The sequence below is a fragment of the Cricetulus griseus genome, chromosome 3, assembly GCF_003668045.3.
Source record: "Cricetulus griseus strain 17A/GY chromosome 3, alternate assembly CriGri-PICRH-1.0, whole genome shotgun sequence".
Taxonomy (NCBI): Eukaryota; Metazoa; Chordata; class Mammalia; order Rodentia; family Cricetidae; genus Cricetulus; species Cricetulus griseus.
In genome coordinates, this window is record NC_048596.1 from 70,447,532 (window position 1) to 70,735,889 (window position 288,358).

The 288,358-nt window shown below is 45.3% G+C and overlaps 1 protein-coding gene and 1 pseudogene across 8 annotated transcripts; one reads left to right on the forward strand and one right to left on the reverse strand.

Moving 5' to 3' along the window:
• Positions 1–102,230: 102,230 nt before the first annotated feature.
• Fgfr2 (fibroblast growth factor receptor 2) lies at positions 102,231–204,221 on the forward strand. 8 transcript variants are annotated; one of them, XM_035442164.1, is made up of 19 exons: positions 102,231–102,370; positions 102,665–102,864; positions 102,999–103,298; positions 122,087–122,353; positions 123,486–123,563; positions 135,907–136,076; positions 146,064–146,187; positions 164,473–164,663; positions 167,014–167,158; positions 169,098–169,300; positions 179,298–179,449; positions 182,426–182,547; positions 184,669–184,779; positions 186,578–186,768; positions 193,802–193,924; positions 195,004–195,074; positions 196,784–196,921; positions 198,766–198,871; positions 202,499–204,221. In XM_035442164.1, the coding sequence occupies exons 3-19, from the start codon at positions 103,133–103,135 to the stop codon at positions 202,661–202,663; spliced, it is 2,523 nt and encodes an 840-aa protein (XP_035298055.1). In that variant the 5' UTR covers positions 102,231–102,370; positions 102,665–102,864; positions 102,999–103,132; the 3' UTR covers positions 202,664–204,221. The 8 variants fall into 8 exon arrangements, with proteins under 8 accessions (XP_035298055.1, XP_035298057.1, XP_035298058.1 ...); XM_035442166.1 differs by having other exon boundaries at positions 169,098–169,294; XM_035442167.1 differs by having other exon boundaries at positions 202,407–202,642.
• A 10,108-nt stretch (positions 204,222–214,329) lies between these two features.
• Positions 214,330–214,909, reverse strand: LOC100763165 (annotated as a pseudogene).
• Positions 214,910–288,358: the final 73,449 nt, after the last annotated feature.

Below are 288,358 nucleotides of genomic sequence, written 5' to 3' on the forward strand. Positions count from 1 at the left end.
CCATCTTCATTGTTCACACAGGTCCTGACTCAGTTGACTTTGGGTACAGAAAGTAGACTTTACTCTTTCTTTCTGCCCTTTCCCTTAAGTTTTTCTAAAAGCCACCAGGGGGCAGAAGGAGCTCCCTTGCTTGCTTGTTTGCCTTTTTTTTTTTTTTTTTTTTTTTTTCTTTTTTTTTAATAACTTCTGACTGTCCATGGAAATGAGTGCCTTTATTTAGGTCTCACTGGGGCTATGTTTTTAATGGCTTTGCCTTTCTTTCTTCAGACTTGAGTAGATCTGAATGCATTCTTCCTTCTGCCGCTCAGGGTACTGTAAGAGGCCATCCTCAGAGAGTAGTTGTTTCTGCTGGTCATGACTCAGTTGCCATGCCAAGTGGAATGCAGTAGCATCTATTGCAGGCTTTCTCTGTACCTCCAGCTCCCAAATAACAACATGGAGATTTCTTATTGATTATGAAAGCTCAGCCCTAGCTTAGGCTTGTTTCTAACTAGCTCTTAAAACTTAAATAAACCCATTTCTATTAGTGTACGTGCTGTCATGTGGCTCATGGCTTTTACCTCTCCTCCTGCATATCCTGCTTCTGCCTCCAGCTGGCAACTGCCTTTCTTCTTCCCCAAGACCTCTCTGTCCCCAGAAGTCCCACCCAATCTCTTCCAGCCTAGCTATTGGCCATTCAACTCTTTATTAAACCAATCACAGTGACATATCTTCACACAGTGTAAAGGAATATTCCACAACAGGCCTCCTTCTTTTTCAGTGCCCTCTACCTTCCAGCCTTGCTGGCTCAGGGCATCCTTATTCTCTGGGATATGGATTTCGGCAGTCATCTTCCAGTCTCCCCAACACAGTGTAGAGATGCCACAAGGATATCTGCCCAGCATGTCCTCTATACCTCAGGTAGTCCTTATCATCTATCCAGTAAGGGTTAAGCCACCCATCCTGATAGGCTTACCTTTCACTCTTGTACTCCAAAATGTCCAGCCCCAGCTGTCTCTCTCCCCTCCATCTTTCTTGATCCTCACTGAACTATTTCCCCAGCCACCAGGCCTACATCTCTTCCCAGCTCCATGAGTTTAAATCTCCAAGGTCTGTATCAGGCTTCACAAGCACCTCATTGTCTACACTATCAAAATCCCTTCTTCCTTGGCCATTTCTTAAGAGTCTAGGATGTCAACACTACAGCTGACACTGTGGGAATGGTGCCTGAGGATGTCTGTCAAGCGAGCATAAGACTGGGCCCATTGAGAGTCCTGTGTGTCGTATGAGTGCCCAAATCCCAGCATCCAGGACCCACACTGGGTTTGCTCCTCACTGACACAACACTGGGGAATGTCTAGGAAGCATTCCCAAGAAGCGAGACCAAACTAGACCACATTGAATTTTATAGGCTCTTCACGCATTAAGAATATCAGAAACACCCAGAAAGGAAAGTTGTAAATTTAAGGCATATAAAAGAATTTTGCTTTATAACCCTAGGGAAGTACCAATTTGTTTGCTTTCTGATGTGCAGTTACTAAGGATCATCTCCAAGGGGCGTGTCCTCTGCTCTGCCTGCTTGTATGGTCACTGGAAGCCGGGAGACTGGTAGGAGAGTATGAGGTCCATAGGTACGTAGGTAGCATGTGGACATGTGTGCCAGGGAAGGGACCTTCATGTTCATCTGCTCATCTGGACCAAATATAAGACCCTACAAACAAAAGCGGGGCAAACCATTGAGCAGGGGAGGGTACATTGAGGAGGAGCTGTCTAGGGACATTTGACTGTTGGTAGAACAATTGCTTTGCGTAATGAATTCCTGACCTAATGAGTGTATGGATATTGGTACTTGTGAGTAGGTAGGCCTGTTTTGGGTTTGGACTTTACATACCACAACCACCACCACCACCACCACCACCACCACCACCAACAACAACAACAAAGCATGCTTAAAAGGGATCAGCATAATTTGGATTTTTCTTCTTAAGTTCATGTATGGCAAGAGATTCTAGCAATGGAGTCAAAGCTATTGGAGCACTTTCTGACCACAGTTCACCCTGGCAAAAGGCTACCAGCATCTATTGGAGATCTTGAGGGAGGGGAAACCTTGCCAGCCAGCCCCTGAAAATGCAGAAGAGAGCTCCAACCCCACTGAGAGGCTTTAGTCATTGGATTCCATTTTTCATTGGAATCTCTCATGCCCAGGGACTCTTTGATAGTGTCTGGGACAGGGTACTGTTGAAATCCAGTCAGTAACTGGCTATTTCATTGTGTCCATTAACTTGCCCTTAAGTTCTTTGGACTCTTTACAACTTTTTCAGGAAAGTCCCTTTTCTCTGATGCTACTGAGATATGCAAGAGCAGTTGGAGCAGAGATGAGCACATATTGTCCAGTAGAGGTATGTCATTTCCAGCTGGCTGGCAGATGGGGTTGATTACATACTGGACAGACAGCCCTGACACTAACCCAATACATCACTGTGATGCAGACTGACACCTTTCCTAGGAGCCTGGGCTGTCAACCTGTTTGTTTTCTGTAAGTGCTGTGCAAAAATCTAAGTATACATATCTAATTCATTCATCTGTTTACCTTTTTTAAAAGTTTATTACATGTACATGATTATTTATGTGTGGTCCTCTTTTCAATGTTTTAAAATTTGCTTTTATTATTGTCTTGGGATGGAGTCTTGCTACATGGCTCAGGCTTGTCTCAAGACTCAGCCACTCAAGATATACTCCTGCCTTAGCCTTCCAAATAGCTGGTAGTGACAGCACATATCACCATGCCAGGCTTGCATCCATTACTTTATTGACACTTTCACCCAACAACTGTCTGAGCATCTGCTATGCCAGATACTGTCCTTGCCACTTGGGTAAGCAAAACATATTAGTATTAAGTGCTAGGGGAACTCAAGCCATTTACAGTGAAGGGATGCATAAACAAGATTGCTAGATGGTGCTTGTAGCGTGAGAGACATTTGGATAGCATGATCCAGAAGGGCCTTGTTGAAGCAGTGACAACAAACACACACTGAGTGAATGCAATCATGAGTTCATCAATACTGGGGGGTCATTGGAGATGCAGGAATATGGTGGTCACCATGTCTGCTCTTTAGAAGTCTCTGGTCTCAGAGGATGAACTCAAGACGGTGAGATAGAAGGGAAATTACTCTTAAAAGTACAGGTGAGATGGTTGCTATCCCCAGGAAGAAGGCAGAGAGGGACCCTGAGAGAGGAGATGGTGCCTGAAGTTGAGTTTAGAGATGAAAGCAGGCCAGGCAATCCAGGCAATGCTCAGGGTAGGTTCAGAGAGAAGGGAGCAGTGTAATTTAGCTGCTCTGTGGGGAAGTCCTGGGTGCTGCTGTGTGACATCACACAGAGGGTCTCTGAGTGCAGAAACACAGATGCAAGCAAATGGTATCTGAGAATGGTTGTGGCTGGCTTGAAGAACCCTAAGCAGCTGCCACGATCTCTCATACTAGAAAGGAGAGGACTCACTTTCCAAGATGAAAATGGAGATGCCAGCTGGGTGAGTAAGTGTGTTTGTAATCTCAACACTTGGGTGAGCTGATGCAGAAGTATTATGAATTTGAAGCCAGACTGAGCCACAGAGTGAGATGCTGTCTCAAAAGCCACAAGACAGTGCTAGGGAGATGGCAGTGGGTAAAGGGATTGCCATGTAAGCTGGGCATAGTAGCTCACTCTATAATCCCAGAACTCATGTGCTATGATGGGAGGAAGAGGCTCGTGAGTCAGCTAGACCTGCATACTCAGAAGTGAACAAGAGATCCTGTCTCAAACAAGATGGGAGAGGAGGACTGATAACTGAGGTTGCCCTCTGACTTCCACATGCACACATGTAGATGGAGACTTTTTTCTGACTAGACCGGTCCCACTTGACCCATTTCTCTCCATCCACTGGGTCCCTGCAGCCGCTTATAAGGGAACCACTCAGAGACTTAATATATATATTTATAATTGTTTGGCCAATTGTTTAGGCTTATTACTGGCTAGCTCTCTCTCTTATAAGTTAACCCATTTCTACTAATCTGTGTCACCACCTAGCTGTGGCTTACCAGTGATACCCTGGCATCTTGCCTCTCCAGCAGCTATCTCGTGGACTCACCATCACCTACATATACACATACACGTTATACAAGCACAAAATTTGGAGGGTCCAAAAGGAAGGAAGGGGAAGGGGAAAGAAATGGAGCCTACCACCAGAGCCAACAAGCCAAGATGAATTTTTCGCCACCATCTGGAAAGCACCTATTAATTCTGTGTACATTGTGGCCCTATCTTGCTTGCTTCCTTGTTTGACACAGGGTCTCACTATGTAGACCATGTTTACCTCAAATGTGAGATCCAGCCTTATAAGTGTTGGGATCACAGGCATTATACTGCTGCATTAGGCTTTGACTTTAATATTGTTTGAAGTCATTTGTGTGTATGAGTGGGGGCACGTGTATACGTGGTACACCTGTGGAGGTCAGAGGACAACTCTGGATGTCAGTTCTCACCTTCTTCCTTTACTTTGAGTCAGATCTCCTTGTTTGCTGCTGCGTATGCCAGTCTAGCTTCTGGGAATTCTGTCTCTGTCTCGTATCTCACCATAGGAACACTGGAGTTCCAGACATGTCCCAGCTTGTCCAGCTTTACCAGGATTCTGGGGATTCATGGCACCCATTGAGCTATTGCCCTACCCCCTAGTTTCAGCATTTCTATCCTGCTGGCACTGCTTAAGCTTGCTTGGCTCTGAACTCACAAATCAGACAATAATGGGCTCATTGATGTCTCTTCAGTATCGGTCTTTTCTCCCGAATACAGTAGGGATGTTGCTGGATGATAGGACCAGGACTTCTTTCCGAAGATGGGATGAGGTCATATTCTCCCCTCCTGTCAATTGGCTCCAGATATTTCTTTCATTGACTTTCATTTTTATCATATACTTGGATGCTAAACTTAAATTTTGAACTTCATACACATAGGATGGCAACTTAAAAAAAAATAGTTTTCTAAGGAAGTGAAGAAACTGGAAGCTGTACACTGTAGACAGATTTTTCTTTGGGCTGCCAGCTCACAAATAATGACATGGTGACTTATTATTTATTATGAAAACTTGGCCTTAGTTTAGGCTTGTTTATAATTAGCTCTTTTTTTGTTGTTGTTGTTTTTGTTTTTGTTTTTTGAGTCAGAGTTTCTCTGTGGCTTTGGAGGCTGTCCTGGAACTAGCTCTTGTAGACCAGGCTGGTCGAGACAGGGTTTCTCTGTATTGCTTTGGAGGTTGTCCTGGAACTCGCTCTGTAGACCAGGCTGGCCTCGAACTCACAGAGATCGATTGCCTCTTCCTCCCGAGTGCTGGGATTAAAGGCGTGCGCCACCAATGCCCTGCATAACTAGCTCTTATAACTTAAGTTAAACCATATTTTTTAATCTGCAGCCTTCCGATCAATTGTTACCTCATCTCCATTCTGCCCATCCTGCTACTTCTGCATCTGGTTGGTGACTACGCCTTTCTTCTTCCCAGAGCTCTCTCTGTCCAGAAGTCCCTGCTATACCTCCTGCCTAGCTCTTGGTGATTTAGCTTTTTATTAAACCGATCATCGTGACATATCTTTACAAGTATAACCAAATATGTCACAACGTTTTCCCTTTTTGTCTAAATAAAACGGAAAGGTTTAACTCTAGCATAATAAAGCTATAAACAATGAGAACAATTATCAGGTAAGAATTATATTCACAACGTCCATTTGTATTTGGCATATTCAGAGAAAATGCTTTATTGTCTATCTTATTTTGATGAATTTAAAGTTTTCTTCCTAAACCATTTTTATCATAAGTTGTATTACTATCTTAAAACTATCTTATTAGACCTCAAAACATTTTCTTCAATAAACAATTTAAGCTTTCATGTGTCTCAACTTCATGCATTTTATACCTTTTTTGTGAGTTTTTTTTTTTTTTATTTGGAATTTGATCTGTAGACAAGGCTGGCCTTGAACTCACAGAGATACACCTTCCTCTGCCTCTGGAGTGCTAGGATTAAACGTGTGAGCCACCACCACCCATCCTACCCCACTCCCTTTTTTAAACCATACATCTGTTGAAGGAAAACAGTTGGCCTACTCTTCACTTATTGGTCAGAATGATCCCAAAGCCACTCTCTCTTGTCTCCTATTCACATATCTTTAGGTGCAGAGAGTATCAGAAATAAAAGATATTTCTTTCCATGTATGTACTAAATTTTCATGATGATAAATTTATTTCTCATTCTTTGAAAGTGACCAGTTAGGCACGTGTGCTTGTGCATATTCATACACGCTGGCTCTATACTTACACACACACACACACACACACACACACACACACACACACACACACACACACGTCTATATGTACATAATCATGAATCCCTGTATTTAAAAATATTTGATGAGTTTTAATTTGTTTTGGGTATATGCCTAGTCTTTAACAGCTGAGCCATCTCTCTAGCCCAAGTTTTAATCCATTTTGATTATTTTTAAATTTTATTACTATTATTAATATTATTATTATTGTGTGATATGATGTATGTGTGCCAAAACAAACATGTGGAGGTCACAGTGGGATTGATCCTCCCACCTTTGTGTGGGTTCCAAAGATTGCACTTAGATTGCAGTGCAAATGCCTTGATCCACTGAGCCACCTTACCTGCCCTGATTTTGTTTCTTTGAGACATGCTCTCACTTTGTAGCCAGGCTAGCCTGGAACTCACTATGTATATATCAGGGTGGCCCCAAACTCAACAGGCATCCACCTACCTTAGCCTCCTAAGTGCTGATATTACAAATGTGAGCCACCATGTCATCTCAATTACTATTTGGATGGAAGCACATGGTCCACATAATCAAAACAAGATAAAAGATACAAGGTCACTCAGTGAAAGACTTTTGCGGACTCCCTTGCAGCTAGATGTGGTCAGGTGACTACATTCTGAAGTGCTATATGAGACATCTATGTTTTGCTCTTAAAAAAAAAAACCTGACTCCCTAACTCTCTTTTTAAAATTTTATTTTATTTATATGTGTGTGTGTGTGCCATGTATGTGCCATGTGTGCAGGAGCTTGCCTACATGTGTGTTAGAATGACAAGATTCCAATACACCTTTTCATCTAGCAAGCACTTAGGTGCAGCTGATGTTGTTGGTTCTTGGCTCACATTTGAGTTCCACACTCCAAGGGTGCTTATGGCTGCTTAGAGTGTGTCTGCTTAGGGGCACTTCAGGGCACTGCAGTCTTTACAAATCTGTCCTTGCAGAGATTTTACATCTTCACATTAAATACCCAGATAATAGGCCTGCACACCAAATGTAATTACCAGACTCTTCACAGATCTATGTATTATTTAGAACTTGGAATCTTCTCTTAGGGTTGAAAAGTCTCAGTAATAGTATTTCTAGCGTAACAATAATATAATGAATTATTTTCCAAAAGAAAAAGCAAATCACAGTAGTGTACAAATTTCTTGGCATTATAAATATTTTGACTCATGGCCTTCAACCAGTTTTCTTCCGACACTTTTGAAAGTGTGAAAAATTATCCTTTATGCCAGCATAACTAGTATTTTTATTTTCGATAGAAACCTAAGCATTTTGAGTGCTTCTAAGTATGTTATCTTTTCAGCTTCATTAATGGAAATAAAAGTGAGCATCCCTGGGACATTTGCCTGGCCTTCTTGGGCCTGAAACAGCCATCCTTGCTCCTGGTACTGCTTTGAACCATTAGCTCCCAGGTGGATAGTCTGTCAGGAACTTTCTGCTCTTCTCATACCTTAAGTATTCTGCTCATCAAGACTGCATTTCAGAGCTTGGACATCCTGGGGTCTTCTTTTCTTTTTCTTCTTTTCATGTGTTTGTGTGTTTGCATGTGTGGAGGCACACATGTGTGTCTCTAGGAACATTTATGTACATGTGTGCCTGTGTATACCGAGGCCTGAGATTTATGTCAAGAATTGTCCTCAGTTGCTCTTCCATTTTATTCTTTTGAGGTAAGAACTCTCATTCAAACCTAGAGCTTGGCAATATGGCTAGTCTCGATAGACTGCTTGTTTCAGGGACCCTCTGTTCTACTTTGGAAGCTGGCATTACAGACAGGTTGCCGCATGGATCCAGCATTTATGTGTGTTCTGAACCACAGCCCTCTTGTTTGCATGGCAAGCACTTTAACTGCCAAGCTATCACCCTAGTCTCTATTGGTTGCATTTCTAGCCAGAAATGCCTTTTGCTGCTTGGCCCGAATGTGTTTAGGGAAGGGAGCTTTGGCCTCCCTCTGTGAGGCATAACCAGAGCCATCAGAATTGCAGTGGCATCCCCTTTTGTGTCCTAGAAGTCTGTGCTAATTTAACAGAGCACTAGTCTGTGTGATAATAGTAATTACTGCTTTTGAGCAGTGTGTGTGAGTGTGTGTGTGTGTGTGTGTGTGTGTGCGCGCGCGCGCGCGCACTCGAGCACGTGCATGTGGGGATATGCATTCAGATATGCATGCATATGTATATGGAAGCCAGGGGTTGGTGTCAGGTGTCATCCTCAATCACTGTCTACTGAATCTGATGCTCATTGATTCTGACAGCCTAGCTGGCCAATGAGCTTCAAGAATCCTCCTACCTCTAAGCCCCTAACACTCGGGTTACAGGGTCACACCTCCACGCTCAGCTTTTGACGTGAGTTCTGAGGATCTGAACTCAGGTCTTCAGGTTTGCATGGCAGACACCTCATCAACAGAGCCATCTCCCCAACCCATTGACCACTTTTGTAAGTGCTTTGCTTAGCCCTTTCAACCACCCAAAGAAGCAGGTACTGTTGTTTCAAATGGGAAACTAAAGCCTGGAGAGATTTGGTCACTTGGTGGAAGACTCAACTGAGTGGCTAGGGCAGGATTCAGACCCAAGTCTTCAGATTCCAGATCAGTAACATACCAGAAGATTCTATAATAGGCTAAGAACATAGTTCAGATGTGTGTAATCTTGAATCTAGATGTTATAATCATACTCTATTTCAGTTTTTTGAGAGTCACAGCTGACACTTCCTGGCTTCTGGAGCCCCAGCATCAGAGGTACAGCCTTGATCAGGGTGTAGCCCAGATGGGGGGCCATACATGCTGTGTGTTCAGCACTGTGTTTGTAGATGACACCAGCCTTTGTGCTTTGCTTTGCCTTGGTGGTGGTGGAGCAGTCTAGGGTACCACCTCCCTGAGAAGCCAGGATGCTGCCTCCTGTGTTCTGTTCCAGCTATCACACCTGGCAGAACCATGATTTCACATCTTCCTGTTTTCATCTGGAGGTTCATTTCTCTTCTCTCCAACCTGGAAACATAGGATGTTTACAGATGGAAAGGGGTCTACCTGCTCCTGTCTGCCCATCTTGGAGCATTTTAAGAGTTAGTTAAGGGAGCATGGCACCTCTGTGGAGCTGATTTATCAGAAGCAAGCTACAAATCCTGGGGAGTCACTTCCCCACCCCCCTAAACAGGAGCAGAGCTTTCTTCTCTGTCCCTGGACCTCAGCTCAGTCCAGCTATGTCCCACCCCCAACCAGGGTCACACGTCTGTGACCTGCCCCAGCTGGGAAGGAGAGAATAAGGCTTTAGGGAATGTGACCTGAGCAGTCAGCTTAGGCGAAATGTGCACAATAAACTTCTTTCTGGACTGAATTGTTCTGTAAAGCGGCAGTCACTTCCCAGGCAGTCAGGCTCTGGAGGACCCGCCATTCTGCTTGCACTAATCACGGTTGCTATGGAGAAAGCCACCATTTCATTAGAGAAAGCTCCATAATGCAATTAACACAGGTCCAGGGATGTGGGGTTCTGGGGTGTTGCTTTCCCTGGAGCCCCTCTGAGACAGCAGGCTGGATAGGGCAGGAGGGGTCCCAAGATGCAAACTGGGGATCAGCACTGAGATAGGATGAAGGGATGGTTAGTGGAGGAATAAACAGGAAACATGGTGGGGCATGGAGGCCTTCAAACAAAGCAAAACAAAATACAGAGAAACCTCTGCCTGTTGGGATTTGGGTTTGGAAGTACGATAAAATTCTCTTGCACCCTCTCATGAAATCAGTATTTCTACTAACCCAGTAGCCTGGCTGAGTGTAGACAGGACCCACCAGACACCTCTGGGATCCCCTGAGCTTGCTTGCCCCTGTCTTGGACTGTTTCAAACCCCATCACAAGCTCATTTGCAAGCCCAGGAAGATAGTATTTTCTCCTTAACCGGGTCATCCTAACACTCATCCCCAGGGTGCCCGCCTGGCTAGAAAAAAAGAAATGCTAATGAAGTGATGAGTTTTGATGGTTATGAAATGAGGGTCTGAGGACAAGTTTTCTAAAGTTTCTGAGTCCTGGGCATCTCCCAGGAGGGGCTGGAGCTTCATGCTTCCCGCCTTTCTCTGGCTGTGTGGAGGAAAAACTCAGGCACTAATCCAACTTTCAATTAAGAGGGTATTTTTTAAAAATGAAGAAAAAGAAGCTATACTTACGCCCCTCCCCCTTTAAAGAATCTTTCTAGAAAGAGGGGGTAACAGAAAAGTTGGCCAACAAAATGACCAAGCAACACCCGCATCATCTCTAATTAGCTAATGTATTTCTTTCCGCCCTACTCTTGGGGGAATTCTCAGGCTAGTCCCCTGCCGCTCCTGGAGACAGCAGAAAAGCAAATGACACCAAATTTTCCCTTCTTAATTAAAATGTTAAATAGGGTTAAGATGCCAAGCCACATCGGAGTGTTTGTTCCCCTGGTGAACTCGGAGCCCTGCCGGGGTCAGTTCAATGGGAGCTCTTTGAATCCAACCGTTATTAAGTTCCCAAATGTAATCAACCCAGAGAGTTTAATGGAAACTTTCTCCTTTCTTTTAATAAGCATGTGAAAAAAAAAAAGGCACCCAGGTTAGGTGCATTGCCCTTCTATAACCAAATCACTATGGCAACAGGCAGCTGGTCTCTAGAAAGCCTGGTGATTCAGGGAGGGGCCACCCGCAGGAGCCCAGCTCCCCAGCACAGTCCCCCAGGTCAAGCATAAATCTCTTCAATGGGATTAGATTGTTTAAGGGGCTATGTGCTGTGGGAAGACTTTTGTCTGCTGTATTCATCGTCTCTGCTGCGAGTCTCAACATTTCCACTCGGGGCACAATGGGGTTAAAAGTAAGAGCAAATGTTTTGATGGGTTTATTTTGAATTATGAATACATGGGGCTGCATAATCGCCTGTCACCATGGCCCGACCCCTGGCTGGGCCCTCTGAGGACCAGAGGGTGGGTGATGGAGCAGGCAGTGAGAATCAACACTGGGGAGTGGCTTCAGCATAGAGAATGAATTACATGGGCTTGAGGGGACTGACATTCTGTATCCTAGAGACGGTTGCATGCTCACAGCTCTGTTGTGGGGGTGCACATAGTTCCAGGAGCAGGCCTTTCTCCTGTCTGGTTGGTCCTTACAGAGGTGATTGCTGCCCACTAGGTTATGTTTCTTTCTGGTCTGTACCCTCTGAGACGCCTGATACACTGCTGTGTTCTGGGCTCTGCTAAGTACTCCCTGTCATGAGATGATTTGTGTCCTCTCTCCTCCATCTCAATTTATATGTTCAAGTCTCAACCCAGCACCTCAGAACCTTTCTGTAGTTGTAGTCAGGGCCTGTAGAAGGAGATGAGCATGTTGAAATACAACCTTCTGGTTGAGTGAGACCTATCCAGTGTGAGGAATCTTTTTAGAGGAGGAAACTTAGGAATATAAAGATAGTGTGTGTGTGTGTGTGTGTGTGTGTGTGTGTGTGTGTGTGTGTGTGTGTGTGTGTGTGTTAAACACTATGCAAGAATTCTTCAAGAAGGGCCAGGCCCTAAGCCAAGGAGAGAGGCCTCAGTAGAAACTAGTCCTGCTTACGCCTCTGAGCCGCCCAGCCCCCAGAACTGGAGACAACATATGTCAGTTGTTTGAGTCCTGTGGCCTATGGCACTTGCCTTTGGCAGCCCTAGAATGAATGCTCCTACTCTGCTGTCTTCTTGCTCTAGTGATGCTGGCAACCAGTGTCTGAGAAAGTGGCAAGGAAGGCTCTGAAAAGACACAGTCTACTCTTTTAACAAGGTTGCCACTAAAACAAGGTTAGTGTGAGCATCTCTCCGCCCATCCCAGGGGCCCATCCTGTCCATGTTCCCACTTCCAGGTTATACAGTGTTGGCATGTGTATCGGTGGTTCCAGACTGTCCACTCTGCAGCATATCAAGGGAAACAAATCTGTAAGGAGCAAAATTATTAGGTTGTGGGGGAGCAGGGAGGCATGGATACTGGGGATGAGAACTGAATGAATTTTGTCTTGAAGTTGTGATGTCAGTTTGTCTGACATAATCTCAGAGACAATCTCCTCTTTAGGAGACAGTCTTTACAGCCCAAAGTCTCTGAAGATTCTTAGTTTGGGAATCTGGGGTCACAATATCTGAGCAGCTCCATGAACGAAGTCTGTGTGTCATTTGCCCATGTCCTTTCTCCTCTTCATTCTCATTCCCTTACCTTCCCTCTTGAAGGTCATAGGAAGTCCCAGTGGCCCTCTGTCACCCACCATGTACCATGATCTAAGGTGCAATTTTAGTTATGTCACTGCCCTGTTCCAGAGCTATCAGTATCTGCTAAATGCAGGAGGATGTGACCCTCTGGGTCACTAACAAAACAGTCCCCGCCCCTAGGCCTTCAGGGGCTCTGTGGTCAGGCCCACCTGGCTTTCCAATGTCCAATCAATCTAAGGACTCTGGCCTTGACATGCCTGTCACCTAAATACCTTTTGCTATCTTCTTCACTCACCTGCTGGTCTCTCTGTACCCTGGAATGAATTAAAAATAAAGGTCACAAACATAGTCATGAAAAAGAACAAGAACCATGCAATCAACAGTACATGGATAAAATGCAGCAACTCTACTTGGCAAAGCAATTTTGAAGAAAAGTCACCAAACATTCTGAGTGGTCATTTCTAGGCACTGGGGCCATGAATGTACTTTCTTTTTTTCTCTCTGCTTCTTCATGTCCCAGTTAAAAATATTTTTTTTTTGTTTGTTTGTTTGTTTGTTTTTTTTTGGTGGTGGTGGTGGAGGATTTTTTATTTATTTATTTATTTATTATTTTGTTTTGTGTGCATGTGTGTATGTGCATGCAGTTACTCACAGAGTCAAGAAGAGGGCATCAGAGCCTTCAAAGCTAGAGTAGCCATGGGGATTTTGAGTCACCTAGCATGGATGCTGGGAACTAAACTCAGGTCTTCTGGAAGGGCAGCAAATGCTCTTCACTGTGAAGCCATCTTTCCAGCCTCCACATTTTCCAAACTTTTATTACCAAAAATATTTTTTCTTTTAACAAGGGGAAGAAAAAAACAGTCACTAAAAAGGGGCTTGAATAATAAAACTTTCATATGCTTCAAGACCTAATAATCTGAGCTTCAGATGGTAGAGAAGGGGAATGAACTTGTACCAAGTCAAACCAAGCTCAGGCCAAGCTTTTCCCTCTTCTTACCTTTAGCATTCATCAGGCCCTGCTGTGTGCTGTGATTATGGTATGGTCCGTAACTCCCTGACTGCATGGGGGATTTAAGAACAGCGATGCTGCCTCGCACAGCCCCTCTTCCCAGAAGTTGTTCCTAACATGCACATGTGAAGCTGGAGTAGGGGATCAACTTCTATACAGAACACAGAATCCACCAGAAAAGCGCCGAGACGGTGGTGATAAACTGCTGAAGTCATAACCGTCAGAAAATTCAGGATTACAGCCCTGCTCCCACCACAACCTGTTTACATCACACATATGAACTGGAGACCATAACCGTTAGTTCTGCCGTCAGTAACACACATTACAAATAGATTGAGTGTCAAGGCTGTCACCATAGCCCCCAAAAGCTCTGACTGCTAATTCCCTCATTCACACACAAGTGTAACGGCATAGGCGTAAGTCTGCATTAGCGGTCAGATTGCTCTCAGATCTGAACTGAGAGTCTATGACAGAAGCACTACTAATGGCTAAGGCCTTCAAGTTGCCCCTGGTGTCTTGAGGGCTTTATCAAGGATTCCCAAGTGACTGTTTCAGAAACCTATTGGTATAAATGGGTGGAATATATTCTATAACTTTGGCTGTTGCTGTGGGAGCTTGTTGTGGGGACTTGAATTTTGATAAAATTGGGATATTACAGACAATAAATGTGTGCATATTTGACATCAGTCTCCCCAGGTTTTTGGAGCTCTATACCCTTTTTAAGGAAGCCACATGCCCCAGGGAGGGCAGACATGCCACCTAAGCTGAGAGGTGAATGGGTTTTCCATTGCTATGGTTCTGGCTGAAATGTCCCACCACACCCTATATGATTTCAGGGCCTGCACCATCCTGAGATTGAATCGCTGGACCTATGGATTGCCTCTGTTCCTTAAAAGATGTACCTAGGACTAGGAATATAGCTCCACAGTAAAGCATTTGTCTCCCATGCACGAAGACCTAGGGTCAACTTAGTGCTTTCCACAAATGTACACACACAAACAGCACACAGTATTTGCCAAACCAGGGCCTCCATCTTTAACATCTGTGCCTTGACTGCTGTAGAGGGAAGACAAGCTTAGATCTGGCCGACGGTGGGAAAAAACCTAAAGTAACAAGCGCTTTTATGTGGATTTATTTCCTTCTTCTATAATTGTTCAGGAACAGGCAGTCTGCATTGAAACGACAGCTTCAGGATGTTCTTTTCTTCTTCTGCCAGTTTTAACTCATACCTCAAAGTACAGAATAGCTGCCCAATCTGCACCCATCACATTTACCTCTTTATCAGTAGAAAGCAAGAGAAAAGGAAAACTCCTTTATGTCCTACTGGGGAGAAGGTAGTTTGCAAGCTTGACCTGCTTGCAAAGGCACCTGAGAGATGAAGTTTCTGTTTGGAGTAACTGTGTCCCACTAAAACCCAAACAAAACAGAAGTGCTGTTTGGTGGGGGTGGAAGGGGGTGGTGGTATTCATGGTGTTCTTGGGAACTGAACCCAAGAGAACCCTGTGGATGTTGGGCAAGCTTTTCATCTCTGAGCCATATTTGGAGCCCTTCAGTGCTGTTTATAAGAGGAGATAATAGGTAGTCATGAAAAAGAACAAGAACCATGCAATCAACAGTACATGTGTTTAGCAGATACTGCATTTAGCAGATACTGATAGCTCTGGAACAGGGCAGTGACATAACTAATAGGTAGTCTATTTTGAAGGAGAGGAATATTTTGAGACTTATCTGAAAAGTAGAGACACACAGGGAGACTTTAATTAAAATACCAGCCACATTAGAGTTCATTTCATGGAAGCTGGAAGTCAACAATGGTCAAACTAGGCAGAGTGGTGACCCTCTGTAGTCTCAGCTATTTAGGAAACTGAGGAAGAAGGGTCACCTGAGGCCAGGAATTGGAGGCTAACCTGGGCAACAAAGCAAGCCCCATTTCAAAACCATAAAAACAAAAAAGGGCTGTGGTAACTGGGGATATAGCTCAGTGATGCCTCCAGCCCCTCCCAAACCATGAGTCACCCAGGGGGAAGGACCAGGGATGGGAAGCATCTTCAGTCCTCTGCCCTCTTCCCTCTTCCCCAGAGCTTCCTCAGGGAAGAACGGAGAAAAGCAGACACATGGCCAGGCTGCTTCCAGGCACTGGGGACAATGTTCCCTCCACCCCTGAATCATGGGCTGCTGAGGGCCTGAGAGAATCTACATTCCTTGGTTATGCTACTATCCTAAGTGCTACTATTCTAAGTAAGGGACTAGCATTGGGAAGGTCCAGCATAGCCAAGTTTACAGATAGACCACAGACAGCAGATATGGGGACAAGGTCATTTCTAATAGCATGTTGGCTACCGATTGGGATACATCTACATTCCTTGGTAATGCTGTTTCAGAGCAAGTTCCTTGGGTGAGAAAGAGGGGCAGCAGCAGAGTTGGTTCCCTCGGTGACAGACAGTGGAGCTGCAGCAGAGCAAAGTAGGCCCTGTTTCAGTATCTCCTATCACAAAAGCAAAGTAGTCCTTACCGTCCCCTGATCAAGCTGACTGGTCCACCACATACTTCTCAATAGGACAAAAAAAATTGTGAAAGTTTTGATTAAAAAAATAATTTGTAAAAAAAAAAGGGTTAAAAGAAGGATTATTAAGACTTGCTAATGTTAGGTCAGCAGAGAAGTTCAATTCCCAGGCTCTAGAAATCAATGGAAGCCCCTGGGCCAGCTGGGCAGCTTGGGATCTGACCTTTAATCTCTTTCCTATCAGGCAAAACAGTCCTTGTAGATAATGCTGGACTCTCCAGTGTTGTTATCACTGTTAGGGAGGTCCCTAGCACAGGACAGAGAATGGTCACACTCACCTAGTGCCCTCTAGTGTACTTGAAATGACACCTGTGAGGCTGGCATGACCATGCCCCCCCCCCCTTTCTTTTCTCAGGAAACTAAGCAGGAGGATTTGCACTCCCCAGAAGGTTGCACTACCAGGGAGTTTGTCTTTGCTTCCTTGTCATGGAATCCAGTGAGTTTTACACTTCTATTGAAGATAATGCGCAACAATCCCTAGGGGACTTTGACTTTCCTTACTTCTAGTCACTGGTGATCAGAGAACAAGGTGTCTGTCACTCAGAACAATGCCTAGATCTATCTCACTGGCTGCCTGCTAGCTGTCCACAGCACTGAATGCAATATGGATATGACAGTCAATTAAGACAAGAGTCAGGCAGCTTCTACCAGAGTTGAGACTCTTGTGCAATGGTGTCAAATCTCCCCTCTACTCAGACCCTGCCCTTGGCCAGAGAGCAAGAGTGCCCATAACGGGGCTGGGTCTCTCTGTATGCACACACACACACACACACACACACACACACACACACACACACCACCCAGCCTTTGATAGGTAACAGGACTGTCCCCGTTCTGGGAGCCCCATGATCACATCCTTTTTTTCCTCTGGGCAATGACAAAATAAGCAAGAGCTGAGACAGATGACAGCACGAAGCTCGCTAGTATGCCTGGTAAATGAGAGCTCAGTGTCTGAGTCAGGAGGAGGGATCCTCTCCCACCTCCTGGGGCATCTTGCCATGCCTGGCAGCCTGGCTTGACCATTCTATAAGGCAAGTTGCTAAGTCTCTTCCAGTCTCAACATCCTGTACTAAAAATAATAGTCCTAGGCTGGGGAGATAACTCCGTTAATAAAGTGCTTGCTACCCAAGCACGAGGACCTGAGTTTGGTCCCTAGGAGCCAAATAAAAAGCCAGGTATGGTGGTGAATACTTATAATCGCAGGTCTGGGCAGGCAGAGACAGGTGACTCTCTGGGGCTTACTGAATAGGTAACCCCAAGGCCAGTGAGAGACCTTGCATCTAAAAACAAGATATAGGGCACCGAGGAGGAATGACATTCAAAGTCAGCTTCTGCCCATCTCCACCCATGTGCACACACATCCATGTACATCTGCACACACTTGTACCACACACACATGTACAATTCAATACGTAAATGCAGTCATAATGATAGTATCCATCAGAATGGATTGGGTTAATATATATAATAGGTTGAGTGTGATACTTGTCTCATCAGTATACTTATTTAATACCCATGATGGTTACCCCGAGAACCAAAAGAGACCAGGTCTGTGATGACTAGCTGGAGATGTCGAACATCAAGGACACAATCTCTAGAGAGCCAGGCACCTCCTTCCTAAGGGTCAGAGAATATGCTTTATGAGAGAACATCACAGTGCTGGGCCTGCAGTGATGAAGCTAGATGAAGAGCCAGACACTAGGTTCTTAGGTCTAACTGACCGGAACTTGTGTGGCTTTTCTTATCCATCCATCCATCCATCCATCCATCCATCCATCCATCCATCCATCCATGCACTCACTCACTCACTAGTTCAGAGATTTATCAAGTGCATACTAGGAGCCAAGCACTGCTGAGTCTGAGGGGTCCTGTTAAACATGACCATGTGCTACTATCCTAAGTAAGGGACTAGCATTGGGAAGGTCCAGCATAGCCAAGTTTACAGATAGACCACATACAGCAGATATGGGGACAAGGTCATTTCTAATAGCATGTTGGCTACCGATTGGGATACATCAAACTGTCCTAACTCAAAGTGATTTTAAACAAACAGCCGCCATCTATTTGCTTATGATTCTTCATGTTGGGCAGAGATGAGTTGGGGCCACCTGTCTTTGCTCCATGAGGCATCATCAAGAAAGATCAACTACCAAGAGTACTGGCTCCCTTAGCTGGTAACTGAGGGTTCAGCAGGAGCAGTTGCCAGGCCCTTCTTATTCTCCATGTGGCTGCTCCACACAGCTAAGCAAAACTTCTCATGAAGAAGGCTGGTGCTGATAAGCAGTCCAAGGGAAGTATCAGGGCTTGGGAAGCACAGAAGGATGCAAGCTGTCCTGATTCTTCATTCTCAAATTGAGAAGCTGCCCTGGCTGTCTCTGAGAGCTCTTCTAGCTGACTGGCTTTCTGTCTGCAGTTTCTGCACGTGGGTCCCCTCTACTGTCATTTTGCAGCCAGAAAGCTGTGACGAGAGGCAGAAGAAGGCTTCCTGGATGTTTTTCAAGAAAAGGCACAAACCCCATTAGTGCGGGAGTGGTCCATCCCTGCTTCAGGCTGTGCTGTGTGCCTCGTTGTCAAGTACATCCTGCCGGCAAATAGAATAGACGAGGCAGGCAGATTAAGTAAACCCTCTTTTGAGAAAGAAGAAAGAGTGTCAGTCATCAAGGAATCTAAGAGGGCTCAGTTGTTCTAGTCTGGGCAAGTCTGGCACCTAAGCCAAATTCCAGTGAGCCAGTGGACCTGAGGCTGGTGGCCTAGGGGGAGGGGGAACATCAGGACAGAAATCTTCTCTGGAATTTAATTAAATCAAGATAGGTGATACATTCCTTAAGGAGGGAGCTGAGTAGTTGAATTATACCAGTTATTTTTCCTCGGGTATCTGTTCAGGGAGCCACAAACCCACTAAGATATGTGATAAGGAAGCTACTTGTGTCATTTTAAACTAGTTCCAACCAGCTAGGCTGCTCCCCGTTCCGAGCTGCTGGCGATTAGCTGTCATCCAGCCTGCACAGGAGAGGTGGGTAAGAAAGACATCACCTCCTTAGCATTTGCAGGAACAGGCAGGCAAGGTGCCTATCATCAGCACACATCTCCCAGGCAGGCGCAGGCTCCAGCATGAAGCAGCAGCTCCAATGGGCTTTTTCATTTAAAATGACATTTTTTGGAAAGGTTAGAATCTAATCCTCTCTCAGGATAGAATTATTTCAGTTACCACTGATCCTTCTGATAAGTGAGACAGAGCTTCATTTCTTTCTCGCTACTGAGGTATCTAATTTTATAAAAAGCCTTCAGCAGTGTCGTAATTTATTGTAGCAACAGGGTGGCTACGTGTAGGGGCTTGCCTACCTTCTATTAATTTTCTAGATGAATCTCTTCCCTTGCCTCAAGAAGCTGTGCATGCCTTTCTCTGTGGGTTTCATTAAGACCGTTTGAAGTCGTGATTGTAAGATCATTATGATGTTTTCGGAAGATAGTGGGTTTCAAAGACTTGTACTTAAGAGACTTAAGAAGAGCACCATCTTGATTCCTGTCCCTGGCTACTTTTTCAGAGCTGTGATCTGGGTGTGCGGTATTGATACCATTTTTCTAATAGTTTTCCCCCTCACACCTATTGTTCTTGCACTTCATATCCCTCTTCTGAGATGTATATGGAAATAAGAAATTTAAAATAAGAGTCTAGCACCTTCCAAGGAATGCAGAGCCAATGCACTGGCTGCATTGGTGCACAAAACACACAAAAAAGTTAGTGTATAGACATTCCTTAAGGCAGGGGGCGACTGAATCAGGGCATCCTTGGTAATAGTTCACCATTTCTTTGTTATGGGTGCCTGTGTGTGTGTGTGCCTGTGCCTGTGCTTGTGTGTGTGTGTGTGTGTGTGTGTGTCTGCATATGCATATGTGAGTGTGCATGCAGAGGCCAGAGGAAGATGTCAGGTGTTCTACTCCATCAATCTGCACTTTATTCCCTTGAGATAGAGCCTGTCATTGAACCTGGAGTTAGGCTAGTGACCAGAAAGCTCAGGTGGTCCTCCTGTCTCTACTTGCCCTTCTCCCACATTGCTGGAGTTGCAGTGCGTGGCCACACTCAGTTTTTTTTTTAATGTGCATATTTTCTTTATAATTTTTTTTTTTTTGGTTTTTCAAGACAGGGTTTCTCTGTGTAGCTTTGGAGCCTATCCTGGCACTCGCTCTGGAGACCAGGCTGGCCTCGAACTCACAGAGATCCACCTGCCTCTGCCTTCTGAGTGCTGGGATTAAAGGCGTGCGCCACCAACGCCCAGCTTTTCTTTATACTTCTTGAGATTATAATATAATTACATTTCTCTCTTCCCCTTCTACCCTCCAAACCCTCTCTACTCTCTTTCAAGTTCATGGCCTCTTTTTTTCACTAATCATTACTATATTAATATATGTATATACATGTGTATTCCTAAATATAACCTATAGTATCACTTGTACGTATGTTTTCAAGGCTAACCTTTTGGCACTGGACAACAATTGGTGTGCTCTTCCCTGGGGAGGACCACCTCTCCTGCTCCCAGCTGTCCTCAGCTGTCTGTAGTTCTTTATGTAGGGTTGAGACCTTGTGGCATTTCCCCAACCACTTTGGCAGGCCCTCTGGTGTCTTCCTTGTTCAGCTGATGTCTGAGCAGTCATGTTGGTGATACTTTATGGATGTAGCTTCTGACATTCCCAGGAGACACGGTCTCACAACACACTCCCTGATCCTCTGCCTCTTATCATCTTTCTGCCCCTCTTCTGCAATGTTCTCTAAGCCTTAGGTGTGCGAGTGATTTGTAGATGTATCCGTTGGGACTGGGCTCCATTGCTCTGCATATTGATTGTCTGCAGTGCTCTCGGTCTGTTGCAAAGAGAAGTTTCCCTGATGAAGGCTGAGGACTACACTTATCTGTGAGTAGAAGGACAAATGTTTAGAGATTGCTGTTAGTGATTATGCTGGCTCAGTAAATATGTGCATGCAGATTTGCCTCCAAAAACTGTGACTTCGGGGCTGGAGAGATGGCTCAGAGGTTAAGAGCACTGACTGCTCTTCCAGAGGTCCTGAGTTCAATTCCCAGAAACCACATGGTGGCTCACAACATCTGTTATGAGATCTGGTGCCCTCTTCTGGTGTGCAGATAGACATGGAAGCACAATGTTGTATACATAATAAATAAATAAAATCTTTAAAAAAACAACAACAAAAAAAAAACAAAACAAAACTGTGACTTCACTCGTGCTGAGTCGTTAGCTAGCCTTCCAGTACAAGACATGGTCTCCCTCTTGTTGAGAGGCTCTTAAGTCCAATTAGAAAGCTGTTGGTTATGGCCAAGATATGTGTGCCACTGCTGCACCCCAAGTGTTACTGTGCCATGATCCATTTCTTAAAAACGTGAGTTATGGGGATTTGAACTCTGGTCATCATGCTTGTGCAGCAAGCACTCTTGTTCTTAAGGATTGAGCCATCATCTCCACAGCTCCTGTTTGTCTACATCTTTTAACTACAATAACAATTTCTTGCAATTATTTTGTAGCCCTGATGGAGGGAGTATTAGTATGGTCATCAATTAGAAATCAGTAGATGATTAATGGGAATGCTTAGTAATGTCCCCAGCCTCAGAGGATGGGATAGAAGGGAAGAAGGAAAAGAAGTATACTTTGATCCTGAGGGTGGTGTAGGAGCATTCTGACTGGAAGGAGAAAAGGGAGGCAGATTGGAGTGGGGTGACCTTGGGAACAAAGAAATTATTCTCACAGATTCCTAAGCGTGGCTTTGATTTCAAAGGGAGTGTTTATATTTGCATTGTAATTCAGGCCTTCTCAAGTTGTGTTTTGAGGGAAACTTCTAAAAAGTCTCTGTTTTGCAGAGAAGTTAATTTGGGACTCAGAAATGTCAATGAACTAACTCCTCTAAGCTCAAAAAGAAAGACAGCAGATTAAAATGAAAGTTGTCATTGCTAGGCTTTTGAGTAACTGACTCTGTCTGCCTTGGCTGCTGAAGGGAAGCAAAGGTAGTGTGTGTGGTATGAACCATGGAGTTTTCCTCTGGCTTCTTGACCCAGTGTATTGCTCGTTTCCAGGTATTTTACAGGAATACTTCATTGGTTGAGCTGTTTCAGACCCATGCAGGTTTCTGCTTTGGTTTGTTTTCTGTTAATGATTCTCCTACTTCTGTCTCCAGGTTTGAGGATTCTTGGCATATGCTGTTCTGCTAATCTCAGGCCTCAGGTCCATTCTACTTTTTAAATTGCATTTTTGATGTGTGTGTGTGTGTGTGTGTGTGTGTGTGTGTGTGTGTGTGTGTGTGTGTGACAGCTCATATCTGGCAGTCAAAGGACAGTTGGAAGGAGTCACTCCTCTCCTTCCATCATGTGGGTCTCTGGGATCAAACTCAGGTCATCAGGCTTGGCAGCATGTGACCCTGCTGAGCATCTCACTGGCTGGGGTTCATTCTTTGATAGGTTTGTTTACAGAATAGATACAGCACATTTTGTAGCCAGCTGTGTCTTACTTTAGTCCTTGAAGTGGGAAAAGGTGGCAAGTGCAAGACACAGCGCAATATATGAGCCTTGTAGCAAAGTGAAGCAACAGTTTTGACACATAGTATAGACAAGTCAAAGACACTCAGAGAAATTTCCCTCCTACTACTCAGGACTTTCTCTTTTAACTGAAAGTAAGGATAAGAGTAGCAATGTATAGTCGAGGAGGGTCTTCATCATGTAGGCATCGGTTTAGTGCTGTGTGCCCTTTCTGGGGCCACAGTTTTCTGAGGCTGTTGTGTCTACTCATCTCAACCCAGGCAAGTGCAATGCTGCTCTTTGTGCAGGGCTCCATGCAGAGTCACAATTGGTAAGGCTGTCAGCCCATGGTTAGGGCTCTGGATGGAATGAAGTGGTGTGGAATGCCACTCCTAAATTTGGTTGCTATGTGCATTTCCCCTTTGGAAGGTTACAGGTTTCTGCTTCAAGAGTTTCCTGCCTTAGAGTGGACTTGCTATCATCATAAGTATACTAAAAAGAATATTTCACATGAGGGGAGTAAAAAGCACTGTGTAGTCCATTGTTGCTTTCTTAGAACACACAGGCTCAGATGCACATGGCAGACAATTCTAGAAGCATAGCCAAGGTCACTTTGGTCAGGACCCCTTCCTACCCAAAGAGGAACACTTGTTATCATCTGTACTAATGGATGTCAAAGTCGGTTCCCTGTGTTGGTGTGCAGCTGGGGTGAAATTAGTCTTTCGGGCAGGGTCTCTTTCTCCTGATGCTATGTTTAGTCTCTCTCTTTTTAAAATTAGGTGTTTTTTATTTTATTTTTTTTTCCTGGAGATTTCTCTGGGTAACCCTGGCTGTCCTAGAACTCACTCTGTAGACTAGGCTGTCCTCAAACTCTGAAATCCACCTGCCTCTGCCACCCAAGGATAAAGATGTGTGCTGTGCTTACTCCCTGTTTCTCTCTCTTTTAATTAAATATTTTTGACTAAAATTTTAAAAAATATTAAAAGCAAAAGAAGCTATTTTGAATAATGCCAGTAAAAAATGGCATATACTCTTTATAAACCCAAGGGCTTACATGACTGTGTGCTGCCAAATTCCTGAGTTGTAACCCTGAACCCCAGTATAGCAGTACTGGGAGGGGAGATGAGACCTGCTAAGAAGAGCCAGAGGGACTGGATCGTTATCGTGATGCAGGCTCTGAATAAAAATAAAAAGACATCCTCTTGTCGGCCTCACTTTCTCTACTGTTATGGTTTGGCCTCTGAAGAAACACAAGAAACTACAAGATTCATGTTGCTCCCTCATCATTCACTGGCTTCTAGAACTGCCCACCAGCACAGCCCTTGAGTGTCCTGTTCCAGCAACACACAGACCCAGACAGAACTCTACAGAACTGGAGGAAGACAGTATTTGGAATAGTATTTTCCAGGCCCAAAGTGGCTGTTGAATGCACACTCTCATGGCAGCTGTGGTTACCTCAGCAGATAGGGCCTAGCAATATTCCCTCATGGATGAGAGAGGCGCTCACAAGGCCCTGTCCCACTATGAGGAACATGGCAGTTAACAGTTGCTTGGGGAGGGAGAGAGATTTTCTGAGAATGTAGGTTGCTGGTACTCCTGCAAAACTCCCTCACCCATGGTCATGCAAGCAACCCTGATTGCAGTTATTGAATTAAAAAAAAAAAAAAAAGAAAAGAAAAGAAAGAAAGAAAACAACCCACCACCACCACACACAAAGAAGACTTGGGAGTAGGAAGGGGACTTGTGAAGAGGCTTGGAGCAAAATACATTATACACATGTATAAAATGCCATAACGAAGCCCATTATTATATATAATTAATAGATGCTAATAAAAATTGAAATGGAAAGAAAATAAAAGGCCTTCATCTCCCCAGCACCCTGGGTTGAAAGAAAGCAGTGTAAAGACTCTACAAGGCCTTTAAAACACCCAAAAGCCCCCTTAGTTTTGGAAGACACAGTAGAAGCTGGGAGGAGCCAGGTAGGTCTGGAGGTGACCCCTCCCACACAACCTAGCCTCCTCTAGGAAGCCAGGATGCCCGGCCCATTCAAGCTTGGCTCCACTTCTACACTTGAGCTGTTTCCTATTACACAGAAGGAACCAGGGAGGCGCATGAGAAGACTTGCCCTTCTCAGAACCTAGCAGACACCAGTCAAGTTTAATAGGTGAGATGTCAGGGATCTAGAAACGTGAGAAGGGAAGATTAATGAACCAGTGCAAAGTGGCTTGTTTTTATTGGTAAGAAACACGCTTTATTTATTTTTTTCTGGGAAAACAATAGAAAAGAACTGTTTTCAATTTTTAGTGAGCATAGAGGTGCATGCCTGTTGTCCTAGCACTTGGATGGCTGAGCTAGGAGGAACTAGAGTTTGACAGCAGCCTTGTGCTACAGAGTGAGACCCTGTTGTAAACAAATAAGCAAATGAACAAACGAAGGAATGAATGCACTGGCTTTTAGTCACCCCAGGATTAACTGAATATTGGTGATTACACTATTGTCTTCAAGTAGAGTCCTCTTGGCAGCAATGGTGTCTCTCTAAAATCCTGTGGTGGTAAAAATACAGAGTAGTGCATCTGTCACCAACAGGTTCCCCAGCCTGCAAACACCACCAATAGGCCCCCAGCCTGCACACACCACCAGCAGGGCCCCAGCCTGTATTTGGGGACAGATACCCTCAAAGAAGAAGCATTTTCACGGGGTGCCTGCACCTGCAGAGTTCAGGTTTGCTGTTCACAGTTCTCCCAGAGTGCAGCGGCCCTCCTTGCTGCTGGGTTGCCATGTCTTTGTTACTCAGAACAGAAAGGCCGACCTCCCTTTCTTTGGACAAGCTGGACCATGTTGGAGCTGTAAATGCAGGGCCATAAATCAGCCACTCTACAATGGCAGAGTTCTTGAAAGCCCTTAAGCCCCATATGCATTCCTCCTGGTTAATGAACAACAAGGTAGAGCCTCTGTTGGGCTCAGCAGAGGCCAAGTTAGAACCAGAAGATGGATATGTGAAAATCTGCTGCCCAGGAAAACCGAAGCCACCCGAGGAAGCACAGCTGACTTCAAAGGCCTCCTGCCTCCTCTCCACAATGCTCCATTGGCTGAATAATTTGTATGAGAAAACAGATGCGCCTGCCATGAACCCAGCTGTGCCCGTGTCCTAAGCGACAGGGGTTTTTCTCTTAAAAATATCTTCGCATCTTCTCCTTGAAGTGCTGTGTGGGTCTTGTGGCATAATGGAAAGCTTTTCTAAAATCCTCTTGATAAGGCTTTCTGTGGCTCCAAGGTGCATTTAGAGGCCCCTTCTTAGCAGCCAGTGATGGTAAGGGTCCCTAGGCTTTCTTTTTTTTTCTTTCCCTTTCCTCCCTCTTCCTCTTCTTCCTCCTCCTCCTTCTGGAAAAATGAGTTTATTTTGATTAGAGTCCATCCCGGTAGGAAAGCAAGCATTAGGCATGGTGGCAGAAGTTGAAAAGCTGAGAGCTGGCATCTTCAAATGCAAGCATAGAGCAAAGAACAGAAAGTGGGGGTGGGACCATAAACACTAAAAGCCGACACCCCGTGATGTACTTTCCTCAAGTTCCCCAAACAGCATCAACTCAGGACTTTTGTTTAGCCCTGGCTGTCCTGGAACTAGATCTGTAGACCAGGCTGGCCTCGAACTCACAGAAGTCTGCCTGCCTCTGCCTCTGCCTCCCAAGTGCTGGGGTTAAATGCATAGGCCACCATCACCTGGCTCCATAGGCTTTTGTAACAGATAAACTGAAACAAATTCTTGCTAATGGCCTGAGAACCTATAGGAGCTTCTTTTTCTCTATGTGATAAGATGCCCCCGAGTCTCTCAAACAGAAGACAAGAGGAATACTCAGATACTAAGAAAAAGCAAGCACGATGGAGATGGCCCAGTCTGTAAAGTCCTTGTCACATAGTCACAAGAACCTGAATTCATTCAAGCTCCACCACCCACGTGAAAGCCAGGGCTGGCAGCACTCTCTTGTAATCCCTGTGTTGGGGAGGTAGACACAGGAGAATCCCCGAGGCTTGCTGGAGAGCTAGCCAAATCTATGTGTTTTAGGTTCAAAAACAAAGGTGGAGAGAAACTGAGGAAGACACCTGATGAAGACACTCTTCTGGCCTCCACACACAAGTGCACGCACACAAACACAAACACGCAAGTGCACACCTATCTATTCTCTTCTCTCTAACTGTAGTTTCTTGGTCTTTTCACATTCATTTCCTAAGCTTAGACGCAAACCTTCTAACTTCAAAGTCTAGAGCAAGTCCTTTCATGTTAGTTAATGGGCTGGCGCATTCACTATACCGTCAACCACCTGGGGGTGCACATTAAATAATAGCTAAAGGCTCATAGAGATTTTCTGACTATGCAAGGAAAAAGCACATATCAGATTTGTGAAAAAATGTATTTACCTAGACTGGCCTGATTTAATAATAAAAGGAAAATGTATTCAATAGTTTTACCTTTTCCTTTTTTTTTCGGGTTAAAGACTTCTATTCATCCACATACTTCAAGGAAAAAGGAATGCAGCAAACATGTCCAGGTTGACGAGAAGTTCAGGTTTGCATACATGCTCCATTTGTCATTGTGAATGAGATCCCCTGACGTGAGGTGCTTGGGGCCCTCATAGAAACCCATTAGTCTCTGCTTGCAGGAACCTGTGTGGCCCAGGAGTCCTTACTGACATAGGAACCTCTCAGGTCCATTTTGAACCCAGGTAAGGTCTGAAGTCTGAAGACAAAGATGCAGGTGGCAAGGGAAACCTGGCTCCTCCCACATCTTTCTACCACTGAAGCACTGTGCTCTTCCTCAGCTCCACACAGAAAGTGCTCTCCTCAGTTCTGGGTTGCAGGCCATCAGCCAACGTAGCCTTAATGTCTTGGGTTCCGAACCATGATTCTTCTGACCAGCATGCTCTAATCGTGGCCTAACTGTGGCACTAGCTGCCGTCACAGAGCTTCTCGGGAGCTTCAGAGCAAAACTGAACTGTGGCCCTTTCTCTTTCAGTCCATGTGGGAAACCTTTCTTGAAACTCCAAAGAATCCTGCTTAGGTATGGTGGTTACACACCTGTAAACCTAGCACTCTGGGAACAGAGGCATAGAAGATGGAGAGTTTGAGGCCAACTTGGTTATATAGTTGCTGTGGATTATTATTTTTATATGTGCTACATTTGTTTATGCTATGGAATCTTTTTTTTTTTAATGATGCAAAGATGTGTTGCATTCTTTTTATGTTGCATTTGTTTAACTCTGTGAAGCTGTGTTACTTTGCCTGTTAAAAACACCTGATTGGTCTAACCTGATTGGTTTAGATAGTGTCTTATTTAGGTCATACTGGGTCTGATGCAAGATTTGGAACTACACACACACACACACACACACACACACACACACACACACACAGAGGGGTAAAGAGGGGAGAAGAGAGAGAGAGAGAGAGAGAGAGAGAGAGAGAGAGAGAGAAATACTGAATGAATGAGATGAAAGAGTGTCCGGTTCAAACCATGCCTCTCAGCTTGGTGCCTGAGAACTTCTGAAGTGAGAAATACCCAGCCAGGATTTCCTTGATTTGGGGCAAAAGAAGGACATGCCACCATGGCATCTTTTAACATGTGACCTTCCGGAGGGGCTCAAGAAATCCCAAGTGACAATGCCTTCCATGTCCAGGAGTCTGCTTTCCACTGACTGCCCCATTCATGGCAGTTCCTGACTTTGGGAGTTCTCTTGTGCCTCCTTAGCCACTCTTTTCCCAGAGACCGCACAGAGGAAGGTCAGACCAAAGTCCACCCTCTCCACTGAGAGTCATCTTCAATGGAGAAAGAAAAAACACACCAGCTTGCTCTCTCTATCAAGCTTCCTCATATTCTTGTCTCTCAGGGCCAGCAACTAAACTAATATTCCCACCAGATAGAATCCCTTCCTGAAGATGCTGGGCTTTGGAAACTGTAATCAGGACATTACCTCTCTCAGCAGTGAGTAGTACCCTCAGGTGGGCCTAGGAATTGTGCCCCAGCCTACAAGGCTCTGTCCAGAGAGCTGCTTTGAAAGCCCTGAGCTGTTTGTCTTGGCAGATCTGTGGGCAGCTGAGCTTTGCCAGGGAAGCTGAGGCCTAGAGAGAGAGGCCAGGCCTCTGCATGGTTTCCTGAGCCTGCATCTTGTTGGGCATGGGTTCTGCTGGGCTGTGTCCTTTACTCTCCAGGCTGAAGCTCCAGCAAGGTGAACCACATCCTGAGGACTTCCAGCTTGGCACTACTCCCCAGGCCTCTCTTTTCCTCTTTGCTACAGCCCAAAGAACCCATGCCCAGGAAGGCCCCAAAGGCTGAGTTATTCTTTCCCACCTCCTGCTCTCTCATGCCAGGAACAACAAGAGAGGGAAATGGCAGGGATGCTGGGCCCCCTCCTGGCAGCTGGAGCAGAGTCTGTGTACCCTCTGAGAGCATCCTGTGGTGTGGCCTGTGTCCTTACTCCTTAGGAATCTCTGGATTATTGGAGGCAAAACATCCCACAGAAATTCCGAGCAAAGTAATATATTTGAATTTTAGTGAAACACATTTAGGTGAGGTTGCCAATTGTATTTTCCAGGGACTCATTATAAAAATAGAACAGTGTGCATGTATGTATGTTGGGCCGCCATTCTTTTGTTTGAGAAAACATAATTACTACACATTTATCTTAGTTAGGGTTTCTATTGCTGTGAAGAGACACCATGACCACAGCAACTCTGATAAAGGAAAGTATTTAATTGGGGCTGGCTTACAGGTTCAGAGGTTTAGTCCATTATTGTCATGGCAGAAAGCATGGTGGAGTGTAGGCAGACATGGTACTAGAGAAGGAGCCAACAGGTCTACATCTGGACCAGCAGGCAGCAGGAAGAGAAAGTGACATTGGGTCTGGCTTGAACTTCTGAAACCTCAAAGCTCACCCCCAGTGACACCCTTTCTCCCACAAGGCCACACCTCCCAATAGTACCACTCCCTATGGGCCTATGGGGGCCATTTTCATCCAAAATCACCACAATATTCTACCATGCTAGCTCCAGCTATTTTAAGATGATCAATCCAGTGGTACCTGGTATACCTGGTACAAGGTTGTGTGACTATCACCACATAGAGTATTTCTATGACTCCTAAAAGAAACCCAGAGCAGGCTAACCAGTTAGTTATCCCTAGTCCTCTGGTTAACCAGTTAGGTATCCCTAGTCCTCTGGCTAACCAGTTAGTTATCCCCACTCATCCTCTCCAAAGTACCCTGATAACCACCATTGAATATTTATCTCTACAGATATTTTCTTTCTGGATATTTTATTTAACAGCATTAGGCAAAATACAGACTTCTGTGATGGCTTATTTCCCTTGGCACAGTGTTTTCAAGGTTTACTCATGCTGTCACAGGTGGCAATATGTCATTTCTTTTTTATTTTGTTATTTGTTTTTATTTTATTTTGTTTTAATGGACTTTCTACATAATCTTGGCTGGCCTGGAATTCTCTATATAAACAAGTCTGGCCTTGAACTCACAGAGATCCATTCACCTGCCTGTCTTTCCTGAGTGCTGGGTTTCTCTTTATATCTAAATAGTTGCCTCGGCTTTGGGATTGTCTCTCCTTATACTTCTGTATCCATCCCTACTTTTACTCTGCTTCAGGACTTAATAAAGTCTTGACCATCTGAATTGATTCCTTCCAACCCCATTCTCTCCAATCTGTTCCCAAACCCATAAACCACGTGTACCCGACTCCCTGACTGTAGCTTTAAGACTGGAAAATGCAGGTAGTCCCAGCACTCAGGAGGTGGAGGCAGGTCGATTCCTGTGCGTTCCAGGCCAGCCTGGACTACAAATCGAGTTCTGGGGCAGATAGAGCTGTTACACAGAGAAATCCTGTCTTGAAAAACCAAAAACAAAGCCAAACCAAAACAACAAAAAGACTGGAATGATGGCTCAGTCAGGGAAGCACTTGCTGTGCAAGCATGAGGACCTGAGTTCAGATCTTTAGCATGATGTAAAAGGCCAGGAGTGGTCCTGTTACACGAGCATGCACTCGTGTGTGCGCGCACGCACACACACACACACACACACACACACACACACACACACACACACACTTCCAACAAGACCTTGCCTATGTCTTTTGCAGGCCCTGCAGAGCCCTTAGCAATGAGAGAGTTCAAACACTCCTTGACATACAACAGCACTTCATCCTGATGAACCCACTGGAAGAACTAGTGTAGAGCAAAGATGCTCTTAATATCAGGTAGGCGTGGTGGTACTTGGGAGGAGGATCTGGGGTTCAAGGGCAACCTGGGCTACAGAGCACAACTGTGTTTTTTTTTTTTTAAAAAAAATGAATTTAATATATTGAACAACAAAAGCCAGCCTACACTGCCTTGAATGTATAGAGAACACCTAGATTAGCCTGCGGGTTGGCAAAATCCTCTCATAAGAGGCTAACTTTAAAATGTAAGATATTGAATTTCTGAATCCCACACTGAAAATGAAAACCAGGATGGTTCTGTGTATACATTTTTTTTTGTTTAATTGTAAAGTCAGAACATTGGAAGTTGACCGTTGTTAAGTTGGGGACCTTCAGTACTTGATGTCTAATCCAGCCGTAGTCTTGGGATGTGCCTGTGTGTAGACTGGCCCATGATGTGCTTCTTACCAACGAGGAAACACACGCATGCATACACACATACACATGCACGCATGCACGCACGCGCACACACACACACACACACACACACACAAACCTGATTCACAAGCAATGCTGTGGAGGGGCTGGTGACTGTTCTAAAAAACAACTGCTATTTAAAGCATGTGGTTAGAGTCTTCAATCAGCCTCTGTTATTTGCATATTAAATCAATTTCACATGCAAAAGGCTTCCTTGTATAAATTAAATGCTCGATCAAAGCTCCTCATGCTTCCCTAAAGCCTGTTCACTCCAGGCTATTTGGAAAAGCCTTAGCTTGAGCTCTGATCTCTTGAAATATCACTTATAGCTGTTTTGTTCTTATTATTAGTTTGTCAAATACTGCAGACTTACTATACAGCAGGCATAGTCCAAGTTTTTTGAAACTATCAGCTCACTAAATTCTCATAACAAGGAGAAAATGGACTTTGTTATCACCCCCACTTTACAGATGATAAAACTGGGGTGTGCACACTCTAAATGGGATGGTGCAGACCGAGGATGCTCCCTGAGGAAGAGGCTTAGCATTCCACCTTCCACCTTCCTTGTAGAAAGCCATGAACAGTCTACCCTGGGTAAGAGCACAAGGCCCAGGGCCCGGCTGCGTTGGGGTTTCCCTTTACTCCTGTAATCCTCTCCTCAGCTTCCCTCTGAGTTGAGAGAGGAGGAGCAGATAGCAGAGGGGAGATCACCTACAGAGCCATTGATAAATGTGGCTGCAAAAGCACTCTCAGGAACGGCGTTGACAGTGGTGGTACAGTATCTGAAAGCTGTTTCAGAAGACAACTATAATGCCATTGTTGGCATCTGAGTAAAGCCTGTGGAGTGTCCCAGTGTCAGTGTCCTGGTGTTAGTGTATTTCAGTGAGCATTCAGTAAGATGTTAACACTGGGAGCCAGATGTGGTGGTTCACACTTGTAATCCCAGCACTTTGGAAGATAGATGGAGGCAGGAAGATCTAGAATTCAAGACCATCTTGGGCTATACAGTGAGATGGTGAGTTCAAGTCTAGCCTGAGCTACATGAGACTGATTCTGTCTTTGAATATAAATGTAACATTGAGAGAAAGAGTCCCTGGGCCTCTCTGTTCTTGTTTTGTAACTGTCTTTGAAATTATAATTATTTTAAAATAAAGAGGGTTTTGAAATACCATTTTTTAAGAAGCCAGGGAACCATCGGTACATTTTCAGCCACATGGCTGTGTTGCCTTGAGTCATTTGTGACAATGGCTGACTTCCATAAAGGGAGCCTATGAGCATCTTGGGCCACACCCACTATTGTAGATGCTGAGCCCCACATTGGTTTCTTACACTAGCGGCTCTTTCTGCTCCAAAGCTGGCACATTCAAAGCTGTCTGCATAGAAGTCCTATATAATTGCCATTGGTCAGCTCACTGTTCTCAAAGCACCCAGCCTGTGCCATCTCAGGTCCCAGGGCCCCTTACCCAATCCTGCCTCATCCAGATCCCTCAACATCAAGGAGGGAGAAATGAGGATGCCCCAGGTTGAACTTCAGGGGCAATAGCACAGGGACAGGATGGGCTCAGCCAGTGCAGGGGACAGACAGCTAGGGAGCAGGGTGGGAGAATGAGATGGAACCCTCGTCTTTCTCAGCCCCCTCCACCAGCCAGCATTTGAAGAGCCGGAGTCCTGTAGTGCACATGGAAATGAAACTCTCGTGGCAGGAGACTCGCTGTCATCCTGCTTTGTGCTGTGAACATGCAGGGCTGTCATCTTCCACAGGTTCAGAGAAGCAGGCAAAAAGCCTCCTTTCCTGTGGCCTGGCCACATGTACACTGTGTGATCTCTGCACTCAATGTCTTGGGTCTTGACTGACTTCTCTTCCCAATCCTGTCTCCAGAGGGGCAGCGAGCTGATGGAACAGGCTGACACTATCATTAAATCCCTATCCCTCAAGTGCCACCAGGCAGCCCTTGTGGGCAGCTGCAGCCCAGACATTCCATGTGGATTACATTCACAGCAAGACCTTGGGGGTGTAGGCTGATTTGTCACAGTGTTTCTGGATGGGTTGGGGAGAGGCCCAGAGGATGAGCCCAGGAATTCCATAGCCTACAGCCAGGGATTAGGCGGCACTGTTTCCTAGCTCTGGGGCAGAACCTGTGTCTCAGCCATTCACGTTTGGCTGCAGTGCCTGGACTACAAATCCATCGTCCTTGCCCTCCCATGGCTTATGTTCACTGGGTTGGTAACTGCTGCTGGGCAGGTTAGCGCTGATGCCAGCCTCACTTTCCCTCTTTTCCCAGAGCTTCTTCCATCCCTCCTCCTCTACAGGTACCCTTTGATCAGTGGATAATGTGGCTCCTTCCTTCACCCCACCCCCAGCTTGCTCTGGATATTATAATTTCTTCCCCACACATGGCCAGCGGCTTTCCTGAGGCTGAGTTTGTGTTCCAGCAAGGCTGTGCTACGGATACTGGTTGGTTGGTGTTTTTATTTCCCTTGGAAAAGGCTGTTGTTTGGGACCAGGCTGGAGGCCTGCTGGAAGGTGCTGAGGCCAGAGGCTTTCCCTGGCAGGTGTCATCCCCTTACTCCCACCCAGCGCGTTGGTGGACACAGGCCACTGCAACTCCACCTACACCCCCACACTGGGTTAGAGAGAGGGAGGCTCTTGGCAGTCCCCATTAACGCTGTAGTCCTAGGAGCATGAAAAAAGAAAAAGGAGTGTAGGGTCTTTCTCTAGTCACTTGTCATCCCATCCCGTGCTCCTCACCCCCCCACAATGCACATGGTGCTTAGACCTAGTAAGACAACAAAAGGAAGACTACTTGTATGTTGAGCTGGTGAGAGACAACCTTGCAGCCAATGGGAATCATTTTGCTAAGCTCTTGTCTGGTGTCACACACACTCAGGAGTGGCTGTAGCCAACATTTAGCACCAATATCATGCTGTCTTATTGCTTACTAAGCAGTAGTGCGTGTAATCCTCACAACCCTCTTTTGCAGATGTGGAGACTGAGGCACAGGTTTATTTGCCTCTCTGCTGCCTGACTCCCTCTTGGTCACTAGACAAGCAGCTAATCATTTTATAGTAATAAATGTTTGTTAAGCTCCTGATAACTGCACTGGGCTTTGAGTACATGATGTAGCTTATTTTCTCTTTCTTCTGCAAGAAGGTGTTTTTACATTATTTGTGGGTACAGGTGCTGAGGCCCAGTGTTGTCAGCCAGGGTTAAGGATCTGGACTTGGGCTTTGCTGTATCCTTCTTGAGGTGTTTTTTTTTTTTTTTTTTTCTTCTTCCCCACCTGTCCTCAGTCCTAGGTTGCTAGAGTCAGAAACCCTCATATGAACAATATGACCCCCAAATACAAAGATTACTTGATAATCACCCCCTTCTACACACCATTGAAGGTAACCTGTACCTGGGAGCATGGCGATGTTGAGGTAAACTCCAACTCCTTTGTGGACTTCGAGGAATCCACTCTTGGCGGACTTCTTTCTCTCTCTCTCTCTCTCTCTTTATTAATTCAAGTTAGGGAACAAGCTTGTTTCACATCTAAGTCCCTTCTCCCTCTCCCTCCCCTCACGCCCATCCCTCCTCCCCCACCCCCAACATACCTCCCACCCTATCCACCCACCACTCCCAGGCAGGGTAGGGCCCTCATCAGGGGCTCTGCAAAGTCCACCAAATCTTCCTGTGCTGGCTCGGACTTTTAAGGTATTTATTTATTTATTTATTTATTTATTTATTTAAGTTTACGGGAAAGGCCATTAGGCTGCACCAGCTCCAGTGCCCAGGGATTGGAGTAAGAAAACTGAGGCCCAGTGGAAACGAGCAGACACTTGGGTTTAACCAATCAGAAACCTTCCCAGAACTTCCATCTGGAGTCTTTTGCAAGGAAACAAACCACACTTGGCAAACACACGATTGTCAAGTCATTTCCCCTCCTGCTTCTGTATCTGCAGGCAGACTTTGCGTGTGCCTGGGAGCAAGCCTCTGTGACTTGGTGCTCTGACTCTTCTGGAACACTTTGGCGCTCACAAAAACACTGTTGAATTTCTTCCGCCTAAACTTTTCCTCTTAAAAGAAATTTATTCTTTGACAATTTTATACCTGTTTATTATACATTCCTGTCATGTTCACCCACTGCTCCACTCTTGGACCCTTCTCTCACCTCTGCTAAACCCACCTCTACCCCCAACTCTGGGCTTTTAACCAGGACAGCCTACGTGGACATGGGATAAAGGTTTCCTCTTAAAAAAAAAATCTATTCCATTTATTTCCAGGTGCATAGGTCTTGGGACAACTTAAGGGCATTCAGGGAGTTCTCTTCTTCTACCATGTCAGTCCTAGGGGGCTGCACTCTGGTCATTGGGCTTAATGGCAAGTACCTCTACCTTCTGAACTCCTTAACAGGACCATTCTGGAGAGTGGTGTCCAGCTCTAGATCAGGCAGGATGCCAGACCCCTGGCCTGGAAGTTGCCCCTTGTGTCCCAGGCTTGGCTTAGCTACAGGCTGGGACAGCTCCTGCTGCAAGGGCAAGAGGGTGGGTGTGGGGTATTGTCTGACATGGTAGATCAAGCTAGTGATACATACACTTCATGGCCACAGCAGAGTTTTTCCTTGCTGAGTCCTCTGGGGTCAGTGGGGAGCCCTGTGACTTCCCAGCAGGTTTGGTGGCTGACCCTTGGGAGAGCCCCAGCTCCAGTCCTGCTTCCATTTGGAAACCAACTGAGATCTTATTTCATGCCTCCACTCAACTTGGTCCAGAAGCTGCTTCATAACTCTGGGTGAGAGTTAAACTAGAACTTTCCATGTGGCCCCGAGGGAAGAGCTTCCATGCCTCCCCTGCCAAACTCAAGGCTGATTTCGATGTGTGTTAATAGGCATTGGGTCAGATTGAATGTGTTGGCCAAAAAACCCTTAGGATTACATAGGTTGAACTCTGCCTCTGCTTGTTCTGTGACTCCCATGCTGCGCACAAATGCTTTTAGCTGCTCTATCTGGTCACCCAGTGCAATGGGACAGAGTTTTCAAAGGGGAAGCCCAAGAGGTACCAGAGTGTGCACACACCCTGGGTGGAGCTTTCTTCCCAGCAGTGGAGATCACGGCTCTGATTTGGTGGGGGTACTTCAAAGACATTCCATTCATACTGACATAGCCCCACAGCCCACTGCACCTCCAACCTCTTCTTCAGTGCTGTGGAGGAATCCTAAGGTCTGCACTGGTGAGCCACACCTCACACCCCTCTTTCATTTTCACTTGGTTAGCACTCTATTGTCATGACGGTGTCATGTGACTTATGAGACACTGCTTCTGGTACAAGTTTTCCCCCTTTCTCTTTAGTGGCCCATGTGGCTTTACCAGACTCCTCCTGCAACACTAACCCATTCTAAACGGACATCTACGCTGTCATCAGTCTTTTGTGCCTTCCTCATTTGAGAGGTGAGATGGATTATATCTATCAGGATTCAAGGGTAGCGCTTTCTTTTCTCCTTCACGAGGAAGGCGGAACATCTCTTCATTTAAGTCGCTGGTGGGCCACTTCTGGGTACTTGCTGGGTGAGCCTGGCTCTCTTTACGGAAGGCTCCAGAAACACACTGACCATTCACATTTTTCAACACTGACCACCATAGATACTTGAGGCTATGCTTAAAGAAGGCCTGCGGTAGGCCTGAGGAATGAAGAGGCAGTCAGCCAGGACTGGGGAAGCAGGCCCTTGGCAGAAGGCTACAGCTAGCAGTCACTCACCCACAGGAAGCCATCAGCCAGGTACCCCTCTTTGGCCTAACATTAGATTGGCAAAAAGAACAGGGAACTTTTTTGAGGTTCCACTGTTTGCATGTGGTTTGTCTTCCCAGGGCTCCTGTGAGGGAAGTTTGGTCCTCCATGGAGTAGTGTTGAAAGGATGGAGACCTCAAGAAGTGAGGCCTAGCAAAAGGTGGTTAGTCATGAGGAGGCACTGCACTCCAAAGAAGTTCCCTTCGACAGTTTCCTTGAGAGTGAGTTGTTATAAAGGAACAAGGCTCACTCCTTCCTGTACCCTCTAGCTTCCTCTTTTGTCATATGATGGCTCCCTATTGTGTACCACCCTATGGTACATCTAAAGGTGCTCTCACTGGAGCTGAGCAGATATCAACACTGGGCTCCTGAATGCCCACACTGTCAACAAAGCTGGAGTCCAAACCTAGGACCTTGTGCATGCTGGGCAAGTGCTCTTCCACTGAACATCATTGCCAGCCATGAGTATTTGATGACAATAGTAAAAACTGGATGAACATGGGCAGGTAGATTGGCATGGCATCCTGTGAGATCAGTATGATTGCTGTTCCTGTTTTACAGATGAGGAAATCAAGACATAGAGAGATCCAGCAAGTGGTCCAGAGTCACCCAGCAGCAGTCAGGATTTGAACCCAAGCTACAATATTCATGCTGTACAGACTCTCATGTGGGCAAAAAGACGCGCTTTCCAGGTTGACTAACCTAAAAGTAGCCATGACTCTAGAATATGGTTAATTTGAAAAACCTTACCTCTCTAGTCACTGTTACCCTTGCCAGAAATGTTCTTTGAAGGGTCACTTCATGGTAACAAAATAAACTGGTACACTGGTACCACAGAAGCCCTTTTCTCCTCTGTTCCCTTCATCCTGTTGTTGCATGAACAACATGGATATCTGGACACAATGGCTCATCTAAATTGTCAACTTGATGAGATCTGAAGTCACCTGGAAGATGAGCATGTGAGCATTCCTGTAGATGATCACCTTGATTGGGTTAACTGGGGAGCAAAGACCTGCCTACTGTGGGTGCCACCATTCCCTAGGCTGGGATCTGAGCCCGCATAAAAAGTGAAAGAGATGACACCAGCCTTCATCTTCCTTTGCTTCCTGACTCCATATGGACACAATGTGACCAGCTCCCCCAAGTTCCTGCCACCATGACCTCACTGAATGCTTGGTTTACAGGCTTTCACCACCAGGCCTGGCTAACTAATCCCAGGGATAATTTGTCTGTCTCCATCCATGTTAGGTTGACAAAGGGAAAATATGGATTCACATGGTCCATAGATGGCCCCTGTCTCAAACCCCTTAATTTATTGTGGTGCCATTTATTTCCCTCCTGTTCTTTTTTTTAATTGAAAAAGCTTTTTTTCATACAACATATTCTGATCTCATTTTCCCCCTCTCCCAGCCCCTCCCCTCCCCACCCAACTTCATGTCCTCTCCCTTTCTTTATGCTCTTTCTCTCAATAGACAAACAAAAACAAACAAGCAAACAATAACAACAAAAGAAACACTCATAAACCCTCATAAACCCTCACAAAAACAAAAACTAAAATATACAAGCAAGAGACAATTAAAAAAAAATACCCAAACAAAGCAAAATGAGACAGAAAGTCTACAAAATATCAGTTTATTTTGTAGTTCAATTCCCTTCCTAATCCCAACACTCTTAACTGTGGCCTGAGCTGAACTCCTCTAGCCCTTGCCAATCTCTGCTTCAAATGCTCAGAGAAAAAGGCAGGCCAGAAACCTGGCCACTGACAAGAGGGGCAGACAGTTTCAACCCACAGCCTACAGGACCCTAGTCTTTGGGTCACACCCCCACTGGCCCCCCAGGACTTCATTTCTTGAACTGGCTTCTCAAGCCCTTGAGTCCCAGAGGCAACAAATCCTATGGGCAGGGCAGACAAGGCCTTTAGGGGTGAAGACATACCATCAGAAAGCTACCTTTCCAGTAATGACAACAGCTTTGGGGCAGAAACCCACTTTGGGAAGAGAGTGGGGCTTTCTGCAGAGTTGGTGTTTGAGGCAAACTTGCAGATTATAGGAACAAGCTGTCATTCAGAACCGAAATGACCTTGATATTGGGAACTTCCTTATTTGGCCTGGACCAGAGGTTTCAGGTCATTGGACACTGAGGTGGCACTAACAACCACTGTTACTTGCACAGAACTGATTGCATATCTAGAGACTGCGAGGTGGCATTTCAAGAGCCTTTGCAGTGTTCTGACAAGTTGAAGCAGAGAGCGTCCTTTACCTGCTTTGTGCTGTGACTGTCACTTTGAAAGTTAGGTACGAAAGCTTGGGAAGGGTTCCTTCATGGGAGGATGAGATGTTATTATGTGTCAGTAAATGAGGACACACAAGCTAGGGAAGCGAGGTTGGGTGGATCCAGGCTTGCTGCCTGTGGGAACAGCAACAAGGCCTTGGGGATTGGAGAACCTGCTCCCACAGGGTCAAAGCCAGCAAACAGGTACCACAGCACCAGGGTGGGGATACCATGGAGCCAGTAGAGACAAACACAAAGATGACTCTTGGCCAAGAACCAGGTTGGGGTGGGGTGGGGGAGCTCACAGTAGAGACAGCAGCACCTTGGGGGGCTGCCTTCAGGAGGGAAAGGACTATGATCTTTGCACGAACTTGGGGTGTCATACAGACTTCAGGCATAGGCATGGTGGCTCAGAATGGCTGAGACTTCTATTCATTGCACAGATCCCTGCTTCCACACACTTGCAGAGTCAGGCTAGAGTTGGCTTGGCTGGTACCTGCTGCACTTCAGGGGGCCGGCTCTGCACGGCCACTTCTCTATTCTGTTCTCTAAGGCTGTCTCCTCACAAAGCCCAGATCTCTGGCAGACTTGGGGCACTAGACCTCTCACCTAGAGCCCAGCCCTGAATCCTGGCTTTGAAGCACACAGAGGAGCTGCCCAACAGCTTTGCCAACATTATCCCTCCATCCACCTCACCTCCCCCTGGATACCAGGTGGCTCAGGCACACCTTGTCTTCCAACTTGCTTCTCACCCTTGGGTCTCAAACCCAGCCCATACCCTCATCCCAATGCAGCCCTAATATTTCCCAAGTCAAGGCTATACCCAAGACCTACTTTTTCTTAACTCCTAAATGAATCCTTCTATCTCACCCCTGCCTCCACAGCACTGTATTTACCTGAGTCCACTTTGCCTAATGGTGCTTCCCTTCCAAGAGCCCTTGAGGTGGAGCCTCCATGGGGTGTGGCCTCATATAGGGCTCCCGCTTCTCCAGTGTTATTCCCCAGGGAGCTTCAAAAGTGGCTGGTGCCAGGGTCCCCTGTTGCCTGTTCTAGATGGTACTGAAAGTTTGACATGAGGGGCTGGGGCAATGGCTTGATTGGTGCTTGCCAGACAAGTATGAGAGTCTCGACTCAATCCCTTGCAAGCCAGGGTCGGTGACACCCCACTGGAACACCAGCACTGGGGAGGCAGAGACAGGAGGATGGAAGAGGCTTGCTGGCCAGTCAGTCTGTCTGAGTCAAACTGAGGTTCAGTGGCTCTGTCTCAAAAGATAAGATGGAGGGACAGCTCTGTGGTTAAGAGTCTTTGCTGCTCTTCCAGAGGATCAGAGTTCATTTCTCATCACCTGCATCCATTGGCTCACAATTGTCTGTAATTCCAGCTCCAGGGGATCCAGTGCCTTCTTTCTACCTCATCAGGCATCTGCACACAAATGACACACATACTTATACATACAAACACATACACACACATGACATACACATGCACACACACACACACATGGGCACATACATACATACCTACATGCATACATACACACACACACACACACACACACACACACACACACACACACACGCACACACACACGAAGAGTGGATGAGGAAGACACCCTATATTTTCCTCTAATCCCCATGTGCATGTGCACACACGTACATAGGTACACAAGCACACACGACAGCTAGACAGGAGACTGACCTGTAGCAATGTTTTGAGAATCCTTTGTCATTTTAAGGATGTCCTCCAACTTGGACTCTCACTGAATCAGATGGTGTCATGGCAACTTGGAAACAAAGATGCTAAATTAGATTAAGAACCACTGCTGCCAACAGGATTGTAGTGTACTCCATGTGGGTAATTTTTAGGTTTTAATCACCACATGGAGGTAAATACAAAGAGATGGTGGGAGGATTTTTTTTTTTGTATCTTTGATTTAATCCACATATGCAAATATTGTCACCCAACTATGTAATTGCTATGATAGTTACTAATGAGACACTATCTGTTTTTTTTTTTTTTCACCTTAGCTCTTTGAAATCCACAGTGTTTTACATTCACAGTCGGTCTCAAGATGACAAGCCACATTTCAAGTATTCAGTAGCTGCATGTGGCTCACTGCTGCCAAACTGGACAGGCTGTGACAGACCACAGGTCTATTGATCAAGTCCTGGCATTCCTGGACTGCTGGCCTGGAAGGTACATTGGTGCCATGTCCTGCGGCTTGCTTACTGAGGAAGCAGAGGAGGCTTTGGCAGCTGAGACAAGGGAAGTTCCACACTTTCAGCTCAGGACAGCCCCTCCTTTCCAGCTAAATCTGAATATCTTCTTATCTTCCCTCACCCCCAATCTGGGTCCCACATCCAAAACAAATTTCCTCCTACTCCAGGCCTCCTGGGGCCCAATTCTGCACCCAGCTGCAGACCTGCTGTGGCTTCCTGTCCTATTTGCTTTTGGAGAGCTGGCTGCCAGGCCCAGCAGAAGAGCAGGGCGGGACCTGGCCCAGAGATCCAAGAGGGCTGAGAGAAGGCAGGGAGTGTGTTCATTGCCTTTAGCTTTCTCTTGCTCTGTCTCTAGGCCAGCATCCTGACCACCCCTGTGTCCCCAGGCCTCCCCAGCAGCTTTTTAGCTGTAAGCACAATAGATCTACCGTGAGAGTCCCTGGCTGTGTGCCAGCCTCCCCAGGGTAGTCCTTGGTGGGGTCATTTTGATGCTCAAATGTGCAAAGGCAGCAAGAACGGGACTATTATTAGACCTTCCCCAGCACCCCAGTTACCGGCCACATGATCCAGCACTTTGATGTCACAGCAAGAGCCTCATCCCAGCTCTCTGAGACACTAATGTGGCATTTCTGAAAATCTTTTCCCACTGGGGCATGTGATCACGGCACTCCGATTATCTTTAATTTCCATAGGCAATTAATCTTCTTTGTCTTTCTTCTTTTTTTTTCTTTCTTCTTCTTTTTTTAATTTATTGCATGTGGCCAGTTCCCAGCCTTCCTTGCTGTTTGGAATCTGTGAATCGTTTGGGCACATGTGGAAGGCTGGCTTTTATGCCCTAACTTTTTGCTGAAAGCTGGGACAGCAGGGATAGCTAATGAGAATCCTCTCTGCCTTTTTTTTTTTTTTTTCTGTAATTCTTAGACACATGGCAAGAGGTTTTGCTGGGAAACTTGGAGAGATAACTTGTTGGTGACCCAGTTTCAGAGTCTGTCATAGTGCTGCCACCTGACTGACTCCACATCTCAGTCAGTGTGACTGAGAAGCATCTGTTCCCAGACCTGTGGCAGGTTCTAGGACACATGCGACAGGTATGAGTCCCCTTAGCCCCTGTCAAGCTGAAGACATGAGACCTAGGGTACAGGTGATGGAGAACAATGGTGGGTGGACAATGTAGCTAAGCCAAGGCCAAGGAACAATGGTGCATGGACTATGTAGTTAAGCCAAGGCCTGGGAACAATAGTGGCTGGACAATGTATGCTAAGCCAAGGAAACTATCAGCTCTTGCCATTGCCCTTCTGTGGTTCTGCCTTACAGGAATGATAAGAATGTCCATCCACCTGTCCGTCCTACCATCCATCCACCCATCCATCTACCACCCACCCATGCTGTAAGTACATACACTCATATACTATTCTGATTATTTCCTCATTGCTATGACAAAAGCAATTTAAGGAAGGAATGAAGGGCTTTTTTTGTCTCGCAGTTTAGGGGGATATGGTCTGTCATGGTGGGAAGTCATGGCAGGAGTGTGAGGCAGCTGGTCACATAGTGTCTAAAATCAGGAAGCAAAAAAAGATGAATTCTAGTGTTCAGTTCACTTTCTCCAATTTAGTTAGTCAAGGACCCCACTTTACCATGGGTGAGGGGGGGGCTTCCCATTTCCGTTAAACCAGTCTAGAACCTAGACAATCTCTCACAGACAGCCCAGAGATTTGTCTCCTAGGTGATTACAGATCTCGTCATGTCATTTGATATGAACCATCACATAACCTGCCCTGTACAGTGTCCTGATACAGCTAGCTAACAAGTCATCCATTCATCCAGCCATCTCTGCTCTCATCCACCCCTCCAGGAAATAAGCCATGTATTTGTCCATTTATTCACTACTCTTTTTCCAATGATCTTCTAGGATAGACTATGTTCTAAGTGCTAAGAAACACAGAAGCAACAGGCCTGAATCTTGAGATCCAGACATGTTTAAGAAGTCAATGGTATACACACAGATCTTCCCAGTAAAGTAATTAGGGCGATGTTGTTAGGGGAAAGCCAAGGACTCCAAGGTCAGAGCAAGGAGGATGCTCCTTTGAGAGCTCAAACCTAAGCTCTGGACTCATGGAGGATGGCTGTGTCTGTATTCTACATTATCCTGAAGCCCTTGAAAAATAGGGAATCCTAAGACCCAGGCAAGAAGACCCCTGTGCTGACCCAAGTATAACTATCTTCCTTTAGTCCCTTCCAACTGTGCTCTAGTCCTTGGGGGAGACTAAAGGCTATGCCCACCTGGAGCCCTCCTGCTCTTTCCAGGTCCTGCTACAAAGACAGAGCAACCAGTATTTTTAGCCCTAGAGTATCCAAGAACTCATTTTTAGGGCTTCTGTAGTTCCTTCCACGTGTTGGGGGCTCCTGAGATCTCTGAAATGCCTGTTCCTCTTAATCCCTTGGTGCCAATCCCGGTGCCATATCATGTCACTAGTGTAGGTACATCAGAGCCCACACTGAGGGCCATGCCATTGGTGGTCAGTGGATAGTCCTTAGGAATTCAGACTGTGGTCCCCATAGGTGGGCAGGTAAGGCCCCCTCTGTTGGCCAGGAGAAGAGAAAGAGGCTACAGGCCAAAGACAAGAGCCTGCTGTTCCTACACTACCGATCCTAGTTCAGAGTTCAAGAATGCTACATTCAAACATGGGCTTCCAGGCTACTGTGAGGGCATGTTGTCAAGGTAAGAGTAGAAAACATATTAACAACTGATCATTATGTGTTTAGACATATGATACATGGGCCTCTCAAGTACCCTTTGCTCTTCCTGCAAATATTAGGGATAGGACCTGGTTGGTGGCTGAATCATAAGTTTCCAAGTGCAAAGAACAATTAGATACAGTACCTAATCTGAGTGGGATTGGAGAACAGTGATATGAGAAATAACTGGGACTGTGGAACAAGGTGAACAGGAAGCACAGACGAGATAAAACATGTCAGTGTTAAATTCTTCAGCTTGACAATTGGATTGTGGTTACTAAGGAGAATCTCTGAGGCTGGGAAACTCACGTTTGTCCGGGGGGGTGGGCAGTGGTGGATCATTATGCTAAGAGTGTGAGCAGGTGCTAGGAGTGGGGTTACCTGGAATCCCAGTCCTTGGAGGGAAGGACAAAGGAGAACCAGGGGCTCAAGAGCAGCCTTGGCTAGATGATTCAAGGCCAGCCTGGGCTATGTGAGATCCCATCTCAACAAAACAAGAGAGAAGGGGGAAGGAAGCAGGAGGAGGAGGAGGAGGAGGAGGAGGAGGAGGAGTAGGAGAGAGAGAAGAGAAGAAGAAGAAGAAGAAGAAGAAGAACAAGAACAAGAAGAAGAAGAAGAAGAAGAAGAAGAAGAAGAAGAAGAAGAAGAAGAAGAAGAACAAGAACAAGAAGAACAAGAAGAAGAAGAAGAACAAGAACAAGAACAAGAAGAACAAGAAGAACAAGAACAAGAAGAAGGAGAAAATTGCAAAGCAGGATCAGTGTAGCCAGGTGTGCAAGCTGATGAATGCTAGACTGTCGCACATACGTCCTGTCTCGTTCTTGCAGTTCCTGATGTCAGCTGTGAGTTTCAAGTTCTCTTGGAGTGCAAAGCTGAAAACAAGCTTCCCAAGGCCATGGGCATACCCCTTAGTCAGTATTTGCTGGGTGACACTGGAGCCAGCTTGTGCTTCTAACAATTAACAACAGGTAGGTAAGACAGCTACATACTGGCCAGTCAACACAGTGTGCTTGCCTGTACCTGTGCGGTGTTAAGAGCTCCGAATTCCGAGGTCAGCCTTGGTGACAGTCTGAGGAGTGTTGGGACCATGATGCTCCATGTTGAGCAGATGGGAATACGACAGCCCAGCGGTGTGACATGTACTGCCAGGCCTGCAGGACCCAGAAGCTAAGACAGGGTTTGCAAGCTTGGTTCTTGAGCTTTGCTTCTGTTATCATTAGCTGGATTCAAGTACTCAGTAACAATTATTCTAGAGTGATTGTAATGATCAACTTCGTTAATCCTTGTAGCCCCTCATAGGCAGGAAATATTGTCAAAGGGAAGGGAAGAGAGACCTGGAGCCTACAGCATGTCTTCTAGAGCCCTTAGCCTCTTCTGGGGAGTTTCTAGTAAACTATAAATCAAAGACCAGAAAGGGAATTTGGATGGCATGCTTAGAGGATACCAGTAGCTGGGTATGCATAGATAGGGTGAAATGGCAGAGATAGAATGGCCTGTTAGATTCCTAGCTGGTGGTCTGTAATCAAGGGTAGTGATCCAAGAATGTAGTAGTCTAAAGTGTGTTGCCAGTGACTCTCCCAGGGACCATGATGGCTATGTCACACTTGTGTCCACACAACCTGTAGGGAGGGCATGTGTGGATGCCAGTTAGGGTGACTTACAGCTGGGAGGAGGAGAAGCAGAGAAGCTGAGGTCTGCTAAGGACCTGAACAGTCTGGAAAGTCTGGGTGTGGGAGAGGAGAGCTGCTTTAGGGCTGTGATCTAGCAGTTCAACACAGCATTCAATGGGAGATGGCAGCAGGATTGGCACTGAGGAATTAAGTATCACTTCAGGGATGACAGAAAAGATCTGTCAGTGGATAAAGAGCACAGAGTGGCCAGCCAGCAGCTTCCAACCCAAGCAGAGAATCTGATGGCTCTCACTTGAATAAGCCTCTGCTCCCTGCCTGGCTCCACTGTTGAATAATTACCCTTCCTCCTTCTCATGAAGTCCTCAGAAAGCAGATGTCCAAATGGGATTAGGATAGCAAGAAGTTTCTTAGAGCAACTCCAATGAGAGGAATCTGGCCTGGAGCAAGGAGGAGCTGGGAAAGTCCTCAGACCACAAAAAAAAAAAAAAGCCATGTGGGGCTGATCCCAGCAAAGGAGGGACCAAGATAAGGCAGGATGCAGACTGGCAGGTAGGCCACAGGTTCATCAGCAAAACAGCCTCATGTTCCTTGCGTGGTGAAACTTGTCCCACAGGCAGGTGGATTTTGGAGCCTAGAACCTGGGGACCTGGCCAATCATAATTGTTCAGTTCTAAGATGTGGATTTCAGAGTACCTTACTCAATACACACCCTGTCATCTCCCTTGTTCTCAGTGTCTGCAACTGTCCATTCCTCTCCAGATCTACTTTGGTCCCCTGTAGCAGCTTCCCCCTTGTAATACACTATGTAATTTACTTGTATTACAATATGTTTCTTTCTATCTTCCCAACCCCAACCCCAGCTAAAATGCAAGAGCTGCAGAAGCAGGGATATTTGTGGATTCTGCTTGCTGGTATAACCCCAAGGCTCAGGACAGTGCAGACAAACAAAGATAGACGATCGTTAACCCACTGATTGGAACCAGCAGAGGATCCAGGAAGAGACACTAGTCTTGGAAGGAGTCTTTGGAGTTTGGTGTCCTGGAACCAAGATGCTGTGCATACGGATGGACTCACTCTCCTGGTGTCAGATGCCATCATCTACACAGGAGGACCTGAGCTCATTTGTCTGTCACTGTGAGGACAATAGAGGATGGGTATTTCAAATTACCTACCACAATGGCGCCTTTTCAATAGAATCCACCAATGCTGTTGCTTCAGTATTCCTTGAAGACAAGTTTCTCATGGAGCAGCCTGCAAAGGAGCAGCAGTACCTGTCTGCTTGACACTTGGCCACACTCTTGAAGTGGCACACAGGAAAGTGCTGGAGCCCTGTCCCCACATGCAAAGCTGCTTCCCAGCGGACTCATTAGAAGCAGCACCCCATGTACTGCCCCAGAACCCCAGCAGTCCCTTCCGGATATTACTCTCCCCTGGTGTTGCGGACTCATGGCCAGGTCCCCAGGGTCGGGTGTTGATTCCAATGTTCCCGTGGGTCACTTTGTCAGTGTTGGACCTGGCACCATGTGCCCTGGCTGTCCAGAGGGTTGGAAGAAGTGTCTGAAAGCTACTTCCACACTTGGCTTTCTCTTTGGAAAATTCTGGGCTGCTCCCTACCACCAAGTAGGCTGGCTGCCTGCTCGGTCTCCCAGCATCTTCCTGCCCGAGGGGGCCCCTCCTTCCTGGGGCCAGTCTTCTGCTGGAGTGAATAGCCATGCTTCTCTTCAATTCTCATAAACTTGGTCTTGACATGAGAACATTTTTTTGCAGAGCAAATGCAAGCACCCTCTTAGGGGCTGCTCTGTAAACTGGCTACCCCTTAGCATGAGATGAGTTGTGGTCAGATTAACCAAACAGGGCTTCTAAAGCTTTGGCCAGGCTTCTTTTGTAAAAAACAGAGAACTCTTTGCATGGTATGCTAAGGCCTTCCGTAAGCTATTGTCCCTGGCCTTGGATCCCTGTGTCCCATCATGCAGAACCACCACCACATCTGGGCACCCCACAGCATGGAGGCGTTGTTCCCATGAGAATGCATTTCAGTCCTATAAAAGCCAGTCCCAGCCTCCATGCTAAGTTCTTTGTCCCCCTGGAGCTGTTCCCTGCTCTGAAACATGGCAGCAGATGTCTGAACCTCAGGGCTGCCATGCTGCACATGCTAATTCTCATCTATTATTTCTAAGCAACATGTACTGGGCTAGTAATTACTGTAAGAACTGCCCTTCAATAAGTCCCCACAATATGCTGACTATGTTGGCTAACTTCATGTGTCAACTTGGCTGAGGATGGTGCCCTGAGATGGGGCCAAACATTACGCAGGATGTTTCTGTGAGGGCAGTTTTCAGATGAGACCAGCATTTTAAGTCAATATTCTTTGAGAAAAACAGGGTGCCCACCTCAGTGTGGGTGGGCCCTGTACAATCAGTTGAGGGCCCGAATGGAACAAGAGAATGACCTTCTCCAAACAGAGGTTGTTCTTCCAGTAGCCATCCCTTAGTCTTGAACTTCAAAACCAGACTCTTCTCTGGATTTCCAGCTGCCAGACCACCCTGCACACTAGACTTGCCAACCTCTCTAATGGTGTAACCATTTTTTCCAGGAAGCCCAGACTAATACAGTGAGGGAGCCAGGGCAGTCAAAAGAAATGTTATGATGTGGAGAGGGAGGGAGGAATGGAGTGTCCCCAGAGCACCAGAGGACCCTCTCACCAGGGTCACAGAGGAGTACCTTACCATCTTGCATAGGTAAGAACTGCTCAAAGTCAAAGGTTTCTTTGATCCCTCAGGGTCATTGCATGGGTGTACATTGTCATATTTAATCATAATTTATCACTTTCATATGTGCTATATAAGTTCATCTCTCTCTCTCTCTCTCTCTCTCATTCTCTCTCTCTCTCTCTCTCTTCCTCTCTGTGTGTGTGTGCATACATGTATGTGTGCACATGTGTCAAGTCAAAGGTCAACCTTGGCTACAGTTCCTCAGGTACCATCCACCTTGTTCTTTGAGGCAGGGTCTCTCAAAGAACTGGTCAGAACTCAACAAGTAGCCTAGCCTGCCTGACCAGTGAGCCCCAAGGATCTCCTTGCCTCTGCTTCCCTAGAGCTGGAATTACAAGCATGTGATACTACCACTCCAAGCCTTTTTCTATGTGAATTCTTGGGGATTGAACTCAGGTTGTCATGCTTGCAAGGCAAGACTTGGGTGACCAATCTATCTTCCTAGTCCAACAACTGATCACTTTTGCAGCCAAGTCATCTTGTCCGTGTGATTTTTCTACCCACAGGAAACAACCAGCCTGCTTTGTGGTTGACATTTGACTCCACTAAGCATGTGTGAGACACTGAGCTGGCTGTCTTAACTGCAGCAAGGGGAGTCAGCAGTGGCTTTGCAAGCTCTCACAGGCCTTCTCAGTCAGCACTCTCAGTGGGAGGCTGAGCCTCACTCATATACAATATGTCACCCCTCCCTCCTTCCTGTCCACAGCCTGTCATGACCCGTCCCCAGATCACTTTCTTTCTCTCTGACCTGAATCCTGCTTCAGTGACATCACCAAATGACTCTAGCCTTGATTCTCAGGACTTAGACCCAACCCAAGAGCTGACCCTGATTCCCACAAAGACTCAAATTTCAGCTTGTATGATAATTCTGCTAGCTCACTCAACCTTCCTTAAGTCAGTTAGATTCTGTGGCTTGCACCAAGCAATCTCATCAACATTTCCTTGTGAACAGAGATATGAGCAGGGATGGGAAGGAGGAGAGGCCCTTTATGTCCATCAAGTAGAACCCTTGTGTCCATTGAGTACTCCTTCATGCCTGATAATGAACTAAGTTGTTTATTTCAGAGTCCAACATGTAAACTTCTCCAGCATATGCACATTTTGCCCCAGCTGCCAATCACACAGCTGGCATGGACATTATTGCTTCCATGTGATAGCAACACTTCTAGGACAAGTGACTTGACCCCAAATGCCAGAGGTGATAGAAGGGCACTCTTCTGAGAAAAGCATCTTTCTCTGGTCAGAGTGAGGCTCTTAAGAAATGGCCCTCTTCAGCAGACGCCAAGAGCAGTATCTGAGGGAAAGTATTGAATGTGCCTGCTCTGTTAAAAGCAGAATAGCTTTGTGAAGAAGATGAAGACTTGGGGACAGTCTGGCCAGTTGAATTCACTTGCAGTTCTCATTTCGTCCAGAATGTATGGGTCGTATAGGATAGAAAAACCCTGCATCCAAGACGTCTAAAGGGTTCTCTTTGTTAGTACAGAGCAGGCATTCTAAGTTAAGGGTTGGTAAATGTTTTCTGTAAAGGGCCAGAGAATAAGCACTATAGGCATCATCAGCTGTGGAGTCTGTGCTGACCACTCCACTCAGCCGCAGGGGCACCAAGGGAGTTCACTTACATGATTATGTTGGGAGGCACCGACACAGTAAAAACTATATGCAATAAGAACGATTATCAGGTAAGAATTACATTTACAATGTCCAGTCCATCTTAGTCTAAAGTTTTATACCTAAATCATTTTTGTCATAACTTGTATCACCATCCTAAAAAACGTTTTTAGACCATAAAACATCTTTTTAGATAAACAACTTAATCTTTTATGTTTCTTAACCTTCTAAACTTTATATAAGTTTCCTTTTTGAATTTGGTAATAAGGAAAACTGTAAAACTATAACTGTCTAGTCTTCGATCTCTACCAGAGACCCAAGAACAATAAACTATTACTTGAATAAACAGGAAGTACACAGAAAGCAACTTCCAAAACTATAGAAATGACAGAGACAGCTGGCTTCTTAGACAGTCATCCAAGGTTCCTTTGCAACTTTGGGGCATTTGTCTTCAGCCTACTGGCTTAGAATCTCTGACAGACTTTTCTGTGAAGCAGGAATTTTGAAAGACTGTTGGACCTTGTCATGGCAAAGTTTGGTAGACATTTTTCTTTGTGTCCTGCTTGTCAGGTTTGGATAGCATATTGTCATCAGTTTTTTGCCCAAATGGCTATCTTTTGCCACAATGAAAGTAAACTCCAATTGGAGGTTCTTTGATGCCCACCATCCTTTTTTGAAGTAAGTTGGTGTTGCCTGAGGCAGGCATGTCTCATTGTCAAGAAAAGCCTTATGTTATTAAAACATCTTAAATGTCATATTCTGTAGGTCTTTAAAGTGTTTGGAGATCATGTGTCTATCTAAAAGTATATCTCTGTATGACCTTGAAACATACGTAATATAAGTTTGATAGTTATAGATGACTATTTATTTGTATTTCTTTATTATCCTAAATAGCTTTTAAACAAGAATAGAAACATTATGCAGTACAACAAAAATAACCTTAAATTTGTATCAATATACATAAATTCATACCATTGTAAAATATTTGAGACTAGTGGACATTCAAAAGTAGATTCAACAATCCACCCTTTTATCCTGTCATTTCTATATTATTTTTCTCTTCAGAAAGAGATACTTTAATCTAATCTCCATTGTTTAGCTTTTTCCTTGACCATGACTAATAGCAACATGTAACCCACCCCCACAAACAATAACCAACATCCATAACCCATTGAATAACCAAAACCCACTCACCCCCACCTCTAGGGAATGTAAATATCGTGTTCTCTAGGTTTCCTTCTGTTATCTAGGGGTGAAGACATCTTTAGGGGAGCCTGAGAAAATTAAGGTAATGGTCAAGTCCTGGGAGAGATAGCTGTTGTCTAGTGTCAGTGTGATGGGAAAATGTAGGGCTTATCTGAAGTCTGGCTGGAGTAGTCTGTGAAACTGGACCAACTCATCCAGCAGCCTTGAAGCTATTCTGGATGTAGAACTCTGAGGATGCTGCAACAGAGGCTGGGTCATCTGGGGCACCCATTTCATTGGTGTCTGGTCCCCTTGTTCTGAAAACACACAAACTTTCAAAGGTAAGATACACATCTACATTACACAAGCCAGGCAAAAATTTTTTATGTTGGAGCAGGTAAAATATACATCACTTGTCTAGCAGTTTTTCTAGGTTTATTTCTTTATGTTTGTAGCCAGGATTTTCAGGGCATCTCCCTCTGTCTCCCATCAAACCTGATCCTCTTGAACCTTGAAGGAATCCATAGCCTTTAGTTTTTCTGTGGAAACAAAAGCATAACCTCTTACCCAAAGCAATACATTTCTTGACTTCTCTTTTAAAATTAGGGCATTTCTAAAGTATCTAGGCTGATTTAAATCAGCAGTCTCCTTTACAATGCCATTTCTCTCAGCAGCTGTCATTCTCTGTTCATCAGCATTTGAAAATTTTAAAGTCAATAAAATGCCATATAGGATCCAGATGTCCTGTATATTTCACACCTTTACATGGCTTTTTTAAAAATATTTTTTTTTCTTTTTAAAGACTTTATTATTTTTAAACTTTTTTTCTATGACTGTCCATATCCTTTTTTTTCTTTCTTTAGCATCTAAGAACATTTTAAACATATTATATCTTTTTAAGGTTATCTGTGTCTGGACCTGGCTTTACTCACCATCTGCAGCATTTTCTAATGGTGTGAGACAGGTCTTAAACTGCTATGTCAACCACTGGTGCAGCTCATCTTAGCGCATGGCACTGGCATGTGGCACTGGTGGCTGGCTCCAGCCTGCAGGCACCAGCTGGCAGCTGCATCTCCATGTGCTGCTGAGCACCAGTCCATCTGAGAGATGGTAGGACTAGGAAGCTTCATCTGGTTCCTGGCCCAGAACTTTTTTTCTTTCTTGGGCACTATGTTTGGATATTCAAGCCCCACATTCAGTACCATATGTAGTTGGGCTTTTCTTGGACCACCAGTTCACAAGAAACAACATGGAGACTTTTTATTAATTATGAAAGCTCAGCCTTAGCTTAGGCTTGTTCCTATAACTTAAATTAACCCATATTTTTCTTTTTTATTAATTTTTTTCATTTATTTTACATACCGGCCAGTTTTCCCCTCCCTTCTCTCTTCCCATTTCCTCCCCTCTTCTACCCTTCCTTCATCTACTCTTCCTCCATCTCCAGTAAGAAAGGGGCAGGCCTGCCATGGGAGTCAACAGAGCATAGCACATCGAGTTGGGGCAGGACCAAGTTCTTCCCCCTGCATCAAGGTTGGGTGAGGCATCCCAGCATGGGGATTGGGTTCCCAAAAGATAGCTCAATCACCAGGTCCTGGTCCCACTGCTAGGAGCCCCACAAACAGACTGAGCTACACAACTGTTACACACATGTAGAAGGCCTAAGTCGGTTCCATGCAGGCTCCCTAGCTGTTGGCCCAGAGTCGGTGAGCTCCCCGCAAGCTCAGGTCAGCTGTCTCTGTGTAACCCATACTTTTAAATCTAGTTCTTTTATTTGGTTCAGTTACCTTTACTTTATGCACCCATCTGGTTTCAGTCTTGCTGGTGACTCTGCCTTTCTTCTTCCCAGAGCTCTCTCTGTCCAGAAGTCCTGCCTATGCCTCCTACCTAGCCATTAGCCATTGTGCTCTTTATTAAACCAATCACAGAGACACATCTTCACACAGTGTAAGGGAATATTCCACAATAAAATACTATTGAGTTTTTGAGCCATTTACAAGTATCAAAGCCATCCCTAACTCATGGGCCATATAAAAGTACATAGCAGGGGAATCATTTGCCAATTTTCTCTTCCAGGTGAGAAATGAGCCTTATAACATGGTCTCAGAGGTGGTGTCCCCTCCTCTTTATTTCAAAATATATATGCTTGCAGCAATCCTACTAAGTGGGTAACATTCGCATATGGGGGCACCAAGTTGGGAAGGTCAATTTGTGATTCAACCCTACATCTGCTTGACTCACTGCCAAAGGCAAAGATGCTTCTTCCAAACTGACATGACTGTAGTGAATTCTAGGCTGGTCTGGGCAGTCTGAACTATAGAGTGAGACTCTGTCTCTAAAAAAATAAAATAAGAAAGGATGGTATCAGGCGCATTGCACAAGCCACCATATAAATATTAAGAAACACACATTTAAGCAGAAAGGAAATACAGGCAGGAGGAAGGGAGCCAGGTGTCATTTTAACACAAGTCTTCTTGGTCTGTCCATGTGTTCACCATTTCTGAAACAGAAGCAGAGAATTGCTGCCCTGCTTGGGTTCCCCTGAGGAACTGAGGTGTGGAATGAGCCCTGCAGTCGATGAGGAGGGCCTGGCACAACCCTGTGTCCCAGAGCCACAGAAGGAATTAACAAGTGTTCTGCCTCATTTTTCCAGGCGCCGCACTATGGGCTGACCTCCTGGAAGATCCCTTAGATGACTTGTGCAAACAGCCTTCCAAAATCAATAGGCTGCAAAAATCTATCTGGCTTGTGAAATCTTCCTTGGTTCCCTTCACATCCATCAATTCCTCCCCCTAACTCCCACCCTAGCATTCAAGACTCCCTCCAGGCTGGGCTGTTTGGTAGGAGCGTTGCAGGCCTAGAGGCTGGTGGGTTAGTTCATAGCTGCAATGAACTGATATGACAGGCGAGTTGTAAAAAATAAAAATAAAAACAGAGCCAAAGCAGCTATTTGGGAATCCTTCTAGGTCTGTTGTGTTTACAGCAGTGTGAGCCATCCATGGAGAACTAGCTGCTTCCTCTGCTTTGTTGTGGCCACTGAGGGTTGCACTAGTTACTGGGGGTGGGCTTTGGGCTTATATAGCCTCACCCCTTTTCCAGTTCCCTCTCTATGCTTTGGAAGAGGTGAGCTCTCATCTGTCCGTTCCTGTTGCCATGCCTGTCATTTGTGACTCTGTTTCTCTTCTATGATGGACTCTCCTTATCTCTTTGGAATCATAATCCTAATTAAAGTCTTTCTTCCTTGAGTTTTCTTGATCATGGTGTTTTATCACAGCAACAGAAAAGTAACTTACTACAATGATGAGTCCTCTTCTCTGCCAGCCTGTCACTCAAGGCAAGTCCAGGTCCCCAGGCTATAGCGCCCATGACATTCTTCTCTGGAATCCAGGGAAGCAGCTCCTCCTCTATGTTGGGTCTACGCTCGCACGCAGCCGGCTCTGGCAGGCAATTGAAAACACTCATGCTAAGAATGAAGAGCACGCCGTAGTGTTTATGGAAAATGAGATGCACTTGTGATTAAAGACTGCCAAGCAGGGAGAACCAATGGAACACGTGCGATGTGAGTGAGAAGAGAAGCCAGCACTATAGTCTGGGGACCTGGGGACCCATGCAGCGCTCACCTCCCTATCAGGAAGGTGCATGAAGTGGTATGGCTTTCACAGGACATCTCCGTTTGGTTTTGTCTATGTCTTGAAGGTTAGTGAAGAAGCAATAACCAAGCTGAACTCTGGTTTTATGTTTGGATCCAGAATGTCCTTAGCAGAATTTCAGGTCTTACTAATAATTTTGGAGAAGTGCTAGGAATGGGGCCCATGGCCTCGTTCATGTCAAGTCCTTCCACAGATACTTTTAAATGTCACATTTCAAAATAACTACCATTTTAAAATTAACCATTGAAGTCGGGAGCTACCAAGTAAAAGATTTCAGAAACCAATCGATACTGCTGTTGGCAGTCCAGGGACATACAGAGAGACTATCCAGGATGAATGCAGGCTTGTCCTGGAGTGGGCAGCTGGGCCAGGAGTGCATAATATATGACAGTCTGTCTTGGTCATCAACTTGACAAAGTCTAAAGTCAACTAGGAGACAAGTGTCTGGCACTTCTGTGAGAGGTTATCTAGTTTGAGGTGAGAAGACTCAACCTAAAGCAGGGCAACATCATCCCATGGGCTGGGGTCCTGAGCTGAATAAAATAGAAAAAGAATGGGGGAGCGACTCCATTTGTCTCTCCATTTCCTGACTGAAGGCATGATGTGAGCTGCCTCTTGCTCCTCCTACCATGGCGAACTGTGCCCCAGAACTGTGAGCTAAGATACCCACCCCCTTCCTAAAGTTTCCTATGTCAGGTATTTTGTCACAGTGTCAATGAAATGCCCACTTAAGAGCATCCACTCTTTGGCCCCAGAAGGACCAGTAGCCCCTGGAAGAAGAGAGTGCCAGACAAGTGGCCTGCAGGGTAGGTAGCATGTGAAACCCAGGAGGCCAACATGGAGAAGGAGGGCATATCCTGGAGTTGGGATGATGGGGCTGAGGCAGACAGAAGGGAGAATGAGTCACTGGTTACTCCGAGGGAGCTCAGACTACAGACAGGCTTGCCTTAGGGAGCAGAGCAGGTAGTGGTCTGGGTTGGGCAGGGCCTTGGGACTTAGTGCCAGGCAACAGAAGTTTGGCTCTTGATCCTGTGCCCTCAGGAACAGAGTTCCTTCTTGACTTGTTCATCACTTCACAGGCATCAGCTACCCATCATGTTATTCAGGCCACCAGTGGAGCCACCTTGATTCGTCGTTAGTCTGTCTCCTCCTGCTCACCCCCCATCAGGCTATCAGGTTCTGTCTGCTCCGTTTTCAAACATTCCCAACCAACCACCTTTCCCTGTCCAGTGTTCCCTTGTCTAGCATTCATCTTGGTCAAAGACTCTGTTGCTTCTTCTCTGGAGTGGCCTCCTCAGCTGTCCCAGCTTCCACAAGACCCTGAAGCCAACACAACTTCTGAACTCAAACCTAGACTGATCAGTTTCCTAAAATGTTCTAGTAGTTTCCCTCTGTCTGAGTGATGAAACCCAGCTCCTGATCTGGATTTGCCTTCCACAGGCTGGTACTTCAGTTTCTATGCCCCATGTTCCCTCTGAGCACGGAAACTGCTCAGCCCAGCCTTGACTCCAGGACTTTGCTGTGCCATCGCCTCTACTGGGAAAACAGCTCCCCAACTCTCTGTTTAGTTCACTCCTTATCATTTGGGTCTCTGTCCTGTCCTCTCAGGGCTTTCCCCACTCATGAAAGCAGTCCCTCCCCCAGCCACTCCCATCAGCCTGGATTACTGTATCTTTTTCATGGCAACTGTCATAGTATTATTGATTCATTTGTGCATAGTTTATTCTGAGTCACCCACCAGGGCTCAGAATAAAGGTTTGATCTCATTCCCAGTTGAAACGCAGATCCTGGGAAAGAGCTGAGGTTGGGAATCCACTGGCTGTCAGGTGAAGTTCCTGGACCCCTTCTCAGAATAATGCTTTTTAAATACCTAAAATATAACACCAAGGATTTGGAAGGAAACCAAGCAAAGTTAAACATATCAGAAATGGTTACTAAAATATAAAAATATGTGATATGTACGTATGCATTATAGTAACATAAAGCAAGCTATGAATAACTGTGTTAATATGTTAGTGTGGGGAGGAAAGTTCAGGATATTTTGTACCTGCTACAATTACAAAGTGATATGAATGTTCTGTGACTTCTATTAGTGAGAAGTTGTGAGTCCTGGTGGTACTAGTGTGCTTTGGTGTCTGTGATGGTTAGCTTTGTCAAGTTGACATTGACTCACGTGGGAAGAGGAACTCAGTGAAAGATTGTCTAGGTTAGGTTGCCCTGTGGCATATGTTTGTGATGGACTATCTTTACTATCTTAGTGGATGTGTCAAGATCCAGACTAGACAGGGCAATGCTAGTGTGAGTGTGAGTCCTGGTCTACAAGAAAGGAGAAAGTGGCCTGAGCACTAGTGTGTGTACAGTCGTTCCCTCTCTGCCCTTGGCTGGGGAGGTGACTTGCTGCTGCAAGTTCCTGCCTCTTGACTTCCCAACAATGATGGCCTCTAACCTGGAATTGTGAGCCAAATACCCACCCCCTCAAGGTGCTCCTGTCAGGGTATTTTATTACAGTAATACAAATAGAACTGAGACAGAGTCTGTGTTCATGTGGGAGTGTAGATTCATTGTAGGTTAGTAAAATTAAACATATAATTTGTCTCCATCCAACTTCACAGATTCCTTAACTTCACTGACCCTGGCTTGAGAAACTATTGTAAATGGTCTTTTGTTATAATTTGGATAAGTGAATGAGAGGATGAAGGCTTGGAATAGACTAGCTGTGAAATCTAGGTTTAGTTGAGACTTAGGAGAGTTTAGGGCCAGACTCTGTGCTGGGTGCAGAAGATGGGACATTCTTGTCCTTGAGGAGTTCCCAGTCTTGTTTGACCAATACAGTCAGAGATACAAGGTAATCCCAATGCAATATAATGAGTTTAATGGCCTGTGGCCCAGTGCTTAGCCCACCCAAGGATATAGAGCAAGCACCTGCATGGGAATTCCTTGGAGCTGCATGCCAGGAAGGCATTTCTTTTCTGATGAAGCTGGGTTAGAAACATGTTCTAGATCTTGCAAACAGTGTGAGCAGGACTTAGAGTTTGGGGGAGTCTTAAAATCTAGGAAGAGACCAAAATACAGCGTGGCAAGTAGGAAGGGATTCCTTTGTGTCTTCTGAGCATGTTTGCTGAGCACCTACTAAGGATCAGAACCTGTTCTAGGGATGAGTGGTTCTGTATCATAGGAAAGAGCACATCTCTGGCCTCAGTAAGCCCTCATTTCAGACAAGGGTGTGAGACAGCAAACAGATAAGCATACATTATCGGTGTATTATGGTAAGGTCTGTGAAAAATAACATACTGGCTAGGGGAGAATGGCTCAGTGGGTGAGCTCTCACCTTACAAGTGTGAGGACCTGAGCTCTATCCCTAGCATCTTCACAGGAGCCAGGCATGGTGTACACTCATAAGCCCAGCGATGATGTAAAAGGAGGTGGGGACAGGCAGATTCTTGAGGCTCAGTGTACTTGGCAAAGTTCTAGGCCAGTGAGAACCCTGTCTGAGGAATGACATCTGAAATTGCACACATACGTGCATGCACAAAAAAAAAAAAAAGAAAGAAAGAAAGAAAGAAAGAAAGAAGAAAAAAAGAAAAGGAAAAGTCTAGGTAAGGCTAGGGTGGCCATGAGGGCTCTAGTGTGAGAAACCCTGTAGATTGTGCTAATAGGGAAGGACAGGCGCTATTGCTGATGCTCAGTAGACAGTCAGGACTAAATTGTATCCCTCCAAATCTACATACTTGAGTCCTAATCCCAAATAGGCCTGTGCTTGTAAATTACGGTTTTTGGAAGAGTCATTAAAGTTAAATGAGGGTTCTGTCTTTATTCAATAGGTCTGGTGTCTTGATAAGAAGGAGAGACATGATGTGAGGCAGGCCATCAGTGCCAGGCCACAGGAGGACACCCACAGCCTGAGAATGGCCATTGGCAAGTCAAGGAGAGGCTGAACCTGCTGGATATCTAGGTTGCAGACTCCCAGCCTCAGAACAGAGACAGTAAGTGTCTGATGCTGAAACTACATGGTGAAACTACTGTGGTGTTTTGTTGTGGCAGTTCCAGTTGACTGGTCCAGATGTGCAATGTTGGAGGGCCCAGATGGGCAACTGGGAGAAATGAAGCAAGGTGGGAGAGAGAGTTCATGGCAGTCACCAGGGGCGACAGATGCCAGCTCAGAGGTGATTCCCCATATCAAGCAGGACTCCATGGAGACCAGGAGCGTATTGGTGTATTGACAGCCTGGGGTCCCAGGTAGATAGGGCTAGGGTAAGTTCCTGCCAGCGTGGGTTAAGAGGATGCGGACACCTTGCAAGTAGAAACATGGTCACCAGACTCGGAGTCCAGGACACTGGGGTTTCTCCCACCCCTTTATTTCCATGCCAACTAGGAAGTGGGGTGGGTGGGGGCGGTCATTGTCCTACAACTTCCTTTCTCTGGGGGCTGGGCTCTTTGGGGCCCATTGTTCCCCTGCACAAAGGGGCAGTGATAAGCTGGTTGTTTGTGGCTTCTAGTGCCAGCAGGAGAAGCTGCCTCCCAGTTTTTCACTCCACCCTGAGGCACCAGATGCTGCCAGGCCTCTGGACACAACAGGGCCTACAGAGGAAGGATTGAGATCGTACCTGAGCCACAAAAGGGGTATTGATGGGTTGTGGGCAGGCTCTGGAGACTGAGGACAATGCCAGGATAGCCCTGGGCTGGCACAGTCTGTCTGGACTGTGAACAGTATGGCTGTGCCTCTGGGTTCAGTCCCAGCTTCCTTTGCTCCTTCTTATTCTCCCTCTCTGCCCCCTTCCTTTATACCCTCGAAGCCTGTACGGCAGCTACCTAGCAGTCAAAGTCTCTAACCCTCCTGCTGCCTGCCTCATCTCTGGGTCAGCTGCTACCCTGGTCCATTATGCCTCTGTTTAGATGAGTCCTCACCTGCCTTCCCTACACACACTTGTCTGGAGTCCCAGGGCCCATAGGAGCCTGTAAGAATGGCTGATTCTTGGCTACAAGAGCTGTTGACTGAACACAGCCCTGGTTGATCTGATCTCTCTTGGATCCAGGCCGTCCCTGAAACCCGTGACTGTCACCTTGACATCCTCTGGGATTTACTTTACCTGGATCCTGAAAACAAGGGTGTGGAAACAGGCTTCTGATGCTGTCTTCTCCATGTCCTCACTAGGTAGAGTACCCAGGCTTTCCTCAGGACCCATTCTGCTTTCTTGAGCCCAAGTGGCTTAGAATGGGCATATTTCCATTCTGTTTCCAGGCCTCCTGTTCTGTGGCAGCACCCCTCTTCTTCCTTGGGTTGACCAGCAGTCTGGCACTTGGTTTTTTATCAAGGCTATGGAATCTAGCATTTTAAATGACAGCCCAAGGGGACAGTGCCATTCTCAAAAGAGCAGTATTTTGGCTAGCTGGGAAGGTGGCCTGGGACATCTGACCCCCTCTTGGATCAGATGTGTCAATGCTACTTCACATCATAAATGTTCCCAGCTGCCCACTGTGGGGCTCTGTCTCATTTCATCATCATGGAACATTTGCCAAATGGAGGTAGAGCCCACACCCCCTGAGGGCGGGTGTTTGCCCATGTTGTTCCATTTATGCAGGGCTTGTGAGAGAGCTTGGCACAGAATCAGTCCCACTACAGCCCTCCTGAACACATGACTGCTACAGAGTCCCTTAGCCTTACTTTTCACTTCCCCTCAGAAGGCTGAGGGCTGGATCCAATGACTTTTTGGGTTTCTTTACAGTGTTGGGTTCTGCCTTGTGTAGATTGTCTTTGTAATAGTTAGGATGACTTCTGTAGTCTCTCCGATGAATCTACTGTCAGAGGTAATTACAGATGACACTGGGATGCTTTCCACAGCTCTGTCCCGTTAGTTCCTTATAGCCTGTTGCCAGGGACTTGGGCCCATTGCTATTATCCCTCCTGCTTCCAATAGAGGAGAGGCCAAGGCTAAGGATGTTTAACATTTTGCCCAAGGGCACCCAAGCTGAGGATGAGTCTAGATTCCAGCTGAGGATGCTCTCCCCAGCTTGCCTGCCTGCCTGCTTGCCCCCTCCTCTCTTCCTTTTTTTAGGCCTATGGTGGGGTGGAGTGCAGTCCTGGCTTACTATCTTTCTGCCCGAGGGGACAGACATCCTCGTCTAAATCTGGGGCCTCTGAGGAACCCACCCTAGCTTTTTAGAATTTGAGATTAAAATGAATAAAATTTTATTCATTATATATATATTCATTTATATATATATTCATTTTATATATATTTGCTGAGGGGTGTAGCTCAGTCAGGGGAGAGCTTGCCTGGCATGCGCAAAGCCCTGGGTTCTAGCTCCAGCATCACATAAACCAGGCATGACAGAGCTACCTCTAATCCCATTTCTTAGGGGGAAGAGGTGGGAGGAACAGGAACTCAAGGTCATTCTTGGCTATAAAGTGAATTCAAAGTCAGGTTGGGTTATGTGAGTCCCTGCCCAAAAAACAAAATACTGAAAAAAAATTTAATGTTCAATTGTATTTCAGTGGCATTTATTTGGCACTCTCCCTGTGTCATACCTTGTCACAACCATAGGAAATTCTGAACTGTTTTCCTCTTCTCTAAAGAACTACTCCACCCGACCACATTAGTTACCCTCATTCCCCTCTTCACTCAGCCGGGGGGCGGGGGGTGCAGCCATTACTGTCACCATCTACTTTCAGTGTTTGTGAAATGGACTGTTCTCAGCATTTTGCACACAGGGCTACTCAGTATGTGGCCCTCACGTCTGGTTTCTCCCATTCAGCAGAGCAGTTTCAAGTGCATGGTGTTGTCTGTCACCACACTTCATTTCTCTCTGTGGACCACAGCATTCCTTTGTGTGAGCTGACCCCATCATTTGTTCGTCCAAGCTAGTGACACTTCAAAAATGTCCCAAGGAAAGTTTTTACTTCCTTGGGATGTCACATTCTTCAAAGTGACTCTGAGAAGTAGCCCTGCATCTCAGCCCAAGTGGACTCCCTTCTGCCTAAAGGAGCTCATGACACGGCCATGGCCTTGAGGACACTGAGATGCCCCCCCAAAGGCACAGAGAAGGTCAGAAGAAAAGACAAGTCAGGCTCTGTGGTGTACACCTGCCACTCAGGAGGTGGAGGCAGGAAGACTGTGGGATCAAGGCCAGCCTGGGTTACATACACAACAATAACAACAACAACAAAACTGAACCAATAAATAAATAAATGGTGAAGAGAGGGACTGGGAGATGGTTGAACCAAGAAAGCACTTGTGCAAGTGTGGGAATCTGAGTTCAGATCTTCAGTCTCCATGTTCACCTTAGCATGGCAGAGTGTCTGTAATCTGTGTGGAGGAGGTAGAGACAGCCAAATCCCCAGAGCTTGCTGGCCAGCCAGTCTAACCAAACTGTCGAACTTATGATTCAGTGAAAGACCCAGTCTCAGAAATCAACACGGATAGCAGTAGAGGAAGATCACTGACATTGACCTCTGGATGTACACCCACATGTATAAGTGTGCATACCTACATAAACACAACTGGGGTTGGCACTAGCCCTGGCCCCAGGGTCACTGGCAACTTGGGTGTGAAGCCCTCTGCACTTCAGGTCACAGGCCAGTAACACAAGACCTGTTACTCGGTCCCTTCCCTTCCCTTCCCTTCCCTTCCCTTCCCTTCCCTTCCCTTCGAGTGTGTTAGCATGAGTTTTCTGGCTGTCTGCCTGGTCTTGCTATCACTTCAGCCCCAAATGAACACACAGAGACTAATATTAGTTATAATACTGTTGGCTGATGACTAGGGCTTCTTATTGACTAGCTCTGTCTTAATTATTAACCCATTTCTATCAATCTATGTATTGCCACGAGGGTGTGGCTTACCTGGCAATGCCCAGCATGGTGCTACTCCTCAAGCAGCATTGTGACTCTAGCAGGCTCCCTGTCCTACCTCTTCCAGGATTCTCCTCTTCTCTTAGTCCCACCTATCTTCCTGCCTTATTAGCCAACAGTGTTTTATTCATCAACCAATAAGAGAAACATATATACAAGGACTTCCCCCCATCATGAGTGCTTCATAAGACTCAGTCAATTTCGATTCAAGGTTGTGCTTCTCCTCTATCTCCAATGTGGAGTTCTTCCATGCTCACAAGAGCCCTCCTTGGAACACAGCTCACTAAACCCTAACACAACACACCTATGCAAGGAGTAAGGATTCTCGGGACGACCCTTCGAGGTGACTGTCTTATGGAACTAGGACCGTGTGGCTCATCTTGCAGTACAGCAGCCATGGCAACAGCAAGTGCAGTCAAGTGGGCAATGTGTGAAGAAATGGGAGACTTATGTCTCAAATGCACTTTCCACAGCTAGTCTGGGAGCCTGTGAGGGTTTTTCACGAGGGGCAAGGTGACTGGAAGTTAAGAGAAGCAGGTGCAGTAGGCAGAGCCTAAAAGCTTGACCCAGGAACTGGAGCAAGGGGCTGGCTCAGGCTTCCCTTTGGCTTCAGCTACAAAGGTCCTGGTAAGTGTTCAGGAAGTATAGCTTTAATTCTGTGACATCATCCAGTGTTGGAAACTCATGCCTGCAACCCCAGAACTAAAGAAGCTGAGACAGGAGGATGTCTACAAGTTTGATGCCAGCATGGGCTATGGAGTGGGATCTCCCAACCCACACACCAAATACTTACACTGCCAATAACAAAAATTATTAATATCATAATTTAACAGTTTTTAAAAGCTGTGCAAAAACTATGTGTATGTGGCTGATTTGCTTTTGCCATGGGCTATTTCTAGTTTCCCAGTGGGGAGTGGAAGAGAAGCAAGGTCTTGTCTTAATGAGACCTGAGCATCACTACATGGCATCTGTGACTACCTGGGTATGAATTACAGTGCTTCCAGACATACTCAGTGTCGTGGAGAACAGATGGGGCCCTGCATGCCAGGCTATGGCTCATACTTAACCAGATTGGAGCCAGGCATGGATATTCTCAGGCTCGCTCTCTCCCCGCATCTTTTTCTTAGTGGCTTTGAGAACAGATTCATTTTCTCCATATTAAAAATGCTTATAAAATACTTTAAAATTATAATTATTCTGTGTTTGTGCACGTGTGTATACATATGTGCCAGAGAGAGAGAGAAAGAGAGAGAGAGAGAGAGTTTGTATGTGTGTGTAGGTCAGAGGACAACTTGTGGGAGTTGGTTCTTTCCTTCCACTGTGTGGGCCCTGGGGGTTTAACTGAGGTTGTCAAGTAGCCTTTTAGGTGTGGAGGTCAAAAGACAACTTTGAGGAGTTGGTTCTCCAATTCTACCATGTAGGTCCTGGGTATCAAACTCAGGTCCTCAGTCTTAGCAGCAAGCACCTTTACCCACTAAGCCATCCTGCTTGGCCCCAGGTTCTCCTTAATTGCTAACCTGGCCACATTGTATCATTTGGCTGATGCAACAAACTTACCAGGGCTTCCAGCTTCTCCAACTCCTAAACCGGGCTCGAAGGCCAGCTGGCCATTATGGCAGAATGCAGATGGGGATTCAGTGGTCTGTGCTGGGTCACTGTGGTAGTCTGAATGAAAATGGCCCCCAAAGGCTCATAGGGAGTGGTATTATTAGAAAGGATTAGGACATGTGGCATTGTTGGAGGAAGTGTATCACTGAGATTTAGAAGCTCAAGCCAGGCCCTGTGGCGTACTCTCTCTTCCTGCTGCCTGTTGAACTAGATGTAGAATTCTTGGCTTCTTCTCCGGCACCATATCTGCCTGATTGCCTGATGCCACCATGCTTCCTGCCATGACTATAACAAACTAAACCTCTGAACCTGTAAGCAAGCCCCACCCCCGACTGCTCAATTAAATGTTTTCCTCAATAAGAGATGGTGTCTCTTAAGCAATAGAAATTCTAAGGCACCCAGGTGAGCCCAAAGCTACTAGGCTGTGTCCATTGGAGGCTTCATGAGACCCTACACTCATCATCCTTATGCCTAGGCTGTGTTTTTGCTGACTCAGCCTTCATGGGGCCTTGTAGAATCCATAACAGGGCTGCTTCACAGTCTCCAGGGTACCAAGGCAGGGCTCCTTCACGACTATAGGTATCCTAGCAGCTGTGACCAGTTTGGCTAAAAGGAGATAAGTCATGGTTTTGCTGTGCTAACGGTCAGAAGCCCACAGCTCAAGGAGCACCTGTGACTAACAGACACACTCTTCTGAGCCTGTGGATGCCACTCTTACCCCACGGTACAGCCCAGATGATGGAGGCTCCACTCATGTGCATGGGGGGACTGTCTTGTGGTGTTCATGTGGGAAGTATGGGAAGTGTGGGCCTCTCTCCTTGGCTGCAGTCTCTGTTCTCAGTCATATGTAAACAGTTAGTGTGGCTTTGGGTGTCATATTACTGCCACATGGGCTGTACAGTGATGCAAGGGACAGGAAGGGGGACTAATTCCCCTCCGGGGGCTGCCTTGGCCAGTTTCTGAGTCAGCATCCCCAAGAGGGGCTCAGTGTACATGGGAGAGTGGGTTCTCTATAGAGACTGTGAGTGCACTCAGGCATCTGGAATATTCTAAAATCAGAAGGGAACATACACTCTAATCCCAAGAGAATGTGGGGAATGAGTAAGCAGCTTTAGGCTGGCCTGGCAGAGCCTAAAGCCCACTCTGTCTTTCTGAGCTTGGCATGGTCCACAGTGTCTCAGTTTGAGGGGCTTCAGTGTTTTCCTGGTAATTTATGGGATACCATTTCCTCTAGAACTGGGGTGGAGCAGTAGAAGGCCTCGATTGTGTTCTGTCCCTTTCCTTCAAGGCGAGAGGGGCAGGAGTTAATGTGTGTCCCTGTTTGGATTGCAAGAGTTTAGACACACTGTGTGGGGGAGAAGGTAATGAGGTAGGAGTGACTGAATGAGAGACCTTAAAGCCCGTGTGTGTGTGTGTGTGTGTGTGTGTGTGTGTGTGTGTGGTGAGGAGCTCAAGTAATCAATTTGAAGCATCTTTTAAAGTTGGTTCAAATCCAGGGCTGAGGAGCCAGATGGGAGTGGCCTCGGGATGGGGCAGGGGATGCTTTGGTAGGTAGGGTCTAAAGTCAGGAAGTCTGCTCAGCACAGGTGTCAAGGCTTGTGAGAGCAGCTGCTTGGCTCTACAGGTGCCTGGTGATGTTGAGAAAGAGGGGGCCAAGTGAAGGTGGGTGAAAACAAGTGAGGGGCTTCTTCTCAGAGCAAAGGGGTGCTGTGGGGCAGAATGGTGGCAGCTGACATCTCCGGAAGGAGAAGGCTAATTCAAGGACTTCCCTGAGCTTTATGTGTGCATTCATGAAGACATCATGTATGGAGTGGTACTGTGCCCGATATACAGGTGCAAGGATTGTGGCTCATTGGCTGATGTTGCTGAAAGTGATGGTGTAGCCACCCAGAAGTGGAACCCATCTATAAGGAAACTGTATTTGCCAAGACCTCTGGGTGACTCTGAGCCACACTGTGCAGGAGTTGTGTGGTGGTGGCCATTTTCCAGAGAGGACCATTTTTGTGTTAAAAGCAGAGGCACAGCACTTGTAGATGCTTCATGGGGAAAAATAAGCAATAACAGGTGACCTTCTAAAAGCATCCTGTGAAGTTGTTCAGGAGACAACTTTCTGGGCAGGAACTAAGACAGGTTTTTAAACTCCATGGAGCCTTTTTGTTGATAGCAGATGCTGACCGTTGCCCACTGTTTTCAGGAAGGATGGGAGCTAGGAGCAGGCTGATAATGTCTGTAGCTGTGTCTAGCCCATAAGGTAAGACTTTCATTTTGAAGGAATTTATTAAGTCAGGGTATTTGGAGAGAACTAACCTCCATCTGTTGCTGTATCTAACCTGAGCTGGGTACTCTCTGAACTGGTTTATAAATAGTGACTGGATGGCAAGTGTTTACTGTGTGTTCACTATGTGCTGGAGTGTTGTTGAATATGATTTATGTGTGAGTTCACACACACATACCACCCACCCACCCACTCCCCCCTCAAACACACATACATACACACAAAATAAACAAACAAACACGGGGCTGGAGAGAGGAGTCAGTAGTTAAGAGCACCCATTGGTCTTCCAGGCACTCAGAGTCCCCAGCACCCACATGGAGCGGCTCACAACTGTTTGTAACACCAGCTCTGGGGAGTACAACACCCTCTTCTGGCTTCTGTGCATACCCTTACACACACTGCATACTCTCAAGCAGAAACAAACATACACACAAATAAAAATAAAATATTAAAAAATAAATGAATAGGTAAAACAAACCTATTAAGGAAACCTATTAAAAATGAAATTGCATAACAAACCTGCGCACACATGTATCACCTGCTTTTGATGACTATGAGTCAACTCTTGGATTCTTTAATGCAGGTACCACATCTCATTTGCAAACACTTCAGCAAACCTATGTAAGTCATAAGGACCTTTGCTTTTTTAATGTGACACAATACCCCAAAAGTCAGTCCTTCATATCCTTTGATGCATGGCGTGTGTCCAGTTTTCAGGTTGCATCAGAAATGTTCTTTTATAGTCAGTGTGTTTAAATCAGGGAACAATCCTCAGCCTCTGAATTTAGCTGGTGACTTTTAGTCTTCTAGAGTAGTCTCAATTTCTTTTCTGGACCAAATATTTGCAAATTTTTTTTTTCATTTTCTGAAATACTTGGTTTTCATATTTGTGATGTCATTTCACATGTTCCTCAGCTCCTTGTGTTTCTTTTATGTGTTTACATATGTTGGCATACATATATCCATATATTTCTGGTTTTTTTTCAAGATAAAGTCTTACTATGAAGTCCAAAACTAGCTTTGAACTCCTGACTCTTTGCCTCCACCTCCTGTGTACTGAGACCACAGCTGTGAGCCTTCACATTCAGCTCTTATATTTCAGGTAAGGTCCTCCAATACCGCACCCATCCTGCCATCACTCCTGCCTGGTGACTCCATTTCTAACTGTGTGCAGGTGGCTCCATGGGCAGCCCCTCTCTGTGTTTCATCTGCCTCAACACCTTCCCCAGGATGGTCCAGGCCCATCATTTTGTCATGGAGGTGACACAGGGCTGTCTTACCCTGCCTCCCTGTATTTATTAGCAGACATCCACAAAGACTTCCTTAAGTCCTTGCTGCCCCAGCCCAGGTGGGCCATGCACTTAGCTCTCTCTCTTAGCCTGCTCCTCTCTCTCACGTGCACATCACCTTGGGTTCTAGTTGAAACCCAGATTCTGACTCCAGAGTTCTGGAGTGACAAGCCAAGGCTGACACATGTTCATCTCTGCTCTCATCAGTTATTAATGCCAGGGTGATGAAGTGATAAATTTACATTTACAATGTGATGAAGGCTCCTGAGGCTGACCCTTGGGTGACAGGAGAACCATCGAGCTCAGCATCCTTCTCTACTTTCCTAGTGAATTTGGTTGTATGAAAAGTGCACTCTCTCACAGGTGAGAGGGCTGTACCGTTTTCCAGGCCTTTTATGGGATGGAAAAAGGAGCATGGGCTTCTGGCTACCCCACCTTCTACAGCAACTGCATCAACATCTGTGCTATCTATACCTGAGAGGCAGCAACAGTGATTTCTAGGAGGCCTGTGAATTATCAGAGAAACTGTGTTCTTTATGGTCTGCTTAAGCAAGAAGGCAAGAAGGAAGATGTAGGGTTGTGATAACATACACCTTTAATCCCAGCATGCTGGAGACAGAAGCAGGTAGATCTCTGAGTTTGAGGCCAACCTGGTCTACGAAGTGAATTTCAGGACAGTCAGAACTATGCAGAGAAACTCTGTCTCAAAAGAAAGAAAGGAAGAAAGAAAGAAAGAGAAAGGAAGGAAGGAAGGAAGGAAGGAAGGAAGGAAAGAAGGGGCTGGAGAGGTGTCTCAGTGGTTAAGCTCATGTACTGCTTTTACAGAAGACCTACGTTTGGTTCCCAGCACCCATGTGGGACAACTCATAACTATCTGTAACCCCAGCCTCAGGAGATCCAGTCCTCTGACACCAAGGGCACCTGCACTCATATGCCTACACCCACACAGAGATACACACACATCCACAAAACTAAAAATAATAAACCAATAATTATTTATAGATAGAAAAAAGGAACTTGGTTATTTTTTAACATGAATATTTTCGTTAATTGGAAAATTACACCTTCTCATTTATTGATTTTGTAGTTGTTTTACTACCTATCATGCTAAACAATTTCCAGTATCTTTCATTTGTTTATTATTATTGTTGTTGCGGTGTGTGTGTGTGTGTGTGTGTGTGTGAGTGTTTGGGGGAACATGTCAAGGCATGAGTGTGTAGTTTAGAGGATGACTTTGTGATGAAATTGGTTCTTTCTTTCTGTATTTAGGGTTGCAGAGATCAAAACAGGCAGCACATTTACCTTCTGAGTCCTCTTGGTGACCCTGGTTTTCCATGTCTTTGTTTTGGAAATATAGTCATCTTTTTTGCAATTTTCTGTTATAAAATTTTGTTTCATCTGCATTTTCCACTTTGCTATTTTTAGCATATTTCTTCTTTACTGTGTTATTTCAGTCTTAATGATGCATGCATTTTTATTATTAAAATCATATTTTCCCTTTGTTTAAAAAACACATGATTGTTTCAGAAAATGCATATAAGTAGATAGAAGGGATGTGTGTGTGTGTGTGAGTGCATGTGTTCAAATATAATTCCACATATTCAGGAACAAACTCCCATTAACACCTTAGAGTCCATATTCCAGATGCTTCTTTATGTCAATACCAGTTGGATTTTTTTTTCTTTTTACAAAAAGTCGCCAAATTGCCCCATTTTGCAATATGCTTTTCCTCACTTAATTTACTGTGAACATCTTTCCATGTCATTAAACTTTTTCAGAACTGTCATGTTTGTGTCCTGTTGTATTGTTTGGATCTTTATTTTTAGTGACTTCATGGCTGGCTATTCTGCCGGTTTCCTGTCTTTCACTATTATAATCCTTAAGGAAGCCAATGTGCTTTAGAAAACAAATTTTTGTACACATTCATTCTTCTTTCCCTAGGACAAATTCTGGGCATCAACCTGCTGGGACCAAAAACTAAACACATTTCCAAAACGTGTTTGACATCTGTTAAAAAAACCCAAAAAACTCTTTCTCAGAAAAGCTGCTTGAACTTCAGTTCCACTGAGGTGTACTGGTGTGTTTGTCTTTGCCAGTGGCTAAAGTGAATCTCTTACGTTCTTAGACTTTCTCAGAGGTAGAACACTACATCTGAAAGTTGCTCCACTGTGAAGTCATTTGATACTAGAAACATTGATTATTCTTTATACATGCCAGAAAAGTTGATTTCTAGCTTAACAATTGCTGTTCTATTTTCTTGTCATGTTTTAAAAGAGGACTTTTTTTCTTATTTTAGCATACCCATTAATTTGGAAGACATCTTCATCCTTTATATTTTTATAAGTCATTTTCTTGGTCTGACATTTAGTTTGGACTATAATTTATGCAGAAGTTTGGTTATTTTCACTTATTTATTTGTGTCCTAATTAGCTTTAACTACCAACTTGATACAGACTAGAGTCACCTGAGATGGGAGTCTAAATTGAAGGCATGGTCAGGGTGTGTCTGTGGGAGATTATTAATTGATGTAGGTGGGCCTACCCTGCCGTGGGAGGCACCATTCCCTAGTCAGGTTTAAGGAAAACCTCCTGGCCAGTTTAAGAAAACTAGTTAAGCATTAAGTAGAAAACAACGTTCTTCCACAGTTTCTGCTTCAAGTTCTTGCTTGAGTCCCCGCCCTAATTTCCCCCAGTGATGGACTATGACCTGGAACTTGCTTTTAACCAAAGTTTCCCCCCCTACAACAACAGAAGCAAACTCTCTCTCTCTCTCTCTCTCTCTCTCTCTCTCTCTCTCTGTGTGTGTGTGTGTGTGTGTGTGTGTGTGTGTGTTGTGTATGCCATGGTGAATATATGGAGGTCAAAGGACAATTTGTGAGAGTCAGTTCTCTCCTACCAGAGGGGCTGCAGCCATCACATATTGAAAGTTTGGGTCACCTGGTGCCACTGCAGGTGGTTCTCATCTCATCACCAGGACAGTTATGCCCAGCCATGATCCATTCTACTTACATAGGACACTCTTAATTCACCACAACTTGTGTGTGATAGAAATCAGACAACCGATGCCTGGCCTTTGGAGTCCCAGGTTTGAGATGGCTAGCAGAATTGCCTCTTCATGCCCACACAGGTCCTCGTGAGATGGGTGGCGTTTCTGCAGACAGAATACAGTTCTGGGTCTAGTCTCTTCTCTGGAAGCCCAAGGATGTGAGATGATGCTTTCTATCTGCAGGACCTGGGCATCCACCAAGAGCCCTGGTCAAGTCCCTGAGCTGGAGCCTCAATGATGGCAGGGAAAACTAAGGAGCTTGACCAGCAGAAACAGCTGCATCTAGAAACCAGTGGGCATCTGCAGCCACCTGCCAGACCAGGGCCTTGGAGGTCAAACATGAAGATACTGGTAGCTCTGGAGTCTCTTTCCCCTTGGCTTACCCCCACCCCAGCTGCCAAAAGTGCCCTCACAGGCCTCTAGCACTTTTCTTATCAGTTGTCATTGAATTGAATTGGCCTTGGGTTACAGGTCTTGATCAGTGGATGTCATCTCTCTTCTGGACCATGGACCTCTGAGGGCCAGTCTCCCTTTATGAACCCCTAGAACGTCACTGCAGCTCAGGATTTCCTGATCCACAGAGGGGACCCTTTCAGAGCTGTGTTCTGACTACTGGATGATCAACCAGAGCTGTGTTTCCCCCCATGTCTCCTGTTTGTTATAGAAGTTGCTGTCACTGTTATTCATTCCTATGGAGCCGGTTTATTAATCAGACGGGCTATCTAATCTGGAAATTACAATGAATCAGACTCACTGAAGGCAGGGTTCCCCTTGTCAGACAACTTTAATCCCACCCCCACCACGCAAAATTTTGTCCTTTAGTGATTAAAAACTGGGCCATTGTTTTCATTTTGCATGGACTCCTGCAGGGACAGCATGGGCTACCTCAAGCATTGGAGGCTTATCCTGTGTCATGAGTACACTGTGTACTGTCCAACAGAGAAGGTTGAAACCAGGGCTCACTGTTCAGAAATTTGACTTCCATGATCCTGGGGTGGGGGTGGGGGCTGTGAAAAGGAAGTGATGAGTTCACCCTGAGGACCCAGTAAAAGACACACAGCCTCTCTCTTTCCTGCTTTTGAAAGACAGTTGTTAAAAAAAATCTCCGCCTGTCCTTGACATGTATACCATCTGCTGGTACAGGAGTCAGGCTGCTGAAGCCCAGCATCAGCCAGCAGCGTGGTCCACATTGCTGAGACAGCTGGGTGAGCTCCCTTTGGGTCCACTATCCCGTACCTGATTTCATTGCCAGCATACTGAAAAACCCAAGTGTGTGAGTTCTGACTTCCAGGGGGGAAAAGAAAAGATAGAATATGGCAGGGTGTTTTGCTGAGAGCCTGGGGCTGCAAACTTAAGATACCCTTGACTACCTCATAGGAGCAGAGCAGCCTTCAGTGTCCTTTAAAATGCATCCTTGAAGCATCTGGAGAGTCAGTGTATACAGAAATAATGTATATGAAGCTGACTAGTCACTGTCGGACCTGGTTCGTGTGACTTGAATGATAGATGACAAGTGCATACTTGGCATTTTTCCTGTCATTCAGCAGTGTTCCCGGCATCACCAATCTCCCATCTCCAGGCTGGAAGATTAAGAGAGACCTCTTCTGCAGGTTTGCCAGAGATAACTGTAACTTCCAGCTGTGCCACTCAACATGGAACAATGCTCATGAACAAATGTGAGGCATTTATGTCCCATTTCTGGTTTGCTTATGACCACAATGTGGCTGTGTTGTGTTGTAGTAGGTCTCTCTCTCTCTCTCTCTCTCTCTCTCTGTGTCTGTGTGTTTCTCTTTGTAACCTGGCTGTCCTGGAGCTCAATTTCTAGATCAGGATGGCCTCAAACTCACAGAGATCCACTTGCCTCTGCCTCCCAAGAGCTGGGATCAATGTATGCGCCACCACCACCACACCAGTAGATAACTATGTTGGTCTCTCTGTGCCTTATTTGAAGTGTTTATCAAAGGGTAGATGATCAGACTTGCACCTATGAAAACCTTTAGAACAGGGTAGCTTGGCAAACTATGGCCTTGGGCCAAATGGAGCCCACTACCAGTTTTCATATAGCCCGTGTGGGTAAGAGGGGTTTTTTTGAAATTAAGAAAAACAAACAAACAAAAAAAACCCACGATATATAAAAATGAGATATCCCAGTACGCTTAGTACAACAAGGTAGATCCCAAAGGATGACCACACTACAATCCCACCTAGATGACAATCCTAGAGTGGTCAAATCCATAGATAAGGGAAATAAGAGGGAGCCTTGGCCAGGGGAGTTGAAAAATACAAATGGGCACAGAGTTTCCATTTGGAAGCTGAAAAAATTCTAGAGATGGATGGTGGTGACTGTGGCACAACCCTGAATGTTACCAGATCCTGGCTGAATGTGCACATATGGTGACTGAGATGAGGAAGTCTAGACTCTATCCATTTCACTGTTAGAACTGTACACATAGCATATAGCAAGCACTTAACAAATGCAAGCTGCAGCATACAGAATTAGAAGTAGATAGTGATTAAGGTCTATGGCGATGCTCATTACCAGAGTGACTGTGGACACTGTGGGTCCCTAATAATTAGACACAGGGGTGATGGAAAGCAGTCTGCCTGCTGGGGCATTTGAGAGAGCACAGGGCTTTTGCTCTGAGCCCAGAAGTGGTGACCAGGTATACAATGGGATTTACTCCCACTGAGGGAGCCGCCAACTAGAGGGACTTGCTTGAATTTTTCCTACCTGAGGCTACCTACTCAAGCGACAAAATATGGCTTCCAGCTTCCCTAGTGGTCCTCGGGTCCCAGTCCCTCCCCATCCTACGCATACTGCATACTGCGCTGTTAGTAAGCAGCAAGCAGCCCCCTGTAGAGGGAATTTAGGAGATGGGGCTACTACTGAGGTCCAGCGTGCTCTCTTCCGGCAGGCACTGTGAGCCGTCGCCTTTAGACAGAGTTAGGATCATCACTGCTCCACGATTGTCCTGGAGCCACCTCCTCCACTCCAGCAACTGACTGATTTGCAGCAAGATTTTTTTTTTCCTCACAGTCTCTTTGTTTAGTTTCCAAAATATTTGAGTTACAGCTAATCAGGCATGATTGTATGGCGACACTCAGAGAGACTACCATCTTCTTGCGGAAACGCTCCCTCCACACGTGCAGAGCAAGTCAGGGGTGAGTGTAGCCAGAATGGGCACGAAGGCAAGAGTGATCTAGAGATCTGCTAAAGAGTTTTGAGTTTTAAAGCCATCATCAAGAAATATAGGCAGGGAGAGCCAGTGGAGGCCCTGACCTTTTGGTATCTGCTCTCAAAGAACTCCGACCGGCAGAGCTGGCAGTAGAGAACGCAAATGGGAAGGTGGGTTCCACGAGGCAAGCAGCTTTATGGGAAGTCCAGCACGGGGGCTCCACTTCTGAGTTACCACAGTCTGTGGTTGTCTGCTCGAACTTAACTCTGTAAAGCAGCATTCCTCGTTCCCCACCCCAAGGGGGCTGGCGGGGGCGGGAGGGGGGAGAGGCAGGGTGCCTTTACTGTGCCCTTTCTTGGCAGCCTGACTTGGAAGTGGCGAGCGCTTTTCACCCTAGTCAGATCTGTAAAGACGAAATGGAGACAGGAGAAACTCTAGCCCGTTTAAAAAGAAACTCAGTCCATATGTGGGTGCCTGACAAGACCCAGGGCGTGCTGGAGATTAAAAAAATATGGTGATCACACTTTGTTTGGGACATGGGGGCTGGTGGTGGAAGAGAACTGGGTAATTCTTTTAGCAAGTAAAGGCATGTGTGAGGCAGAGATCTGAGAGACACTGTAAACACATTTTTACAAGCCATGTTCAGAACTGACTCATTGGTGGGGAAAGAAACGTGGTTGACCAAGGTTCTGTTGTGGGTAACCCTTATCTTACAATGGGGCATACTAATGGCCTGCCTTTGCCGGGGCCAAGCAGAACATGTGAGAAGCGTGCTGTGGGGCTCTGCTGAGAAAGCATGAGGTGGAAGAGACCGGGAGAGCAGAACAGCCAGCATCGTGGCACACACAAGCAGCAGGGTGAGGGGAAGGAAGTTTGGAGCTTAACAACTGCTCCTCAAGAAAGACAGGAAAAGGCCCTAATTTGTAGCATTTTCCGAGGACTGTGGTATGAATCCCTCTAAGAGGGCCAGTTGGAAGCTCTCCACCTGACTTCCTGAACGTTCCTTGAGAAGGAATGGACTCCATCGGTTCCTGGAACCTGAGGGAACAGGCTCCAGCACACACAAAACCGGCATCTTCCTGCCTGGAGGTGGAAATGGGAAGACAGTTTAAGGCAAAGCCCTGGAGGAGCAGGCAGGAGGAGCTCAGCTCTGTAGTAGTGGACCACATGCCCTTCTTACTGGAGGGAGGCAGCCCAGCCACATTCTGGTGAGCTCCTGTGGAGAGTTTCTGTGGCTGATTGGGGGGCACATGGGTTCTTTAGGATTGTCAGCAATGTGATAGGTTTCTGGAACATTCCCATTCAGCAAAAGTGTATCTGAGAGCCATGGTGTACCACCCATAGTGCCAGGCATGCCCCTCCCTTCTCTCTCTCTCTGGAATCAGAACCTAGAAGCAATTTAAAAAAGCAGGTAATCTCAGGCCTGAAGGAGTCTTACCTTTCCTGGAACTCCATTTGCTGTCCAGCAGTTTCGTTTGCTGTGATATGGCTTTGGGTATATTTCTTAATTTCTTGGAAGTTCACTGCCATCCTTGGTAAATAAAGTCCTCGAATAAGCATAGTGAGGGCTAGTGACCACCTTATAACTTCTCTCAGATGTGTTTGTGGAGACAGCAGCTGGGAGAGTTACATCCACAGGGCGAGCCTGACCCTGGGGTCAAACTGGAGTGACCCACAACCTCTGTTCTGCTGATAACAGGCAATGTGCCTCCACACCACTTAAAGCCTGTGTTGGACTCGATAGATTCATGTGTCCAATCAATAGGTTGATCCGGTGATTTCTAAGGCTCTCTTTTAGTAAACCAGAATAGCTACAGTGAACACACAGCTAGCTTTACTGGAACAGTCCTATGTATACCCGCTACTCTAGTACAATTACAGTGCCTGACCTTTTCACTATCAAAAATGTCTCTGTTGGACAATAGTGTGTATATGTCACCTTTAACTGCTATTTGTTTTTGTTTTTGTTTTTTAGTTTTGTGTGTCTTGCTTGTACTTGAATGTGCATGTGTGTGGGCCCATGCATGCACACTTGGAGGACAGGACTTGAGGTGTCTTTATCAGTCTTGACTTTATGACCTTGAGACAGGGTCTTTCACTGAACTGGAAACTCACTGACTGACCAGTGAGCTTGTTATATATGACTGTCTCTCCCCACCCATGTAACAGGCACTCCCAATCACATCTGGGTTTTTATGAAAGTTCTGGGGATTCAAACTCAGTCAGGTCTCCAAGCTTCCAGAGCAGGCACTCTTACCCACTGAGCCATCTCCCAAGCTCCTAGCTAACATGTTTTAAACGTGCCTTGTCAATAGAACATCCTATCATTATTTCATCTATGAAGATGTTCGGCCAGATGCCCTCAGGCCATACTGCCAATGTAGACACCAGGACACAATCCTGGTGACATGACACTAACATCTTACCACCTCTCAGCCCCTGCTTCCTCTTCTGTCCTACTCTAGTCTTGTGGCTCAGAAGTTTCTAGAAACAAGCTCAAAAGCTTGGCATACGAACACTGCTAATAAGCTAAGAGCATTAGGCTGGTGCCCAGCGTGCACACTGGCAGGCTTGCATGTCAGTGTGCATAGGAGGCATTAGGCATCTAAGGAGGCATTCTGAAAATGGGCTTTACCTTCAGCTTGGCGCTCTGGGGAGGCCCATGTCAACTGAAACATTAGCTTAAGCAAAGCACCAATTAAGTAGGTGTGCTGGGTGGGAGCATGTTTCAGCTTGATAATTGTTCTTTATCCTGGGCAGATGTGGGTCAGATTTCCAGAGATGCCCAACCCTGATGCCAAAGAAAACTGGGCAGATCTAAGAGGGCCTTAAAGAGACAGTATTGCTTTTCCAGGGATGGCTGGTTTGCTTGAACCAGGGTGTGAGATAGGGAAAGAAGTAAAGGCTTAGGTGGTCAAAGAAAGGTGGGATGTGTTGGTGTCCTGTTCCCCACATTTGTCTGAGGAGAGGCTCTTGAATGCCACACACTGCTCTAGATACCTATGGGTGTGCACGTGTGTGCACCTGCTTGTGTGTGTTTGTGTGTGTGTATGTGTTATGTGTATGCACATGGAGACTACAGGCCAGTCTCCAGTATTATTCCTCAGGTGCCATTCACCTTGTTCTTGAAGTTGGGACTCTCATTGACCTGAAACATTTCAATTTGTCGAGGGTTGCTGCCCAGAGAATCTCCAAGGTTTGCCTCTTTTAACCTGCCCAATGTTGGGTTCACAAGTAGGCACAGCCATACCTTGATTTTTAAAACATTTATTTTTACTATTTTTAAGTCGTGTGTATGTATGTGAATGGGAGTATGTACACATGAGAGCAAGTGCCTGCGCTGGGAGGTCAGAGCATTAGATCCCCCTGGACCTGCTGGGAACCAAACTCTGGTCCTCTGCAAGGGCAGTACATGCTCTTAACCACAGAGCCATCTCTGCAGCCCTGACATCCAGATTTTATATATGAGTTCTGGGGGAGCGAACGAAGGTCCTCACATCTGCAAGGCAACTTTACTGACTGACTTGGCCCCCTAACCCTCTAGATGGCAATTTTAAGTGATTCATGTGGATGTTTCTTTCTCCGTGGCTTCTGACCGTTTTCCTGATGAAGTTTTCTATTTTTTACCAAATTTTTAGAACTTCCTGGCTTGGCAGCTGTCAGTCAGCTTTCTTCAAACTTCACCCTGGGGTCCCAGTCTGTCTATCTTGTGGGTGGCTGACCTTCTCCAGGCTTCCTGATCAGAACTAAAGCTGCCTGTCTCCCCTGCTCTGTACCGGAACAGTACAAGGTGAATGAGGCAGGTGATGTTGGCTCTGTGGATGAATGGAGACCCGGGAGTTGGGAGGGTGAGTACTTATTAGGGATAGCACTTGGTTTGAATGTCATTGGGTCCCAAAGGATGCATTTTCCATAGTTCTCTGGGGATGTCAGGCAGGGGGCAGCTTTCAGGGTCTTTGGCATTAAGAGATGGGTCCAAAGGGTTGTTCCTACTGAGTGGTTATAGCCATGGCCAGGTATAGAGCTATGTCTCATATCCTCAGGTTAAATCTACCTCAAACACAACTGCTATAGAAAATAGAACTGTTCTGCGCGTGTGTGTGTGTGTCGCGCGCGCGCGCACACACACACACACACACACACACACACACACACACACACACGGGGGGGGGCGTATTTTAATGGTGGAGGCAGTTTTACTTGCTAGTTTCCTGGCAGCCCCTGGATGTTGGGCCCATTAGCTTTGAGTTCTACTGCAGCTCCAGTGTGAGTCAGGGTATAAAGGATAGGTCTATCCATTGCTCTTGGACTAGGTTCTACAATTCTGCAAGTCCTTCAGACCCTGTCCTCAGGTACCTTAGATGGAGAAAGAAGCCACTGGGGCTCAGCAAGGAACATTCAGTTCTGTGGCCATGGTACATGTGATCCCTAGTCCCTTAGTGACACTTTATTTCTACAAGGTTTCCAAGTACCCAGTGTATGCATTGCTCTTCAGGTAGACACTTGCTTTAGGGCATGGCTACCAACCTACAGAAAGTTAGGATCCAAGGCCAAGAAGACAAAGCCAGTCTCCACCAACTTCCTTTCTCCTCTGACTGTTTTGGGCTTTGATAGTCTTTTATCTACTTGTTTGTGATCTGTTTCTCCTGGAATGGAAACTTCATGGGCACAAGATAATGTGTTATTCAGTAGCTGGATCCCTAGTACTTTACCTCCCACAGTTGACAGTCATGGAAATGTGCCCATTTGGGTGTGAAGTTGCTGGAAGGATGCAGTCATTACACTGATCTCAGCAATGATGCAGCTTAGATGACACATGTAACCAAGGTGTTCAGTGTTCTGGAGTTCCAGATCAAAGGGTACCAACATGTCCATCTGAGGGAAGGCTTTTCCTCTGGGGCCATTCTGGGCCTAGCTCTGAGAATCCATTTACCTGTACTTTTTGTTTGGACCCTTGTTCTCTCTTTCTCTCTCTCTCTCTCTCTCTCTCTCTCTCTCTCTCTCTCTCTCCTTCTGCAGGTTCAGGATAGGACTTGATGGCTCATCTAAGCTAGGCCAAGATCACTCATGCCCCTTCACAGGACAGGCCTCCAGTAATGGAGGCAGCAGTTTGAAATTAGCAATTTTATCAAGCCCACACAAGGTGATTTATTATTATTATTATTATTATTATTATTATTATTATTATTATTATTATTGCCAGCATTTGTTGGTGTGTGTGTGTGTGTTTGTTTGTTTATGTGTAAGTATGGGTATACACATGCTATAGGATGCATGTGGAAGTCAGAAGACAACTTCAGTTGCCAGTCCTTGCCTTCCACCTTGTTTAAGACGGTCTCTGTTCATTGCTTATGTATCAGCCTAGTTGGCCAACCAGCTTTCAGGAATTTTCCTATTTCTGATTCTCAGCTTGCCATAGGCATGCTAGGATTACAGATATGTACTCCCATGCCTGGCTTTGAGTGGGCTCTGGGGGTCTGAACTCAGGTCCTCATATTTGAGCAGCAAGGGTTTTGCCCAGTGAGCCATCTCCCTTGTCCTAATATGAACTTTTTATGGTGCAAAATATATACAGGGAATGGGGTGCTTAGAAAGGAGGCTGAGGGACCAGCACTGACTCCCCAAACAAACAAACAAACAAACAAACAAACAAACAACAAATCCCAAAGAAGTTAAGTGCTGGTGTTTGTCTTAACTAATGAGCTCTGGGGTTCCATCCAGGAGAGGCGGCTTGCTTTCCACTGAGGTTGTGTCTATTTACCGACAGCTCTCCAATTGTATGGCATTTAGACACAACTGTGTGTGATAGCTCCCCATCCTAAATGTGGGACAGAGGACAACCAACATGCTGTGGCAGGCAGTGCAGGTCATCAATCATGTGTTCAAAGTAGGTTACATTTTTTGATAAGACTTTATGTAACAGCTTTGGAACTGAAATATACTGAACAGATACTGCTATTCATTACAAAAATATTAGATTTATTTATTTTGTGTGCAAGTGGGTGGGATGGAGCATGTGTGTCACAATGCATGTGTGGGGTCAAAGCACAACTTCGCTGGAGCCACTTCTCTCCTTCTGCCTGTGAGTGTCGGGGATTGAAATAATCAGACAGGGTGGCAGGCTCCTCACCACCAGAGTCATCTTGCCAGTGCTTCACTTTATTGTTTTGTTTTTATCTTTTGAGATTATAATATACTTACATCATTTCCCTCTTTCGATCCTCCCTCTAGATCTTCCTATGTAACCCGCTTTCAAATTCATGGCCTCTTTCTTAATTAATTGTTGCTATATACATATGTCTATCTATCCATAGGCACTGGGCTTTTCTTCAAATGCCTCAGCCTACACTTGTAATTGTTCAGCACCAGTGTTCCCACCTCACTGCATGCTCCCAGTGACAGGGGCATCTTGCTCATGCTTGCTGCTAAGTGCTAGTTGAATGAATAAATAAACAAACGTGATTCAGTGAAACATGTCTAGAGTTTCTTGGTTATTTATTGCAAGTTTGTCTATATGATATTTTTAAAGTATATTTTCATCTTATTTTTATGTGTTTGAGTGTTTTGCCTGCATATATGTGTCTGACTGAGCACCATGTGTGTGCCTGGTACCCAGGGAGGCCCGAAGACATTGAATCTTCTGGAACTGGAGTTACAGGTGCTTTTGAGCTGCCATGTGGATGCTGGGAACCAAACTGGGGTTCTCTGGTAAAACAGCTAGTGTTCTTAAACCCTGAGCTATCTTACCAGCCCCTATAAAAAGGGTTTTGTTTTGTTTTGTTTTCATCCAACTCTAGCTGGGCTCACACCTTTAATCTCAGCACTTGGAAGGCCAAGACAGGCATATCTCTGTGTTTGAGGCCAGCCCGGTCTACATAGAGAGTTCCAGGACACCCAGGGAGACACAGAGAAACTCTGTCTTGAAAAATAAATAAACAAACAACCTCCCTCTCCCCCAAATCCAAATCTAGGCCATGCTTTGGTGTGGGGACCAACTATCTTGTTGGTTTCAGGCATTTAATTTTAAATTTGTCTCGAGCAAACCTCACAAAAAAAGGTAGGAAGCCATGTGGCAGGCAGGCAAGATGGCTCAGCGGACAAAGGTGCGGGTCACCAAATCTGATAACCCAAGTTTCATCTCTAGGATTCACAGGGTAGAAGGAGAGAACCAACTTCCACAAGTTGCACTTTGATTTCCACTCATACACAGTGGTATAAGGCACACACACACATACACACACACACACACACAAACACACATACACACACACACACACACACACACACAAACACACACACACTCATGAACACAGACACACGGTGTGTGGCAGGGGTAGGATAAATATAACTTTAAAAAATGACAAATATGTGGCAACTGCTTATAGGCTACGTGCTGTTTAGGGCAGCAGGAGATAAGGATGTTTAAGGGCAATGGCCAGGCCTGTACAGGCTGCTGAACTGCAGGGGATGGTGTCCCCTTCCTGTGCTCTGGAATTGCTGTGGGGGTGAGAGAGTCTGGAAATCTGCTGTGCTTTCTGTGTTACTCTCTGGAGAGGCATTTAAGGTGATTTAAAGTGATTTCTGACACCCCCTCCCCAACTTGCCCAGGAATGAATAGAACTGGCCTTCTGGATGCGCAGGGGGTCCTGAGAGCCCAGCTGGGCTGAGGATGTAACATCTGTGGTCTGTATATGTGTGTCAGGCAGGGTTGGGGAAATGAGCTAAAACACAGGTGTGAGTGGGAACCTTTCTGCCGTGTCTGTGGAGCTGTGACTTCCCTCCTGTGAATGAAGCTCTAGGATACAGTGCCATTCCATTTAGTTCACAGTATTGCCACTGGTGGAAAGCATGTGTTGGGAAGTGTGTTTAGAGTTTGGGTGCAGAAGGGAAACGGCTTTCCTAGTCTGATGTCACCCATGGACCTGAAGTGGGTGTTGATGATCAACAAACACTTCCTGTTTGCATCTAGAACCTGTAAACTCAAGCAGAAAGAAGACATACATGGTCAATGGCACTCACTGAACACCAAGCCCCCACCCCATCTCATATGTAGATGAGAAGGTACAGATGTCTCTGTTTCCAGGACTTTGCACCTCTGTATTGTGGGTCTCCTCACAGGTTGCGACTGACCATCCTTCTGTCTTTTCTCTTTTAAGTCAGCCCACGAGTGAGGTCTTTAGCATTGCAAGGATGTGCTCAATGCGAAGCATTCTCGCTGTCCTCCCCTAGTGACCTGTGGTGAGAGGAAGACCTCCAATTTCTTGGCACGCCTCCCATCAGGGGAGAAGGCAGCTTCTGACTTGCTTTGCTCAATGAGATGTGAAAAAATGTTGCTCTACATCTTCCTAGGCTGCTGTTAGAGATTTGTAGCTTTTCATTTGCTTGGGATACTCCTCCCTGGAACCAACCACCACAGTGAGAAGCCCAGTCCTGTGGAGAGGTGCAGGGAGGGAAACTGCAGCCAGCATGGACCTCAGCCACATGAGTTTCAGGAGAAGAGCAACTCTTGGGACTACCACCTTAAAGTAGAAGAGCCACCCTTCCGAGCCCAGTCAGCAGCAGAACTACGTGACAGTCAATTGAGGTTGCATTTTGAATCATTTGATATACTGAGAAGCCCAGAAATGGTTTGCTAGTAAGATTTCTGAGGGCTGACATCACATTTTCCTCATTTCTTACGAAGTGTTATGGATGGTCAGGATGTGTATTTACAACGCACACTGGGCCTGGTAGATGACTTCTCCATCGCCAGAGGCAAAGGAGTGCCTGCAGACACCCCCATCCATCTTTCATTTTGCAGGCAGACTGTCCTCTTTGTCCCAGGGTCTTCACCCTGGCATGGGGGAATTGATCTTTTCCTGAAAGATCATCTCAAATTATTTTTGCAGTCTGGGTTACAGGGCTGGGTGTGTAGCTCAGTGGAGAGTTCTTATCTAACATGTGAAAGAATCTTGGTTCAGGATGGAGTGATAGCTTTAAGTTAAGAGTGCTTACTGCTTCCTGGGGTCCCAAGTTTGGTTCCCAGCATCCACACTGAGTGGCTCATAACCACCTATAACTCCAGCACCAGGGGATCTGATGCCATGTTCTGGCCCTTGGCTCAATCCCGAACATCTCAGGGGAAAAACTTCTTACAGATTGCATGCTATCCACACGACTTCCTACTCCCACGTCCAGCCTGTCCTTAACATCTGTATGCTTTTTAAAGTTCAGCCTTGGTTTGCACAGCTGAAAAACACCCAATTTTCTTCTAATCTTTGTTAGCAAGAAAAATAGAAGCAGCTAGAAAGGTCTTCTGTGGAGTAATAATCCCCAGACTCTGGGTTTCTTTCTTTGGTCATCTAAGTCCTTGGTCAAAGTCCGAAGATATGTCTAGGCCTCCATCTCCTGATACTGGATTCTGTGTCCCTGGCCTGTCTTACTAATCAAATGTGACCAATGGGCACAAAAGCCAGGCCCTGCTACCATGTGGGCCCTCTGTGAATGAATGAATGAATGAATGAATGAATGAATGGCCTCATGTGGGTAGGTCCACTGTGGGAGAGCCCTGGGTGAGTGGAGTACATGCCCATCATGGCAGCTTGGGTCAAGAGGGGAAGGGAAAAGAATTCTTGGTACCTGACTCCAGCTTGACATGGAGAAAGGAGAAGCCCGTTCAATCCCCTCCTCCTCTTTCCCTGGTCTGTATGTTCCACAGGGGACAAGAGAATGTGAACACCAGGTGCCTATCTAAGGTACCTCAGGGCAGTGTCAGCTGGCCACCTCAGAAGCCTTCCCACTCCAGGCTGAGCTGAAGCTGGTAGCTGCAGCTCCTGGGCCACCTCTTAGACACCGTGAATGTCACCTGCCCAGAAGAACCCAGTGCTGTAATAGGAAGATTCTCCACTTGTTTCCTCTTCTCCCTCCCCTCTCCAGCCTGACAGGGAACATTTTCTCCTAGCAGAACTGTTCCACACAGGCCCATACGAGGGACACATAAACCAAGTTTATTAAGCAGCTGAAAGGCGAGTAGCGAGTAGCTAGCAGGGCACTAAGAAGTTAAACATACTGCAGTTGTTTATTTTTTTTTTTTTAAGTTTCTGAGCGAATGTATATTTCTGCATGTTTAGAGATTGGCAGCCCTGGAAAATGAAGTTTATTTATCCATCAGATACACATCACACAAACAGCTGCAAAAGGCTTTGCCTCCCATGTGGCCATGGCTCTCTGCTCTGACCCATTGTGGCTGAGTGGTGGTTCCATGTTTCTGGCCACACTGCCCTCAGCCAGGCCACAGGTGGACTGCAAGAGGAGAGAAGCCTGCTTTTGGCACTGCATGGGTTTAAAGCCAAGCTTCTATTTGCTGTGTGTGTCAGAGGTTGGGGTGGGTGTTCAGAGGTGTTCTAGAACCTTCTCCAGCAGCCTAAAATATTTTTTTTATTTGCTCATTCAAAAAAAAAAAAAAACATGGTTATTCCTTCCTGTGCAATGTCAGACTCTGGTGATGCAAAGATGGTTAGACTAGTCCCCGGGAAACCCTTCCTTCCAAAGAGGAACAATGGTCTGAGGCTCTGCTTTGCCTTTTCTGGTCCCCTAGCAGCGACAGCTGTCCCTCATCTTCCTCCAGCTCCGTTCCCACGTGTGTCTGGGGAGGGAGCTTAAAGACACTTCCGGAAATGAGGAAGGTCAGAATGCTGAAGTGTTTGGAAGTCATTCTTTGCTCTCCACAGAACTCTGCCGTGGCTGGGGACTGCTGTGTCTACATGTGTTCTGATTTATTAAATGTGGACATCTTGAGAGTTTGGTGTGAGATCCCTGGACAGCTGAAGGGATGTATCAACTTTTCCCCATTGACAGCTTAACCAGGCCAATGTCAGGTCAGTAATGAGCAAGCATGAGGCAACCCCTCAGTCAGTACCGGAATCTTGTCTGTCAACAGAATGCAGAGTTAGGGTTCCTGTCAGCCTACTCTGAATCCTTAACACTCCACCTCCACTGTGAATCAGGTGGGAAGGATGGGTACTGGAAGTAAGCACAATAAAAAGGGGAAAGGGCTAAGGGGCCTACTGGTGTAGCTCATTTGGTAGAGTGCTTGCCTAGCATGCGTGAAGTCCTGGGTGCCATACCCAGGATGGCATAAATCAGGCATAGTGGTGTCTGCTTTGTAACTCCAGCACTTGGGAGGTGGAGGCAGGGGAGTTAGGAGTTCCTGGGCATCCTCTGACTACATATGGAGCTTGAGGCTAGCCTGGGTTGTGTGAGCCTGTCCAAAAGGAAAAAAAGAAGGGTAGACTACCCTGGCCAAAGGACTTGAATATTGCTTTCCTTTCTCTGAAGAGAAGGTCATGATGGTAAGATGTGGGCGTGGGATAGGCAGACTGCTAATCTCTTGCCTGAAAATCACTCATCCAAACTGCAGCCCCCAGAGCAGAAACACCCTGTGTCTTTATCCCCGATGAGTGGCATCTTCACTCTGAGTTTCCTAATAGCACGGCTCTTTCTCCAGCCAGCTGTGTAGCAGAATGGTGAAGATACCAGCTCCTTATGCAGCTTGCCCCTGCCAGAGAGCACAGCACCTTGTGGTGGGGGTGAGGACAAGAAGTCAACAGCTTCCCGGAATAGTGAGATCTGAAGAGCACTCAAGATATGGACCTGAATGGCCCAGAAGAGGTGCCAGGCAGGAGCCATGCCCAGTAAAGAGCAGTGGAGAAGTTGGTTTTAGTATGGGCAGGGGTCAGATAGACTGGAAGGCTAAAGGGAGGCATGACTTTGGGCAACTCTTACTTGCCAATCTGGTTGCTACCCACAGTGACCTAGAGGGGACTTCCCTTGGCATGGCCATCTGCTACTGTTGGTCATGCCCATCTGGAAGGCAGCCCTGTGCTTTCCTAGTATCATCTTTGATACTAGGAAATACATTCCTGTTTGACAGTGGGGTCTCATTCAGTAGGACAGACGTCCTTCTATGAAGAGGCAAGTTAACCAAGGACACACAGGAGGAACACCAGGTATAGTGACACTAGGCACAGCAACCGAAGGGCTGAGGCACAAGCCATGGAGTGCCAAGAAAGCTTGGGATGGTCCAGGATGGCAGGCAACCTCTAGGAGCCAGAAAAGGAAAGGAAGGAGCCTTCCATGGGCTGCAGAGAGAGCACCACTAGGTACTTTCAGCCTCCAGAACCCGAGAGACAGTTAGTCCATGTTCCAGCCACTTGGTTTTTGTTCCAGAAGCCCCAGAAGAAGAATATTTCTCTTTGTTCTCTCTGAAGTGGGGTGCATTTTCTGTTTTTTCCCCTCAGGATGCCCCTGTTTTAATACCCCAAATCTAGTAAAAATGACTTTTCAGATAGGAGAGAATTAGTGTTTCTTTACACTATGAAGGTATTTGGAAGGGACTTCTCTTCAAACAGGTGAAAAAAAGGGGCAACTTTTCCTGCTGGAGCAGAGCTATATGACAATGTATGCAATCTGCTCTACATGGCACTGAGAGGCATTTATGTGTTGTGCTGACTGAAAATGAAGGGAGGAGCTGAGACATGCTTCCTGATGAATGCATGAAGAACCTGCCCCAGGGTGCTAGAACAGAATCCAGGAAGCACCCTGTGTGAATGCAGAGGCAGATTCCTGCCCAGAGCAACTGTGAGCAGCAGAACCCACCCAGACTTGTGCTCCATGGGCCTGTGAGAGCACCCTTATGTGGTTTTATGTCTGCTGTCTGTCTGTCTGTCTGTCTGTCTGTCTGTCTGTCTATTTGGTTTTTCAAGACAGGGTTTCTCTTTGTAGCCCTGGCTGTCCTTGAATTCACTCTGTAGACCAGGCTGGCCTTGAACTCACAGAGATCCATTTGCCTCTGCCTCCCAAGGCATGCACCACCACCATCTGGCTTCCTTTATGCAGTTTTAGTCTGTAAGCTCATGGTAACTGCTTACAACAAAATAGGGAGCTGTAAGACATTTACAGGACAAATGTCACAACTGGCATACAACGTAGAGATGCTAGATGACCTAGCTGCCATGGAACCCAAGTCAAACTGAAACCAAAGACCTAGAAAGAGTTAGCTGCCTGGAGTTAAGGAGTGTGTGGCAGAGATGAGCATCAGGCAAACTGAGAACAGATAGAATGGGTCTGTGGATAAGACAGTTATCAAAGAGGTAAAAAAAAAAAGATGAGGCATGTGTGGCCAGCACTGGTGGGGTCATTCGAGACTGCTGACAACAGTGAAGGTGATCCAACACGAAGCATGTTCAGAGGACCAGAGCCTGTAGCAGGGCCTATGACTGAGAAATAAAGCAGCTGGAGGTAGGAAGTGTTTGGAGCAGGACTTACTCTGGCTCCTTTGAGGACAAAGGCCCTGTTTGTACCCGAGCTTCCTATAGCATTGTCATGATGGGGTATAAGAGCCACAGAGGCTGAGAGGAGTGCTGTAATAGGCTGGTACCCATCCCTCCTAGTTCCCCAGCTAACCTAGCAGAAAACCAAGGGAACCAATGGTATATCCTTCTTGCGGGAATATGGTCACTGCAGGCTGAGGAATGGACAGTGGCCATGCTTTCTTTTGAGAATCACACAGTGTCTGTTGTGATCCTGGAGGAACTTGTGTCTTAAGGTTGGGGTTTCATAATGACCATCATGGTGGCAAGGTCTACAGACATTCTGTATACACATGACGACCAACTATCATTTCCAATGGTTCAGGTTCGACCCCAGGGTGGTAGCTCATTCAACAGGAAGCCTGGGTTTAAAAGATATGATTGCAACTGCTACCAAAGGTATAAACAACTCTACCAACATATTTATCAGTCACTATGAAGCAAACCCGGGTTGCTACAGTGGTCCAGGAAACCAAACCCAAGAAAGACGTTCCAGAGTTTTCTTCAGTGTTACCCTCCCATTCTCACAAGGCTCTTCCTGTAGAAATCTGGCATGGCAAGCTTCTAGTTGTCTGTCTCCCTTGGACTTGCTCCAGCCACTTAACCCATGTGCCCTGCTTGGTTTTATTGTCCACTTGACAGAAGCTACAGTCACTTGGGAAAATGGAACCACAACTGGGGAATTGCCTAGGTTAGATCAGCCTGTGGGCATGTATTTGGGGCACTTTCTTAATTGCCAACTGATGCAGGAGGGCCAGTCCACTGTGGGTGGTACCATCCCTGGAAAGGTAGCTGAACATATGCCTGGGAACAAGCCAGTGAGCAGCGTTCCTTCATGGTACCCGCTTTAGTTCCTGCCTCCAGGTTCCTTCTCTGAGCACCTGCCTTAATGTCCCTCTATAATGAACTATATACAACACACAAGTGAAATAAACCTCTCCTTTCTCCAAGTTACTTTTGGTCAGAGTTACCACAGCAACAGAAGCAAGGTAGAACACCAATGAGACTGGCTCCTATCCAGCACTGGGAGACTGTATTTAATACCAGATACTCTGTTAAATCAGAATTTCAAATAAATGATGAGTTATGCTTTGATGTATGTATATCCCATTTGATATTTGCTCATATGATGCTGTGTGGGCAAATACAGTAAAAAAAAAATGAGTTGCTGCTTACCTCAAATTCAGATATAGCAAGGAATCACACACACATACACACACACACACACACACACACACACACACACACAGAGAGGGAGAGAGAGAGAGAGAGAGAGAGAGAGAGAGAGAGAGAGAGAGAGAGAGAATCAGATTTGGCAACCAGGTTCCTCAGAGTTCTGAAGTGGTGTCTCATTTGGAGGAAATGAGGCTAACAATGGTTTCTAAACCCCTTTTCAGCACACTGAGAATTTTTATAAAGAATACAAATGGCTCTTTCCCCCTATTTACAGAACAGCACAAATGGGAATACAGTGATAAAGATGACTCTTCCAGCTGTCAGAGAAGCTAACAACAGGGTGGCTCTCCTGGCTGTGTTGGGGATCTGTTAGCAGAAATAGAGGGAGAAATCTGCCCTAGACAGTGCAAACGAATGCCTGCTGATAGTTTCAGAGCCAGTTATGCCTGAGGGTCATAGTTCACAAATAGGGATGCAGGGGCTCCGAGGACCACATCATTTGCCTAGTATCAGCCTGCAGAGAGAAGCAGCAGGAAGTGAGGCCAGGGTTAGAATAGAGCTCCAGCGAGGGTGAGCTAGAGGCTCTGGTATGAAAATGATGCAGAGGGCATGGGTCAGTCGTTCACAGTGAACAAAGCCCTTTACCAGTGTGTTCAGTCCCTACAGACTGTTAAGTTGATACCAGTGTTCTATGTGTCCTTTTCTGTCTGTCAGGGGTTGTCTCCATGGCCACCTATAGATAATCAACTCTGAGCCTGCTCAAACCTTCTACATGTAATGGAATGGTGTTTGCATATCAACTACACATCTTCCAGTAAACTGTAAATAGCCTCTAAATTACTTGTGATACCTGAGACAATGTAAATGTAACATAGAGAATCACTCTACTGCATGGTTCAGAGAAGATGACACAGCACAGAAAACATTTGATATATATATATATATATATATACATATATATATATATATATATTATATATTGCAAAATCTCTCTATCAGTTAGTTGACTCTATGGACACAGAGCCTGGTGGTGGTAGTACATACCTTTAATCCCAGCACCCTGGGAGGCAGAGGCAGGTGGATCTCTGTGAGTTCAAGGCCAACCTGGTCTACAGAGTGAGTTCCAGGATAGCCAGGGCTACAAAGAGAAACCTTGTCTTGGAGGAAAAAAAAAAGGCTTGAATCCATGGACACAGTACCTGGAGATCCCAAGAGTGGTTTGTACCTCACTTTACACATGGGTCTGTGGGAGGAAGGGCCAGACACAAAGTCCCTTACAGCTGGATTCCAAATCCCAGGTTCATGCCCACTACAGTCAGCCAAAGATGCAGCCCTCAGGGCCAATGTCAGCATCTCTAAAGCCCACTCCTTCCCTATGACTATTCTTGGCTCCCGGCTCCATAGCTTGTCTTGTTACCAGGGATCACCTAGGGATTGCTCACAGGGTTCGTGTGTTTCAAAGTAGATAACCCCTAAAAGACCATGGAGTTGCTAGGACACTAAGCACCCATGAATGTCTGCCAGAAACCTCCCCCCCCATGCTAAGTGCACTGAGTCATGAGCCAGCAAATGGGGACCCACCAAAATTGAGTGACCTCTTGGACAATGAAGGTAATGGTCCCCATTTCTGGGCAGGGTGACCAACAGAGAGAAGGCAGAACTGTCTGGGATCCTAAAGGGATCTAGAATGGTCAGTACTGACTACTAATTTGATTGGGTTTAGAATCACCATGGAAACAAGTTTTCTGTGCCTAGTTGTAAGGGGGTATCAAGATTAGGTTAATTGAAGAAGGAAGACATACCCTAAATGCATGTCACCATTCTGTGGGCAGGGATCCTGGACTGAGTCAAAAGGAAAACTCAAGCTCTCATCTTCTTGACTGGAGCAAAATGACCAGCTGCCTCCAGACTCTGCTGCCATGACATCCCTGACATGATAGAGAGTCAAAAGAAACCCTTCTTTCCTTAAGTTGCTTTTCTCAGGTAATTGGTCATAGCAAGGAGATAGGCGACACAGTTTGTCTCCAGGACAGGAAGGACAGTTGTGTTTTTACAAGAGTATAGCCCACAGTAGGGCACTGACTGGCTCTTGGGACCTCATGCTTGGAGGCTGCAGTGCAGATGGATTCCACTCAGGTCAGCTAAGGGCAGAATGCAGACTCTAGCTCAAGGCAAAGCTGCAGAAGTCGTTTGAAACCTTGCTCATCCAGGTGGAGAGATGGGGACACAAATAGGACATGCAGAACAGCCTGCCGGGGGTTAAGTCACCCTATGGACAAAGAAGAGGCCTGAAGTAGTAACATCCTGGACTGCTGATGCTGCCAGCCCCAGACAGGCCATCTCAACTGAGATGGGGCAAACACCTGCATTCTTGCTGCAGACACGCCTCCCCACCAACTACTACATCAGTTGCGCAGAGGGAACCCCTGAAAGCCGGGAGCATTGTGGGCATGGCCATGCTCCTGCCATCCTGGAAAACCCTTCTCTTGCACCCATCAGGTCACCCAGAGCCAGAGTGCCCGCCCTTCTTTTGTCCGCAGGTACACCCATGGCCACACGGGGGCGCAAGCGTCCACTACTCATCCACTTCCCAGTGTGGAGCCTGAAGAACAAAGAGTCCCCAGACTCAGCCTGAGGTCTGAATTCTCCTGCACCCGGGGCTACCTGCTTCCTGGGTCCCTGAGCATCAGCTCAGAGAAGAAGTTAACTTTTGCTCAGCGCTGTTCTTAGAAATCTGTGGAAGAAATCTCCCCCTCTTTGGGGGCCTTTCTCCCCAACCTGGGGACAAAATACAAGCACTCTGGGACCCTAAAAGGGTTACAGGGTTTGTGGTTCCTTTCTGCATTCCCTTCTCAGAGTTCAGCGGGATCCTGGCAGCAACTCTTTCCTCCCTTTTGGTTTATTAAGGCAACTTCTTTACACAGTTGGACAAAATAGACACACACCCTGGAGAAATAGCATAACGAAAATGCAGAAATCATCAGAAAAGGAGGCTCACACCGTGGAAACTGGGTCACCGAAAACAAGGGGAATGACACATAGCTAAGCCAGTCTTGCCCTAAAATGGCTTTTTCTCCCTAATTTCCAGGTAGACCTCATTGTGTGTTAAACCTCATCGAAATATGCTTTCCCAGGCATACTGTGAGGAGATTGGAAGAGGCTGTGCTGTGTTTCAGTCACCATCAGTCAACGAGAATCTATTTGCAGGCATGTTAGCTACAAGCACAGTTCACCAAACTGCTCTGGCATGCCAGGCAGGCCTGGTCCTGGGAACCCAGAGAGGCAGAGAGTGTGTCTTTCCAGTCGTGAAAGTCTAGCACTCTGCACCCAGCTCCTGTCTCCAGGCCCATTGTACAAGGCGAGTCTCTGCTAGGCTTGCCCCAGGACCAGGGCTATCCTTCTCATTGGATACTCACAGCTGTGAATTTCCAAGGATTAGAGGGAACAGTGAACCTCAGTGTGGGGAGTTGGAGGTCCATAGAAAGTCTCTCTGGGAACACAGGCTGACTCAAGGGACACAGGTTCATGGGTCAACAGCAAACACTGTATTTGCTGAAGGAAACCTCCCCAGTATTTCTCCCATGTCGTTTCCATGCTAAGCAGCAAAGTGCTTTCTCCTTAGTCAGTGGTTCTCAAACCTGTGGGCCTCCACTCCCTTGGAGGCCAAGCAACCCTTTCACAGAGATCATCTCAGACCATCAGAAAACACAGATATTTACACTATGTTTCTTAACAGTAGCAAAATCAGTTACGAAGTAGCAATGAAATAATTTTATGATTGAGGGGTCACAACAACATGAAGAACTATATTAAAGGGTCCAAGTGTTAGGAAGGTTGAGAACCACTGTCCTGAGTCCTGCTGACAGTGCAAGGTGTTCCTATCTAGGCCATGGGAACAGTCTAGATGGGCTTGGGTAGGAAGGAACAACTCCTGAAGGCCTCCTGGAGGAGGAAGAGGTAAGTGAGGGCTTGGTCCAGTCCAGTGCAGTGTCATGGTAGCAATAGCTTCTCACATCTATTGTTCACCATGGCAACCCTAGCTATACATGGGCTACCAAATTGGAGCACAGGGCTCCAGACAGGGGACGTGTGGCAGGTGGGAACTACAGGCAGAATTGAATATGATAATGACTCTCTTTTTATTTGTTCAGCACTGGGTACAACCATATGCATAACTTCTCTGCAGCCTGCTGCAGGGGTGTGGCGTGGACTGTTGTAGTGGAGGTAGTCCCTGTGTGCTGGGTGGGTGCGTGTGTGTGGGAATGACAACGGAAGGGCCCAGAGGCTTGCAGCCAAGAAATGACATGCCATACATTGCTCTTAAATAGCAAGGGGCCAGGATTAGAGGTATTTTCCGGTAGAGGCTCATTATGAGTAGACAGGGGTCAGCAGTGCTTACAGACAGCTGTCAGTTGTTCCACGTAGATGCTGAGTTCCTGTGTTACAGTATGTCCTTCAGTGACAGGTAAATGATGACAGGTAATGGATCTCAAGGTATAGGCGAGGAGATCCACCAGAGATCACCAGAGAACTTATCCTTTAGGTTAGATGGTGGCATGCACGCAGTTGGGGGGGTGCACCGCAATTATGCAAATAGTGATGAGCACAGTGCACCACAGGAATCACAGGTAGCACTTTTGACAACAGTGGGATGAAAACCCAACCTGGGGTGCCTGGACCTAGTGCTGTTTCTACTGTCCCGGGCTGCTTGCCAGTCACCAAGAGACTTATGGCATCATAGTCGACCATGTGGCTGCTTTGGTTAAGCAGCTAGACAACCGGGTCCCTTCTCCATTGAGGTTAGCAGATGGCAGGAACTCATCCCTGTTCACTGGGCACAGGGCAGAAGTGGGCAGTGTTGAGATGAAAGCCCACACCACCCACCTGTGGAGCTTCCTCTGCTTTTTTTAAATTATGAAATTATTCAAATAGCCAGCAAAGGAGGAAGAATGTACACCTATGTGTGGACTCCAGAGAGAAGAGTACATGATGTCAGATTTGCTGGATCTGTGTGTTTACTCTGGTTTCCCTTGCAGGGTGTTCCTGAGGACCAAATATATCCTCTAGTGTGATTCCGCCCAGCTCCACAGAGCCCTTTTACCATCCTCCAGGAACTACTGCGTAGGAGCAGCGGGTACTGACCAGCACAGAGGTGCCATACCCTCCTCCTCGAACCCATGTTCTGTGCAACCAAGGACACCACCAGGCCAAGGCTGACTGTTCAGGTGGTTCTCATTGGGCTGTTCTGCCAGGGTGAGAGGGCATGCCAGAAGTGATGGCTCCAGAATATATTAATGGAGGTCCTTACTAATTGCTAGTAATAGCACAATAATGACAGGGCAGCTGCAGTAGGCTCCAAGCTCAATCCCTTGATAGTCCTGGGAAGTGGGAATAGAACCTGTGGGGTGGTTGGTTGGTGATTATCATAGAACACACATGCCTCTCCCATGTGCAGAAGTTTCTGGAAAGCCCTGCATGTACCCTAGTGTCTGTCCCATCCTCATCTATTCACATTCTTTGGGGTCCACAAGGCAGCTGTGATATAAGAGCCACTATGTCCCCTCCTTGGCTGCTGAGAAAACTGATAACTCAGAGAACTGAAGTAACTGGCTCAGGTTCACAGTTCTACGAACTAACAATAAAGAGAGAGGCTGCTACAAGGCCTCCCACCCTCAAAGAGCAAATTTCCTTGTCTTCAAAGTGAGATAGGCCTACTAGGAGGACATTATTCTTCTTTAGCCATTGTCTTGTGTAGCCCAGGATGGTCTCTAGCTCACTACTCGAGGCTGTCTTGGAATTACTCGTTCTCTTTCTCTGTCTCTGTCTCTCTAGTGCTGGGATTACAGGTGTGCATCAGAAGGACTCCATATCCCCCAGGGAAGCAGGTCCACCTAGTTTAGAATCCTGGATGACATTTAGTTTCATGGGATCAAAGTCTTTTTGCCTTAGTGAAATGTTACAAACTGATGGGCGGAGCAGAGAGACTGTGTTCTTTTCTCGTCCTGGAGTAAGCTGCCTGGCTAAGCTCCTGGACCCTGAGCTTGAACTCTAGCCATGCTTTGGACTTTATAGAGATGTCACTTAAAGACCATAAAACCCATCATTTTGCATGTAGCCTGGGCCATACTGGCAGGGCTGGAGAGCTCTTCAATGTCACACAGCCTTTGTTCACCCAACTTTTCCATAAGGGTGAAGGAAACACAACCCATTAAAATACAAATTATTAAAAGGAAACATAAGAATCTCAACAGAGAGAGGCCGAGCCTTCCCCCCTTTCCTTTTCTCCTCTCACAGCAATGGGCTAAGCACACAATTTGTTTCTTGAAATGTATCGGATAGCAGTATTCTGGAGTCCTCGTTTTTCTTTCATTCCATTGATGTATCATTACTAGAGGAGCGGGGGAGGGGGCGTCCTGAGGCCTCTTGGGGAAAAAGAAAAGGGTGACTACTCAAGACATTTTGTAAAAGGGGAAAATTGGGAAGAAAGGAGGCCCCATAGGGGGTGGAGGGTGGAGAATGTGGCCTTGTCTGCAGTTTCTTTCAGCTGAAACCTGCCGCCTAGCCGCCTTCAGTTCAAACTGTCACCTTGAGTTCTTGCTGGCTTTTCTGCCCTTACCCCCAGAACCTCAACAGATTGGGGCTTATTTACCTATTCACACTCGGCCATGGAAACTCATTAATAGGGTTATTAGTAACAGCATTCACGGGAGGCCATTGACAAAAGGGGTTCCAGCCACTTGAAGAAGGGAGAGGGGGAGAAAACCTGCAAAGAGATTATTTTCTCATTCAGAAGCCTGTTGGGGGCTAAAGCTTCCCTGAACCCTTGAGGTCACTTGAAGTCTAAATATGATGCAAAATTGATTTCTTCCAAAAATTCCAAGCATACTTAAATTTATTATTTTTTTAATTTAGAATTGCCTATTGTGGATTTGTGGGCTTTGCTCACTTGAAAAAAAAAAAAAGTGTCCATTGGTAATCAGGGACTTTGGATGGATGGCTACCTTTTCATCTCCGTAAAGAACAAATTCTGCACACTGCCTCTGACGTTAAAGAAGGTGTTTTTGTTTTCAGCGGAAGGCTTCCCTCCCATTCAGCATCCATAAAGCTATGGATGAATGGGGGGACAGGGACAGCGGCTTCCTGGCCCATTAATTTATGTGAGAATGTGCTAACCTCATTTTCAATGGCTGGTGGACCCGCTGCAGTATGGGAAAAGGCTCTCCGTCCCGAGACACGGAGTTTCCCATCAGTGGGGAACATAAAGATAGAAGTACCAGCTTGGAGTGGGTACTTTTGGTTGTGATTCCAGGTCAGAGAATGAATACATGTTGGCATTGCCAGTGAATGGCTCGGTGTCACCTGGCTGAGGTGTTCTGATCCAGACCAGAGGACTCATTCAAAACACATCCCTTTTCACCAAAAACACAGATAGATCATTTGGTTTGGGATTTGGGTTGTTATTTTTGTTGAACTTCCAAACTGTAATTTTGTAGATGTTTGCCTGAGGCATAGAAAATGGATTTGTTACTCCTAACTTTTAAGTGATTTGCATAAAAGTTTCCCAGGCTGTTCTGTGAATAAAAAACAATCTTGCAATCATGCAGGGCCTGAGGAATCCATGTGTGTGAATGGCACAAAGTCCTACTATTAGGGACTGTGGTGCCACTCCCCTTCCAAACCTGCCTTCCCTGGTGGGCTTTACTGTCTGACTCTGCCAGTCGCCAACCACCAGAAGGAGTCTTGTGACCTTTTTGAGTGAGGGTCTCAAGTAGCCCAGGCTGGACACAAGCTCAACATGTACTGGAGACTAGCCTCAAACTCCCAAACTTCTTCATCTGGTGAGTCCTGGGAATCCAGGAATGTGCTACTGTGCTTGGCTCAATAATTAAGATTTTAAGTTATTTATTTAGACAAAGTGTAGCTAAGTAGACAAGACTGGCTTCAAACTTATTGTGTAGATCAAGTTGGTCCCAAACACACAGCAATCCTCCTGCTTGGCACTTCTGAATGCTAGGATTACAATTAAGTGATCTTGAATTTAAGCCCAATTGCTCAAGGGTTGGATGAGTGAGAGGGATTATTGAAAGATAAATGATTCCAAGATAGTCAGGTCAAAGAGACAAATGGGAGATTCCAACCATTTACAACCTGGTCTGACATTTAGTCAAGGGATCCTGCTTTGCAGTTGAAGAACACAAGATTCAGAGAGGAGAATCCAATTTGCTGAACATCAGGTGACTCTTCTTGATAGAATTGCATATATAAGTTCCTTTCTTTCTTTTTCTTTTTGGGCTGGAAATCAAACAGAGGTCCTTGTACATGCTAGTCCTAGTACTACTCTACTACATCTCCAAGCCCTCTAGACACTTTTGGATCCCTCCCTCCCTTCCTCCCTCCCTTCCTTCCTTCCTTCCCTCTCTCCCTCCCTCCCTCCCTCCTTCCTTCCTTCCTTCCTTCCTTCCTTCCTTCCTTCCTTCCTGCCTTCCTTCCTTCCTTCCTTCCCTCCTCCCTTCATCCATCCATCCATCCATCCATCCATGCATCCATCCATCCATCATCTATCTATCTATCTATCTATCTATCTATCTATCTATCTATCTATCTATCTATCTATCTACTATCATTTATTTATGTCTCTATTTTTTTGTTTTTCATTTTATTTAATAGGTACCGATGTTGCCTGCATGACTGTCTGCATACTATGCATGCAGTACCATCAGAGGCCAGAAGAGGGCTTTGGGCCCCCTGGAACTGGAGTTAGAGGTGGTTGTGAACCAGCCTGTGGGTGCTGGGAATTGAACCAGAGTTTCTTGAAGAACAAACAGGCAGTGCTCTTAACTGCTGAGCCATTTCTCCAGCTTCTCTTTCTTTTCATTTAAAGATTTATTTTTTTAAATATGTGCCTGTGTCTTTGTGTGGGGTATGTGCTCATAAGTGCAGCTTCCTCAGGAGGCCAGAGGCTTTGGATGCCCTTGTAGCTGGAGTTACAGGCTGCTGTGAGGGCCTGACAGTATGCTGGGAATTGGATTCTGATCCTCTGGAAGAGTTGGAAGCATTCTGAACTGCTGAGCCATCTCTGCAGCCAAATCTCCTTTGGATTTCTTTATGCTATTCTACATTGATACTATTAAACAAGGTGTTTTCTGTTGTAGATTTTTGGCTTTTTTTCGGAGACAGCCATATTAACAACAGCCAGTTGTGTTAACCTCCCTGTTCTTCAGTTTCCTTCTCAGAATCTGGGTACGTTGCTTTGCAGGCAGATGGACGGATTAAGTACAATTACCTGTTCACTTGTCCCCTTCCTAAAGGAGAGCTTCCCAAACACACACACCTCCACTCCCTTCTATTGTTCACAAGGACAAGATAAGGCAACCTCTCCCATGAACATTAGTTGCTCCCACGCTCAAAGCTTCCGTGGCGTGAAATGTCTGGCCCCAGTACCCTGCAGACATATTCTCAAATGTCTGAAGGTGCATAGAATAGCATTGTTATTTCCTAACTTGACGCAAGACAACGTAACACATTCACTCAGTACACCGAGGCTGGCTAGAGACGGGCAGCGGCGACAGAGGGCGTACGATCCGATCGTCACTGGCCAGGTTCGGAGAGGTCATCTTCGCACTCCTGCGGGGAACTCGGCAGGGCCCCTAGCCTCCCGGCGGGGTGTCTCTTTGGGGCTGCTAAGCGTCGGGAGCGGCGCGGGGCTCAAGACTGCTCCAGCGCGCGGCGCTGATTGGCAGAGCGGGCGCCGCCGTCCAGGAAACGGCTCGGGTTTCAGCAGGGGGCGTGACCCGTCCGAGGAGCGCGGGGAGAGCGCCGGGAGAGGCGAGCGGCGGCGGCGGGCGCAGAAGCGGCGCACGGACGATCTAGTGCACGGCCGCACGAGCTCCGGCGCGGGGGCTGCCTGCGCGTCCCTGGCCCGGCGTGGAGACTGCTCTCCGGGCTGGCGGGGGCCGGGCGTGAGCCCCCGGGCCTCAGCGTTCCTTCGCGCTGTGAGTGTTCGCCACTCGCCAGCAAAGTTTGGAGTAGGCAACGCCAAACCCCAGCCCTTTCTTCTTCTCGCTGCCCAGATCCGAGGGCAGCCCCGGCGTCATGCCCTCGCTGTTCTGCGATCCGTGACGTGCGTGAAGCTTCGGAACCTTGGGGCCGGCTGCAACCCAAGGGATCTTTCTCTTTTTGGAGTTTTCCTCCGAGCTCATCGTCTGCTCCATCCTAACCCATTCCGGGCTCCGGCACAACACCGAGCGTGGAGGAGCGCTGCCATTCAAGGTAATCGCTGTGCAGTACGCCTCCGGGAGATTCGCCAGCCGGGAAAGTGGGCGCCGTAGGAGGACGCGGGGTGCAGGATCTCTGGGAGGAGGACGCGGGGGGGAACGATTTGGGGGCGCGCCCTGTCGGTTTCTGGCTGGATTGGTGATGGCTGGAGTGTATGCATGTGGATGGTTGGCTTTGGGGGAGTTCTTTCAGCACCTTCATCCAGATGCTGACATCTGTGTCTGCCTCCGGCACCCCTTCTCTGTCAGACTACGGCGGGCAGTCATGCCGACTGGGCGCGTTCCTCTGAGCTCAGAGCCGGCGCGCCATGGGGCTGCCTGCCAGTGGCACAGCCCTAAGGCGGGGGCTCGGGAAGGGCATCTTCGGGGTGCCTGGGCTCTGGGATCTCCAGCCCGGTACTATTCAGGCCCCTGGAAGAGGTTCTTTCCTGGGAAGAAACTGCTAGAGTGTGACCGGCGACATCTCGAAAGGGATGGAGATGCCCGGGTGGCACCTTTGGCGAGGCAGTGGCTCGGGTCCCGGATTCCAGTGCCGGGCGTCTGTCGCCCGCCACAGCGGTTGGCGCAGGAGGGATCGCAGCGCGCCTGGGGCTAGGGGGCGAACTGGACCGACTTTTCCTAGTTCTCTTAGCTGCTCCGACCGCAGCCGCGCCGAGATGTCGAAAGCGCAGGCGAGTTCTAACTTGCGCGCTCATTCTTTCAGCGCGGGGGAATCGGCCGAGGGCCCTGCGTGGCGCTGGCTTCCACCGTCGCGACCAGGGAGCAGGCTCGGGAGGCCGGTTCCAGGCGCGGAACCTCCTCCGCGCCCCTGCAAACTTCCCAAGACCTTCCTTCTTCACCCCCAGTTCAATAAAAACCTACCCTTAAAGGCAGACTTGCTTTCAAACTCAGGGCACCCATTATGTGTTTGGTGTGAAATGCTATCAACATTTAAAACTCTATTGTCCCCAGCGTCCCAAATCCCTGTAAATCTTCCACCAGCCTCGACTCATTTTCATCTGAAAAGCCTGTTTAGTTTGAATAGAAAAGCAATCAGGCGCCCCTCTCCCTCTCGTTGGAATGTCAATTAAAATGCAGATTTCTCAGAGCTCTTTAGCGCCCCAAGAAGAAGGACAAAACAGGATATTCCAGGCTGACAAATGAAAGAAATGCTACAATGAAGTGGGGTGGTGATGTGCACCCCAAGCTGCTCAAAGTGCCCAATGAAACAAGAGGGCAGGGGTTGTGCTTGCATGTTTGGGATTTCGTCGTGTTTAAGACACACCCTCCCCCCACCCCCCCGCCCCGCGCCCCCAGCCCGTGACAGCTCCCTTCCCTGTTTAGCCCGCGCAAGAAGTAAGGAAGCCTTGAACCAGGATAGGGGTCTACATTTAATATTAGCCAGTGCTGTTGACTTCTCCCACGAGAAATCCATTTGGGAACAAAATGTCAGTTGCTCAGCCGGCTAAGTCATTTTGGGACTGAGAGACCCTTTAAGGTAGTAGCGCTCCCCTTCCCTCCCCTCACCACCACCACCACCACCACCACCACCACACCCTCCTCCCTCACCACACCAACACACACACACACACACACACACACACACACACACACACACACACACACACACACACACACACACACACACACACACACACACACCCGGGCTGGCCCTCAATTAGCCTGTCTTCTTGAGGATGGGAAGAGTGTGCAAAGTTGTATAGCACTGTGCACGCTCACTAGCCAGGCCCTTTCTGCGGGTCACTTCGCCAGTCTTTGGAGGCAGACTTGCGCAGAGGTGACCCCAATGGGCGGGTGGCCGTGAAGAGCCATCCGTCAGAGCGATGGTGAGGACTCCTCCCTCGTAGGCTGAGAAGAGAGTTCCCTTTCAGGGGGAAAAATAAACACGCTGGGGCTTTCACTGGGGCTCAGCCTCCAGGAAGGATTATGGTATTGAAGGCAGGAAACTGGGATTGTGGCCGCCAGCAGCATGCTGGGCCTGTGTTCCCAACACCGAGCCTTGGGACCTAATTATCCTGCCTAGGAGGTCGCTCAGCACTTTTGTCCACTCCGGTGAGGAGCTGTGCAGACCCGCTGCCCTGCCTCCCTTCTCACCTTACAGAGGTTTGAGGAGTGGGCTGCTGTGGGGCTGGGGCCTGCGAAGAACCAACGTTCAAGTTGAATCAGCCCGGGGCACTGGCCATCTTCCTCCTTCAGCTGGAGCAGAGGCACTCCTGGGTAGGGGCTGTGAAGAAGGCGGTTTGAGCACACTGCTGCAAGAACTTCTAGGCTCTGAGATTGATTGTAAAGTTGCTAGAGAGGTGGAGAATTTCCCTGAATTCTGGAAGTTCTTAGTAAATCAATGAGAATGTTTGTTCACTGTCCTCTGACAGGTATGCAGAAATAGACAGGGAATTAACTTTTGGGACTCTTGACTTTAAGAAGAGTTGGGGAGAAAAAAAATCCTTCAAGGCCTCTAAAAAAATGCTGGAAACACACACACACACACACACACACACACACACACACACACACACTTTTCTGACTTTTGTTGTTAACTATACCATTTTACCAGTGCTTAAAAAACAAACCCAGTTTCTTATTTCCCCCTTGGAAATGGTGCGTCCATCCTCTTTGCCTATACTCCTTTAAATTCTCAGTGAAGAGTTAAAGGAACAGCTTTTAGGACAGGGCTTCAGGGAGGTTCTGGCAGCCTTGAGATCCTGTGTCATAACTGAAAGCATCAAAAGCACAGGATTAGACTTTTTCTCTTTGGCCTTAAAATTCTCACCCATCCCCAGTCTCATAAATCGTGCTTCACAGACTCCAGCACCCAAGGTTTTGTGGAATCTTTCCCTGCACTGTCTAAAGTAGAGTCACCGAAGCTCGTGCATTCTGACTCAAGGCTTAGTCACTGAGGATACTGAACAAACTTAAAGTTATTTGTACTGTGGTAAGCTTTCTTGGGAAATTCTCCCTGCTTTGGATAGAGTAAGTTGAGTGCACCCTTGTAACTGACACTTTGGAAGTTTAGCCAATAGGTTGGCATATTGAAAGTCCCCCAGGCCAATCACATACCAGGACAACTTACACGTATCATCACCATTACTAATAAACTCTTGCATTATTCATCAAGGTTTGCGTCTGTTCTGGATCTTAACCCCCTTGACGCAGGGTGAAGACATTTAGTTAGTGTGCCTGTACACTGCCTTGTAGTCAGTGGAAGGGAATTCAGGCTTTGAGTCTCCCGTTTGGATCAAACTCACTCTTTGTAAGTGGCTGCTTGGCGAAAGACTGAAATACACGCCTGCATTTGAAAATGAATCCTGACAAGTGTAAACTGGTGGGAATTTTTTGTAGCCTTCCTGGGATTCTTTGATTCTGTTGGTCTCCTTTCTTCTCGAGAACTACACTGAAGGGGGTGGCGTATGCCACTCCGCTCCAGCCCAGCTCTGAGCAGACCCTCCTCCTGTCAGTCTCTTAAAGGCCAGCTGGAATAAGAAAAGTTAATGAGGCTGCTTGTGCCAGGCCCAGCGTTTTAAACTTTTTTTTTTTTTTTTTGCAGTTGCCCTTGAAAGGAAGGAAGGTCAGGTTGCTTCTGCAACCTGGTAGCTTTGATAGTGGATGGAAGGGCATACTGTGTATGTAGCTGCATGGCTGGGTCCTACAGCTATGCTTGATCTTGGTGTCTCCAAAAAGTAAGCTTTTAAAAAGATTAGCCTACTCCAGCTTGTGGACTGATCTGGAAACACTCGGGACGCTGAGGTGAGGATGGAGGCCTTGGTTGATAATGGAAAAGAATGTGTTTGCGCAAGGCTGAGAAACGGTTTTTATCCCATCTGGGTTTAAGCGAGTTGGCACGGGGGAATGACTGTACTAACCGGCTGAATCTCTTTCAGTGGCGGCGGCAGCAGCAGCAGCAGCAGCAGCAGCAGGAGCAGCCCCACAGCCACCGCCACAGCGCCCTGGCTCCTAAGCCCCCTGTGGGCTGAAGGCATTGCAGGCAGCCCATGGTCCTTGAGGAAGAGTGCAGATGGGATTACCGTCCACATGGAGATACGGAAGAGGACCAGGGATTGGCACCGTGACCATGGTCAGCTGGGGGCACTTCATCTGCCTGGTCTTGGTCACCATGGCAACCTTGTCCCTGGCCCGGCCCTCCTTCAGTTTAGTTGAGGATACAACATTAGAACCAGAAGGTAAGTTCTCGAATGTCATTTTTAGGGTACCAAGTTGTTTTGGGATATGTCTGGGGGAAGTGGTCACTGAAGGAAAGGTCTTTTTTCAGCCAGCTGCCATAGGAGGGTGAGCCCTCTCTATATCTTCCACAGCAGCACTTACAAGGGAGGGTCTTGGCTCCCAGGCATGAGTGGAGTGGATTAGTTTGCTCTGTTCTGTGTGCTGGGTGAGGGCAGCAGTGGCAGTTCTTTTTCAGCCAGTGCCTTGCAGCACTCTGGAGGGGTGCCTTAGCAAGATGATTGTCATCCGTTGCCTTCCTTCTGCAGTTGCTTTCTGGATGGAGGGAGGGCCTTGAATCACTGTTTTTTGGCTAAAGGAAATAGGTGGCCTCCAAAGGCTGATGGTTTCTAAGAAAGCTCTGAAGTTGAGCACCAATAGCCTTGCCATGGTGGATTGTTTTGAAGCTGTGGTAAGTTCTTTGTGCTTAAGCCCAGCATCACAGAGGGGCAGGTTTTACCCAAGGAAGACTCAAAAATGAATATTGCCAAGGGGGTCTCCCTCATCCAAGGAAACACCAGATTTCACTGGTATTTAGCTTTCGACACTTGGTTGCAAATGTGAAAAGCTGGTTGTGGGGAGGACATGCTGAAATACTGAGCTGGGCAAAGATCTGGTCCTTCTCCCAGGTCCTTCAGAGATGTGGTCGATAGCCAAGCCTCTCTGCTTGGTGCGGCATGGAAATCTGTCATCAGGAGGGAATATTGGTAGGCGAGTTATTTTCTGAGTGGTAATCCGAGCGTGACACTGCAGATCCCAGCTCTCATCGCCACTTAATGAACGTGTTTGCTGAGGACCCACCTGGTGCCGGCTGGGCTTTGGAGTCAGTCCGTCACGGTCCTGAGTGCTGGCAGGTCAGCCGAGCTGCTGTGGTTATGCACTCTGAATCAGGGTCCCGAGGAGCAAAGTATTCATCCAGAGGGGAAGGGTGGACAGAACGTCCAGGGATGTCCACAAGGAGGGCTAGGTACCAATCTAAGAGGAGGGCTAGAGAAATGGGTCCCCAATAAGCTCCACACAGACTATCACTGGCCTTGTGTGAATGAGATTGGGCTACACAGATGCCGGGAAATGTTATAAATTACCAGGTGAGACATTGTGGCACCTGCCCTGTCTTTGGAAAGGAAATATGTTAGGAGATTGTGTGTGAGGCTTGCTCAACATACAGACTCATACCCAGTTTTGGAACCACCTCTTTGTGACTTATACTGTGACATCAGGGAGAGTGAAATTTGCAACTGTGACCAGCTTTCAAAGGGCTTAATGTGAGGGGAAAGGATTGGGTTTCTGAAAGTCTGGTCTGCACTTCTTTAATTTTGCTAATAATTAAAATGGATGCTTCCCTAATTGCTGGTTTTCCCTGGAGTGTGTGGCTCAGCACAAACTAAGGAAGCTGAGCTGGGATTTCCTACAGTGTGGGCTTCAGAAAGAATTGTCATTTTTCATTTGGACTCTCGGGGCAGTGTTGCTATGAGTTGATTTCAGTGCAGAGTATAAAATGGTCTTGGAGGGTTTCCTGGACTGCATCTAATTACCTAAGGGAGGTTACAAGATGTGTGTACGTGCAGGGAGAAGACAGGTGGGGGAGAGGAAGGAAGGACAGTGGGATGGAGTCCCCCGAATGGCTCTTTGTGTAAGAACCGATACCCAACAATGTGAGCATTGTTGAAAGCAGATCCCACCACCTGGGAACCTGTAGGTGCATGTAGGTTTAGGGAGGAAGGAAGGCCATGAAGTCCCAGAAGTTGTAGGTCACACTTTGCCAATGCCCTTGGGTACAATTCGCTAGATTCAGAATTTGAATGAAGTTCGAATCGCATGCAGAGTTGGTTAGATGCTAAGAAAAAGAAAAAAAGAAAAGAAAAAAAAAATGCTTTCACCAGAACAGGCTTGGAAGAAGAGAACTCTCAGGGTCTCAGTTTCCCCTTCTACTATTGAGGGTTCGATATGATGAGTTGGAGGAATCTCATTATCAATAGTCATTTAACAGTAACGTCCCCAGATGCCTTCTGGAGACCACCTCAGAGGTTTATGTTTCACCAGTGATCTGGACAGAAAGCGGAAAGCACAGCTTCTGGCATTGATGGTGGCTGTGACCATCACCATCCCCAACAAGCTGGGGACAAGGTAGTGCCAGTTCTCACAGCAGCAAGCAACTATGTGCGAGATGAAGATTGCTCTGGGAAGAGGCAGCTATGCTGGATCTCTGCATGGTTCATGCTCTCTCCTTGTCTGTTAGATCAGCATTGCACTGGTGTCCAGGTGATTAGAAGATAATTAAGATAGAGATGCCTCTCCTTGCTGGGCTCTGGTGTCTCCCCATCCTGAATGGAACATGTTCATGTGCATGTCCCTCCAGCCACCATATTTAGTGCCACTAGAACTTTAGCTAACACTAGGTTCGCCTTTTATCATCTGGAGCTTTACCATGGAAGACTTTGGTTTGCTAATCTGGAAGCTCAGTTTAGATAATGTCTATCGGGTCAGAGAAATATGTAATCAAGAGGTTCCTAGAAAGAGTCCGTGCTCCCCTACTACGGAACCCCTCTTTTCTGGCCCCTTAGGGAAATGTTATATTTAGTCATGTAGTTCTGTGTAGTATATTTAATCGTGCAGTGCTTGTCATCATCCCCCATCCTATCCTTCCTGTGTGTCTCTGGACACTTTCTCAAGTGGCAGCAGCAGGGTTGGGTCAAGTCAGTTGACCTAAGAAGAAAGTAATCTCTATAAGATTTTACTCAGTGTTTCAGAATAGAAATGAGTGTATCCAACTGGTCACTCATTGTGACAAAGGACAACAGTGTCAACAGTTGCCGAATGGGGAGGGATGGTCCTGATTCTAAGAACTGTTCTGTTTGTTCAAATCCCAAATGTTCCCAATGTAGTCAAGCTTGATGACTGCCAGTCCTGAGTTCTTATTTTCAGATTCTCCCTGGCATTGTCACCTGCTCTGGTTAATTAAGTCATTGTTGACGTTAAGGGAATCTGTTTACCCCAGCCCCATAGGAGCTAAAATAAAAGGGCTTTTCCAACCCCAAACCCTTAATTACTTTGCCACCCTCTGCAAAGAGAAATTCTGCAAATCGACAGACAACCGGGGAAGGTGCAGGGGTGGGGGATGGGGGAGCGGGGAGTAATTTGCATGCCTTTAAAAGAAACCACTATTTTTTGGGGGCAGTTTTCTGGGTGTAGGAGAGAGGGCTATGCTGCCCTGGATTCAGGTGAGCAGAGACTGAGTGTGAGGTCTGCATGGAGACCTGCTGAAGTCAGACTTTTCCAGGGTAGTTTAAGTCCTTTGCCTACCTGCTGTGGCCTCAGCCCTCCACATTTAATTGCCAGTTGAGAAAAGAAAGAAAAATGAGATATCTGCATGGTGCAAGTGGATGATTTAAAATAAATCCTGTGTTTCCTATTATCTGCATTTTCGTTCCTCAGTATGAGTGTGAATATTTAAGAGTTGACTGTAACTTGATAGTTCGCTGAGGAACAAGGGCTTATTCTTGGTCAATTAAACCAAATTCAGGCACATGCTGTTAAACATACAATGGAGTACACATTCTTCATTAGTATATAACATATTTCACAATTCACAGACAAAGAACTGTGTTTAAGATTACTTCTAGAGCAAAAATCTGGCAAGCCCAGAAAATTGGCATTTATATAACTTTCTCTTGTTGGCTTCTACTGATCCAAACAGAGCAAGGTTCTGTGTGTGTGTGTGTGTGTGTGTGTGTGTGTGTGTGTGTGTGTGTGTGTCTGTCTGTCTGTGTTGCCTATTTATTTTAGTCAGTTAAAAGATTGATCATTTACTTAAAAAAAAAAAATCTCTCCCTTCCCAGCCAGCACCTTTCATTGTTGTTGTTTTTAAGATTTATTTGTTAATTATTTTGAATTGGGTACATGTATGTGTATTTCTGTGTGGGTAAGTGTGCCCACGGAGGCCAGAGGTTTCGGATGGCTTGGAGTTGGGCCTGGAAGTGAATATCAATCCTCTAGTAGGATGGCATATGCTCATAACCACTGAGCCATCTCTTCTGCTCCAAGATCTTTCAAAGTTGGTTTTGTTTGTTTGTTTTTTTCTGTTGACGGCGAGAATTCAAATAACCAAGTATTTCACTAGGAGATGTTTCCAATATCAGATTTAATGAATAATTACATGGTTATGAAATAACTGGGGTAGTGTTTAAACAGGAAGGGGATGTTTAATGTTCACATTCTCTGTGGAGTGCTTGCAGTAGCCCTGTGCATGCAGTAGCCTCCACACTTGCAGACTGTTTAGCTGTTTACACAGTCGCAATGGTTGTGAAAGGACAGCCAAGTCTCTTTCATCAGTGTCTGCCTTACTTTTCTATTTCTGATCAAATCCCTGGGAAGTTTGATCCAGTATGGTATCTTGGCTTGGTCTGAAGGTCAGGAATTATTTTGGGGAGGGGGTGCTGCAGGCTATTTTACAGATAATTATGGGTTTCCTGTTCAGAAATGTTCCTGTAGGGGCCGGGATGATGGCTCTGTGATTAAGAGTACTTCCTGCTTTTGCAGAGGACCTGTGTTGGGTCCCCAACACCCACGGGGGAGTGCTCATAATTGTCTTTATCTCCAGCTCCAGGGGCATCGGATGCCTGTGACATACTGCTGGCTGCATGTGCCCTTTTTACACATGTGTTTCTCTTGCCTTTGCTGTCATGATTGCCAAGACGGTGGTCCCATGAGTGGTGGCCAAAGATGTTTAGTCTCTTATTAATATTGGTGAGACCAGCAGTCGTGACCTTTAGCTCACTTGGGAGGCAGAGGCAGAGGCAGAGGCAGAGGCAGAGGCAGAGGCAGAGGCAGAGGCAGAGGCAGATCTCTGAGTTTGAGGCCAGCCTGGTCTATAGAGCGAGTTCCAGGAAAGCCAGAGAAACCCTGTCTCAAAAAACCAACACACACACACACACACACACACACACACACACACACACACACACACGGTGAAAGCTTGAAGTTGTATTTGCAAAAGTGTATTTAACCATCAGGATAAACTGTGATCGTCCTTTTGTGCTTGTGGTTTGCTTTTTGAGAAAGGGTCTTACTATGTAACCCAGATTGGCCTGGAATTTGCCCTGTAGCCCAGGTTGGCCTATAACTATCAATCCTCCTGCCTCAACTTCTATACCCAGCTGTCTGTCATTTTTGAAGAGTGTGTTGTCTCAAATTTCAGTAATTTTGGAAATCTTGCACTATTTTTTATGGTGTATTTATTTTTATGTGTATAAATGTTTTGCCTACATGTATGTATCTGCACCACATATGTGTCTGGTGCCTGTAGATGCCAGAAGAGGGCTTCCAATCCTCTGGAAATAGAGTTAGAGCTGTCATGTGGGTCCTGAAAATAGAATCAGTGGTCTTTACCACCGAGCCATCTCTGCTGCCCTGTGATTAAATGGGGAATGTCCTGCTCTGCTGCTTGAGGCCCTTTGTGAGCTTTTTTACATTATGAGAATAAAAGAAAATCCACTGCTTGCTTTTGACTGGGTCAAGTCAGGGAGCTAAGCTGTCACATACCCTCTCCTTTAACTTCTTGTCCAACTAAAGAATCATGAATCCCAAGTCATTTCTGCACAGAATGCATACACAAAGAATTTCAGGTTATGGTGAGCATGTTTTATGAGGATGTTGAAAGTAGCTCATAAGGAAAATGCGGATAGATTCAGGAGTGAGAACCAGGCCGGCATGTTTATTCCTGTTATTTATGTAGCAGCTTTCCTGAAACATCTCAATCCTGAGCGCTAACTAAATAAACTCATAAATTCCGTGATTGTTTCCTAACCCTGGAATTTCTCTTTTATTACACAGTAGGGTGTTGTTACACCTGATAATTTACAAATACTGTTTGTTTGTTTTTTTCCCCATATGTGACCAAGTTTTAAAGGTATCCAGACACTGAAAGTGGCCAACTTGGTGTGTTTGTTACCAACCCAAACTAGAGATCTTTGTGACTGGAGATTTTCGTAAAGTTTATTCTCTTTGGACACCCTTCAAGTTCACATTGAGAGCTGACAGTTGGCTAGCTGTAAAGTCATGTGGCTTGCTTCAATGTGCCTCTTTCCTGCTCTGCCCCAAGCCTTTGGATTTCCACTAAGACTGTTGTTTAGCTGGCTGTAGCAGGCATACTGTTGAATATATAACCTATATGGAGAAATGTTCAGATTAAAGACCAAGGAGTCCTGATTCAACATTTGACTCTTAAAATTTTAAATAGAAGCAGTGGAGTTGGTTTGAATAGTGTGTGATATGCTTTCTGGCGGTATGTTCCCAGAGGAAACTGCCCTTGGGAGCTGGGTTTGAATGTCTCTACTATCTACTTGACCTGAGCCAAATGAGATAACCCATCTGAAACACTAAGATAACATCTCTCTAAATTGTGCAGATTGGATACAAACTGGGCTGTAGTCCCTGGCTCAGTGCAGGTATTTGGCAAATGCTGATTTCTTCCCATCCCATACCTTTGTCAAAGTAAATAAAACCCATATTTCAAAACCCGATAAGATGCTTGCCTTGTAATCTATAGTGATAAATGGTGGATTTACAGACATTTAAATAGAAAAGAACATTAGATCTTCCTTCATCCCACTCTCTTGCCCTCTTGGGCTTTTGCAAGCCCCCCTGGAGTTTAGTCATGTGACCCTTCTGTGGCTTCCAATGCAAGAAGTGTTCGAGGTCGACATTTTTTCTTTCTTTTTTAAGAAAGTCAATTGTAGCCTCACAGCACACAATGAGAAGACTATGCATGCTGTATTTTGGCAGGCCAGTCTTCTGTTTGAGGTTTCTAGAGGATAAATGTAAGAGCAGTGAAGGGTGGTGGAGAGGTTGTTGGGTGTGCTGTGTAGTGTGTTCTGCTCTGTCCAGGCGAGAGAGGAACCTGCCCCAAAGCAGGTGGTGATTACCTTTGCCACCTTCTCCTGTAATGTCTTCCTCCATCAGCCTGCGAGGGTTGCCAGGTACCAGTCTTCCAGTGTACATGATAAGGAGTACAAGAAACTGAGTGATGGAATCCAGAGTGGGGACAGAGCTGAGTATTCATTTGCATGGCTCTTCTAGGAGGGGTTGATGAGCGCACAGGTTCAGGGTGAGATCATGTCCTTCAGCTCTGTTCTGGGGATAATGATGGTTAGCATGAGGATGGATGAAGTCATGCGCTTTACTCCACTCCTTGTGATAATGATGGCGAAGGTGTCGATGATGGGAGCAGCCAGGCGCTCATTAAGTGCCTGTGGTGTCTCAGATGTACTAGGTACATTGACATCTTGCCCCATTCCACTAAACAAGCAGATCCCAGGGATCCCATTTCATGAATAAAATCACTACAATTCTTGGAGATGCTGTGATTTCTGGATGGCTTCACAGGCAGCACATACCTAGACTTTAGGTGAACTTACTGATGGAAGATAGATTTCACAGCCTGTTCCTCCTTCTTCAACAAGAGCATATTTGGCAGAGTGCAGGGCAGGCACCCCTCTTATTTATTTTTTCTTACCTCCTGCTTAGAGCATTAAACTTTGAAGGACAGGCTGGCTGATTCTGTTTCTTCCTCAAGGACCCACACCCCTTCCTTAAGTCATTCAAAGAAGAGTTTCAGGTTATAAAATTTCTCCACCAATTGTATTCTATGGTTCTTCTGTGATGGCCTCTGGTGATATGTAGGGAATTGATAAGAAGTCTGTCTTCTGCTGCTGGGGCGGGGGACCAGTGGGAGACTTCACAGAGACCTGGATGGTGACTTATGCTGAGTCACTGGACAGGCACCCAGGACAGGAAGGGCCATCCTGCTCTTGCCCATTTGCTCCTAAGTCATCCCCAGATCTTCTTTGCTCCCTATACCCTGATGGTCTGCCTTAGATCCCACCAAACCTTAGCTTGATTTGGTCGCTGTCTCAGCATTTCTGCCTTGTAGCCAAGACTCCTGGGATCCTTCAGCCTGTGGTTATGGAAATGATAGGTTGGGGGGGGGGCTTTCAGTGTCACTCCTCTCCAGAGATTAGGGACTCCCCACTCTTCTACCTACCTTCTGTCTCCTCCCCTCTCCCCCAAGGAAAAAAAGAAAAAAAAATTCCAAGAACTAAGGCCGGAAGCCAAGACACCCACTCCTCCTCCAATTTTGACCAAGAAGGGTATCTCCCTAGGGGCAGAAGAAGCCAGGAAATGAAGCCTGTTTTTAAAGCTAGCAAAGTTCACTTTGGTGGTTAAAAAAAAAATGTGAACTCTGGTCCCAGCCAAGTGTGGAGGTGAGTGGCACTGGCCAGGATACCAATCTTTGTAGCGGGGTTACTTGTTCAATGAGTGGGGACACTCAGAGGCTGCAGACATGAAGTGAGGTATGGTCACTGGTGACAAGAAGGAACCAAGGCAGCTTTCCAACAGAACAAACACAGTGCAATGCAGTGCTTGGGTGCACTCCCAAGCCGGCAGAGAGAAGATGCTCTAGTTGTGCTTTTCTAGTCTTGGGGTGAGTCAGTTTCCCAATTTACTGGTTAATTGGTTGAGCTAGGGTCTCAGGTAACCCAGGCTGGCCTCGAGCTATATAGCTGAGGCTGCCCTTGAACATCTGATTTCTCCTATCAACACCTCCTGAGTGCTGGAATTACAGGCACGGACCACTCTATGCCCAGTTCCCATCTCATCTTTGTTGTAGAAAGGTGGCCAGTCTGAAGAGGCTGTGCCATGTTGTAGTTGGGTTATTTTCCTTCGCTCCTTGATGTCTCTTTCCTGGCACTTTATTTCTCTGATTGGTTTCTTGCCCAATCGTCATGGAGGCCAGGAAATGGCCAGAGATGAGAGGCCAGGAAAGTCCTGCTGGTTGTGGGCAGAGTAGTGATGGCTCCGTCCATGCCTGGCACAGTGACACACCTTGTCCTCAGGAAGCCACAATGTTTGGGCGCCTCGCCCAGATCTTCTGGACTCAGTGGTGAAATCTGCAGGTAGGCACCCTGCAGATCTGTTTGCTTTCTGAAAGCCTCCCCTCCAGGCAAATCTGAGGTCTGGAAGGCAGGAGAGAAAGGTTAACCATGGTGGTGCCATCTTAATTTGAAACTTCCAAGCAAATGTGGGTTTCAGCTCTCCTGAATAGCAAGCATCCCTGTAGACTTGCTTTTCCCCTCAAAACACTGCAGCAGGGAAGTGATCCTTACTACTCTGGCCTGCCTTTCTTGGATTAACCCAGCTGCAATGGTGTCTTCCCCAACTCCGGGATGATCCTGCCCTCTTCTGAAAGCAACTTTCTGTGAGGTCATTGCTGTCCAGCTGCTTGCTGACCGCTCCTCTAGCTGAGAGTCTCCTTGGTGGCTTCCATGCAGCTAGCTGGGCCTCAGCAACAGGATCAAAACCTTCCCAAGGAGGAAGGCCATCTGTTTCTCAGTCTCCAGCTGCTGGCCCTTCATTTGCAATTGGCTGGGATGCTGTGGAGGGGACTGGTCCTGGGGACACATCTGCAGGCTCTGAATGGTGTTGTAACTAGGGTCCTACTGAGAAAAGAAAGGCCAAGCCCTTTAAATAAACTTGCTGAACAATACTCCCCCAAAGGTCTGGAGTCAGAGAAGCCAGAGGCAGCCTGCCCTCCAGGGCTAACTCTTAACCTTGCCTTTTGTAGCCAGGCCACTTTAAAACTATTCTTTTATTCAGAAAGGGAAGGTGGGAGGGTCTCCTCTAAACAAGGAAAATGTCACATAGGATTTGGGCATCGATCTGCCCCTTAAGGGAATTAGATGGCAAATATCTCCACTTGAGTGTATGCCATGTATTGAATATTTATCTCAGTGTCAGAGAGGCAAGCCTGTTCCAGATGCAGCTTCTAAAGGGCCACAGGCAGCATGAAGTCCTTGCAAACTTGCCTGTGGAATGTAGCTGGGCCTCGGGAACACCTGCTAATTACCCTAGTTCTTTGCAAGCAGGCCCTCAAGCTGTAGCTGCTTCAGGCAGCACGATTCTTGGGCCTGTCGCCTGTCTTTGGTGTTGGGGGCCTTATCCCCAGCATCTGGGAGTTGTGATAACAGCCTGCTGGCATCTTTGACTGTAGGGACTTCCTACAGGCTGTAACCTGGTGTGTGTATTAATTGAGTGGATGACTAGCAGGTGTGCTGTGTGTGTGTGTGTGTGTGTGTGTGTGTGTGTGTGTGTGTGTGTGTGTAGGCTAGAGGGTGACTTCCTCAGGTTGTTGTCCACCTTGGTTTTAGTGACAAGGTCCATCACTAACCCAGGATGCACCACATAGGCTAAGCTGACTCTGGTCAGCAGGCCCTAGAGATGTACCTGTCTTTGCCTCCCACCACACTAGCTTTTTTATCGCCAGCCCCTGGAGGTACAGTAGGCTGTATGTCTTTTGGCTCACTAGCTTCTTGAAGCAGTTATTGGACATGGCCTGGATGAGGAGGAACCTCCCAAGACCTTTAGAAGTTTAGTTCCACTTGGGAACCTTGCAGGAATCCCCACTTAGGGAAGCAGCGCATATAAGATGTGACAGATTTCTTCATTTGAAAGAAATCCCTGGTTTGGAGTCAGAGGAATGCAAGTGGACATTCTCACGGGGCTGCATAAATCTTCTGTTGACCCATCGACTGACCTGTTACAATCAGCTTGTAACCCATAAATCAAAGCCCCAGGTGGCCCCTGGCTGGTGCAGGGCTGCAGGTAGCCCACTTGCCCTACTATGCACAGAGCACTTTCTCTTAATGTGCTTCTTATATCAGACTGCTCAAGGGACTTCCCAGAAAGCCTTGGATTTTCTCTTTGTGCCACCATTGGTCAGCAGCTGGCGTTGCTGGTGTCTCAGAATCTCTCCATGACTGTTGGGTGAATGTCTGTTTGTCTGTTGTACGTACTACATGGATAAAGCAAAGACTGTGATGTCATGGGGACAGGGGTTATGACATTTGTCATAATAGGAATCAGGAAATCTCATAGTGGAGACTTTTGGGTTGGATTTTGAAAGCTGTTTAGGAGCCTCCCTGGTAGATTAGAGTAGTAGTTTGGGGGGGGGGGATGGGGACAGTATCCCCTCAGGCTAGACAAGTCACTAAGTAAATGAATAAAGGGAGGAAGGGAGGTATCTGGGACCCAGGCAATGTTGTAATTTAATTTTCCAGAGAGACACTTCAGTAACCCTTAAGCCTGTGACATTGTAGGTTGGATATATTCCATCTAGGCCTTCACCTCTTTAGACCTCCTTACCACCCATTCCTTGATGTTGTAGCTACAAGGAGCACACACCTGGCCCCACAACCAAGATTCACTGAAGTTTTCCAGGGGCATTTGTCTGTCTGTAGATCCAGCCCTAGATGGCAAGGTTTCCAGAACAGCGTGTCCCAGGGAGTCCCACAGTCCTTAGGATGCCTGTGCTTTCTCTGCAAGTGTGCCTTTAGGACGTGGGAGACCTGGGACTGGCCAGCCAGACTATGGACAGACTCTTCTTTGTACCGATGAGCCTCTTGTGAGAGGTGATTTGACATAACTTGTAGTGCCAGTTTCCACTTCCTGGGTGCTGTGGGATCCAATGGCTGAGCTCTTTGGGATATACTCTCTGAACAAAAGGCTCTATTTTGCAGTTCTTGCTCAAGCAAAGCATCAATAGCTAGGGGATTTGTGTGGACTGCACGGGTTTGATTTCTGCTCACGGCCCAATGGGAATTTCACTCTTGTGAACATATGACTTGAGTGCATATGTTGTGACCAGGAGAGGAATTGTCCCTCTGTCACTTGGACACAATCATCACATGTTAGGATTTGGTGGGAGAGGCCATGCAGATGGATAAGGAGTGGAACTGCCACTTTGAGTCCAAGTATCGGGTGATATAGTGACTCATTCTCCAGCGAGGGCATTCTTAGACCCTTTTGCCCTTTTTACATTTTTATTTTCTCCTGGGCTCAGCATAATTTCTTTTAAATACAGAGGGCAGTTCACCCTGTTTCTCAAAGCCAAACCTAAATTATGAGGGGTGTGCCTAAGTACGTAATGTGTAATGGTTCCCATATTGGAAACATTTACTACTTACTAGTCTTCTCTGATGGGGTGGCTTGAGCCAGGCTAGAGTTTCTGGGGCCGTCAGGCTACTGCAGTTAAGGGAGCTATTAGTGGGGGTGATGCGGTCCTGACATGTGTCTGAATAGATGCTCCAGCTATTGGTTGTAAACAGAAAGCCTTGGCAGCCTGTTCACCTATCCTCTCCCCAGACTTTACGTCTCTTTCCTCCCACCCACCCCATGATTTTATGCAGCAATATTTCTTGAGGTTGAGATCTTCCTTCTTTGTCCTGCGTGGGTGTCGGCCCCCTCCTCTCTTTAAGAATGAATTGTACCAAGGCCTTATAAGGCCTGAGTTGGATATCAGGATTTGAAAGTTGGTTCTTGTAAAAGGGACGCTCTGAGAGAGCAGGAGCTACAGCAGGCAGCTCTGAGATGTCACCTTTGTGTCTGAGGACAGGCCACCCACCAGAGGTGGTTCTTCCGGACTCCACCAAAGGACCCTGTTCCCTTAATATCTTTATATTGAGCTCTGGTGCCAGCTCCATGCCAACCATGCCATGCAAAAAAATACAGATGGGGCTCTTCCAAGGTCCCAATGCTGCCAAATGTCACAGGTTTCTAAAAGCCTAGGTGGGCATGCCAGGTGTCACCTGCCCTGTTTTCTGGACATCTTTGATTTGCGGTTACAAAGGACATTTCAAGTTTCATGGCCAGTGGACACAGCCCGTCAGGACTGTGGAGTGGCCACTACAGGGTATCTTTGTGGTGCAGAGGGCAGAGTGGGCTAACCCACTGCCACTCACCTGAACCTGGTGTCCCGTGACTTTGCAGTGACATTTAGCAGCTGGATCCCCATTCTCTGTCAAGACTTTTGGCAGTCCTGTGGCTGTGGTGTTTATTTGTCTTGTACTAGATGGCACTGTCTGGGAGAGCACCAGACAATGTTATTGTGCTTGCCCAGTGTTCTTGATGCAATCTTAGTAGTCTAGAGATGTGCTGGAGGTGGGGACAGTAGAGCTGGGCAGCCCAGTTACCTGACAGGACATGCCTACTGGGACTACCTCTCCACCTGCTCCCATCTCCTTTTCTCTTTGGTGTTCTCCCCTGCATTTCCCCTCCTCTTTGCTTCCCACCTCCCCCTTTGCTCCCTGTATTTCCCTCTTCTAGGTGAATCTATTTCTTTCTATCTCCCTTTCTTTCCCTTCTAGAAGAATGTGTTTGGGGATCAGATACCTTGTAGGGAGACTCCCTAAGTGAGGCTGCTTGGGGCCACCCACTGTGGAGTCATCCTGGGGACATCCTGGAAGTGGCTTGAATTGTGAAATGTGGTATGGTTAGTTGCCCCAGAGGTGGTCTGCAGAGGTGATTCTTTCTCCCTGAGGGGTAAGAATCTACCATGCATTCTGAAGGAGGTGATTGGCTGGGGCAGGCCTTGGGCTCCCATCTGTTTTCTGTTTGCACTTGGGCGCCATTTCAGAAACCACCCGGGAAAAGTTTATAGGCAAACATTATAAAAAGTGACAGTCTGAAGTGCTGCTATCGCTGGCTTGGCAGCATAGAGCCTTACCTGAAGCAGCTTCCCGTTTCCAGCCGCTCTAACTGTTTGGGAGCCTCATGATGGCCATCCTGGTGGTGCTGAGGAAGAAGTCTGTGCACTGTGAGGTTCCTCATTCCCAGCCTCATCTACTTCCTGCAGGATCCCTTCCTAGGGTGGCTCACACTTATTAAGTCTCCCCACTCTGCTCATTTATAGGAGGGTAAACACAAGTTGTCCCTGGTAACATCTAGGTAGGTCCCACCCAGACCTGCCTGGATCTGCAGAGGGACTGGGGGGCGGGGAGGGGGCCAGGAAGATTCTGCCTCAGTTTCCCTTTCACCTGGGTCAGAAGTCCCTCATTTCTAAATCCCTACTATCTTCCGAGGAATAGTGACACGAGGGATGTCTTGCACATAAAGTAGGCTCATGGCAGGGTGAGAGCCATATATATATGGCATATATATATTCACTGGTTTTGAATGCACTCTTTAGTTTAGGTAGGCCTTAAACTTACTCTGAAGCTGATAGAGGCTTTGGAATTATATGATCCTCCTAACCCAACCTCTTAAATGCCCACTGAGTGCCACTGTGCCACAACACTGTTGATATTTTCATTATTGACTTTTGACTTTGTGAAGGGCCCTCTTTTTTTTTTAATGAATATCAGAGTATTCAACTCACTGAAAATATACCTACTACACGGAAACTGCTGGCATGTCTCAAGGGATAGAACTTGTGGGTAGAAATACAGCTAAGCCTCCGCATGGGAGAGCCTCCAGCCACGGTTGTGTTTGTAGCAGGTAGAAACAGCTGAGTGGATCCCTCCCAGAAAGTAAACATGTCTGTTACCTTGTTTGTTCAGAGAGTTTAGGTAACAGTGGCAGTGCATGGCCTAGCTCCCATGCTTCTTTTCCTAGTACTCATTTAATTATAAAAAAAAGGTATGAGAACTTGCTTTCTGTCTATGGAAACTTCCTAAAGAATGTTTGGTGTCTAGAAAAGTAGCTTCTGGAACTTTCTCCCCATTGTGCTGTGGAGAGTGCTGAGGAGGGAGTTTGGGAGTGCTCTGAGAAAAAGTCAACGGTAAGCCACGGCATCAGAAATGTTGATATTGCTATAAAAGGGACTGTTTGGATTTCCCAGGGAGTTCCTTGCCCTGTGTCAATTGTCATGTGTCACACAGAGCATCTTGGTAGTCAGGCAAGGAGTGGCCTGTGTGTGTCAGAAGGCCGCCTGAGTGGGAGAGACTCAGGTAGGATGTGGTAAGCACGGTGTCTTTGGTGTCTTGGCAGCTTATAGGACACTATGAGGTGATTAGCATGTAGAGTTGTATGTAATACCACAGGACTCTAGGAGCAAGTAATGTGTGAGTAGCTAACTCTGAAGTTCCCTGAAGGAGTTGGCCACAGAGAGAAGGCTTCAGCTCTCAAACAAGTCTCCAAGGCCAGGTACGAACAGGACAGCTTCTCCCCAGCATCCCTTTTGGGTCCCATGTTCTTAGTACCCTGGCCCATGATGTATCATATGTGTTCTCCATTTTCAGGGTCCTACCAGCTGGATCAGTAGGAACATTAGATGACCTGGGATGCCATTGGTTTGCTTTTCTCCCTCCTTAATAAGGTTCTGTCCACCCCTCAATGTCCTTCTCTTCCCTCACTCTGCAGTTTTGACCCTTCCCTCCCTCTTTTGCTTTTATTTCCCAGTTCTCCCTCCTTCCTAGGATACCCAAGGAGGAGGTAGCATTGTTTACTAAGTGGGTCCTCTTGTGGAATGGCCATCACGGAGGCAGGAGGAATTGTGCTTTCCATCTTATCCAAGACAGTTGCCTTGGAGGAGGCCTTGACGCTAGAATGGCTTGATTCCATAGATGCTTATCTGTCTTATTTGTTTGCAGAAGATACTTTACTGTCTCAGAAACCAGTCATTTTCCTGGGAAACTAGAGTTTCTACTAGAAATCAGATCCCATTTTGAGCATGTCAGGTTATCCTCATCGTTCATTGAGATGCGAGCCCATCTGTGAAGTCTTGAGATAAAATCCAGTTGTTTCCTCCTTATTCTCCAGACACAATGTCCTGCCACAGCTATGGTTAACACTTTCAACTTTAGAACCATGGTGGGATGACTAACATTGAGTCAGTGGGTTGTGGCTGCCAGATCAAGTTTCCAGAGCGCGAGCCTCTTAGGTGCCTCACATATAATCCCTAGGTATTCCTGTATCTTGAGGACCCTGTGGCTGAGAGGCTATGCAGGGCAGAGTGGAAATCCACTCATGTGTCCTGTACCCGGGACAGTGCCTCTTTACCAAACATCCTGTCCCCTGCACTACCTGAGAGCCCCTCTCCATCCTGTGTTTCTCATGGCAGAACTAGAAATAGTGGTGCAGTATGGTCCAATTGGTCCAGCATGGTCTGGCAGTGCAGCCTGAATTCATTGAGTCTTGAGCCTTTGTTGATATCATGTGGAGGAAGGGCTTCTCAGTGGGTAGGGTAGCCTTTAAGGCCCTACCATTTTCTAATGTTGTGTGAATCTCTTTCAGGGATGCTAGGACTAGAGTGAGAGGAAGTGTGAGTGTTGGGGTCGAATTGAATCCCCCTTCCTCTCCATATTTCTCTTCCTTGACCTTAAAAAATATAAACCTTTTATTTTACTTGCTGTCATTATTATTGGTATTTATTATTAGTACTACTGAGTGTGTGTATGATGTATGAGTGTGTGTGTGGTCTCATGTGCCACGTTGCATATGTGGAGGTCAGAGTTGCAGTCTTGTAGGGTCAGTTTTCTCCTCTGTTTCCACCTGTTCATGGGCTTCTGGGACCAGTCTTGGCTTGGGGCAGGAGTGCCTTCATCCTCTGAGCCTTCTTGACAGACCCGCCTCTCCCTCATTCTGTTAGCTGCTCAGTTCAGCTGCCTCTTGGTTTAAACAGGCCTGGGAGACCTGATCTGAGAACCTCCCAACTGAACTCTCTACATCTTTCAAATTTGGCTTTGTGCTTTACTTGCCAGCACACAGGGCACCTGCTACTCCTTGTAAGAGCCTCCTCCCATCACCTCCTACAACAGAAGCTGAAATACCTTCTGTGAGGGCAACACTTTCAATGTTTGGGGCTTGCAGGCCATGAGATCTCTTTTGCAATGACTCCAGCCCGCCCTTGTAACACAAAAGCAACCCCAGACAATACATACCCAAAGGAGTATGGCACTGCTCCAAGAAGTCTTTGTTTATGAAAGCAAGTGGCTGGCTTGGCCCTTAGGCCTTGCTTTGCTGACTCCTGCAGCCCGTGGGGCCTTCATCCACCATCTCCAGGTGGCCTGCTACCTAGGTATCTCACTCTAAGACTACCTCACACACTTCATATTTTCTGTCAATTTTCTATTTAATTTCCTTTGCCTTATTAGAGTGGAAGGTCCACCAGAGCAGGGACTCTGCCTTGTCTCCTGTTGCTTCCTGAGCACACCGAACAAAGCATGGCCTGTGGTAGATATTCAATAAACAGTGGACGAGTGAGAAAAACAAGCCCTTAAACTTTACCTGGCTGTCAGTTGGGTCTTGCTTTCTGCCCACCCCCCTCTCCGCCTTTTGTTTTTCTTTTTCATCAACTCCTATCTTCTTCCTTAATGTGGGTTTCCCTCTGTGTTCATGCACTGTTTAACGTCTGTGCCCCTCTTGGCTTGTGTGCGTTTGAATGGGATCCCCTGTGAAAAGCCCCGGGCCCCTTGTGTTGGCTGCTGCTGCTGCTGTGCTGGTATTTCTTGGACCAGATGTTTATTAAATAGTGGGACTAAAGCATGAATGGACTGTATTTTAGTCATGTGGGAGATTTGTTCTTTTGAGTGGGCTCTGGGCAGAATAAGTGCCTTGTGATGCCCAGATGTTGCTGCCCAGATCTGGAATCGTCCCAGAGTAGACGGAAAGCATTGTGTTTTCTGGGCTCAAGACTCTGGGTACCATTCACAGCTCTCACTATGGGCATGAAAGCTTACTTCATGGGCCCTCAGGGTCACCCTGGCCCTGAGGAAGGGCAGTGGTCTCATCTCTCCCTGCCTCTTCAGGGACTGTGATGACGTTCAGTATGCCTGCCTTCTCTGTGTATGTCAAAGGTGCCCCAGGATGGAGATGGGAGTGAGGCATGAAGACCTATCAGAGTTGAGCTTTCCACCCGGGACTCGAAGGTTTCCTCAGGAAGTCAGGACACTCACAGGCAATGTGTCTATTCCAGTGGGGTTTTTTTTTTGGGGGGGGGTGCAGATAGATGGACTTTAGAGTGGGAGAGATCTCTTTTATTTCCAGTCAGGTGACTGATATGGGGTGGTGGATCATGGAGGACCATGATTAATGTGGGCATCAAAGGAGGAGCTGGGCTAAACAGGAGCAGGAGGGAGGACAATGTGTTCATAAAGAAGAGAAGGATGTTGAGGAGACTGGGGACTGGGGCAGGATGGCTCTGGCTTCACTAGTAACATGAGAGGTGGGCATCCTTATTCAGAAGCTGATTTGCAGTATCGGGCCATTAATTGTCAGGGACCCCCCTCCTTTTCTTTCTTTTGATGTAAAGGGTAGCCAGGCATGTATTATTTTGAGGAAGACAGCGTTTCCCAGCTCACCCAATACAGAACCAGCTCAGTACTGATTGGACCATGAGAGCTAACAAAAATGAGAAAGTCAATAGTCCCCACTTCCCAAATGACCAAGAGTGTGTAGATGGGTCCATTTGCCCTTGAATTTGAGACATTTCACAAAAGCTTGGTTCTGTGGTAACAGGCTAAGTGAAACATGAGTAAATAGTTAAGTCAGTCTGAGAGAGAGAGAGAGAGAGAGAGAGAGAGAGAGAGAGAGAGAGAGAGAGAGATCGCATACACCTCCCTCATGTTGAATGACTAACTTGGCAATCAGTACCTTTAGACTTTTCTTACGGATTTTCCCTCTACTCTGGGGCATGGCTGGTTTTTAAAGCCCTGTTTACAGTATGTGGAAACAAACCAACACAGGACAGCTTCTGGCTGCTTCTGTGGCCGTTGTTTCCAGGGCTGTCAGTCAAGTCTGTGTGGGGGCTGCTTCCTGGCTTCTGGGGTGTGGTGAGAGATGGGCAGCTCCTGAGGCCATTTGTAAAACAAGAACAGCGTCTCCTGGGAAAGAACTGGCCTCCACTGACCTTTGTTGGACCTTCTCTCCTCTCCCTCCTTTCCCATCTGCCTCTGTCTTCTCTCTCCCACCTGTTCTACAGAGCCACCAACCAAATACCAAATCTCCCAACCAGAATCGTACGTGGTCGCCCCCGGGGAGTCGCTAGAGTTGCACTGCATGTTGAAAGATGCCGCGGTGATCAGTTGGACTAAGGATGGGGTGCACTTGGGGCCCAGCAATAGGACAGTGCTTATTGGGGAGTACTTGCAGATAAAAGGCGCCACACCTAGAGACTCCGGCCTCTATGCTTGTACTACAGCTAGGACGGTAGACAGTGACACTTGGTACTTCATGGTGAATGTCACAGGTGAGTGGGCTTGCAAGTGTGACACTCTGTCTCTTCTGTAGCTGTTTTCTGATTGAAAGTTGTTATTATTTTCGGCCAAGTGAAATCACAGTGAACTGTACTCATTGACTGCCAGGCACATAAAGTGTCAGCTTGCTATTCATTCCAGACAAGGTCTTCCTTTGTTGCCCAGGCTGGGCTTGAACTCCTAGACTCATCGCCCCACCCCCACCCCCACCCTACACACACACACACACACACACACACACACACACACACAAGCCGATACCACAGGCATAGACTACTATGCCTGGCTGATCTATTTCTGAAATTCCTCACTGGTACCTGATGTACCACAGATTTCTCAAGTGACCGAGATATTCCAAGTCAGAGCACACAGAGTCCTCTTCACCCTACACACTCCCAGCATTCTTGGCATTTACAGTATAGAATTGAAATGTGGGAATCTAGATTTTGGTTCCTTTATTAAACTCTGAATTTTTCTCCTTGTTATTATAGTGAAGGGGATGGGTAGCAACAGGCCTCCTTTGTGGCCAGTTGGGAATTCTGCCTTCAGAATTCTAGTTAGCAATCAGAAAGTCCACATAGGAAACTGAATTTTGTTAGGGAGTCACTTCTATCTTGAAAGAAACCCCAAATACTGAAAATGGGAAATAAAACCAATGTTGGGCTATTATAGAGTCAAAATTTGTTGGGGTGTGGGACTCACAGTTGGGAGCATCAGCTGTTCTTCCAGAGGCCCCGGGTTCAATTCCCAGCACCCACATGGCAACTCACAACTGTCTGTGGCTACAGTTTCAAGGGATCCAACACCCTCACACAGAAATATATGCAAGCAAAACACCAATGCATGTAAAATAAAAATAAATAAATCATTAAAAATTATTGGGGATTTGTATACTGTTTGAAGCTCAAAAACCATTCCAATTTTAGATAGGAGAAAACCCTGGGAATCAGATGGACTCATCACAGAGACACTTTAAGCCATTAAAACCATATTAGCAACATAGGGTCTCTGACATTCCTCCTGGGCTCTTGGGTGGCTGAGCTCTCTCTGAGAAGAGCTCAGCTGCAGGTGATGGTGACTTTGGCCTTTGCAAACGCATCCATGGATATGTTCTTTTGAATGCAGATGCCATCTCATCTGGAGATGACGAGGACGACACAGATAGCTCCGAAGACTTTGTCAGTGAGAACAGGAACAACCAGAGTAAGTAACCTGCCTCTGAAGGTCTCCGAGAGAGGAGTGACGAGGGGAAGTCCCGCCTTCTGTCGAGTCCTCACCTGTCTTCTGTTGACTCCTCCAAACCACCGTGCTGTGTCCCTTGACCCTCACTGCCCCCCCCCACCTGCTATGTCTGCTGTCCCTATTTTCTAACTTGGGAATAAAGTGTGTTGCTGTCCACCCTCTCGCCACTTGTCCTTTCTTTTCTGTGTCAACGGCTCTCTCTTCCAAACACTATTTCTGTCTGTGGTTTTACTTTCTTCTTTGGTATCTCAGTGTTCACAGATAGACCAACTAATAGGTCTTGTGGCCATCTTAGTTTTCTTCATAACCCCTGTCATGCCTTTCCTGACGTAGGGGTGATTGCCTCTCCTACCTCCCTGGAGTTTTTCATTGTTATTACTGGTTTATTCATTTATGGAGACAAGGTCTCAACTTTGTTGCTCAGACTGGACTTGAACTCCTGGGCTTGTGTGATCCTTCCATGAGCCTCTTGGGTACTGGGGCCCACAGGTGTGAGCCAGCTTGCCCAACTGATCCATTTTGGAAAGTCCTCCATGGGGCCTGGTGGCAGCTTGTGGTTGGAGGTCAGAGATGTTCCTTATATGTGGTGTATAGCTTAACAAGATGATCTGGTCCAGAGCACACATGTTCTGAGGCTGAGAGACCCCCAGCCTTTGCAACACTGCTCTTGCTGAGGGGAAGAAAGCATGTCTTCCTCTGAGGACGGTGATGAGGAAGGGGGTGAGTGCTGGCATGTCTCAAGGCGGTGGGCACTGGGTACTGACTCTTGAGGTTGCTGACTTGCCGGGTAAGAATAACATGGCCAGCTTCTTGGAGCTGGGCAGCCAGAGTTCCAGACTTGATTCACGTCTCAGCTGCTGTCTGGGCCTTAGATGGGAATGGCAGCCATGTCTTCTGGGAAGTTAGGGAGATGGAAGGAGAGCATGTGCTTCCAAGACTCAGTGCTTGTGAACACCTGTTCTTTAAAGAAGCAAAACACAGAATCAGTTACCTTCTCCAGGCAGGGCTGGACTGTTCCAAAGAGATGGTGGTTTTGTTTGTTTGTTTTGCTTTTTTTCCCCCATGCCTGTTGTATTCAGTGTTTTTGTGAAAGGATTTTTTTTTTTTTTGCTCACAAGTGAATTAAATGAGTCATAGATAATAGTAATCAGTTACTAAAATGAGCCTGTGGCCTTAAAAATATGTTTTAGGGCTGGTGATGTACCTTGATTGGTAAAGTGCTTACCCAGGACGCATAAAGTCCTGTTCTCAATCTCCAGCACTATGACTGAGCACAGGCACATGCTTGTAGTCTCAGCTGCAGAGGTGGAGGAAGGAGAACCAGAAAAAAAAAAAAAGGTGCAATTAGGATAGCTCACAGCAAAATTAGGAGATTACCCACATACTTCTTCCCTGCCCCAAGTCTCCCATTGTCAACAACACTTTGGACCTCTGAAGAGCCCACATCGACTCAGCACTGGAGCCCAAGGTCTGTGATCCTCAGGGTTCACTTGTCGGCCCTGGGACTTATGCAAATGAATAGCAATACATCTCTATCCTTGTGCTATCACAAATTTTTATTGTCCTAAACATTGCTGAGCATCACTTACACACACACACACACACACACACACACACACACACACACACACACACTCGCCCATCCCTTAGCTTTGCCTGTGCAGAAATACACACTTGGCATTTTCTCTCTAGTGATATGCATTACATATTTCCCCCTGAATTTCCCACAGAATTCAGCTAATTTTTTCTCAGTACTGAAAAGTATCTCCTAGTTTCTTTGTACACAGTTTATGCAACCCTCTGTTGAAAGACATCTTGGTTGTTGCCTAGATTTGGCAGTCATGAGTAGAGATGCCATAGACTAGGTGTGGGTTTGTTTAGATATGCACTTCCTCTTCTTCTCCTTGGAACATAACTGTTAGATGCTGTGGTAAGTTCAGGTTCATTGGAAGCTTGCCAAACCACTTTCCAAAGCAGCCACAACATTTTACGTTGCCACTATCCATGAAGGAAAGCTCCCCTTGCTCTGCATTCTTGCCAGCATTTGGTGATGCTGGTGCTCTGGATTTCTGCCATTCTAGAATGCATTTCCTTGTGATGAGGATGGGAAGCATCTTTATTTGCCTGACTGTTATCTCCATGTGCTCTTTGGTGAGTGTCTGGTAAATGCTTTGGCTTATTTTTTAATTGTGTTGTTTGTTTTCTTATTGTTGAGCTTCAAGTTTGTATGTTTTGGATAGCAGTCCTCTGCTCCTTTTCTTATTTCAAGTTCTCTCTCCTAGTGTGTGAATACCTGTGTTTCAACAGTGTCTCCCAGTGCAAGCATTTTAAACCCTCACTTATCAGCTTTCTCATGGGTCCCCTCATGCCTTTGGTGTCGTCTCTAAGATGTCAGAAGTGAACTCAAGGGCAGTCCTCTTCCTCCTGGGGGTTTTATAGTTTTGTGCTTTACATTTATATTCCAGTTGTGATCTATTTGCAAGGTCTGTGCCTAGATTTATTTTCTCTTACCTCTGGATATTGTTATTCCTGTACTGTTTATTGAAAACACCATCACTTAGCCTGGGTTAGCTAACAAAGAGAATGTTGTTAGCTCCTGGGGTAAATATAGTCACTGCAGTGAATATTTGGCTTTGTTCTTAAGTCGCAATAGTTTGGGCATAAGCAGAAATAATTTGGAGAATGTAATTTTTACTTTAGGGAGAGTGAGCACTTACTTAGCAAAGTGGTTTTCAAGTTGGCCTGGACCAGCAGTGTCAGCATCACTTGGGAACCCTGTAGAAATGCATTTTCCTTAAGCTTGTCTTCAGACTTAGCTAGTTAGGGATGTGGGGTGTGTGTCCGTGTCCATGTGTCACACACACACACACACACACACACACACACACTTGCCCCAAACAGACAGAAACTACTAGCCATGTTCATAAAAACCAAGAAGGCAAGTGAAAGTCTGTGCTACTATGGGTTGTGACAACCTTGCAAAGGCGTGTTACCTTTCTTACTATTCTCTGATTACAACACGGGCTCAGCAGAATATGTTGTGCATAGTTGCTGTTCTTTGGCTCTCCCTGAAGCAGGAGGTGGAACCCTCCCAAACCAGATCTGGAGGGCACTGGGGTTGGGTGCTGGCTCAGGTACTGCCTCCAGTAACTCTTAATGCAGAAAGTAGTGAGTCTTATTATAGTGACCAGAAAATAGTCTCAGGGAGCAAAGGGAAGTGTCCAGCCCCTTGAAGACTGGTACCCGTGGCTATCCCAGGTCCCAACGGGGATGGGATGATATGTTTGCACAGTTGTTTACAGCTCCCAAGTGGTACCACATGTGGGTGCCTCCACGGTTGATTGAGACATCAGTTTCCACCCACTTGGTTTTGCTGGCACACCTGGGAATTGTTCCGTGCTGGGTCAAGTATGCTGCCTGGCGACGTTACCAGGAGCACACATGATGTCATGACAAGTAACAGCAGGTATAGCTTATGTAACAACCAAAGCTGAGTGATTGGAATCTCCTACTGTCTCCGAGTTTGCCTGATGGGGACCTCTGGGGCTATTGCTGTGACTTCTTTCCTGACTGCTCAGCATCTGTGTAGAAGGGCCAGGCTGCAGAGCATGGTGTGTAATGGTGCCACCCCATAGAGAGGTTGCCACACTTTCACCTTGCAGTGGGGCTTTTGGTAATTAGCTCTCAAATGACACCAGTTCTGTCCCTAAGATGGGTGCTGTGTGGTGATTAAGGGCTGGTGTTAGCTGTACCAGGATTACTGCTGCAGGGAGGGGCCTGTGAAACATTAGTGCTATTTAAAGAGATAGCAGTTCTTAGCTGGCTACTTGGCCACTGCCATCTGTTAGTGTGATTAGCTTGGTCTGATTCACAGGTGCAGCCTGGGGCAGCTGAGATTAAGCAGCTGTGGCTGTGAGTGTGGACCAAAAGAATGCTGGGACTAGGATATTTGGCAAGGAGGGAAAGGGGATATTACTATTCAAACTTTTTTTTTTTTTTTGCCACCTCAAGTGTCAAATGCCTGACCTGATTACTATCAAAAATGCAGAGGCTCTGAATTCTCTGCATTTTTAGACACCTGGAAACATCCTTGTGTCCATATTGAATCCCCTGCTGCCTCTGTTGTCTGGAGATGCCACGGAATGTACTTGAATATTCAAGTTAGCCAGTGGTACTCCCATGACAGTGCCGACTGTGGTAGTCTTGGGTTTTGTCAGCACCATTTTCCTTCTTCCTTCTGGAACATTCCATGTTTTAAGTTTGTGTTGTCCATCTTGAAAAATGTCCAAGTGATTCCTTCTGCCAGATTGCTAGATGGTCATTTATCTGGTTTTGTTGGTTCGATGTAGGAAGACAAGCTTCCCTGAACAGCAGAGGTTCTGTGTAGAGTTAGGAAGCATGGTACCAAGTCCAAGCACAGAAACAACAACCAAGAATTAAGAAGAGGGCTGGGACATGGTCCAGCGGGTAGAGAGGTGCTTGTCACCGAGCCTGATGACCTGAATTAGTTCTTGGAACCCATTTGATAGATGGAGATCAGACTCCCACACTCAAGGTCTTAGTTAGGGTTACTATTGCTGTGATGAACCACCATGACCAAAAGCAAGCTGGGGAGGAAAGGGTTTGTTTCACTCAAAAGCAGTGAGGGAAGGAACTCAGGATGGGAACCTGGAGGCAGGAGCTGATGCAGAGGCCATGGAGGGATGCTGCTTACAGGCTTGCTCTCCATGGCTTGCTCAGCTTACTTTCTTGTAGAACCCAGGACCACTAGTCCAGGGGTGGGGCCACACACAGTGGGCTGGACCTGTCCCCATCAATCGTTAATTAAGAAAATGCACTACAGGCTTGCCTACAGCTGGATCTCATTTTCTTAGTTGAGGCTCCCTCTTCTCCAATGACTCTAGCTTGTGTCAAGTTGGCATAAAATAAGCCAGCCCAGTCAGCATGCATGTGCATACATGCACATACACCCCCTCCCATGCACATCATGTTTCAGAAAAAGAATGAAGAGGCATGAGGCCCAACAGTGCAGTTTTGGCTAAGGAGCTGGTAGCTTTAGTATCTTACTATGTTCAGTTTTCAGGTGATGTTCAGTTTTCAGGTGGATATTGTTGGATGTTTGGTTTGCTCCTAACTTTTTACTCTCCTCTTGTTGATCTCGCTGAGGGAGTGGAGTCTATCTCGTTCATAAGTTCATATAAGCTCTGGGAACTCATCTGTTCTACTTTGTGACATTGTCTACCGTATGACCTGGCATTGCCTTTTTCAGTAACCCATTGGTTTCTTGAGAGCAAGGACCAGCCTGGTGTAGAATGAATGTTTTTTTTTGTTTGTTTGTTTTTACAGCCTTCCCAAGAATCTTTATGGGTGCCACCTAAAGCAGAGTGGTGTTCAGATCTGGTCTATGTATGAAGAAACCAAGCCATCGTTTTTCAAAGGATATTCTCTGGAACCCTAGTTTAGACTAAGCCTCTGCTGAAAGGGACTTGAACATTGTAGCAAGTTTAGGAAACACCTCGTGCTGTTACCCTGGCTTAGAGGCTGAGTCCAACAGCACCATCCGTGCTCTATGGGGTCTGCTGGTAAAACGTCTGTTTAGTAGTGTTCTTTTCCAGGATTTCTCAAACCTAGTGATCATAAGACCCCTTTAAAATTTAGCATCTTCTAGCATGCTGTTATGCATGCACTGTACGTCCCTGCATGGGCCGGCTGGATGGATAGGGCCCCTCATCCCCTTTAAAGTCAAGGCCTTCTATCACAGGTGTGAAGGGAATCCCCAGGCCATATTTTTAGTAGCTGACTAGATGACGTCCTCACACCTTGCCAGCACCAGCTCACTCTCCTGAGCAATCTTGTGATGTCAACATAAGCATAGGCTCAACTTAACTTGCTTTCTCTGGACCAAATGTTACCAATTCAAATGCTGATTTTTGAAACACAGCCAGATTGAAGGCCATAGAAGGTTCTGCATTTATGCATTAGCTCGGGAAAGGTAACTTGCCTAGTTCTTGCCGTTCCTGGGAATTTAAGTCTCTTTGTAGATTATCTGGCAGCAGATTTATGGAGGTTTAAAAAAATTATTTCCTGGAGCTTGTGTTTAAAGTGATTGTTTCAGAAGATTCTTAGAGTTAATTCTTGTTTGGATCTTGTTTGGCTCTGTTGCTTAACTGGAGGGGACCACAGCAGGACAGCAGTGTCAAGATTCCTATTGTTGACCTTTCCAGCGACAAGGGATTTTTCCATTTAGGTTTCATCTTTGTTGAGACCTGCAAATGTCACTTACTCCACCTGAAAGAGAAAGGTGGTGGTCTTATTTTCTTCTTTTTCCAGGGGGAGGGCTAGGAGGAACTAGGGAAAACCAAAGTACAGAGCTCTGAGATCCCAGGCTCTTTACGGGTTACCCTGTTGCTGCTAACAGTCCCGAGTCACCATTGCTCTGATATTTTTGTTTTTTAAAACTTGGTAGAGATGGCATTCAAGTTGGTGAATGTAGGGATTAAAAAGAGTGAAGAAGACGAAGTATGTAGGCTGTCCGACTGTTCTGGAAGTTCCTCCAAATGGAAACCTCATCAGTTGGTGGGTTCAGGCAGAAGGTGCTGATGGTGAAACTTCCCCTGGCCAGCTGCACTGTCAGTGGTTGGGAATTCCATGGAGCCTCCCAGGGTACTCTAGTCATTTCTCTTGTGAGTGACTGACACCCCCACTCCCCACCATGTGGATTAAACACCTCACTGGTCAGTGGGCTGTTTGATAGAAATTTCTAGAAGCCAGATTGTACCTGTGGTGGTTTGAATAGCATTGACCCCAAAGGTTCATATATTTGAATGTTTAGTCACCAGGGTGTGGCTCTATTTGAGAAGGATTAGGAGGTGTGGGCTTGGTGGAGAAAGTGTGCCACTGGGGATGGGCTTTGAGGTTTCAAAAACCCTTGTCAGTCTCTCTTTCTTTCTGCCTATGGATCAGGATGTAGAGCTCTCTGCTTCTCCAGCACCATGATGATAATGGACTAAGCCTCTGAAACTGCAAGCAAGTCCCAGTTAAATGTTTTCTCTTATAAAAGTTGCCTTGGCCATGGTGTCTCCTCACAGCACTAGAACAGTGACTAAGACAACTCTTTTCTAAGTTATCTCCCACCCCAGTCCATCTCTCACTCTGCTAGATTTGGTTTTTCTCAGTTTATATCAAACCAAAAGCAGATGAATGACAGTCTATTGCAAGAATAGTGACATTAAAAAAACAAAACAAAACCAAAAACCAAACACATCAGTGGGCATAGCATTCAGATGTCCTGATTAGTGATATTTTTAAAAGCCCTAATTATAGACTTAAGGCAGGGGCCTTAGTGAGGCTTTAGGGAGTTGGGGAGACTTGATCTAAGAGCTGAAACAGCCTGTGTGTTTTAAAATTTCTGCATCAATAAAAATAAAGTTGGCAGTCATCAGCGTCCCCGGCTCACATAAATCGTGAACTTTTGACTTAATTACTGTGGGAGAGTTCACAGGGCAGGCTGCTGTGGTTGGAGAGCATTGCTAAGGGAGCTGGAGACTGGGGGCTAGCCTTGGCCCGGCCTCTGGCTTTGTGACCTTGATCAAATCACTTAACCTTTCTGGGTGACATTGATCCTGGCAGCCATTAAGCCAGATGGAGGAACATTGTAATATGATTCTCTGTTTTTCCTTTAAAATATTGGGCTGTGCTTGCTTTTTGCTTCTGGACAGGGAACATCTTGTAAACCTTAGATGTCAATACTTGGCCGTGTAAGGGTTTTTATGAGGCAGGCCCAACAGCTTACCTTTTATCATTAAGTTTAAATTGCAGGGTCAAAAACCCCTGTAGTCCTACCATCTGTTGACAAAATCAATACCTGAGTAGCACATGGATGCCTGGAAAGAATATTGGAACCTTATCAGGACAGCTTCCCTGGTTTATAGTAAAGCTTTGCCCCATCATCCATCCTTCCACTCAGTCTGCTACACAAGCTGTGGCCTGTTTCATTCTCTGCTTGCTAGCTGGCAACCACCAGCAGGTGTACTTTCAAGGATGGACACCCAGTGGGGAAGCTGGCATAAGTGAGGAAGAATCAGCCCTTGCAGAGGAAGAAGTGTGGACCTCCTTGGTGGGACAGAATGGTTAAGGATTGCTGTGGGGTACTTGGAAGGATTGTGCATGGAGTTAGGACCTCTCTTTACTCAGAAGCATTATAGCAGAGTGAAAATGTCCTTAACACGATACCTAGAGCTGATCAATGCTGGTATAAAGGAGGATGGTTCTCAGTGGGTTGACTGCATCTTTCTGATTGGATTTTACTTCTTTGTTATGCTGCATCTCACTGTTCTTTTGATTTGCTTATTGCTAGTATTTTGTGACCAACAGGACATTTTTTCTTTTGCTGTGTATACCCAGAGGAGATCTAAGAATGTCAGAGCCAAAGAGAAGCCCATTCATTTGCTTCACAAGTGACTTGGTATGCTTCACTTTTTCTGCCTTTGGAGGTCTGTCCCACAATTCCCTCTTATCAACCAGGTGACTTTGAGTACATGTTGCACATTCCTGAGGGAGGCATAGAAAGCAGCTGCTCACCATCCTGATTTCAGACAGCCTCATGCGTTCTTGGCTTGCCGATTCCAGTTCTAGTAAGGTTGTTGAATAGCCAGTGTGTGGCCATCTGCTAGGTACCAGGATGGTCTCTGCATCTACAGGCTTTTACTCTGTTGCAGCAGTTCCTGCTCCATGTGGGGTTGTTGAAATGCTCTCAAGCTTTGGTAGGGAAGAGGCTGGCTTGGCTTCTCTAAGATGCCTGGCCCTTGTCTCTTTGGATGTATACTCTACACTCTACTTCTTTGGTGCCTGGATGTTTGTAGGTGGTTACTTTGTGGAAATGGTTGGGAATATTGAGGCGTCTGGAGAGTCTGGAGTGTTAGACCTGCGAATCCAGCAGGAGGGAGGATGAGGCAGGATTTTGAGTTTGCTGCCAGCCTGGGCTACATAACAAGACTGTCTCAAAGGACAGGAGGCTGCTGCGGAAGGAAGCACAATAGGATGGTCGTATAGAAGTGTTGTTTTTCTAGATTATGTACATCCTTTACGTTTATATCAGGAAGAGCCATACAATTAAAAATGTGTTATTGCTAATAATAAAACAGTTTTATCTCTTCTGCAAGCATTGTTTTTTTTTTTTTTTTAGAAATATGCACACTTGCCATCCTAAGGGGAGGCTCAGTTGCAAAGGCTGTTGCCTCGATGTAGCACTCAGTAGAGTGTCAGTGGCCAGAATATCAGGAGCTTGGCAGAGCATTGGGATGGCGGTTCCCTGACACACTGGTACCTTGAACAAGTTAGCTCAATGACCTTTCAGCTCCGAGAGAACTGTTGTGAAATTCAGTTCCATCTACAGCCTTATAGTGATTGGATTTCATAGTGACCCCACCCACCATGGGTCTCTGAGGCTGAGGCAAGAAGCATTGCCCACACTGTGGTGTGTGGCCAGTGTCTGTTTTGTGAGAGCAGACCTACCAGATAGAGTTTAACTCTAGGGAAGCAGGTACCTGTTAGAAATCCCAGAGCTTTTTTATTTTTTTATTTTTTAAAGCCTATTCCTTAAGTCATGCCTTAGCTACCAGGACAAAGGCTTGAGTTCTTGGGTTGCCAGTGTGCTGTTGGCACAAGTCAGGACAGTGTGTTGCGCGTGGCTGGGGGGCAGCCCCTGTGGTGGTGCAGCCTCATTGATAGCTTAGAGTGGAAAAGAACATTCCGAGTTCCTGAGGCCAACCCTTCTTTTTGATCTCAGAGAACATGAAAATAATGCCTAATGGTTTGTAAGCACCTATTTGTTGATTTCTTTTATGTTTTTTTTTTTGAAAGGACATTCCAGAGCTCAGCCCAGCAGTAATTGATGCTATCTGAAAGAGTGACTGCATTAATATTTAGCTAATTCATGTGAATAGGCCATTGTGTTTACTTAAACAGATGACATGAGTCCAGACACCTGACAGCATGAGGTATGCTTTTCATTTAGGTCAGATTTGTTAAAGTCTTTGTGTAGGGACAAAGCTCATTATTTATTTTGGGATCTCAATGACTGCTTTCAGTGGCTTTGGGTGGATTTTTCTAAGTAGAAGCTTTTAAAATGAAAGATGATTGAGATTGTTTCAGGGTATGCCAGGTCCTTGGGGTCTTGTGATAAGTAGGAGTCCAGTGGTCCCCTGGTGAACTCTTAGGAGAATAGATGTGTTTACAAGCATCCAGTACCCAAGTGACAAGGTCCTCAAGATGCATATCACAAATGCAACTGGAGTAAAAGGAAATTGGGCAGCCTCTTCTCATTTGGCTTCCTTCCCCTTCCCCTTCCCCTCCCTTCCGGTCCCCTCTCCTCCCCTACCTCTCTGTTTTCCCTCTGCTCCAAATGGGCGAGCAGCTGTGCTTTTGCAGTCTTGGTGTCATGAGGTTGCTACCCAAATCCCACCACCTTGACCCTTGGGAATGCATTAGCATGAAGAAGCTACAGTGGGCCCTTGATAAGACATCTCAGCTCTGCCTCTCAAAGCAGGAGTCAAAAGCAAGGGCAAGGTGGCCAGGGGCAGGGGCGGTTACTCCAGAGAGGGATTGTAACAGGAGAGCCTGGCTGTTCAGGTTGAACCTCTCCCAGCATATGCCAGAGAGGAGACTGCCAAATATGTTTCCTGGCTGTGACCATTTTGCCTCTGGTTTGTGGAGTGTGTGTGCTGCTTCTGCTGACCCTCATTGTGTGGAAAGCATAATTGTTGTCCAGTGTTTCAGTGGAAGTTCTGGACAATACTGAAGGTTGAAGTGTTTGCCCCAACTGACTGTCTGAGAGTCTAGTTTTTCAGTGTCTAGAAAGTATGATTGACTTCCTGGTGAAGCTAGTCTGTTTTAGCAAGGAGACTGGGGCAAAGAACTGGGACTTGGGCATCAGGCCGATCTTGGTGAAATCTGAGTTGCATGATTTTTAGTGCTGTTGCAATTTGCAGCTAAGGTCTCAGTACCTCAGTTTCCTTGACCTGCAACAGGGGTGATAATAGCTCCTCATTGAGTTGTTGGGAGGATCACATGCTAAGCATGTGCAAGCTCTTGGAACAATGCTTGGCAAACAAACATTGGGTCACTAAAGCCATTAGTACAGGCATGAAGAGTCAATAGCAGCATTCTGGATTGATGATGTGGCACCTGTTTGTAAAATGTACTTTACTTGTTACTTGGTCAATGAAACCTCTACCTCTTTTTCTAAGCTTAAAAAAAGAAAAATCACTGAACCTATGACTGTGAGGGACATTTAGGAGCTGTGACTTTATTTAGCATTTGATTACTTGCCTCCTACTAAGCTTAGGCATGACAATAGTATTCACAACCCACTAGTGGAAAGAGAAAAGATCTCTTTCATTAAAAAAAAAGATATTCTTAGCAATACAGTATTTTGATTTATTGTATAAGGTGCTAGGAAATTAATGTTGGCTCCTAGGATTATTTTATATGCTAAGATGAAAACTTATGCTATTGATTGCCATTTGCAAGACTGCTTGGGGCTGGCTAGAGTGTTAGATCAGTAGGTAAGGGACTTGCTCTGTAAGTAGGAGGGCTTGGGTTAGATCCCCATGAACCCATGTTAGAAAAGCCTGGCATGATGGCACATGCATGTAATCCCAATGCTGGGGAAATGGAGACATATAGATCCCTGGGGGCTCAGTGTGGTCCAGCTTAACTTACTGGGTAAGTTCCAGGCCACCAAGAGATCTTGCCTCTGGAGGAACGTCACCTAAGGTTGACCTCTAGCCTCACACACGTGCACATGCACCCATACACACATGAACACCCCTCTACCCATGCCCACACAGAAAGAAAGTTCTGATGGGTAAGTTTATGTGGTCCCCAAGGACAGTTTATTTTTGCAGTGTGTATATATGACCATTTAATAGGCGTGGTGATCTAAAATGATGTGTTTTTGGAGGCCTGGACCCTTGCTATTACATGGGATGTTTCTGTGAATCTAAAATAGCATTTCAAAGCATGATTTGACATGAAATTATTTTTTGGCACCAGATAGGAGCAAGAGAGAAGGTGCTTTGAATCCCTTTTTCCCTGTTAATAATCATAACCCAATAAGCAGCCCCTCTGGGGACCTTCTGCGAGGCCAGCTGGACCAGACTTCTGAAAATATTTTCCTAACATAAATATTATTCAAAGAGTCAAAAGAAAATCAGATCCTTTCCTACAATGAAGCAGTCTTACCTTTCTGGCATTGATGAAGCTATCCCTTCATCTATGTGCATTTCATTGTCTTCCAATTCAGGAGCACCATACTGGACCAACACAGAAAAGATGGAGAAGCGGCTGCATGCTGTCCCTGCCGCCAACACTGTGAAGTTCCGCTGTCCAGCTGGGGGGAATCCAACACCCACAATGAGGTGGCTAAAAAACGGGAAGGAATTTAAGCAGGAGCATCGCATTGGAGGCTATAAGGTAGGACTGAGCTTTTATCTAAAGCCCTGCATTTCTGAATTGTTTATTTTTTTAAAGTCCTCTGAAGTTGGCAGGACCAGAAGGAATATGTATTTTTAAGAAGACATAATTATTGTAATTGATCACGTCATGGTTTTATAAGTTTAAAAGATCACCCTGGACACCCCTGTAATTTTAAAGTTAGTTCCCATTTGCATTCTTCTTTACATAAGGAAAGTTTAATAACCAGGGGGTCGAAAGTTGAGGGTCTGTTTTCTATATGCTTTATGGTCTGTAAAACTCGAACTGGTGCAGCTGCCCTGTGAGGGCAGGGTTATATTAAGATTGAATAGCTTGGATTAGAGGAGGGAGTATGAACTAGTATTCCTTAGCAGGGGGGGATGATAGACAATGACAAAGGCAGGCCCTCCACACCCCCATCCTCCATCACCAGAAATGTTCAAGGGCCCATTAGAGAATGGTGAGAATGGCCTAAAAACTTAGTCTCATCACTCAGTGGGGAGTTGGGCCGAAGGATCTCTGTGACATCCCTGAGAAGGCTCCTTGGGTTGCTAAGTATAGTTTTGCTTACCCATTCAGCATCATTGATTGAACATTCCTGGGGATACTCCTTATTGTTCTATTCATCCATTCAGCATCACTGGTTGAATATCCTTATATAGGACACTGCCTAGGCACTAGAGAAGCTAAAGCAAGCAGGGCTGGGAGTGGCTTCAAGTCAGAGGTGCCCTGGATTGGCAAGGAGGCCAACTTAAGAGCTGGTATTGGGAGTCTACTGAAAAAGATGAAGTCACAAGTCCATGCAGCATCTGCTGGGCATAAAAGGAAATGTGGTATTAGCACACTGGGAGAATAGGCAAGGAAATGTAATTTTAGCACAATGACAGAATAAAGATACAGGAGAGCCAGGGAAGCCAGAGGTAGTAGCATATGCCTTTAATCAGAGGACTCAGGTGTCAGAGGCAGGCAGATCTCTTTTGAGTTCAAAGCTAGCCTGGACTACATAGTGAGCTCCAGGATAGCCAGGGCTACATACAACAACAACAACTACCAAAAGCAAACAAACAAAAAAGAGGAACAGGGAAAGGTTTGAGGATTAGTTGGAAAGGTTTGTTTTTTCATAATAGAGAGATGGAATTTTCTATTCAGCATGGATAGAATTTTAAGAATTTGTATGTAAAGAGGATTTAAGGAAACCTCATGATGAAAGTCTGCTGTGCATTTGGAAGAGGTGGGGGTGTATTAGTTAATCAGTTGTCGCGGAACAAGTTGCTCCAGGTTATGACTTTACAGTCAATACTTCACAGTTTTATGGCACACCCCAGTGCAGCCTAGTGGGGTCTGTGCAAGGTTTTTGTTAAGGCTGGGTTTTCCCTCAAAGGATACACCAGGGAAGGAACTGTTCAGTTGCCATTAGGATTCACTTTCTTGCCACATGGGCCAACACAAAGCAGGTGACAGCATGACAGCTGTCATCTTCAGGGTAATCAGACAAAGGAGCTGGAGTGGAGGAACAAGTATGTCACAGCCTTCTGTAACTTTATCGTGGAAGCAATGTCCCAGCACTTTTGCTCTTCCTTTTATTAAACATGTCCCTAGGGAGGAGATGAGCCAAGGGCATGAATGCCAAGAGCATTGGCATCACTAAGACCATCCAAGTAACTTCAGCATGGGTAAATAGAAGGCACCAAGGCCCAGTTCTTAAAAGCCAGGTGGAAGAGGTGTTTGAGGAGGTGGCGTTGGGTGTGTGGAAGAACGGCCTCTCCCTGTGTGTAATCTGGTACTGTGGTACCCAGCCCCGTGCCATCCTCATGAGCTTATGTGTGCTTCCTTTCTGTTGTCAGAGGTCTGGAGCTGGCTGAACAGTCTTTCATCTTCTAAGGTTTATTTGCTTCTGCAATAATTTTTGCCCTTTGGTTTTAACATTTAAAAATGATCATGTGGAGGCCCAAACCCAGAGGAAGATGGGGGGGGAAGCCTATTAAGTCTGTCTCTAGATTGGGGACAGTTGAGTGTAGGAACAAAGAAGGGCAGGTCTGCTGGACCAAAGACATGGAAACTCTAAAGTCATCAACTGTGACTTCTGCTTGTTGATAGAAGCAGGAGTCATGAGGTCGATTTGTCCTTTTCTTCTTAGTTTAAACCCTAAAATAAATACATAACAATAACAAATAGACAAAGATATTATTAGTCATGGCTGCTTAGAAAATGAGGGTTACGGGGGCTGGAGAGATGGCTCAGCAGTTAAGAGCACTGGCTGCCCTTCCAGAGGACCCAGGTTCAATTCCCAACACCCACATGATGGCTCACAATTGTCTGTAACCTCAATTCTAAGGGACCTCATCCCTTCACACCAATGCACATAAAATAAAGTTAAATAAATTATAAAAGAAAAGGAGGGTCAGGCCATTGAAACTCCGGCCCCCCTGATTGGCTTACCACTTTGGCTTTCGGAAACTCCTAGAACTGATGCAGTCTGAACTATTTATATGTGCGGTTTTACTGTGAGAATGGTGATCAGAATCTGAATTCTGCCCAGGAAGATAACCTCTAAGCAGGTACAAAGTGAGTCCATGAGTCTCCAGAGACTCTTGGTCTTAAAATAAATGGGCTGTACATCATTATTATGGATAAGGAACATTTTGCAAATGTGAACGAGTGATTACGATTATGGAGCTGTTAGACACAGGGGCTTAATGAGGGAATGCCCTTGATTTTTAACAGGTGCAGATAGTTTTAATTACCCATGACAATGTCGTGCTAAATAAGAACACCGAGAAGGACCTGGGAGAATGGCTGTAGCCCGTGAGGACACATGCCCAGACCATTTTTTTTAAAAAAGATTTATCTAATTTGTTTTATGTGTATGAATATGGCCTGCATGTATGTTTGTGCACACATGCCTGCCTGGTGCCCTCTGAGGTCAGAAGAAGGCATGAGATCTCTGTAACTGGAATGGCAGTTGTTAGCTGCCATGTGGGTGCTGGGTCCTCTGCAAGAGTAGCAAATGCTCTTAAAGTTGGGCCATTTCTCCAACCCTTCCACCCCACCCAGAGAGTTTTTGTTAATTAGTGTTTGAGCTGCTACTGGAGGCAAGGAAAAAGGAATTTGAATGAATAGGGGCAAAACTCTAAATGTCTAAAGGACATTTTGGTGTTTAAAAAAAAAGTTTTTTTTTTTGAGTGCTGGGGAGATGACTCAGCTGGTAAAGTATTTGCTGTGCAAACATGAGGATCCGAGTTCAATACTCACGAAAAAAGCCAGATTTGCTGGTGTGTGCCTGTCTGTGATCCAGGACAGGAGTACCCTGGCCAGCTAGTCTTGTTAAATCAGTGATCCTCAGGTTTTGGGGAGATATCTTGTCTCAAAAAATTAGGTGGGGAGGGGGTTACCCAAATTTCACCTCTGGAATCTGTACATGTTTGCACACGGACATGTGTTTATGCATGCCTACCCCCTAAAAGATAAAGGAAAGGGGTAAAAAGGACAAAGGCAAAGCTGGCCTTTGGAATGTGTGGTCCTGATCTCTCTCTGGTGCATGCAGGAGGAGGTTGTGGCTTGGTGGCCCCTGAGGTGACCTGTCCAATGTAAATGATGGTGCAATAGAGATTTTCACAACAGGGCAATTAAGGTTGATACCAGTGTGACATTCATTATGGTGATATTGGAAATTTAGAAATTCTGTGGAGCCCCCAGGGCTTCTGAGACAGACATGGTTCCCTACAGCATAATTCTTGCTGAAGATGTGTTAAACCTGCCCCATCTTCCTGGGTCATAAAGCATGGGAGGTCCCTCAACCAACACCTTCTCCCGGGGCTGAGTCTCCCTCCTGGTGTAACTGCCTGCCTGACACCTGTCTACTGTATTCTTCACCAGGGCCTTCATGGCACAATGTTGGGTATCTTGGTTCCAGTGTAGAATTCTCCTTTAGATATTTTCTTCATTGCTATGTGAACTTCTAAACAAATACACCTGCCAACATTTGACCAGAGGTGCTGTGTGAAACAGGCTGTAGCTTCGCATCCCTTAGAACTGGAAAGGAGAGACATACTTCAAAGCAAGAAAGCTTATTTATTTGAGTGAGTGTGTGTTTGGGGGGGGGCATGTCATGTGGAGGCCAGAGGACAACCTGTGGGAGGGAGTTGGTTCTCTTCCACCAGATGGGTCCTAGGGAATCACACTTGAGCCGTCACTCTTGGAGGTAATTGCCTTTACCCATTGAGCCCAGGTCATCATACAAGAGATACTTAACTGAAGAGACAGACCTACCTAACTCAAACCCCACAGAGAGGACCTGCCAAGTCTCAACCCCCAACTCCTCTGGTTCCTGCCTGTTTGCCTCTTAATGAAGCAAGGTGTCAAGTTTTCCACAGTATGTTTTTCCAGAAAGACCTGGGAGTTTCCGTAAAGGAACATTGGTTATTTGTGCAACTTTTCTTGTTTCTTCAGAACCCTGTCATTCTGGAGCCCTCTTCGGCTTTGATGGCCAGGCCAGTCCTGCAAGCTTTTCTTACTGGTTTATGGCTTTGTGGCCCTTGGCCACCACACCCCAGCATGCTTTGGAAGGACTTGTGCATTGGGCCATCTTATGAAGAAGGGAAAACACAAAATCACTTGAGATCAGAGAATTAAAAAATGGGAACAAAACTCGGGATGGAGGGATGGTCCATGGCTAAGAGCTGTTCTTGTACAGAGTCCGTGTTTAGTTCCCAGCACCCAAAGATTTGGTGTGCCTCTGGCCTCTGAGGGCACCAGCCCTGACATCCACATACCTTTCCTACATAATACATAGGATTAAAATCAAATAATTATTTTTAAAAGGGGGAGGCAGGCGGATCTCTGTGAGTTTGAGGCCAGACTGGTATACAGATCAAGTTCCAGGACTGCTAAAGCTACACAGAGAAACCCTGTCTTGAAGGAAAAAAAACAAAAACAACCTCCACCCCCAAAAGGACCCAGACTAATTTCAGTGTAGAAATATTTGGCATTCTACACTTAGTCTTCCATTTAATTAGAGACATACTGGGTAGCAAAGACTGATCTCCAACTTACTGTACTGTAACCCAGGCTGTCCTTGAACTCAATTCTCCTGCCTCTACCTCCTTAGTGCTAGATAATAGGAACGCGCCACTGTATGTACCTATTTTCTTTAGTAGTGCAGAGAGATGAGGGGGATGGCAGTGAAGTCAAGCTTGACCAGAAGCATGGTTTGTGTGCGTGCGCTCTCTCTCTCTCTCTCTCTCTCTCTCTCTCTCTCTCTCTCTCTCTCTCTCTCTCTCTCTCTCTGTGTGTGTGTGTGTCTCTCTCTCTATCCCCTCTCTCCCTCTCTCTCTTTCTCAGTGTGTGTATTTGTTCTTCCAACTCTGTCACCTCTCTGGGTTGAGATTTAAAAATAAAACACCAAAAATTGTCCTAGAATACCTATAATACCATATTGTTTAACTTAATTCATGTTGATGGTTGATTAATATTTCATCAAATGTATGTACCTACCCCTTTTGTTATAATTTATGCTCATGTGTCTGAGCCCTTGCTTTCAGTTCTTTGGGGTATACATTTAGAGGACTTGCTGGATCATGTGACAGTTCTCTGTGTAGGTTTTGAAGGTTAGCATTGCTAAAGAGCTGAGTGCAAAAGGTGTTGGGTGACCTGCTGCCACCCACTTTGTTAGCACCTTCAGGCAACAGGCTGCCAAGGTACCCTTTCATTTTGCAGAGTAAGTCGCATGGCCTCTGTGTCGATTCAGGGGTTGTTGACTGGGCAGAGTGAAGATTCTGTTTCCACTGGTAGTGGTACAGGGTCTGATGGTGCAGCGCTGCTCTCTGGACAACCCCCTGCAAAGCAAACTGCTACCCATCAATGCCGGTTTAAGCATTAACAAGTGTTTGCCTTCATTTCTGGGAGATGACAAGTAGCTCCAAGTGCCAGTCCCTCCACACGTGTGAACCCCATGCACAATTACATTTGGAAGGCATGGTTTGACATCCCTAGGAGCCTTCTGGAAATAAGCCCCATATCTTAACAACAGAGGGTGTATTCATAGGCCACATTTCCGAAGCCCAGGTTACAGTGATGGCTGTTTTCTGGGAAGTCACAGGGGCATCTGTTGTCACATGGACACCTCCTTCGAGCTGGCTCAGGGTGCAGCTTCTGGATGTTTATTCCACTTGGTAGGGAACACCTGGGTATTTGGAAATCTTTGAATATTTTCTTGTTTTGCAATGAGGAAGCCAAACATCCAGGTGACAGTTGGGGCCTTTGGCCTTTGATTCTCTGATGATATGTTTGGTTCTGAATTGATGTTAATTCTTCATTCCCTGTTGTCACCTGAACGTAGTAGCTGAGGCCTTTCCAGGCACTTAGAGAGATTTGAGATAGCAGAAAGAGTCTGGGAGAAAAAAGCAAAAACAAAACAACCCCCCCCCAACTGTCTGGACCACCTTCTATCTTCACATGGGTGGGGTGTGGGACAGTTGTGGAATCTGCTTTTTGTGCTCCAAGCTAAAGAGCTCAGGGGCTTAGCTCTGGTCTGCTTTGTTTCAATACTGAAATGTTATTTCAAGAAAGACCTTGGTGAGCATAGTTTTGAAGCTCTGCTCGCCAATTCTGTTATTTGGCAGCTGGAAAATAACGATGAATTCCACACACATTTGGCTGTGGGCAGGAATGAAAATAAAGTTACAGGAATGTTACTCAATGCAGGATCCCTCCTGTTCCTGGCCTTTTGTTCTTGGTCAGCTAGAGAGATCCAGATGAGGACATTCCCCATAGCAGGATCTAGGACCCATCGGATGGCTGAGGAGTCCTTCTTTTTCAGTTCCTGTGTCTGTGTGTTCCTGTGTGTGCACACATGTACGTATTTGGGGGCTGGAGGTTGCCATCAAGTGTCTTCCTCAATCACTTTCTGTCTTATTTTTTGAGACATGGTCTCACTGAACCTTGAATTTGCTGATTGGATAGACTGATTATTTTCTGTGGACAGGATACCCAGACATAGCATTAACAAGGTTAAACAACAACAACAAAAAGTGTCATTAATTTTAATGGGTGCCACCAAATTATTCCTCAGACTGGTTTCTCCGGCTTTATGTTGCAATTTTCCATTTGTGTCTGTATTCCCTTATATTCACTCACCAAGTTCTAAAGTGACACTGATCTTCCTCATTTTTGTTAATCAGCTAGTGAACAAGTATCTCATTATTGTTTTCATTTGCATTCCTCTGATTGCTAATGAGGTTGAGCAACTTTTCAGATTTTTTTTGGGGGGGGCCGCGGTGTGCATATTTACATTCCCTGTTCTCTGAAAGCAAAAACAATGTATATGCATTTGACCCAAATGACAAAATAATTGTGGCCCTGCAGATCTGAGACTCTGAGAAGAGCACACTGAAGGGCATGGTGCTGTTCGAATGCTTGCTGCAAGGGTACCCTCTTCAGGTCACAGAAGTTTGGTGAACACACACTGATTTAATACATTTCCAAACTTGGTGCCTGTGGTTTCCCTTTCTCTCTCCCTCTCTCTCTTCCCCCTTTCTTTCCTTCTTTCTTCTTCTTCTTCTTTTTAAGTTTTGTTTTTCAATTCAGACTTTCTCTGTGTAACAGCCTTTGCTGTCCTGGAGGAACTTGCTCTGTAGATCAGGCAGGCCTTGAACTCACATAGATCCACCTGCCTCTGCCTCTGCTGGGATTAAAGCCATGGGCCACCACCATCCGATTGGTTCTCATTTCTTACAGAGTTGCCATTATTGTTTGGCTTGCTGTTAAGCAGCCACTAATTAACGAAAGGCTCTCCTCTACTATAGATGTATCTAAGTCCCACTGTTAGCAGTTTCTGAGAACATCAGTTTGAAAAATGCCACAGCTTTAAAATTTGGCTTTGATGGTGTATCAAGGAATTCATTTGGGAACAGTGGTGTTGGAAAGAAAATATGAACAGCACTGCATGTGGTGGAGTGTTGACTGAGTAACCAGGCTCTAGAAGAGTGGAGATACCCATTTCGGTATATGTGCATCATCTTATTGTAATAGCATTTTATCCATGTTAACTTATTGGTATTTGTAGTGTGTCTCCAAGAAGTTAATATTAAGGGTTCTTTCTTAGAAGACCATAGACCCAAGGAAACACCTAATTGACCATGTGCTCTGCAAAGGAGGTGGGGGGCGGGTATCCAAAAAGGCAGCTGCCTGGCTGTGTTGCCCCAAGCCAAGATCTGTTGTCTTGGACAGCCAACGTCACCTCCCTTAGCAGTTCGGGGCAAATCCATTTGGAATATGCCATGTGCCAGAGTCTGAATCCAGACACAAGAAAGACATTGACAGTTTGGATGGGGTCCAGAGTGAGGCGCTGCCATGATTAAAGGCTTACAGACATGACATTTGAGCGGGGGCTCAAAGAACTGAATATTTACAGCAGGGCTCAAGGCTGGATTATGAGGCTTGGTGACTCTGGAGCCTGTGGCTGCATCTCTAAATTGCCCTCCATGTGTCTGGCAAGAAGTCATTTCTGATGTTCCTGAGATCTTGGGATGCAGAGGGTCTGCCTTGAGTTCTGCAAGAGAGCTGGTCCCTTCCTCCCCATCTTCTAGAGCGACAGCTTCAGGTAGCATCCTGCAACAGGAATTAGATTGGTTCCCGTAAGACTGTGGAATTTGACATAGGTTTCCCCATCAGGACACTCATACTGCATGGGATAGGGAACTTTTAGCTGTCAGGAAGCCATCTGGCTTCCTCTCAGGCTGTCTTGCAGGTCCTTTGAGGAGACCAATGCGATTGTTTTGAGTAGAGCACAGACTGTCTGCATTATCAGTCTAAAGTCCTCGGATTCATTCCCTTTCCCAACTATTTTGCTTGAGTTAGTTTTCCTCTGCCACCTTCCCATGCTGAACTCTGAGGCAACTCCACAATTGTGCAAGGTCAGTGGCATCTAAGCAAGGTGACTTCTCAGCCTCATTCCTAACCCTTTGCTTGTGCTGTTAAGAGGGATCCGACCCCTCATCCCAGTGGTACCATGTGACACCCTGGTGGGGAACAATGGTTTGAGCTCAGCAGCAGTAGCCCTACTCTGCAGTTATGGTCACTGGCATACTCTTACCCCTGTTCGAAGGTGCGTTATGGGACAACTGGCCTGCCCTCAATTCTTAGAAGGGCGTGACTATGAGGTGGCTCTCCTTACTCTCTAGGTTCTCACAAGATGAGAACATCACAACCTAGTGCGAGCTGACATGCTGTGGCAGGACTCAAAATAGGTCAGTTTTATCTGCACTTCTTATCTTTGGAAAGTCTCAAGGCACTTACAAACAAACGGATATGTAACTTGGAGTCCTTGCTCCCATGTCTGGAATTCTGGGAATACCAGGAAAATGTGCCATTTATTCATCTCCCAGCAGGGAGATGGTCCCAGGTGAGACTTTTTGAGACTTCCATAGATCTGGGGGCCCAAAGAGAGAAACAAGAAGTTCCAGGAATCGAATAGATCTGACCCAAGGGCTTCTGGGGAAATTAAATTAGCTAAGGTAGAAGGTGTGGCATATAGCCAGTGACCACCAGTGTTGACTCCAGGTGGTTACATGGTGCACTGGGGACTGCAGGCTCCCATTAGAAGGCTGGCTTTAGTAGCCAGTGAGGTATGACATTGTGTGGCTTAGTGATTGGGCCTCTTGGCCATGTGGGTTCTCCTAATGAAACCTCAAATCCAAGACAGGGGCACGCCTTTGTGTACTATGCCAATACCTGCTTACTAGGCTGTTCTAGGGAAACCTTTCTTATCATTCATCACCATTCTGAATATTGATTGAGAGGGCAGTTTACAATTCTTCTACATTCTCTGCTTCCAACAACTTCCTGGTTATGTGCATGCTGAGCTTGTTTTGTTCACTGAGTTAAACTCTAAACCCCAGCCAACTTCATTTTAAGTCAAGAAAGCATACTATGGGTATCTGGTATTATATTTGTTATGAATAACAACAGCCTTTCCTTTGGATTTTTCAGGTACGAAATCAGCACTGGAGCCTTATCATGGAGAGTGTGGTCCCATCAGACAAAGGCAATTACACCTGCCTAGTGGAGAATGAGTACGGGTCCATCAACCACACATACCACCTTGATGTTGTTGGTGAGTTTGCCTTTTGGGCAGCAGTACAGTACCAATTTATTCTAGCTTGACTCATTTAAAGCCATGACAGTGAGGGTATTTTCTCCTCGAAGTTAAGGAGAATCAGCTTGTCTCCTTTTTGTACCTATAAATTGTCATCTGAGGAGGTTGCGGCTGTCATATGACTGTGTTCTGTCATATGTCCTGGGTAACCAGGTTTTATGGGATTCAGGGGGATCTCCTTGGTACCCAAGCATTATCTTTTTATCAGGAGGCTGTGGTAGAAACATCTAATTCTGGAAGCTAAGATTGCTCTGAATAATCTTAATGTGTGCAGAAAAAGCATATGTAAGTGTGTGTCCGTGTGTGGATATGTGCAAGTGAGTGCAGGTGCCTGTAGAGGCCAGAAGAGGGTGTTGGATCTTCTGGAGCTAGAGGGGTAGACAGTTGCATACCACCCAGTGTGGATTGCTAAGGATGGAACCCAGGTCCTTGGAAGAGCAGTGTGTGCTGTTAATTGCTGAGCTGCCTTTCCAGCCCTGGGAAATTTTGTTTTTAAAAGAGTGGAACATTGTGTAAAGAAGGGCGACTTTTCACATTGGCTGAAGAGTAAAGAAAAAGTTAGTGTAATGATTGAGCCTGTGCCTGCTTAGAGGAAAAAAGTCAATGTCAGAGATGGTCATTAGGCAGTTTTATGCCTGCCTATTCCTGGAAGATGTTTCTCTGAGCAAAGGGAACCACCTATGAGAGCTCACAAGTATGTTTCTGTCACAGACAAGGAGTCATTTTTGTTGCCCATCTTAAGGTTATGTAGCCTGTAGTTCCCAAAAGAAACATTTTCCCCCAAGTTTTACTCGTTATCATGGGTTTTTGTTATGACTAATGAAGAGATTGGATTCATTGCTATATTAGTTACTTTTCTTGTTGTTGCACAAAATACTCAACAAAAACAACTTATAGAAGGAGGGTTTCATTTGGGCTCACAGTTTGTGTCTATCATGGTGGGAAAGGCATGGAGTCAGGAACAAGGTACCTCCTTCCTTTTTTTGTGCAGCCCATTTACTGGGGTACCCACCTGTAGGGTGGATCTCCCCACCTTTATTAGCTCAATCTAGAAACTCCTGTGTCTCCTAGGCAACTCTAGGTCCTTTCAAGTTGATAGTGTTTGCTGGCATGGTCACCAACAGGAGTCTGCAGCTAGGACTCTATGTTGCATGGATGGTGGGTTCATAGCTCTTCCCTATAGAAGCTGTTTGTGCTATAACTTGTCAGGCAGGGTGACACTTGGCTCCTTCCCTGTCCTCAGTCATTTCTTTGGATTACTCTTCCATATGCAAGCTGTTGACTGAGACCTCAACTCAGAGCTCACAGTGATCCATTTTGATTTCTCACTGCCTATGGTGACTCCACAAACATGTCTACCCACTCAATTCTGTAAACACGACTCTCCTACATTATTTCCTAGGCATGGTCCTAGATATTATCTTACTTATGGGTGTTTCTGTCTCTTTTATAAAATATAAACTATTTGAAGGGAGATTCTACAAATTCTTGAATTACCCAAGAACCACTAAAAACCTTCTTCAATATAGGATTAACCAAATTGCATAGATTTGTTTAGTTGAAGATTTAGGTTACTTAATAGTTAAGCAGAAAGTCGTACTGATTTTCTGTCTAGTTAAGTGAGGTTATAGTCACAAAAAAGTCTGCCTTACCAAGCATCGTTTATATAGTCTTCAACTTCCATTTGAGTGTAAGCATTTGAGCGACAAGAGTATTTGAGTTATTCAGAGGGCTTAATTGTGAAATCTGATTGGCCATTGTGTGATGTTTACTCTATGACTATCCATAAAAGAGTGTCAGAGCCTTCTTTTATGCCTTAATTTTTATTTACTTCTTTGTTTTTTAAGATAGAGGTTCATGTAGTCCAGGTTAGCCTTGAACTTGCTTTGTAGTTGAAGATGACCTTGAACTCTCCTGATCCCCCTGTCTCTTGCCACCATACCAGGCTTGTAACTTCCACTTCCCCATCCCCAAATACCGAGGACTAAAGTCGGGGCCTGCCATGTGTTAGGCAATTGCTCTATTGTTGAGCTATATTCCAGACATTTTTTTGGGTGCTTTGTTTGTTTTGATTTGATTTTTTGAGACAGGGTTTCTCTGTGTAGCCTTGGCTATCCTAGAACTGTCACTCTGTAGACCAGGCTGGCCTCTGCCTCCCGAGTGCTGGGATTAAAGGTGTACACCACTACCACCCAGCTATTCCAGACATTTAAAAAATATGTACATTATATATTGAGACAAGATCTTGTTAAGTTGCCCAGACTGTCCTTGAACTTGCTCTGTTGCCAAGGCAGGTCAAAGTTTTGATCTTCTGCCTCAGCATCCTCAGCATTCTTATCTTGTGACCTGCATCATCAGGCCTGGCTCTGGTCCTGTTTCTTATAGAGACGTTTGTGGTACACTAGACTCAGATATTTTAGTAAATACACACACACAGTGGAGTGACGTGTGAGAGGATTTCTTTTGTCGCAAATGGCTCTAAATCCATTCATCAAAGAGCACATGATTTGGGATTTACTTCAGGCTGTGTGGACTGATTCTGACATGAGTGTTTGCATTAGGAAAAGAAAGTTAGATTTGGAGTTCTGAATACTTAAATTTAAAATTAAGTAATTTATTATGGAGGAAAAAAATTGTTCTGTAGGAGTCCTTTGGGATTTTAGCCTAGCACAGGTCTACAAATTATTCATGATTGGGGCCATTCCAAGAATTGAGGAGTCAAGGCAGGGCCGCTGTAGCCCCAGGGTCTTGCTTACAGCAGGTTTTAGCTTGAGTTGTTGTGTTAAACATTCAAAAGCCCCTCGCCCCACCTCCCCTTTGAGCTCTCTGGCAGCTCATCCCTGTGAAAGCTCTGAAGTCTCTCTTAGAGTTTAGGGCTGGGATTTGAATGGGGCTGCTGAATAATGGAATTGGGCTGTCTCGTGTTAATCCCCTGGCAATCAGTCTTGCTGAAAAGAGCGGATGATTCAGTGGTGTGATGTGGAGGGAGCATGGAGTGTACAGAGCAATGCAGAGAGAGGCCTGATTATGTCACAAGTTTGGGAGATCGCCCAGCTCAACCCCGGGCCAATAATGACACAATGCTGGTTGGGAATATCCATTAAAGCACAACTCCAGTGATTTCTTTCTAAGACTTGAACCCTCTTTATAAATAGAAGCCAAAAGTCAGTGGAATATAAGACATTCTCAGTAAAGATGGAGGTGTGGAATACTCTCCCTCTTTTTTATTCTTTATTTATTTATTGCTGAAAACCCCAGCAGTTGCTTCCAGGGGCACTAATAAAATGAGAACTGAGTCAGCCGAAGAACCTCATAGAGACTTACAGGGTTGGCAGTTGTTCTGAACATCTTGGCAAGTGGAAACAGAAAGGATTCAGGCTTAGGCAACGAACCCCTGGTGGCCCTGGAGCCCAAATGCAGTATTTTGGTGTGTGGTAGCATGGTCTCAGTTACCTCTTTATTTCACAGACAACCAGAAAGTGTTTCCAGTGACCAGGAGGAAGTCTGGCTCTTGCTGGAGTGTTGCTATGCTACCTCCATCTATGGCTCAGGTGTTAGGATGCAGCAAGCCAGAAAGGCCCCACCTCCACACGTTGGTGTAAAAGCATGGAATTTAAGTGATGCTCTTGTGTTATGGAATAAAACATCGGGCTGCGGTTGTGTGTGAGGAGATTGCACTCCATTTACAAGGTCCTTTTAGGAGCCTTGCTTGATCCTCATTAAAATTGACACTTTTCAGCCATTTGAAGCAAAGGAAAATTAGCACGAAGCTCCAGTCTCAGTGGCTGTGGCAATAGTGTAAAACAGCCTGCCAAGTAAATGGCTAGGGGAGGTGGTAGATCTTCACCGTGATTCCTCAGTGAGGGATGCTGAAGCCCTTGATCTGATGATGGGTGCCCCGCCACCACCAAGTGGCACCTAGGAGTCATTAATTCTTTTCACTGGGTCTGACCCAAGAACTGAGGCCCTGGCATGTTAGGAACAAACACAGCTTGATGTCATGATATGAGCAGCCAGCCCAATGGCAGGAACATCTGGGCACCAGAAGAACTACTGAGCGCTTCTGGACCTGCTATGTAACAGGTAAAATTGGGAAGAAGATGTTTACCTTGTTTGTGTGATGGGCTGTATTAGTGCCCTAAAAGCGCTGTGATGAATGTCCCCAAGTGGGTTATTCTTTAATAACTTTTGTTAGTCTCAGCCAGAGGAGAGAGAGAGAGAGAGAGAGAGAGAGAGAGAGAGAGAGAGAGAGAGAGAGAGAGAGAGAGAGAGAGAGAGAGAGAGAGAGTCTGGTGGGGTGTGCATGGATCTGTGGGGACAAATTCTGTTCTGGTCCTTATGATCCGTTCACACCCTCATCCCCACCCAAGGTCTGTCACTGTGACCTTGGGCTCATCAATTCAGTGAGGCTAGGCTGGCTGGCTGGTCAGCACTGGGTTTGCAAGTGTACATCATCATGCCTGGCTTTTTTCCATGGGTTTTGGGGATCAAACCAGGTTCTCATACTTGGAAGGCAGGTTTCTTAACTAGGCAAATCCAGTGCCATTTGGGGAGCAGTAGGTGAAGTTCTGCTTCCTGCTGACCTTGTACCTCTGGTTAATGATGTCATCCAGGCCTTCTTAGATTGGCTTGGTTGTTGGCTTACAGAGGATCACAGAACCTCTGTTTTCCTCCTTCCATCCCTCACCCCCATCTCAGAGCTGAGGAAATTTGGGCCCAGCAAATGTCAGTGATGTGTTTGAGGACTGGAAAAGACACCACAGTAGGGGTGAGTGATGTGTGCGAGGATTGGAGGAGACACCAGAGCAGACAGTCTCAGACCCGACAGTCTCTGTGGCTCTAATTCAGACCATTAGTGTCAGGCACAGGGGAGGTCGCTCAGTAGGCAAAGCACTTGCCAAACAAATGGACTTGAGGGCTAGAGTTTGGATCCTTAGAACCCAGGCAAATGCTGGGTGACATTGGCATATCCAGCCTTGGAGGGTGGAGACAGGATCCCCTGAGCAAGCTGGCTACTGAGATTAGCTGGTCAGGGAGCTCTGAGTTTGAAAGACCTTGCCATGAAGAATAAAGTAGAAGCGTAATCAAGGAAATTCCCGATATGAACCTCAGACCTCTATAGGTACACACGTGGACCCCACTTCTTCATATGTCTCTCTCTCTCTCTCTCTCTCTCTCTCTCTCTCTATATATATATATATATATATATATATATATGCACATGTGTGGGTCTACTCATGTAGACCTTTGGCTTTGAGTTATGATCTTGCTTCCCATTATAGCTCCATGTTCCCAGAGACTATTGGATGCTTATTGGCAACCCCTTTCTCCTGATGTTTGATATGTGGGGCAGAGTGCAGTGGAGGCATGGATAGTACCTCGGATCCCTTCTTAGCTTAATTCTCTGGAGTGTCATCTCCCACACCAGGTGTTGGGCGGTTGGGGCTATCATATGCTGTCCTTCACTTCTGGCTGGGTGGGGGTGGCTCAGCCTTTACCACCAGTACTGACTTGTCACTGGCAGGCCAGAATGACACTGTTGGCTAGCCCCTGACACAGATCCTCCACAGCTCAGCTCTAGATGTGATGGGACACAGCCTGGCAGCATGTGCTGAGTACCTCAGGTGTGTATTCAACAGGAAGGAGGTCTTGCTTCTTCCAGGTAGACTGTTAAGCCCTGTTGTGTGACCTGCAGCCTCTGGCAGTTCTAGTGGGAGAGGGAGATCTTGCACAGAGCATTGGTTTGCTGGGATGACAAAGGCTTTGGTGTGATCTCAGAGCCATGAGGAAGGGATTGGAGGAGTCAGAATTTCTTAAACCATATCTGATTATCCAACATGGGACCTGCTGTGGATCTGGAATAGTGCTCACATCACTGATGAAAAGTGATGTTAGGGGCTTGGGCTGGGCTGGGGCTCGCTTGGTAGAGAGCTTGCTAGCATACATGGTGAAGTCCTGTGTCCCATCCCCAGCTCTGCACATAACCAGGTGTGACATGACAGGTTTATAATCTTAGCACTTGGGGAGAGGATTAGAAGCCCTTGGACATCTTTGGCTACAAAGTGAGTTTGAGGCCAGCCTGGGCTATAAGAGATCCTGTATCAAAAATGAAAATAAAGAAATGGTGGCAGTTTGTTTAATGGTAAAAATCAATTAACCATTGAGTTCATTATTGAAACTGCCATTAGTAGTATCGCCTTGATTTCTCCTGAGAAAGACCTTATTCGAGTCTTGATTTCTATCTGACAGTGACTTCTCAGAGCTTGATGTGACAGGTGGGGTGTTGGCTAGAGCATTGACATGACCGTGAACCAAGATCTGGAGGTTTCAGGGCTCCGAATGCCAATTTTCCTTCCATTCTTGGAACATGGGAAGGCCTATGTTTCAGCAGTAGGGTCCCTGAGGGTCCCTGCAGTGGTTTTCTGGTCTCCATACCTTGTCTGCATTTGTCCATATTTATGACTTTGCTGCCAACTGACACTGTCGCATTTCTTGCTCTTGCTTGACACTTGTTTTATACTAGAGCTGGCTCTCTCTGCCAGTTCTGGACTTAGGAAGACTAGCTGGAGGGAGGCAGGAAGCCCCTCCACTTCGAATGGCCTATGGGTTAAGGTTGCATGAAGGTGATATGTCACAGTGAACAACACAGAATCATAGCCCTGGAGTAGCAGCTGGCAGGAAACAACCTGCCTGTTGCTCTGTGGCTCCCACAGCCATTTTTACCTTTCCAAATCATGGCTGCCACAGTTAGGATGTGAGAGTCTCCTTGCCAAATTGTGCCTTTGGGGAGTCAGGTGTGAATTATGCAGGGGTGGGGTGGGTGGATAAGCATTTATATCCCACATTTGCTTTCTGTGGCCTTTGAAAGCCCTAGTACCTGTGTGTGTTGAGTCCTTAGCTGGGCTCCGGGGGTGTTTTTGTTCATTTGTGTTGCTGTGGTTATATACCTTATACCACTTTGGGGAAGAAAGGATTATTTTGCCTCAGGGATTCAGAGATATTTCAGTCCATCACTGGAGGAAAGACAGAGAGGTGGAGTGGATGAGAAATCAGGAGAGCACAGCCAGCTCTGCCACTCACTTCTGCCAGCTGGGCCTCACTTGCTCAAGGCCATAGAGCACTCAAGATAGGGCCACCAGTTAGGAATCAAACATTGGAATCCGAGCCTTTGGAGGCCATTTCTGATTCAAACCAAAATGGACGACAACCTGCTGTCTTTGTAGCACCTACCAAAGAAAGAGTTGCCATGAGAGCAGTGCCCTAAATCATGACATGGGTGACCATTGATCACTCTTATTAGTTAGTCCCATGCCTCTTCACCTGTCTCCAGGCCAAGACACACATTCTGCCTATCTCTAATTACAGGAATGGTAAGGCTTAGTACTTTCTTCAGGATGGGGATTTCCATACGCCCTGGGGTCAAAGCTGTTTAATGAGATTTCATTCCTTCAGAGTGGCTCCACATTCCTGCCTTACCACAGGGATTCCCAGGGCAAAGTCTGGTCAGCAGTCAGCTGCTTCAAGGGCATTGACCGGGAAATGAGTGTTTTCCGGGAAGAAGTTATCCCTTGTGAGCTCTAGGAGCAGAGGATGGCTCATGGGTACGAACCTGGTAGGGACCTGTCAGTACTTGGTAATAGTCCATTTTTGCTCTGTTTCTGCAAACCTTCAGATGCCCTTTGACACACAATTGTGGAAGGAAGGTTATTGATTTCCCTCAGTCCTGGCATGAGTCCTGGTAGAGGTGACCAACAAAGAGGGCTAATATTTGGTTGACTGTCTGATTGTTGGCACAGCATCTGTGGTAGGAGGATGTAGAAGTGTTGCAGTCAGGTTAATGCCTTACAGTTCTGTGTGTGAAGATGACTCTTCCCGGGGAGGTGCAGGTGGGGGTGGGCCGATAGAGAGCTACTTAACTACAGCAGGGAGGGAGCAAGCCTAGCTTGAGGATGTGTTCATGAACAGCACAGTGTATGGTCATGGGCCCCTCTGGTTGAGCATCTGCCAAGTCAGTCTCCAAAGCATCTTAATTGTATTGTCAGTCAGAGATTGTCATGTTACCAGTTTCAGATTTTGGAGAAGTTCAACCAGTAAAATAGATGCACATATACTCTGACATCTGAGAAATGCCCCAGTTGAAAGCAATTCTGGCCCCAAGTGCTTTAGATAAGACTTATCTACCCTGTAACAGAGAAACTATTTTATAAGTAACTTAAACATTTGGAGTTTGGGGCATCTTAATGTATTTCAAATTCTGAAACAGAGAAACTATGGAGTTTTTAATACATGTATTCATACAGCTTAGTCAGCACCTGCCTTTATGAGCTAAAGGGTGGTGTTGTTGAGTTTTATGTCAACTCCCATTTGGGATGAGTATGGCTGTGATGCTATGTCCTTCTCCTCGTAAGTGATACATATAGGTTTGCTCTTAGAACACCTAGCTGTTGTGTTCATCATCTTCCTGTTCAGTTTATGTTCACAGACAAGAAGGGAGAATGTGGCTGGGTTGTGCTGCTAACGTAGTAGATTTGATTTGAAAGGCTGTAGTTTTTGGCTGGTATGGTTTTTACATAGCAGGTCCAGTGCAGGAGGCTGTGGGGAGGAGGTGGCCAAGGACACTGATGTTGCCATGGGGATGGTGTTTTGAAAAGAGGGCTGTCACTGTCATGGTTTGGGAGAAACATTAGAACATTGTATTGTATTGTCACTGTGAGTCCTCTATCTTGACAGTGCAGGGCTTGGGATCTGGGTGATGATGACTGAGTCTTTCTACTACTTTAGTGCATCTTGAGCCACAAGTAATTTTCAGTGTCCTCTTTTTTTTTTTTTTTTGGCTCCAGGAAAACAACCAGTTGATGGTTTGGCCTCTCATGTTTGTCTGTACCTAAGGGAGGCATTTCTTGTTTGCTCAGATGGGCTGAAGGCTTTTCCTTCTGCTAGATCCACCCCAGGAGCCTAACAAGGCATCTGACAGATTAGCATGGAGCTTTCTGGACTTTCTCTAAGAGATGCTTTCTAATCGGTGAAAGTTGATAATGGGAGCCAAGTTGTCTTCTAGATATCCTTGTGCCTACACATACCAGTCTCTTCATTTCTTCATTGTGACCCATATGCTGCTGTCATAGCCATAGTATGTAATCATATTTAGGTTGTGCATGCCCTTGTTCCCATTAAAACATGACCACAACAAGCTCTGTGCATATCTATTAATTGGGCACCTGTGAATACTTTTCAAGGACATAGTTCTAAAAATAGGCTAACTTGATCCTTTCAGACAGATATTTGCATAGCATCTGAAACCCAAGGCACCGAATTTTGACTTTAGGGGTTTTCCAGTGACTCCCATTTTGTTTCTTTGCAAATCATTTGAGAGAAGATATAGCCTAATTCGGAGTTCAGCCTTTCTAATAAGAGGGTGTATTTAATGCCTGAGCAATTTAAAAAGAACAAAACCTTGTCCAGCATGCTTTTCCTGTGAGGGCAGCCCAGCTCTGCATACTCCAGCTAAAATCACACATTCCTAAGTTGTGCTGTGGGGTGCAGGGCTTTACGGTGTCCTGCCTGGTAGGGTGGCTCTCAGCTGTGTTTACCTCTGCTCCTCAGGAGGGAGCCTGTGGACATCTGACTTCTGACATCTGACGTCTGAGTTGGCATCAGCAGCATCATCCACACCAAAGCCCAGTGTAGGGGAACCTCGTGAAAAAACAGCTGCCATTTAGTAGAGTGAGCAAGGTAATAGACTTTGCTAGCCAAGAGTGTGGGTTTGCCACAACCCTAGGGATAGATAGGCTTATTGGTTCACTGATGTTGTCACCATTGTGTCTCCTTTCTCAAAAGCTGTGTTTGTGCTGGAGTTGTAGCTCAGTTGTTGAGTGCCTGACTAATATGCATGAAGCCTCAGGTTCCATCCCCAGTACCACACAAACCAGGCGTGGCGGTACGCACCTATTGATCGCAGATGGAAGCAGAAGGATCAGAAATTTAAGGTCATTGTTGGCAGTGTAGCTAGTTTGAAGCCAGCCTGGTCTACATGGATAGCATAAAACTGACCATTTTAAACTCTCTCTCTCTCTCTCTCTCTCTCTCTCTCTCTCTCTCTCTGTGTGTGTGTGTGTGTGTGTGTTTAACACACTGAAAATACCACCCGTGTCTGGTCTCCTAACTTGTTTATCTTCTAAAGCCAAGTCCCCTTGAAAGAAAAGCAGAGGCATTTTCAAATCTAAACATGGAGTAAGAGTTCTCAGTGCTGGTGCACCTCTGAAGGCCCAGAGCTCAAGGGTATCTTACACATTTGGAGTTAAGTGACACCAAGCTCTGCTCCTATAATTTCCCTAAAATGACCTAAATTGACAACCCGGCAGGTAGAAGGCTGAGTCATCGTCTGTTACATTCTTTAGGGAGGATCCTTTGCTTTCTACCTGCTTGGTTTTCCCAGTCCTGAGCCCAGTCAGCCAGCCCTTCACTCTGCCTGTCCACACCAGTGAGCAAGCACAAAGGAATCAGTGGTGTTTTGCTTCTAGCACTTTTGCACGGTGCACCCTTCATAAGAAATTTTGTGACTTCAGCACTGGAGGGGAGACACTTAATCTCTTTCTAAACAACCTTGTTCCTTAGACTCTGCTGTCTCTGCAGAGGTGTGGGGGAGGGTCTGGGGTGGGGTTGGTTGAAGGCAGCCAGAGCCCCAGCCTGGTTCGGCAGGACTTTGCATGGGCAGATGTTCCGGCAGGAGGGGTGTCTATCTGCTGGAACAGCAGTGAAGACAGACCACAAGCCAGGCACCTTTTCCAGTGCAAGCTCTAATCTTTTCAAAGTGGTGCAGAAGGCTGGAGGGAGTGGTTAAGAATGCATTCTGCTCTTGCAGAGGACCCACTTTGGTTCTTAGCACCCACATCAGGTGGCTCACAACCGCTGGTAACTCAAGTTCTGGAAGACCCAATGTCTCTGAGCATACTTCGAACTTTCCTAATACATTAAAAATAAATCTTTTTGTAAAGTAATACAGGAGTGGGGAAGGGTTGGGGAGAGGGCTCAGTGTGTAAATTTGCCTATTGTGTAAACATGAGGACACCAGTTTAGATCCCCAGCAGCCATGGGGAGGCTGGGGAGGCAGAGACAGGAGGACTTTGGGTTTGCTGACCAGTCAACCAAATCCATGAGCAATCCAGGACAGTGACAGCCTGTCCCAAAACTAAAGGGGAGGGGCCGGTGAGGTGGATTGGTGGTTATGGTGGTTGCCATACAATCCCGATGACCTGGCTTTGATCCTGGCTTTAACCCACTTAAATGTTCAAGAAGAGATCAACCAACTCTACACAGTGCTGTGGCAAGTGTGCGCTCCCCACATACATCATACACATAATAATAAAATAAAACTAAGGGAGAGAGTAGCCAAGGGAGACACACCCAGTGTTGACCTCTGGCCTCCACATGGAGGTGAAAAGAGAGATGAGAAGAAAGAGAAGAAAGAAAAAAAGTAGTAAAGAGCCCTGGGCCTAGAGGTGCATGCCTGTAACCCAACATTTGAGAAGGCAAAGTAGGAGGGTCATGAGTTCAAGCCCATCTCAGGCTACAAAGCAAGACCCCCCCACCCCCACATCTAAAAAAATAAAAAATAATAATAATCCAGGAGACAGAGACTGGAAGATCTCTGTTAGTTCAAGGCTAGCCCAGTCTACATAGGGAGTTCCAGGACAGCCGGAGCTATGGTTGAGGAGGGCAGGGTGAGAGAGAGAGGACTGTGCACTGATATCCTGTCCTGGGTACCAGCATTCATTCTGAAAGTACAGTGCCCCCTTGATCCCAGCTCTGCACTACCTTCCTCTGTTGATCATTTTTAGTTCTGGCCATGTTTTGTTCTGATATCTGGAGGCTGGGAAAAGGTTAGGGAAAACAAAACAAAACTCAGAATCCAGCTGGGTAGAGGCTGTGTGGTGTGACTGTGTCAGCAGAGGCCTGACAAGGCAATGAACTCATTCTGCTAATTGTAATGACTGTGAGGCCTTTAGCAGGTTATTGGGCCCTGAACATCAGTGAGCAGCAGCTTTGATGGCAGCCTCTCCTAATAGCCATGCCTCACCAACTGGTTTAGTGCGTTCTCATGCAGCAAAATCAGCCACCGCCTATTGTTGGGGGAAAAGCCAGGCTGGCTTTAGAAAAAGAATTCTCTCTTGTTTTTACTTGTCTTCCAAATCTCAGAACGTTCTTTCTCTATTCAGCCCTTTGCAGTTGCTAAGAAACTGCCATTTTGGAAGAGGGGCAATTAAAATTTGATTTTGATTTAAAGATAGAGCAAGTGGAGTTATCCATACGCCTGTGATGAATGGGTTGTCCAAGAGGGCACTGGCTGCTTCCAGGGCCTTCCTGGGAACTTGGCATGGCTTTGCCAGAGAAAATGACTTCCAACTTTTTTCTTTTTCTTTTCTTTCCTTTTCCTTTCTTTCTTTCTTTCTTTCTTTCTTTCTTTCTTTCTTTTCTTTCTTTCTTTCTTCGTGTATGTGTGTGTGTGTGTGTGTGTGTGTGTGTGTGTGTGTGTGTGTGTGATAAGTGCTGTTTAACTTTTAAGGAGAAAAACTCAGGATACTGGGGCATGCTGGGACCCAGGGACTCTGAGCTTGATTAATTTATAGGTGTGATTTAGGAGCCTGGTCCTTCTCTGATCCCTGAGTTACCTGTTTACTGTGTCTGAAGACAGGAGACCTCTGCGCTGTCACAGAAGTTGTAGGTCTCTCATAGGCCGACATATCATCTTGTTTAGAGGAGTCCTGACATGCTATAATGTTTCAATGGTCAATTAACAAAGATTTATTCTTCGTCACTCAGGTATTTCCCCTCTCCCCCGCCCCCCAACTCCACAATTACCTTGGAATGAAGCGGGCTGTTGTCCTTCTACCCTCTTTGGCTGGGTCTTGGCTCCCAGCTACCGAGCAAGGCTTAAGAGAGTTAATGTGTCTATTTAGTCTCCCAGCAGCTGGGCTTTCTGCTGTAGTGAAGTGGACACTTGAAGCAAGGGGGTGAGAGCAAGAGTGAGGGAGAGACAGGCAGGAGGGCATGTATTTTTTTTTTTTTTAAAGCACTCCAGTCTGTATTTACTAAGCATTTATTCACAGGAATCTCATTCCAGAGCTGCGGCCAACTGCCCCATTGGCCACAGCTGCACTCTTTGGACTGCTTTAACATTGTGTCTTAATTTGAAATTCACACACAGGCCTCAGATGGCTATTTGAAAGTCCCCCTACCCCTCCCCCTTTTGGATCCACGTATCTACAACCTCTAAGTCCAAATTGTAACTATTTTAAATTGCAGTCAGGAAACAGAGGTAAGCTGCCCGCCAGCCTATCTGCCTTGTGCGTATTTATTTCACTCCCCTGGAAAAAAGAAAAATGTGTTTTCTATAATATCTGAGAGTTCAACATGCTATAAGAGAAGCTGGCCTCACACTGTAAATCCTGCCTGCTGGAGGAGATGTGATTTTTGGTGTCACGTAGAAGAGCTGAGCCAGCACTGGGCTTCAGTCTCTCATCCAGAAATAATTCGAGGACTAACCCTTTTATTTCAGTGAAAAGTTGCAAACCTGCAGGCTGTGATTCCCTTGGGACTAGATGAGCTTCAGGAGAGCTATCTGGAGGACTGTCATTCTGGGGCCCTCACCCTCTTTTCTATGCCCACTGGAAAGGCCACCTGCTTTGTCAAGCTTCCTCATCAGCCATCTGACTTGCTTGTACTCCAACTTTCCTGAAGTTTTCCATGCACTTTAACAACTTCCTGGAGGCTGCCTTTTGCTGTTCTCTCTCTCAACAAGGTCTCACTATGTATCCCATGTTGGCCTTGAACTTGTGTTCCTCCTGTCTCAGGCTTCTGAGTGCTGGGATTACAGGTGTGTACCTTCAACCCTGGCAGGTCCATAGCTGTTGTTTAGGGCCTATTGACACCAGTAGAAGATCGATGGCTGTGGAGGACAAGAAGAGGAGCGTGGTACTTGGCAGATGTTGGCATCCTGGGACCTTTTCCAAGACGTTTCAAGCCCCATTCTTCGACTTGTTTAAGGGCAGAGACTAAGGTTGCAAAGGAAATCAAAGCCTGATGTTGAGAAATGAAACATGAGGCCTACTGACTTTTTAAAAACATTTTAAATAACATTCTCTGAGGTTTCATTTTATACTGAGTGCAGCTGTAAGAAGTTTTGGGAGACGGTGTAAGGTTTCTATTACACAGCAACCGTACTTGCAATTTTTCTGCCCAAAGTGAGAAGGAGCCGAGAGGGGAGAGGGAGCAGTTAGGAGGTTATTTCATATAAGGTGAGAAAATTTGAAAAGATGAATTCAAGACTGTGAGCTGTAACATTCGGTATGCTGTAATTTGCAAATGCAATAACATTGAACCATCGCAAAGGTCTCTTTTCTCCCTTTGGGTGAAAATAGTCCGGATAGCTTGGAATAACTTAATAACCAGAGCTCAGCAGCCCTTTGACCACAAGTAAAACAAGACTGCAAGCTCTGGACCAGGCCCTGCCAGTGTTACCCCAGCGACGGATTCCCTGCCCAAGGCTGGCGCGGGAGGAGATGTTGCGTTCTGAAAGCACTCCTTGTTCACAGGCAGTGTTATTTGGTATTACGTGTGTAGTGTTTGCATATGAGACAGTTTATTAGAAACAAATATAGCTAAGGAAAAGGGCTTGCCATGAAACTCAGTAGATCTGGCTCAAAACCTTAGAGGTTTTGTAGTACTTTTGTTTCTAAAGAAAGACTGTCAATAGTTACACTGCTCATGCACACACATGTACATGTAAGCATACATGCACAAAAGCATATTTGTGAGTGCAAAATTGGAAAGCCAAGGCAAGGAATGAATTGATACCTAAAATTCCTTCCTTGGAGCTGGAGAGAGATAGCTTGATGACTAAGAACACACTATTTGCAGAGGACACCCCCAAGTTCAGTTTCTAGAACTCATGACAGGGGTCTACAACTGCCTATAACACCAGCTTCTGGTGCCTTCCTCTGGCTGCTAAGACATCTGCACACACACACACACACACACACACACACACACGTACCATACAAGCACCTTCTGTGTGCGTGTGCACATGCGCCTGCGCACATAGGTGCACATGTACATACATTTGTGGAATGTAGTGAGATATCCACTGAGTCTAGTGAATCTTGATTCCCACACAATAGTGGAAGCTAAAGGCTGATGCTCTTTAGTCCTCCTTCATCTTATTTGTTTGTTTGTTTTTGGGCAGAGACTCCCCATTGAACCTGGAACTCACAGATTTGTCTAGGCTGGCCACTGAGTTCCAAGGATATTCCTCTCCCCACTGCTTCAGTTTCTCTCAGACATGTGCTGGCTTTTTAAACGTTTTGTCTAGAGGCTTGCACTCCGACCTTCCAGCTTATGTAGAAAGTGCTTGATTGACAGAGCCATGTCCTCAGTCCTACAGTTCCTTCTTTAATGGGAAGGAATTGACCTTGATATTTAACAGGTAGAAATAAACATATTTTGTGAGTTTGGCTGGCTGAAACCCCCCAGCAGAGAGCTTCCATCCTGCTGGTAGAACTCCTGGGACATAGGCTTGGTGAAGGCAAAAGGAGGCGTGGATGAGGGGACTTAACTCTGTACTTCTCACATTAATGGGCCCAGTAAAGCAGACCTTGGTCATTCTCTGTGGCATATGAGTCACTCTGTCCATCCTAGAAGCAGCACGTCATCCTATAGAGTAGAGGGTTTCCTGTGATGTGTGAAGAAATGAAGTTTTGATACTTTTTTTTTTCCAATCAGAAAAGTGAACAGTCCTACTTCTCTGTTCTTTGGTCAACCTACGTGGGTGATAAAGGAGCAGATGAATGAATGACTCTGAGGGGCTCTGAAATTTTTATCTTTATTGTATGGAAATGTAGGTGTCTATGAAGTGATGGAGGATTTCAGAATGAAATGTGCTCAAACATTTTCTTGCTTTTAAAAAAGTTCCTTAAGGGCCAGCAATGGGCTTATGCAGTCCATTTGTATATGGTCTGGCTCTGGTTCAGCAAATTCCACAGGGTGATATTTTAATCAGAAAGGCCCCAATACAGAAAGGCTTAGAGATCTATCTTTCTAATTTGCTGCTTCCAGTCCAGTGCACAAGGAATCTCAAACATGGGGCTATTGTTGGACTGGTTTGGTAGTGATGGTATGCAGGAGCTCTTATTTCTTTTAACTATTTTTTATTGTTGTTATGAGATAACGTCTCACCACATAGCCTTGACTGGAACTCACTCTGTAGACCAGGCTGGCCTCAAACTCCCAAGTGCTGCGATGGAAGATGTGTGCCATCATACCCAGCTCTGTCTGAACTATATTTGTTTAGTGGTACTCATGATTGGAGAAAGAGGAAAGGGGAAGTGTTGGAGTGTTTAAGCACACATTTGTGAATGAGTTCTTCACTGGGGTGCATGTAGCTATTGATAGAGCTGCTGTGAGGAAGGTCCAGTAAATTTATAATTATAGTGCTTTTGTATTTGAGACCAAACAGCAGCCCGATTTGTTAATTCTTTCTTGTTTACTCAGTAATTCATTCATTTGTTCATTCATTTTACTGTTGTAAGAGCAGTAACACGCGATGTACTCCTAATGTAGCATTAAGTGTATAGTATCTTATCTTCACTCATAGGTAGACCAGATTTCTAGAATGTATTCATCTTACATGACTGAAAGTTTATATCCTGTGATTACCCACCCCATTTTCACTCTTCTCCACCCCTGGCCACCACTATCCTATTCATTTGATATATGGATTTGAGAGTTTTAGATCCCTCCTATAAGTGGGATCACACAGTATTTGCCTTGTGACTTATGTATTTTCCCTGGCATAATGTCTTCCAGGTCCACTCCTGCTGTCAATTGGCATCAAATTGCATGATTTCCTTCTTTTTGAAGCTAGTTTTTCCATTGTATATAGAGACCAAAGTTTTTATTTTACCCGTTCTTCTGTTGATGGGCATTGTCAGTGTTGATTAAATCAAAATATTGGTTGTTTCGAGTAGCCTTGTGATGGGTGTTTCTCAGATCTTTACTGAAGTGAGGGTTGCTGGATCAGATGAATTGCTTTGGTTTTTTTACTCCAAACTTCCTGTCCTTACCCTACTACAGGAAGTAGTGGTGCAGGGCTTCACTCACCAGACTCTCAACAGTACTTGTCTTATGTTTTTAATGATAGTTTTGATTTGCATTTTCCTAATGATTACAGATGCTAAGCATCCTTTCAACTGCTTATTAGCCATTTGTATGTCTTTGGAGAAAGTTCTTAGTCCATTTTTAATTGGCTATTACTTTTTTCTTGAGGGATCTCATGTGTAGATGTCAGCACACCTGACCCCATCCCTCTGTGGAATTCGGCTGGGAGCACCTCTCCTCTGGAGAGTATCCTTCTGGTAGAAGACAAGGAGGAGTGTGCTTTGTTGAGATTTCTCCTCTGAGACTAGAAAAGAATGACCAAGCTTCCCTTCCATGGGGCCTCCTCTGAGACTGTGAAACTTACAGGAGTCTGTCCCTTTGTTTCTTTAGTGCCACATCTGAAAAAGTTTAGGAATTTCTATGTATATATATCTGGTGTCTGGGACATAGTGACACTTGGTACTTGTCAAATAAATGAATAACTGAAGAAAAGACCACTGAATGGAGTTGTGTCGTGATAAATAGACAGATCCAGTTAGCTTGGTTTCATCCTCACTTGGGACATTAGTTTGCAATTTACTTTTTAAAGCAGGGGATACAAGACTTCCCAGACCATCTTAGCAAAGAACTGGGAGAGATCATGCATAGAAGAACCTCTCTCGATATTCATAGAAGAACCTCTCTCGAAGACCTTAAGAGTTAGCCATGTCACTTGCCCGGATGTCTAGCTTGTGTTTTAAAATGACTCTGGGTGTTATCTCAAGCCAAATAAGTGAAAAAGTGTCCTTCCACCAGCTCCATCTGTCTCTCAGATTGTTGAAATAAAGAATTTCCCCCTGTTCATTAGGTAGTCTGTAACTTGCAATGTATTGCATTCTTTTCTGGATTCTCTAAATAAGTATCCTTTACAAGGGTTGTGCTCCAGTGATCCTCTTTGAAGTCATTTGTGTTGTGCATGGGGCCCCTGTGTTATTCCAAAGGAGTCAGCCAGCAGACGGGAGGCCTTTTTTGGCTTGAGTTCCTCGACATCCTTCTGGACAACACAACTTATTTATTGCCTTCTCTCCCCCTCCCATCGCCTCTCTCTATCAGAGCGATCACCACATCGGCCTATCCTTCAAGCTGGACTGCCTGCAAATGCCTCTGCGGTGGTCGGAGGAGATGTGGAGTTCGTCTGCAAAGTTTACAGTGACGCCCAGCCCCACATCCAATGGATCAAGCACGTTGAAAAGAACGGCAGTAAATACGGGCCTGATGGGCTGCCCTACCTCAAGGTCCTGAAGGTGAGGACTTTCTGAGTCTCAAGGGGCCCATAGGGAGGGCTCCCTTGGGGATATGGCTAGATCCTTTGATTTTCTGTTGGATTTCAGAGATGGGTCTCTTTACGGACCAGTCAGTAGTGTGTTAAGGAACTAGCGGCCACTAGGCCTGCTAGTAACACTTCTGAAGGGGGCTGTGAAGTAGGGGAAGGGTTCCTACACTTGGAGTCAGAGGATTCAGCTGTTGGTCAGCCCTGAGGTCTTACAGGAGATGCCAGTGCTGGCTAGCCAGAGGCAAATTTTTAAAGCTGGGGTCAGGGTACTGCTTACAAGGCAGTGTGCTGAGTAAATGGGATGGAGTAGATAGAAATAACTGAAAAGCTCTAGGCATTGTACTAATGTTATTCTGATGTTGCTTTGTGTTTTGTGATCTTTGATGTCATATTTATTATTAGAATCAAATTTTAATAGCCACCTTTTAGAAACAAAAATTTTCTTTTTCGAATTCGCTCTCACCTTTTTTTGTTTCTGCATCTGTAAAATAATGAATGAGAACTTCCTTCTCTTTGTATTTCTCATTAAAAGAAATCCACCTTTTCCCCTCAAGTTTCTGTTTTTGTGGCTTCAGCCTCTTTAATTTTGGGTCTAGCTTCCACTTCAGCGTGGTGAACTAGGTCTGTGTTGTCAATTCTAAGCCACTGACTGCCTGTCTACCATGCTCACACGGAGTGTACTTACAAAGAACAGTCTTCCTGTGCAACTATAGGAGCTACAGGAGGCTAACAAAGAACTCTCAACCAATAAAGTCTTCTCTCTAGCAAGCAATACCCAGGATCCAAAGTGCTGGAGAAAGACGACCAGCCTGGAGAGCTGCACCCATCCCACCAACTGTTCACCCTTTTCTGCCCTACACTATCAGATCACTGCTGTTCTCCACCACGTGGTTTATTTTGTTCCTCTCCCACTCACAACCCTTTAGAAGTAATTAATGGAGATTGTTTTCTTGTGGTGTGTTGGTGATGGGACCATAGGCAGCACCGAGTCCTTCCTGGTTGGCCGTTATATTGTTTTCCTATGTCTGTTCTAGCACTCGGGGATAAATAGCTCCAATGCAGAAGTGCTGGCTCTGTTCAATGTGACGGAGATGGATGCTGGGGAATATATATGTAAGGTCTCCAATTATATAGGGCAGGCCAACCAGTCTGCCTGGCTCACTGTCCTGCCCAAACAGCAAGGTAACAACGTTTTTGTGTTTGTGGTTTTGTTTTTGTTTTTATTTTTTAAAGAAAACTGGATATAGAAGTTGAAAAGACTCGGTGCTTTGGGAGGCAGCAGGCAGCTTCTAGAATAACTCTTGTGGCCTTGGTATATTTACAATGATCTTTCTTTGGTGGTGCAGCTGGCATCATGCCAGCGGCCATGGAAAAATGCCCACAATGTTCGAAGTGCTTGAAGATTATCGTCCACCCCCACCTTGTTTCCAAGCCCTTTTTCTGGTCTGTCGTGTTTGGACTGCACACTTCCCATGATCACTGTGTCTGAGTACCATGTGAACCTTGAGTTTACATGTCTGTTGAGTTTGCAGTATCTGGTTATTTGTCAGGACTCATGCTGCTTTTTACACTGGTTGTGTAGATTAATACTCACACGATAGGATTCGCCTAACGAAACTTTTGTTTGTTTATTTCAATTCCATACCCGATCCTATCCAAAACTGGAGGCTGGTTATCTTCTAGTGAATGTGTGACTGGATGATATTGAAGGTGAAAGGTTGAGTTTTCATTTATCATTAGTCACATTCAGACATTCATATTAAAAAAGGAAACAAAACATTTCCAGTTTTTCTGTAAGACGATGATTTTAGCCTGAGAGAAATTAACCAAAATCTGGTAACTAAGATAACCATCCACCTTGGTTCCCATGGAGTCCGAGGAATGTGTGAGCCGACTTCCTCACAGCTTGTCTTCCATGTTTTGTTCCATCACACAGAAGAACCTCCCCTTTTCTCACAATGGGAATTTGCATCCAACAGGACCAGAACCCAGATTAGCCCTCTGGGTAACAAACTTTTTGGAAACCCACCCCCAAATCCAAATGAAAGCAAAGTCAAAGAGAACTCTGTGGGCTCATTTTTCCATGTGTTCAATTGCATGCAAGTCTAGGTGGTGACGCCGGTGTGGTGATGGGCCTGCAGAGGTGAGCTGGCCAGTGTCTCTCAGTGTCTCTTGGTTGTGGGCTTTGTGGATGGGCTGCAGTCGGAATCTCCTGATGGCCGGCACCCCCTGGAGCCGCTGGTACGAGGCCTCTTGGTTCCAAGGCCCTCTCCACAATCATTCCTATGTCTAGCCTTTTTCTTGCTTCCTTTGTTTTCTAGGCCGCCGGTGTTAACACCACGGACAAAGAGATTGAGGTTCTCTATATTCGGAATGTAACTTTTGAGGATGCTGGGGAGTATACGTGCTTGGCGGGTAATTCTATTGGGATATCCTTTCACTCTGCATGGTTGACAGTTCTGCCAGGTACATACTGCTCTTTCTCTCGGTGGGTTTTTCTCCTTTCTCGGTTGATTGCTATAAAATTAACACAGCTTCTGTTCTTAGAAATAGCCTCTTTTATCCATTGCATAAAGATGCAAAGAAAATAAATGTTCAAAATTACCCCCAGGGATAAAAAACTGCCTTAGATATTCACATACAAGGAGATCCCATACGTGTATGTCTAGTAAAATTTCACCTTTAAATCCCAAAGGGATCTTGTAATTTTAGTGAATCATTGAGCTGGTGACTCAGTGAACCTACCCCCTGCTCCTAAGAAGGAAGTCAAAATTATTTGATGAAATTCAAAGTAATCTTCCCCCATTGCAAATTACGCTTTGCTAAAATCCCATATGTGGTTTGATGCCTCTCAGTCCATCTTGCTTACATCTCATTGAATACAGATGGACTTATATTGGGGTGCCCAGGAAGCACCTCGAATGTAGGTATGCAGAAGCAGTGTATTACCTTGGGAATCGGGTGGCTTGCTGCATGCCTCAATAGAGTGGACTTTCAGTTTGCTTTCACTGCAGAGCATGTGTATGCCATCTCGGGCTTGATGTTATTTCTGCCTTCTAGAGAAATCAACATCAACAAAGCCCATCTAAGTCTTTAACCAATGCTTCTGTTCTAGTCCAACTTTCTTGACAAACGCTGCCTTCTCTCACACATTGCCTCGCATTTCCTTTGGAAAACTGCATAGACCGTGTATTGCAGCTCATGATGCTCGTCTATTCCAGTTATTAATGCCTTGTTTCTAGAGTACCATGCCTACTGCATGCTTGTTTTATAGCTTGTAAAAAATAAATCGATCATTTCATTTTGTGCTGTATGTGCTGCTGAGAGTTTTGACTATCTTTGCAAATATTTGTTTTTCTGATTAAAATGTATAAGCTTTAAAATAATAACCATTGCATCCATCTTCCCCTTTGGTTATGAATCTGCTCTGTGAGTATTTATTCATAAAACAGAGACGCCTCTCCTGTTGAGCTTGCTTGTACTTGCAATGCTGTGCTCTGTAAGTGCCCTACTGGTACTTCTTAACCAATTTGCCTGACAGCACTACCCCCTTAAGGAAATGCAGCTTCACGATAAAAATGTTTGGGAATACACTGCTTGTAGAGTGACCATTTGAGAACCAATACTGTTGACAGAAGAACCTGTTAAATCAATCACGTCTCTACTCACATGCAGTACCATATTTTTTAAAGGTTCAGTAACAAGTTAATGTAATTGGATATACAAACATTTTAATGGTTATTAGGTATTGCATATATATTATGTATGTGACTATCATGGTTGATGCATCTGTTTGTTTAATTGAATAATATTCTGGACTGTGTGAAGGGACTCACCAAAACTTTTTGGGCAAGCCTACTAGATGATTGTGAACTCCCTGTGGAGCTGTGATCCTCTGGGGACCTGTTGAGCCTTCCCTTGAAGTGCCTCCCTTAGTAACAGCAAAGCATTGTCCCTGTCTCCTTGAAACAAAAGTGGATGTGTTCCTTTTTAACAGTTTCAGTTTGGGTTATGTTTTGTGGCATCATTGCCACACCTTCCTGTAGTGGGTGGCCTGGATATCCTGCTCTGTCCAGTGGCCTAGCGGAATGTGGCCTTGTAGTCTTCCATTACATTTTGATATCAGCTACTCACTGGTCGCAGATGCCCTTTGAGGCTAGAGAAGGTGGCTGCCTGGGTTGTGTTGATAAACTGAGGAGCCCTTGGCTATTTGTTAGCATTTGGAGAGGCCCAGGCAGGAAGCACAAGGCTGTTGTGCATCTGGGTATCCTTCTGCATTGACTTATTGTTGGGGAAGCCCTTGTTGCTTTGGGAGTGATTCCTTGAGATATACTATGATGCATCCCTCTGGTATCCTAACTCTGTGGCCTGCTTATTTGTTCCTCTCCTGTGATCTGAAATCTAGCACCTGTGAGAGAAAAGGAGATTACAGCTTCCCCAGATTACCTGGAAATAGCTATTTACTGCATAGGGGTCTTCTTAATTGCCTGCATGGTGGTGACAGTCATCTTGTGTCGAATGAAGACCACAACCAAGAAGCCGGACTTCAGCAGCCAGCCAGCGGTGCATAAGCTGACCAAGCGCATCCCCCTGCGGAGACAGGTAACAGAAAGTAGATAAAGAGTTTGAAGAAACTTATTCCCCTTTATCACCCAGCCAGCTCTAGGATCTTTTCCTGTGCTTTGATTTCCCCCTCTAACTTCTGTGAGCTTCAACATGTAGGTATAACTTGCCACCATATAGAGGATCAATCAGCATTTGGAACTTAAAGCCTCAAGTCACTGGACAGCTCTGGGGTTGGTGGGTGGGGTCCAATTTTAAAGGCAGAAAGGACAGCAATGTGCAAATCAGAGCTGCTCAGTGGGATGGGCAGTTACTCTGGAGGTAGTGTCCTCTGGGTTGGTGGTAAGATGCAAGGACAGGAGTCTGTTGGAAGAATAGGTATTTTTGTTTGGGATACATTGCTTCTTTATAAAATGGGCTTGGATATTCAGATGGAGCATCCACCATGAAAAGGAAAAAGACTCTTTTTTTGTTTGTTTGTTTGCTTGTTTGCTTTATTGTTTTAAGTAGAGATGAGTAACACACAGTCTGGAGGTACAACTAAATGATTGCTTGCATAAGAGTGACTTCAATTTCTTCTAAACTGGGTTTTGGCTATCTGCCTGGTTTTTAAAATAACATTGTATGCTTATATTATTGCCTGTAGGGTATAGATGTGGCTAAGGATTCAGTGATAGGATGATTTTATGTATGTGTGTGCACAAGTGTGTGTGTGTGTGTGTGTGTGTGTGTGTGTGTGTGTGTGTGTGTGTGTTTGATAAGCACATGTGTTTAGGTGCCTGTGGAGGCCAGAAGAAGATGTCTGATCCCCTAGTGCTGTAGTTACAGGGAGTTGGGGGCTTTCTGACATGGTGGTGGGAGTTGAACTCTGGTCCTCTAGAAGAACAGGAAGCACTTCTTAACTACTGAGCCATGTCTCCAGTTCCGAGATAAGATATATGGAACAGGGAGAAAGTTACCTTTTACCTTGAACTTGGTCTTTGATGACTAGCTTTGGGGGAGATGAGGCAAGATGGAACATTCACTGTTCCAGAAAACAACGCCCTTAAAAGTAGATGGGAAAGGAAATGTTGGAATTCTTCTGCTTTCTCATGGAGACTGAGGGCCGGGGATCGGTGGATATAAATCTTTGTGAAAGGATATGGAACTTGATTTTGATAAGACTGCCATTTTTTAAGTAGAAACTGAAATGGCCAACACTGGCTGGGGTCCACTGTACATCTTTGTAGAACCTGCATGTGTTTGTTAAAATTGTATATTCATTAGTCTTGGCCCAAGATTCTTATTCAGTAAATCTTGAATGGATCTGGAAGTTTGCATTTTAAACAGGTGATGCTTATGTGATATTCTAAGAATCTCTGGGCTTGACCCAACTCTGCCTTTCCTGAACCTTCGACTAGCAAGGTCCTTTCTGTAGACAAGGTTCTAGGAGGGACTGGGAACCAGCTGGCCAGTAGTGACTTGGGCACAGACCTGGCTATTCTCAACCCTGCTTCCCACTACATGCTGAGCAGGTCCTTTCAGCCTCCTTTCCAACATGTGTTTCTTGGAGAGGCTTGGGAAAAACTCTGGAGCATATGTCAGATGCAGCCGATGACCAACTGTGTTGAGTGTGGGGATCAAAGAGGCCTGGTGGATTCCTTCTGGTTCTTGAGAATGCTGTTGCTAGTCTGAATGACATTAATGTCATTTGGGGAACTAGAGAAGCAAGATGGGGCTGGAGTTAATTTGTTGCCCAGTGAGTTGCAGGGAGAGTCTGATCATAAGATATTTTTTTTTACCTGGCCAGGTACTGCCAAGGGTTTAGGTAGTAGCCTCTCCTCATCTCTTATCCCTCGACCATTCATCTTCCATAACATCTTCCGTATTGGAACTCTGGCATAGGGAGTTTAAATAAAGGGAATGATACCTTTATTTAAAATTATTTGTTCTTACAGTAGGGGGAACAAGTGAAATCTATAACTAGATATAGCTGGGCCACTGGCCCATAGTTAATTCATAATTTAAAAAATTCATCTTTAATGTGTATTTATGTTTATACATGTGTACAGGAGCTCTTGGGTTGCCTGAAGAGGGCTTTGATGCCTTAGAACTAGAGTTAGAGGTAGTTTTGAGCTGTCTAATATGGGTGCTGGGGCTGGAACTTGGGACCTCTGCAAAAGCAGCAAGAGCTCTTAACTACTGAGCTATCTCTCCAGCCCTTATCACTTTTAAAGAAAACCTGTCTTACATTTTTAAAAATTTATGTAGTGCGTACGCGCACGCGTGCACGTGCATGCTTATGAGTGTTTGTGTGGGGGGGGGTGGGGTGGGGAGTGGGTGGGCATGCACATTATATAGCATGTCTATGGTGACCAGAGGACAACTTACATGGGAGCCAGGGCCTTCTTCCACCATGTGGTTCCATGAATCAAACAGGTGGGACTCTCAGTGTTGAGTACTCCTACATGATGAGTTATCTCACTGGCACCATCATCTTTTAAAGAGAAAATTTCACATCTGCTGCCATGTTCTTCCTTTTGCTTCATGTGAAGAAGGCAGATGCCCTTGAGTTCCCCTTGACACATGTGTTCGTCATGTCTTCCTCTCTCTTTGGCCAACTGACTTTCTTCATTGTCCATCTCCACCTAAGCTCTCCATTTTTCTCAAATCACCTGTGCACCCAAAGGGAAACTTTGGGTTTCTTCTCATTTCCCTCCTCTTTCATTCATTGTCATTTACTTAGAAGTACAGCTTAAACCAGTCATTGTTTTAGTGCATGGGCCTAAACTAGGGTTTTTGGGCTGGGGATGTAGCTCAGTGGTGGTAGAGTGTTTGTCTAGCATGTCCATTCCCCAGCATCATCAAAATAATAATAATAATAATAATAATAATAATAATAATAATAATAATAATAATAATTTGAGCCAGTTTCAGGTCAGATAAAGCCTGTCCATTTGCCATTGAGTGCAAGGTCCTTTTGAAATGTTTCACCTGGGTCACACTGTATAAGAAAAGTGTGTGAGCACCAGGCCCTCTGGATAAATAAGTCTCTGAGAGATAAATGAGTTGAAAGGGTGTTGATGTACCCCAGCATTTCCTAGAGTGTACGGTACCTCTCTTCCCAAGGATTTTCCAAAGCACAGCCCCCTGTGGGGAGGAGGAGATGCTTATCTTGTATCTGGATAAAGAGGGTATTGGGCTGTGGCTAGAGGGAAAAGTCCCACAAAGGCCTGAAGATAGGTTAATGACAGAGTGAATACCACAGGGATGCCAAGCATGCCTTTACCTGGCGACAGATGAGCCTGTAATCAGACGTCTGGAGGATGGGTGCTCCCAGGCATTCAGAGGCTAGGCTTCGCTTTGTGTTGGCGCGAGCTCCTAGATGGTGCAGCTAGAGTCTACTTTTGATCCTCCTGGCCCTGATTCTTGACCTTCACAGCATAGAGGCTCACAGCCTCTCTCCACTCATTTCACCCTTGTCTTTGTTTTAGAACAAGAAAAGTTGGTGTGTTTATTCGTGTTGTTTATTCGTGTGTGAATTCATGCATGCAGGTGTGTAGGTGTGTACAGATGTGTGCTGAGGTAAAATGATAACCTCAGGTGTGGTCCACTCCCTACCCCTTTTGGTTTTTTGCAGTGAGAACTTTCTCACTCCCTGGCCTGAAACAGCCAACTAGGCTGTGTCACCTGTGAGCCCCAGGGCTGATCCTCTGGAATTCCAAGTGTCGGCTACCATGCCTGGTTTTTTTTTTTTTTTTTTTTTTTTTTTTTTTTTTTTTTTTATGTAGGTTCTGGAGATTGCTCTCAGGTCGAGGAAGGCTATTTAGCTACTGAACCACCCCCTTCTCAGCCCTGCTTTCTCCTTGATGTTTACTTCCCTGCCATGAACTTCTTTCAAGCAGATATTTTACTTTATGTTATTTTTTTCTGAGGCAAAAAAATATAGGTTTTTGCTTGTTTTCAGTATCGAATTCTTTATAGCATTTTCTAATAAACATTAATTTGGAGACTTTTTATGCACTTTGATGCTTGGAGAAAGAAGAACAACTTTAGAGGTTGGTAGCTCTTGGGATCTCCCTGTTAATGAGGACTCATCCCTGCCTTCCAAGGCCAGGATGGGACACTTTGTAGGCACTGCTCACCTGCCTCTACTTCTTGGTACATGGTGTGTTCAATGGCAGTAGCCAACCCGGAGAAAGGCACTTTGCGAGCAAATTGGACCACCAGTGGCCAATGAGAAATGGTCTTTGTATACCCCTGAGTCTAAGGGGAGGGGTTTGCCTTGTTATTTCCACAGGTCCCTTGTCACAGGGAGCATGGGTGTAGAGAGGGACAGAGGAAGAGGAAACCTTGCTCAAGGCGGTGCTGTGTTTGATGAGAAGGTTTCACAGGGTTGTCAGCTCTTCCTCTGAAGCCAGAAGCTTGCGTAGGGCAAGATGGAGGAGATTCAGCTAGCTGTTGATTGGCTGTGTCCAGATGAATCCACAGCCTACCCATCTCCCAGTCTCACAAGGGACAGCTGTGTCTGTTCTCAGCTGCAACCATTGACGTGGGTAGCCGAGAAAACCAGACAACAATTTCATCATGCCTTTGAGCCATATGGTTCTTAGGGGTGGAATGGAGGAACACTGGGTTCCAGGGCTGTTCTCATGGCAGCAAGGTATTCATGGTATTGGAGTATACCAAACTCATCGAAAGTAAGTTCTGACTTAATCACTGCTTAGCAGCTCAGCTCCATGATCCGGAATCCCCTTCATGATGTTGCCAATCCAGTGTTGCAGTATGCTGGTTCTAGAAACATTTGGACAACTGTTAATTGTGGATGACCCTAGTGGAGTCTCCCCTTTTATAGAGATCTCTCGCCTTCCCTGCCACCCCCCCCCCCTTCAGCCTGTCGTTTCTCTCAGCCTCTTTGACCCAGATCTACTCTGGACTTTTTCTGATGAGGTCTAAATATAATCAGAATTCCTGAACAAGGTACTTTTATTGTTGTGGTAGGCCATTCAAGTACCTGCGGGTGGTAGGGGCTGTTTAAGGGGAAGCTTGGATAATTACCTAGATTTTGTTATAGAAGGGGAAAAATCCACCCCTAAAAGTCCCCTGACGCTTGGTGTGGTGCAGTGCTTGGCCTTAGAGATGTGTGGAGCTAGACTTATGGCAGAAGTATGTGCACCCTGGGCTTCTGTTCTGATGTGGAAGGCTCTATCCACCACCTGGGAGCCAGAGGGGGTATCTCAAGTCTGTTGTGGTCCAAGGTTATGTGTTAGTCCTCAGGAATAAGACAAACATGGTTCATCCCTCGCCATCGTGTCTTTGCTTCTGCCTGCTTCTGCTGTCATCTGTGAAGTTTCCTCTGGATGTCAACTTAATTCAGAATAAAGAGATACCGCTATTTCTTGGTGGCCCTTTAAAAAGAAATGGGGAGAAAACCCACTTCCTCCCTTAATCTCCCATATGTACTGTGGAAATATATGAAAAGCACATTTAGTTAAAAAGCTTGATTTATGGCACGTGGTAAAGAGATCCCACCATGTAAGGCAGCCGAATTGGAGACTGTGAAGAGTGCACGGCTTTTAAAAAACCGCCTGCCAAGATTTGGCTGGGTGGGGAAACCGTTTACTAGAGTGTTAGCATTTATTGTTTATAAGTGACTTCTAACACTGGGATGTTTTTAAGCGTGTTGAAAGGGAAGCTCCAAAATTGAAGTTTCTAGATTAAAGATTGAAGACTATCTGAGGAGGGAAGTTATAATTTAAAAAGAAGAGAAGTAAAACCAATAATATGATGGTTCTGAGGACACGAGTGACTTCCATGGTGGGCGGCAGGACCACGATTCAGAGGGAAGGAGCCCCTGAAACACAGGGTTCCTCAGGGAACCCCTGGCGGAGTGTTGCCAAGCCCTCCAGACAGGTTGAGTTTCTGAGGAAAGGGGAGTGAAGAGAAAGCCAGTCATACTTTACAGTCCCAGAGGGGATTTTAAATGTATAGTAAAATGCATGGAGGTAAAATTAAGATGTACCTCTGTGGACAGGGAGAGCAGACTCTGTATGTTCAGACACTTGGGGTATTTTCTTACCCTTTCTCTCTCTGTGTGTGTTTTTTACAAAGGTATTTCCCAGACTTGTACATTGAATCTGAATCTGCACTTTATACTGAACAAAATTCCCACATGTAAACACAGTTTTATATTTTAATAGCAACGGCTACAGCAAAGACTGTCAAGGTTTTTTTCTTCCATGTTATTTTTTGGTTCCTCGCCTCCCCCTTTCCATTTTGAAACATTAAAACCTTGTGGAGATGCGCTGTTGCAGGGGGTGTGTGTGTTTATATGGTAAACTTGTGCCACAGGCTGTGATGTGCATTCCCATTGGGTCAGAGGTTCTCCATGGAGCAGTTAATGTCAGACCAGATGGTAAATCTCTTTGATTAGAGGTAGCCACTAAGTCATATTCACCAGCAGGACTTTGTTACCCCATAGCCTTCCTTCATCTGCCCTGGACTTAACTAACTCCTACATTGTTTTAAATCTCTTGCTTCCTGGAGCCCCAGGCCATCCTGGCTGGCAGCTGAGGGTCCCATCTTGCCAATCGGACATTCAGTATCCTGTATAACATCACAACAACCCCACACAGCACAGCACAGCACAGCACAGCACAGCACAGCACAGCACAGCACAGCACAGCACAGCACGCTGATGAGCTATGGCTGTCCAAGCTTGGCAGCAGGCGCTTAGCTTGTGCTGTCTTCCTTCTGTCATGCTAGCTCCGTGAGCTGGGACTGAGACCTCCTGAGACTCACACTTAGTGTGGATTATAACTGGGACTTAGACTCGGGAATCTGACCTTGAGCACATTGTGCCATTGACCAGGATGTAACCCACCAGACTCAGGACAGCTTGGCCTTGGGTGGTCACTGGGTACACATATTGAAGGATGTGGAAACATCACAAAACAGGCTGGCGGCACAAGAGAGGGGTGGAGACAAAGATTTTGCTGTTTTCTAACTGAAATCTGCGTATTTCAAGCTCGTGCCTTCCTTTTTTCTTAGCTCATGCTTGTTTTATTCCAAATGATATTTTAGTTAAAGAAAGAACTTCTACTGAAACATAAAAGAAACAGAAGACCATGGTAATAAAGTTTAAATGATATAGAAAATTCTGGAATAAGGCTTGTTTCTTACCCTGCTCCCAATTCTTGATCTCTCTCCCCAAAGGTGACCACTGCTAGCCTTAGCTATCCTTCCACAAAATGCCTGTGGTGGCATTCCATCCTGCAAGCTTCCCCAGGGTGAGCACTGGCCCCAGGGACAAGCCACAGAAACTGTGATATGCCACTGGCTTATCAGCATTAACACCATTCAGCACTGTGATCTCCTGAGATTTCCCAATTAGTGTCCCCCCCTCACTGGTCCTAGCACACAGTGGTTCCTGACAGTTTAGTTCTGGAACTTTGGGGGTCCAGTGATGCAGAGCCAAGCTGATGGTCCTGTGAAGAGTGTCCGGGATGCACACAGCCTCCCCCTGGCTCTTTGCTCTCTGGGTCCTGTATTGTCTCATTACTGAGCTGACAGTTACTAATTTGGCCATGACTACTTGCCTCTGATCCCCTGGCATGAATTTTTTTTACAGTAAATGATGCTTTTTGTTTGTTTGTTTGTTTACCTTTTTGTGTGGAAGGACTACTAGAAAGATCTTTAAAAAACAAATAAATTTACATACCTTTTGCAAGCATAACCTATGACCCTGATTCAGAATAAGTCAGGCAGGTGGCTGCAGGGAAGCATGGTAGGCCAACACTGTTCCAGAATCGAAGCTCTGAGTCCCTTTTCTGTGGATGAAGCTCATAATATTTTTGTGGCCAGTGGAAAGTGGGCATCGTGATGTTGTCAGAAAGCTCCTGGTTTCTGATGGAGCCTGCAGATAAGGATAGCTCACTACCATGAGGCTGGACATCACGCAGACTGCAGACCATGGAAGGGGCTTGGGAGTCATCCTTTGTTATGCTCTGGGTGGGCCTCTTAGTGGTTTTAGTAAGAAGCAAGTAGGGTGGATTCTAGCTCATCTTTTCCTGTTCCCTTCTACATTTGCTTTTGAGATTGGGATCCTTGAGGGTGTGGTTTCTCCAGGACAGGACAAAATCAGTCCTTTGGTTCCTAGTTAAAAAAAAAAAAAATCAACCTTTGTTGTGCCACAGTGAGTAAAGGCCCTGTCTGCATAGCAAAATGTAGATATAGCTTCTCCTTGGAGGTTGGTGAGATGGCTCAATGGGCAAAAGTGCTTGCCAAGCCTGATGATCTGAGTTCAGTTCCTGGAACCTATTCAGTAGAAAGAACTGACTCTTAGAAATTGTCCTCTGACCTCCCCACAGATATGCATACGAACACACACACACACACACACACACACACACACACACACACACACACACACACACACACAGAGAGAGAGAGAGAGAGAGAGAGAGAGAGAGAGAGAGAGAGAAATTTTTTAGTGAAAAAAAAAAAACACCTTTTCCCAAAGACAACACAGAAGGTTCAGAGGTTCAAAAATATCCCCATGTATATTTCAAATGATAATTGAATTTCACATTAAAATTCACTCCTTGATTTCAATTTCTTTGTTGTTGTTGTTGTTTGTTTTTTGTTGTTGTTGTTTGTTTTTTGTTTGGTTTTTTGAGATAGGGTCTCTAGTCTTGAACTCACTATGTAGCCAAAGGATGACCTTGAACATCATTGATTTTAATACCACAGGTGCCTTTTCTCACTTCCATTAAGGGTGGTTGGGATTTTTGAAGAGTAGAAGGGTATGCCAGATGGAACAGTTCTGGGAAGAACATAGGTCTTTGGGTTCCTTGGGATCTACCTGTGAAAGTTCCTTTGGCTTCATCTTTGCCTGTTGGATTGAGGAGATGTTTGTATCAGCTGAGGATTGCCAACCAAGCCGGCAATGGAAGCCAGGATACTTCCTGTCTAACCTCACATTCCATGTGTCTTTGGCCAAAGTCTCAGTAGTGGTCTAGTATAAAGCAGTGCCCAGCAGCCCACAGTCAGACCAAGGCTGTTTAGCCATACCCAGGCATAGCCTTCATGTAGGGCTCTGCATAAATTTTCTTTCTTGGGAATCAGCCAACAAGAGACCCCGTGTTTAAGAGATAAACACTGTGTCTGACCTAGGCTGATTCCAGATCAAGGGAAATCGGAAAGTAACTTGGTAAAGCCCTGTGTGCTGCCAGGTGGGAGAGGATCCTTCTTCCTGTGTGGTTCTGAGTCTTTCCCTCAACTCTTGTCCACTGTCCTGCTTACTGAAGCTGAATTGATAAGATCCAGCCCATTTCACTAAATGGGCTGGGCATCATCAAGTTTCAGAAGGACTGGGGAGAGATGAAGAATGACCTCCTGATGCCTGGGCCTTGGCTTTCCTTGAATGAAAGACCCCGAGTTACCAGAATGCCCTTCCCACAATACCCTCCTGTTCTTTCTTTGAGGTGCCCTTTTTACATTTTGGAGGCAAAGGCAGTGGAAGAACTCATCTGCCAAGTGTTTGTGAATCCCTGCTGCTGATTTGGTTTTGGGTTTGTTTTTATTTTATGGTGCTGGAAATGGAACTCAGGGGCTTGCACATGCCTTGCCAGCACCCTGTATTTGGGCCCAGCCTTCATGTCCGTGAATCTCAGAAGCACGGCATTGATCTGTGGTCTGAGTAGGGCTAAGGATATCTTCGTCATCCAGGGCCCTAAATAAGGAAAGGCAAAAAGACAGTGAAGAAGCCATGGGGTCTGCCTGCACATTCTTAAGTGGCTGTCTTTAAAAATTATGAGGAGAAAAGAAATACCATGATTAAACTTCTATAAATATTTTTGTGGGAAACCTCATATTTCCTTTGACTTTTTATTTTGGTTCACTTTTTGTTGTTGTTGTTGTTGTTGCTTGGTTTTTGTTTTTGTTTGCCTGGTTTCTTTCTCTTTCTTTGTTAAGAACTGATGTTCTGGCTGGGTCTCAGCTCATTTCCAGGCTCCTTAGGTAGAACCAGGGTTACATCTGCCTCTTTGCATTTTGTATCCAGGTTTCAGCTGAGTCTAGCTCCTCCATGAACTCCAACACCCCGCTGGTGAGGATAACGACTCGCCTGTCCTCTACGGCAGATACCCCAATGCTAGCAGGGGTCTCTGAGTACGAGTTGCCGGAGGATCCGAAGTGGGAGTTCCCCAGAGATAAGTGAGTACTTCTGCGAACGGCTCCAGTGAACACTTAGCTATAAATGGAAATATTGGATTGACATTTTCTTTTCATGGCCTTTAGCTGCAAAGGTCTTACTCTGACATTGTCAACAGGAGTGAGATTGTAGTTCTAAATAACCCACTCCTGGAAAGAAGAATTAATTTTTTTTAAAAAAATATCTCCTTTGGAGCAGAGCTACAAAGTCCCATCTAATAACCAATGAAGATGGCATTTGGTTACCATTGTTTGAGTTTCTAGACAATTCAAACCCAGTCAAATGGAACAAAAGTGGGGTTAATGTAGTCTTTAACACAAAGCTGACATTCCAACTTCTGGTTACTAGAAATTGCCTTAAGGATTTTGTTTGTTTTGTTTTTAGTGGTTATCCATGTGATATTGGGCTGAACAGTTTCAAATCTCATACCTGATACCTGAGTTCTATGGTCTACAGTACTTTTGCTTTCTGGTTGCTAGAGAGGTATCTAGTTATGTGTTGAGGCACAAGGTTGCCACCCAGGCTTGACGGGCATTGCTAGGAGCTGTTTTGTCTCATGGCCCAGCCTGCATAACTCCGTGTAATTTGGCCTGTGCCTGGGCTGATTTGGAGTCCCAGTTCTGCCAGCTAGTGGCTGGACAGACTGGAGGGATTCACTCAGTTCTCTGAATTTCTTGCCTATAAAATGAGGGTCATGGTCTACACCTCCTGAGAGTAAGCACAAGTCTTGGTTGTTGGAATCTCTCATTTTCACTTGTGTAAACCAGGGACCTTTGAACTGCAAACTTCAGCAAGATGGTGTATTTAACAGAGCTGGTGGTGCAGAGGGTGGCCCACCAACTTCTACCCTCTAGGTAGAGACCAACCCTGGCACAGCTTCCTTCTTGTAGGATTAGAGTATACAGCTCAAGAGTAGCAGAAGGTGGAAATGTTGGCTCTTTCTGCATCAGATACACAGGAATAAACTCTCAGCTTGCTTGAAAACAACTAGCCCACCTATCTTGATATTGGCAGTGTCTTCCTAAGATTATGTTAGTGGTATGTTTAACACACTCACTGTGTGTGTGCGTGCGTGCGTGAGCGCAGAGATTCAAGAACACAAAGACAAGATTTCCCTAGACTAGATGGCCAGTTCTAATTGAAAGGGGAAGGAAGCGTGGGCCTCACTTGGGTCTTTGAGACACACAATTCCAGGCACTTTGGTTCCCAATTTAGAGATCATCACATATATTGTAATCTAGGGCTGAGTAACTGCCTATGAAGCCTTCAGTTTGTGTCAATAGAAATCATTTCTAGCTTATTTGTATACTGCAGTGAAAAGAGCATTTCATTCCTTCATTCATTCAGGGAATGTTTATTGGGCATTTTTAACTGGTGAGGTACCAGAGAAAACACAAAGAATGGTTTCTTTACCTGTAGAATTTTGATAGAGGAAGAGATGTTTCTCTTGACCCCCGCCAGTTCCCTAGCTGTGCATGATTATATAAATGGCTGGATTCATGTGCACATTCCTACATACACAAGACTGAATTGGGGAGTTGTGCTTGTATGTTAAAAACTTGCAGTTTTCAGGTTGAGTCTGTATTTTTGGCCACCTGTGACACCAGTCAACAGTGCAAGTCTATGTTGCCCAGCGGCTCTCACTCAGGGGTACCTAAGTGTGGAAAATCTGAGCACTATGCATTTCCAAGCAGTATTTAGCACAAATGTAGGAGGAGCAGATTTCCAATGAATGAAGGCTATTTAGAAGCGGTTTATTAGATTGGAGGCAGAAGTTACACAAAGAGAGGTTTGTTATACATGTGGTAGCGGGGCAATAGGACATAAATTAACCATTTTCCAACGCAAATGTTTATTTTCTGCCAAGATGTTCAATTTAATTTTATTTCTGGACTGAAAGGCAATACCTTCAGCATAGCATGTGCTGCCCTCTGTTTTCTTTCTCTTTTGAGCTTTTGAAAAGGTTGTATACTTACTGTAAATGCCGTATATTGAGGACAGCTGAATACTTGTGCTTATGTAAAAAAAAAAAAAAAAAAAAAAAAAAGCACACTCAAGCTGGAGAGATAGCTTCATGGTTAAGAGCCTGTACTGCTCTTGTAAAGGACCAGAGTCTGGTTCCCAGCACCCATGATGGATGGCTCACAACCCCCTGTAACTCCAGATCTGGGGGATCTGATATATCTAGGCTCCATGGGTGCCTGCATTCACATGTACATACCACCTCCCCAGAAACACGCATACACATAATTAAAAATAAATCTTAAAAAAAAAACACTCAGAAATATTCCAAAGACCTCCCCATGGAACACCTAAAACAATGTCAGGCTGTTTCATCTGACATGCCCAGAACTTTTATGCTTAAAAATGTAATTTTGTGTGATTTTCTTTCTATTTTCATGTTTATTTGGGGTGGTAATAAGAATTTTTAAACTTCTGTCAAAAAAAAATATCCTGCCTGTTTTCTAAAAGTTGCTTTCAGTGAGAAACTATGGATTCTTTGAAATGCGTTGGTGATTCCTACCCTGTCACTTGGCAAGCAGTGTAACCATAAAATCTACTGCTATCGCATAAGAGTGATTTGAAAGCTGCCACTTTACAGGGACAGAAAATAAGAGCAGTCTTTCACATTTTTTTTTCCTCTGCGACATTTTAAATTACAAATATTTAATTGGCTCAAGACCAAAAGCTCCTCAGAGTTGGCACGCAGGGAAGCTGACCACCTCACTAGCAAGGACACCTTCCATAAAGAAAAAGAAAATAAATCGAGAGCACGAATGTGAAATTTAATAGCTGCTCCAACAGTAATTGACGTTCTGCAAAAAAACGTCACTAAGAAAATACCCCGTGTGTGCATCAAAGTCTCATTGGTTCCATATGCATGCCTCTGGAAGATTTTTTTATATTTAGTTCTGGAATTTCCCTCCCTGTGCCCCTCAGCCAGGCGCTCTGTGCTAATCCCCTATTTACACATTTAGGCTGACGCTGGGCAAACCCCTGGGGGAAGGTTGCTTCGGGCAAGTAGTCATGGCTGAAGCAGTGGGAATCGATAAAGACAAACCCAAGGAGGCGGTCACCGTGGCAGTGAAGATGTTGAAAGGTGAGTGGGTGGATGGGAGGGCCGGGTGGGCCTTATCAAGAGTGTTCCTTTTGTGGCACGTGAGCTCTGCAATAATGTGGGGTCAGAGAGCACATACTTGACCTGGAGGTTGAGGGGCTTTCAGGATAAATGAGCATCTGAGACAGAGGATTTACCTTGAGCTGTATGTACTGAAAAGAAAAGCCAGTTGATGCACAAGTGGTAGCTTGCTGGGTCCAGTTTTTCTGTGACCGATTGGTCCTGGTTGATTCTCCTCTCCTGTGTATTTGTGGGCTCATAAAGTTTAGGGGTTTAGGTGGGAATTGAAAAGGTAAATTTGAGACCCAAACTTTAACATACAAACAAGGAGAGGTTGAGTATTGGAGTGGGAACAAGGAGGGCCAGGAAACAGAAAGCCACATTCTGTCAAAATGTGGAGCTGAAGAGTCACTTAGAAGCCAAAAAAGGAACAGACAGGATTGGCACTAATATAGAATCTCAGGGACATGTAAACAGTTACTCCACGATAAAAAAACGCCCCCCACCCTTTTTTTTTTTTTTTTTTTTTTTTTTGGTGGGAGCCTGAATGCTTGTACGCAGCCTTTCCAGACCAGTTTGATGCCCAAGGAGCTTAAATTATTTTTAACTGTTAACTTATCCTTACACAATATTCTTTTATACAAAGAGTTAAAGGGAAAGGTCACGTAAATCCTGTTGTGGGAATTTCAGAAAGGTTTCGTGCCCAGTGTTTCCCTCCCTTGTGGGCAGAGAGGCCTGTCTTGGAAGTCTAGGATGTTTGCACATTCTCAGGAGTTAGGCCATTTCTTTCTTTAGTAGGATGCTTACCACACCCCTCCCTGCTGAGAACATGCAGACAAGAAAGGGCAGGAATACCATTCATTTTGTCTTTTTAGCTATTGACCTGAGATTCCCAGGGAACTCTGAGATGGTCCTTGCTTTGGAGGTTGATACCAGGGAGGAGATAGCAAGTATCTAGGTACCAGGGCAGAGGCAGCCTTGATACCTGCTGGGAACTGTGGGATAGGGAGGACCAGGCGTCATACAGTTTTCTATGCCAACTCCTGGTTTTGAGATCCCTGGAGCTGTTGCAAAAAGGAGGGTATAGGGTTGGCCCCTCTCTTTAAGCAAGATTGTCTACCATCCTTTTCATCATGGTCAGAGGACATTGGCCCCAAAGCCTTCTCAGCATCCTTTGTGACAACCAGAGTATGGCTAAGGTCTAGAGAAGGCAGCATGCTGAGCGTGTGTCTATAGGCTGCTCTATTCCCACATCCCTTCCCTCTTCTCCATATAGGTCAGGGTAGACCTATTTATTTCATTTTTAAAGACAGAGTCAGTCCTTATTCTTTTCTTTCAGCTCAGATTTTATGAACTGAACTTGTGTTAGCTCAGTGGCGGAATGCCTGAGTGGCATGCGCATGGCACTACACACAACAAAATAATAGCCGAAGAGTTAACTTAAAGGAGGGCACACCGGAAATGGTCTTGCTTCTTATTTGAGCATTCCCTGTGAGACCATGTGTGTTGGGTCTCTGCCATGCATGTGCCATGCATGTGAGACGTGACTTGTACTTCTCTTTTAGGGTGGTAATTGGAGCTATTGAGAAAACTTTTGGCTCACTCAGACTTTCTGTATGTATACACATTTACAGATGCACTTATGGGCTACTTCCTGGGCCTAACTTTGAATAAGCTAAAGGTTGTGTTTGGAATTTTTGCTCTGTAAAAACAAATTTTATAGTAATTCCCAATGTTCCTCCTATGGTTTCCTCCCCATCATTCTTGGAGTTGCTGGGAGCATCAGGAAGTCTGGTGTATTCTAGAAGGTTCCTTAGATACTTCAGAGGATGGGGTTAGTTCACGATCAAGAACTTTGCTGCAAAAGACTTGGCCTTAGTGTTGGGGGCTTAGGTTTGGTCCCAACTCTTGACCATGTGACCTCTTTGATGCTGAGTGAGACTCCCTGCTTCAGCTTTTATCTCTTTGCTGATTAGATGGGGAAATGTTTCTGGTCCTAAAGTTCAACTCCGTGGTGTTCTAACAGAGTTTGATGGCTAATAGGGTGACAGCCTGGGCAATGGCAGAAACCAATTTATTGATTCACCTACTTCATGTTCCTAGATGATGCCACGGAGAAAGACCTTTCTGATCTGGTATCTGAGATGGAGATGATGAAGATGATTGGTAGACATAAGAACATCATCAACCTGCTGGGGGCCTGCACCCAGGATGGTGAGTAGAAGGGTGTGTTTTCTGTCCATATACTGCACCGCTGGCCAGCAGGCGTCATCTAGAAACAACTAGATTTGTTGTCGGGTTTCTGCTCATAGGGCATCTCAAGGGCATATGTCCCCTTCAGACAGGCAGTACACACCTATCCCGGCACCCAAGAGGCTGAAACAGGAGGATCACAAGTTTGACAGCCCCAGGTGTATATTAAGACTGCCTCAAAATTACACAAAAGTAGAGGCTGGAGAGACAGTTCAGTCAATAGAGGGCTGGCCTTACAAGCATGAGGACCCATCAAGTCTATATTTAGAGGTGAGCTTTTGTGATCCTAGCACTGGGGAGATGGAGAAAGGTGGATCCCAGGACTCACTGACCGCCCTCCTCGTCCTGCTCTGCCCCCTGCCTTAGCCTTCTTAGTGAGTTCCAGTCAGTGAGAGACTCTGGCTAAAAAACAAGACTATCTTCTGGCTGCCACACATAAGCACACATATACAAATACAAACAAATATATGCATGCATACATACACACATGTTTTTAAAGGTTACTTTTATTCTACCCTAAGGAAGATTATTACCAGCCACAGGTGCACAGTGAGTCTGTGGCTGCCCCTGGTTGGGGGGGGGCATGAAAATTTGGGCATGGGGGCTGTTTTGGAAAGGGCTTTCTTCTGATGCTTTTGTTGTGTGAGGGGCAAAGAGAGATTTCTTGAAAAAAAACTAACATGCTTTGGTTGGGAAATTCTTCCCTTAAAATGGGGGCTGAGGAATTCTGTCTTGCTATAGGCAGCAGATGGCTGAGCTCTCAAGAATAGCTTCACAGACAGAGCGTGGAAGGAAAGAGCAGTCTCCCCTAGGGGAAATGATTCCCTGGGTGCTCCCACGAGTGCCTACTGGCGCTTTAGAAATCAACTTGACAGTAATTAGTAGACTCATGCTTATGTGGCGTCTCCTTTAGGTGTGCAGGGATTGGAACCTTCTTCTCCAAAGAGCAACTGTAGATATTTTAGACTTTTATGGACCCGTGGTCTCTGTTACAGAAACACGTCACTACCATTACATTGGAAAATCAGCCGTTATGAAACAGATATGAATGGGCATAGCTGTGTGACAATAAAATATGATGGCTCAGTCTGGTACTGGACAGGATGTGGCCTGGAGACCATTCTTTCCAGCCCTGGAGTCTATACCATGCTCTGGCTATTTGAAGCCCTCTAAATTCTCATCTTTTATTTCATCCTACAAACTTAACATTTACTTATCCTTACAATATATGTGTATGCACACACAAGCATCACACATCAGATACCCTGCATAGCAGATATTTACATTACAAGTTATAATAGTAACAAAAGTGTACAGTTATGAAGTTGTTAGGGAAACAATTTAATGGTTGGGGGTCACCACCGCATGAAGAACTGCATGAAAGGTTGCAACATTAGGAAGGTTGGGAACCACTGACATAGGGGAAAGAAAGGCTCTGACAGGAAAGTTACTACAGCTATGTCTTTTATTTCTTTAAACCTTTGGAAGTTATGTTGATCATCATCATTTTGGAAAGGTTAGAAATGGAGGTCTATTTTTATCTATGCCTTTCTGCATGATAAAACTTTAAAAGAAATGTTAGGGATGTTGCTGAGTAATAGACTACTTATCTAGCGCTTGCCTAGTGTGTTCAAGATCCTGGGTTCAATCCTCAAGCACTACAAAACTACAGTTGGGTTGTAAATGACTAAAAGCTTTGCTGTGTCATACAAGGGTAGTTCCTGCCTTCACTGCCTTAGAGAGCTTCTCTCTGTCTCAGGGCCACTCTACGTCATAGTTGAATATGCCTCGAAAGGCAACCTCCGGGAATACCTCCGAGCTCGGAGACCACCTGGCATGGAGTACTCCTACGACATTAATCGAGTTCCCGAGGAGCAGATGACCTTCAAGGACTTAGTGTCCTGCACCTACCAGCTGGCTAGAGGCATGGAATACTTGGCTTCCCAAAAAGTGAGTCCTTCCCATTCTGCTTGGTTGGATGCAAAGCCAGTTAAGTGTCTTTGAAGAAGCTGGGCAGCTCAGTTGTGTTCATTTGCTTGGTCAAGTCCTTGCATGTCTTGTACAACCTGGAAAATAGTGTTATTCATATTTCAGTCTAATGGACTCTTCTTGAAAGGCCAGAGCAGCCTCACAAACTCATAACAACTGTAGGAGCATGGACTGTGTTCTGAGGCAGGGCAGGTGCGATGCTCCTGGGCTGATCGGGCTTCATTTGGAGTGAGCGTGGGGCATGGACTTGGGTGTTAGATTTAGAGTGATCATCTTGATGTGGAGTTAAATGATCTGAGAATGGAAGTTGAGCACAGGAGTGGTTTTGACATCGAGAGTCTGGGATTTCTGTTTATTTTGTCTCCTTCAGTTGAGTCTGTGGTCAGAAGTTGGCCAGGTCCCCTGAGGTGAATGGTTGGCATTCCAAACAAGCCACTTACAATGGAACTCTAAGCATTCCAGTTATTCTGAAAGTTGTTAGGCAGGTGCTCAGAGTTTTCATGGGTATTTCCGAGGAGCCAGGGCACCCTTCCTCAATCCCTGCACGTAGAGGCAGGGCACAAGGGTGCCCTGTGGGCTTGGCTCCTATCCGGAATGGAGCTTGCTGCAGTCCCATTGTCCTTAACTCCTCAGGTTGCCAAAGACAAAAAGCATCCCTTGTGTGTGTGTGTGTGGGGGGAGCTCCTCTGTTACTTGGAGCCTGGGCTACTTGAAGCATCATAAATCTGGATTCCCCCAGGGGGCTTGCTAGTGTCAAGAGTGAATGAGGTCACCTGTGTTGGATGGTGCAGGTGGCAGGCCCTCTAGGGATACATGTTCCTGAGCCCTTCTCTCCATCACCTGGGAACATGGCTTAGAGTTATCGCGTGCTCTCAGTTTTGCTTTGCCTTCTTTTATTATTATCTTCTATTCAGTTTCCTTCAGAGTTTGCAGCTTATGGAGCTTATAAGTTTTCTTTTTCTTTTCTCTTTTTTTTGTTTGTTTTGTTTGCAACCATGAAACCTCCTAACATAGAGGTTTTAAGAAGCCAAATTTGGGCCGGGTGTTGGTGGCGCACGCCTTTAATCCCAGCACTCGGGAGGCAGAGGCAGGTGGATCTCTGTGAGTTCGAGGCCAGCCTGGTCTCCAGAGCGAGTGTCAGGGTAGGCTCTAAAGCTACACAGAGAAACCCTCCTAAAAAAGAAGCCAAATTTGAGCAGTTTTGAGTTCTGATTTGGTACATGTATATTCGCACATGGTGAGGAAGGGGGGTTGCCCCTGAGAAAATCTTTGGCATCAAGAAACAGACAGATCTAAAATATGGGACATTTGACAAGATAACATCTCAGAATATCTGTGTCATGCCAGTTTTAAAAATGCCGGGAGAGCTGGGATGTCAGTAGATGTCATGCTATTGCCTGGCATGTGTGAAGTCCTGGGTTCCATCTCCAGCATTGCATAAACCATGCATGGTGCTACACACCCGTGGTCCCGGCGCTCCGGAGGTGGAGGTGAGAGAATGGAAATTCAGGGTTATCTTCAGCGAAGTATCAGGTTTGAAGCTAGCCTGGATGGCATGAAATAGAGAGACAGAGAGAGACACACACAGAGGCAGAGACAGATAGATAGATTTGGTTAAAGAAGCTAAAGAGACAAAACAACTAGTAACAAGAGCTGTGACAATCCTAGACTGGCTCTCTGGTGTGGGACGTGAAGGTCAGATTTTACTGTTAAGTGGCTGATACTTGAACATGGGCCATATCTTAAATAACATTACTGTGTTCATCCGAGCTGAATTTGGACTTGGGTAACCATTGCATTGTGTTAAGATGGGGGATGCATAGTTGGGATATCTCTTACCCATCTTACCCTTTTATTTATTTATTTATTTATTTATTTTTGTTTTGTTTTTTCAAGACAGAGTTTCTCTGTGGCTTTGGAGGCTGTCCTGGAACTCACTCTGTAGACCAGGCTGGCTTCCAGCTCCCAGAGATCCACCTGCCTCTGCCTCCCAAGTGCTGGGATTGAAAGAGTGCATCACCACCATCTGGCTTTACCCAAATTCTTAAAAACACCAGAGTTAATGTTTTAGGGTGAGGTTTTGTAATGTTTATCTATACATAATGAGGCATGATCTAAATGAAACCCAAGTCTGTTAAAATCAACTGTTTTCTATGAACTATATTCACATAGCCAGAAGGTACCTTTACATAGTTTTTAATGACTTTGTACATAAAACAAATTTATAGTCCAAAATTTTCCACTCACGGCATCCTGTCAACACTGCAAATGTTTTGGATTTTTGGATTAGGAAATGTTGAGGAACCAAAATGTGAAGTGACTATGTTGCTTGCATCTTACTTCTAAAGCAATCAACAATAAAAACAAGCAGGTTGTATGTTTGCACACGAGTGTGTGTGCCTGTGTATTTGTACATGTGTGCATTTTTATGTGTATATATGTGTACACGTACATGGTGTACAGGTATATGTGTGTTTGTTTTTGGTGCGTATAGGCTACACATAGAGTGAGTGAATGAGCTTAATAAACCAATCTGGCAGATATGGACAATCATGGCACTATTTCATCTTGAAATGTCTGAACTATTTCACACGGAGGTCTGGGCCAGGCAGTCAGCCATAGGCAGCCTGTTAACTTCTCTAGGCTTGGTTGCTGCAGGGAGTCCTCCTTGGTGGGAGATGAGGGAAGTGTTTGTATGCAACAGGACTTACAGGGGATATAAAAGTAGTAGGAGAACTGTCTCTTCATTTTCTTCAGTCCTCCATATTCCCCAGATGACTGTTTTCTGGGTTGGGATGTCCAATGGGGTGGACAGAACAGGTGTCATCCTTGATTTCTTGAAGCAAGAGTTATGAGTAGCAGTAGGAAAAAAATGCCAGTAAATGTGAAATAAAAATAAGTAGATAACCAACTTGAAACAATAAATCCCTTACTCATCCAGGGCCATACAGTGCCAGGCAGGGACCCTGGACTTGGCCCTTGCGGCTATGCAAAGGTGTCAAGGGTGAATATTAGGGTCCAGGTGTGTGCTTTACAGTTTGCCCTTGAGTGGCGCAGTGGAAACACTGAGTTCCTCTTTGGGCCAAATTTAATCAGGTCCTACGACACTGAAAGAAGTTGGTAGTTGGAATTTGGGCACATTCTACTGTCATGTAATAGGATTATTAGGTAAATGTTATCAAGACAGCTTCTGATATCCAACTTGAGAAACTAAATGGTGGTGTAGCTTCCCAAAGTAAGGAAGACCTGGGAGTCAGGATGCAGGGCAGGAAGTGATTTCAGTAGCAAATGCAGAGCTCATGTTGGAGAGCTGGTTAAGGGAAAGTGTCAGCCAGCAAGCCATAGACTGGAGCTCAGCCCTGAGGCCTGTACATACATCATTAGGAGGTCAAAGGTTGTGACTTCAATTAGGTAGGGAAACTGGGGGGAAGCAGAGATGAGAGAGGCTGAGAGGCCAGGATGTCACTCTTGGGTGCCACAAAAAGGGTTTCTGGACTGAAGCTGAGGCCAGCTGTGTATCCTTGCTCAGAGTCAGAAGAAGAGCATGCTGGTCCATGTGGTCACAGAACTGGTGCCAGTTCTTCACTCCCCCAGTGTTGTGGACCTGAGATTTCTCAGTTTGCAGTCGCTAGGTACAGTGGAGCAAAGGCTGTCACATGAGCTTTGCAAAGGAGGAATGACTGTATTTGGGAGTTGCAGAAGCAATGGGGAATAGAATTGTCCTTACAAATAATATGGTGACCATTGTAGTTACTCTCATCACTAATTGCTAGACGCAGTTTAGCAAGCATCTGCCATCAAGCACATCGTGAGTACTTAAGACCATCCATCACAGGTAGTCTAGGATCCCTTTATGGAGGAGGGTGCCAGGGATACCTAGGGCTTGGTAGGATGCTTTGTACCACTGTCTTCTCTTCTGGGATGAGACCTGTATGTCCAGGAGCTAAAGGGGAAAGGATGGTTCCAGACCTGGGTCCCCTGGGCCTCTGCCAGCTACACTGACCTCAGGGTTTTCCTGACTCTCTATAGATCCAGGCAGATCAATAGAGTCTCTGCCCCAGGCTGTGCTTTAGTCACCCCAAGTGTCTGTCCCCATCACTTTGCAGAAGAGCCTGGGTTAAATGCTTGTATGCATTTTTCTGGTTTGTTGTATTGTCCTAACACCTCTAGCTCCTGCCCATCCACAGTGAAGGCTCTGAAGAGGTATGCATGGGGTGCTGGATGAAGATCTTAAGAATGCTTCCCTTAGGAGGCACCGCTTCTAGAAAGGAAGAGCAAATTCTAGACGTGAACAATGAGGAAGTGGGGTAGCGGTGGGTTTTAGAGACAGTTTGTAGAAAGAGACAAAGAACTGCTGGTGTCCCAGAACTCTGACAGCAACCCAGAGAACAGTTTCCAGAACAGACCGTATGCCCAGCTCTGAGTCTCTTCAGATGAGGCACTGAGCCTGACCTCCAGCAGTGTCATATTTGTGTGAAGAGGAGGTGGAGTCAGACAAGGAAAGAGACTTTGTGGCAAATCCAGTAAACTAGATAGCAATGGGAGTATTTTTATTTTAAAGTATTTATAAAAATCCTTGCTATTTCTAGTTCAGGGATACTAATTTTATTCAAAAGCAAGTTCCACATCCCCACCTATGACACCCATCTCATAGGTCACCATGGAAATTAGATAAGATGACATGTGACCCAGCACTCTGTCTTCATCACAGGCTTATTGGATTTCCTTCCTTAAGATCCTGTTTGGAAACTTCCCTAGGGCCTTCATTCTGTAGACAGTAGGTACTCTAGGCTGGAGAACAACCCAGACCTCTGTGTGTGGTGGGATTGGCTTGGCTTTAGCTATTTTCTTGAGCACTGGTTCCTAGTCTTCTATTTATTCCTTGGTGTTTCCCAGCACTCTGGGATCTAGAGTGAGCAAGATGGTAGTAGTAGCCTATGGCAGCCTCTCTGTCCCAGTTGAGCCTCAATGTGTGGTCGAAGCCCCCTGCAGGGGAAGCCAGATTCTTCTGACCACTCAGCTTGCCAAACACAGAGAACACATGTCAGCAGGAGCACACAGCACCAGGAGAACTTGGCCAGAGCCTTGGAAGTTGAATTTGAAGAGGCCTCCAAACTGGCAACGCACTCCAGCCCAGGCAGAGTTGCAGGCAGCCCCGGGAGCTCTCACATTTCCCACTCCTACTCTGGCCGGGGACATGCGGACTTGGGTGGCTTGCCTGCTTCCTCATCTCTGATCTTGGCCCACCCACACATGCAAGTGAACACAGGGGATGCTTGGGCGTGGGTGAGGGCAGAGTTAAAATAATTCCTTATTCATGTTTCAGAGAAGTTAGGCTTGTTCCATTTTTATGTGGTCATTTCATAGAGAGCTAACAATAGGTCATTCTCAGTTCGCCCATCCAGTACACCAAGTCTGTCTGCTTCATGTGATCGTTAACCTTGATTTGTGACCTGTATAAAGACATTTGAGGGTAATGCTTAATTCTTTGTACCACACCTCTTCTAAAAATAGAAGTGAGTGATCAGGGGTCCTATTTACCATGTATCTTAATGAAACCATAGACTGTTAAAGTACAGCTGAAACACAATAGCTTTGGAAGGTCTGGCCTTTGTAAATCATAATGACCAGACCTTCCTGAGACTGTGGTTCGTGTTGGGGCAGTGCAACCTCCCATCAGATGTATCATAACAAGCATAAAAGTGCCAGGTCCTGATGTATGTGCAGACACAGTTTAGTCCCTGCACAGGCTGGGCATTGTAACGGACTGCACTGAGAATGTGAATGGATGGACAGCGAGCCAGGAAAGGACATGCTAGGCTGTGTCTGAAGCACATAGTGTGTGCGTATTCGGTATAAAAGGGGAAACCAGAAAGCCTTTGAACAGTAAGTGTAGCAGTCCACCGAGGAAGGTCAGTGACCACAGCCTTGCCTAAGAGGTGAGCAGTGGAGGACAGACATTGAGGATATCTTGGAGCTGGAATGATCAGGACTTGAGTGTAGAATGTGAACCTACAGGACAGGAGTCAAGGGAATAGAAACATTGACTTTGAGATGTCAAGAGGGCATTACTGTCTGTGGAAATGTCCCGGAATGACTTGACAATGAGTCCTCCAGTCTCAGCAGAGGCCAGGATGGAGATGGGGTTGCAACTGCTTTATGTATCTAAGAATTGATGCCACACAGATAGAAGAAACACACAAACGACGTGTAGCAGTTTCTTTGCTTTGAGGGACAGGGGAAGAAGAGAGGCAGTTCAAGAGTCTGTGAGAGATTGAAGCAAGAGAAAGAAGATGGGGGAGGCTGCAGTAAAGGCACTGTTTCTAGAAACACATCTACAGTGTCCAGCTGCAGAGAGGGGAAAAAGGGTGCATTAGAAGAGGCCAGTTGGGTCTAACAGTGAGGAGGGTCCTCATACAGCCTAGAGACAAGAGTGGAAAAGAAGACAGAAATAGACGTTGCTGAGACCAATGTTTGTAGGACATGAAGTCACATTGTCAGAGAAGTGACAATGAGATGAAGAAGACAGAGTTTAACCCAGTCATCTGAAAGTTGGGCTTTAGCGGACTGGAGAAAGCAAGTGTTGAACTCAAAGATTTTCGAATGCTATCTAATGTTGAGTTTGTGTGAAGTTGCAAGAGACACACTGGTGGTGTGGGGCACTTGCAAATAAAAGAGGATGCATTTGTGTAATCAACCTTTACTTTCTAACATGACTAGGGCCTTTGTTTGTTTATTTAAATTAGAATGAGTGATTGTCATGTCTTGTTTGGGGCTCTTGAGAATGCTAGTCAGCCTGTTGACTTTAGAGCCCAGTATGGCTCTTGCAGTTTTCTGCGCCCAGTTTTTTGTTTTTTGTTTTTTTTTTTTTTTTTTTTTTTTTTTTAACTTGAGGTGTGTTTTCTGTCTTGCATTTTTATTTTAAGAGTCTGTTTTTCTTTTGATTCTTAAAAACACATTGGTATTATTTCTCTCCCTTCTTCCTCGATTGCAGTGTATCCATCGAGATTTGGCAGCCAGAAATGTGTTGGTAACAGAAAACAATGTAATGAAGATAGCAGACTTTGGCCTGGCCAGAGATATCAACAACATAGACTATTACAAAAAAACCACAAACGTGAGTATGTGATGTCACACTGGGGAGCGGGGTAGGGAAGTTTACAGAATGACACAAGTTTATCAGTGGGAGAACTGTGGGGGCTTCTCTCCACACTACATTCTGTTGTTTTTGCTTAACTCTCGATCAGCCAATTCAGGGTACATCTGAGGTAGGCTTAAGCACTCTTTTATACAGAATAACAATCAATAGCCTCCAAATCTTTGTGTGGCCCTCTTAAGGACCTTCATAATTGGGATGGCGAGATGGCTCAGCTCTTAAAGCAAGGACTAGAGCTTGGAAGTTTGCTGGGTTCAGTTTTGCTCAGAGGCTGACCAGGGTATACCCGTGTGCTAGGGAGACAGATGATAATGAGAATACAAAGAAAGGGTACTTGGGCACTCTGCATCTCAGCCATTTTGTATGGAGCTTGGGGCTTATTTCTGCCCTTAGTGGTAAACTGATGAAACTCATTAGAGAGCCATCTCTTCACTCAGAGAAGTGAAGATGAATACCTGGTAGTGGTGTGTGAGGGAGCATGGGATACCTGCCACTGGGTGCTAGATGGGTGCTCAGGTTTGGAGCCCAGATTCAAGACAGACTACACTAGGGAAATGAGGAAGAGATGGGAACCTAAATCTACTTTTCAGATTCAGACCTGGTTCTTAGAACCAGCCAACAAGTCCTGACTTGATCTGGGACCTTGGATTTTTGTTTGTTATTTGTTGGTTTGTTGGTTTGTTTGGATATATATATATATATATATATATATATATATATATATATATCCTGTGAGTGTCACCACAGTAACTTCTCTACATTCCAGCAAGTCCACAGACTTGTCTCCTAAGCTCAGGAAGGCCCTACAGGACCTGACCAACTGATGTAGTTATTAAGTCCTTTATTTTAAATTTTGACAGTATTAGGAAGCCAGGTGAGGCAGGAGGACTGCCAAGAGTTTGAGCCTCTCATGGGTTAATTGTAAGTTGTGGGCTTGTCTGGGCTACAAAAATGAGACAGTTTTCTTAAATAGGACACGGCCATGTTGGGCCTTCTGCGCTACTCTTGTAAAACCTAGGGGTTTCTATATTTTCTTATAGGGGCGACTTCCAGTCAAGTGGATGGCTCCCGAAGCTCTTTTTGATAGAGTTTACACTCATCAGAGTGATGTGTAAGTAACCTCTGTCCTTGGCTCCTATATGGATTGAGTTGCAGAAATACTTAGCTTCCACATGTTTGTAGCAGGCATAGGAATCAGGGATCTCAGATGGCATGAGTTGATGGTAGATTGGTACCCAGTGCTTAGTTACTGATCTGCCTGCCTTTGGGAGGTGGGGACACCCTCCTCCTGCTGCCACAGTGGAAGCACTGTGCCCCATCACGGATGGCAGATGCTCACTCACCACACTCTGTCTCATTTGTCAAGTGGGTGGCATGCTCTCCACTCTTAGCTGGGCCAGGAAGTGCATGTGTTCATCCTAGCATTGGGAAGGATCAGAAGTTCAAGACTAGCCTAGACTATGTGTAGCAAGTTCAAGGCAAGCCAGGGACATGTAGTGTGGGTGTGTGAACCTATCTTTATAAAAATGAGAAAAGAGAGAAGACCCTAAAGCTCTTCCTGGTTAGAGGACTATGATTCTTCCCTGACCCAGACTTGTCCTTAGTGCTAAATGAGGCATGGTCAGTTTGGATCATCACCACATCTGCTCACTGTGCTTATTATAAATTTTTAAGTCTTGTCTTAGTCTCTGATAACATTCTAGAAATACAGTAGAAATTACATAGTATTTCTCTGATGACTCACTTAAACTACTGTTGGAGCCAGGTTCCAACTGATAATGTAGATAGGGGAATTTAGCTGAAAGATGTTATTGGGAGAAACTGGGTAATAGATGCCCCCCCTTTAAGTTTCTATGGCTCTGTAATTACTCCAAAGGACAAAGGCTTTGTATTCTTTTGTTTTTAATTTGGAAGGTTTTCTTTCTTTCATTTTTTACTCTTAGTTTCTGATGTGGGTATTGATTCTACACCAGCATGCTTGGTTCTGTCAGCCTTCCCAAAAGGAAGGAGTCACAGTTTTTATTGGTAGATGAATGCACTGAGGCTCTGAACTGTTTTTTGGCTCCCCCCCCCCCTATATTGTGGCCCCAGCTTATGCTTGGTAGAAAACCAGGAGCAGTCTTGGTGTTGAAATTGACCTCCTAGAGTCAGGATGCATGAGTTTCAGGAACTGCAGGACACAAATAACCTGCGATGCTCTGCTTGCTTGTCTCCCAGCCTTGAGTCCACCAGAGTAGGTTGGGTAGATCCAAATGTGGTTATATGAGAATAAACAGCACCCCGTGAGGTCTTCTCACTTTCTGTTGGATGAGCCTCTTATTCTGGGTCATGAAATTCATCCATGCTAAGCCCAGCCCTTCACATCACACTAAGTCACAGACTCTTTGCCCTGCTGGGGTTGCACCAGCCATCTAGGGCAGGCTTCCTCTGACAGAGTCAGCTTTCTGGCTTTATGCTGTCATCTATAGATCCAGGTTCTTGTGTCAGCCACAAAGGGAGGTGGGTGATTTAGACAGAAGAAGCCTGAAGTCGAGGAGTCTAGACCTCCCACATTCGTTAGCACCACATAAAAGACAAAGAGCTTTAAGAGACATTGGTGCAGCTCTTTGTCAATTAATGGAAAATTCCATCAGACCATACTCATGCTGTCCTCATTTAGGGAGGCTCCTGGGGGGTCAGGAAAGGGCATGTAGGATGGATTGCGGGAGGGCTCATTTATCTATGGATGTTAGAAGCGAGTGGGTGTTTATTTTTTTTAACTGACATGTTTAGGTTTCTGCGATCCGAGCACATTACTAATGCTGTGTTTTTTCTTTGCAGCTGGTCCTTTGGGGTGTTAATGTGGGAGATCTTCACTTTAGGGGGCTCACCCTACCCCGGGATTCCCGTGGAAGAACTTTTTAAGCTGCTCAAGGAGGGACACAGGATGGACAAGCCTGCCAACTGCACCAATGAGCTGTAAGGGCTGCGGCCGCCCCTGCTGACAAAGTAGTAGGCTCACCACATCTGTCCTGTTTCTCCAGACATGTCTTGGGTTTCTCAGGGCCCCATTTTCTAAACATGCTCTAAGAAGTGTCCCGGAGGCTGCCTGGGCTCAATCCCAGCACTGAGATAGACAACTATGGCTTGTCCAAAAGAAAGAACAACCCTGCCAAAGTGTATGGCGTGGGCATTTAATCTGGATATCCCTGGGAAGGAGTGTGCTGTGCCACACAGTGACATGAACAGTCGTAGGTCAGATACCAAGCAAGAATGTCACGGGGCTGCCCCTATTGAATGTACAAGGTTGTTCACAGCACCAATAATGCCAAGTAGGAAATGCAGTTTTTCCAAAGCACCTTTCCAAATCATTGATAATTGCCATGACAACTAGGCATGATGGCTAGAGGCTGGAGCACTCCAGAGGCTGGAGAAGGGGGTTTTGCACAAGGTTGAGGCCAGCCTTGGCTGCAGAATCAGACCCTTTCTAGATAAAATAAAATGAAAATAAGTTAACTTTTTTAAAAAGTGATGGGGACCTGAAGTTAGTCATTTGGTAAAGTGCAAGAATGAGGACCAGAGTTCATTCCCAACACCCACATAAAAATCTGGGCACAGTGGTGTGTGCACTTGTAATCCTGTAGACTGCAGAGGTGGCGGGAGACAGGAAGATCCTAGGGACTTGCTAGCCAGCCAGCCTACCCTCAGACATCAACCCTCAGGGCTCAGTGAGAGACCCTGTCTCAAAGAATAAAGTGGATGGTTTCTGAGGAACAATACCCAGGTTGTCCTCTGACCTCCAAGTGTGTGTGCGCACATGCACACACAAATAGAGAAGAAAAGAAAATTGCTATTACATTAACCACACCCACTCAGACTGAGTGGACTAGTGTGTTTGGATACCCATATTTTAAAGCAGAGAACACAAAGTTTATCCTGGTGCCATCGTTAGGGTATACCATTTCTGCTTATGAAAGTGTGAGCTGGTTTCTAGGAATGCTTTCTTTCCACTGTAAGTGAAATTGTGTTGTGTTAATGACGCGTGCCTTGTGCAGTGAGGTTCTGCCCCTCCTCTGGGGCAAACTAAGAACGCGATTGTCCCAGAGACTGCTGTCTATTATGTGCTCCTTTATGGGGATTTCAGAGCAGTAATCCCAACCAGCACTTTCTGGTGTACAGTGGAGGGCTGATGAATGGCCACTTTTTATACCGTATTATATAAAGGAATTTATTGTGTGCCTTGTCTTCCTGTTGCTTTTTCTAACATAGAGGGTCTCTCGAAACTCATAATCATGATAAGGCGGGAAGCTTGGACTATCCAAGAGTTAATCAGGAAGTTAGCTCAAAGCTCCATGGTGGCGGATTAGTTTGCATAAACCTTCAAGTTGTGGTTTCTCAATATATATATATATATATATATATATATTATAATATATATATATATATGGAACTTTTCTCAGTAGACTTAAAAACAAAAAAAGAACCCGAAGTGTAGTTCAGGCAGGAGTGTTTGGAGGGGAGAAAAGAGACAGCAAATGCGTCTCCTTCCATTCTCTGGAGATGGCTGGAAAGTGCCACAACATCAAGATAGGTTACACTATCACAGAAGTAGTAGCAAAACACATAAAAGTCCATATTTAGATAAAGAGTCAACCTCTTAAAGCATTCTGGGTTGCAGAAAAGTTTCTCTAATGTTAGTGCTTGTGTAGGTAGTTATATTTCATTATTTAGGCTAAGTCTCCATGCCACCTGTTAAAACCATCCACATCTGTATATCAAGTTGCTTAATGACATCAATTCACCAGAGAAACCCTTTTTCCTAGGTATATGATGATGAGGGACTGTTGGCATGCTGTGCCCTCACAGAGACCCACATTCAAGCAGTTGGTGGAAGACTTGGATCGGATTCTAACTCTCACAACCAATGAGGTAAATAAAAGCTTCCTTCCAGAAGTCTGGAAACCCTGCTTACCTCAGGAGATGCCTGTTTGTTAAATGCAAACTCCCCTGTTGGAGTTGGTGGTGGCTTTTATTGTTTTTGTGCAGGGGTCAGGCTGAGTTAAACTGTATGTTCCTTTCCTTTTTTTTTTTTCTGTTTCTCAGAACTGAATTTTGAGAATTCTGACTCATGAGGCTGGAGGCTCATGCCCTCCTGAGTTGCCCTCATGGCGACTGTTGTTGTTGCGGCCAAGTGTGTGTGTGTGTGTGTGTGTGTGTGTGTGTGTGTGTGTGTGTGTAGAGGAAGAGGTGGAAATGTTTTGTGGTAGTATGTTGGTGTGCCTGGGAAGGCACTAGCATATAGCATGAGCCCCGGATTCCGTGCCCTGTGCTCAGGGGCTGACCAACTTGATGAAAGGCAATGAGATTCTATTGTTTCCATGTGGTACTACTGCCCAGTGTGAGCCTGTCTAGAAAAGCTTGTGGCTTGGATCTCTTTGGGTGACATGCGTGTCACACATATCATGTATGAGCTACATTACATTATTCTGCTATGAGTGACTTACAGTATTTTTAAGTTGACAGTTGGTACCTGTAGTTAAAATATTTATTCCAGGGATGGAGTTATGGGGGGGGGTGTTTAGCTAGTTGTCAGTGTGATCCACACACAATCGTGGCACTCACACCGAAAGCCTGGTGTGATGGTGTTTTCTTGTAATTCCAGCACTGGGGAGGCAGATGGCCAGTTAATCTAACCTCATGGGCAAACTTCAAGTTCCAAGGAGAGATCCTAACTCATAAAACAAGGCCTCCACATGCATGCCCACCCACACACATGCGAATACACACAGAAGTTTTCAGTTTTTATATTTACAATTTATGCCAACCAATGATACCATTTTCTGTTACTCTTTGTCTAAATATAGCCATGATTCTAAACTGAATGACCTTTAGTGTTTTAGAAAGAATATTCTATGAGCAGAAAAACTGATCAACCCACACAGTCCAGGGAAACCCCCTGCCAGAAATTATAAATGAATTTTGAGATATTCCCTGAATGTGCCAAGCAATATTCCCTCATGAAAAAAAAGGAAGGTGATGTAGTTGTTTTCACAACAATTAAAAAAAAAGTTTTAAAGTCTCCCAAAAATCTTAAAAGGAAAAGAATACAGTTAGTTTCTGATTCAAAAAATAGAATAATTGTAATGATTGTGTTTCAAATTTAAATTTTAAAAATAGAATGATTTAAAAAAAAGAGTTGAATATAGAGATATAAAGCCTTAATGTGGCAACTTTATCCTGCGCTGTTAGTTGTGGCTTGTGCTGGACGAAGGAGGAACTTGCATGTAAATGAACACAGCTGACCTTCAGAAGTTAAAAGGAAAGGAGTAGTTCAAGGAGGGGGAGGGGGAAAAAGCCAACTTTCTTCTCCTGCCAAAATTGTTGTTTCTAGCCCCAGTTCCTTTAACCTTAGGCTTGGAATCTAGTGATACTCTTTTTTCTACCCTCCAATCAGATTTGAAAGTTACAGCTTCATTTAGAAACTGGGAAGGGCACTAAGGTTTTCATTTAATGATCCCGGGCCCAGACTCAGTGTTACGTATTGATATATTTATGTTTAAAGGGGGACCCATTTCTACTGAACTTTATATGCGTACCCTAAAATAAGAGAGTAGAATGCCATATTGTCTAACGGATATAAAAAATCGAAGTTTCTTTCCTTCTTAAAATCATTACCACATGCTCAAGAAAAATGGTTCCATTTAGGACAAAATTTCATTTTTATCATTGTAAGCAAAAAGTCCTCTTTTGATGTGGTGGGTGTGTTTGTTTCTGGTTGTGTGGTTAATGCTGATGTTGTTGGAGCCGACACAACCCCCTTCTTGGTTGGCAACTCTTTCTCTTGCCAACCCTGGTGATGAATTATAGTGGTTTTTGTCTTTTAAACCGTATGGTCGCCAACATTCCATGGACTCTCTGCTGATAACACTGGGGCTGTTTATGCTGTAGTTTGCGCTTTTTGCCCCCTCTCAGCAGAACCACATGTCACAGAGGAGTTGCTGGCTTCTGGGTATGTAAGCAAAGCCACCCTATTGTGCCAGTGCTGTTAGGCAGTGAGAAAAGAAAGGCCCCTGTTTAGAAATCTTTTCAGGGCTGGGGACACAACTCGGTTGATACGCGTGTTTGCTTAATGTGCACAGAGCCCTGGGCTTCATCCCCCAATACTACATAAACATAGTATGATTGTGCACACTTGTGATCCCAGCACTTGGGGAGGTAGATACAGGAGGATTAGATGGTCAAGGGCATCTTCAGCCACATAGCAGGCTGGTGGCCAGCTTGGAATACTTGAGACTCTGTCTCAAAACAGAGAGAGGAAGGAAGGAAGGGACACACACACACACACATACACACAGACAGCAACAGAGACACACTGAAAGTCAGAGAGAGACACATTGAGAAACAGACGCAGAGAAATCTTTTCCTATTTTCCGACCAGGGTTGGCCAGTACTCCCTGTAAGGGCCAGAGAGTAAACATTTTCAGCTTTGAGGCCATATGGTCTCCATCGAAACTCTGCCATCCTAGCATGAAAAGCAGCCCCAACTCTATGTAAATAAATGAGTGCCTGCCTTCCACTACAACTTTATGGACTCTGAAATTGGGAGATTTATATGATTTCATGTGACTTTATATCATTTCATGTCATTGGTTGCCATAAGATATGATGCTTATTTAATTTTCCTACTACCCATGGACAAACGTGGAAAAGCAGTCTTAGTTCATGGGGCAGTCAGAAACATACAAAGGCTCTCACCCTGCCCAGAGCTGGAGGAAGAGTAGTTCTGAGGGATCCAGAGGCATCATCCAGGGATGCTTGGGTAGCAGAGAAAACTACAAACTCAGTGATTTCAAGACTGAAACCTCCTGTTCCTAGACTTTCCTTTAGCAGCCCATTATGTATTTAACATTCATGAGGGTATCCAAGCCTTCCCCCAACCTGTTTACGTTGTTAACTCTGAGAGCTTCTGAGAGTAATGAATTACATCTGTTAAATTATGCAACGAATGGAGACGCCTTTCCCTTAAAATGGTCCTAGAAACGACAACTGTAGAACATGATTCGGAAAATACATATTCATGGCTTGGCTATTTAAAGGAGTCCTGTTGTGCTTCTACTTCACTGGGCCTTAAACTCCAACCAGGAGCTATCATGAGGGTTATTGTAGGTCACCTTGGTCCTGTGGGCAGGGCTGACTGACTGCCCATCACCAGCAGTCCACTGTGTTTTTATCATGTACCACTTGCTGATGGTTTATTGATGGCATGTTGTTAAGAGAAGAGTTTGGGGCAGCCTGGAGTGAATGGAGTTGAGGTCTACGGGAAGTCTTTGTGCAGTGGGCTGGGGTGAGCTGGGCCTCTGTAATCCTCCCGGGGGAGGGGGGGTTCCCTGTCCTTTCTCAAGTCTGATGGAGATGTCTCAGAGGCTTCTGTTTGAAATGAGATTCTTCTCTTCCCTTCTTGCAGGAATACTTGGACCTCACTCAGCCTCTCGAACCGTATTCACCTTGTTATCCTGATCCAAGATGAAATAAAACGTCTCTCTTCCCTTCTTGCAGGAATACTTGGACCTCACTCAGCCTCTCGAACAGTATTCTCCTAGTTACCCCGACACAAGGAGCTCTTGTTCTTCAGGGGACGATTCTGTGTTCTCTCCAGACCCCATGCCTTATGAACCCTGCCTGCCTCAGTATCCACACATAAATGGCAGTGTTAAAACATGAGCGAACATGTCTTCCTGTCCCCACATGGGACAGCACCAGGAACCTACTTACACTGAGCAAAGAGGCTGTGCCTCCAGAGCGTGTGGCACACCTCCAGTTGTATATATGGATCAGAGGAGTAAATAATGGGAAGCATATTTGGCACATGTGTAAAGATTTATACAGTTGGAATCATGTCACCTTCCCAGGACAGGGAGAATGTTTCCTGATAAGTGGACAGCCGAAAGCCATCACACCACCCTCTCTGACCCACTGTGTGTACTGGATCGTGCCCCAGTTGGACTCAAGGCAGACATGTGTTCTGCCTTCCTTGTTAATTTTGTAATAATTGGAGAAAATATATGTCAGCACACACTTACAGAGCACAAATGCAGTATATAGGTGCTGGATGTATGTAAATATATTCAAATTATGTATAAATATATATTATATATTTACAAGGAATTATTTTTTGTATTGATTTTAAATGGATGTCCTGATGCACCTAGAAAATTGGTCTCTCTTTTTTTTAAATAGATATTTGCTAAATGCTGTTCTTAGAATTTCTTAATTTTCACCCAGCAGAGGTGGGAAAAATACTTTTGCTTTCAGGGAAAATGGTGTCACATTAATTTATTAACCAATTGGTAATATACGAAACGATTAATCATTTATAGTATTTTTTTTGTAATTTAAGTGGCATTTCTATGCAGGCAGCACAGAGGACTAGTTAATCTATGCTTGGACTTAACTGGTTATTGGATCCTTTGAGAAGAGAAATATTTACGATAGATGACTAATTTGGGGGGAAATGATGTGTTTGATTTGTCTGTGTTTCAATGCTGCTGTCCGATGACTATGTTTAGACACCTCAATGCCCACTTACAAGAAACCTGTTAAGCTCTGTCACCCCAGTGTAACGTTTAACCACGCTTCCAAGACAAATGGTACCAGCGCCCTCATCCCAAGATGCCTTAATCCATGTCTGGGGACAGACTTCCATTGGAATGCTAGCAGGGTGGGTTCTGTCTGGCAGCTGGCCTTCTGCCTGAGTTACACATCCATCACATTGGCCTCACATCTCCTCCGTGAGTTTTAATAACAGCTTCAGGACCTTCATCATCAGAACACCCTTTGGGGACTCTGTTCTCTCAGAATATCAAAAGCCCAGTGTTACTCCAATGAGAGTTTGGGAGCTCCTTCTGTCTTCTTAAGGGTTTGCTTCTGGCTTCTGCCTTCGTCTGACAAGACCTCACCCAAAGATCTGGCCTCATAGCTACATCTGACAAGATAACGGTTCTTGTTGATCTCCATATTCAAGTAGTGTGTTTTGCTTTGGACACACCCACTCACTTTGCTACAGTCATGCGACCTGAATGCAGATTACACTGATTTTATGTGTTTTGAAATTGGAGAAAGTATTTAATAAAACCTGTTAATTTTTATACTGACAATAAAAATGTTTCTACAGATATTAATGTTAACAAAACAAAATAAATGTCACGCAGCTTATTTTTTTAATACCTGTGTCTTACCCAATGGTTTCCTGTGCTCAGAGGTATTGACAGAGGGTTTGGTGGCGTGGATGTACAAAAGGCAAATCGGGAAGGCCACATTGTGGTGACTTACCAGGGTTGCCTGGGAACAGCAGTGCCTGGGACAGACTGGTTGATCAGTTGGAAATCAGAAGGTTGGTTCAACCTGGCTGGGTTACTTACTGACACTCATCAGAGAGAAACATTGTTCCTTCCTGGGTCCTTTATACTTCCCAGAAAAGTGACATGGGAGAGGTTGTAAAGGAGACTTAAGGATGAGGAAGTATCAATGACAAGATTCTTAGATTGTCTGGGTCCTGAGACCTGCAGCCTTCTATGCTGCCCTCCTTATGGAGCATGGAGAGACAGTTTACTTCCTGCCACTGAAACTGAAGAGAGTGTTTTGCTTGTCTGTGCATGGGGATCTGGGACCTAGAAGGCTCCATTATAGTTGCTTAGGAGCAGCTTCTTCGTGGGAATTGCAGTTATGTGGGGTTGAGGGTCACCAAACAGTGCTGCCCTGCTGTCCCTGTTGTGCTTGGGTCATGGGTGAAGCCAGGGTTTCACTAGACACCAGGAGGGTGGCATCTGGTCTTGGTCTGTGCTTTGGTTTCTTATTAGTAGACCCCACCAAAAGAATGTGAGAAAAAAAATAAAGCATATGGGTGGTGGGGCTGTAGCTCAGGGGCAGGGTGCTTGCTTTACAAGCTTTAGGCACTGGGTTTCATCTCTAGCAGAGCATTGAGAAAGTAAGAATGTGAAAACAGTCACCTGAGTGCAGGGTGGTTATGCTGCTGGCTGGCCATCCCATCCTTTGGATGATCTTGGCCTGGGACAGAATGGACCTGCTGCCCTTACTGGTGTGTTCAAACCCAGGCTCAGGATATAATGTTCATTCCTCTGTGTACATCAGCCTTACACATCTCATAAGACACTGTGACTTCGACCATGCAGATTAAAGTGAAAGAACTGCCATACTTGTCTGTTTTAGGGAGCTGGGTCAGCAGGAATCCTAAAGCAGTTATTGGCGACTTTAGTTTTAGAATTGTTTTTTGAGAGAGACATTTGTTATGGAGGGAAAGAAAAGAGAAAATCCCTGAAAAAGATAGGAAATATAATTTTTTTTAAAACCCACCCTAAAGAAATATACACAGAACTTGATGAGAATTCTGGAGTTCTGGGCCACCTCCCTGCCTCCCCCAACACACACACACACACACACACACACACACACACACACCCTGCCCCTACCCCACTCCAGACCGAAAGAAAGCTTTGGGAAGAAGATGCTTGTCAATGAGCCGGGAAATCAGTTCATCTGTGAAGAACCAAAAGATGCTAGGTGTTGTGGGTGTGCCATGGGCCCTGTTTCCAGGTCAGAGGGGCACATTCAGAATTCTGCCTCCAAGTCCAGCTAACTGTGGCCTATAATAGGAGGGGAAAGATAGACAGTCGGGCTACAAAGGCAACCCTTTGGGAGAGTTCTGTGCATTCCTTGGGCACAAAGGGGTGCCTCATCCACTGCTCAGCCTCTTCCCCTGGGAACTTCTCACCACCTGATGTTGGGGGATCTTCTTGACCCTCCCACTCAGGAAATGAAAATAAGTTCACAGTATCAAATGTATGCACAGCTATGGTTCAAGGACCCAACTCCCATCTGAGAACAGCAGTTTGAGCTGTCAGCTTGTCCTGGCTAATGAAAGCTTCTAGGATGTTCCAGAGGGTACTTAGCTAGTGCAGATAAGAACTTGAAACTGAACTGCAGGTTTCTAAGAATCACTCAAATGGGAAATAGCCTAAACAGCTAAGACGGGGGCCTGCCTGGTGCCATAGAAAGACCTGGCAGGCAAGATGGGTTTGAATCGATTGACATGTTTTGTACAGCTTGGTAGTGCTGGCCATATCCCAGGTTCTATTTGGATATTCACCATAGGTCTTACCATAAGGATTACTGTAGAGGTTTAACTCTGGCAGACGGTCCCCCTCTTAATGGAAATTCTTTATATATGATAGTGGTTTTGTAAAGTATATTCACAATGTCATGCGACCATCATTACCATCTAATACCAGATGTCTTCAAGTTTCATTCCCAAGTTTCCAGAAAGAAACTCACTACCCATGAGCAGTCTCTCCCCAACTCTCTTCCAAGCAATTCTCATCTGCTCTTTTGACAAGACAATTCACATACATTGGGTCCTATATAGTAGGTGGTTTTCTGTGTCTGTTTTCATTCATTTAACATAAGGTTCATCCATACTGTAGTATGTATCACTGTGCCATCTTTATTTGCAAATTATATTCTGTTGTGTGGGTATATTGTATTATTTGTTCATCTACCAATGGACCTTATGAATAGGTCCATCTATAGGGTTTTTTGGGTATGGAAATTTGAATGTAACTGGCCCCCATATTCTCCTAGGGAGTAGCACTATTAGGAGTTGTGGCTTTGTTGGAGTGGGTATGGTCTTGTTGGACAAGTATGTCACTTTGGGGGTGGGCTTTGAGATTTCCTATGTTCAGGATGCCATCCAGTGTCTCAGTTGACTTCCTGTAGCCTGCAAGATATAGGGCTCTCAGCTATCCCTCTAGCACCATGTCTGCCTGCATGTCCCCATGCTTCTCACCATGATGATAATGGACTGAACCTCTGAACTGTAAGCCAGTCCCAATTAAATGTTTTACTTTATAAGAATTGTCATGGTCATGGTGTCTCTTCACAGCAATTGAAACCCTAACTACAACAGTGGGTCTTATGCTTTTACTTCTTTTAGGTATATGCTTAAGAGTAGAATTGCTGGGTCACAGAATAACTCAGTGTCTAAACTTTTGAGGAATTATCATCTCATTTTCTAAGCAGTTATCCTGTTTTGTATTCCCATTAACAATATCCCAGTTTCTCCACATCCTTGCTAACACTTACTGTTGTCTGTGTTTTTATTGTCACATACTCACAGGTATGAAGTGTCTTCCCTATAGACTTCATAGCTGAGAAGGTGGGTACTATTCAGATCATGAGTCAAAGGCATATACTGCCTTACTGGGCTTTTCAGAAAAAGGCACTGCCTTATAAATGAATTGGCCTGCCTTCCACACTTACAAAGTAGTGTCAATAATTGGGAGGTTTTTATGGGTCCTCATGGAATGGAAAGGCTAACTGTTGCTGATTTTGTCCTGAATGTAGCAGCCATTACCCCCAGAGACACTCAACTTGAGTTTCCAGCTCCTATATCCCTCCCACCTGTACTTCTCTCCCAGCTATAGGTAGTTCTGTTCCAGATACACATGGTCTTGGGAGATGCTGGAGCTTATACAAGGCTAACTGAAGGGGATACTCTATGCAGACTCAGGGAAGTCATTATCCATGCTGGGTGACTTCAGTGATGTAGCTGTTTGAGGGTCACCCACACTCCTGTAAGTAACCCTTCACCCATGCTCCTGTAAGTTAGCCTAGTAGCTTGTGGTTAACCAAGCTGGACTTGGTGGTCTGTTGTTGGTGCCCTTTTTGGGATGAATGGACATTTGATTATGTCTTCCCAGCCAAAGTCACACAACACTGAGAGGTCAAGTAATTCCATCCTTCCCCTCCTGGTTGAGAGATGAAGGAAGAAGTCTGCACTTGATGATGGGTGGAGAATTTCTGGCTCATCTCTACTGTGAATCTCCAGTTTTCTTCCAAATACAGCCTGGCAACCTTGAGAAGCCTGTGGGGACTGATAAATGTGCCATTGCTTATGCATGAACACTGGAGTCCTCCAACCCGTGTTTTCATGTTATTTATTTATTTGCTCATTTATTGGTGTTTTTAAGAGATGAAAGCAGAGATTATCTCCTCTTACATTTCATCCTAGGAAGCCTTCAAGGGAATTGGCAGTCTGTTCTGGGCAGGGAGGGACAAAAGAAGCCTTACACCTCTTACATGATATTCTGAATAGGGCCCCTTTGGCTCCCAGTTTCCTGGTGCTTTGGGGGAAGTTTTGAATGGGAGCCTCAAAATTGCTTTGCAGTTTTGATTCAGGAGTCATGAGATAGACAGTGTCAAACATTTCCAAAATGGAGCCCCAGGCCCTGGAGTAGTTCAGAGATAAAAATTTAATTTAAAATATATATGTGGATAAGTGACTGCTTCTCCACAAAGAGCTCTGAGTCCTTCTGAGCATGCCTGTTCAGGCTCTTGGTATTCTTGTAATTCCTTTGTTGAGGGGACTTAAGTGAATTTTTCCTGTATCCATTGCAAGTCAAAATCTGTAGCATGATGTACTTGGAAAAAGACAGAACACATCATTTGATAAACCAAGAATAAAGGAGGAGCTTAGAATGGTGGTATCCTGCTATGATCCCAGCATGTAGGAAGCTGAGCTAAGACTATCTCAAGTTTGAGGTCAGCCTCCCCCACATAGAGAGACCCTATCTCAAAAAGAAAACAAACTCAAGTTTGACAATATGGTTTAGTGGCACTTGCCACCAAGCCTGAAAACCCAAGTTCAATCCCCAAGGTCTGCATGGTGAAAAGAGAGAGCTGACTTCTTCAAGTTGTCCTCTGACCTCCACATGTACACACACACACACACACACACACACACACACACACACACACGTGCACACAAAGTTAAAAACCCCAAGCCAAATAAAAAAAAATGTTAATGTCTTCTTGGTCTCTAAATGGGGTTATAAATGATCTCCATGTCAAATGGAATTTGGGTTAAATGAGATTTTTATTTGGGATGAACCAAACTAGCCCTGTTATTTGGCACTCAAATATTAACTGTTCTCTCTTTATGCAGATATTGAGAGAAAAATAAAAATAAACAAGTACACACACACACACATATATATACATATATGTACATATATATATATATATATATATATATATATATATATTTGTCATTATTACTTTTAGTTGGCCGAGAATATGACCAGGACCTTGTCTCTCTCCCATCACTCTTTTTAAAAATGTATTTATTACTTTTTATGTGTGTATGGGCATGCACATGCCATGACACACTTGTATAGGTCAAGGGACAACTTTGTATAGTTCTGTTTTTACATCTTTATATGGATTATAGGGGTCTCATTCAGTCATCGGTCTTGAGGCCTTTACCCAGTGAGCTACCGGTGGGCTCTTCTAAAACAAACCAAAACATTGACTGTGCTTTAAATCATTGAAAATAATGATGAAAATCACATGTAATCATGATGTTTGTACAACAGTCAACCTGCTGTACTCACCACTTAAACAAGCATTAACTCAATGACATAGCCAAGCAATAGGGGATCCATCCAGGCTTTAAAAGTCCATTATCCATTTGAGAATGGAACAGACCAAGCTAGGCCAGATAGGAACTGCAGTTCTCCATGGTTTCTCCAGGATAGGACTCTACTTCCAGGGGTGGTATTGTGATGAGCAAACCAAAATGAGAACCTAGGGCAAAGGGAAATTCTACATTGAAGAATTAAACAGCCCAACACTCTTTAAGTCAGATGCTGACTCAGCTGTTTGGATAGACTGCCATGTGTGAGGCAGTTGTTTGGAGAAGCTGATGGAATCTGTCCTCTCTATGAGGAAGTCTCCTGTGTCCTGGCTAACAGTAGAGTATCTTGCTTTTATTTGTTTTTTCTTTTTAAATACAGGGCCTCATATATCCCAGGCTGGTCCTGCACCCCTATGTAGCCAAGAGTAATCTTGAACTTCTGATCTTTCTGCCTCTATCTCCTGAGGGCTGGCATTACAGGGGTATAACTCTATACCTGCTTTATATGGTGTTGTGGACTGGACCACATAAACCAGGGCCCCTGAATGCTAAACAAGCACTGTATCAACATCCTAGCCCTTCCGTCAGAGTGTTCCTTGGAAAAAGGCAGCTGGGCTGGAGGCTCATGCAGACTCAAGACAGTCCCTTCATGTGGCGCTGTGACTTGCCTTGCTACTGCCTATGAGAACGGTTGTGTGTTTCTCAGCACACATTATCAGTGTAGAGAAGGTAATAGGAAATGATCTCTTCTCTCCAGGAGCCCAGCCTCTTGCTGCCCTTAGGTTGAACCAAAGTGCAGAAGGCATTTCATGTATTGCCACGAGCAGCCAGAGATGTAAGTAAGAAAGGTAAATTCAAAACACTGGCCTATAAAGCCCTCAGCAAATCTGGTCTGAGAGTGTGGTAGTGGGAGAGCTTGCTCAGTCGTGCTTAGATCAGACAGTGACAAAATAAGGTCCTTGAACCCAATTGGACTTCCTGCCTGCTTTTTGTATTTCCTGTAAGCAAAGAAACAATTTTAAAATGGATGAAATATATATATTTGGTGATATATACAAATTATATAAAATTCTGGTTTCAGGGTTCATAACTAAAGTTTTACGGGGACCCAGACATACCCCTTCATTTGCATAATGTCTAGGGCAGTTTCAGTGGATGATGGTAGAGTGAAATGGTTGCACAGCCTTAACCTGCAGAGCTGAGAATGATGATGGTTACCACCCATCCATTGTTGTTGGTGAAAAAGACTTTGATGGCCCCTGCTTTAAAGAGGATGTACTAGTGGGGTTGCTGGTCCCCTGAAGGTGGCTTGTAAGCAAGGACTTTTAAGGTAGCAAGGTGTTGAAACTAGATGATGCTTCAAGAATGGAATCCAACTGAAAGGGAGCTGGGGGGCTGAAGAGATGGCTCAGTGATTAAGAGTACTTGCTGCTTTTGCAGAGAACCCTGGTTTGGTTCCTAGCACTCCCATCATGTGGCTCACAACTGTCTGTAACTCCAGATCCAGGGGATCCAATCTTCTGGTCGTGGGGATCAACACTCGTACTATATATATATATGTCACATACACACCTATTTTTAAAAAGTCTAAAAAGAGAGAGATGAGGGGTGTGGTGAATATCACCAAATGTGCCTCTGGCCAAGCAAATGTTTCTAAGGTGCCTTGGAAATAGATGATGGCCCACGTGTATGTCTAACCCAGCCCTCCTGATATCATTTCACCCCCGGAGTGCTGGGTAAGCAACGTACCATTGTTCTTCCAAATGGGGTTGCCGCAGAGATCCACAAAACCAAGGCTAAGTAAACAGCACTGTTCTACCAGGAAAGAGGGCAAGAGGTTAACATTCAGCTGTGAGGGGTGCTTGTTTGGCAAGAAGTAAACCAGGCCTCTCTGTTGAGGGAACCCTTTGTCCTGTAACACCATCTTCCTTGACTGGTCTGGGATAGAAGGGGGATGGCCCTCTCATGGTCTTGCTGGCCCAGGTGGGATCTCCATCACTGTGATACTGTTGTGTACATTCAGATTTCTTTGGCCAAGAGGTCCTTTGTTACCTTCCCTTGAGAACACAAAGGTCACTTAGGATAGATGTCTATTGGAGCCACTGTAGTTCACCTGGACACGTGACTAAGAGTGTTTTTGTTTTGGTTCTTTTCTTTTTCCAACAACTAAAGTTAAAAGAATACACTTAGCTCCAGTTGCTGAAGACTTGAAATGACCCGAGAGTTGCTTGCCCCATAAATCTGCACACAACTCCCCCATGTAAACAGATCCACAGAGAAGCCCCCATAGGCTGTAAACGTGTACAGGTGATGGAGACTGATAATCAAAATGCTGAGATCTGGTTTCAACAGTCCCTTGTCTTCCAAATGAGGCTGAAAGCCAATCAAGCACTTAGCTCTTATTTTACTGACCTGACAGTGGGTAAATTTAGTCAAGTGCAAGAGATAGGAGATGAAGGGGTGACCCCTCATAAAGAAAGCTGGGTACACACAGCCGCTCGAGGGAAGCTGAGCCCTGTGCAGATCCCTAGGGCGGAAACTTAGACCCCTTTCAAAGACTGGGTGGGCTCAAGGGAGAAGGTAAAGATGCAGAGAGCACAGTGAAGGCATGTATTGTTGGCATATCCTGATTTACAGGGCACCTGTGGACTGGGAAAGACCCTGAGAAGAACCTGAGAAGGAGCATTTGTAGTTGTCTGTGTGAGCATGTGCACACACACTCTTGTAGATCAGGCTTTTTGCAGCTTCTCAAAACAATAAGAACATTCAAGATTCTCATGGTGGCCACACCATGGAGGGATACCTTGTTACTTAAGATCCAGGAGCATCTTAACCGGAAAGTTCAGATGGGCTTGGAGAGCAGAGCAGCTATTGAGGAAGGATGGCGGGTACAGGATCAGGGAGGCATGGATGGTTCTAGGATTCCTTTAGGGATATGTTTACTGAAGCCTATGTGAAAAGGGGTTTGGAGAGTAGGGGGGTTTGACTTAGAGCACTTTTGTATACTAAGCACACTGTTTTTTATATAAATCATATTGTTTAGGTGGGGGTTGAATGTGAGGGTCTGAGATGAAACAGGGAGTATCAAAATCTACCCTGACTACCAACTCTGACCCTGCTACATGTTGGTGTCTAATTTAACCTGAGTATTTTGGATCCCAGTCCTTCTCCCAAGCAGTCAGTCATGTCCAAGTTCTGACCATCCCTTCTCCCCATTCTGGAAGATAAGAAAGAAGATGAGGTGTCCTTCCCACATTGCCTATATCCTTTATATTACCTTGGGGAAGCATCTTGAGGGTCAGGCTGATCCTCGGAGGAACACAGCATGAGGCTTGCAAAACTAAAGTGACCTCTGAGTCAGAGACAAAGGGAGACTTAGGTCTATGTTTAATATAGCCCCTGGAAGGAAGGCGCTTTGCTACTTGGCAGAGCCAACAGTCTTGGTATATCCTAGCATGTTTCCATGAGGGGAAAGGCATTCTGGAGTCAATGAGAATGGGATACCTTAGGGTAGAGGAGATCAAGGGAGTAGGGGGGTGTTAGGGAGAGAGACCTCTGGGTGGTGCCTGGCTCTTGCAAAGTCGGTTATTTCTCCCTCATCTTCTAGGTGTGTTGTTGTGATTCTAGCCCTGGCTGACTGCCAGGATAAAAATACTTCAGAATGTGAAGCTTAAGTAACAGAAGCTTGTTTTCACAAAGTTTTGTAAGCTAGAAGTCCAAGTTTGGGAGCAGTGGGGTCTGGTGGGAGCCTCTTCCTGGCTCAAGGATGGCTGCATGTTTCTATGACCCCCTATGGTTTTTCTTTGGTGCTTGGTCATAAAGGCATGGAGAGAGGAACAGAGAGAGTGAGGAATAAAGCCTGTAATGTCTAATAGTATCAACTTGATCGAAAATGAAAAATCATCCAGGAGACAAATCTCTGGACATACCTGTAAGAAGCTATCTTGACTAGGTTAATTAAAGTAGGAAGATCCACTCTAAAAATGGGTGGAACCATTCCCTAGGCCTGGGTCCTAGATTGCATAAAAAGGAGAAACCTAGCTGGGTATGGGCATCCACAACTCTCTGTTTCTTACCTGTGGCCACAACTTGGCCAATTGCCTCAAAATCTTGCAGTTCTACCCTTGAGCCAAATAAACCAGTTAGCTTAAGTTGCCTTTGCCATGGTGTTTCGCCACAGCAAGAAGAAAAGTAACTCCGATAAGACCCTTCTCAACCTTAACACAGCCCTATCTCCAAAGTCTATCTCCACATTAAGGGGTGGAATTTCAATGTGTGAGTTTGGTGATGATGGAAAGTCGTGGTATACTCAAATCAGTTTTTTTTTCTTCATACAAAAACACTAGTAAAATAGGCTTCTTAAAAATTAAATAGTGAAATACGAACCAAATTATATACATTGTTACAGTACAAAGTGAATGAGCCAAAATACCCAGTTCTTGTTTCCCAAATGGGGGAGGCCTTCTGTGCACAGTATGTGCTGTGTGAACTCCAAAGACACTTTTTCCCAATGCCAGTGCACGCTGGAGCCTCACAGGACAAGCAGATGCAAAGAGTGGGCATCTAGGAAAGGTGAGTGGCTGCCTCCTTCAGAGGACGGTGAGGGCAGTGTCTTATTGCTTGTGACTCTCGGTTCTCTGGTCCAATGTACCTGCTCCTCTCCACACACTGTGGGCACAGGGGGAACCAACCAAGAGAAAGCAAGAGGCTTTCGTCCAAGAGGAGTGGATGCTGGTCTTCTGGACCAGTCAGGTGCTCTGATGGTCTGATGACATAGTAGAAGCCCCCACTAGCATCTCTGCCGGATGGTCACATTCACCCAGGGGCCTGAGAACAGGCAGTGAGGGCTTGCAGCATCAGTGCATCTCTGTGGCACCCGGGACTGAGGTGTCTATATTCGTCATCTCTTGGCAGCACTGGGGCTGGAGGAATTGCCGTTGGCAGTCAGGACATTGTCAGTGACCCGGCTGCGCTTCCGCTTGTCTGCCCTGTCTTTGCACCCCAAGTCTGAGGAGTTCTTCTCCTTGTCTTTGCTGGACTTTTCTAATGCTTTCCCCCAAGCTCTCTGAAGATGGAAAAACATCATCAGCCCCACTGTGGGGGTCCACATCCTCTTTCATCTCCTCTTCAATGGCCACTTGTCTGTCCTCGGACTTCTGGAAGGACAAAGTTTCTCTCTGGATTTGGGAATGGGAGAATCTCAGACTCCTGCAGTGCCTGCATGTCATACATAGTGCTCCGATGGTCCCAGATGACCTTGGATGGGACCTGGCTCCCAATATTCTGGCTGAACTTGTCTCGAATACATCACATGGAAATGTTGATTCACCCCGACAGGCTTGTGGCCCAGCATGGTGCAGAAGAGGCACACCTCCACCACAGGGCTCCACACTACCATTTCCTCAGTAGGGCTTGGGGCTGCCTCACCCTGGGCCCTTGTGGCCTGGAGCACCCATGCCGCCCATTTCAGCCTCCCCCATGGCCTCGGGCAAGCGACAAAAGTCCGGCCAGTTTTTTTGTTTTGTTTTGTTTCTACTTAGTTCAGAAACAATCTATTATGGCCATATTTTTGGTTTTTGAGTGGGTGAGTTTATTAAGTACATAGCAAGCTGAAGTGGAAGAATAAATAGCTAGAGGTAGTTTGATAGGTGATGGATAGAAAGACATCATCAAACCGGGGACTTAAATCTCCTGCAGAAATCAACTGAGGAAGCCCCACTTGAGGCAATCAGCTGAGGAATCACAACACAGAGCCCCCAAATAGAGTAGTATGTCCCCTTGGACCAGGCATCCTTTCTAAGTCAAAAAAAAATAGTGACAAAGACAATGTCATCAAATCAAATACTTAAAACATCCAGCAAAATTTAACTGGGTTTCCTGATGGAGCTTTGTCTCCTTGGATGAGCTTCCAGTGGCTGAACTTCTGGCATCTCTTACCCACTGGAAGTACCTTCATACCATGGGATAAAAAAATAGTAATCCCTACTGGAAATGCCCCACCTTTTAGCTGTTGCTAAAGACACAATGTTTTTACTTTGGGACGCTTTTGCTGTTCTCTCTCCTCCCTGTCACAGAGTTGGAGGGCAAGCCCAGCCCTAGACAAGAGGCTTTGGAAGACACTTTGAGATAAGCATGCATGGGTCTGAAATGTGGGAGGACAACCCACTTCCAGAGGCTGCTTTTCAGTGAGTTCAGTTAACTCATGGCAGTGAACTCATGACACCACAAGGCTAGAATGGTGCTTTTCTCTTACTTTTGTCCTGCTGTAATATTTAGTCCTAGATATTATCCTCTGAAGATACACAAACTAGTTTTCTTCACAGTCTAATGCATGAGCTGTGTGCACTCCCAGGCCAATGGGGTAGCTTTTGAGTGACTACTGGCTTCAAAGCCAACACTTACCTCCTCCATTGGACACACAGTGTGGGGCACAAGGAGCCCCTGTATTTTCAACTAAGGCTGAGAAGAGATGGTACAGTAACCAGGACTCTCAACATCAATGCAGTCTGAAAGCCGCACTTCAAACCCATCTCAGCCCCCACAATCCAGCTGATCCTGGTGAAACACTCAGGCCCTGTGTTCCCAGGTTTCTCAAGCATAGTGTAAGTAGTGTAAGGGCAAAAATCACAACCCTTGGTACAGTTTTCTACATGGCTGTTCTTGAGTAACCGTAAGAATTCCCTGGGAAGAAGCAAAACACTATTCAAGTCTGATACATAGGTGTGTATAAATAAGAGATCAGAGTAGATTGGCTGGGGACATACTTTAGTTACAAAGCCCTGGCTTTATCCTCAGGGCTGCAAAACAAGCAAATGTACAAATATAACAGAGGACTTTATAGGCTGGGTGTGGTGACACACATCTGTGGCTACAGGACTTCTAAGTTAAGGCAAGAAGATGGAAAGTTCAAGGCCAGCTTGCCCTGCAAAATGAGACCCTGTACCAAGAAAAGAAATGGCCAACTATGGACCATGGGAAGGACACCATGGCCCAGACTTAAGCTTCTTTTAAGATTTTGCCTAAGGGTATAGACTCCTGGGACACAGTGTACATGGTAGGGGCTGACAGGTGCCAGAGTTAGGGACCCTAGTTCTCTCTGGGGACAGGGGATAGGAACACATCCACTATATCCTCCCTGATACCAGGACACCCAGGCAGAAGGGTGGTCCAGCAGACTCATCTCTCACAGATATCAAATAGACATCTACAGGGTTTCGTTCTTCCCACCTTCAGTGTGTGGATGCCAATATTAGAAGAAAAGAGAGTCTCATTCATTTTACACATGACTCATTTGTTTTTAAACTGAGATGTAAAAGAGAAGTCTGTTACATGGTGGAAGAATTTCAAACAAACAAATAGAAATGGAGTCCAGAATGAGCCAGGTTGTTACACTAATTGGAATGCCGAACTTCCCATGCCGCTCCTGAATGGTTGTAGATGGGTCTGAAAGTAATCCAGTCTCGACAGTAAGCCCCATTCTTCCAATAGGAGCTGGGAGTTTATTGCCCAGAAAGGGTGGCTTTTCCTTACAGAGCCCTGCCTCAGTTATGACCTACTTCTAGCCTCTTGCTAGTGACCTTTTTTTTCTTCAATGCATCCTGATTGCAGTTTTCCCTCCCTCCATTCCTCCCCCACCAAAACATCACCTCTTCCCTAGATCCACTGTTCCTCCATTTCCCTTCAGAAAAGAGCAGGCCTCCCAGGGATATCAACTGAACACAGCATAACAAGTTACAATAAGACTATGAACAAACCCATATATCAAGGTTGGGCAAGGTAATCCAGTAGGAGGAAAGGGGTTCAAAGAGAAGGCAACAGAGTCAGAGATACCCCCACTCCACTGTTAGGAGTCCCATAAGAACACTAAGCTAACAACCATAATGTATGTGTACAGTGGGAAAATACCAATACGGAGTCAGGTAGAAATATAAGGGTATTTAATAGGGAAAAGCCTTACTTACAGAGCGACCTAGCCAGCCGTCGTGACAGCGATCTGTATGCAAGCCCAAAAGAGCAACCAAAAGAGAAAATGCAGTCACACTACGTCACCCTGACCACACCCTCGCAAGCGTGGTCAGGCACACCTGTAGCCACCCCCTAAGTAGGCATGGCTACAGCTTCCCCTACATATGTGCAGAGGACCTAGCTCAGATCCATACAGGCTCTGTGATTATCTCTTCAGTCACTGTGAGCCCCTATGAGCCCTGCTTAGTTGATTCTGTGGGCCATGTTCTGATGTCCTCAACCCCTCTGGCTCCTACAATTCTTCCTCCCCCTCTTCTGCAGGCTTTCCCTGAGCTTCAAGGGGAGGGACCTGATGGAGATACCTGATTTAGACATTCTCTCTCTCTCTCTCTCTCTCTCTCTCTCTCTCTCTCTCTCTCTCTCTCTCTGCTTAATGTGGGTTTCTGTATCTGTTCCCATCAGGTGTCAGCATAGCCTGATAACTGCTGGGCTAAGCATTGAATATTTGCTAGTGACCTTTTAAAGGCACTATGTCCTATATTTATTCCATGATTTGTTTCTCTCCCTCTCTTTCTTAGTAACTTCACTTAGTAACCCAAGACAATCTTAAAGTGGAAGTCTCTTGAGTATACTAACCAATGTTAGTAACGGAAAATAACCAAATAGGATTCCATTGTACAAAAGTGGTGTACATTTCTCCATATTTCCCTTGTTTCTCTTGTTTTGGCCTGCCTGGCTTAGCCATTTTAAGCCTCCAGTTCCTCATTTCCCAAATTTAGACAAAGGCATTGATAAGGTCCCTACCTTCTGAGCCTCTGGCAAAGATAAGGATGAAGGATACAGCTGAGGTCTGATACCTATACAAACCTGGCATAGCCACTGTATCTCACATGCTATGGCTTCATATTCTCAGTCCACTTTCAACCACTTAATTAGGGAGAGTCCTCTTGAGTTATCACCCGAGACCTGGTACATTGTACCCAGGGTTCCACCTCCCCTAATTCTTGAACTATCAAAAGCTAAAGGGCTTCTGTGCTTTGCAGAAAATAACTTATTCAGCAAATGGATCTAGTGACCACTGGTATAGAATACAGGTTGAGGACAGTCTTTGATGTCCACCTTGCCCTTTCTCCTCTCCTCACAGATGGAGGAACTGAGGCCAAGCAACATAGGTGGTGGTAGGTAGAAGAGTTGCAGAAGGGACTCAGGCTGGGAGCTGGCTGCACCCTAATGCTGCATGCTGCAAGGCCTCTGTCTCCTTCCACTGACATGTCGAAATTCTGTCTTGATAACGTTGGGAAGCAACAGAGCCCAGATCTTGAAGGGCGCCAGTGTGCTATGCTTTGTTTGGCCCGTGTTGTGTCTAAAATATTTTGGAACTTATTCTTAGTGTTAAAATTAAGAGGATTTCAAGAGATTGTGCATATTTCAATGACTCTTTTAGAAATTTCGATGCTGATGCCATTGGCTCACTTTTCCTTACAGTCCCAATCCTTGGGTATGTATAAGACATTGTTCACTTTAGACTGGACGTAATATCTCATCTGGTCAATGCCCACCTAACTAGCCAGCATCACTCCTAGAAGTGTCTCTGGTCTTTGTGGACACTTGAGCCATTGACTCCTGAGTGGACCTTATTGGTCCAGGGTCTTTGATGATGTAGGGCTCACAAATGACACCTCTGGGCAAGAAGAAATGTTTGTCTAGTTGCCCTTTCTTTCTCATAAGTAGTTTACTGGGCTTCAGATAGAGGCAGTCAGTAAGAGATCTTAGGTCCACTGTAATGGCTATTGTACACATGAACTCACAGTAGCAGTGGCTATCTACATAATATGGGGTCCATCTACATCTCATTACAGACAGGAGGGGCTCATCAGGTTCTGTTTCCCCTCAAGGAGCTATATTGATAGTTAATGGTTGATGGCAAAGGGACATTCCTAGTCTTTAATGGCATAGCTGCTGGCAAACTGTCCTTACTCGAGTAAAAAAAATTCTTCATGCTCAAGCAAGAAACCCTAGTTCAATGCAGTGGACCACAAACAAAATAAACAAAAGACAAGACAGGAAAGGGGGCGGAGCTTGGTGGGAAGAAGAAGGGGTTCTGTGAGGGGGGAGTAAATGAGGGAGGATAATGGGAAGGGGGTTATGATTTAAGTAAATCTTGTATATACATATGAAATTGTGAAAGAATAAATACATTAAAAAAAGGGCATCCCTGTCCATAATGCAATTCTTTCTTTAATGTCCCGAAAAACGCAAACTCCTGGGGAATCTCCTGCCACCCATTCAGTTGACCTAGTTGCAGGGGAAAGTCTGATTTTTCTCAGAGCCGAGACCGCACTGGTGTAGGATGTGGAGGGACAACTCAGCATTTCCATGAAGAACACTTTCCGGGCCCCAAAGCCCAGCCATAAAGATGCGTTTTGGATGAGAATTCGTCCTTCCCCAGTTAAACCTGGGACTCTTTATTTCCAGGCCCTCCTCTTGAAGTTCAAATCCGTGTGGTTTGCGGCTCCCTAGACCCCGCCTGGGGTTTGGGATTTCACAGTATGCCATTCTTCCAACCTCTAATTTTAAAGCCATCATCCCCTCTATTTATTCCATGATTAAGGTTGGTCTCTCTCTCTCTCTCTCTCTCTCTCTCTCTCTCTCTCTCTCTCTCTCCTTATGAGGACAGGGTTACATAAAGAACTCCCATGTTCATTGAAGACAGACACTGGACTTTGGCAGAATCTACAAGTAGATATTTCTTAAGTGCGTTAATTAACAGTAGCTGAGGAGAATACCTGGGCATGCATCAGCCCTCTGTGAGGACTGGTTTGCATTTGTAGCTGTGTTTTCTTTGTTCTCTGAGTGAGCCTCGGGATGTATTTGGAATGATCTGGGTGGAATGGTCAGACAATGGAGCTTCAGCCCTCATGGATGTATTCTCAGAGAAAGTTTTGAAATGTCCTCCTGTCCCTTTCTGTGTTGAAGAAATAGGAAGTACTAAGTGTGAAGAGGCAGCCTGCAGAGATTATAACTATTCCTGATATTTGTCCATGGGTTTCACTCACTCAGCTCCTATTTCTTGTCAAGATGTCTACCCAGCCTCCTTAGCTAGAGATTGGTGCTCCACCCTCCACCCCGCTCTCTCTGTTTAATATTCAGTTGGCCACCAGTGCCTGTCTATCATCCTACAAAATGTCCTAAACCCAGGCCATCTTTCTCGTCTCCATAGTCAGGTCTCGCCTGTATCCTTGTGGTATCTCGCCTAGGCTCTGCTTCCCAATTGGCTCAGCCTCGCCCCTTCCTCTCTGCCCTACTTTGCACTCCATTACCAATTTCACGTTTGTTTTTGTTTTTTGTTTTGTTTTTTAAATCCTAAAGCCCCATTCCATTCTCTTGCTTAAAACTTCTGTCACCTCTTGCTGCCTCAGGGCAAAGCCCAAATCAATGCATGCTATACAACCAATTTTCCAGGCTTGTCATATCCTTCCCCTTCCAAACTGCATGATCCTCTTGGCCTAAAGCCGTCACCACACAGGCAAGCAGGCCTGCTCAAAACATACCTCTGGTCACTCAATCTAGTTTCCTCCTCCCAACACCCTCCTGTGGCAAGCTAGTCAAGGCCCTTGTCAGCCACCCTGCCCTTCCAAGATCTTTCTGGTCTCTTCCCAGCAGAGTCCCTGTTGCATGCAAAGCACAGTGATAGCATGCGTTGTGGATTATCTATCTTCTCCAAGACTATGGTCATGTGGAGGACAAGGCTGTAGATATGTAACCTATTTGATAGCTCACAGGAGGGGCTTTATCAATGTCATCGGAATCAAATAATCATTGCTAATATTTATTAGTACTTGTCAGACAGCTGGCAAGCATTCAAGTGTTCTATATATTTTAATATTCACAGCCCCCTATGAGAGATAAGCACTTAAGTTTGCCAATGAGAAAATGGAAGCACAGAGAAGGAACAGGACTTGTACGTGGTCACATGGCCTTGTTTCACTGAATTCAGACCTCTTGAGCATAGAACCTCCATGCTGGTTGAAGTCTAGCATTATTCCATTTTCCAGTAAATGAGGCTCAAGTCAAGTACTCTGATCATCTTTGAATACAATTGAGATTTAAGTTCGAGAGCTACTCCTTGTCAAAGATTTACACCTCAGACCATGGACCAAATGCTAAATCTGTATGACCATCACCTCCTCAGTTAGCAGACCTGGATGACACAGTATAGACTCAGTCTGGAAGAGGGGAAAATCATTGACCTGTTCTAGAGCAAATCACTGCAAACTTGCACTTCTGATCCCAATCTCGAAGGAAGTGCCAAATTCCCAAGGACAAAGAGAGAGGCATACTAATGACACCACCAGACACATCATCACCATCATCACTGTCTTATTATTATTATTATTATTATTATTATTATTATTATTATTATTATTAATATCTTCATTATTCAGGAGTCTCTCTGAGGTCAGAAGCAGGCTTTATGTATCAGATTGTTGTAGAACAATGTCCTCCAGAGAAGACCCTTAAGATGAGGCTTGTTGATGTTCTCTCAAAGGAGAGGCTAGAGGAGGCTCATTAGAGCCTCACCATTGATTCCATCCACTCCTTCTTATATGTCCCTCCCAGCTGTGTGTAATTCTGACCCAGCTATACTCAATCTCATGGTCCTGGGAGGGAACAGTGTATATAGACCATGGAAGACTAGCTGAAGAGGAGCTTCCATTGATCATTGGAGCTATGGAGAAGTTGTCAACCATGATGGGTAAGAATCCTTACTGATGCTGCTGCTTTGGGGTCACTCACTCTCCTGGAAGTAACTTTTCACCTATGCTCTTTAGGTAGGCCAAATAAACTTGTTGGTTTGCCAAGATGGACTTTAGGGGAATTATACTTTGGTCTGCTATTGGTGCCCTTTATGGGGAAGGTAGATGCATGTTCACATTTTCTTAGAAAAAAACAATGTTATCGTTTTCTGCACATTTGCTGCAGAGCACAGGTTTGTACATGGTGCACCCAGGTGACCAGAGAGTGTTACTCAAGTTTTCTGAAGGAATACCATTCAGGAGGGTTGAAATAATTACCTCCCTCCTGGAAGTATTGGGATATAGTTCCTTTGTCTGTAATGGTTAGGCCTTGTCCCTACTGAAGGAGAAGATGTGTCTCTACAGTTTCCCCACCCTTATTAAGAGCCTACTCTAGCAAACACCACCAAGATCTGACCTCTTCAACAGAGGGTCCAAACAGAAATATCCAGGTATGCTGGAGAGAACAGAGCTTTGTCGGGCTCCATGATGGCTCTGCCTCTGCCCCACCCCACGGGAAATTACTGCTCATCTCTCCAGTGTGATTCTTTCCCGACTCATCTAGCAGCCCCACTGCTATTTGATGTGTTCCTGAGGATGTTGATTAATCCTGTCTCCAGGGATGGAGCCCAGGACCGTGGCCTGGCCAATTACCATAAGGTGACTATGTAACTATTGGCCAGAGTGGTCCTGGATCTCAGTTGGTCTAATTAGAGGCCTTGGGATGTGGAGATAAGATAAAGCACTCTTTCCTTCTCTTAATTTAACCCTAGGGACTTGTTGGGAATGCAGATTCTTAGGCTCCTCCCCAGTCTGTTGAGCCAGGGCTCAGCAAAACTCCCTTCCAGATGATTCTTAGTAACATTGGCTATGAGGACCACGTCTCCACTCGAATCAGTTTACAGATGGTCAAAGCATATGCCCACAGTCACACAGCTAGTGAGGAGCCTAGCCAGGACCAAACTAAGCCAACTTCTCACCACCTCCTTTAAGATCCATCTTGAACTTGTGTCTTCATAACCTATAGAGTTAGGGTAGGAGCTGAAAGCTCACCTCTGGAAGCGCTATGCTCACAGTACTGATGTTTATACACTGAGAGGTCCTTTGAGATGAACCCTCCATTACTCGTAGCATGTGTATTATATCACAGATCCAAAGGCAGCTGCATTTTGGAGACCTTAGAGTCAGCTAGAGGCTTTACTATGCCCAAAGATGCAGGGCCACTTGGGGTTGAGTATTGGTGCATTCTGGGTGAAGGCTGGCTGCTGTCACCTCATGTGTCAAGTTGCAAGTAGGTCAGCTGGCTTCTTCCACACTGCTCTGGAGATCAGTTTTGATTCATTCTCTACCCTAAGCTCTGCTCTGTGTGTCTGAGTGGTAGGTGTGAGCATTTGTGTGGGGGTGCACAACTGGTCTGTGGCCAAAGTCATGGCTCCAGTCTGAAAATCCAGGCATACCTAAGTTGTCTCTCTTGGCTCCCCAACGCCATATTAGGCTGCCCCCTCGGAGGGGTGGAATCTCTGACTCATCCTCCCCTCCCCCACATCCCTCCTTCTGCCAGTTTGGGCCAAGATTAGAATTCCCTCAAATCTGTGGGTTCTAAGGTTTATGTGCTGTTTCAACTTGGCAGCCGACTTCTTATTTCAAGAAGCCTTTTCCTGAAAGGGGCTTTGGGAGGCTGGGCTTGGACACCCTAGGTTTCTGCACAGCCAAAAGCACAGAGGAGACTCTGGTGTGTCTGATCTGCAGGAGGCTGACAGGGAATCTCAGATGCCTCCTGGGATGAATGGGTGGGGAGAATGTTCCTATCAGGACTATACACTGGACCCCCACCAGCTTCTCTGGGCTACACCAAAGCTTTAGGCTGTGTACCTAGCTCCCTCTGGCCAACCCTGACTACACCGAAGCATCCTCTGTGCTTGTATCAACACACACCCCAGTGCCACGAGGCAAGGAAACATTGCCATTTTATAGACCAGGAAACAGTTCAGAGCAATGGAGTCCTCAGACCGAAGCTGTACAGGAGATGGTGTCAGGCCTGGAGTGCTGGGCTTGCCATAGTTGTACCCTGCCACTGTGGCATGAGTGTGGCTCAGCTTGCTCAAGACAGTTAGATGTGTGATCGCCTTACCTTTGCTCTAGGATGTAGGCATGTCAGTTGGGACTTCCTGGTTATGTGCAACAGAACAGGAAGTAGAAAAATGTGGCATCAGTTGGAAGGATCAGAGAGAAGGCTCGGTTGTCAGAGCAAATGTGTGAAGGCCTGGCTGCCCAGAGAGTACCTTGGTGGAAGCAGATGGAATGTAGCCACAGAGTTGCTGCTAGGATAGGGGCAGCACCCACTCCTGCCTTGGTTCTGCCCATAACCCAGGTTCCTGGGAAAACATGTGACTGTGCTGAGAGCTCAGGCATCTGTGGTTGGACCAGGGGAAGGCATATGTCCTGAATGATGCTCCCATTAGACCCCTTCCAAGGGGCAAAGAGCTCATTCCTCAGAAGGATACCAGGATGGCATTGATTAGAGAGGGGAGGAGAGAGCATGTGGGTTGAAGGGCCAGCAAACTGGAAATGCCTGGGGCTCTGGGATTGCCCAGGCACCTGGTAGGCTACTGAGCATCTCTCTATGATACATCTTAGAGCCAAGGGCATGCTGTTGAGTGGCACAGGCCTGAGAATGTCAGCTGTTGAGAGCTGACCGCTCATCTGAGGGTTGGCGATGCTGAGACAGGAAACTGCAGCCCTGCTTCCTCCTTAAGAATACCATCTGCTAGGGCTTGGGGTTCAGGCCTCTGAAACCCCAGGCCTGTTCACCTCCCAGGGCCTGGGAGGAGAGGGTTAGGGAAGGGGCGGCACAAGAAGTGCGGGTACAAGAGTCACAGAAATTGGCTGATATTGGTTTTGGGTTTGAAACCTAATACCATCCTGAGGGAATGTACAACTTATAGGGAAGAGACATTCATTAACCACCAGAAAGGACTGCAGTACAAGGGCTCTCTCTACCTCAGGAACTCAGATGTCCTCTTTCTTTAAACCATCTGTGTCCAGAGAATAAGGGATGTGAATAGAAAAGGTCCTAACAGAGGATCTGAAATACAGAGCCTCAGAAGAAAGCCAGTGGGAATTAGTGTATGTGTACAGACTTGAGTGTGTGTGTGTGTGTGTGTGTGTGTGTGTGTGTGTGTGTGTGTGTGTGTGTGTGTACGCTCATGCAAGCAGACAAGGGCTGTGTTCAGATCTTCCTCTTCTCTGCTAGGTGTTTTCTGTTAGCAGTACACGTGCTGCTGAGAAGTGGACTCCCATGCTTTCTGGGTTCTTGTGTGATCTCGTGTTCTTGCCTTGGCTGAAGGTTTTAAGAGTGGAGGACTTAAAACTTTTTCTTAGCAGTGGCCTCCCCACCTGGGCCTGGACCCTCTTCTGTCTGGCAGCTCTGTTAGCCATGCTTGTCACCCTCCACACCCCAGCACAGAGGCCTTCCCAGCTCCCCTCCATGCACACTCTGGCAGCCTTTTCCATGCAGGTCCCAGGAGCCCCTGCTACAGATAGAGGAGTGAGTGCGTCCTGGGGCCAGCAAACGAGATTGGTTCATCCTGGGCCGCTTTGCATACTCTGGGGCATCTTGATACAACTATTTGATTGAAAAAAAAAAATGAATGATCCACTATGCCCAGGCCTAATCCTTAGGATAAAAAGAGGAAAAGGAAAAGGAAATAAAGAAAGGAATATAGTATCCTCAGCTCTTGGCTGTTTTCTTTTACAAATGCATATACAGTCCAAGAAAAAGGCCTGGGAAACTTACTGATTAGATAGCTGGGAGGCTCCCTACTCAGGAGGGTTATCTCTGTTCTAACAAAGCCATGTTGACCTTCCCTGTGAGTGTTCCCTACCCCAGGGGAAGCCCGGCCACCTAGCTGGGCTGTGAGAGCCCCTGTTATCTCTAAGGTATGTCTGCTGTGAAGGGAAGAAGTGGAACCCTGGAGCCTTGGTGTGCATCCAGAAGAGCAGAAACAGAAAGGGTGCAGGAGACTTGAGGAGACCAGTGGTTCAGGGGAGACCCAGGGACCTGGCCTTCTCAGAACAAGAGGAGGCGTTTAGGGAGCTGTGCTTGTAGATCAGTGGGGAAAGGCTTACCCTGCATACTTGAAGCCCTGGGTTCTAATCCCAGTGCTGTATAAGCTGGGCATGGTGGTGCACACCTGCAACCTTGGTATTTTGACAAGCGAAAGCAGGAGGATCAGAAGTTTAACGTCGTCCTGTGTAACAAGTTTGAAAAAACGAATGGAAAAATGAACACACACACACACACACACACACACACACAGAGAGAGAGAGAGAGAGAGAGAGAGAGAGAGAGAGAGAGAGAGAGAGAGAGAGAGAAATGAGTGAAGAACTTGCTCCTAATCTGATTAGAGAAAAGACAGTGCTTTCAAACAGGTGAAAAGGGAGTGTTGTGAGAAATGGGGTTGTTTCAGTTCTCTGGCCTGAGGATGGGGCTGACTGCTCTCAAGAGTGCTGGGGTTGGAGGCGTTCTAGTAGGCAGAGGGAACAGGAGGGATAGCCCAGGAGGCTTCGAGGAGGTGTGCCTCGTACTCAGCCATGTGAGGGAAGTATTCAGATTTGGCTTTCTACCACATCTTCCACATTTGAGATAAAGGGTTGAAATCTTTACCATGTTCTACATAAAATTTCCTTCCACAATGTCCCATTGCACAGCACATCTGCCAGGGTAAGGGACCCGGTCTCCCCGTATCTTTGTGGTGCCCTTCAGGCCTCTGATTGCACAGGGCTTGCTCAAACAAGCGCGACTTGAACAATCAATGAATTAGGGGTATCCAGTGGTTAAGTGTGTCATTTATATGGCTGCCCAGATCCCCGGATGGGGCCTGGGCTGAGACAAGCAACAAGGTTGATGTACATCCCAGAAGGTGGTTGATAACAGTGTACTTATGGGATATACTCAACTCTGGCTAATGATAGCATGGTTACTGTAGAAAGCTGATGTGGAATGTAATTGCTTTCACAGACATAGGAAAGCACCCCTCCCTGTGAGTCTTTGCTCAGTTTGGACCTGTGTGCATAGCTGTGTGTGGTTTGCACCCAGATGTTTGCCAGCAGGTAGGTAGTCTGTCCTGCAGGAAGACTTTGCCCACTGCTTCTTCTTAGCTTCATTCAGACTGTTATAAACAGAAGAGGGGTGGGCATGATGACCCAGTGGGTAGAGGATCTTGTCACCAAGGTTTACAACCTGAGTTCATTTCCCCAAACCTACCTTGTTCTCTGATCTTCGCATGTGCACCTGTCATGTGCGTGCATACATATGTGTGCATATAAAATACATAAGTATAATAAAAATATATTTAAAAGGGGGAGGTTTTATTTACTTTAAAAAAAATTCTTTCTTGTTTGTCTTTAACAGAAGACAGCTGAGATTCTATAACTGCTTATACATCCAATCTGTTGAGAGATGGCATGTCATATAGACAGAAAACTTGTTCATATGGTGTTTCAAGAATGAGAATGGATAGTATTTCATGGTATTGCTTTGAAAACCGTTATAAACTCATGAGCCCTGGAAAGGGTCCTGGGAACCCCCAGTGGATGCCTTGGTGACGCTTTGATGATGGCTGCTTAGCATTGATCTATGTTCTGTCTCCTCTCGAGCTCTCACCGCTCACCCATTCTGACCTTCCATCCAGTTCAGCGTAAGTTGGATATTACCCGTACCCAATCTATTCACTCACAGGCAAGGGTACAAAGACGGTGCTTCCATCCTCTGCCCTCATCCTCTTTGGCCAGACCAGAGCACCCACTGAGTTCTGCTGCAGGTTCCCGGAGAGAGCTTCAGTTGCCATAAAAAGAGTGCTGTGTTCTGTTCAGAGACTGGGGAAGTATCTCTGACTGGGCTTGGTGAAACTGTGAGCTTAGCTTTATGATTCTACCTGAGTCAATCAACATCCCTGTTTTAAGAGGAAAAGTAAGACCATATATATTTGTCCAGCAAACTGGCTATAAAAACATGCTTCTGCCAATTTAGGGGCAGAGAGGATAGCACAGTAGAACATGGAGATTTTTGTAGTGATATATTATTTATGATTTATTAAAGCTTGCCTGAGGATTCAGAAAAGCAAAGTGTTGGCTTTTTACCTCTACCTCAGGCTAAAATGAGCTGATCCTGTTTCCATGAGCTCTCATCAAGCCTCAGATTGTAACCTCTCGTCAGTGTGGCTGGAGAATGCATGCTTCCCTACTGAATACTGAAGACCCTGACTCTATCTTTTATACCCCTCTATGCTGGGATTAAAGGCATGTGATCTGTTACTCTTTTAGACTGATTCAATCTCATGTATCCCTGGGTGGCCTTGAACTCAGAGAGATCTGCCTACCTCTTAATCCTGAGCCCTAGGATTAAAGGTGTGTACTACCACTTCCTAGTTTCTGACTGCTGGGATTAAAGGTGTGTGCCTGGCTTCTATGGTTTGTGGCTGACTTCCATTTTTGAATCCTCAGGCAAGCTCTAATAAATCACAAATAAAATATCACTACAGATTTTAGATTTGGGTGTTTCCTATATAATCCTATAATGGTAGATATATGTTATCATTCATTTCTCACAACCCATAGAATGTATAAGACCAAGCATACATCCTAATGTTGACAATGGGCTTTAGTTAATAGTTATGACTCTGTATTGGCATGTCCATTTTAAAAGTACCACTTCAATGCAAGTTTTAATAAATGGGGACTTGGCATGTTAAGGAACTTGGTATTGTCTAATTATTTTTTTCTGTAAACAAGAGAAAAATGAAACAAAAGGCCCTAGAAAACATTGTGTTAAAAAATCAAACAAAAACTTAAAGGCTAAGGTCAAGCTGGGTTGTGATCAGGGGCTCTGTGTGGTTGGAGGGCTTGTGTGGGTCAATAGGACCCTCCAGACTAGGGTTCTGACTGGGCCACTACATAGGAAACTATTCCACTCTCAAACCTGATGCCCCTTACACATCGTTCTCCTGACACATGGTTCCTGTAAAACATTGTTCCCCTAGATGCTGTATCTTCTGGGATCTTTCTCCCAGCAACTTAGCATCCCAGAGTCTACAGTGGTGAAGGGTTGTGGTGCCATTCTGGTGGTGTGACTAATTATTAGAGGACAGTTAAATGACAGCTGGCTTTGCTCAATGAGAGCATACCTCCTTACCCATCCTTATCAGTAGCACAGGGCTGGACTCTAGGGCAAAAATGAAGCAAGAACAATGATGTCACTTTCCCTGGCTTCCTATCCTCTCAGTGATGATTTGGAGGATGCCCAGCTCTTCTGTCCAGGCTACTTGGAGCTTCCTGTGACTAGGAATTCAACAAGAAAGTGGGGAGAGAAAGAAGCTCTGGTGATTGCTGGTGGATGGCTATAATGGAAAGACAAGTTTTGGCTTGCTAGAATGCTTCTCTCTCTTCTATCATACCGAAATTAAGGTAAGAGGGTAGAGTCTGCCTTTGGTATCTTCGGGAATTTGTGGTCCACAGGGCTGGAATGAAGATGTATCAAGAGTGGTACCCAGAGTTTCTGTTATAGGGAAACACTGACTCTTGGGCTTATTCAACTTTGGGACTGGCCTCTGAGAAGGATAATATTGGGTACTCAAGGTACCTCTCTCCTCCCCTGCCAAGTGTGCCCCATCCAGGCCCTGTCCTATCATATATCTTGGTGGCCATTTTATCTTTATCTGTCAACTGTATTCATTACACTCAGTTTTACATACTCTAAATCATTCACCATGTGTCATCACCCTGATTCTCTTTACACAACCCACATCTTCTTTCCCAGCAACTTTAGGACTGGTGGGTTCAAGAAATATGCTTGAATCTGGAAGTTTCCTACACAGCCCAAGGAACACACAGATGACACACAGACACACAGACACACAGACACACAGACACACAGACACACACACACACACACACACACACACACACACACACACACACACAGGCAATAAATAGTTGTTCTGAGATTGAAAGCAGACATCCTGAGTGACACTGAGTAGGGGGTTCCCTCAAGGGAACCCTCATAAGACCCTCTTCATTCAGGGTGGGAGCTACTTGGGAGGTCATATAGGAAGGCAGGCATTTCCTGGACCCTCTCAGAGAATTTGCTTTCTTTCCCCTCTTCTTTGTTCAAATTTAATCAGTAATATTGTAACTTTCAATTTAATCATTTACCTAAATGAGTTGTATTTTTATCTCCGCAGGAGTCTGGCTGGGCAGCAAGAAGCAGCTGGAACGCTGAGTGAGAGGGAAACTCTTTCTGAGATAAGATGGAGACTTACTCAAGTTATGTTTTAAAATCATAAACCCTTGAGTCTCCTGCTGGAGATAAGCTCTGTGAGGGCTGTAAGAACCAAGAGGGAAGGGCCATTCCAGAATCCCTGGGACAATGGCTGCAGCCAAAGCTGTAATGTACTCGGGTTTGCAAAGCTTTCTCCAGGGGCACAATGGATGCCTTGCTATCTTGGATTCCTGAGCTGGGGTCAGGTTAACTATTAAGAGAGGGCAGAAAGTATGTCTAACAAAACCTGCAGTTTAAATAAGTCATGGCCCTTTCCACTGATTCCGTGGGTCCATCTCACTTAGCCTCAAGCTCTGTTCCTGGCTCTCAGGCGTTCTATTGTCAGTTCACTCCAGGCAAAGATTAATGGTATTTTTCTTCCTTGTGATGATGGTTAAGTGCTACCTCATTTTCTGCAGGGGAATGGATGTCTGCCTCTCACAGAAGCAGTGTCCCAAAAGACTTTCTGCCACGGCACACCATCATATTCTGGTCTGGTATGTGTGTTTCACATATGAATGTGTAAGTGTACGTAGAGGCCTGAGGACAACCTTGGCTTCTGTTTTTCTGGCAGCATCGACATTGTTTTCTGGGATAAGGTTTCTCATTGGCCAGAATTCACCAAGAATGCTAGGGTGGTTGGTCTGGGAGCCCCAGGAGATAATCCTCCTGCCTCCACTTGCCCACCACTGGGATACCAAGTGCACATGGCTTCACCCAGCTTTTCACATGTTTGCTGGGGATTGAACTCAGGTCCTTGAGCTTGGGTGGCGAGAACTTTTCTGACTGAACTACATTCCTGGCCTTATCCTGGTCTTTGTTTCTCTCACCCTAGGAGTCCTTGTGCAGGAACTCAATACCAGGCAGCCCATGTCTTCTCAGACACAACAGACTTGACACATCTTTCACTGTGCCGTCTCATAACCGTTGTGTGACTAGTTTTTACAGCCTCCTGCTGGAGCAGCTTTCATCTGAAGGGGAAAAAAATGCATTTTCCTTGAAGATACTGATCATGTAGAGGAAGCAACAATGCTCTTAAATAACTCCTCCAGCCAAATTTAAGGCATACATTAATTATTTCAATTTTTTCCATGGTTCTCTTTCCCCTATCTCCTGTTCTCATCTGCTCTTTGAATGGGAAGACTAGAGCCTGAAAGGTTTCTAGCATTTTTTTGGTTAGCCAGCTACCCGTTTATCAGATGAGATGCTTTATCCATAAAAGGAAATTTTTCATTTGGTTCAACTGGTTTGGGATGATGTTCTCAGGGTCAAAGGATTTACATTTGTAGTTATTTAGACATTCTTAAAAAAATCATTTCTGGGTCTGGAGAGGTGGCTCAGTGGTTAAGAGCATGCTACTCTTCCAGAGGACCTGGGCTTGATTCCCAGCACCCATGTGTTGGTTTACAACTGTCTAGTCTCAGGAGATCTGATGCTCTGTAGATGTGTCGATAGTGTGCAAACAAACATGCAAGCAAAACACTCACATACATAAAATTTCAAAAATCATTTCTTAATTTAATATTTTGAGTATTTCATACATAAGTACTGTATTGATATAATTTCCACTCCTTGCTCTCCCCTTCCAACTCTTCCTATGCTCCTCCCCAGTGCCTTCTTGAATTTATGACTTCTTTTTTATAATTATTACACACACACACACACACACACACACACACACACACACACACACACACACACACACCTTATTGGGTCTATTTAGTGTTGTTTCCATGTGTATGTGTTTAGGGCTAACCTCTTAGGGTTTAACAAGCTATCAAGAAACTCATCCCTGAAGAAAACTGAGTTTTCCTCCCTGAGCAGTCATTGATTGCCTTTATCTCCTCATCAAGAGGTAGGGCCTTGTGACATGTCCTCCATCTGTGCTGGCATGTTGACTGGTGTGGCCATTATTCAGGCCTTGTTTAGGCAACACTATTGTTGGGATTTCATGGATTCAGGGTCCCAGTCATGTCTAGAGGATACTGTCTCCTGGTAGGTAAGTTGGTATTCTGATCTTCTGGCTCTAAAATCTTTCTGCCCCCTCTTCTACTATATTTCTGAGCCTCAGTGTAGGGGTTGAATTGAAGATGTACCAACTGGGGGTGAGTTCCCTGTAGTCTCTTACTCTCTCATTAAACATTGCTTTTTAAATGTTTATCATCATCATCATCATCATCACCATCATCATCATCATCATCATCATCATCATCATTGTGTGTGCATGATGCGTGTATACGGACACATACATGCCACAGCACACATGTGGAGGTCAGAGGACAACTTTGTAGAGTTGGTTTTTTTCTCCTTCCACTTTAATGTGTGTTCTGAGGTTTGAATTCTGGTCATCAGGCTTATGAGAGACAAGTGCTGTAAGAGTCATCTTGCTGGGCCATTCCACAGAAGGCAGACAGGGGTGCATGCATGTAATCCTAGCATTTAGGAAGCGGAGGCAGGAGTATCCGTCTGGGCTACACAGCAAGAGTCTGTCGGAAACAAAACATGGGTCGAAAGATGTCTTAGCAATCAGACTTAGGCCTTACTAGTCAGAGAGTTCTTGTGCTGCAGGTATCAGACCCTGATCAAGGGGAAATGTGGCTTTATAGAGAAAGCGAGGGCCAAAGCAGGTGGAATTTTCCTGTTCTGGCCTCCAATCAGTTCTGTCCCTCCAACCGGTTCCCAAATAACTGACTCAGAGATGTAATATTAATTATAAATGTTTGGCTGATAGCTAAGATTTGTTACCAGCTAACTCTTAATTTTAAATTAAGCTATATTTCTTATCTACCTGCATTGCTTTACCTGTTCTCCAGCATGTCCTATTCCCTTTGCAGCTGCTGGCAACTCCTCTGACTCCACCCTTCTTCCCATCATTCTCAGTTTGACTCTCCTGCCTAATTTTATTCTGTTCAGCTATTGGCCAGTCAGTTTCTTTATTAAACCAATCACAGTGACAAATCTTCACTGTATACAAAATGATTACTCCGCAGCACTCCAGAATCACAATCTATTTCTAGAACTTTCCCTTTATCCTAAACAGAAACTCCTGTCCCCATTAAATAATTATTCCTCATTTCTCCTTCTCCTAGTCTCTGGCAGAAACCAATCTACATTCAGTCTCTATGGGTCTGCTGGTCTCAGGCTTCTCCAAAGTGCTGCTGTTCAATATATCTGTCTTTTATGTCCTTTTAAAAATAAATTTTATTTAAATTAGAAACAACCTTATTTTCAATATCAATCCCCGTTCCTTCTCCCTCCCATCCTCTCATGCCCCCACGAACCCTCCCCCCTCCCACCCCCCCATCCATTCTCCAGGGAGGGTGAGGCCTTCTATGAGGGATCATCAAAATCTGTCAAGTCATATGGGGCAGGACCTAGGCCCTCCCCTGTGTATCTAGGCTGAGCGTATCCCTTTATGGGAAATGGGCTCCCTAAGTCTGTCCATGCACTAGTTCCATTGCCAGAGGCCCCATAGACTGCCCGGTGCTCCTAGCTGACACCCACGTTCAGGGGGCCTGGTTTGGTCCTATGTTGATTCCCCAGCTGTCAGACTGGGGTCCATGAGTTCCCACTTGCTCATGTCAGCTGTTTCTGTGGGTTTTCCCAATGTGGTCTTGACCCCTTTGTTTGTCACTTCTCCCTCTCTGAAACTGGATTCCAGGAGTTGGGCTTAGTGCTTAGCTGTGGATCTCTGCTTCTGCTTCCATCAGCTACTGGATGAAGGCTCTAGGATGTCATTTAAGGTAGCCATCATTCTCATTACAGGGGAAGGGCATTTAAGGTAGCCTCTCCACTATTGCTTAGATTCTTAGTTGGGGTCATCTTGTGGATCTCTGTACCATTCCCTAGTGCCAGATTTCTCGTTAGACCTACAGTGGCTCCCTCTATTGATGTCTCTTTTCTTGCTCTCCTCTATTCTCCCCACTCAATATTCCTGATCCCTTATGTTCTCCTCCTCCCTCTTCCTCTCCCCTCCTCTTTCTCCTTCCTCCCTCCTCCCTCCCCCATGCTCCCAATTTTTCAGGGACTCTTGTCTCTTACCCCTTCACTGGGGTAAGAGTTACAGTCCTCCTTGTTTCCTAGCTTCTCTAGAGGTGTAGACTGTAGGCTGGTAATCCTTTGCTCTATGGCTAATATCCATATATGAATGAGTAAATACCATGTTTTTCTTTCTGTGACTGGTTTACCTCACTTAGGATGGTTTCTTCTAGTTCCATCCATTTGCCTGCAAATTTCAAGAATCCGTTGTTTTTTTCTGCTGAGTAGTACTGCACTGTGTAAATATACCACATTTTCTGTATCCATTCTTCAGCTGAGGGGTATCTAGGTTCTGGCTATTACAAATAATGCTGCTATGAACATAGTTGAACAGATGTCCTTGTATGAATGTGCATCCTTTGGGTATATGCCTAAGAGTGAAATTGGTAGATATTGAGGTAGACTGGCTCCCATTTTCTGGAGAAACCTCCATATTGATTTCCAAAGTGGTTGTACAAGTTTGCACTCCCACCAGCAATGGAGAAGCATTTGTCTATTTCCATATCCTCTCCAGTATAAACTGTCATTGGTGTTTTTGATTTTAGACATTCTGATGGGTGTAAGATGGTATCTCAGAGTTGTTTTTATTTGCATTTCCCTGATGGTTAAGGATGTTGAGCAATTTCTTAAGTGTCTTTCAGCCATTTTAGATTCCTTTATTGATAATTCTCTGTTTAGTTCTGTACCCCACTTTTTAATCGAATTATTTGTTGTTTTGGTGACTAGTTTCTTGAGTTCTTTGTGTATTTTGGAAATCAGCCTTCTGTCAGATGTGAGGTTGGTGAAGATCTTTTCCCACTCTGTGGGCTGCTGTTTTGTCTTGTTAACTATGTCTTTTGCCTTACAGAAGCCTCTCAGTTTCAGGAGGTCCCATTTATCAATTGTTGATCTCAGTGTCTGTGCTACTGGCATTATGTTCATCAAGTGGTCTCCTGTGCCAATTTGTTCAAGGGTACCTCCCACTTTCTCGTCTAAGAGGTTCAGTGTAGCTGGATTTATGTTGAGGTCTTTGATCCATTTGAACTTAAGTTTTGTGCATGGTGATAGATATGGATCTATCTGCAATCTTCTACATGTCCACATCCAGTTACGTCAGCACCATTTGTTGAAGATGCTATCTTTTTTTCCATTGTATAGTTTCAGCTTCTTTGTCAAAAAATCAGGTATTCGTAGGTGTGTGGATTAATATCAGGGTCTTCAATTCAATTCCATTGGTCTACCTGTCTGTTTTTGTGCCAATACCAAGCTGTTTTCATTACTATAGCTCTATAGTAGAGCTTGAAGTCAGGGATGGTGTTGCCTCCAGAAGTTTCTTTATTGTACAGGGTTGTTTTGGCTATCCTGGGATTTTTGTTTTTCCATACAAAGTTGAGTATTGTCCTTTCAAGGTCTGTGAAGAATTGTGCTGGAATTTTGATGGGGATTGCATTGAATCTGTAGATTGCTTTTGGTATGTCTTTTATATCTTGTTTCAAGCTTACCCCATGTTGTAGTGTGTACAAGAACTTTAGTCCTTTTCATAGACAAGTGATATTCTATTGCATGTACATGTTCCTTTTGCTTATTGGTTCACTTGTGGTGGAGTTAGGTAGTCTAGCATTTTGGCTACGATGAGTAGAGCTAATGTGAGCTTTGATGTGAACCAATATCTTTGGGCATGCTGAAAAATATTTTTATCTTTTAAAAATGATTCTGAGAAATCTTAAAAAAAAAACTACACAGAAAAGGAAAGTTCCCATCACAATGGAGGCTCTTTGGAGCCATGAAGAAGGCATGGACTCTGGAAATCTACAGGCCTCTCTTTAGTTCTGGGCTTATGACTCCACAGTCTGAGTATGTTGGACATATTATTGAAGCTGTTTGAGCATTACATCTAACAAATGATAGACAAAAAGATGCTGAAATTGGCATTTCTGGTGTGTTTTGAAATTATGTTTCCAAAATTCACTTAGCCATTCTCAAACTCTTACTCAAGAGCACACAGTAGCAAGGCTTGGAGATCTACAACTTGATCCAGATCTTTAGGAGATGTGGGCAAATCTGGTTTAAACTCATCATTGTGATTACAGGGGTGAACCCCTCACTCAGGGTCTGAGCCACAGAAGGATCTTATAGATGCTCTATGGCCCCTCTCCCTTTACTCATCAGGGAAGAAAGAGCATAGACAACTGCATTTTAAGGACCACTTGCAATAATGGTCATGCTACCAGATTTAGCTTTTATGTGGGTCTTGGGATCTCAACATGGGTCCTCAAACTTGTCTAGTAAGTGGTTTATCTGCTGAGTCACCTCCTTGGCTCAACAATAACAAAGACTCTAATCATAAGCTGTTTTCTCTTCTAGACAATTTACCATCTTTGACAGCAAAGAGTGTTGGCAGTTCAGGTTTAAAAAGTCACTTTCTTCATTTATTTTCTTGGCCATGGATTTGTGTGTGATTGCACTGGGTATAATGTAAGTCTGCTGGTGAGGATGGCGACATGGAAAGAGGCAGAAGGCACCCAACTATGTTATGTAGAAAAAGAATTGCTTGCAATAAACCCTGAGACTTCAATGCAGAGAAAAAGCTCAGTGAATTCATATCAAACAAACCAGATTAATGCTCTTTTTTGTCCCCGTCCCCCTTTTCTGGTTCTTTTCAAATTGTAAAAGAACTGGACAGAGGGAATCTTGTAACTGTAATTTGTTCCAGGTTTGAATAAAGCGTATTTGTGTCTTATGAAATCCTATGAGAAAAAATGTAATTCAAATTGGCTTGGAGATGCGAGCTGTCAGATAGATTGAAGGCTGGATTATAAACCAAGACTAATGAGGGCCCTGCAACTCTACAGAGTCAGGGATGGCGTCCAAGAGAATCTCTGCAAGGTCCTACAGGGGAGGTAAACAGCCTATTAATTAAGGTAGCAGATGGTAGTAAATCGGGAGATGCTTCAGATTCCAAGGACAGAAAAAGAAATGAAAGCAGGGAAGTTGGATTGGGCGGTTAGAAACCCCAGCACGAAGTCAATGACAGGAAAATAATAAGAGCTGCAGGTAGCCGTGGAAGCAAGCAGTATTTGTTCTAGCAAGGGGCTTGAGAGAGGCTCGGAATGTCAGCGGGCCGGTGGAGAAGCTGCTGGCAAAGGTGGCTGGTGATGTCGTGGTGTGGATTCAGGACCCAGAGGAATGCTTTGGGCACGTGTGTGTTCAGGCCAAAGGCAGTGATTTCTGGGCAGGAGTCATCTGGGGCCTCCCTGGGGGATTTGCAGGCAAGGACGCTGCCTGAGGAGAAGGAACTAAATTGGATGCAAACTGAAGACATAAATTAGCACTGGGGGAAAAAGAATCAGGTGAGCTAAGTTGATGAGAGTGGTTTAACCCGGTTGGTGATGCGGGTGAAACTTGGGATTTGGATTCCAGCCGCACCCTCCACCCCTAGGTCAGCCGTGTAATGGGATAATCATGTAACTTTACTTAAGCCTCAGTTTGGGGGAGATTTGTGTGCAATCACCCCAAGAGCACCGGCACACCCTCCTTGCAACCCCATGTAACAAACATAAACAGCATAGACTCTCATGAGGGGAAGGGGAGGGGTGTTTGAGTACACTTCGTATAGGAGTGACCCAACTATCCCTGCATCTTTTGTCTGTTTTTTTTTTTAGATTATTATAATATAATCACATCATTTCTCCTTTCCCTTTCCTTCCTCCAAACCCTCCCATATACCCCCTTGTTGCCCTCTTTCCAATCCACTGGCTCTTTTTGCATTAGTTGTTACATACGTCTATGTTATATACACATATATTCCTAAGTACATAAATATCTCTGCTCACTCTGTGTAGTGTTACTCATATGTATGTTCTCAGGACTGACCACTAGGTAATGGATAACCAACCGGTGTGCTCTTCCCTGGGGAAGACTATCTCTCCCTCTCTCAGCATCCCGTGGTTGCCTGTAGTTCTTTGTAGGGGTGAAGCCTCCTTGGCTCTCCCCTACCCACTTTACCAAGTCTGTTGTTGTTGTCCTTGTTCAGCTCCTGTTTAGGCAGTCAAGGTGATGAGATATTACGGCCATAGCTTCTAGGAGACAGACGGTAAGAGCTGGAGGATTGGGGAGTGTCTCCTGGTAATGCTGGATCTTGGAACAGAGAAGTTGTCCATGCTGTCAGTTAGAGAGCAATCACATTTAGCTCAGGGATAGAGGCTAGAGCCATCACGTGACCAGAGGAAAACATATGGTCGAAATTACCCTTGAAAATCCCAGAAAATCACCCATAAAATATAGCGCTGTGCCATCCTTTGAGAAGTTTTCCTCAGTTGGCGATTCCTCCAGCGCTGGAGCTCATTGGATTGTTTTGTTTTCCTCTGACTGAGTACCAAGAACAGTAGGGGATGTGTTTTGGGGTGATGCTAGAGGAAAATGTCTAACTTTAACATAAAAATGGTACTTGACCAGTGGGGTGCCTTCAGTGGAGGGGGAGCAGTTGGGGTTACCCTAGATCTAAGGATAGAACTGAAAGTCCCAATTCCTCCTGGTTGCACACATGAACTAGACAGGTAGCCTTGAAAATCTGTTATTACCTATCTCCCGCTCCCTTGTTCTATCCTCCTCCCTCCCTCTCTTTGTCTCTCTCCCTTCCTCCTCCTCCTTCTCCTTCTCCCTGCCTGTCCCCATTGGTTTGGACAGCTATCATAAAGCATCCTGTATGGTATCGTGGTTTTGATTCCCCATGTGTTGCAGGTAGTAGAATTTTGAAGGCATGGAGATTAGTGGAGGGAAAGTAGGTTAACAGAGGGTTTGCCTTTGAAGATTACCTAGCCCCGTCCTGTACCTCCCAGCTTCCTGACTGGATATATTGAGCAGTCTCTTCTGCTACACACTTGCTATGACACCTCACATCACCACAGATCCAGTGTTATAAGGTAAGGAAAGCAAGAGACCATGGACTGAAACAGTGAGCCAAAGAGAACCTTTCTGCCTTATTAATTGCTTGTCTCAGGCATTTTGTCATTGTCATGCAAAGCTAACACACAGATGGACTGACTTAAAGGACAGACTTCATTTTTCACAGTTGTAGAAGCTAGATGTCCAGGAACAGGTGCTACAGATTTGGTGTCTGGTGAGGGCTCTTCCTGGTGTGAAAGCTGCTGCCTTCCAAACATAACCTCACATGACAGAGAAGCAGTTCTAGTCTTTTTTTGTTTGTTTGTTTGTTTTTTGTTTTTTTGAGACAAGGTTTCTCTGTGGCTTTGGAGGCTGTCCTGAAACTAGCTCTTGTAGACCGGGCTGGTCTTGAACTCACAGAGATCCGCCTGCCTCTGCCTCCTGAGTGCTGGGATTAAAGGCGTGTGCCACCAATGCCCGGCAAGACCCTACCTCTTAACGTGACTGGGGTTATGTCTTCAACATGTGAGGGAGGAGCCTAGTTCATAATAGAATTAGAGAAAGCTGACTGACTGGGAACATAGGGTGTCCATCCTTGGATGAGGAGGAATGCACACGATGCGTAGAGTCTCTCTGTGGAGCTCTATACTGGGCAGCTTGCACAGGCACCCTGCTTAGCAGTTATAACTGGACACAAAAGAAGGGGCTATACCAGAGAATACAAAGCTCAGCCTAGAGCTGCCTGTATGAAGCCCAGAATAAGAGTAATCACACTGACTCATACAACAAGGCCATTGGCAAGTGCTGTTCCACACTTGCATGTACCCTGGGAATAATGTGTTTGGCTTGTGTTTAAGGTAGTTCAGATGTAGGTCTGCTTCTCTGACTATCTTCCCGGGAAGCTAAGCCATATTAATGGTGGCATTATTATGAATGATAGCATGTGGCCTATAGTTCTGTAGTCAGAGACTTACTTTTAATGTTACTTAGCAAGTATCTCGGGGATTAGCTCTATTGATGCATAAAGAATTTCTTTTTGTTCTTGAGGTAAAATATAAGTTACACAAAAGTTAGCATGTCAACCTTTTAAATTTTTTTTGGTTTTAAGATGGAGTCTTATGCATCCCAGACTTCCCTCAAACTTTCTCAGACCTTGAACTTTTTATCCTCTTGCTTCTGCCACCATACCCAGTTTCATGTGGTGTTGTCAACTGAACCCCGGGTTCCCTGTATGCTAGGCAAGCACTCTGTCAACTGAGCTAAATCCCTATGCCATGGCAACTATTTCGAAGTGTATGTTTCAGTAGCCTTCAGTGTACTCACGATGTTGTGCTAGCATTGCCACCGTCTGATTGGGAAGATTTTTATCATCATCAAGGAAAGTTTGTATCAGTGACACCCTGTACCAGTAGCTAACCAGCTACATCTCCATTTTAGAGAAACATCTGTTCAGAGTCTTTGTTTTTTCTCTTCTCCCTCCCCCTCTTTATGTTCTTTCTGGAGACAGAATCTCACTATGTAGTCCAAACTGGCCTTGGCCTCAACAACCTCCTGCTTCAGTCCCCCAAGGCTGGGATCCATGATGCTCAGCTCTGTCCTCTCACTTTCTTGACATATCTTTTGATACTCAAAAGATTTTGATGCTGATAAATTTCAAATTATGTATCTTTCTTTTGTTGCTTACACTTTTGGTGTCATATAAAACCTACTATTAAACCCCAAATCATGGAACTTTACTTCTATATTATTATTATTATTATTATTATTATTATTATTATTATTATTATTGAGACAGGGTTTCTCTGTGTAGCTTTGGAGCTTACCCTGGCACTCACTCTGTAGACCAGGCTGGCCTTGAACTCACAGAGATCCACCTGCCTCTGACTACCAAGATCTATATTATTTTTAAGATGGTGTCATAGGGGATGGGATGTAGCTCAGTGGTAGAGTGCCAGCCTATTGCACAGAGTGAGATAAGGGGTCAACTTAATTATTTTGTATAAATTATACCCTTTGTGATATTTGTGATATTCCAGGGACCCAGAAGATGGCTCAGTGGTGAAGAGCACTTGCTGTGCAAGCATGAGGATCTGAGCTCAAATTCCCAGCACCTATGTAAAGAAACACACATAGCAGCAATAGAAACTCTAACTAAGACAAATTGGTACCAGGAGTGGGGTGTTGCTGTCATAGACCTGACCATGTTGTTTTGAGGAGGACTGGAGAAGGACTTTGGAAGTTTGAACAAGAAAAGCCATTGAGTGGTCAATGCTTGGTGAGCTATTCTATAGGAGCCTGGAAGATAAGAATGTTAAAGGCAGGAAAGATGGAGGCCTGGCTTGTGACATTTCAGAGGGAAGTTTAAAGACTCTATCAGGGTTGCTATTTTGAATTAAGATTCTATGGTTCTGGTTGGCTGGGGCTGAAGAATTTTCTGTGGTTAACAAGATACTAGAACTACTAAAGTAAAACCTTTGTTTTGCTGGGACAGTTGACGCTGATCAACCAAAGTTGAGAAATTTGTAGTGATTAAGAAGAGAGAAGCATCATTGAGGTGGAATCTTCTGGGAAGTGTTTTCTGAGGGTCAGCACACAGAAGCTGTGTTTCAGAGGCAGCCAAGGTTGTATCTCAAGCTGGCAGCTGAACTTGGTAGTGTAAGAGTCACCCAGGTAGTACTGGTTTTGAGAGTGTGTGCTGCAGAGGGTGGAACTGGAGAAGTGACTCAAACCCCTTGGGGATGCCCAGAAGGTCATGAGCGAATCCCAGACACTGGGCATTGAGTTATTCACACTTTTGGAGTTTGGTTTTGCTTTGTTCAGATAGTGACTGTGCCCTGGTTCTTCCCTCTTTATTTTTTAAATTAAAAATATCTTTTTATTTGGTTTATTATATTTGAGTGAAAATTAAAATCCCAACAGTGCACATGGTTCTTCCCTCTTGAAGTAAGAAAATATTTGATTTATTTTTTATTTTACTAGAGCCCACAGTTGTGAGACTAAATTTTAAAAGACTTTGGATTTTTAAAAGAGATTGGCTATTTTAAAGGGACTGAAATTTTAATGTGTTTGAATTTGTAAAGACTGTGGGACTTTTAAAGTTATTTATGATTTTAATGTAAGATCTTGGGGATGAATAAAAAAGTGTGGCTTAACAGTGATGTGTCTGTCAAGTTGACTGGCTAGTCTTATGTCAACTTAACAAAAACTAGAATTATCCGAAATAAGGGACCCTTGATTAAGAAAATGCTTCCATAAGATCTAGCTGTAGGGCATTTTCTTATTTGTAATTGATGTGGGAGAGCCCAGCTCATTGCCATCCCTGGGCTGGTGGTCCTGGGCTTTATAAGAAAGCAGACTATGCAGGCAACTCGGAACAAGTTAGTAATCAGCACTCCTCCATGGCCTCTGCATCAGTGCCTGCCTCCAGATTCCTGCCCTGTTGTTTGAGTTTCTGTCCTGCCTTCCTTCAATGATATAAAAGTGTAAGCCAAATAAACCTTTTCCTCCCCAGTTGGCTTTTTGGTCATGGTGTTTCACTGCAGCAATAGAGACCCTATCTAAGATACTATATATGTCTGCAACTTCAAAGTTATTAAAGATAGAGGAAAGGTACAGACACACAGATACCAGGAGTGTGTCAGCCAGCCAGCCCATCTGAAATGGTGAGCTTCTGGCTTGGTGAGAAACCCTGTTCAAGGCAATAAGACAGAGAGTGATAGAGGAAGTGACCTGAAGTCCTGCCTTAACATGTACATGTATGGGTGCCTGTACCAGGACATTCATGTACACGTGCCAAACCAAACACACACACACACACACAAGCACATCACACACCTCACATACACATGCCCCATCATACACATAACACCACACACCACAGAAAAACCCAATATACACACAAGCACACAACATACACCCACATAAACATATCATACAGAAATATATCACACACCACATCAGACACAAGCACATCTCACACACAAGTATACCACATATCGCACACGTAACACAAAAGCACACCATAAATACACACAAGAATATAACACACACACACAAATACACACAAACATATCACACACACATAACTCACACACACGAGCATGGCACACCACATAAAGTACATATTATACAATTCAACACCCCACTTTGTTCCACAGTTTATTAACCAGTTTTCTTCCTATTATATGATTTGATTTATTTCCAACCTTTTTTTACTTAGAACTATGAGACGATAATGTGTGTGTGTAACCACTTCCTACATATGTAAGCACGTTCGTATTAAATCTCTAAACGTAGGATTGTGGAGTCAAGCCTTGGCTGCCTAATTGCTCCTGCTGGAGGCTGACAGGACATGCATGCCCTGCAGCTCTGGCTCGGCATGTGTTTGCCCACACTCTTGCTAATCCTTGTAGACTTTGGCTAACTATATGGTTTGCTTTCATTGGGAATTCTGTCAAGAGACTTTTTATCACTTCTTTACTATTGCCTTAACCTGTAGTCCCTGTTGGATGTCTGGTATTTATTTCATAGGAGATATTTATGAAGTTAAGGAGGTATGTGTCTATAATATGTTTCTCAACTGTCCTTTGACTTTTTAAATAGTCTTGTTTTTTTTTTTTTTTTTTCCATGGGAACAAAGGTAATCTGTGAAGTGTTCCAGTCTGTTAGGGCCTGTGAGGTGTTACAGGAGCTCTTCCATTGCAGCCTTACTGGTTCATCCTGAAGCAGTGTTACTGTTTCATCACACTGTTACACCCTGTTGTATTCTCATGATTTCAATGCTCTATTTAATGGTTGCTGCAAATGAAATTGTTTTGTTCACATGGTTACGAGGTAGGGATGCATTTTTCTCAGTGAGATAATTAAAGTAGTTGCCCTGTTTGTTTATTTTTGAGATAGGGTCTCAGATTGTAGCCTAGGGTGACCTAGAACTCCTTAGGAAAACAGAGCCCAAAGACAGATGGGGGAAAGTCCTTCACTCTCAATGTGTAGTTGTTTGGCCCTGATAAAATCTTCTAACCTCTTTAACCTCTTCTAATCCTTTAAACCTCTTTAACAGGGTTTTCTCATCTCCTAATGGTAGCAACTGCCACGTGTAAACTGTTCAGAAATGGCACAGGGGATCTGCCCAATCTCATGTTGTTGACCAAGTCACCATCATCACCATTAACTGATAGCTCCAAACTCAGATTTGCCTCCCTGTACCCTGTACCCTGTGACTAGAAGGCTCCCTTCCTTTCTTCCCACTGTGGGGAGCTGACCTTGGCCACCTGCACGGACTCCTCTATTTGGTGAGTTCTTTCAGGACAATGAGTGACCCCATGTGTCTGACCTTGGCCACTGTAGGGGGGATTCTGGGATTTTATGTGCCTTGATCACTCCTCAACTTTTACCCATTGTTCAACTTTTTAAAATTTTTGTTTATTTTTGTTTATTTATTTGTGTGCATTTGCATGGGCGTTTGCATGTGCACACATGTGTCACATCTGCGTAGAAATCAAAGCACAATTTGCAGGAGTTGCAGGAACTCAGGATCAAACTCAGGTCCTCAGGCTTGGCAGCAAGTATCTCCACTCACTGAGCCAACTTGCTGACCCCCTCACATTTTTAAAAAATGTGTTTTTGCTTTTTGAGATTATAATTGCACCTTTTCCCCTTTCCATTTCCCCCTTCTAAATTCTCCCATCTCTTCAATTTTTTTAATTAGCTGAAATAAAACTTAAAACAAAAAACAAAAAACAAACCCTTTTTAATTTGGATGAAATAAAAACTGAAATTGCATGAATGAGATCTCACAAAAGGTGAGTAGCCTGGTGTGTTAGAATGAGCTTGCCACTTTGCAGAGTGAATGGATGTTCGGAGTATAAAGATGACCAGAGAGAGAAATTAAAACTTTTGTGGCAGGCCCAGGCCTCAGATTCATCCTTGTAGCCATAGCATTTGGTCCTACCTGCTTTTGGCTTTTGTACCAAGGGCTTGAAAGTTCTACTGTTTTTGTTTGTTTGTTTGTTTTGTTTTGTTTTGTTTTTGTTTATTTAAGGTTAATGAAGTCATTTTCTCACTTTTTCTTATGTGGAGAAAGGGCATTACTCTGGCACACCTCTGTGTGGGAGGCCCCTGAGCAGTGCCTGTGGTATCAGCTACAACATGGGAGGAACTGGAGGAATTAGCCTCTACTTGGGAAACTATTACTTCCTTTTGCCCTGTGACCTTTAGAGTGGACCTCTCCCTCTCCTCAGCCTCAGGGAAGGATGACACAATTCAGTGAACCGAAGAGCCAAATCTTTGAAACTTGAAAGGAGAAATCCATGAAGAGATGTGTTGCTAGGTCCCAGCTCTTTCAGGATTGCGGGTGGGTGGGGCTGAGAAAGATGGATTGACTTACCAGAACTCTCAGGAAGGTTAGAGGATCCCAGTTGTTGGAGGGATCTTTGTTTCTTGTTTCTTATTCCTGGAGACCTTGTTCAGATGGGGACTGGCTGTCCTGTGACCTGTAGAAGGCTGGCCTTATGGGGGTTGGCAAAATCCAGGGAAAGTTTTAATTTATATACAACTTACAGGTTATATGACCTTTAGACCTTCCTTAGAAAACAATTCAGAAGCAGCAGCAAGCAGGGATTGTGCCAGTCATATACCCTTACAAGTGCACTAAAAACCATTGTTGTTGAACTGTAAAAGGCTGATTTGTGTATATGGTTTTTGCTGTTGTTTTTTTGAGACAGTCTCTAAGTAGCCCTGGCTGGTCTGGAACTCACAGAAATCTGTCTGCCTTTGTCCTAGTTGGTCAAAGGTGATTTATTTTTTGTGTGTGTTTGAAATAGGGTCTCTGTAGGTCAGGTTCTCAAATTCCTCATGTAATCAACACTGACTTTGAACTCCTGATTCTATGGTCTCTGTCTCTTAGGTGCTGGGATTATGAGTGTGTGCCACTAATGACAGGCTTAAAAGAATGCATGGGAAGGCATGGGAATTAGATATCAAGAAGAAAAGAAAGGAAGAAAGAAAGAAAGAAAGATGACATTATTAGGAATCATGAGAGATGGTTCAGTAATTAAGACCAAGCACTGTTCTTCCAGAAGAATAAAATCTAATTCTCAGCACCTGCATTGCACAGCTTCCAACTACCTATAAACTCTAGCTCCAGGAGATCTGTCTCTCTCTTCTGGCCTCCATTGGCACCTGCACTTACATGCGGATACACACAAGGATACACACACACACACACACACACACACACACACACACACACACACACAATTAAAAATAAAATGAATCTTAACAATACTCTCTTAAATAAACAAGAATGTAAAACTGGGCATGGTTGTGCTCCCATGCCAAAAACAAACAAACAAACAAACAAAAAACCCAAATCCATTTACAGGGTTCTAAGTAGGGTCTAAACAAGAGAGAAGCCAAGGCAAAGCTTGGTTTGTGTTACAGTACTGAGTCTTCATAGTATTTGGTTATGGTAGTGCTAAATGTCCTTGTAGTGCTGAGCTCCAGTATGACAAAGGAACAGATGGCATGCCAGAGGGTCATAGAGCAGAGAGTCCTACTAGTAACTGCACTAGAGATAGTGGTCTTGGGGAGCAGGCCTGCCATAACCCCCATCTACATTTCCTGCTCAGGCCTAGATGGGCCCCTTGGAACTTTGATACTATCCAAAAGAAAGAATAGAGGAAAGAGAGAGAATTAATAGAAGTCAGCCTTTCGAGATGGGATCAGCATATTTAGGAAACCATATTTTCTGTGCTCCTGACTATGACTTGGTGTGTGTGCCCCTGCACAAGTGTGTGTGCATACCTGTGCATGCTCTGGCTTGGAGAGGCTCTATGATCAGGCTTCCTTCTGCCCCCACAGGTGGCAAGCAAGCAGGACATGTTGGCTGTAGGGAACCCCACTTCCAGCATTGTGTGGGTTTTTTTTTCTTTTTTGGATGGAAAAAGTGTCTGCAGTCTGGGCAAGCAGACGGGGCTCTTTGGAGGCCAGGGATATGCCACTGTCATAGCTATAACTAATTCTTGTTTATCATGATTCAGGCTTCTGTTCCTCACATTTAAAGATCTGAGCTCAAAGCACATTGGGAACTTGGTGGAGGGAGGAAATGAACCAGTAAAATAAATCACTCTTTCTGACACAATGCCTGTTCAATGCTTAGCTTTAATGTTTTAAATGCACATGCGCACACACCTGTGTGTGTGTGCTATCACAATTCTTTCTGAAAGGCTCATTTAATATCCTGGCCTTCTCCTAGTCCCCAGTTTCCCTCCCTCCCTCCCTCCCTCCCTCCCTCCTTCCCTCCCTCCTTCCCTCCCTCCCTCCTTCCCTCCTCCCTCCCTCCTCTCTCCCTCCCTCCCTCCCTCTCTCCCTCTCTCCTTCCCTCCCTCCTTCTCTTTAATCCAGCCCTTCTAGTGAGAGGGCAAGTGTGGTACAGTCTTCTATTGTGTTTGTAAAACAGTCAAATCAGTGGGGAAGTAATGATAACATTTGTAGTTGGGGAAGCGAAGATAACAGTAATCAGATCTCTGCTCTGGGTACAAAAGGAATGGCCTAGGCCTCACCAAGGCCTGGGTGTTCTGTTGAAAGGTGAGTTAAGTGTGCTGATGCATGTTTTTTTGCTTCTGGTACTTTTTTCCATCCAGCAGTTCTTTTTAGCTAACATACTTCACACTCCTTCAAGAAAGGAGGCCCTACCCTGGATGGTGAGTCTCTGTTGCCCCCTTGCTTAGGTCCCTCTTGGCTAGTTTTTCTTACATTCAATGATTTAGTGTTTCCTTTCCTCTCTAGTAGGTAATTTGACCTCTAGGATGGAAGAAGGCAGGCTAATGTGTTCATTTTAGCAGAGGCCAATGGAGTGATAGCATCAGTTTGCAATCTGTTTGGATTTCTTACAGAAAGGTGTGATGCTGGAGTTGCATTGCTCTTGAGCTTTCCAAATCTGATCTCCCTGTGGGGGTTTCTGTTTCATTTCCCCCCAAATCAGCACACAAACATATTGCCACCAGGGAATTTCAATAGAGGCAAGGACTGCAAGTTATAATTCCTGAAGCACATCAGGCCAAACACAGCACCCAGGGGAGGGGAGACTTTCATGTAGTGGGGCCAAGGGACTTAAAAGGTGAGCTACTTGTAGACAGCATGAAGTTAACTCTATTAGGTGTGGGCTATCACGGTTTCTCTGCTGGCTGACTTGTCCAATTTTATTTGGGGGTTGTAGTTTGGTTTGGGAAGATAGGAGGAAGAAGTAGCCATGATATCTTGGTGTAAACAGAATAACCCATCACAGAATGGTAACTCATTCACTTTTCCCGGTTGCCCATCTGACACGTATGTAAGCTCACATCCATAATAATTATAGGTTTTAATAAAACGGAGGCTAAGATAGACTTTCTGTTTGGCTTGAAGCATCCTTAATTGTTGTACTTTGTTCCCTCTTTCTTCTTCTCTCTACTTCCAAAAGAAATGGGAAATAAGAATATAGACTTGGGTTTCTGAAAAGCCGTTGTGGAGTCTATGATTTGCCTAATAACAGGTGCTAGGAGAAACTCTATGAGGAAATACAACTCATATATATATATATATATATATATATATATATATATATATAATACATATATATAATATATATTTCTATTACACACACACACACACACACACACACACACACACACACACACACACACACACACATTTTAAAACAAAACCTGATTGGCCCTGGGGTTGCTAAGAAACTGGTGGACTCCAATCAGCTGGGGTTTTATGATAAAAAGGATTCTGGGAGACAAGAAGAGAGGAAGCTTCCAGTACTTGGTGATGAAGTGTGCTGAGGGCAACCAGTTAGGGCAGGTGGAATCTCCCATTGCTCACTGTTGGTAAAAGCTGAGCTCTTGTCTGAGCATGCATTTTAATTTCACTGTGTCAATTCTTGTTATCTATCTACATGAATTCCCCTTTTTGGTTTGCAGAAATAATTGAGTAAAAAGGCCGTTTCACTCACTGCATTTTTGGCACTGATAGAGACATCTGAAGCATTTCAGACAAGTGTGGGAGCCAGTATCACAGCCGGGCTTTGAAGATGTTCTTTCAATAGAGTTCTGACAAACAGTGGCAAACAGACCAATTAACCCCAGAATCTAAGTCCTGGCTGCTTTAAACTCCTTTCAAACGAAATTAGCCCTTGATGCTAATGAAGTGGGTGTCAGACCATTTCAGATATCAGGCCGAGTAGATTGAATCAATTGGAATGGAACCCTTACGCTGCCTGGGCAAAAGAAGAGCCTGGAGCTTGTGTGAAGTTTTGTTACAGTTGCTGTCTTAAGGACAGGAAAAAAAATTCCAAACCATAATTGGAACAAAAATTCCGAGTGCAACACTTAAAAAAAATTAGGGGGAACAAAGGACAGAAGACTCCAGGGAAGAAAGAGAAGGAAGCATATGGGAGTGGCTGTGTCGTGCTGCTTTTGTGGTTAGAATGGGGATTGTGTTTGGGGGCTCATTATGTTGTGACAAACCTCACTAATGTCTCTCTTTGCCAAGGCAGCCTTGTAGCTTGACTTGTTGATTCCTTTTTGATTTTTTTAGATCTCTGGGGAGAATTCCCAGGTGCTGCAGGCTCTGCAGGTCCGTAGATGAATTGCCAAGGCCAGGGGTGTGGACATGTGTTACCTGGATGCTACTGAACAAATTGTTTGCCAGGGGGAATTGTTTTTGTGGAATGGGACCACACGACTCAGACCTTGTGTAATTTTGCTTAATCTTCCATTACTGAGATGCTTGTCTTGCTTTCACAGAAGAAATAAACCCTGCATGGATGTAGTCTCTGAGACAAGAAGGCTATGGCTTATCCTGCTAGCATTTTACCAACAATGAGTGGAAAAGAGGGGGGGGAGCAATCTTACCTTCTAGATGCCCGAGAAGAGAACAGAAGGGAGCAGTGCTCCATGGGACAGGAGGTTTGGGTCACCATAGTTGGGATGACTTGGACACAGAGGAGGGCATTTCTGGTTCAAGCTCCTCTTCCATGCCAGCTAGGTTGTGTGTGAAGTAAAACCAGTTTTAACTTTAAGGGCTCTCATCGATCCTTGTTCCATCTCTGTCTTCCCCATTCTGCAGAAATCCAGGAGAAAAGGGAGACTAGGAGGTAGATCATTGTCTGGAGTAATGCTACTGAATGCTGAGACCCTAGTCTCCTTTTTAACTGGTCCTTGGTTCTTCCATTGCAGTGAGTGAGTAGCTGGTAAGGGGTGGTGGTTAGTTCTAATTGTCAACTTGACATAGTCTAGAATCACTCAGGAATAATGCTCCAGTGAGAGATTGTCTAGACTGGGTTGTCCTATGGGTATGACTGTGGAGGATTATCTTGTCTGTATTAATTGAGGTGGAAAGACCTACCTAGTGTGGGTGGCACCATTCCCTAGGCAAGGGTCCTGAACTTGTGGAGAAAGTGAGCCCCATACTAGTGTGCATATCTTCACTTTCTCTCTGCTCTTGACAATGGATGTGGTAGCTGCTTCAAGTTCCTGTTGATTTAATTTCCCAAAAATAATGGACCATAACCTGGAGTTGTAAGTCAAACAAGCCCTTTACCCCTAAGTTGCCTTTGTCAGGATATCTTTATCATGGCAACAGGAAATTAAACTAAGACAAGAATCAAGGTTTAAATGGCTGTATCAGCATTTTTGAACTTGTGGACAGGTACTTTATACTTGCCTTCTATCTGACACTATGTTCTTAAATTGGCTGTGGGTTGAGGGGTTAGGGCATCTTCTGATTGAAGGCACAAATAAGTTCAGTGTAAAATTCCTATTAATATGGCTGAGGCCAGAGTAGATCTCAGAGGCTCCCTTCCTCCATACCTTTCTGTTGTTAATTGTTTTTACTGTCTGGGGGCCTGCCACCCAAATAAATGACACACAGGGACATATTTTTTTGTTATGAATGCCTGGCTTTGGATTGTTTCTTGCCAGTTTCTCTTAAATTATCCTGCCTACCTTTTGCCTCTGGGCTCTTACCTTTCTCTATTTCTGTATACCTTTTCTTTCCTTCTTATTCTGTGTCTGACTGTGTGCCTGGGTGTCTGGCCCCTTCTTTTCTCGATGCTTCATCCTTTTCCCCAGATTTCTTCTCCTTTTTATTCTCTCTGCCTGCCAGCCCCTCTTATCATTGCTATTGGCTATTCAGTTCTTTATTAAAGCAATCAGGTGTTTTAGACAAGCAAGTATCACACAGTTTCACAGAGTTAAACAAATGCAACAAAAAAAGAATGCAACACATCTTTGCATCATTAAAACAAAGGTTCCACAGCATAAAAAAAGTAACACATCTTAAAATAGTATTCCACAACACCTTTCTGGCTTTACTTTCTCATAATTGAGCTTGTTATTTCTGGTTCTCCTCCGTTCTCGAACATATACTATTCTGACACCCAGATAGTAGGAAACCTGACTTGGTACAATAAGGCAATTCTCCAGCACTAAGTATTGACCCTTCCTGTGGGCTTAAGGCCCTTATGCATTTTCTCCAGGAAAAATAAAGTTCCAGACTAGTGTAGTCTCTTATGGGAGTCTATGTCCTTTGTCTACCACGTGGGTATCACCCCAGTCCTCTGTATGCTGGTCATCCACTCCAGCGTCCAAAATGGGCAATTACTTTATTTAGCTTCATTCTCAATTCAATGTCTATTTCAAGCAAGGAATGGCAGAAACCAACTCTTCATTAACATAGGAGACTTCTTTCCCAAGGACACATGGGGCACTATCCATGAGGCAGCAAACTTATAAAGGTGTCTACCAAGACCCAGAGAGCCATGTGAGCAGGCTAATGCCTGTAGAATTATAAATCAACTTTCTGGGCAACGAAGGTTGCTGCTGACATGTCCTTACTCCATTCTGTAGGTCTCCCAGGTGGGATGGTTCTTGTGTGACACCAAGATAGGAGAGGGCTTTCCTAAATGCCTGGAGCCCTGCCTACCCTATCTCAGTGTGGTGCTGTCCCCACCCCCAGAGGTGTGTGTGTGTGTGTGTGTGTGTGTTGGAGTGGGATTGTGAGTGGTGGTGAGTTCCACACACACATGATCATCTAAGTTAACTTTCTCTTTCATTCTCTTTTTCTTAGCCTGGTAATCTTTATTCTATATCAAGGATAGGACTCATCTTATTCCCATTGAATTCCTTGTTTGAAGATGGCTTTTCCCTCCTCGGTGCTAGGAATTGAACACAGGTCCTCCACAAGAGCTACAAGTGCTCTTAACCTGGAGTCATCTCTCCAGCCCCAACCTCCCCCTTTTGAACAGGAAGGAAAGGAGGTCCAGTCAGCGTTCCCCTCCAAACACACTTCTGCTTCTCTGTCACCTGCTGAGAGCAAGGAGAGTAGAAATAGGATCTTGAGTAAAGTACAGGTCTTAAATAATTATTGTGCTGAGGGGAAGTTTGGACTCAGTGAGGAGACAAAGTGGACAGGCCCTGTAGTGAGGGGGGGGGGCGCTGCTGCACGATGGCACCCGATCAGTCTAGACATGGCTCTCCAATGCTTAGAAGTCAGGGGCACGGGTCGAAGAAAGCAGACCAGGGGGTACATTTGGCATTTATGTTGCCTTTGACATGACAGCAATGGAGGGAGGTGAAATTTAAGGTGCTGCAGGAGAATGTTTGGATCAACTACCGAACCTAAGTTGACTATGCAGGGAAAAGGAGCAAGGGAAGCAAAGGATGGAAACCAGGCAAAGTGAACAGTGGGCAGGAGGCCTGGGGAAAGCCTGTCGAAAGGAAGAAAGGCTGTGTTCTGAAGGCGTGTCCCGATTCGTGATTGCGTTAGAGCCATTGCCTTCCCAGCTACCAGGGAGTGGAGAATGGGGTCAGTGGGAATGGAAGGTCAAGGATTTGAGAGGGCGGGATTGGGAGGGCTGCCCACCTGCAGCTCAAAGCTTCTCCCAAGGGGACAGTGAACCAAAGAGGTAGGAAGAGTGCCCGTGGAGGAGCGGCCATACTGGCTGTTTGTCACAGACAGGCAGCAGTGATGGAAGGAATGGTCCCATTTACCTAACTGTGGAGTGAAGGCTGCTGGGAGAGCAGGGGAACAGAAGTCCTTGAGAAGGCCTGGCTGGAGTGTGTGTGTGTGTGTGGGCAGACGCCGTTAGCAGTGAGGCCACAGAGGGTAGTAGTCTCACTGGAATTTGACTTCTGATCCAGCTATGGGATCAAGGTGGAAATGAACAGGTGCTCACCATGTCCCTATCCCCGTCTCCTCAGGACAGTGAGGCTGAAGGACCAAAGTCAACTTCATGTATAAACGTGCTTCAGAATTTCCCCGAATGCAGTGGCTCAGCTACATGGGAGGCTTAAGGTTGCCACATGCTTCTTAGCTACTACTTTGAGAGGAACTGAAATGAAGAGTCTGATGACATCTGCCTTTGATGCTGTAAACACCTGGTGTTGTCACACATTCTGTTTGCCACTCTAAGGTTAAAGAGCATGATCTCCCAAGTTCATTTTATAACCTTCAGCCATCCGAAAACACAACATGGTAATTTGCAAGCTGCTTGCAAATGGGAAGAGTTGTTCCATCACTTTCCACCCAGTGCCTTCATGTCCCGAAGAAGCACTTCTGGAAGCACGTTGAACATCAAAGGTATGCCACTCTTCTGCACTAGGTCCTCACTGCTGTGGGGCTTGTCACTCAGTCCCCTACTCCACCCTCCTCCATCCTTGTAAAGATTAAAGTGAGGAAGTCACATAGATTGCCAATTCTACTTCCTAATTCACAATGAGTGGTCAATAATGTGGTATTCCTGTCTGGCTTTTCTCTCCAGAACCCATTCAAGTCTTATTCACAGAGAGAAGAATCACACACCATTGAAATGAGCATAGTTTTATTTATTTAGTACTTCCCCAGATGTTAAATGTTTTATAGAATTATTGAGAAGGTCAAGGAAGCATCCTCTAGGTGCAGAATGGAAGCCACTGACTCCTGCAATCCAAAGCCACCAGGGTCCCCACCAACTCCAGAGCACAACCACATCTACTGTGATAAATACTAGTCAGATGGATGTCTCCTATCCCCAACACCTATGAAACCAAGACACTAATGCTGCCATGAAAAAACTAAATGCCTTCAATGCCAGGTTTATCAGAAGGGAGAGTCAACAGATGCATCCCTTCTCCCTTTCCAATCATCATGCATGATTGGGTAAGATGAACATGTGTTTGAAGACTAGTTGCAAGGGCATCCAGGAAATGTTGCTTTTAGTTTTTGTGCCCCTACAACTCAAGCAGTTGTATAAGAAGGACAGTAGAATGGATGTTGAGTACCAATGGGTATTGCATAGCAATAAGTCATGCTAGATGTGTCTTTTAAGCAAGGCAATTGGCAGGCTGGCCCTTCTGGGTATAACTGCTGATGCTCCCTATGAGGTTACTGAGTACAGAGGAGAGGGCATGGAATGAACCCAAACTCTATGGGCCTCGGTTTCTACTACCTGTGGGCATGGCTGGTGTGCAGTACATCTCCCCTGGGATGCGTCATCGTTTGTGTTTCCTGTCCTGGGTGGGGTTGGCATTAGTGCAAGGTGCTCTGAACCAAGACTCTGGCTGCCCTTTGCTATTGACTAGGTGTGACCTCAACCTTGCTCCTCACTTGCCAATCGACAACCCCCTTGTCATATTTAGCAGCCTCTAAACTTATGAGAAACACATTCACATGTGGTCACATCATTCCAGAGCACCATCAGAGAATCACATATTTCTTTTCAATATAAACATTGTCAAAACCACACAATTTGGGTCTGTATGATTTCTGGTAAAACAGGGACCGTTAAACCTTTGTCTCTGCAAACGTGGCCATAAATAGTCAATAAATCTTGATGGGTATATAGGACTGCTGTACTTGGATTCAAACCTACTCATCCCCACAGGATCAAGTTCAGTTTGATGGCTCAGCCCTCTAACCTTGGCAAAGGTTTATAAATGGAAATTTTGTGGATTTCTTGGAAAAAAAAACTACTCAGAAAGTAGAAGGAACAATATTGAATGCTAAAATGAAAGCTGGATTTCATTGTTAGAACCCAGGCCAAAACTGGGTCCTTGGTCTTTTGCTCTATGGAGGTCAAATGATCCTGGATTCTGTCATCTTGACATTTAAAGGGACAAGAGCCATTTCTCCAAATGTGAATGAGAAGGTCGTATATAGATTCTATTGATAAGTTCTTCAGCCTGGGTGACATTCCTAAGCATGGGCCACATGTTCAAGAGAGTCCAACCAGGAGGTTCACACAGAATGTTGACCAGAAGAAACTGCAAGTGTCACATGACAGCTTCCTTCTTTACTATACATCAATATGCCTCTCTTGACTGGACATGGCCATGAAGCTCTCTACCACATAGCAAGACTATTCTCTGGGAAGGCATGGTTTCATGATTGCTCATTATAATTTCACATGGGTAAAGTAGTTACTTCAGTCCATCTAGCCTGGCTTCCCCATTGGGGAGAGACATCTGGTAATAAAGTCAGCCTAAGAAATCCTAGGTGGAGGAAGATGAGTTGACATCCCATTTGACACTCTTGCTCAGAGCCAATGGCGTGTCTAATTCACCTCTTCCTGGCCACTAGGAGGGTTCTGCCAGTCATCCTACTCCTCTCACCCCCACCCCATCCTCCTCATGGTTTCCTTCCTTAAGCAATCTGTATTGTGCTTCCTTATTCTTACAGCTGGTCAGTCTTCGAGAACTTTCCCAGTGGTCCATCATCATAGACATTTTACTCCCTTAGGTTTGGCTGGACTAGGAGTCCCTGGGCTAATGTGAGCAGCTTCTTCCCCAGGGCAGGAGGGTACCCAGAGAAGCCAGGAGAGTGTGGAACAAAGCAGGTGCCTGAAAACCTCCCATAAAAGGAGTTAGCAGCAGACTGGTAACTTAAGAGGAGAGACAGTGTGAAATAAAAGAGCATAAAGTCAAGCACAGACCTTGAGCCTTCCCAGTCTTTTATTGTACCAAGCAAATGATCAGCTGGGCTTATAGGTTTGTGTGTGTATGTGCGTGCGTGTGTGCGTGCGTGCGTGCGTGCGTGCGTGCGTGCGTGCGTGCGTGCGTGCGTGCGTGCGTGTGTGTGTGTGTGTGTGTGTGTGTGTGTGTCTTGTGTATATCCGTGAGCAATAAGAAGCATGGGACATAGTCCTTAATGGTAGTTTCTCATCCATTTGGATATATTCAGTAAATCCATGTGCCACTTAGGAAAAATATTGACTGCTACATTGCACTGGGCAGAGAACAAACTGCATAATGACGATGCCTTATTCACCATCTGCTCCCTCAACTTAATGGTGTGGGACTCAGTTCACTCTCCGGGATGTGACCACATCTAAGTCTTCTCAAGCAGTGAGAACAAGACCTCCAAGCTGAGTGGCTTTGACAGATGCTCTTGGTAGTTTCTGGTGAGGGCTGGGCTTGAACATACTGCTCTGTCCTTTTCTCCGGACATGTGCAAAGAGAAAGTTCTCTGAATGCTGCTCTCATGGGAATACTTACCCTCTGGATCAGGGCTCACCCTCCATCAACCTTAACTACTTCTTGAAGACCTGTTATTGTCTGAATGTCTGTGCTTTCCCACATGTCATGTCTTTTTATTATTTGTGTGTGTGTGTGTGTGTGTGTGTGTGTGTGTGTGTGTGTGTGTATGTATGTATGTATGTATGTATGTATGTATGTGTGTGTGTGTGTGCACATTACCATGGCATGTATGTAAAAGTCAGAGATAACTTGGGGGAGTCAGTTCTCTCCCTCTATCATTTGGGTCCCAGAGAGCGAACTCAGGTCATGGGTCTTGGCTAAAAATGCCTTTACCACTGAGCCATCTTGCAAGCCCCAGATTACATATCTTGAAGCCTAGGTGAGGTCTTTAAAAGTAATGCGTTAGGTTATGGAGACAGAACCCTCAGGAGTGGGCTTAATACCCTTGTAAAACAAGTCTAAAGGAAACCGCTGATGCCTTCTACAGAGTGAGGCTGCAGCAAGAGGGGCTGTTCCCATAGTAGAAAGCCCACCGTTGTCAGATAGTGGAGCCATCTGATCCTGGGCTTCATGGCATTCAGAAATGTAAGCAACATACTTCAGTTTTGATAGCTACTCAGCCTGAGGTATCTTGCTGTATCAGCCCAGATGGACTATGACAGGGCCTCATCTGCACACACAGTCACACTGGCTGCTCTGATGTCAAAGAATGGATTTGAGGAAGAGCACATATTAATCAATAACAGAAGAGATGGGACTAAACATCCTTTGAAAACAACTGAAAAATAACACAGAGTCAGGAATTTTCACAGAACACAGGGATTTCCAGGGAGCAAACACAAGGCTTGGTAGGTAGGCTTCAACACCGCCCAGGTCACTTTGAGGCCCTGTCATCTGCTCTCAGGTGTTCCCCTTCCTTCCCCAGGAGCAACCTGTAGGGTCCACATAGTATCTGACCACTAACGACAGGGGATCATCCAGGCCCAACTGTTGCAAACTGAATACTGTGCTCCTTACCTAAGCCTTTTGAGGTACAGTGTAGCAACAGCTGGGTTGTCAGGGCTGGATAGTTCTTCTAGCTATCAGAAATGTAATTTTTTTCTCCTTTTTTATTTTTTTAACAACCGAGGATGAGCTACCAAGTTTCTCTATCTACTTTCTCCCTCCCTCATACTTGCCTTCGTGGTTTTGAGTTGCACTGTGGGCCAGAAAATTCCTGCTTTCATCTCAAAGCACAGTGTGGAGCCACAGGGCTTTTTTTTTTTTTTTCCTGGTTGTACAAAATTGAGCTGGGTGGGTACATCATGGCGCTAAGCTGTTCCCTGGGGCTGCCAAATTGAATCTTGGCTTATGTGCTTATGCCCGTAAAAGGTTGCTTCAGGCATAGAAAAAGGCCAGGCATCTTGATCACACACACACACACACACACACACACACACACACACACACACACACACACACACACACCACACAGAGAGAGAGAGAGAGAGAGAGAGAGAGAGAGAGAGAGAGAGAGCACTATCTACCAGGCCCTATACTGCAGAATATGAACTTGACGTCCCCATTCAAATGATGTTTGCTGAAGGAAACAGATTTGAGAATTCTTTGAATGGAAAAGCTCTGCGGGTCTGGATACTGTTCAGAGACATACGAATAACGCTAACACGAGGTTTTACTGAAAAGCTGGTTACCAGGAAGCTCAGGATCATTTCACTGTGGCTTTCACTGTATGAGAGGTTCCTAACCTCTCTCAGCTGGTGACGCAGCTGGAGCCACTTGTGATGATTCACTGGGGAGTGAGCGACCTTCTTTGTCTCTTTTTATCCACCCATCAGCTCGACCACAGTTGGATCAGGCCCATTCACAAGCTCCTGCCCGAGTGCTGAAGCACACGAGTGTGCATGTACACTTGGACCCACTACACACAAATCCAGCTGCCTTTACCCTCTCCTCTCTGACTGCTACCACTTCTGCTTATTAATTGAAAGTTAGATCAAAGATGGTCTGCTCCACACCCGATGGCTGGAGCGGGTAGGAAGAGCTGATCCTGTGGGTTTCCGTTTGAACTCAAAGCGCGTTGGAGTGCAGTTCTGAAGAGCACAGGCACATACTGTGTCTCCCTGCTGCTGGGACTTAAATGATTGATCATCACCATGCAGCATCTCCTACCGGGGGTGAGGCACCGGTGGAACTGGAGGCGTTTACTTCTGGTGCACAGTTTAGGTGTGGGGAGGTCCTGGACTTTTAAATCTCTCTTCTTTCCTATATCTACTTCCTGTCCAGCAACCGAGGGCAGCTTCCCGAGCTCTGCCTCTGGACTTCTAAGGATCTTTGGTTGTTTATTCTAAGGAGGTAGGTGCTGTAGCTTTCCTGGTCTGATCCTTAGTGAAAATCAATCAGGGGGAGCTTACAGAAGGGGGATGGCAGGGAGAATAGGGGAGAAGCAAGAATCTGGGGCAGGGGTAGTAACAGTGATGTAGGGACTCTACTTCTTTTTTTTAATTAATAAAATGTGTGTGTGTGTGTGTGCGCGCGCGCTCGAGAGCTCGCATGCAGGCCTGTGAGAGGGAGCTCGAGCACATGCACGCTTAAGTGCGTGTATGCATGCTTGAGCATGTGGGCACTCGAGCATGAGTGTACATGGGAAAGTGTTAGGTCAAATTAGTAGGAGTTAGATCTCCCCAACCCCCATGTGAGTTCTGGGGATTATACTCAGGTCCACTATGAAGAAGACTAAATTTGAGCACTATGGCAGTGCAAAGGGAATGCCCTGCTTCCAGATAAGCACTGATTACAGGTCAAAATGGTTCCCGAGAGGCTGTAAGTGCCCATCTATGTTAGGTGGAGGATCCCACAGCCTCTGATCACAGGAAGCACAGGGGTGCTAAGGACATTTAGCTAGCTCAGAACCTAGCTCAGGTCTGGTTTCTCACCTGCTAACCATGAGGTGCTCCTGTTTCTCTGCAGCAAGAAAAAAGTCCCATAAATCACATTGGCCTAGGCCGAGGCATAGACCATGAGCTTAAGAACAACCTTGAGCCTCTCCAAGTGCCCTTGACTTTTACCAAGAAGAGCCAAAAAGGCTGGGGACACATCAAACAGTGCAAGTTCTTGGCCAGGTGTGAGCCCTTCCACAACCCTGAAGCCTCTTCAGACTCATAGAAGGCAGTTCTTAGTGGAAGTCTGTGAAAGACTTCAAATGAAAACAGAGAGAAACCCGATCTAACCTGGTAACCCTCTTCTAGGCTTCCTCTGGACAGTGGAAGTTGCTGAAGGCTGGAAAATGTGATTTCAGGGAAGCCCAGAGAAGGTGGCAATAAAGACCAGTTTGTTTTCTGGCCAGTTTTGAGTGGGGAAAGGCTTAGGAACTGTTTTAGCGGATGAATGAGAGAGAGTTCTAGAAGACAGTTTAACAATGGGGCAGGCCCAAGCGTTCCCCAAGAGGCACCGCCATGCTAACTTCAATTTGTTGGAATTCAGGGAAGTTTTACAATAACTGCAACAAAGCAAAATTATGGAAGTGTATGGATTGTCGTTGATCATTGCTGACAAAGCCTCAGGAGGAACATTGCAGGAAAGCAGTGCATGCTGGTAAGTGCTGAGGAAGGCTCAAGGGTGGAGGAGGGGCAGGAGAAGCCTGGACTTGGGGGTTTGCTGACTTTCATTATGGAACAACTTCTGCTAGGGCTCACTTCAGTTACCCAAGTGATGTCACTGGACCCAGCATGCATCAGGAAGAGACCTGCAGAATGTGTGCTTCCCAGCTCCACCATGATCTGTATGAATAACACAACCAGTTGCTGTTTGGCTTTGATGTGAGGCAAGCCAGGGCAGGGGAGGCCATGATCTGGTTGCCTTTTGTCAGATAGAAGTTGACAGCCTGCTTCAAGATGGCTGGTTTAGGTGGATATGACTTGGACTGGCAGTAGGAAAGTCACCTACAGGTCACGGCCTCTTGAAGGATGCTATTTAAAATTCTCTTTTAACACGAATCCCAGGGAATCAAAGGCCATAGAGAAATTCCAGTAAGCCCAGAGGATTCTGAACAACACACCATCCTAAAGGCAAAATATCACTGGGCCTTCAGGGAAAAGTGCCCATGGCTTGAACTTACTCTTTTTAATGATGTGTGAGCTGACCTCGGGTAACTGGATCAACAGGGGTCAAGGGGTCATCCATCTTGTGGCTGGTGAAGATTACTGGAAAAGGGAGCAGTGCTGCCTCCTTTGGCACTCCATGGACACTCCATATGTCTTGTAATTGAAAAAACTAGATCCGAATTAAAATCTTAGCCCTGAAAGTATAGCTCCACTTGTTAGTCTAGTGTGGTCCAGTGAGGAAGTGTCTTCCTTACAAGGCTCCTTTGCTTTGAGGGTAAGATTGCAATGCAGCTTTGGCCTCAGGAGTGCTGAAGGGACAGCCTCTTCACTCTCCAGATAGTATGGGAAAGTGAGGTCACATGGCCTCTCCAAGAGGCAGCTCTACTTCTGAGTGTCTCTGATTTGTTAGCTTCCCTCTCCTCCAGACACTCATTTCATATGGAATGTGGTATCAGGAGGAGTTAGAACAAACTCAGGAGGTAGTGGGAGCCACAGGAAGCTTGGGACCAGGGGCTTCAAGTTCAAGCTATACCATTAGAAGGTAGTGTGGGGAAGATGGGTTGGGAAAATGAGATGCAGGTAGCAACGGTCCACAGAGTTGGGGATGGACATGGATATGGCAGTAAGGGAAGAGAGCAGATAAGTGTGTGTGTGTGTGTGTGTGTGTGTGTGTGTGTGTGTGTGTGTGTTTACCTGTGCCTGGAGGTCAGAGGATAAACTTAAATGTTATTCTTCTGGTGTCATCTACTTTGTTTTTGTTTGAGACAAATTTTCCTACAGACCTGGCACTCACTGAGTAGGACAGACTGGCTAGCAAGGCTTGTCCAGGAGCCTTTCTGTGTCTGCTTCTCCTCACTGAAGTTATAAGTGGCACCATAACACGCACCTGTTTCAAAAACTGAGTTCTGGGAATTGAGCTCAGGACCTAATTCTTAGAAAGCGAACAGTTTGATGGCTGAGCCATCTATCTCTGTAGTCCTTGAGGGATTCTTGATGCCTGCATCCGAAGCTTGGCTAGTGTAGTAGTGATGCTGAGGTAACTATTTCAGCAGATGAATCAGAATCACCAAGAAGAGAGACATCTAAGTGCTGCTGGGTTCTACAGAAGACACCACATAGCTGTTTTTTTCTGCCAGCTTACTAATAAGTGTTCAGTGCTGAGGCAGAACTCTGTCTGAGAGTGGCTTTCATCATACTCCAAAAGTGAGGGTGGGGGAGGAGAGTAGGACCACTGCTGAGTCTCAGTGTTGGAGGCTATTTACATGTAGTAAACCAAATTGGCTTGTGCTAGTTTGCAGCTGGCACCTACAAGGAAATATTATTGTTGTTATTATATAAATTTCTATTACATTTATTTATTTATTTATCTATTTATTATTTATTTGGTGGTGGTAGCGTTGTGTGTGTGTGTGTGTGTGTGTGTGTGTGTGTGTGTGTGTGTGTGTATTGGGGCGTACACATGCCATGCTGCCTGTGTTATCAGAAGACAACTTGTAGGGGTTGGTTCTTTTTTGCTTTCATGTTTCTTCCAGGGGGATTGAACTCAGGCTGCCTGTCTTGCTGATGAACATTATTATTTAACAAATCATCTTTTAGACTTATATATTTTATGAGTACAAAAAAAGAGTATTTTGCCTTTGCATTTGTTTGTGCACCATGTGTGTCTGGTACCCACGTAGGTCAGGGAAGGGCATTGGATCCCCTGGAACTGGAGTTATAGACAGTTGTGAACCACCATGAGGTCCTGGGTCCTCTAAAGAGCAACAAATGCTTTCAAGTGCTGAGCCATCTCTCCAGATTCCCAAGTAGAGTATCATCAATGTCTCCATATTGTAGACGAGGACTCCGGTGCACAGAGAAGAGCCACATAGCTAGGAAATACTAACTCTAAGATTCAAAATGCCACTGTGACCTGTTTTGCTAAATCCAACCTGCTGTCACTCTTTCCTCACCGTGAAAAATTAGTAACCAGCAAAGAAGGAGTAGAGGTCCTATACTTAGCATTTGCTATTTAAAATAGATGCTGTCGAAGGTCTGTATTTTTAGAATTCTTTGCCAAAGGCAGGCAAAGCTATGTGTAGATCTGGTCCCACCCCCTGGCTCATCTCCTCTAGCTCCAGGGCATCTGAAATAGTTTTCACATAGGTACCTTTCCCTTTGACTCATTGTAATTTTACTTTACCAGCAAAGATAAAGGCTGTGTGTTTCTTCTGTGAAATCGGGACTCAGCTGCCTAGAGTTTTTTCTTATTTTATATATCCTGGTTCCAAAAAAAAAAACGGGTAGGTCAGTGAAACTATTTTGATAGACACCTCCCCACAGACAACCACACTGCCCAATGAAAATCTCAACCTTAGCTGTCTAAGCCAGTCATGGACACCCCACTTTCTTTCTGGGAGGTGATTTATGAAGGAGCCTATAACAAAGTCCTGGCCAACTATGTGGAGTGTGGGACACTTTCGGGCTAACATTTCCTTTCTGACAATGGGTAGTGCATACTATTAAGAAAAATCCTTTTGTTCCCACTGCTTTCCTCTCCGTGGTGTATGAGGATGGCATAATAGAAGGGTAGAAAAACCTGAAGTCTTTGGTGGATAGTTGAAAGTGTGAGTTAGTTAATCAAACCTCGATGACTAACCTCTAGCTCAATTGTTTTATTTGAGGCTAATGATGTAACCTACTTTCTGTTAGATATTCTGATACTTGTGGCTCAATGTATTCTCAAGTAAATAATCATTAATTTGTGAAAAACAAATCATGGGAGAGTGACTAATGCTCCAAAAGAAGAGTTGACTCAGGTACAGGGAAATCATGTCTTGACACCTGCTTCATCCTTTGGTCATTAATAAATGGCCTGCCAATAACTGCAACAAAGTATTTATAACACTGAAAGGATTTGTTATCTTATTAAGGGGCTGTTTGGTTACAAGTAATTAAAAGGGAAACCCAGGAAATGATACTGGTATGAAAGATGGGAAATTTAAGTTTCAGTTATAACTGGATCCAGGGCTTGGATGACGTCATGGAGTCTTGGTCCCTCTCCATCACTTTGTTCTGCTCTTCTCTGAGTTGACATTGGGTACAAGTTACAAGCAGTAGCCACAAGGCTGCTAGCACTTCAAGCCTGCAGCCTCCATTGAAGTTCCTCGTTTTCATGATTGGTGTGGCTGTGACTAGCTGTGAGTACCAGGGACTACAGAGCCTCACTGAGGCACCAGCCACTTACCTAAGCCCACTGCACAGGGTGAGCCATCTTGGCTGAAAGTCTGCAAGCCGGGAATGCTGCTTTCCCAGAAGAAAATGAGGGCTGTGTCTGCAAGCAGATTGAATCTGCAGTTGTAAAACCTGGAGGTGTTGTCTCCTCCCCTCCAGTTTCTTTAAAAAGTCCGAGTTTTCTGGAATTGACTGGATGAAATAAGGAGTAATTGCCCCCACCATCCATTTTATCTTAACATTACTTCTTTTTCTTGAATATTGCATCCCCTTCCTAAGAAACATCTTCCTTCTTGTACTATGTCAATTGCTTTTGGAGTATGTGTGTGTGTGCGTATGAGAGAGAGAGAGAGAGAGAGAGAGAGAGAGAGAGAGAGAGAGAGAGAGAGAGAGAAAGAGAGTCTCACTCTCTAGCTCAGGCTGATTTCAATACCTGAAAGTTACCCTTACAGGCCTGAGCTGCCACACCCAGCTTTATCTCCATGCTGAGCAGAGAACACATGCCTTGAACCCAGACCTTGATGTAGAGAAGCCTGCCAAGCCCCTTGCCAATCTCATGATGGTCATCATTTCAAGTGGCAACCCAGAAACACAAAAACTAGTGTAGCTCACACACTTCTGCCTTTGTGGCCCAATGGTTTAAGAGCATGTTTATGAAATGAAGAGCTGTAGTGAACATTACACTGAAAGTTACAAAAGACCTCATGACAGACAGCTGGTGGGCTGACCCTGTTTGTGACAATTTACAGATTGAAGTAGAAGCTGAGCCAGGCCTAGTGTGTGCTGGGGGAGGCCCTAAAAAATCCCAGGACTTGCAACCCAGAAAGCAACCCGTCTCTTACTAGTCAGTGTCTTCTCTGATAGGAGTCTCTTACCCGGCAGGGGAGCAGGACATTACGTAGGGGGTAGCATACACTTCTTCAGGTGCTGCCTTGCTTGTTTGATATCCCAAGCTTCACGGCAAAACATGGCATCCTAGTCACAGCTGCAGATATGATATCAGAGCAGCAAGTGCTGGCTTCTTCCATGCTTGCTGGAGGGATGCTGAAGCCAAGGCATCCCTGACTGACTCACACCCCTCACTGACCATACAGCATTGCCCAGCAGAGATGGACACAGCCCGTCAAACGCAGGAGTTTGGGCAATGTGACCCCTCCTAAGCCTTTCATATAACCCCAAGCTTGCCTCTGTGCTAGTTTTCTATGGCCACATGTCAATTTGCCATAAATCTCTAAGCTAAGGACATACACATTTGCTACCTCCCAGTGTTACTTCCTTGAGTTTGGAGCCAGCATTGCTGAACAGGCCTTTTGCTGCTGGGGTCCCCCAAGCTGTAGCCTAGTGTCGAGCAGGTAGGCCAGCACTGTCTTCCAGGGCACTATAGAGTTTAGCACCTGAGGTTGTAGAACTGAGGGTATTGTGTTCTAGGTGACTGTTAGCTTCTAGACCCTAGAGGCTACCCACTGCAGTGTGGTTGTTGTCAGAGCCCCACGGTCTTCTGAAACATACTGAGTCACCTCTTAAAGGTCAGTAAGGAGAGTTTCTCCCTCTAGTCTCAGCTAGAGGAACTGTAGGAGTGACATTCCTATGTCCTTTGCTGTGGAATGTAGCCAAACCAAGAAAGTGACTGTTCGGGGAATGGAGTGGGGTATGGCCTCATAGGCCAGAGGCACTAGATTTTTTGGAAGTGGAGTTCCAGGCAGTTGTGAGCTGTCTGTTGTGGGTGTTGGGAACTGAACCTGGGTCTTCTGCGAGAGCAGTAAGTACTCCTAACCTCTGAGTTCCCTCTTCAACCCATGTGAAGAGTTTAAAACACACAATACACATGTGAACTTTTGCAGCTTCACACTCGAAATGTTGATTCTCTGCAAAGAGTAAATGGTCTTCGCATAATGGAGTCATTGGCTTTTATGCCATGCAGGTGAGAAGAGACAACGCCCAGTCATCTGGCCATGAACCACAGGGGATGGGCAAGAAGAGAACTGTGAGTCCCCACTCTCTGAACCCTGGAGTCTGTTCCCTTCCGTGTGACTCTGTCAGGTTGAGTAAGGGTCTTGAGCTCAGAGATCAAGCCCTGGCTGTGACCCCTTATCCACTGCTGCTTCTTCCTCCTGTGACCTGCTGCTGGCTGCTCTCCACGATTGACAGCAGACATCTTGAGGTCCATTTTTAAAGCCTGAGTAGGAGAGACTGGATCATCCTGCTTGTTTGGCTCTGAGGAGACTAGGCAGGCCTTCCACTACTGGAGTTTTGTTTTAAGTGTGGGCGCACCAGATGTCCTGTGAGGGTGACTACAGAGATACATATACCTTCATGCATATAACATGAAGGTATATGCCATCTCTACTGCTGTTAGGTGACCTTGGCTAGCTCGTGGTCTTGTCTGCAATGGGCCTATGTCTCCTTATCTGATCCATGGCTTGGAATATTTAATGAGATAATAAATCCAGTGGAATGAGTGTTGCCATATTATAGGCAGTTGCCATAAACTCTGTCTCTCACCTTCTTTCTAACAGGTAGAGCAGGTTGCTGTGATGCTTTTCAACAGCAGCATCCACACTACACACATGGCTAGCAGCTGCCCGGGGATAACCCCTGCTCCCATTTAGAGTGTTCTTCTGCACCTCAGCACCCTGACCCAAGGAGTGGGGGCAGGAAGTCACTGGTCAGAGACAGCGTCCTCTGAGTCTGTTGGTGAGCTCTGGGTAGCAGAGCCTGGACTGCAGGAGCCGGGATGTGCTGGGCCTGAGTTTGTGGCAGGTGTACTAGTAGCTGGATATAATATGTGTCTGACCTTGTGTTCAACATAGTCTCTGTGGCTATATGGGTGTTGAGCGGCTCCCCTCTGGGGATTACCTCCTGAGGAATGGGGGCAGGGCTTACCCTGGGTGCAGGATGCCTCAGACTCCCAAGCTGTGTTATACTTGATCTTGTACCAAGGGGATTTCTCAAGTTACTTGCCTCCTCTGGACCATAAATGGGCTTCTTGGCATTGCTTGTCTCCTATTCTGGCCCAAGCTGGGGATAGCTGGCTGGCGGAGGCTGTGGGCCTCTTGGTCTTTGCACCTGACTGTATACTTGAAATTGGTGACAAAGTGTGTATGTTTCTATTTGTGAGGACCATTGAGTTCTAAGTCAGTGCTCATTCTGTGCAAACCTTTGCAGAGATAGTTCTGAGAATGATTTAGTGGAGGACACTGAGCAAGCAGGCCTGGAGCTTTCCTGGTGACTCAAACCACTGCTGTGGAGTCAGGAAACCAAAGCTGCAGTTGTTGGTGGATGACAGTCACATGACCCATTGGGCAAAATGACAGACCAGGAGGTGCAGGTTAAGGGTGGATTCACAGACCTGTGACCCAAACAACTGTCCAGGTGCTCCCTCTCCTGCATCCAGACCCTCTCATGGTTTAATTTTTAAAATTCTTGAGAACTTTTGAATTAGACAGAAGAAGAGGAGGTTGCATTTTAATTTCATAGCAGGAATCCTGTTTGGTGGCTTGCAGGGTTCAGGGGAGCAGAGTGAGGAAGGGGAGGGGCCACAGTGAGGGGGAGGAGGCTTTTCCATCACCTGCTAGTGGAAGAGCCTGCTTACAACGGAGACCCTGGAAGGCACCGGGCAAAGGACTAAACTTGCATGTCTCCCACTCCTAATTTTGAAGAAGCAAAGTGAACTCCAGTGTGATGTCTACTATGTAGCTATGTACCAGATATTGTGAAGGGTAAAGAGATAAGAAGGACCAGGGAGACCAAGGTCCAGAGGGAAAGACAAGAGTCTCGAGGAGAAGCCTGTAAGAATAGAACAGATGGGTAATCACAGAGTGATGGGAGGGAATGTGGAAGGCCAGCTCAGACCTTCCTGTGTAAGGAGAGAGTGATGTAGCAGGAGACTTCTGGAGCAATGGATGCCATAGTTCTCAAAGGATTAATAGATGCTCTCCTAGCAAAGGATGAAACAGAGACAAGTGAGTATGTGTGAGCATGGTGAGGGGTGGCGTATGTATAAGTTTGAGTATGTGTGTGTGCATCCATCACACACATTCACAAATTCATAGGGAAAGTATTTTAGGCAACTGTGACCATATGAATACAAACCTAAGGTTAGAAAGAAAATGCTGCCTGTTAGGTTTTGTCAATATCCCACCATCACTAAAAGAACATAAAGATTGCTGCATGAAAAGCTGGCTCTGAAGACCCTCATAGCCCTGTTTTGATGACTGTCAGTCACCCTGTCAGTTGACAGGGATCCCTGTACACTATACAGCAAGGGGTGGGGGTGACTCTCAGGGCAGCTGACTAATCCATGCCCATCTGCAGAGTTTGTAGATGAATCACCATGCAAATCCAGACCTACCATCCCAAGGAGGCTTGAAAATTTAGTAAATAAGAATATAGATGCAGGGCTAGGGTGTGGCTAAGTAAAAAAAGCCCTGAGTTTGATGCCCATCATCCCTTAAACTGGGTGAGTGGTGTCTGTCAGTAATTGCAACATAAAGAAGGTAGATCTCATGTTCAAGGTCACCCTTAGCTAAATCGCAAGTTTGAGACCACCTTGGATTTCATGAATCTTTGATTTAAAAATAACAAATAAAAGCTGTTAAATTTGGATTTCAGATAAACAATAAGTGACTTTTTTTTCTTTTGAAGCACAAATGTCCCAAGAATCATTTGGGATTTATTTATATTTACAAAATGTTTGCTGTGTAGTATATGGAATTCAGCTTAAGTAGGTACCTTGTATTTCCACTTGCTAAACCTGGTAGCTTGCTAATTCTCCCAGGCTTATACTCTCTCTTCTGTTCATAGGATCTACTTATTCCATCCAGGGAAGGCTGTGTTTAAGAGATGGGAGTTGGTAGACACTGAGGGGGGAGAATATGCAGACTTAAAATTTATGAAATATTTCAAAAGTCCTTTGTAAAGCCAGGCAGTGGTGGCACAGGCCTTTAATCCCAGCACTCAGGAGGCAGAGGCAGGCAGATCTCTGTGAGTTCGAGGCCAGCCTGGTCTATAGAGTGAATTCCAAAACAGCCAAGGCTATACAGAGAGACTCAGTTTCAATCTCTCTTCCTGAAAAAGCCCCAACACACACAAGAACAGTCCTCTGTGGCTCTGTGGCTGCCCCATTCCAGGAAGTGCCACGAGTGCCAGCTACCTGCTAACTACTAAATTGGAGATTCTGCAGTTTCTACTGTGGTTCAGCAGGGAGGCAAGGAAGCATACACTTTGACTACTGGGTTATTTTGTTTTTAATTTTTTAATCCTTTATATTACAGGAGCTTTAAAAAATCTTTACAGCCTACATCAGGGCAATGAGCACTTTCTCTTCCAGGTTTCATCATTTTCTGCAGAGTAGGAGAAAAGGGGATTCCAAATGTGGAAGGCTGTGCTTCCTGCACTCAGCCATTCTAAACACCCTTCAGAGTAAGTGTGGGTATGAGTGAGAAGGAAGAAAAGTTGTGTGTGTGTGTGTGTGTGTGTGTGTGTGTGTGTGTGTGCGCGCGTGTGCATGCCTGTGTATGTGTGAGTGTGTACTTGTGTATATATGGTGTGTGTGCCTGTGTAAGTGTGAGTGTGTACTTGTGTGTATGTGTGTACTTGCATGTGTACATGTGTACCTTTGTGTGTGTTGTCTCCTTATGTTTTTTGCCTTGAGATCTTAACATGCCAATGTCAGATATAAATACTGTTTTACTATCTCTTAAAAAAGAATCACGAATGTGACTCTAGAGGATGGTGACTATGTTTTCCAAGTAGAGCTCACACATCTTGTTGAGCACACAGGCTCCTCCTTCATGAGCTTCTTTGATTTTGTGTTCTTCCCCTCTAGGTTGTTATGGAATGTTACTTAAAGTATGTAAAGATGTGTGACATTTGTTTTTGTTTTGGAATACTTACTTTAACTACGTAAAGGTGTGTTGCATTTGTTTATGCTGCATTTGTCTAACAATATAAAGATTGTTACTTTGCCTGCCTACGGCACCTGATTGGTCTAATAAAAAGATGAACAGCCAATAGCTAGGCAGTAGAGGGATAGGTGGGACTGGAGGGCAGAGAGAATAAGTAGGAGGACTAATCCAGACTTGAGAGAGGGGAGAAGAGAAAGAGGGAAGAAAGAAAGAGAAACATACCAGGTGGTGAAGGCACATGCCTTTAATCCCAGCACTCAGAAGGCAGAGGCTGGTGTATCTCTGTGAGTTCAAGACCAGCCTGGTCTACAGTGCAAGTTCCAGGACAGGCTCCAAATTTATAGAGAAAGCCTGTCTTGAAAAAACAAGGAGCGGGGGGCAGAGAGGGAGATGACTGGGGCCAGGCAGCTGTTATCTTTCATTCATATAGAATGAAAGCTAAAAAGCCTTAAGGCAAAATGTAGATGATAAGAAACAGGTTAATTTAAATTATAAGAACTAGCAAGAAATGAGCATTCATAATTCTTAATAAGTCTCCATGATTTAAGAGCTGGTTGGTGGCCCAAAAGAAAGCCAGTTACCCTAGGTCTTTGTATTTGAAGAGGTGATGTGATCCTCATGAACAGGAGTTCTGCTGAGATGTGGGGCAGTGTTGTTCCCAGGAGCAGGATGGGCCTGCCTAGTCTTCAGTGGTGAAGGCCATGCACCCAGGTAGTGTCTATGGGGCTCTGACCGTGGTGTGGGCATGCTCTAGTCAGTCAGTGCTGGCTGCTTTCCCTGTTTCATATCCTTCCTTTGGAAACATTCTTGACTGGAGTAGGAAAGTGAGGACCTTTGATTTGTGCCCTTGGCTGTGTCCATTTGAATGACACTCTGAGCTCCTCCCTCCTTTTAGTCACCATGTGCACTGCCACCTCCATCCAAGGTGGTTGTGAGAACTAAACCCCAATGCTCCTACCGCGTGCATTCCTGTTCTCCTGCCTTCAAAACAAACTGTTTTGACTTGATTTGGCTTCAGACATCAGAAATGTATTGTCACACAGTTCTAGAAGCTCAGAAACCTGAAATCAAATCATTGGCTGAGCCAAGGTCCCTCTAAATGCTAAAGGGAAAATCTCTTCCAACTTTTAAGCCCCAGGTGCTTCATGACTTGTGCCAGTATTCCCCCCCCCATCTCTTGTGGCTCCTCTCTTTGTGTCTTTTTCCATCTCCTTGGATCTAGGGTCCAGTCTATCCTAGGGTTCTCTTTCTCCACCTCTACTTCAGTTATTAAACCCAAGGTCCCTATCTCACACAAGGTCCTATTCTGAGGCCCACTGAACACTGGGGGCAGGGCACAACATTCAATCCACTGTGCAACTCAAAGAGCAGTGCTGGGTCTTCAGATAATGAAGGTCCCTGTTCCCTTTGCTAACCGGCACGTGGGAAATTAGCTGGGATCTTATGTAACGCTCTCCATCCCCTCTAAAGAATAGGCTGTTTATGTAAGGCCACAGAAAATGTCTCATAGGGTCACTTGCCAGGTGGTTCATGCCAGGTGGTCTGTGCCAGCTGCCAGGAGCCAAGGGCTAGGTGACAGTCAACTCAGCTCCTTGGGAGCCCTTCTCTAAAGGAGGAGAGTGACTTGTAAACAAGTAATTACAATACTTCCATTTACCAGACTGGTGAGAGCCCAAGGCTCCATCTAGAACAATGCTTTGGAGCTGTTGACTTAGCACTCCAAGAGCCAGCTCAGCCCTGGCCCTGGCAGCTGCCTGCAGGCCTCGCCCTTCTGGCCCTAGCCACTACAGCTGGCAGGTTGCACAGTCTGTGCACGGGTTAATCTCTCTCATCGCCCTCCTCTCCGGCCTAGTTTACTCTGTTTCTGGCCTTTATCTCTCTTGGAAGCATCTCAGCTGGCTTTAGTGCTGTTTAATTTTTCTTCCCTGGTGATGGATGTCTACACCCCTTTTTCAAAAGACAAAACAAATTGTTTGTTTAACCTCCCTAGGAATAAGTGGGCCAGGGGTAGCGTGGGAAGGGAAACATGTTTATTGTTCTGTGGGCAGACCTTCCTGGGTATTTCCAAAGAGATCTTGACTGACTCACCTTCCTTTATTATCTGAAATGCAATTTTTTTTAAAAAAAGTAACCCTTATATTTCTTCCTTATGCATCCCCTTTCTTATTTTATTGTCCCTGTCCTCACACTGTCATGAGCACATGTGGCCAAGGCAGAGTCCCCTTGCTCCATTTTCTTTTTTATCTTTTAGATGAGCGCATGCAGTGGAGCTGGCACATGAATGATGCTTTTTGTTGAATGGCTGACAGAACAGTATATTGGTTGAAGGAGGTCCTGGGTTTGAGGCTTAGCCCTGTTAGGCAATTCTGAGAACACCTGATGGTAAAACATTCCTAAATGAATGGTTCTTAAAAGGGGCATGTACATTGGAATCATGTGGGTGTAGGATGTCTGTTGGAGCAGGGATATTCAGCCACCTCTGGAGAGTCTACATCCGTGAGCAAAGCATCAGGCAGTGATCTTTCCTGATTGTCCTTGTGGACCTGATATGCCCCTGGGGTGGAATGTTAGTTTCCAGGCTTGATCCCAGGTGGAACAAACTTGGTCTTGGCTTTGAAGGTGCCCCACATGAGTCCAATATACACTCAAGACCAAGGCCCCCTTCTCAGGCCCTTACAGTAACCAGGTGAGGTTACTGGTGAGGCACAGCAGGTAGGCCCACCTCTAGGCTCAGGTTCAGTAGGTCTGCAGGAAGTGAGGGCTGATGTCTCCAGCAAGTTTCTAGGGGACGTTGCTGCTGCTTCCTGCCAAGACTACTGTTTGGGAGGCACAATTCTGAAACCAAGTTGTCCCCATCTGCCATTCTCATTGTCTTCAGGTACTGTTTGACCCTATTTGTCCTCAATTCCAATCCTTCCTCTGAAACACAGGACACTGACATTTGTTTTAATCTATTGGACCAGGGTATGTGTGCTGAACTGGGCCTCCTGCTGTTGCTGGCTCCAGAATGAAGGGGATATGTAGATTGCTTCCCCAGAGGCAGACAGCTTGCTTTTGGTCTTCTTTCTTTGATCATCAACCTGGTTACAGTTACAGTGAGTTTTCATAAAGACAAACTCACCCCTCCCACAATTTCCTCTCCCAGAGATGGCTATGTGGGGTTAGCCATGGCCCCCAGGCTCAGTGAAGACTTTTCTTAACATAGCTCCCATGAGTGGGATAGATGCCTTAGTCTTCAGTGCTGAAGGCTGAGCACAGTGGCAGCAGTGGTACAGGCTAGGTGCTCCAATGCATTGCTTTGTCTGGAGCAGTTATGGGCATTGACTTTTGAGAACTGGGTGGGAGGTAGCCACAGAGTAGGTAAGCCCCATGGTCTACAGGGTAGGCAGGCTCCACGGTCCACGAAGTAGGTAGGTAGGCTCTATGATCCACAGGGTAAGTAGGCAGGCCCCATGGTCCACAGGGTAGGCAGGTAGGCTCCATGGTCCACAGGGTAGGCAGGTAGGCAGGCTCCATGGTCCACAAACCATAGAGGTCTGGAAAAAAATCTTTCTGAGGCTACACCTTGTCTTTCATCTTATGAAGAACACAAGTTTTAGTTTTGGTGAAGTCCAGTTCATGGGCTTGTTTTTCATGGGTTGTATCTTTTGCTGTCTAGGGTTAGGAACATTTGCCTAGTCAGGCATAATGGTATTCAATGTAACCCATTGGGAGGTTGAGGTAGCAGAATCAGGGATCCAAGGCCATTCTCTGAGAACTAACAAGTTGGTGTCTCAAAACAACCACTACACCCCCAAACCAAACAAACAAAATGTTTACTTGCCTAACTCAAGGTACAACAGTGTTTATGTTCACCCTAAGTTTGGATGTTAAAATCCCAGCCCTCAAAGTGATGGGCACTTTGGGAGGTTGTTAGGTTACAGGGCAGAGACCTCATGGATGGGATTCATGCCCCATACAAGAGACTCCAGAACAGTGGAGTCTAATGCTGCAACCCTTAAATATAGTTCCTCATGTTGTGGTGACCACCCCAGCCATAAAATTATTTTGTTGCTATGTTATAACTGTAATTTTGCTACTGTTATGAGTTATAATGTAAATATCTGAGATGTTATCCTCTGGGGATCGGGACCCATAGGTTAAGAAAAACTGCCCTAGAGGTTTATCCTGCCTCTTTCTGCTCTGAGGTCATAGTGAACAGATAACTCTCTGGGGCGTGAGCCTTCCTCAGACACAGAATTTTCTAGTGCCTGATCTAGGAGTTGCTAGCCTCCAGAACTGAGAGACATAAACTTCTGTTGTTCATATGCTACCCTGCCCACTAATTTGTTCTCCATCTCTACAATTGTGTCATTTAAAGAATGTCTTAGAAATGAGCATATATATATATATATATATATATATATATATGTATATGTATATGTATATATTATATATAGCCTTCAAATACCAGATTTTAAAAATTATCAAAGCCCAATTCCTTGGAGAATTATCTAAGTCATTGTGTGCATTGCTGGTCTGTTTCTTTTTGTTGCTAAATAATATTCCATGGAATGGATATACCACAGTTTGTTTAACAATTCACACACTAGAATATGTGTACATTTTTTAATATAAATATGTTTTTGCTTTTTCTGGGATAAATGCCCGAGGCAGCAAGTGTTAGCTAGCTATGTGACAGTTATATGTTTCATTTTATAAAACTAGATACTGTTTTCCGGAGTGACTCTACCATTTTGCATATCTATTTGGAGTGTGTGAACGGTCCAGTTTCTCCAATTCTTGCTTACATATGATGCTGTCACCACTGTTTTGAAATCACAGCCATTCTGATAGCTGCTTAGTGACATCTTGCTTTGGTTTGATTTGTCATAGACCTAGTATATTTCGTACTGCTTTCTGAGGAACTGATTCTTGTTATTTTCAGGGCATTGTTCCATTTTTCTCAGTTGTCAACTTTATGGTCATAAAGCCATTGTTTTCCATATTTTCTTTTTAATGGCTCTGTCATGTCATCTTTTAGCTCCATTTTGATGTATATTTTATTTTTTCTAATTCATTAAATAGCTAGCTTTTTTGGTGGAGAGTAACTCAATGGTGCATCATTTTTGTCTGAGAAATATGATGTTCTGGGCTTGGGTTCCACCTCCAGCATGGAAACAGTAACAACAAAAATCTGGTTTTCTGTTCCCATGGCTTTTTGTGTGTTTTCTGGGGTAGATAATTTTGATTTCTGTGCTTTATTGCCTTTCTTCTGCTTGAGTTGAGCTTTCTTTGTTTGAAATATCCAAAAGAACTTGAGCTGTACCAGGGAGTTTGGGGGTTGGGGATAGGACTGTTCACTGTGGTAAGACTGAGAGTTAACTATCTTGTTTGTGTTATTGGTATTGCTTGAGACGGGGTGGCACTGTATAGCCCAGGCTGGCCTGGAACTCACATACAGATCTGCAGGCCCTTCCTCCAGAGTGCTGGGATTAAAGGTGTACAGCACCACACCCTCTCTCTCTCTCTCTCTCTCTCTCTCTCTCTCTCTCTCTTCCTTCCTTCCTTTCTTCCTTCCTTCCTTTCTTCTTTTCCCGTCCTGTCTTTCTTTCTTTCTTTCTTTCTTTCTTCCTTCCTTCCTTCCTTCCTTCCTTCCTTCCTTCCTTCCTTCCTTTCTTCTTTTCCCTCCCTCTGTCTTTCTTTCTTTCTTCCTTTCTTCCTTTTTTCCTTTTGTTTTGTTTTGAGATCCAGGATCTTGCAACCTATAATCCAGGCTTGCTTTGAAAGAGCAACTCCCCTGACTCAGCCTCTCCAATGTTGTGATTATAGGCAGGCATCACCACATCCCTGTTATCTTTTAAGAGAATTAAAATAACAAGACAACCATGGGTTTATGCCTGTAGTAACTGTTTATGAATTTCCACATTCCATATGGTCTCCACTGCCATTCACCCGTAAGGACATCACTTAGCATTAAACATTGTACAGTGTGTAGGCAAGTGCTTTCTGTTTTACCTTCATTTTGTTCCTATTATATTTTGTTTTGAGATGAAGCAAAATCTGAAAATCATCCAGTTAGTAGAAAAAGCTTCCCATTTCCCAGGCAGCTTCCAAATAAAGAACCAATATTGATTAAATCTAAACTTTATTTGTATTTTCTTAGCTTCATTTCCTCTAACCTAAATACCTTTTCTGTATTCTAGAAGCCCATGCAGGATAGCACTGTGAAGTTAGCCTGCCTGTGTTCTGAGGCTATGCCTGGTTGAGACTGACAGATCATTGAGGACAACTCAGCTCTGAGAAAGTTTTGAGGAATGCTCATTCTGTAGGATGCCCTTAAATATGGTACTTTTATATGCATAATTTATTTACTTTTACTTCATGTGCATCTGTGTGAAGGTGTCAGGTCACCTGAAACTGGAGTTACAAATAGTTATGAGCTGCCATGTGGGTGCTGGGAATTGAACCCAGGTCCTCTGGCAGAACAGCCAGTGCTCTTACCTGTTGAGCCATCTCTCCAGCCCCTGGCACATTTTTTTCCCCTTTCTGATGTTTTTCTCATGATTAGGCTAGAGTTGTGAAGTTTAGAAGAAAATCCAAAAACTCATAGCAGTTAAATGTCATTGTCAGACCATCATGTCTAGGTCAAGTCCCATCCCTATAAACTGTCACTGTTGGTGCAGCCTCAGTTACTTGCCTGGGCTTGTGCTTGCCAGCTTTATCCATGGCAGCCACCATCCTCTTTTCTCCCTTCCACACTGTTCTCTAGAAGGAATTTACTCTGTGCCATCTACACTTAGGAGGGAGAGATGGGCTGCGTTTACCTGACAGCCTCATTGCTATACAAATCATTCAGGAACTGCCACGTGGAGAATTTTTCTTTGAGCCCCATGTATTTATTTGAACATTTGTTTACCTCAGGATGGTTTCATACCTATTATCCTAAGTTAAAATCCCATCTGTATTATTTATTTTGTTGCTAGATCCATTGTGAAAGGTGTCCCCCTCCCCCCGGCATTGAATTAAAAGACTGACAGGTGTTTTGTAAGGAAATTGGTCCTTGGAAGGACATTGCTTCACCCTCTTCTTGATTGTGTTGCTGCCAGCTCCAAGGCTGCTGAAGTTCTTAGTTCTTTTTTAATTCTTCTGTGCCCAACTTATCTAGTTCTCTGGCTCCTTTTAAGGCTTTGTCTTCCTACTCATAAAGCTGGGGAAACAGCATTGGACCAAACCAAACCCTCTGAATGTGGGTACCAGCTAGGAGTCCAAGACAGTCTATGGGACCTCTAACAGCAGAGCCAGTCTTTATCCCTAGAGCACAAATGGACTTTGGGAGCCCATTCCCTGTGGAGGGATACTATTGCACCCCAGATACAGCAAGGAGGGTCTAGACCCTCCCCCAAACAATGATAGACTTTGAAGGTCCTTGGTAGAGGGCCCCACTATCCCTGGGGAGGAGTGGGGGGGCTTGGGGGGTTGGGTGGGGAACATGGGAGGATGGGAGGGCAAGGGAATGGGAGGGATGGATATGTAAATATGAGTAATTAAAAATAATAATAAAAAGGCTTTTTCTTTATCAATCATCTCTATGGATTTACTTTTGATGGGTCTTGACTGCAGCTTTATTCACCTCTCTTCCTCTTGGGTTTTGTTGAGTTTCTTGATTACTGGTCTATAGTTCTTATTAATACATTTCTGCTGGTACTTCCTCAAGTGCCCTTCTTTCTGTCTGTGTTTTCTCCCCTGGGAGCTTCATTATTTAAGAGGTTGATGTGGGATTGCCCCTTAGTGTACTAATGTGTTGCTTCCTTGTTTACTTAATTATTTTCATAGCATATTTTATTTTGGACATTTTCCCACTGTTTTATCTTTGAGTTTGTCATTTTCATTTCCCTGTCTAATTAGCCATGAGTCCCATCGATCAGTTTTGAATCTGTAAATGAAGCCCCATTTAACTATATTTTCTATGTTCAGAAAGTTTAATAACTTTGTGAGTGAGATGACTCAATAGGTGAAGGTGCTTGCTGGCATGCCTGATGACCCAAGTTTTAACCGTGGGACCTACATGGTGTTCTCTGACTTCCATACATGTGCCATGGAGCCTTCACATACATACATGTACCATACATACCCTCATATGACTGAAAGAAATCAATAAAAGTGAAATAAAATTTTAAAAAGTTCCAGTACTTAATGTCCTCTCTGCTAAATTTAGCATTCGAGTCAGCTGTGGTTAAGTTTCCATTGGCTGATTATTCTTCTCACCGTGGGCTTTCTTCTTTGTCTCTATGCATGCCTGGTGATCTTTGGTTGGATGCCACACTTTGTGATTTGCCTGTGGTAGATGCTGTTTCTGTGTTACTATAAACACTCTTGAGCTTTGTTCTAGGCTACAGTTAAGTTACTTGGAAACAGTGTCATTCTTCAAGTCTTCTGTGTGTGATTAGTTAGGCTGGGCCGGAGCACAGCCCTCTCTAGGGCTAATTATTCCCCATCACTGGAGCAAGACCTTCCTGTGCTTTATACAATGCCTCATGAATGTTGAGCTTTTGGGCTGGCTGGGGGAACTAACATTGTTCTGTGTGTGCTCCCGGCATCCTTTGCCTGAAGCCTTTTGTGGATCTTTCCCTGGCATCACTAATGGTCTTATACCTTCTTCACTCTTTGAAGAGACTCTTTATAGACCTCCGAGCTTTTCTCTCTATTCCCCTCATTCTTCTCTGGTGTTTTGTTCTGTGAACTCTAGTTGCCTTGCTTTTTACAGATTCTCAGCTTTGACCTCAGCTTCAGGAGTTTATGAAGTTCTGCCTCAGTCCCCCCCGCCCCTTTGTGCCACACCCTGAAAATTCTCCCCAGGAAACTGAAGGACTCACCTTGTGGGCTTTCTGTCTCACAGGGATTAGTGTTCTCCACTGCCTGTTACTTAGTACCAAAGTGACTACTGTTTTACATATTTCGCCCACTTCAAACATGAGAACAAATCTGAGAAGTTTTAAGACAATGTACATGGTCAGATCTTGACTCTAAGAATCAGTATTCATTAATAACTCTTGTGTCAGAACTTAAAAATAGCCATTCAAGGTGATTCATGCTTGGAATCCCAACACCGAAGGTTGAGGCAAGATGATTGCTTTCAGTTCAAGACCAACATGGTCTACATAGCAAGTTCCAGTTAGAAGTAAGATGGTTCAGTGGATGAGGTGCTGGCTGTGTGAGCATGAGGACATGAACCCTAACCCCATCATCTTTATATTTTTGGTTGTGAGCCTAGCCTTTAACAGCTGAGCCATCTCTCCAGCCCATAACCCCAGCATCTTTTTAAGACACTGGGTATAGCTGTCATGGATGTACGTGCCTGGAATTTCAGTATAGGGAGGCAGAGGCGGGGGCTTCTAGGAGCCAGTCTAGCAATGAGCTCCAGATTCAGTGAGAGAAGCCATCTAACAAGTAAGGCGTATGCGTAGAAGGCTGGCAGGCTGCAGAGCTGGTTCATTGATTAAGAACACTTGCTTCTGTTGCAGAGAACCTGGATTCAGTTCCTACCTCCCACATGCGGCTTACAATTGCTGGCAACTACAGTTTTTAAAGGCTCTAACACCCTCTTCTGGACAGTATATTCTCATGGTATCCTTACATATACATAGGCAAAAATGGCCCCTATATACTCATGGGGGGTGGCATTATTAGAGGTGTGACCTTGGAATAGGTGTGGCCTTATTGGAGGGGGTGGGCTTTGAGGTTTCAGAAACTCAAGTCAGGCCAGTGTCCCTCTGTCTTCCTGCTGCCTGCAGATCCAGATGTAGAACTCTCAGCTACTTCTCCAGCACCATGTCTGCCTTCATGCTTCCTTCATGCTACCACGCTTCCTACTTGTGGCAAGAATGAACTAAACCCCTGAACCTGTAAGCTAGTTCCACTTAAATGCTTTCCTTTATAAAAGTTGCCATAGTCATAGTGTCTCTTCATAGCCATAGAACACTGACCAAGACACATGTATATACATAAAAATAATAAATAAATAAATAAATAAATAAATAAATAAAATTTTAAAGAAGAAAAAGCAATAGCGGACCTCTAGTATCCACATAGGCATGGTGCACACATGGGTGTGGGTGCCCACAGGCACATGTGCACACACACAAACATACCACACACAGTGCCGGCAACAAGAGCAACAACGAACTAGCATTGGTGACTGTGTACTGACCGCTGTTCCTGCTGAGAACTTGCCTGTAGCCTGATAATAAATGATCAATTACTGTGTATTTCCATGCATGCTTAATAATTTCCATGCTTTGTATCATGTCGGGTTTTTTTTTGTTTTGTTTTGTTTTTTTACAGTTAATTACTGGTGAAGATATTCTTATCAGCATATCAGAGGAGAAGAAATGAGATCTCGGGTAAGGACACAAATCTAGCCTTTAGTCACCTCGGGCCAGTCCTCCAGCCCCTCTGAAGCATTATTGCAGTCTCGAACCTCACCCATCTGCAGAGCACCAGCTCTTTGAAATTTGAACAAAGCAGCCAGCAGCTTTCCAAATCATTTTTGCTCACCGTGATTTACTGGGTTTTACTGACTATGCCCTTGTGCAATTATGTTCACATGAGACACATCATCTCCTTTCTTGGTTATGGTACTCTTGTTGCTCTTTCAGTCCTTTTAAAGAAAAAAAATTGAAAAACTCAAATATTAAACACAAAAGAACAGTCACAACATGAGTAAGAAAGAAAGGATGACTGAGTCCTCGTGCCGACATAGGGAGGACACCCAAGGCTTTGTTACGGGCCCTGCAAGTGATGCCAAGGCCATTCAGGGTCCTACCCCAGGTGATCAGTGTCTCTGTCCTTGTTTCGAACAAAACGTCCAAAGCATTTCCTTTGACAAGGCTGGTGACCGTGGGCCCTGAGAACAGGGACACACAGCATCAAATGTCCCAGGGGTCAGACGCTTGTGGGGAACATTGTTTCCCTGTCCGTAAAAGGAGTACTTGTGTGCCTCCTGGATGAAACGGCACAGCTAATAAGAAGTGGAGATGTCTCAGAGGGAGGATAACGTACAGGTTATACTCTCAGGGTGGTAGCAGTTTATTTTCTGTGGCTAGGCTCAAAGGCTGTTGAGAAATCACATCAGGTAATTCTCTATTCCCCAGGGATGGCCTCAAATGAAACCACCCTTGACCTGTACTTCCTTCACAGAGGGAAAAGCCTAGTGTGTGCGACCTTCATGTTTTCTTTCTTCCTGTGAACATTACCTGCTGGCTTTGTATATAGGACCCGAGATGAGTTGGTGAGGAGTTCACACCTCCTTCCCTGAATTCTCCACCATGGGCACTTGGCAGAGGTGTGACACCCAAGAGATGGTGACAGAGGGTCTTTTGTCTTTGATTCCTAATGCACACGAAACTCTGCACACACATGTACATAGATGTTGCAGAACTAAGTGCATGAGCTGATTCCATTTCTGAATTAATAGCAATGCTTTTTATCACACTTCAAATAATAAATTTTACTTTATAATCTTATGTTCATATATACAATTCATATATAAAATTCATGTTACCATTATCATTTTATTCCCCCTTCCCCTCTCACAACTCTTTCTTTTTCTCCGAAAATTCCCCTCCTACTTTCATATCTGTTTTTCTTATGTGTGTACTACTGTGTAAAATTAGGGTAGCTTGTATGACCGTGGGTAGGGGTCATTTCAAGAGTGATGACCTACTTACTCTGCTAACAAGATAATGGATATGGGTTGGTTTTTTTTTTTTTTTTTTTCCTTGAGAGGGGAAAATGTACCAGAGGGCACACCACTATGGAATACAATCCCTCCTTACAATCTTTAATTGCCTATGGCTCAGGGAGGGTTGAGGTCTTATGATCGAGACCCTCCCCCACCCATGATGAAATGCTGTTGGGCTCCCATCTTATGGAAAACATTTTAGTTTTAATCAAGAGATAATATTACAAGGGGGAATTATGAAGTTTTCCTCACATTAAACCAGTTCTCAGGTTGAGAACCATTGGATAAAGACTATCCTACGTCTTTTTTTCCTACTTCAAATTTCACCATCCTGTGTCCTTTGAGTGAGGCTTGTTGCGAATTCTAGACTTTCCATCTTTTTTAGTGTCAAGAGATCTGACTCACGGGCAAGGATGCATTTTGATGTTACATTTTGCGATGAATATTTTAATGGTTTTTCAGGCTGAAGAGCATCTCCAAGTTCATTGGCAGTCTGTTAAACCTCCCATGAGGCAAACCAACCCCCTTGGGTATTTTTCTGTCTATTCAATGCTGCAGAAATGCCTTGGCTCCCCAGTGGTGGTATTTAATCTGCTGTGGCCTCTCCGATGATCTCAGAACCAAAGCTATTGCACACATTTCTCATCTCATACTAAAACTCAACTTCCCTTGGCATAGACAGTCTCAATTAGCTAGGGTTCAGGAGGAATGGCACCTGAGGTAATTAATTCATACGGATCTGTGACCGACCAGAAGCACCCTTAGAGATGAATTTCCTCTTGTGGCATTTATAATTCCCTTCCTTGGGGTCTCATAGGTACTGTAAGAGCTACAGAGCCCAGAGAAGGCAGAGGAAAGAGTGAAACGCTGAAGGCTATTGGAATTGGCGAATCTGTGGAAGTGTAGGACTTCCTTATTTGGGACATCACAATAATTATTCCTGGTCACATGAATTATTATTAAACATAGCTGTGGATTGCAATCATATTAATTGAAAACTTCCAGGTGCTCTTTCCTCTTGTATGGAAATGTTGAACCAGATAGACGTGAATAACAAAGCCTGATTGCTATATTGAGCTTAATTCAGAATGGGGGTTGGAAAGATGTGATGGTAGGCAGTGGGTGATGGGAAGGGCTTGCTGAACAGCTGGTCCAGAGAGGTGAGAATACCTAGGCACCGTAAGTCCTTGGGCATAAGGAAATGGGAGTGAAGCTTCTATCTATGGCTTGGAGCTGGGATTCTAATCCTGAAAAGAAATGGAAACTACTGAAATATAGACTTGAAAATTTGCAAAGCTTGAACTAAGGAGAGAGTGAGAATTGTCAGAGTGAAGATGCTGTGGAGGGAGTGGGCCCAATGCTGCTGAAAACCCAGCTTCAGCCACAGAGCCCACATACCTGGTCAACCCAATGCCTGCCCTGATGCAAAAACTCTTGCTCCACGTCTGGCCAGAAAACACAGGCATTTCCTGTCACAACTCAGGTGTATCTGACAAGCCTGCTAGCCTCTGGAGAATTCAACCTCCTTGGAGGTGAACAAGCAGAGATGGAGAGCACACAGTGGCTAAATGTTATCGGGTCATCACAAACAACATTCTCAAAGAACTGTGGGAAACAGGGATCAGAGGAGGTGACCTCTGCCTGCAGGCTGTGAGGGAAGGTTTTCACAAGGAAAATTTTCCTGGGACTGAAAGAGTAAAGGAAAGATGCATCAAACAAAACTGTGGGAGGAGACTTGGGAGCAAGGAATAGAAAACAAGCTTGTCTGGGTAGGATGCTCTTCCTGGGGTGAAAAGTTACAACTCCCATACTGAATGTGCTAGGAATTTGTGTCTTTTCCTCTTGTATGTGAAACCTGGAGGGGGATGAATTTGAGCAATAAAGTTTTATTAGTACAGAAAACTCAAGTTATAGACATCATGACCAGCATCCCACATCAACAAGCTTTTAGGTTGGGTTGGGCAGTTTGTTGGGTGTGTTCATGTTCATTCTCATAGAAGTACTGTGGGGAATAAATCATGTTTGGGGTAGGGTTGGTGGTGGGCAGAGTCAGATACTAGGCAACCGATACTAGGATCTAAATAATTTATAGTAATTGAACTAATGAAGTGGTTACTCTTATTAGTTGTGTGTGTGTGTTTTAAAAGACCAGTTGAACTAAAAAGATGGCCCAGACTATAAATCAATGTATCATAGATCATTCCACTTCTTTCCCATGTAGAATCTGCTTTAAAGGAGCGGTGGGCAGGGGACTGTCAGCACATGTGTGTTGTTGTATTGCTAGAGAGGTATCTTCAAGAGAGATTCCCAAAGGTGGGATGGCTGAGCACAAATGCATGTGTCCGTACTGACTTTATTTATTGGATATCAACACATTTCCCCCTAGATGGGTCCTATCAATTTTTATTCCCCTCGAAACATTCTAGAGTCTACGTCCCAACAGCCAGACAAAGAGAACATGTGGTCATGTTTTGAAACTTTTGCTGGTCTCACAGAGGAGAATAGTGTCTCAGGAATATTTGAAAATTTCTAGTTATTACTGAGTTTGAATCTATATCTATTTGTCCAACCATCAGACTGTATTTTATCCCTTCCCCCATAAATATATATATATATAGTGTGTGTGTGTGTGTGTGTGTGTGTATGTGTGTGTGTATGATAATAGTCCTTTGTTTATGATATATAGTAAATATTTTTCCAGTTTTGCTGCTGACTTTATATAACAATTATTCTTATTCTACATGATTTTAAGAACCTTCTCTTTTACTCTCATGGATCCAGATCTGCAAAGCTTTCTTTTATTGGCTGTAGATGTTGATCAAAGGAACCATGTTTTCTCCAGTACCAAGATTAACCCCATCTCACCTCAGGTTGGATTGTAGGTAGAGCAGGGATTTGGAAATGAGCTGTTTCACTGTCTCATGGAGTCCATGTGACAGTCCAGCACATCTCCAATTACTTAGAAGCAATTTCCATAGGGCTCTGCTATTCGAATATGCAGCCAGCTACTCCCTGTGATCCACAGACACACAGCTTCAAACTCTCCAGACAAGGCTACTCCGAGGAAGTGATATTCTTTGAACTGAAAGGTACCTTAGAAAGGATGTTCTTTGAACTGGAAGACACCTTAGGCTTCTGATACAGAGAGTTGTACAGAGAGAGCAGTTAAGTGTGTTTCCATGTGCATGAGGTACTGAGTCAAAAAAGTTGATTGACTGAGACAGGAAGCAAATGAAGGCTTTTTCTTAACCTATGCTGAGTCTCTACGTGGAATGGTGTAACCAGGAGATATACTGAGCTTTTCTTTTAAATAAAGAAAAGTTGACCCAGCACTTGGAAGGCAGGGCTCTTTAATCCCTTCTCAGTCCTCTAATCTCTTTCTGCTTCCTCCTTCATCAAATTAGGGAGGCCAGGTGGAGTTTCGGTGATTACATTGAGTGTTCAGTTAGGTCATTCCTGCAGTTTCAGGACTTAACATCTTCCAGGCATTTAGAAAAAACAAAAACCACTGCCTCTACCTCATGTACACTCAATGTCTGAAGGGTTGTGGGTGTCAATAAGCAACTCCTGACACTAAACTCCCTGCTCTCTGTTGATTTCCCTGGTAGCACCCCATTGGGTCTTGCTATGTAGCCCAGACTGGCCTCAGTCTCTGGGTCCTTCTCTTGTCTTAGTCTCTCCATATCATGTGATTCCCACATGACTCAGTGAGGCTGAGGGAGGCCCCAGCAGCTACATTGCGGCTGCAGATCCACATTGAAGAATCCGGCTGGATCATTCTGGAAATCAAGTCTGTGGATGTACTGGTTTCACAGCATCAGCTATAGAATCCATGAATGGTTACCTGGGACTCAGGAGCTTTCCTTAAATAGGTTCTTTAAACATTGTATGTATGGAACTGGAGAGATGGCTCAGCCTTCAAGAGCACTTGCTACTCTTGCAGAGAACTAGGTTCCCAACACACAGGTTAGACAGCTCACAACTGCTTCTAACTCCAGCTCCAAGGGATCCGACCCCCTCTTTTGGCCTCCACTGGTACTACACACCTGTGGTGCACATACATATATGTAAGCAACCATTCCAAAACTGAAAATAAATTTTATTTTGTTTGATTTTTTAAAGATTCATTTATTTATTATGAATACAACATTCTGCCTCTATGTATGTCTGCACACCAGAAGAGGGCACCAGATCTCATTACAGATGGTTGTGAGCCACAGTGTGGTTGCTGGGAATTGAACTTGGGACCTCTGGTAGAGTAGCTCATGCTCTTAACCTCTGAGCCATCTCTTCAGCCCCTTTTGTTTGCTTCTTTCAGACAGGGTTTCTCCGTGTTAAGGACCATTCATTCATTTTCTCACTTTTTTCACTCCCCATCTGTTATGTACCTTAGATCTCAACATACTGTCTTGTCCACTTTTCATTCAATGAGATTGAATGAAGCAATCTCATTGGTGAAACCCTGTAGGTTAATCTATGAAAAATTACATAATCGCAGGAACACATAAATAATTACAGTTAGATTGTATTTTGGTCATTTGAATAGTCTTTCCTTCAAGTTCCTTAGAGAAAGGGGCTTTTAGAAATGCCTTTGCTCTCTGGATGGTGGTATCGGCAGCACATGCCTTTAATCCCAGCACACCGGAGGCAGAGGCAGGTGGATCTCTGTGAGTTTGAGACCAGCCTGGTTTACAAGAGCTAGTTCCAGGACAGACTCCAAAGCCACAGAGAAACCCTGTCTTGAAAAAAACAAAAAAAACAAAAAAAAAAAAAAAGGAAGAAAAGAAAAAAGAAAAAAGAAATGATTTTGCTCAGAAAAAGGAGGGAAACCAATGGGACTGATACACTTCCGGAATATTTAATGATAATTTATCAGTTATTCCTAGTGAGATGGAAGATGTGGATGACTGTTTTGATGACTCTGCAGGCGATTCTATTGACAGTGAAATTACTAGACTGGTAAGGAAGCGTAAGGTGGTGTTGCTTTCAAGAGATGCTGACACTGATGGAGCCACTGATAATTGGTGGTCTGAAATTGACACACCACCACACTTACAAATGTTTGAATGTCATGCTAGGGTCACTACGTTTCCATCTCAGTGTGACTATGTACCCTCTGTGACCAAGTGACCACTCTTTTTTTCTTTTTTCTCTTTGGTGGAAAATTTAATATCTTTTTTTGTGTGTGATGAATTGTTTGAGATGTTGTGCAAAGAGCTGTCCAACTATCACGATCAAACTGCAATGAAATGCAAAATACCATCTAGAACATGAAAGTGGTTTCCAGAAGGCCATCAGGAATTCCTTGACCTAATTTTATTCTGACAGATCAAACAAGGAAAGATAGCTTGAAAGACAATAGGTCAACAGATGCTTTGATATGTACCCCTATAATTCCACCATATTCCTGTTACGGATTTGAGCAAATATGGACATTCTGGAATTTCAATGATAACTCCAAAATGGACGGTCCCTCAGAGAGACGTTTCAAGACCCAAACTGTGTTGGTTATTTCTTGAATAAATTTCGAACAATGTACAAACCAAGGCAACAGTTGTCTTTGGATTAGGGACTGATTCCATGGAGAGAATGTTTAAAATTTCCCACATACAACCCAGTGAAAGTAACAAAATGCAGTTTGCTTATTCAAATGGTGTGTAAGAGTGACACTGGCTATATCTATAATATGGAGATATGCACTACTGAAGGAAAGAAATTGCAGGAAACTGTTCTTTCAGTCTTTGAGCCCTATCTTAGCATATGACACCATATTTACCAGGATAATTATTACAGAGCTACAACTACTGCTAAATTGCTGCTACAGAACAAAACTAGAGTCTGTGGGATGATGAGGGAGGTCTTTCTGTTTATATGTTTGTTTATAGATTGATAAATAAAGTACTGTTGGCCAATAGGGAAGCAAGTTAGACAGGACTAGGAGTCGAGGAGGATTCTGGGAAATATAGTAAAGAAAAGTCTTGTGATCCAGGAAGGAAGTGACATAGCAGGCAGACTCAGAATATAAGCAGGGACAATCAGGAAATCGCTCTCTTCCTCCTCTTCTCTTCTCTGTGGAGTTGCCATGTGATCACTGGCAAGATAGGTCGCTAAGGCTGGCGTCCTCAATAAGATAAGTCTTTATAATATATATAAATTAGTAATTATGATTGATACTTAAGACAGAGCTAGCAATTAAGAAATCCTAGTTATTGGCCAGCAGCAATGTACCTAATATAAGTCTCTATATGTTATTTTGGGCGCCCATGTGGCAGCAGGGCTTGGGCGGCTTTGCAGAAAGATTTATGGTTACAGTGGGACTATTAGGGAGAGTAGGTTTATTATTAATAAACTATTAGGGTTTATTGCCAAATTTGAAAATGAAAACATCAAGAATGAAGAAAGGTGACATGATATTTCCCAGAAGAGGTGATATTCTTCTCCTAGCATGGAAGGACAAGCGGTTTGTCCGAATGATATCAATGATCCATGGCACTTCTGTCTCCACAACAGG

Coding starts and splice junctions, on each gene's coding strand:
- Fgfr2 (XM_035442164.1), top strand. CDS start 103,133: ATGGGATTACCGTCCACATGGAGATACGGAAGAGGACCAGGGATTGGC. Junction 123,564..135,906: donor TGAGAACAGGAACAACCAGA/GTAAGTAACCTG, acceptor CTTCCAATTCAG/GAGCACCATACTGGACCAAC. Junction 146,188..164,472: donor ATACCACCTTGATGTTGTTG/GTGAGTTTGCCT, acceptor TCTCTCTATCAG/AGCGATCACCACATCGGCCT.